The following is a 240,738-nucleotide window of genomic DNA, read 5'->3' on the forward strand; positions in this document are numbered from 1 at the left end:
TTTCTCCCCAAAAGGAGACCCCAAGAGGTCTGGCAGGTTGGAGCTCTCCTCAGCCCAGCTGCAGCTTCCCAGGTTTTCCCAGGGCACATTGTCTCCTCCTCACAAGAGGAGCTCACGTGAGCTGGGTGGCTATTCAGGAAAAACCAAAAAAGGTTTGAAAGAAAGAGGTGGACACATGAGCAGAGCCCAGATTTAGAAGGAAGCTCGGGGTGGCTGGACTCCATAAAAAGATAAGGGCAGGGTTGCAACATCAAACACGTCAGGAGGGCTCTGCTCCCCCTCTGGCCCAGCCTGTATCACCCACGTCCCCTGAGCTGCCCTCCCTTGGCAGCCCCGAGGTGACAAGTGGCAGAGCCTCACGTTCCAGGGCGGCAGAGGGGATGGGGCTGGGATTTTTCTCCTTGCCCAACATCAGCTGGCACTGCTCCCCACGGTGCCAAAGTCCAAGGCTGCCCAAACACGTCAACCCCACTGCCTGTGGTCACTGGCCACTCACAGCCTCCCCCAGCAGCCCAACCTGTCCCTTTTGGGGACATTAGGAGGGTGGGGGGTGTTTGCCACACACCCCGAGCATCTCAGCATTGCTTCTGGTTCTGGGGCATGGTGTGGAGACCCAGAAATCTGGGAAACTCCAGCCTGTGAGTGCACAAACCTGCTCTTCCCTCTAGCACAAATATTGTATCCCCACCATGAGCTTTTTGGGGAAGATTTGGGATTTATTCCCTTTGTTACAGCCTCACCCTGCTTTCACAGAAGTAGTTTATAGAACATTAGGCCCACAGTGCCTTAAAACTGCAGTTGCCCAAGGCCTGAGGAATTCCAGTTCAGCCTTAAATATTAATTCCTTTCTTGAACATATTACAGTTATTTTTCACATGTGATTTCCATGCTCAGTGTCCTGAGTGCACAAGATCTGTTTGCTCAGCAAGGACACCACTGGTGGTTCCTTTGGGAGTATTTTTGAGCCTGCTGCCATCTGTCTGTGGTTTCCTTGCTTGGGACTGTCCGTGCAGGCTGGGCTCTGTCCCTTACACCTGACAGCCCCTGTGGCAGGCTCTGCCTTCACTTGTCTCCCCTCCAGCTGAAGCAGAACCACTGGTGTAACCTTATCCAAGCCTCTGGGGCTGTTGACTTCAGCAGCCCGGGTTAAGTATGTGTTGTGGCAGGACAGGGACCTAATTCAGCCACAAGGCAGGGACATGGGCAGTGGCACTTTGCTGTTACCTTTTATAATTTACAACGTCAGGCCCAGATTCACCACTTAATCCACTTAGGCAGCGGTTTGAGGATTTCTGTGTTCTCACTTACGGAGCTGTGAAGGGTGCCAGGCTGAAATTAATGTGCCAGCCACAGCTGACACTGTCCCAACCTGTCTGGGAGTGCTTTTAACAATGTGAATAATAAAAAAAAAAAAAAAGAAAATGGGGGCAAAAAAAAATCCCAACAAAAATAATCCTGCCAATGCACAGTGTGACCGATTTCCAAGTGCGGGGAAAGGCATGTGCTGAGCGCTCCCTGGGATATTCTCCACCCTTGTACAGAACGAACTGAGCCAAGCAATTTCTAGGGCTCAAATCCCGCCTGCCCCTGACGTTCTCATCTTCCAGCTTCCCCCCGGGCCGCTGTTGAAGGCGAGCACGTGCTCGGGGAAGGCGCTCGGCCCCCGGGCAAGGTCTGCGGAGCAGCAGGTAGGGGCTGCCCGCCGGGAATGCCGCTGGATCTGGGCAAGGGGCTGCTGGGGCACAGAGCAATGCCCTGGGGTCCTGGGAGGGCTGGCAAGGTGGGTGACAGGCACGGGGACAGGCACCAGGTGGCACCTGGGCTGTGCTGGGGGCCGTGCCCCAAGGTCCCTTTTCCCTCTGTGCATCCTGGGGAGCTGAATGGGGAGGGAGGGTTTGGGTTTTTTTCCCCCCACTCTGCATGTGTCTCTGGATGTTTGCACTTATTAATTTGCTTTCCTAACCCGCCCTTTTGCACAGCTCAGGTGATCTGCTCTGGAAAGCTGAAAGCCCTCTGGCCACCAGCCCGCGGCCACCCTTGACCCTGGCAGCATCTTCAAAGGGAGCATGGGGCTGCTGCGCAGCGTGCAATGTTTGCTCACAGCCAGGGCCAGCAGCTGCTGCCTGCCTGCCTCGGGGGGTTTCGTCAGCCTCCTGCAGCGCTCCGGGGGAGACCGGTCGGCCACTGCTGCTTGCACAAGGTCAGTCCCCCCCGGGGCACTCATCCCCCAGCCCACGGCCACCTCCCTGGCCTCGCTCACTCCTGAACTCAGCGCTTGCCCAGGTGTTAGGTGGATGTTTCCAGCCCTCCCGTTGCTGGTTGTGTGGGAACACGCTGCATCTCCAGGTGTCCCAGCCTGGGAGCACCTCGGGAGCCCACCAGGAGCCACTGTCACAGCACAGAGGCAGCTGTGCCCAGGGGTGGGCAGAGATGGAGGTGATGCAACATCAGGAGGTGGCTGATGTCACTTGGGTGCAGTTCAGTTCCTCGTGCAGTTCCTCCTCGCAGCCCAAAGCACTGCCCTGGATGCGTCTGAAAGTGGTATAGCTCAGTTTAAGAATGTCTTGACTGCTGAGCATGGGGAGAGGAGAGGAGAGGAGAGGAGAGGAGAGATGCTGAAGATGTTCCTGCTCATTGCAGGGGGTTGGACTTGATGACCTTCAGGTCCCTTCCAAACCAAACCAAAGCAAAGTATTCTGTGATTCCATAATGTTATGCCCATCTCTCTTCCCTCCCAGCTGTGCCACTGCTGGAGGCTGGGGCATTTTGGGTGTGTCCAGCCTCCTCTTGGGACCTAACCATCGCAACAAAATGAGCAATTCCTCCTCCCTGTGTGACATCTCCGTTGGAAAAAAAACCCAAAACCAACATTCCTTTCTACTTCAGAATTTTTCTTTAGTGCTGGTGAAAAACCTGGGCGTAGCAGTCTGGGTCTGCAATCTGTTGGGCTTGAGATCCCAGGACCTGTGGTGAGGGGCACCCTTGGAGATGGGAAAGTCCCAGCACTGCAGGACCAAAGCCATCAGCCCCCTGCCCCAGGGCCTGGGCCACAGGGAAATTTCATATCCTGTCTATTTAACCCTCAAGTTGCCACCCTCCTCTTCCCACCCACCCCCCTACCCCCACAATGCTGTGACATTTCTGCATCTTAAGGCATTCCCAAGTGGAGAGCAGGGATGGAGGGGGACACATGGACAAGAGATGGGTCACAGCAGCCCCGGTAAGGCACAGTGGAGAGGGAAGCATTGATTCTTTACTGGCTGCTGGCTGGAGCTGCAAAAGGGCAGGCATGTCTCATGCTACCCAAAAGAAACTCATCCCGGTGCCCAAACCTTCGCTGGAGAGCTCAGGGAGCCAGCTGTGCCCTGTCCCTGAGGGTTTGCCCAGCTGCCTTGGAGGCAGGAGGCTGCAAAGTCCAGCCTGCCCAACCCTCATAACTCAGCAGCCACTTCCCAACCTTGGCACTTCTCTCAGGATATCAAACTGTGCCGGCGGGAAGTGCCGGGCCAGGCCAATAAAGGTGTTCCCACGAATTAATAGGAGGAAGAAGGAAAAACCTGTGCCAGTTGGGACTCGCCCCTGGAAGGGGACATTGTCTGACCCTCTGGCTGGGCGTGTGGCGCTGTGAAGGCGGATTTCAATCCACCCGTGGGTCGTGTCACCTGTTGGCACCGAGCCCTCCCCAGCTCCCCGAGGAGGGTTTTGTCGGTGACACCGAAGGTCACCGGAGCACGCAGCTGGGCCAAAGCATAGCCTGAGCAGGCTTTCCCAAAAAAAATAAAAAAAGAAAAAAAAAAAGAAAAAGAAAAAGAAAAAAAAAAGGCCAGGCTGGTGGAAGGGAAGGAGGGGAAGGAAGGCAGGCAGTAAACAAGCTGGGTGAGCCCAGCGAGGAGACAGAGCCGGGAGCGCTTCCCGGGAGAGGGCGCTGGGTCCGCGGCTGCAGCTTCTCCGCTGGCTCGTAAACAACTTGTGCACAGGGGCTTGGGCATGAGCCAGCCACCGAACCCTCCCGCGGCTGGCAGCTCCATCCTCCCACCCCCGCCATCACAGCCTTGCCCACCCTCGGGGTCCCTCCTAGGCTGGGTTTTGCTGCCCGGCGTGGATTTTTGGGATGGAGAGATGATGTTTATACATTGCCAAGCTGCCTTTGCTCGCCGCTTGCCTTCAGGCTTGGTTGGAGCTGCCCAGCCCCGAGGCTTGCACAGCACAGGGGTCACCCCATTACTCAGGGGCTTCCACTTGTAAACATCTGGGCTTGTTTGCAGGCAATGCAGACGAAGTTACTGGGAAATTAGCGGGTAGCAGGCGTAATTCCAAGAATTTGGAGCTATCTGTGTCCCAAATACAAAAACACTCAACAAACCTAGGGAAGGGGGCTGGACACTGCTTTACGTTGCTTGACAGCTCCCCTTTATGGGAGCTATTTTGGGCACCAGCTCCTTCTCTGCTTCCTTTTGCTCCAGCTGAGCTGTTAGATTTGGGTGACCACAGCTGAACTTGGGCTGAACATGAGTTCCTGAGCTCATTTCCGTGGGTAAAACACCACGTTTCTTTGTGTGTTGGAGCCATTTCTCTGAGCACAGGGTGCAGGAACTGGGGAGCTGGCAGGAGGCGCTTTCTGGGGTGCTGAGGGGAGGCTGTTGCAATGTGGCTCTGCCTTGCCCAAGCAATTCCAGGAGGAGAAAAGCACCTGAGTTTCACCTTGTTCTGGACAGCCTCGGGGGATTGCCACACACTGATGGCTGCTCCAAGGTGGTAGTGAGGATTGAGCCAAGCTGTCCCCGCAGGGAGGGTGGAGATCTGGCTCTTGAGATGCGCGATAAATCAAAGCGTGGTTTTGGCCAGCGCTTCCACCTCCTCTCGCCTGAGGATCCGACTCTCCCTGGCCATTTTCCCTCTGGATTCTGGCTGTACAGTGGCCGTGCGATGGCTGTGATGGCCAGGAGGCTCCAGCTCCTCGAGGAATGGCAGTTTCGGTGCCATCTCCCCGAGGCTGGCGCGGGGCAGAGCAGCATCCTGCGGCTCCGTGGCAGGCGTGTGGGTGGCGTGTGCTCGCCCTGGCACCTGCGTGTGCCCTCAGGGTGCACACCCACGCGTGGCAGCTCCGTCTGCTCCTGCTGGCGTGGCTCTCCTGCCCCTTGGATCCGGGCTGGGAGTTGCAGGGAGTTGCAAGAGATAGGACGAACGACCCGGTGGGGTGGAAAAACACTGGGCACTGCCTGCGGCTTGCTGGGCGCTGAGTGGGTGCTCCCATGGTGGGGCTGGGGGATTTCTCCTCCCTCGAGTGACAGTGAGCGATCCTGAGCCTGGCAGCGAGGCTCTGCAAATCCAGGTGCTGGAGGCTGTGCCTGCTCCTAGGAGGAGAAGCGGGGCACCGAGGCTCTTGTCCTCCCTCCCAAGAGTGGGCACGCTGTGCCCGGGGCCCGCTGGAACTCCCTCCTCCCTGTCTCCCCCCGTTGTCCCGGGCCGGCCGGTTTCCATCCCTGCGAGCCGTGCCAAGGCAGCCGCTAATGTAAACGCTGCGGAGAGCGCTGGATCCGCTCCCGCCTGCCCAGCGACCAGGGCTTGTTTTTCCGGTCGGGAGCGTTGTTAAGAAAACCCAAAACCCACCCAAACCCTCCGCTTTCTGCCCCTTCTTCCCTCAGTTCTCCGCACCCACCCATCCAACCCCGTGCGGGGCAAGCGCGGCGCTCCCCCCTTTGCCGGGGCAGCCGGGCCGCGATGCCGCCGGAGCGAACGGAGGAGGAGGAGGAGGAGGAGGAGGAGGAGGAGGAGGAGGAGGAGGAGGAGGGAGGCGGGGTGGTGGCCCTGTCCCCCCGCCCGGGTCCCCGCCGTCCCGCCCGCTGCCCAATCCGTGCGGCGGGGCCGGCGCTGCTCCGCCATAAAGGGGCGGCGGGCGCGGCCCCGGGAGCCGAGCGTGGGAGCCCCGCTCGCCCGCAGCCGCCAGCGAGCCCAGGTACCGGCCCGGGGGGACACGGGGACAGGGGGGTGCCGCTGGCCGCCACCCGCCGAACCCCCCGGGGACGGCACGGCAGGGGAGGCAGCCGCCTCCAGACCTGCCAAGGGAAAATTCCTCCTTGGGGGGAAGGGGAGGATGAGCAGGGGGAGGAAGTGGCAGCTGGAGTTTTCTGTTGAAAACATTCCCTTCGCAGTTTTTGTGGGGTTTTGTTTTACCCCCACGAGGCTCTTCAGGTGCTGCCTGCAGCGCGGGGACTCCTGGCTGCCCGGAGATGCTCGCGTTGGGGCATGCTTGTGGCAGGGCAGCGGGGCGCTGGACCCGCACGGGGTGGGCTGGGTACGGCTGGTTCCGAGCCCCCCCGCAGGCGAACGGCATATTGGAGCGAATTCCCAAGTCAGCCCGCGTTTCCAGCTGTTGGCATTCCCAAGCTCACTGGAAAACACGCGTGGAGCTCGCTGCTGTGGGTCGGACACGAGTGGGCTGGCTGGCGCTGGGAGCCCGGCTCCCAGGGCTCTGGGGGTGCTGCAGCTCCCACCCACTGGTTCTAGAGCCACTCCGGCCCATCCCGCCTGCCCTTCGCTGCCTGGGGTGCTCAGAGCTCTGTGTGCCGCCTGTTGCCTTTCCTGCTGTCCTGGGATCCGGCTTGGATAACCTCAGCCGCGCTGAGAAGGCAGCTGGGGCAGAAAAGCCCTCCTCGATTATGCAGATTTATTAAGAAAGCACCAGCTAAGCTCTCCTTGCATTAGCCTTGCTCTGGAGCAGAGTGTGGAGGTGAAAAGTTCACGTGGGGCTAAGGAGCCCTTTGGAAGTCTGTTGCTCTGGTTTATTAACAGGAGTTCAGGTATTAATGGGACTCTTTTGAAGGGTTTCTGGAGCAGGGCTTTCCTGGCTGCCAGCATCTGCCTGAGCTGCTGTGTGTTCTCCCTGAGGAATGACGGGGAACCGCTGGGGATGGCAGCCAGCCCTGTGGCCGAGCTGTCTCGTGCTCCTCCCTGGCCTTTGGGGCGGTGAGGGGGATGGCTGAAGAACGTGGGGACGCAGCAAAAGGCTCACGGTTGCGGCTGTTTGTGCTTCCCCCCTGCAGGAACCCCCTCGTCAGGACTGCAGCCATGGCCACCTCAGCGAGCTCCCACCTGAGCAAAGCCATCAAGCACATGTACATGAAGCTGCCGCAGGGGGAGAAGGTCCAGGCCATGTACATCTGGATCGACGGCACGGGGGAGCACCTCCGCTGCAAAACCCGCACGCTGGACCACGAGCCCAAGAGCCTGGAAGGTGAGAGGGCAGGTGTTGTACTCGTGGCCCCTCACCAGGTGGAGGAAGGATACCATTTCTCCCTTCCCGTGGCAGAAGGATGGTTTTTGGGGAAGACATTCCTCCTTGTGCCCTTCCAGTTACCTCTTTGCCCCGACACCACAGGGGAACGCTCCCAGCCCTCCAGATGTGGAGTTCCAGGGAGGTGCCTGGGGCTGGGAGCCTGTCCTTGGTGCTGTCCCTGCCGTGGAGGGGCTGTTGGCAGGGGCTGGGGGCTGTTGGCAGGGGCTCGGTGCCCATTGACTCTCGAGTACTCGTTTTGGCCGGAAGTAGTTTGGCAGAAGAAAGTGCAGGGGAAAGAATGGAGCTATCCGGTGTAATTAAGAGCTTGTGTCCCTCAGAACAAACAGTCCCAGCTTACACAATAATAGCATTAGGATTTTCCCCAGGTTGCCATGGAGCTGGCTGGAGACAGTTATGAAATGAAAATACTGTGTGTGACTGAGCAGAATTATCTTTTTTCTTTCCTTTTTTTTTTTCTTTTTCATTTTTTTTCCCTTTTCCCCTCTCTTCTTTCCCCTTTTCCCTTTGAGGGAGTGGTTGGCACAGCTCCTTGGAAATCTTTGTGCTTCCCATCCTCCCTCTTTCCTCCTGGGATGTGGAGGAGATACCATTGCCCGGGTGGAGTTCTGGGCTTTGACCCGGAGGGCAGTGCTCAGGATGGAGGGTGAGGGGCCACACTCCCCTTGCCTGTGAGATTCCACCTCTCTGTGATTTGCCTTCCCACCTTCCTCAGGCCTTGTGGCATGATGGATGGTATTCCATGGCTCTCCTCATTCCCACAGCTGGAAGATGGCTCATGGCTGCCCTCTCCCAGCTGAGGGGACCGGGTGCTTTGCTCTTCCCTGTGGTTGTTGTGACATGGGAAATGTCCTCAGTGCTACTCTGTTCACTCAGGCTTGGCCAGCAGCCCAGCAACTTGTTATTTCCCAGGGTGGCCGGGGAGTTGCACTCCTGTGGTTTTTTTGCTTGTTTTGGGTGTTGGGGTTTTTTTTGCTTCCCCCACTTGGAACAAAATCAGCTGAGCTAGGACTAAACGTATTTTCTATGAGCATCTTCCCCTCTGTCTTACTGAAGGGTGGCAGAGAGCCCATTTTGGGGACCAGGGGCCCTGAGTCACTGTGGCTGGTTCCTCTCTTTGCTCCAGATCTCCCTGAGTGGAATTTTGATGGCTCCAGCACCTACCAGTCCGAAGGCTCCAACAGTGACATGTATCTGCGACCTGCTGCCATGTTTCGGGACCCTTTCCGCAAGGACCCCAACAAACTTGTTCTCTGTGAGGTCTTCAAATACAACCGCCAGTCTGCAGGTGAATGAAAGGACCTTCTCCCTCCTCCTGGTGGAGGTGGTGTTTGCGGGAAGGGGAATGGGAGACCTGCCCCAGTGCTGTCTGTGCCCTTAGCACAACACAGAAATAACCCCTGCCTTGAAAGCAGAGGGCAAACAAAGTGCTGGGGATGGACAAAGGGCTGGGTTTGGGATTCTTCAACACTGCTGGGACTCAAAGTGTAAAATGAGTGGAAATGGGGAATGGAGGTGGAAGTGCTCATGAGCCTTGTGTCGCTTTTCCATTCTAGACTCAAATCTCCGGCACACCTGCAGGAGGATTATGGACATGGTGTCCAACCAGCACCCCTGGTTTGGGATGGAGCAGGAGTACACTCTCCTGGGGACAGATGGACATCCGTTTGGCTGGCCTTCCAATGGCTTCCCTGGACCCCAAGGTAACCTTTCAGGAGCGTGGACCAAGTTGGGAGTGTTGGAACTGAAATCTGTGTGGCACAGCTTCAGAGGAGCTGAGGGATCCAGGGTGTTCCTAGAACCGAAGGTGGACTGTAGAAAGTGGGATATTGGCAAAAACTAACCACCAGATTAAATTTGTTGCAGAAAAGCTGAGGTGGGGATTGGCCATGTCCAAATTTGCTGCTTGGTTTGTTGGTCTGCAGGGGACTTAAAACTCAGGGGGAGATTTAAACTCAGGGGGAACTTGCTCTTGGTCAGTGTTCTACCCTGCTAGTTCTTCCATGAAAAACAGATCTTGGGGCTTCTGAGGAGTTCTCTGTGCGTGCTGGGTCCTCACTGGAGGTCAGAGCTTTTCCCTGTGGAGGCTGATGTTCCCCTGTGCTGTTGCAGGTCCGTATTACTGTGGTGTGGGGGCAGACAAAGCCTATGGCAGGGACATTGTGGAGGCCCACTACCGAGCGTGCCTTTATGCAGGCGTGAAGATCGGAGGAACCAACGCAGAGGTGATGCCAGCCCAGGTAAATCATTCTGAGACACCTCATGGAGCGAGAGACCAGCGTGGAAAAACCCCAGGCAGTGGGGAGCTGTGTCTGCCTGCTCTGAGCTGAGTGGCTGTGCCCAGCATCAGGGGGTGGGAGGTGCCTGTCTCCACCCCACTGAGCCCCTGGCGCCTCCTCCTTGCAGTGGGAGTTCCAGGTGGGACCATGCGAAGGGATTGAGATGGGGGATCACCTCTGGATCGCGCGCTTCATCCTGCACCGGGTGTGTGAGGACTTCGGGGTCGTGGTGTCCTTCGATCCCAAACCCATCCCTGGGAACTGGAACGGTGCTGGCTGCCACACCAACTTCAGCACCAAGAGCATGAGGGAAGAAGGAGGTCTCAAGTAAGTGTTTGGGTTGTTTACCAGGCAGCAGGATTTTGCAATGCTTTGGATGACATGGGAGTTTGGTGCTTGGCGTGACATCCGAGTGCTCTGGATGGGGTTTTCTTGGTTTGTTTTTGTGGTTTCTTTTTTTCCTTGATATGTATTTTTTTATAATGATACATTCTTGTCTTGGTACTTGGTGGGCAATTCAGCCAGCAGTACAGCTCCAACAGTGCTGGTGGAAGTACAGGATGCAGCTATCCCTAACAGCCTGTCCAGCTCCTGACCTCTCAGTGCTGGGAACAAACAAATAAACTCAGCACAGGGCTTTTTAAATTATATTTTTATAGCCATGATGAAAGAGAAAGGCCATTTGCTTCATCTGGGCAAGGCTGGCATGTTTTCTAAAGAGGAACATCCTAAAAAAGCAAGCTGTGAGTTCCTGTAGGGAGTACTGTGCTGAGTGCAGTCCCTGTGTCACTGGAGCTGTGTGGAGAGCAGCTCTGTTTTCTTGCCTTACTCTTAGTGCTGCCCTGAGATAACAGGACAGCCCACAGCTCTGTGAGCCTCATGAATAGAAGCTCCAGCGCTGAGAGCAGGTGGAAGCGGGAAGTTTAACATACAGCACTCCTTAAGGAGCCCGTGGCATTTAGCCACGAGGACACTTATCCTGGGTCAGCAGCAGGAGTGGAGAGAAGCCCTGTGTTGGGATGAGCAGCTGGGTGGGCTGTGGGGCACAGAGCAGCTTGGGGACAGCGATTAATCTCCTTGTTGCTCTGACACTCCAGAGGGGCTCAGCTCGTCCTGTCCCTCACTGTGCCACCCTGTCCCTCCCTCCCTCTGCAGGCACATCGAGGAGGCCATCGAGAAGCTGAGCAAGCGCCACCAGTACCACATCCGTGCCTACGACCCCAAGGGGGGGCTGGACAATGCCAGGCGCCTGACGGGCTTCCACGAGACGTCCAACATCAACGAGTTCTCGGCCGGCGTGGCCAACCGCGGCGCCAGCATCCGCATCCCGCGCAACGTGGGCCACGAGAAGAAGGGCTACTTCGAGGACCGCCGGCCCTCGGCCAACTGCGACCCCTACGCCGTGACAGAGGCGCTGGTGCGCACGTGTCTCCTCAACGAAACCGGGGATGAGCCTTTCGAGTACAAGAACTAAGCGAGAGAACGCCCCGCAGACACCACCTCCCCCCGCGCTCCCCGCCCCTAAACTTCCCTTCTAGATGTAATCCCGAGGGTACAAGATAACATGTTTCGTGTCTCCGTAACTCTTGTTGTCTTGAGGTGGGGAGGAGGGCAGGTTTAGTTTTATCCGTGTCTGTTTGTCGTTGACTCTTCAGAAGACAGGAGGAGGATGGGGTGTTAGAGAACTTTTAACCACTGTTCTATTTTTTTGTCTAATTCATGTGTACATCCGATGGGATCCAGTGGCTTCCAGGGACAGACTGCACACACAGAAAAGCCTGTAGGAGAGGAGAAAGCTTAAAACAGAGCCAGATTTGGGGGGCCAGCCCTGCTGCTGGCTCCCTGCAGACTGATGCCTCTCTAAGGTTGGTGCCTCTCTGTGGAGAAGGGAAGATGGGAGCTGTGGTGACGGGAGCTGTGCGTGTGTGGGGACGTGACAGGGACATCGTCGCCCTCCGGCCACTCTGAGGTTTCTGGGAATCTTCTGGCATTGAGCTCAGCATAGGAGCATTGAGGATGACTCTTGATTCTGTCACTGGAAGTCAACCGATCTCTGGCTCATAACACAGAGTGAAGTAGTATTTTTCTATTTAAATATAAAAACAGAAAAAAAATTATATATGAAAGTGTTTTTTTCTTGAAGAGATGATGTTCCAACGCCTCATCCGCCGGAGCGGGCAGAGCTCTTGCGGGTGCTGTCGGAGGCCTCCAGGTGGGACTGAGGGTGAGCTTGGAGGGAGACTCGGATGAGATTTGTTCCAGCACGGAGTGGAGCTTGCAGGAGGGGGTTCCCAGAGCGGGGAGCCTGCAGAAGCATTTGTCACTGTTACTCGGGTGGCCGTGACACGCTCAGAGTGGGAGGAAGGTGTCCTGAACCAAGAGTTGACTGGTCAACAGCGTTCTGGACAGAGCTGTGGCTGTGTCACTGTCCAGCAGGGCTAGCATGTCACTAAAGCAGGGCTTTTGATAAAGGTTTAAAAGAAAAAAAAAAAGAAAAGAAAAAAAAGAAGAGAAGTTTTAGATTTTTTTTTTTTTTTCCATGATGTTCTTAGTTTCTCCAACTGAATGGTTTTACAGAGACCGTTGATGCCACTGTTGTGTCCTGGCTCTCTCGGGCTGCCTGCCATCCAGCCAGGATGAGAGCTAGGAGAAGGGAAGGGAGAGGCCACCTGTCCCTCCCAGCCAGCCCTGGCACCCCCAGCTCCTGCTGGGGGCTTCAAACGTTCCGGGATTTTACACTTGGGTATCTTGGATGGTGCCAGTTATATTCCGTTGCATTTGGACTTCTTCTGAATAGGTTTTCTGTTTTTGTTTTTTTTTTTTTTTTTTTTTTGTAATAAAAAAGAAAAGAACAAATCCTTCAATCTGACCTCTGCAGCCTCTTTTTGCCTGTGTGTTGCCTTCACCTTTCTCTCATTTGAAAGGATTTTGATTCTGATAGTGGGTAGATTGGCTTTTAATTTACGGGGTTTTTTGGTGGGGGGGCAGGAATCTTTCAACCCATGTGTGCTCTCCAGAAAATGGCAATTTGTAGCAGTGGTGAGGGATAGTCCAGGTCTGGCTTGAAGGAGATTCTTGAGGGATGGGAAAGGGCCTGGGCTTGTGAATGTCCATAGGGAGGGTTATGGGGTCGGTACAGATGTTTGTGTGTTTCCCAGCCTCCTCCTCACAAGTTCCACAGGATGTAGAAATCCTACAGGAAATAAAACTCAGCAAACTTAAATTAAAAGGGAGCTTTGTGGAAGAAGAACCTTTCCCACTCTCCCTAAGAAAGGAAATGATAGAGAAATGAGAAAATGCTGCTTGCCCACCTTTGGCATAAACCCAGCCACTTGGGAAAATAACCAAGGCAGTAAAAATGTGTCACTTTGGTGCTGGGGTCCTTTATTTAGCTTGTGGTGCCCCTCCTCAGCTCCCCAGGATGTGCTTCCTTCAGGAGAGGAGGCTTTAACCTTTAAACCTGGATTAACTAGACCTGAGCATCCCGCTGAGTTTGAGGCATTCCTGCTATCAGGTGTTTTGTGGATCAACTGTTTTCCTGCATCTCCCTTCTGGGTAACACTGAAGGCAGCACCTTCCTCAGCACAGTCCCAAAATTACCCTGTCTCTGTGCCCTGGTGGGGTGGGTGTGACTGGAACAGAGGCAAAGGGAACACCTTTCCTTTCCTCCCATCATGACACAGCCACAAGGACCTGGGGCTGGGGTGCTGCAGCCAAAACAAACCCAGGCTGCTCTGGGGTAATTCAGGAGCCCAGAAATCTTGAACTTTTGTTCTGATTTGGGCTCAGGGGCACAGCAGCTGCTGTTTCTTATGCCTTCCAAGAAAATGTAAGAAAGAATCAGATTGCACCTGAATTAAGGGAACTTTTCTAAAGGCATTGGCACAGGAGGAGGGAAAAGACACGGTTTGGTCTTCTGCTTGTTTTTCTTAAAGACCCTGTACTTCCAAACACTGTGAATCATTGAAGCTGAATCTCTGTCCAGAGACCCTTTCCTCCTGAGGAGTAAAAAAATTGGGAAAAGGGGACATGGCTCAGTTTTGGCCACTAAACATCAGTAAGCAAGGCAGGAGGAGCTGATGAGCAGCAGGTTGGGTTTTTTTTGGGGTTTTTTTGGTTTTTTTGCCATAGAATCACGGAATGGTTTCATTGGGACCCTAAATATCTCATTCCAACCCTCCTGCCAAGCAGGGACACCTTGCTTGGGTTGTTTGGGATAAACAGCATCTCACCTGTGCCATTGGGGTGTCCCTTGGCTGATAAGGGGAGCATCAGTCCTTTGCTCCTCCAGCTGCCCTGAACATAAATTTAGGTCAGGAGCTGGATGCTTAATGGTTCCTCTTGTTCTCAGCTGAGAAAGCATTTATCCACTCACTGCACAATTACCCGGCTGAAAACAAGGTCAGAACAACATTGTGCTGGGAAATGGCTTTTCAGATCATTATTAAAAGTATAAGGGGGGAAAAAAATATTGTAATGAATTAGATGGGGGGAAAAATGATTTATTCCCTCTAGACATTGTTTTGTGACTTTTTGCCTGAAGCCTGCTTGCTGAATCTGCTTTGTAGTTACCTAAACATCATTTCCCAGCTCTGTAGGGTAGGAAGGCCTCCTCTTAAGACCATGGGGCTCTTACAAATGAGCCTGAAACCCTCAGAAGCTGAATTTATGTCTTATGCATTCATAGAAAACATTTTGACTTTTGATCTGAGCCTCTCAGGAGGAAGTGAATCCCTTTTCCCTGTACTTACACATCCTTAAAATGTGAATAATGATATAGGAAGGATTGGTCCCAAAGGGTTTGCTGGGCACATCCAAGCATCAGGAACTGCTCCAAATGAAGCAGACAAAAATAGCAGCAGCTTTTTGAAGTGCCTGTTTAATCAAACACCAACTTAGGAGACAAGGCTGTCCCTTACCCATTAATATATCTGCTCACATGCCAGGCTTTTCCCCACAGCTGGATTTTAAGGCAATCAAAAGAAGATTAGCCATAGGTCCTTTCAAATACAGCCTGGAGCACATGAGCTAATCAAGATTACACTTGAAGCATCTTTGTGTGCCAGGCTGTGCCAGCCCAGTACAGTTACTGCCTGTACACCAGGGGTTTTCCCTTTCTGCACAGCCTGGTGTCAGCATCAGGTGTGGCTGCTTGGATTTCTCCTACCCTTTCCCACTCCCAGAGTGCCCTGATGCTGCTCCAGTCTCCACATCCCACTTTCCTCATTATTTTGTGGGAGTTTTTCAGCGCTATTTGATCTTCCTTGGTTACCTTTTTTTGGTAGGTCAGCCTTCAGGTGCTGGCACAGCCTCTCTCCCTGAGCACATCTGGAGGAGGAGGAATCAGCCAGGCTTAGCTGGGCCACGATTTTCTGAGCTGTCTTTGGGATGCCCTTACCTGGGGGAGAAGGGAAGCACTTCTGGATGGTGGGTGCAACAGTTTTTTTTTCCCCCACCATGTGTTTTCCCTTTTTCCCGGGGTGTTGATGTGGTGTGAGTGTCCTGCCTGCAGGGATGGCTCCAGGGAGGGAGCCAGGCACAGGCTGCTGAGGGGGTGATTTGCAGAGCTCTGCAGGAGCCTCTATTTGGGCTTGAAGCTGCTGTTATCAGAGCAGCTTTGTTCTCTTGAAATGCCACTTGGAGCTCCAGAAGCTCCTCTGGTGTGGGGCCTGGAGGAGTCCTGGCTGAGAGTTACATCAGCAGATAAAAGAGATACGGTTTGCACCTCAGGAGAAGTGGCTGGAGGTTCTTTGTCCCCTCGAAGGAGGCCAGGCCATGCTCCAGAAGGGTGCTGGAGAAAGGTCAGGTGTGGTAATTCCCCTTGGAGCGAGGTGGTGGAGCTGGGAGGGGGCTCCTGTCACCACACACATCCATAACTCAGCTCCAGCTGAGCTGGGATCTCATCCCTCTTGTTCAGTTACTGATTAAACTGAGGACAGCTGCTTAGGGAACAAGTGGGAGCTCTTGAAAGGGAAGATCTCCTTAGGCCTGCCTGGCTTCCCCAGCCAGCTGGATGCAGAGTCAGACCTGGGCTGGCTCCTGAGTGGGCCCTCCACCCACGAGTGGTTCTCCTCCAGCTGGGACTGATGACCTATTTGCAGTTTCAGCACATCCCTGAAAATTGAACCCTGACTCTTTGCTTGCTGATAAAGAGGCCAGTCCATCTGTAGGATCTGCTTTTGCTGAGGCCACACAGGTTGTGGGGGATGTCAGTCACTGAGGGATGACTAGAGATGTCACTTGGGAACTGCCTGGTTTGTGAGCGGTGATCTCAGTCTGATCCTCGTGTCTGCACCCTGAGCCAGCGCTGGGTGTCTGGGGACTGTTCCTCCTCTTTGTGCAATGATCTCTGGGGGGAGCATGTGGAGAAGGGTTCTGGGCAGACACAACCCTGCTGCTGTCCACACTGAAGCATCTCCAGGGCTCCATTCCCAGTGGGAGATGATGTGGGTCAGAGCATCTCCAAGCTGCCCTGGAAGTGTCTGTGTTCAGAAGGGATGGAATTTGGGGCTGGGTGCTTCTTGCCTCTTAGCCCCCCAAAACCTGCTGTGGTTGACCTCAGTGTGAAACTGGGTAAACTGGAGAGGGAAATGCACATTCAGTGACTCCAGACTGAACACCAGCACAGCAGCTCCTCACAGTCCTGTAGGAGAACTGAGCCCTTCTCCCTCACTGCCGCCTTCCCTGGTGACACAGCACAAGGTTGGGGCAGCAGTGCAGGGGGGGCAGCCCCCTCACCTCAGCCAAAAAATGTCCTTCTTTTCCTTTCTTTCTTCCCATCCTGGCCTGCCCACAGGCTGGCATGGCCGTGCTATTTTGCTTTCATAAGCTGCATTATGTAAGCCGAGTCTTGAGTGGGGATTTGGTGCCAACTTGGACTCCGCAGCGGGAAGGAGCCACATTCCTGAGCACGGGGTTTAATCCCTGCCTCCAGCCACACTTGGTTTGCTGAGAGGAATCCGAGGGCTGTGCCGAGGTTTCTAATCCCTTGCCCCAGGTGGAGCCAGCTTGTTTGTATGGGAGCCCTGCTCTCCTTTGTCAACAGGCTGTGGCCAGGTCTCCTCCCTGGCAGCCCTTTGCAGGAGGGTTGGCCGGGGCATGCACAGCTCTCCTCGGGACCCTCCTCTCCTGCCCTTGTTTGCTGAACCCTCTGCCCTCCTTGGCTTCGCTTCCACTTGCTCAAAAATGCTGGAAAGGCAGGGAAATGGGAATGGAAGCTTTCACAGTCCCAGCCCCAGAAAACAATGGCAGACTGGCATGGAAAGCACAGCCTTGGTGGTGCCAAAGAAACTTCTCCACCTGTCCCAGCACTGGCTGGGTGTCCCATCTGCAGGATGTGATTCCTGTCCCACCAAACACCTGGGGATGCTGCACCCAGGGGTGCTGTTGGCACCATCCTGGCTGGGTGGAGGATGCAGGACAGCAGTGGGTGCTTGGCAGGGATTTGGAGGCTCCCCAGCAGCCTGAACCCCCTGCAGCTGGGATTGATGGTCTGCAGCACCCCTGGGCATGGGCCACGAGGGCTCAGGAGGAAAGGTCCTCACCCTCCATGCAGGTTTGAGATGAAGCTGACAGCAGTCTTGTTCCCATGTCCTGTGGGTGGATGAGGCACCAGACTCGACAGTTTTTGCTGCCAGCTTCCCCCAGTGCCAAACTCGTTGTTAAAATGAGAAATATTAATCAGACCCGGGGTTAGGCTGCTGCTTCTCATCACAGAGCTGTGTGGCTCAAACCCATCCATGCCTTGTGGAGATGCTGAGCAGCTGCTGAATTGCCCAGCTGCCTCTGTCCTGAGCCAGAGCCTGCCCAGAACACCTAAACACTGGGGAAGCAAGGGAATAGGAGCATCCTGCCCCACTGAGCTGGATTCTGGCAAGCGTGGTGGCCAGCAGGTATTGGGGAAAATTCTGGGACCATTTGCTTCAACCGCAAACCCCAATCTATCCAATACCTCTCCATGTCATTTACTGCACAGCTCAGGATGGTTTATTTTCTTTTCACTCTAATCTTTTATCACCTCTAAATATCTTGTTTATTTACAAGTGCCTTTTCTGCTCTGCTTAAATACTGTTTGTAAAATTACAGATTAATCTGAGGTTGGTTTGTAAGTACAATTATATGGAAAGTGAAAAGTCACTTAATGTGTTCAAAGGACTCTGGATTTGATCTGCACTAAAAAACCCATAAATGGCCCCAAAATCCAGTGAGATTCCAGGGAGGAAAAAAAAAACCAGGAAAAGGGGTTGGCAAAAAATCTGGGAGAATTCCGACTTTAAATAGCCAAAAAACCCCAAAAAATCACAAGAAAAATCCCCCCAAAAAACTCCAAAAATCTGCACTAAAAGTCCCATAAATGGCCCCAAAATCCAGTGAGATTCCAGCGATTTCTGAGGAAAAAACCCCAGGAAAACGGGTCTTCAAAAATCCAGGAGAAATTCGACTTAAAATGGCCAAAAACCCCCAAAAATCACAATAAAAGAGGCCCAATAAAAGTCCTAAAGTCTCCACTAAAGCACCCAAAATCTGCCAAAATTCCAAGGATTTCTGGGAAAAACCGGAAAAAAATTCAGCCTAAAAATCCCTTAAAATTTGTACTAAGTAACGCAAAAATCCCCTAAAAATCACACTAAAAATGGCCCAAAACCTCCTAAAATCTGCACTAAAAAACCCCATAAATGGCCCCAAAATCCAGTGAGATTCCAGGGATTTCTGAGGAAAAAAACCTGGAAAACAGTCAGCAAAAAATCTGTGAGAAATCTGACTCAAAATGGCCAAAAAACCCCAAAAATCACAATAAAAATGCCCTAAAAAAGTCCTAAAATCTGCATTAAAACATCCAAAATCTGCCAAAATTCCAAGGATATCTGGGAAAAACATTGGGAAAAACCAGAAAAAAAATTCAGCCCAAAAATCCCTTAAAATTTGTACTAAGAAACGCAAAAATCCCCTAAAAATCACAATAAAAATGCCCCCCCAAAAGTCCTAAAATCTGCACTAAGACACCAAAATTCTGCCAAAATTCCAAGGATTTTTGGGAAAAATTCAGCTTAAAAAAGCCCAGAAAAATCCCTAAAAATTCGCACTAAGAAATGCAAAAATCCCCCAAAAATCACACTAAAAATGGCCCAAAAACTCCTAAAATCTGCACTAAAAACCCCACAAATGGCCCCAAAATCCAGGGAGATTCCAGCGATTTCTGAGGAAAAAAAATAAAAACCCAAACAAAACAAACAAACAAAAAAACAACAACAAAAAAAAAAACACCACCAAAAAACAGGAAAACGGGTGGGCTAAAAATCTGGGAGAAATCCGACTTAAAATGGTCAAAAAAACCCAAAAATCACAATAAAAATGCTCCAAAAGAAGTCCTAAAATCTGCACTAAAGCACCCGAAATCTGCCAAAACTCCAAGGATTTCTGGGAAAAACCGGAAAAAAATTCAGCCTAAAACCCCCCCCAAAATTCCCTTAAAATTTGCACTAAGTAACACAAAAATGCCCTAAAAATCACACTAGAAATGGCCCAAAAACTCCTAAAATCTGCACTAAAGAACCCATAAATGGCCCCAAAATGTAGTAAGATTCCAGGGATTTCTGAAGGAAAAAAAAAAAACAAAACAAACAACAAACAAAAAAAGGAAAAATGGGTGAGCAGAAAATCCGGGAGAAATTCGACTTAAAATGGCCAAAACCCTCCAAAAATCACAATTAAAATGCCCCAAAAAAGTCCTAAAATCTGCACTAAAACATCCAAAATTCCAAGGATTTCTGGAAAAAAAACAATGAAAAAATCGGGAAAATTCAGCTTTAAAAACCCCAGAAAAATCCCTAAAAATTCGGGCTAAGAAATGCAAAAATCCCCCAAAAATCACACTAAAAATGGCCAAAAAAAGTCCTAAAACCCCCCCTAAAAATCCCAAAAAAATGATCTTGGCCAAGCAAGAATCTCTCTGCAGAGCCTGGGGTGGGGGATGGCAGCGATACCCGCGGACCCTGCAGGTGAATGGGATATTTTGGGTGGGAGCTTTGCCCAAAGAGCTCTTTGAGCCCCAGCATCTCCCCCTGCTCCATCCCCCAGCCCGTGGTGCCGGTGGGAGCTGCTCCCACGAAATCTAAAGCGAGCCCGGCACTGCCTGTCTTTGCTCGGGAATAATGTCAGGCCTTTTTTCCGCCGGCTATTGAGGCAGCAGCTGTATTTCACCCAGCTGGCAGCGCCCGGGGAGCAGATCCAGTGTTCTCAGCAGAGCTGGGCTCCCACACTGGGGATTTTGGGGAGCTGAAATAGTGCTGTGTGCTCAGTGGGAGCAGGAGGATGAGCTGCTGGGTAGGATTTTAGTGGTGTGGCTCATTTGTTGTTGCAGAGCTGTTCTGAACACAAAACCAACCAGGAGCTGTGTGTGTGTGTTCCTGCACTCTGCCAAAACACCCTCCAATTCTGGGAAGTGTCCTCAGCGCCCTGTGCCCCTCCCGTGGGACACACCAGGTACCTCTGGGCAGGTGCCAGCCCTTCCCCTGGGCTTGGGAACAGCTTGTTTTGAACGTCAGCGCCATGGGAAGCAAAGCAAGCAGGAGCAGATGTGCCCCTGGCACGGGCAGGACTCGCTCCTCTGCCCCAGGATGGGAGGATGCCAGACCCCTGTCCTCTGCACAGAAGGACTTGGGAAGAAAAGTTGTCTTACTTAGAATGGCATCTCCTCTGGATGCTCAGGTCAAGCCTCCTGTGCTCTGCCCTAATGGATATCTCAGTGTGGGAGGCAGATGAGAAGGATGTTGGGGACAGGAGAAGGCTGGAAGGCAAGGAATATGCTCAGATGAGAGGGTTTTAGTTTGTTTGTTTGGAGTATTTCTTTGGGCCATTCATTATATTCCAGTCATGAGGAAACATGTGACTTCTTTCTCTGCAAGAAAAAACTGATTTTATTATTTGAGGGGGTTTTTTGGTGTTTTTTTTTTTTTTTTGGTTTGTTTTGGGTTTCTTTTTTTGTTTGTTTTCTCTCCCTCCAGAGATCTGGTTCTTAGTCCTGAGGGGACCTTTGCTGTCAGAGCTCCACCCTCCCTCTACCTATCAGTGATTTCCCCTTGCTTTGCACCTCCCTCCACCCTTCAGAGAGCAAACAAAAGCCTCTGTCCTGGCCGTGCTGTTCCCAGTACCTGTGCTGGTTGTTTCCAGCTTGCCAAATCCGCAGGGATGGAGGTGGCTCCTCCAGAGGCACGTGGATGTGCCCTCAACACGTGGATGTGCCCTCAACACAGCAGCAAACGGGAGCAGTGGGAGGGAGGCATGGGCATGGAATAAATTACACCCCTGGATGCCTTTTGCTGCCTGACTTGGTTGCTCTCACCCAGGGTTTATTGTCTTGCACGTTTCTGCTCCATCCCTGGGTTCGTTTGGGTGTGCTGGGCTCATGGATCTGCTTTTCCAGCGCTGTTGGCATCTGCTGCTCGCTTTCCAACCATTAAACCCGAGACAGAACGGGAGGAGGGGAAGGCACCTCATTAATTTTTACTCCACCCTGCATCCTTCCCAGCTCTTTCCCCTGGCAGAGATTGGAAGGAACATTATTTTGCTTCCCAGTGCCATCCCAGAAATCTGGGAATCACAGTTGCCACAGCAAGCTCGGGCCCCTCAGGTCTGGATTTTTTGGGGGTTGTTTTTTGGCATTTTTGTTTAGTCTGGTGCTGTGTTGCAGGTGGTGAGGCAGAACATTGTGCTGCAAAGCAGCTCTGTATTTAGAAGCAGAAGCGAGGCACGGGACGCACGTTTTTAGCATCCCAAATATATTGGGATCCAAAATAGTTTGCAGGGAATATGGTTATTGCTATTCCCACAGGGAATCTAACAGCCACATAGTGGATGAGCCTGGTGCATCCTGCTTGGCTTCCTGCTGCTCTCCTGGGACAGGGATGGGGATGGGCAGGAGCTGGGCTGCTCTGGGAGCCCCTTCTGCTGGGACAGGCTTGAGCTTCCATCCCAGCCCAAAACACCCAACAGTGCTAGGGGCAGCCAAGCAAGACCCAGGCAGCAAATTCCTCGTTAAAAAGAGTCTCAAAAACTTTCCTTTCCTATGGTCCTAGCTGATGTTTTATAGGAGCTGCAGGTGCTTAATATCCAAGGGTGTTTTTGTTTTTTTTTCCCCCCACGTGGGCTTTTTAAAGCATGAACAAAGAACAGGATGATATTCTAAAAGTGGTCACATTTTGCTGTCCCTAAATGTAGCTGCCCTGCCAAATGGAGATTCATTTGTTTGTGGGATTACCTGCAGCAAGAGGGATTGCAGCAGTGCTGCCCAGTACCTGCTGGGCTGGTTTTGGGCGATGGGCAAGGCACTGTTTGTCAGCAGAGGTAAAACACTGATAGACACTGGGATCATGGGGTACAAACAGTTCACCTGCTGGCACAAGGGAATGAAAACAAGAAATGTGTGAGCAGAGACGTGGCCAGCTTCAAACCAGCAATGTGAGCTGGCTCCGCTCCTGGCCTGGAGACTTCTTGCTCCACCTCAAACCCGAGGTGGGCTTGGGCCAGCATCTCTTTGGGGATTTCCCCAGCTGTTCTGCTAGGGAATAATTCCTTTCCCTACAGACTTTAAGGACTCGACACCCGTACTTTATCCACCTTTACTTTCTTGAGCGAACGAGGCTGAAAGATTCTGTGACTCTGAAAGAGAAGATGTGCGAGATGCTTTCCACACTCCTCACCCCACGGCTCCCGCTGGGAGGAGAGTTCCAGGCAGACAGGCAGAAACGGGGACGGGAATCTGCTCCAAGAGGGATTAATGGAAACACCTGGTCCAGCCTGGATCGCTCCTGGCTTGGCATTGTCCTGGGGAAAGGCGGGAGAGGGATGAGCCCGATCCTGCTCTGGTGACGCCGCACCTGGGAAACGCTGCTGGAGATTTTGGCTCCACGTCTTACGTGTGACAGCGGGGCTGGGGTGAAGCAGCGAGCAGGCAGGAGGAACAAAGCCACCTTTGTGGCCGCTGCCCTGCCCTGCAGAGCTGGCCCCAAGCCAGCGAGGTGCCTGGCTCGCTCCCGAGCTCTGCCGGAGCAGCCAAGAACTTCCCGGAGCTGGAATGTGGGGCAGCCGCTCTCCCACCTGGAAAAGCAGCATAAAAGGGGCTCGGATGGGGTAACTCGCCGAACTGCTCCCAGCGCGCCTCGGTGTGCTGGAGATGCTCAGGTAGCCCTCGAGGCACGGCTGGAGGGCAGCAGGGTGCGGGAATGGCGCAGGAGGAGTGGGCACAACAGGATTCCTCCGGGAACGGCGCTGCGAGGGTCCCTGGTGGGTGGGGATGCCAGCTCAGCATCACCTCTCTCGGCTGGGAATGCTGTGCCCAAACCAGCCAGCCCCTCGCCGGGATGAAGGGAAAGCTCAGGGATTCGTGTATGCACCTCCTCTGACACGGGAGGAGATGGATCTCTCCAGGTCTAGAACCTTTAAAAACATCAAATTCTACCCAGGGAATGGAAAAATCCCATCCTTCGGGATGTCCCAGCTGCTTGTTACACCAGCACGAAACCCCATTAGCTCCACGCCTTATTGGGGGAGGAAAGGATGAATCCCTCCGTGTGTTTCATCACCGCAGGGCAGGTGGGAATCACAATCTGCTGGCACATTCCCCCTCCCCTGGGATCTCACATCGCTGCTCCTGGCTGGAAAACCCCTGGGACTGCGAGAGTTAATTCTCCATCCCAGCTGCTTTCCTCCTCGGGCTCAGCAGGAAGAGGGATTGTGCTAGGCAAGGGGCACCACTGCGGAGAGGGAGGAGGTTAAAGAAAAAAAAAAAGAAAAAGAAAAAGAAAAAGTTTCGTGTTTAGACCTTTTACCTAATTTCCAAAGTTTCAGACCTGAGGGCCATAGCAACGAGAGCTGCCAGCGGTGTGATTGGAGGCAGCAGGCAGTGCTGGACTGCCCTCCCAGTTCCCAGGCAGCATCCCCACGGACGGGACACAGAGTGGAGACCAGTGCTGCCTTTCTGCCTCCCCTTCCCCACGGGAAGGGCTCGGGGCATGTGAGTCTCTGTGTGTCTGTGTGTGATTTTAATTTTTTTTTCCCAGCTGATTGCCTTTGCTCATTTCAATTACATTTTCCCTGGTTTCTGTGAGTTGTTTAGAAAGTTCTTGGGCACTTGTGAAACCAGAGGGCAGCCAGGGAGGGCTGTTCTCATGAAGACCTGCCTAGAAATCAGCAGGGTGGCACAGACCCAGCAAGGTGTTGTGTGTATTTGTGCAAACACAGAGAAGGGAGAGGGGGTGGCACTTTGCAGCTGCAGAACAGAGCTCGAGTCTTTCCTTTTCTTATCAAATAAGTCTTTGCAAAAATACCAGGGGCTCCTGCAAAACAAAAGCAAAGACGTGATTTGGGGCAATAAAAACTGCAAATTGTTCTTGTTGTGCTTACAGCTTGCTGATTCTCCTTTTGGGTTTATCAGAAGGGCTCAACCAGCAAGTTCCCCTCCAAGCACAGCCCATTCTGGGGAAACACAGAATCACAGAATATCCTGAGGTGGCTCATGGAGTCCAACTCCTGTCTCTGCACAGGACAGCCCCAAAATCCCACCCTGGGCCTGAGTGTTGTCCAGATGCTTCTTGGCAGGCTTGGTGCAGTCTCTACAGGGAAAAATCCTAATGAAACTTGGATTTGACACCTTTGGTGGCAGCATTCCCAATTTTCCCTCAGTAGCACTGCAGAGCTGACACAGCTGTGGGCTCAGTTTCTGCAGGTCATGGAGATCAAACCCCCCAGCTCCTCCTGAGCTGCTTTTTTGGAGCAGAATCTCTTCTCACTCTGCAGGTGTGAGCGCTTCTGGCAGCGCTGAGTGGTCAGGGAGAAGAGAGAATGAAAGTGGCTAAAAGGAAAAGCATTTGCAAAGGAAAAGTTGGGGATTGTAGGAGCCACTGAGTTGATGCAAATCGAGCTGATCTGTATTCCCCACATCTTCAGGATCACTCCAAGCTTCAGCAGAGCAGCTAAGCTTGATTATGTCATGGTTCTCTTGTCCAGCAGGCAGTGTCTTCCACTCCTCCTCCTCCTCCTCAGTGAGCCACAGGCTTTGCAAAACCTGTGCTTAAGCTCCTCACTGAACCCACTTAATTCTCTTTCCACTGGCACCAGGTTGTCGGTGGAAAGCTTTCCAGCACAAAGCATTTCTGCTCTTCCCAGCTTGTGCATGGCTGTGTGGGCTTGCAGTTCCCTTTCCTGGAGAGAAGCATGTATTTCTGTGAGTGTTATGCATTTATCTTCCAATCTGAATTAGTATTTAGGATAAGAGAAGGGTAAAAGACTCCAGCCAAAGCTACCTTTGTGCTTCCTGCCGTGCCCAAAGCTTTCTGTGCATCCCTGTAGCATTTGAACCCTCCTATGAGCGGTGAAACATGGTTCATCCCTAGGGAGCTGTGTGCAGAGAGAGGATCATCTTCCCCAGGATGTCAATAAGGCGTGAAATTGGGTATTCAGCTGTTTTCATTATTCTACTACTCCGTGTACAAAATAATCGCCAGTTTTTTTGCCATTCATCCTAAAGATCCAGGGTGATATTCCCACCCTTTGGTGCCCTTTGAATGTCAGGTTGTCCCTTCAGCCAGTGATTCCCCACCACCTTATTTTTAGGGCACTTTTAACACAACACAGGATCTGTGCAGAAAAGCCTTGGGAGCTCGGAGCACCTCTCTTTTCCCAGGGGCCTGAGCCAGCAGACGCATTTCCCTCGCAGACAAGAGCAGGATGGCTCACTTGCACTCAACTTTCTGTTCTTCAGGAATCACTGGAATATGAATAGGATCCTTATCAAACCAGGTTCATGCAGAGGACAAGGCCACATGAATTGTTTGCAGAGCTCCAGCAAACAAACAGCATTCCTCCTGATTCCTCATTTGCCCATTTTGATCCCGTGGCCAGCTCAGGCAGAGGCCACAGAGCTCAGCTGCAGGGGGGTGACAGCTTTTGGCAGTTTCTGGACCATTCCCAGCTTCCCAGGTGGTGTGAATGAGCATCATGGGAAGAAATTCAGTCTGGAGCCTTTCAGTTATGGATTTGGGAGGTAAAAACCCAGTGCCTCTCCCACCTGGGGTCTAAATGTAGAGGAGGACCTGCTGGAGCACGGCTTTTTTTCTTTGGGGTGGTTTGCTGTGCTGTGCTCTGCAGTGAGGTGGGGGATGATGGACCCTGGTGGTGAAATGGAAGGGAGGGCTTGGCTCCCTTCCCAGGACTGGCATCCCAGAGTAGGAGAGGCCACAAGCCATAAGGACTTGTGCCCAGGAAAGAGGCAGGTGACACAGGGCATGGCCAGAGCTCTCAACATCTGAGTCTCACACTGCTGGAAAGTTCTCTTTGTCATCTGCTTAACGAGGAGAGAAAAACTTGCAGGCATCTTCCTTTGTCTTGCTGCAGTTTGGAAGGCCAGGAGAGCTGTTATTCCATGCAGGCTGCCTTGCCCAGCCATCACTGCTCTCCAGAGCAGTCTGGGGTGTTTCTGTGTCAGGAATCTGCCCCGTGGAGCACATCTGCGGTGGGAGCCTCGGGGGCTGCAGCGAAGGAAGGGCACACACAAAGTTCATGTTGATGCTGGCCAGGCTGCTGGCTCTGCAGAAGGGCTCATGTCTGCACAACTTCAATCTAGGGCTAAATTTAAACACCAAAATGCAGCGTTTAGGAGCCCAGGGAATAGCCCAGCCCTCGCCTCCTGTGGCTGCCTCCAGCCAGCCCTCCCTTTGGCAAGGAAGAAGCTTTTGTTTCCCTTGGATTCTGGGCCAGCTTGGAATAATAACACCAGCAAAACCCTCCCTGGCCCAGCACAATGAAGCAGCGCTCTCAATTCCCAGATGTGCGGAGGGGAAGTGCCCAGTGTGTCCCTTCCTGATGCTTCCCTTCCAGATGTGGAGTGGCAGGGAGCTGGTTGCCAGCCAGGAGATTTTGGATTTTTTGGAGACCCTCTGGATCTCACTGCCTGTGGCAGAGGGAAGCAGTTTGGGTGCCCTGCCGGCTGTTCAGAAACAGCTTGAGAGTGCTGTGTGCTGCAGGGAGGGAATGACCCACCAGGAAAGGTGAGGATGACCTCCCTCTCAGATGTGTCTGCATCCCCATCTTCTCCCCCTGCAGCACCTCCTGTTCCTCACCATTTCCTCCTGAGCATCACCAGCAGGGCTGGACTCTGTTCAAATCCCTGCAGGCAGCTCGATGGAACAGAAACACATCCCTGCCCTGGCACAGGGGTCAGCAGGGAACCACCTCCTGCCGAGGTCTTGCAGGGTGAGCCTCAAGGGAGCTGCTGTGGGATGAGTCTGGAGATTGAAGCCTGCCCCCTCGGAATGAGGTGGGGTGTTCCAGGTTCAGCTGAAAGGAGCCTCTTCTGGGCAATCCCCCGGGATTTGGGCAGCACAGGAAGGGGCTGCCCAGGGGCACAGCTGCCTCTCAGGGTGCTGCTGGCTGGCACTGCATCCCATGACCCAGGTTGTGTGTACCCACCCAGTGGAAAATTCCTCCTGCCCATGGCCAATGTCCTTCTGCCTTTATTTTGGAGCAGCTCGCTAAGGACACGGCCAGCACAGGAGATAATAGGTGCTGACAGGGGCCTGGCTGCTGATTGGGGTTTTGCCAGGGCTTCCATGATATTTGCAATTAAAGGAAGGTGGGAGGGAGATGGTGGAGGAGGAGGTGACAGCACACGGGTGTGACAGAGAGACGGAGAGACGGAGCCTGCGGAGGAGCTGGGCACGTCTGAGGAGGTCACAGGGAGGGATCCTCATCCCAAAGCCCGTGCTGGGATTACTCACACCTCTGACATCAGCCTGGGGCCCTCCCAAGCTGTGCTGTGCTGGGAAAGCCGGGCCAGGGCATTCCTGTGTGTGGGATGGGGATCCAGACTGATCCATCCCCATGTGGCAGCAGTGCTGAGCATTGGGAGTGGTCACCTGAAATTTGGGGGTGCTCATGGCATTTCCCTGCGGTCCAACAGCAGCTGTCTGCTCCTCCTGCTCACATCCTTCCCCTCCCTTTCTCCTTTCCTCTCATTTTCATACAGCACTACTGGCCACTCATACCCCAGAGCTGATGGGGTGGACGCTGTCCTGACCCTTTGCAAAACCATTTATTTACAAAACTATTTTGTTTTTTTTCCTTTGCCCAGATTGAGTTTTCCACTGGGTAGCAAAGGTGCTCTGTTTGGCTCTCTGTTTACAGGGGGAAAATGCACACCAGAAAAAAAAGCCCAGGAGGTTTAAGTTAACTTGCAGCTTGAAGCTGTTTTGTTTTCCATGAAGGAATCATGCAGGTGGCTCGACAAAACACTTCAGGGGTTTCTGTAAGATTAGATCTTATAGTTTATCTTCCTGAATGTGTAAAAATATCCCAGGGAGACCTTTGCCCTAATGGCAACTCAGGATAGCTTCCAGTCTACCTCAAAAAAAGAGATCTGGAATAAAATCAGAAAGACTTGGACACACAAAAGATGTAAACAATCTGTCTTGGGATGTATTTGAAGTGAATTGGAGAGAAATTAGCTCAGGAGTCCTGAGGAGGTGCTGGACATGATGCTGGAGCTCCTGGGAGTGATTCAGGCAGGGTACCAGGTAAAGCCCAGCTCTGGGTGATGCTGTTCCCTAAAGGGAGGGACATCCAGTGATTTCCACCAGGCTCTGAAGACAGGGCTGGGCTGGGCCTGGCCATGGAGCAGTTCACTGCTTGATGCCAGTTATGGGATCCCAGTTCAGAACCTCTGCCAACAGGGCACATGGATTGAGGAGAGCTCTGGAGCAGCATCTGGAAGGATTCACTTCCCTCCCGGCCCTGCTGGGATCAGAGGTGTGGAGGGGCTTGGAAAAGGGAGCATGAGCAAGCAAGGGGCTTGCTGTCCTAATGCCTGGGTTTGCAAGTGATGGTCAGACTCACACCCTGCTTCCCTGCAAAGACAAGAGTTCCAAAAACCATTTAGAGAGTCTGGACTCCAGGACTTGGTTCCTTGATTGGCTGTGGCTCTGGTGTCACCTGAGCAGCCTCACAGCACAGGACTGGAGCAAAGCCAGGATTCACCCATCCCCTTGGAACCCTCCAGCACCTCTGCCATGCCTTAGATCAAGAGATGGGAAAAGTAAGAGCCAAGAGGAGGAGAAGGAGAATTCTACAAAGGGAAGGGACCAGCAAGGGAGGACAGCCAGGAAGGGGTGGCTGCACCCTGCCAGCCGCTTGGGAAATCCGGGCAGCAGCCACATGAGGAGCTGTGCCTTTGGCACAACCTGTGTGTCCTGCGGCACGGGGAGGGTGTGAAACACCTCCTGCTTCCAGGAATCCTCCTGGCACGGGAGACAGGGCCAGGAGCTGCTAAACACGAGACAGCCGCTGGCCTGTAACCCAAGCAGGTCCCTGCATCAGCTGCTGCCTGCCCAGGCACCTCGCTCTCCTTTGGCTTTCCCGGGGTGGTAGCTCATGGAACAGCGTGTCCCAGGGCACAGGGTGTCACCAGGGGGGACAGGAGCCATGGGAATGGCAGGGGAGCTTCTTCACCCAGGGTGCATGGCTATTCCTGGGGTGCAGCCCATCTCCAAACCCTCTCCCAAAGCCAGGAACAGCCTGAGGGACAAAGCTCTCTCCCAGCTCCCCTTCCCCAGCTGGGCGGTGACAGCAGCTGTGGGTGGCATCCTGTCCTTGTTCACAGACAGCACCGCTCCCCATGCTGGCTGCCAGCACACCTCCAGCAAAATACAGCTCCAGCAAAATACAGCTCCAGCAAAACACACCTCCAGCAAAACACACCTCCAGCAAAATATAGCTCCAGCAAAATACAGCTCCACTAAAATACAGCTCCAGCAAAATACAGCTCCAGCAAAATACAGCTCCAGCAAAACACACCTCCAGCAAAACACACCTCCAGTAAAATATAGCTCCAGCAAAATACAGCTCCAGCAAAATACAGCTCCAGCAAAACACACCTCCAGCAAAATACAGCTCCAGCAAAATATAGCTCCAGCAAAATACAGCTCCACTAAAATACAGCTCCACTAAAATACAGCTCCACTAAAATACAGCTCCAGCAAAATACAGCTCCAGCAAACTACAGCTCCACCAAAACACACCTCCACCAAAACACACCTCCACCAAAATACACCATCACCAAAATACATCATCACCAAAATACACCCCCAAAATACAGCTCCACCAAACACACCTCCCCTGGGCTTCCTGCCCCACTCCCCTCTCTCCTGGGACAACTTGTTCTCTGCTGTGTGCAGGGAATCCGTGCCCTCCACTGCCTGCTGTCCCCTCTGGCTCCCTGTCTCTGGAACATGCAAGGGGACTAAGGCAGGGCCAGTGCCAGGGCCCCCAGATGTGACAGGAGCAGGGTGGGAAGGGAGTTTTGCAATCACAAAACATCACATTAATTAAACCAGTGCCAGGCTCAGCACTGGTTTCTGTTAATGACATCCATGTGGGGACTGAGTGTGGATGATCCTGAGAGGGAGGGAGGAAGAGGAGACGTGGGGAGGAAGGAATGGGGGTGAAATTCATTGCCATGGAGCATAGTCAAGCAGGTGAGGATGGGAAAGAAAAGCTCCTGCTGCCACTTTGGGGCTTGTCTGAAGTGTCTGAGGACAAGGACACCATGAGGGGGGTGATCTTGCTGGGTGGGGATGTGATTTCCATGGCTGTGTCCCTGCTGTGTCCCCTGCCCCCAGCCTGGCCTGGCTGCAGCAGGAGAGGGACAACGGGGTGGTCAGAGGGGTGGAGAACCCAGGGGAGACAGGCTGAGCTTAGCTGGTCTGGCTTAGCAAAGCAGGGAGTGTGAGGGGCACACAGAACCTTCCTGCTCCTGACCCCACATCCAGGTCTCCTAAAATTTGCCCTAATTTTCAGCCTTCAGCTTAATTTCTTTCACCAGGGAGGCAGGGCCTGGCCGAGCAGCCCTCTGCAGGACACGGGGTGGCTTTGGGCTGCCCACTGCTTTATTTGTATTTTTAGAGCAAGCCACAGGCACTAGGTCACTGAAGTGAGTGAAATTCCACCCTGGAGCCTGGAGCAAGCCCTCATCCCCATCCCTCTCTGGGGGATGGACTGCAGTCAACAGCTGAGCCGGGGCTCAAGTGTCCTGGCCACCACAGTGCCCGGCTGGGGAGAGGGGCAAGGGCTGGGAGGGTGCCAGGATCTGGGTGGGAGAGCATGGCAGGGGACAGGGGACAGCCCTCCTGCTGTTGTCACTCCTGGCAGAGTCCCAGGGGAGGCAGGGTCTGGTGGTGCCCAGCTGGACACCCCACTGCTGGCACGGGGTGTTAGTGGTCTCACAGGGAGTTTGTCTGGTGGGACAACAGGCACCCTGTGCTAAGGGAGCTGAGGGATGCTGAGATGAGACTGGGACAAACTGGAGGAGGGTGGAGAAGGGACAAGGCCACCCCTACCCTGCTGGCTCAGTGGAGGGATGAGCTGGCAACATGGTGAGTCAAAAGCTGAAAAAGAGAGAAAAAACCTTGAAAAGGAGGATGTGTGGGGGCTTAAAAGTGCACAGCACATCTTGAAAACACAGCTTGGGTCCCTTTATCACCTCCAGAGTGACTGATGCAAGGGAAGCATCTCACCAGGGCTCCCAGGGAGTGAGTCAGGAGGGCTGGAGTCCCCCCTCTTGAGTCACTGCTGGCAGCTCCCCCTGCCCCTTTCATTTGTGAGTGGTGATGGAGTCACCGTCCCCTCGGGGGGCCCTGGGGGAAAATCATCAATGTATCATCAATCATCAATGTATCATCGAAGCCTGAAATGAAGAGAGAAATTCTCCCCTGGGATGCTGCCCCAGCCAGCTATTGTGGCAAGAGATGCTTCCAGGAAGGGCAGAACTTAAAGATCCCTGCTTTAAGGCATGAGGTTTGCCTGGAAATTAGGGCAAGCAAAATGTGCTGGGTGTGAAATATCTGCCTTTGGTGGCGCTCTTCTAGGTGAGAAGATTTTCTCTGCTCGAGCAGCCAGCAGTGATCAATCACACACTGCTTTCATCCAGAGGTTCACTGATGGGATTTAGCAGGACCAACACTCAAACCTCACCTCGAACAGGAAAGGTTGTGACGAGGATCCCTGTGGGAGGGAGCTGAGCCCCAGGAGCAGAGGATGCCAAGCACTGTTTTTATTGCTGCAAACAGCCAGACATGAGCACTGGGGTCTTTTTTTTCTGAGCCATCACACAATTTTGTGAGGATTTTTCCCCTCTATACACAGCCCAGAGCGTGCCTGCACTTCCCTGTGTCCTGCTGCCAGCTCATGGCTCTGCTCTGTGCCATCCCCTCTGGTGTTTTTCCCCCAGGCGTTTTTCTCAGAGATCCACCCCTTTTTTTTTTCCAAAACAGGCAGTTTCCCCTGACAGCGAGCACCCAGTGGCCGGCAGCTGATGGCTCAGTTGCTTTGCCTTATGCACAAAACTTTCCACTTGTGCTTTTCATCTGCCCAGCGGAGGGAAGTGCCTGCTCTCTGTCCTGCAGAAGGGAAACGTCTGCCCTCCTGTGTTCAAAGTCCCCTCCAGAGAGCAGCCGAGGGAGCACTGACCTCATGGAGTAAATATTTTCCATGACATCTCCTTCTGACATCCCCTCTCGGGCTCTGTACCTATAGCTGACCCAGCCCTGTGTTTACAGCCAGCTCCTTGCTTTCCCCACGTGTCCCCACGCCGTGTCACCCCCTGAAGGTTTCAGTGACCTCTCTGGACACCCCCAGGGACTCTGCTGGCCAACAGGGTGGCCTCTGGGTCAGTGCTGCTCCCCAGGGACACCAAATCCTCCTGGTTTGCTGTGATGGCATCTCCAACATCTCCCTTTAGAGCTCAGAGTTCCAATGCCTGTGGTTATGCCAAGCCAGCAGGGAAACAGGAGCCAGCAGGCACAAAGCATCCTTGGACCTGAGGTAGGATGCAGGGAGGTTGTTTGGAAGTGGGAACAACTTGTCAGCAGGCCTGGGTCGGGGGGGACACTCCCTGCCTCTGTCCCTGCTGCTCACCCCTCTGAATGGGAAAGGGGGATGATCCAAGAGGTGTTTTCCACCTCCAGCCCCTTGCTGTGCTTTGGCTGCACAGAGACCTTGCCCAGACTGTCCCTTGGTCCTTCTCTTGGGGACAGTCATGTCTGCTCTCTGGTTTCCTGCACAGGTGCAGAGCACCGAGCTCTCCATGGTGAAGGTGTTTTATTTGCAACCTTGAAAACTCCTTCAGCACTGACTTTCTGAGACAAGGTGCTGTGGTCACTCTGCTGCCAGGGCTTTTCTACCATGTGCCAGGCCCCAGCTCCAGTGCAGTGTCCTGAGGGGGAACAGGGTATTCCATGAATTGGATTCCTGATTAAACCCCTACCACCCACCTCTTGTGGAACAGGGAGAAAACACAGAAATATTGCCAAGTGTGTGGCACACACCGGGAGGTGTCAAAAGATATGGAGATTTTCCCCCTCAGGCAACCCTGAGGGGAAAATCACCCAAATAATTTGCTGTGGGCATTTCAGAGCCCTTTATTTCTTTCTGAGGCTTCATTTCTCACCTACTGCAAGGTTCTCCTCCTCAGATGAGGCAAGAACACCTACACCTGCCCTTCTGGTAGCTCCTCCAGTTTCCCAGTTCTTCTGCATGGGAGAAGTTTTGTTCTTCTCTAGAGGGTTGTTAGTGCTAGAGTGAAAATCAACATTTAACATCTGTTAACCTGGGTAGCTTTAGGGCTCCTTTTTTGGCTGCTCAGTAAGATGTTTCATTTTAAATATCTCTTTTTTTGGCAGACAAGGGAAGGTTTTTCCACCTGCTCCACAGCTTGCCTTGTGGTAGCTTCACAGGAATGCTTCAGGGTGCAGTGGAGAGCTCAGCCTGTGATTCCAGGAGTTGTCCTGCACCTGCTGCAGAGCAAGTCATGGACCTCCTCCCTCCATCCCGTGCTCCTGGTGCCATGTGTGTGTCCCTGGGAGATTCCCAGCACGGCTGTGAGTGCAGCACTCCCACCCTGCATCACCCAAGGGTGCTGTCCATGAGTTCCTTCACAAGAGGCTGAGCTCTGAAAATCCATGTGCCAGTGGCACATTTTTGCCCATTTTTGGCTTCTCCTTGGAGGAGAGGCATGTCTTTGCTCTTGAGCATGTGCTGTGCTCCTCTGTGGAAAACCCAGGTGGATGCCAGGGCTGTGCATCCCAGCTGAAGGTGACAGCTCAGCATTGAGGAGATGATTCTCCTCTGCAAGCACCTGCCTGTTGGACAGGGCAGGATTTTGGAGGTGGGGGTGTAGAATCATATATTGGATGTATAAACCTTGGGTCTTCCCTGGGACTGCTGCTCTGCCTCCTCCCATTTGTGGGGAGAGGAAACCACGGCTAACCTCACCACGAACACAAAATAGTTGGGTTTTGTTGCTTTTTTAAATTATTTTTTTTTGGGATCCGTGTGTTCAGTTGGAACAATAAAACATCTGTTCCCGAGCCCAGCAGCTGGACTGAAATGAAATGACGTTAGCATCAATTATCCTCCGGGATGGGGAGGCTGCCGGGAGAACGAATGCAGATTTCCTCAACACTGAATAACAAATGAGAACAACAGCTTGGCTCGGTGGCTTGTGTGCTCCCAGAGAGCTTCCAAGCCCCACCTGCTGCAGCCCTTGGGTTTGGGGTGCCAACTGCTGCGTGCACTGCTCTGGGTAGCACCGTGAGGCAGAGCGAGGGAGATGCTCTTGCAACAATTGAGGGATAAATCCCATTTTTGGTGTCTTGGCTGCTGTGGTGGGAGAGATTTTCTTGAATGCACCAGGTGATTTGGGGGGGATGGGGTGGGGCTCATCGCTCCTTGCAGAGCCAGCATGGAGAGCCCCAGCTGGGACGTGGCCAGGGGTGGGTGCAGGCAGGCAGCCCGGAGCAGAGCTGAGGATGGGATGATGCAGAATCACATTCCCTGGGGACAGAAAGGGGCCATTAACGGGGAGAAAGGGGGGAGCGATGGAGCACAATGCCTGGGATTTGTTGGCAGGCGCGACCTCCAGTCCCTGGCAGCACCTCAAAGCAGCTGGGAAGTGCCAGTCGGTGGTGATGTGATGTGGGGCGCGTGATGTGGGGCGCCTGACCCTGGCGTAAGGCTGGGACACGGGCTGGGACACGGGCTGGGACATGGACACGGGCTGGGACAGGGACTGGGACACGGGCTGGGACACAGGCTGGGACACAGGCTGGGACACGGGCTGCCTGCTGGGGATGGCACTGACCCGGCTGCTCCTCCCCATGGATGAATCCTGAGTGCTCCAGGGACCTGGTGGCCTGGATGCCACCCTGTCCCATCCCAAACAAGGTCACCAAAAGCAGGTTACTGCCCCAAATCCCAATTTCCATGCTCGTGGGAAAACTGAAGGAAGTTAGCAGGGAAAAGCATTTTTCTCTAAGCAAGCTGCTTTTATACCTGCACAGCCAGATGCTTAAATAACTTAATGTAGGAAATAATTTTGGCTGCTGCAATTTTGAAGCCTCTGAAATAGCTTTGCTGCTCCCTGGGGAGCTGTGAACATTTTAGGCCTGGCAGCTTCCAGCACCCTGCAGGTGAGGTACAGCTGCTCCTGGCAGCCTGTGGGGCAGGGCTGGGGGAAAATGGGGCTCCTGGGACTTGTGTGATGCTCATTGTGATTTTTTGGGAGGAAAGTGTTTGGGGTGAGCAGCAGGACAGAAAGAGCTTGTAAAGGGAATAACAGCTTGCTCCAAAAACCTGGGAGCATCAAGCACCCAGGATTGCTTTGTCTGCCTTCCTCCTTGAATGTCCCTCTTGTGAGAGTGTCACCCCCACGCCATGGAATGGTTTGGGTTGGAAGGGACAGTAAAGATCATCCAGTTCCACCTCCTGCCATGGAAGGGACACTTTTCCCTATCCCAGGTTGCTCCAAGCCCTGTCCAGCCTGGTCTTGGACACTTCCAGGGATCCAGGGGCAGCCACAGCTGCTCTGGGCACCCTGTGCCAGGGGCTCCCCACCCTCACAGAGAAGAATTTCTTCCCAATATCCCATCTAAACCTGCCCTCTGTCAAATTGAAGCCATTCAACAGCACCTAGCACATGCCTGAGAAAACTCCTGTTTTTCTTTAATCACTTACTGCTTTTGGCCTCCAGCCTTGGTTATATCCACAAGCCACCCTGGGCCAACACCAGCCCAGGTGTCACAACTGATGTTTGTCACCTCTCTGCTCCCAGATAGGGCACTGCAGGCACTCTTGGCCTCTCCTACAGACATGGAGTCCAGCTGGGAAAATCCCCAAAACTTCCCTCAGAAGAGACTTGGCAGATCTAGGAGCAAAAGTAAAGGAAATTTTGGCTTTATAAAAAAATTGAAAACCAGATCACTTTGTCCCAAAGCAACTGAACTCAGCCCAGTGCGTCTATTTGTTTGTTACATTATGTACTGTACTCCAGCCTGTTTTCCCAAGCCTTACAAAAGCGAGTGGATCCTCATTTTGTTGGCCTGTCCCAGCCCTCAGTAACATGCTGAACTGGCTGTTTTTGGGTAGGTCTGGCAAGGACATTTATTCCTCCCAATATTCTGGTCCTCCTGGCTGTATGAAAAGAAGTGCTGGTGCTGGAGGCTGGTTTGATCTCAGGCAGTGAGGGAAAGGCTTGTTGGGTCCCTGGTTTCCTAGAAATCCCCCTCTGGTGGGAATTCACCAGCTGGAGCATCGAGATGGGGCTGCCCTGATCCCAGGCACCTCCTCCCCTCCCAGCCTGCCGGCAAAACCAGCCTGGGAGGATTCCCTGGCCTGGGATCCAGAGGGATGGGAACAAGAGAAGGGCTGAGGTCCCTGTACCCTGCCTGATCCTCCAGTGATGTTTTTCTTCTTTTCATCCCTCTTGCAGTGGCCTGCTTTTCCCAGCCTGGATGGAAATCCAAAGGAATAGGAGGCAGAAGCCTAAAATGTCTCCTGAGGAGCTGGATTTTAGTCCCTCCCTATGGCACTGGTGCTCTGGTTCCCTGCAAACCATCTCACCTCTGCCAGGACTGAGCCTTCTGTGCATCATCCTCCCCTATCCAGGACAAAATGTGCCCTGAGGGGCCTGGAGGGGTGGGAAACAGGGATTTGTGCCACCAGGCAAGCTGGGATATCCAGCAGCCACCTCTGGCTCATCCCCTGGGGAAGGCTTTGGAGAGCTGGATAGGACAGAAAATTCTGAGCAAGGCTCAAGAAGGCCCAGGTGTGTGCAATGCAGCTAAAAGGAGGTGGGATGGGGAAAAAGGGAATAAAGCAAGGCAGGGGCAGCATTCTGACCACCACAAGGCATCTGAAACTGGGTGGGATGCTCTGTGTGGGCAGCCACCAGGAAAAGGACGCGTGGCTCTGCTTTGTCCCAGCAGCTCTGGCGTACAGCTCTGGAGCTCTTCCTTCTGCCAGGGCAGGGCACAGGGGCTAAAAGTGTTGTCAGAACATCTGCATCCCATCTCGGTGGGGTTTGTGCTCTGGGAGGCTCCCATTCAGCCCTGCTCCCACCAGACCCAGAGCCAGCATCGCTGCCTGGGGCACCTCGGGAAAGGGAATGGGGGCCCTGGGGGGCTGCTGGGGCAGGGACCCCTCCTCCTCCCACCCTCCTCACCCCTTCATTTCAACACATTCCCCACCTCCAGGCTGTTTGCACAGCTCAGAATGTTCCGAGCATTATCAGTGTTTGCACTTTTGCCATTGTTTGTGCTGGTTGCACTTTAAAGGCAATAAAGTCGAGCTTTGTTTGCGTACAAGGAAGCTGGGGGGTTTTTTCCCCCCAACACGCCAGAGCTCACCCAGAACACCATAAAACATGGCACCAACCACCCCTGGAAGGCCTGGGCCTGCTTGGGATGATGTTCCTGGGGGAAAAGGGGCTTGGTGTGCACAAACACCTGGGAGTCACAGCATGCACCACCCCAAGCTTTGAGCTTCTGACCCAGCATCCTCCCCCTTTCACCCCCAGTGAAGCCAAGGAATCCCAGATCCCACAGCCCCTTTCCCAGGTGAGCTGTTCCCTCCGAGCCTGGAGTTTAGGGAGCCAGGTGCTGCTGATGACACGGGGGTCCCTTGGTGCAGGGGTGACCTCGTGTGTGTGCCCAACCTCCCAGTGCTGACAGCACCTCCCTGCTGGCTGCAACACGCTGTCCCTGTCCAGGGGTTAAACATTAACAGGCTGGGCCAGGGCAAGGCCAGAGGAGTCTCCAGGGTGTCTGGGGAAGGGTGTTATTTCTGGAGAAAGCAATGCTGTGCCTCCCAGCTCCCAGAAAACCTCCCTCCATCATCCTCCCCGGCTGCTTTCTCCACCTCCCAGCCCGCTCTGGGCTGCCCAGCACAGGGTGTTTTCCACACTGACCCTCTCAGGTGCTGCCAACTCCCCCCACTGCCCTGCTGAGCTCCTGGACCACTGCAGAACCCCGGGATGGGGCAGAGCCCACGGCAAAGCCTCAGCTGGGTGGCTGGACGGTGAGCACAGCTGCCTGCTTTTCCTGGAAGGGACCCGTTCCTTGCAACTGATCCCTGGATTACTGCAGGGCATTCTGTCCAGCCTGCCGAGGCACGTCACCTCTGTCATCCCTCCAAGGAGCAGCTGGGTGCGTGGCTCAGCACCAGGAACACCCTGTAAACAAGGTGCCTGCTGGCCTGGCTCTCCAGGGACACTGGAGGGGACAGCAAAGGCACAAACCTCAGGGCTTCAGTGGGCTTAAACACCTAAAAAAATATATATTAGAAAAAAAAAACTTAAAAAAAAAAAGAAAAGAAAAAAATAAAAAGAGAGGGGAGAGATGTGGAAAAGGGAAAGCTGTGTCTGGGCTGGGAATAACACCTTGGCACAACCCAAAGTGCAGGTGCTGTGCTGTGGTGTGGCGGCTCACCCTGCCCTCTCCTGGACACCAGCAGCTGGCAGCCGGTCCCTTGGGGAAATATTCAGATTTTGAAATGCCCTCCCTCGGGAAAACACCTGAGCTGTTTGAGGGGTGCCGCTCTCACAGGGCTGTTGGGCCAGGGAAGGGCTATGGCATGGAATTTGTGGAATAATTTGGACTGAAAGTCACCTTAAAGACCATCTAGTTTCAGCCCAGGAAAAGTTACTCCATTGGCTGTGACCTGATGCCTCCTTGGCAGGTCAGTACCGAGGGCTCCCTGAATTCCCATTTTAATGATGGGGAATTTTCCATTTTCTTGACCAGGAGGGAATGGCTGCAGTGGGCTGTGCTGTCTCCATCTGCCTTCATCTCAGAGGAGGCACAGCCTGGCTGCCTGCAAACCCAGCACTGTCCCTCAGTGCTGCTGGGGTTTTTTTTGGCAGGCCAGGGTGGCTGTGACTTGCACAGGTCTAATCCTGCCTTAGCCCAAACCCAGGGATTGAGGTGTGGGGTGAGCTTGGGCTGGAGGCACAATCCAGTCACTGTGTTTTATCCCAGGCCTTGCAGACAGGGAGCACAGGGTGACATGGACATACCCCTGGTGCTAATTGCTGCCTGTAATCCCAGGATTATGTTTTACTGCTTGTTATATCCCTGTTATGCTCCCAGCTCCATTCCCTACCCCTGGACAAACCAGAGCACAGCAGGCCTTGGAATCCTCCTAATTAAATGCTATTATTATTATTACTTTAGTTTTTTACATATCACATTTTCTAGTGCCATTTAAAACACTTGGCATAAAGGCACAGGTCAGCTCAGAGACCCACATCCCTCCAGCCTCCCAACACACCCAGCATATCCTCAGGGATTAGAGGAGGAGCAGAGAGCCTGAGTAAGTCCCCCTGGGATCAGAATGGATCCCCCAGCCCCTTCCCTTTGGCTGGGGATAAGACAGGCCCCGTTTTGGGGTGCTGAGGTCTGTCCTGCAGCAGAGCAGTGCTCATCCCAAAGGGAGCAGCTGTCTGAGGCATCCATCAAAATGCAGGCTCCCCCTTGGGAATGGCTCTATCTCATCCCTGGACCTGTTTATGGAATTAGCAGGGGCAGATGAATGGTGATTTTTGTTCCAGCAGACACACTGCACCTTGGGAACCTTGCAGGAGATAAATCACTGACCCAGTAATTACATTTCTCCACCTTCTTTGAAGCCCTCCCTGGCTTCAAATAAATGGGTTTAAACCGGTGCCAGCTCTCTGAAGAGGTGGTGCTGAGAGATGGGAAGAAAGGAGAAGGAAAGAGCAGCAGAAGGCTCTCCCAGCCCAATGTCTGGAAGGTCCTGAGGGTCTCCTCACCATCAACCCAGGTGCCTCTTTCCTCTGCAAGCAATCACATCTGCTCATGCTCTTCCCTCCCTCCCAGTTCCAAGCCAGACCACAAGCAAGAGGATTCGCTGAGGTTGGGGAGGTGGGACCAGAGAAAACCTCTCAGCAGCTCTTGCTGCAGTTCTACAGAGCTTTTCTGCCTGTAGCTTTTTTACTTTATTTGGTTTCACCAGGTCTGATTTTGTTGGACATTTCTGCCTTTTATGTGGCCCTGTACTCAGAACAGTCCATTTGGGAGGAGGCTTGATCCATACACACATCTCCATGTATAAAAGCAGGGAATTAGGAGACTCAGGGTGCATAAATGAGAGAAAAGAGGGGGATTTGATTTATACTCCCACAGTGGGGCACCAGGAGTAGGGTTTTAGGAGCTTCTCAATAAAGGATTTGAGGTTTCTAAGAGACACACAGCACCAGAGCCCTGAAATAATAATAATTTTGGAAAGTGCTACTCTAGAAAGGAAATAAAAAAAAGAAAAAAAGAAAAATCCATACATTGATGCATCTTATATGGCAGTCGATGAACACGAGCATCAGTTTTCAGGGTGGCTTCTCTGCTCCCTCTTCCTCCACGTGACAGAAATTATTCAAATTCTTCTCTTCTAGCAGCCAGGCAGCGATCCCGCGCGAGGAGCAGATGCAGCTCTGGCAGGCACTCAGAAAAACACCAAGTGAGCAAGTTTTTCTGCTGCCTCTCACATCCGCAGCTCCCGGGAGCGGGGCGCAATCAGCCCCCGTTTGTTTGCATGGCTCCGGCTCCAGAAGAGACGGGAGCACTGCAGCAAACTGCTCCTGCTGCCAGGAAAACAGGGATGGGGAAGGTGAAATTCCCACCCTCTGTCCCCTCGAGCTTTCCAATTAAGCAATTAATATCTGAGACACCCCAAATCAAGGCTTGCAGGTGCCAAAGGTGCCTCTGACAGGCTCTTTGCTGTCAAAAAATGCAGGCACTTGCTGTGATTCAATATCCATGAGCTCAGCCTGCTTCACTGGCTGATTTACTTCCCAGCTAAAGCATATCATCCTTCCTGACTTCCCATCAGCTGGAGAAGGGAAAGCAAGCTGCCTGTGCCTTTGTACTACACCCCAAGCAGCCAGGGAATATTGGCAACGTTGCTGGACACCAACTCTGCTCCCACAAACCACAGCGTGGGATGGGAGGCATCAAAAAGTAGATTTCTTGCATGGAATGGAAAAAACACCAACACTTGAACTAGCAATGGGGAAATACTTGAAGAAAGACCTTGCACTTTTTTATTTTCAGGTGATTTATGCATCTCTCCTGGTAGCTGTGCAGTGATGGAGAGTGTTGGTGTGACCCAAATATTGCAGGGCAGGACAGGGAGGGTCCCTCCACTCTCACCTTTGCTGCTTCACTCCCTGGGTGCCACCTGGGTGCTGCAGGGCTCTGGCTCTTTGGGATAGCTCTCCACCCTTCCCCATGAGGCCAAGGACAGAGGAGGGTGTTTGCTCATCCTCCCACCTTGGCCCAGCACGCCGGGAGAGACTCACTGGCAAACAATCACAGCCAATTTCCTCATCCCCAAGGGGTTTATCTGCAGAGGGGAAAGCTAAGCTCAGCCTTGGCATCCTTCTTTTTATTCTCCTTGGTTTTCCAGCCAGGAGAGCCAGAGCCTGAGGAGTCCAGTGAGTGTGGCCACAAATCAGGGCTCCTTCAGGCTGGTGGAGCTGGTTTATCTGCTGCCTGATGCTTCCTTATTTTCACTGCATGTGCTGGAACTCCTCATTACTCACAAAGAGCTCATTTGGGACTCCCTGTGCCCAGGGATGGGCCCTGCTGGGCGTTGTGCAGGATGCTGGAGCAGGGGAGGTGACTTTCTTCATCCTGCAGTCATCTGCAAGCGGGCAGACACGAAGGAAAGACGTGGAGTTTCCTTTGGGATTGTGGGTTTGGGGCAGCATGGTGGAGACTGAGTCAGGGGGGCTTTGCAAGTCTCTCCATGCATCCTGGGGCTGCAGTGAGGCAGGAGAGGCTCCACAAGCCCTGTGAGCAGCGTTTTTATCTCAAACGTTGCACAAAGGTTATTCGTTTCACCGACCCCCGCCTTTGGGCTAGTGACTTTTGAAAAAAATTGATTTTTGCCCACCCCCATGCACTCACACCCAAACCAGCAGCAGCAACAGCTCCTAAAGCTGTGATGCTCCAAGCAGAGCTCCAGCACAGCCTCTGCATGGGAACACAGCTAATTTTAGCTCCTCAGAACGTGCAGTGTGGTTGAGATCCGCTGCAGTCAGAGAGATCCTGCTGGAAGGGGCTTGCTTGCTCGCTTATTATGCTTCAATATTCATCATCCTGAACTCCAGCTAAGAGCCTGTGTGCCCTCAGGGACATCCTCTGCCCTCAGGAAAGGTGGACATGAGGGTGTCCTGACCAGCAAGGTCTGTGCAAAGCCAACATTTAGCTGGGGCTGAATCAGCATCACCCTGGGCTTCATTCTCCAGGCCCACACGAGCACCCCAGACACGGATCAGCATGAGCAGAGGGGTTGCAGGAGCAGAGAGGTTCCCATCCAGGGCCAGCAGGGTGGTTCTGGCAGGCAGGACGTGGGACTGGACTTTGATCAGGAAGGTGTTTACTGCTGCCACAATAACGGCAGCTCCAGGGCTGGCAGCTCCCCAGTGTGCCAGGCTGGGGGGAAACAGGAACCCCAAGGTCCCTGAACTGCCTCCTTTCAGGGTTTAGGGTTGTCTCCCTGGGCCTGTTCCCCCCAAAGCAGAAGATTTCAGAGCACTCCACTGGGGAGGTGTTTTCTGTTTGCTGTGCCACCCTGGAAGTGCTGGTACCGATGGGTGATGCTCCTCCACTTTAGCCAGGGTTGCTGTGACCTACAGAGCTGCAGCCCTTAAAGCTGTAACTTGATTCTGCAGCCCTATAAATATGACCAGAACACCCTATAAATATGGCCAGTGCAAAACAGTAACAGTAGCTGCAGAAACAGTCATCTAATCCAGTTATTAAATATAAAGGACTGCAATCCAGAAACAGTCATCTAATCCAGTTCAGTATGAAGGGCTGTAATCCAGAAACAGTCATCTAATCCAGCTCAATATAAAGGACTGTAAACCAGCAGGTGGATGGGGAGCCCCAGGGACCCCAGGAGGAGTCTGTGCCCTGTGCTCCATGCTCAGCAGGCAGTGAGGAATGCCAGGGCAAACACCCTGAGGATGAGCAGTTATGCAGTGCTGAAGGTGGACTTTGGCCATGGAGCAGTCCCGTTCCTAGAGAGGTTCATGAGGAATTTGCCAAGGGATTTTTGGGCATGGGCTCAGCTCCCATGTTGGGGCTCAGAGGCTGCTCCTGGTGGTCACTGGAGACTGATCTCTCCCTGAAGCCACCATGTCCTGAGATGGCACCAGTCACAGGTTTGTTTGCTGCCTGGGAGCACAAAATGCTCAGCTGGCGCCATCCTGGCACGATCCACACATCCCTTGGGTTTCACACTGGGAAACTCTTTCTTCCCTCTACACCATCTGCCTAAGCAGTGACCAGGTGACACCAGGAGGGCAAAAAAAGGGGTTGCAAACAGAGGTTTCAAACCCTCTGCAGCCCAGAGGAGCTGGAGACTCACCTGGAGGTTGTCACCAGGCCCTGGTGGTGTTGGTGCTCCCCCATCTCCCCCAGGCACGGCTGGGAACAAATGGGGACCAGGGTGACTCAGGAGCTTTCCCAGACCTACCTGCAGGGGAGGGAACACATGGGGTAGAGCAGCAGGGCACGGACATTTCTCATTTGCAGCACAAAACACATTTTCCATTTTTTACTACTGTAGGAAGCTTCATTTGGAAGAAAATATCGCAGCACATTGATCAGCTGGCTCTGCAGGACGTGGAAAACAAGCAGGAGGGACGGGAGCAGCAGGGAGGAGATGGCAGAGCAGAGGAAAACCTCACCTCAGTGCCAGGGCTGGGGGGAAACTCTCTGCGTGCCATTTTCCAGAGTCATCTTTGCAGTCCTGGAAACAAAAGCCGGATCCCGGAAATGCAGCTGGAAGAGAAGATGTACCATAAATTTTAACTGTAAGGCAACCCTGAAGAGGCAATAAATATGCCTGCATGCACATCCCCATGCCAACCTTCACACCTCTTCCCATTCTGACACCCAGACGTGGCAGCTGACCTCTGGGACCTGTCCTGCCCCATCCCAGAGCCCCCACCCGAGTCCTGTCCAGCACGTCATTCCCAAAGCACGCCCTCCTGTCAATTCCACTTCCCTCTTTAATCCTCTGCCCTGACCGAGTGTCCAGGGCAAAGGGTGGCAAACAGGAGGGCATGGGAATCCCAGAGCTGATGGCAAAGATTTACAGCTCCTGCTGGAGTGGTTCTGAGCTCAGGAGGGTGGCTGGAAGGGCGGCTCAGCGAAGTGCAAAGGAATGGGCAGCATGAGATACTGAGGCTGGAAATTATTCAGCCCACCGCTGAATGATTTCCTCCTGACTAGGCAAGGCCTGCAGGCTCTAAATCCTCCTTCCAAGGGATTTAATAAATCCCCTGCCTTCCCCATCCCCCCAAACCAGGCACTCCTGTGTGTGTGAGGTGGGTCCATCCCCTGTGTCCTCTGCAGCCCACAGCAAAAGGGTGAGAGCTCTTCCCAGTGTTATCCCTGTCCATCACACCTTCAGCCAAGCAGCAATGTCCTGGGAAGGTGCCTGCAGCATGCTGAGAGCATGGAGAAGGGGAGAGCCCTTCTCTGCCTTCTGAGTCGCTTTGCAAGAGGACAGGAAGATGAGGAGCTGCTATGATGAAGGCACAGTGGATACCACACACACTTCTGATCCCATCTTGCTTCCAGCTCCTGGGGGAGATGGCCTGGCACACACCAGCAGGATCACTCTCTGCTGATTAGCTTCTCCCAAATCTGCTTAGCCCATGCATTAGACTCAACATCGTGGCTGTGGCCAGCAGCTTCCAGTGGGGCAGAGCCAACATCCTTGTTCCAGCCTTCTGGGTTTTTTTTTTTTTTAATCTGCATTGGAAGGGAAGAGGTTTGAGTGGCTCCATTCCCCACGTGCACTAAACAGGGAGGCTGAGCAATGCCATGGGTTCGTGGTGGCCTCAGTGATGCACCTTAAAAGCCTGAGCACAGGAGGCCCTTTGGGGCACCACCAGCAGCAGGCAGAGCTTAACAGGCAGTGCTGCTTCTGCTGCTCGCTCCTTGTTTTATGCCTTGAACAGATTTCAAAGCTTTTGGCACCAAAAAAAGCGACAAAGACCCAGCCCTGGAAGAAGGCTGAAGCTAGAAACACAGATGCCTCTCTTTGCTGGGGGATGGCTGGGAAGAGAGGCCAAGGAAATGAGGGTGTATTTCATGTTGTCTTTGCTATTTGGTGCGATGCCAGAGCATTCAGCACTGAGGGAGGAGGGGAAGATTTTCTTTGCTCCAAAGAAAACTTAGTCATTCTTCCAGGGGAGTCTCCTCTGAGATTTGAAAAGTGAAGGGAAGGTCACCCCTGATGCTCTGGACTGATCCTGCCCTGCTCAGATCACTGGCAGGGATGGGAATTGCCACAGGCAATGGGGCCATGCCTCAGCAAACACCCTCCTGAAGGTGATCACCCTTCCATAACCCTGGTGCAAGCTGGCTGCCCCCCTTGCTCACTCCCTGCTTGCCCTTTCCCCTCATCTTGGCCTCAAAAGGCTGAGCTGGAGCTCTACCTTTGCTGCCTCATAAACACAGAGTTGTCCTGCACCAGGAGGACCCTCATCCTACTGCAAAACCCACCTGTATCCCCATCCTGGACAGGAAAAACACACCCTGATGCCTTTTTAAGAAATAACACCTCTTTGCTGGCACAACTTCTGCCAGCACTGCCCGTGCCATCCCTGTGTAGGGAAGAGGCCGTGGTGCTGAGCTGCTCCCTCTCCCCTGGGAGCTGTCATTCCTGGCGTTTCCCCCAGGCAGCTGTTGCAGGAGAGCTGCCACAGGACATCCTGGGCTGCTCCATGCCCCTGGCCCGGCTCTCCTCATCTCCACAGCTTGTGCAAGGAGCCCTGGGCTGAGCCTCTCCCTGGGGTGAAGCAGGCACAGGGATACACTGCCCTTGCCAGCTGTCCCAGCCACCCCACACCACTGGCACGGCATTCCCAGGACATCTGCAGCCCCACACAAGCTCTGGGCCTGCAGGACTCAGCCTGACCCCTCTCCAGGCCACCAGCTCACAGCAGGCAGATGTTCTCTCCCCACACCTTTAGGATGCCTGTCCTAGCATCCCTTGTCCTGTCTTCCCTTCATGACATCCCAAAAAGCCAGGGGAATGTGGCACTCCTCTGGAGGTGCCTGCAAAGTGTTGGGATGTCAGGACAATCCTCTCTAACTGGCACCATTGCTGGCAGAAATTTCCCTGCAAGGCATAAGCTGCATGGTGACCTGGCCTCCTGCTTTCAACCCTTTGCTTCCTGAGATCCCATATGGATTGCTTTGCTTTAAGCCACAACACAACTTCCCGGGCTGAGCCTTTAGCAGGATGCAAATTAGAAGAGCAGAGAATCATAAAATCCTTTAGGTAAGAAAAGACCTCTAAGACTGAGTCCAGTGCCGTGTCTGCATGTTTTTTAAATATCCCCAGGGGATATTTATGACTCCTGCACTTCCCTGGGCAGCCTTTTCACTGGCATCAGTGCCATGGACACAGCAGAGCTCCTACATTTCCATGGAAGAGCAGCTATGACCTGGCCTCCACCACTCACTGGGCACTGCCGCATTTCAGCACAGCTCTGCATTTCAGCAGGAAACACAGGTATGTTATCCTGCCTGCACCACCAACCTTGGGTCCAAACACCCATCCTTGATGTCAGGGATGGGCATTGGACATCCCTGATACCTCCATGCTCTAGGTGTGGCAAGCCCATGCTGAGGTGGAGCCCCAGGAACAGGCCAGGAAAGACCAAAATGTGATTTTATTATTCTGCTCCCAGTCACCATCAGCTCATGCCCTGTGGCTGCAAAAAGCCCTGGTGCAGGGAGGAGGCACAGGGACTGGCAAGCATCCCCTGAAGTCCAGTACGTTCGGTGTTTCCATCCCTGCAGCTTCCTGTGGAGTTTTGGAGGGCAGCAGGCAATCCCTGCCACTCACTCCCAGTGCCCCAGGAGCACGGGCATCACACCAGTCCTGCTCCAGCCCCTGCTCCAAAAACACAGCACCGGCAGAGATGAGGGAAAACAGCAAAGCAAAGAGGAGGGGGAAAAACAAACCCCTTGGAACCGCCAGGAATTGGAGCCAGGGAGGATGAAACCCTGCTTCTCTCTCCTCCGTCCCACCTCTAAAATACCTAAAGTACCTAAAATACCTAAAATACCTCTAGAGATCAGACACTGCTCTGCCCGCGATTAAGAACAAGGCTCCCTTGAGCAGCGATGAAATCCCATCCCGTGTTTCTGAGGCTATTCTGCTTTGCTGGGGAAGGACGGGAGCTGCCTCCAAGCTCCAACCCACGCCTCCCCTCCGGCCCCGAGCTGGCAAACAAAACCCGAGCTGCTGTGCTGTGGAGGAAGAAGGGGAGAAGGCAAACACGGCGCTCCGCAGCTCTGCCCCTCGCATCTCCGCCGCCGCGCTGGCAGCGCTCGGATTGGCCGGGGATGGAGGTGGGAGAAGGAGCCCGGCTCGGTGTTACCGGGCAGACTTGGAGATTTTTGGGGGGGACGGAGGGAGGGGGCGCGGGCACACGCCGGGAGGGGAGGGGAGCGCGCACAGGGCCGGTTTTGTGGCGCTGGATTCCAGCTCGCCTCCGCTGGGACACGGCTCAGCTGCGCTCCCTGCTCGGGAGACAGCGACAGGGGGACAGCGGTGGCGGGGGAAGGGTCGGTGCCCGCCTGAATGTCCCCTTTGTGCCGCCAGGGAGGCAGCGGGAAGCGCTGGCATCGCCTTGGCACCTCCCCGGCACCCCGCCAGCCCGGGGACCCCGGGAGAGGGGCGAGGGGACCCCAGGGGGGTGCCAGGGAAGGGAGAGGAAACGGCAGGGAAAGTTTGTAAAGAAAAGAGAAAAAGAACAAGGTCTGGAAGTAGAGAGTGTTACCGTGCAGAAAGGGGATTGAAAGGAGACGGGAAAACGCGGCCAACCTCTTTGTCTGCTACGCTTGGGCAGCAAAAATGGCGTTTTTTACCAACCCTGCCACTTGCCCCCAAATGCTAATCTGATCCCAGGTGGCTGGCCCAGCACGGGGCTAAACTGATCCCAGCAGGATGGCTCACCCAGCCCTGCAGGATGGCTCACCCAGCCCTGCAGCCTCTCTGAGCACTCCCTGTGCTTTACCACCGGGCATCTCCCCATTTCCCAGCCCTGCCACCCAAACTGCCCCCTCTCCCTCCCTGCCCACCCTGGGCACCTACACCCGTCCTGGCCAGGTGTAGCCTGGCTTCACCTGAGCAAAGCCTCCATCACCATCAGCACTGGCTGAGAAATGCCAAAATTGCTCAGTGCTCCCACGCAGCTTCACAGCACAAAATTGAACCTGAAACAGGAGCCCAGAAACTGCAGCGGCAGCAGAAAATGATTTTTTTATTTTCCCTCTTTCCTTAAAGCATGTGAAATCAAATTGATTTCTTTAGGCCAGAGCCCAAGAGAAAACTAAACCCCCTTCCCAGAAGGCTGTGCCAGATGCTCTCTCCATCATCCTGCAGGAATGTCTGGGGTACCTCTGGAAAAAGTCTGAAGGAAAGGTGCAAGAGTCCAAAGTGGAGGGGACGGGGTGGGAGGAAAACCTCCCAAATTACCTCAACAAGCATCTTCAGGGCCCTGGTGCTTTGTCAAGGGCAAACATGGGTTGGTAGGACCCTCATGCTGGACTTCAGGTGACAAGTTATGTAGCTAACACTCACTAAGTTTTTTATATTTCTAAATTTTGACTGCTCTTTAGTATGCAAATCAGAAAGTTCATCACCCCATCCTGAGCAGAAGAAATATAAACAGGATCATGAAAGCAAGCAGGACTTGCTCCATGGAAAAGGCATCCTGGTTCCAGTTTCCTGGCACTTCCTGTGATGCTTGCATTAATTGATTGCATTAATTGATGCACTTTGTCGTGAGGGAGCACCTGTGGTTACACTTTTGGGGTGTACACACCAACAGCTTGTGGTTTGTCCAGAGCTCAGCATGCCACTGGTGAGCACAGCTTCACTCAGCGGGTGTCACCCTCCAAGGACCTTACTTAACCCATGCCACCACCACAAACATGCTGCAGGTCCACCTTGGCCACCTGGCACCTTCCTGGTGGCCATCACGAGAGGAGACAGAGTAGGTGGCAGCAGCTTGGAAGATGCAGCCCTTGGCACCTCTGAAAGCCAAGCAAAGGCCAAGACAAAAGGATTTGGAGAGCCACGCTCATTAGAGAAGGAATTGAGGTGTTTTTCCCGTGTGGATGTGAGCTTCCATTCATGGTTCCTCATTAGGGCTCAAACAACCTGTGGACCTATCCCAACTTTGGGTTGGCAGTGTCTGCCTTCCTATTGGCTTGGAATTGTCCATTGGGCAGGTCACTTGAGGGGAAAAAAATAAATCAAAATCCCATGCAATTATAAACCAGGCCCTTCCTCGTGCTCAGTCTCAGCTCAGTGGGTGCTCTCCTGGGGTGACCCAAGTCACTGACCTGGCCCTTCCGCCCTCTTCCCATTCAGTCCAGGGCTGGCCAAAGCCAATACCAAGGGATTTTAATTAAAACGCCTTTCCACCCACAATGGTGGGCATTTATCTGTTAATTGCAGAGCAGACAGCCTCTCAGTGAACCACTGACTGTCCACTTGGCCAGTGTAGCCTTTCCAAGTCAAGAGTTGGGAACATTAGTGCCGAGCACAAGAAGGGTCTTTCATGGTAAGGACACGTACAAACCGAGGTGAATGGTCATTGTCACCATCATTAGGAGGCAAAAAAAATGGGAAGAACATTTTCTTCTGCTGGGTAAAGGTGGAAACTGGGCTCAGAGCATATCTCTGCCATGTTGGAAAAAAACAAAATGGAAGAGGGACAGATCTGACCCTCACAAAAAATTCAACCAGGACAGCTGATTTCCTTTGTACTCTCTCCACTCTTTACATTTCCTAGGGAAGGATGATCAGGTTTGTATCTGCTGTTCCACTGGAGGAGGTATTGGAAGCTCTTGCCATGAGGGTTTTAAGATAAACAAAGCCCTATCTTATCATGTGCTGTTGCTCCTCAGGCTCAAAGATGCTGTGTTTTATAGTGCTGCTCTTCATATCATTCCTGTTGGTCCTTTATTTCAGGTCACTACTTCTCTTTTTTTAACACCCAGTACTTCCAGTGCTGTTGAGACCCCCAGCTCTGCCTCGTTCACACAGCTTAACATTGCTCTTCTGCTTTTCGGGTCATTCACAGAAATATGAACCAGGGCAGGTCTTGGGTGGGTTCAGGGGAAACTTTGCCTGGCAGTTCCCCCTGCAACTCCAGCCACGGCCACCTGATATGCAGCCAGCAGAGAGCCACCTTCATGCTGCTCTCCAACCACACACAGGACATTTCACACTTCAAAATCCTTTGGAGATCTTGCAGCCTTCCCTGAAGGAGAACAATTGGCTCCTTCAGTGCAGTTCAAGCATTCACAGCAAGGACAGGCATCCTCTGCAGCAGAGGATGGGATTTGGTGGGGATGTTGGAGATGTCAAAGCCAGGCTGGATGGGGCACTGAGGAAGCTGCTCTAGTGGGAGGTGTCCCTGCCTGTGGCAGGGGAGCTAAACTAGGTGATCTCCAAACCACTCTATGATGGCATGAAAGGAAATCTTCTAGCTATGGAATTTCTCCCCAGAAACAACCCCAGGTTTGGGGCTGTTTTCTGCTCCTCTTACAGCATGGAGAAATCCCATACCACCCATGCCAGGAAAGAGCATAACATCCCTCCCAGCCTAGCCCACCTGGGCTGGACACCACCCAGCTGCCAAACCCACCTTCCTTGGGCCATCCACACATTAGGCGATTATAATTACCTGCCAGCCTAATTGCACCCTTTTGCTAGGAGAAAGGGAGATGCTGAGCATGGCTGGGAAGCTACTAGTAATTAGAGGGATATTTTTATAACCTGTGCTGAGTGCCTCAAATCAAGAGAGCAGAGCCAAGCATGCACAAAGCCATGGTGTGTATCTAAAGCACCCTGCTCGAGCTCCTCACGACTAAACAGTAGCAGCAGCAGCACAATTCACTTGGCAGACAGGAGAACCCCAGCTCTGCCTTCATGGTCTGGGTGACAGGATTTAAAAGATGTTGTGTTGGTTTGCCTGCTCAGAGTTTAAGCCTGGCTTTGCTGGGTAGGACAGGAAAATGAAATGCTTTTTAGCAACAGCACCAGAAAATTCACCTTGAAGATAAAAAGGCCCCTCCTCTCCATTTCCAAGCACAGCTTCAGGAAACCATAATTTGGTCTTTCTGCCCTAAAATCATCTCCAGCTTTCCCCTGGAAAAAAAATCCCAGCGAATTTGTAATTGAAGGATCTTGACTGGAGGATGAAAACAAGCTGGTAAGGAAAGTTTTTGCTTTCAAACACTACAGCTTTGCTGTTTGGAAACTTTCTCTTTCCCATGTTCTCCTTCCCAGCCAATTCACATTTTTGCTTCAGTCTTTACAGGGCCAGCCAGGCACTTGTGTGCAGAGCTGTTGTTAGTGTGTCACGGATAGCAACACATACCTAAGGGAAGGAGTCAACATTTGCTGGAAACGGGCCTGGCTGAACTCTCTTTCCCCCTCCCTCATCCAAATGGCCCCCAGCTTTGGAAAAGTTTTCCTCCAACTCTGAACTCGCTTGGCCCCAGCTGCTATAAATAGTCAGAACAAAACCTCCCGGGCCAAATGCCCCGAGTGTTTCGAAAGCTTTGATCCTGCGCTGCTTTTTGGGAGCTGGAGCCTTTTCCACTCGTGCAGCTGGAGCCCACATTCCTGCTCAAAGCAGGGGCAGGGAGAGCCCTCCATGGGGCTGGGAGGGGTGGGAATCCTGTGTGAACCCCCTGTGCAGACCCTCCTCACCTCTCCCAAGGTGAGCCAGCATCAGAGAAGGAGCAGGAGACAAGGGGCTGAACTCGAGCCATGACATTGGCCTTGAGTCCAGAAGCCTTCCAGCATGGATAAAGGGGCTTCCAAGGAGCTTGGGGAGGGACTTTTGACAAGGACATTGAGTAATAGGACAAGGGGCAATGGTTTTAAACTGACAGAGGGCAGGCTTGGTTTGGATGTTGGGAAGAAATTGTTTATTCAGAGAGTGGTGAAGCACTGGCACAGATTGCCCACAGATGTTATGGATGCCCCATCCCTTGAAGTATGCAAGGCCAGGCTGGAAGGGGCTTGGAATAACCTGGTCTAGTGGGAGGTGTCCCTGCCCATGGCAGAAGATCTTCAAGGTCCTTTCTTATCCAAACCATTTGATGATTCCATGAATCCCTGTGAAGAGAGCCATCCCTCAGCCAGAGGTGGTAAGGAAACCCTCCTCCTCCTCCTCCTCACTCCCACCACCGGGTTTGTGTTCTGTCCTCTGAGAGTTGAGGGTGCTTTGCTTCCCCATTCCTGCCTCTGGGTGTGCCCAGCCCTTGTGCCTTGGCACTGCTTGCCTTGGCCAGAGCCAGAAGTGGAAAGACACAAACATCAGGGGGAAAAAAAAAAAAAGAAAAAACAAAACAGAAAAAGGGCTGCTCTTGCAGTATTTCCAACCCATCAAGCCCAGAGTGGGACTCCTACGAGAAAGCCGGGTCTCACAAAACCCCAGGCCAAGAGGATTGAAAAAATGGTCCCAGGATTTGCATCCTCCCTGCCACCAGGATCCCAAGGGTTTTGCAGGAGCAGAGCACAGGCACTTGCAGGGGTGCTCAGCAGCCAGTGCAGGCACCCAGGCACACTGCTCCTCAGGCCAGCACCTCCTTTCTACCTCTGCATTTCCACAGGTTTGTGTGTGTGTGTGTGTGCCTCAGAGCCCCCACATCCCAGCCAGGAAAGCAGCTTTTGGCCCAGATGGCTTTTCCCCTGCCACAGCTCTTCCTTTTGGGAGCAGAAGCCGGCAGCACAGAGCAGCACAGGGCTTGTGGCAGAGCTGGGGCAGGGCAGCTCAGGATAACTCCCCAGCAGTGCCCTGGGAGAGAGGGGACCTGGCTGGCTGGCAGGACAGGGGTACAGCACCAAACCACCCTCCCTTCATGTTCCTTCTGCAGCAATAGCGTTTCTGAGGAGTTTTGCTGCATCCTCTCTCTAGTCCAATGCTTTCCCCCAGCCAAGTGATTTCAGGGTGGCTCCAGGACACTGTGTTCCCAAGCAAACCCCACTTGAAACTGGTTGGAAGGGTTTCAAACCCCACCAGCAAATGTGTGCCCCCTGCCTTCTCACCCTGGAGGAGGAGAGCAGTGGTGAAATCGTGGTTCTCTGGAAATTTAGGGGAGCTGGCATGGGTTTGGGCTGTGTCTCTGAGGAGCCAGTTTAGCTAATCCTGCGTTGGGAAAGGGCTGAGGTCAGCCCCATTGCCCTCTGTCACTGGCAGGGATCAGAATGGGGGCAAGAGAGCCTGGAAATTATTCCTCAAGGGAAATTATAAATGAAGTAGCCCAGCTTTAAGGGAGCACTGGAAACCCTCAGACAGAGTCCACTGCAGAGAGAAGCAGAGTTTGAGCTCTTCCTCATCCCACGGTGGGTCAGACAGGGCTCAGTGCTGTGGAGAAGCTGGGCAGGTGACACCCAGCCCAAGCAGTGTCCAGCCTGATGTCACCTCGGAGAATCCATCCCGGGCTCTCCAACCTCACAGCGCTCATCACCTGCGTCCTGCCAGGAGCTTGGCACCCATTTCCCTGCTCAGGGCAGCGGAAGGGCTGCAGCAGGCAGCACCCCTGGGTGGGCTCCCCTGGCTCCTGCCCCCAGCCTGGCAGGGGACGGGGCGGCTGCTCCCCGGAACGCGCTGTCCCGCGGGGCTTTGGCAGCGCTGCCTGCGAGCCCGGAGCTGGCTCGGGCCTTTGTTTTATGTCCTGTTTATCCTGCCGAGAGAAACAGAGGAGTTCAGTGTGCAGGAATCTCGCGTCCTCGCCCTGCTCCCCCGCCGCATGAAAGCTGCTGAGCAAACAGGAGAGAATCAAAGGCGGCTGCGCCCCGCTGGGTTTCCGCACCGCCGGCCCCGCTGCCAGCTCTTACATAAGCTCGGCCCGGGGCTGCGCTCGGGGCTTTCTCCTTGTAAACCAAGCAGCCACCCTGCAGCTGTGCTAAGCCCTCGGCTCATCGGGGAACACCTCCTGGCCGTGCTCTTTTTGGGGTTTTTTCCCCCCTCCATGCACAGCTATGGTGCATTCAGCACCCTGCACTCCCCAGACTCAGCACGGCACCATCACTTCATTTTATCTCCTCTCAACAATTCTGGTATCCCCAGCATTAGAATGGCATGGAACTGTCATGAGGAGGATAAGAGTGTCTCCCCTCTGGAGACAGGCTGAGAAAGTTGGGGTTGTTCAGCCTGCAGAAGAGGAGGTGGCATGGAGATCTCAGAGCACCTTCCACTGTCTGAAGGGACCTGCAGGGACTCATCATCAGGAACTGTAGTGACAGGACAAGGGGGAATGGGTACAAATTGAAATACAGCAGGGTTAGATGGGATATTGGGAAGGAACTTTTCCCTGTGAGGATGGTGAGGCCCTGGCACAGGTTGCCCAGGGAAGCTGTGGCTGTGCTACCTCTGGAATTGTGCAAGGCCAGGTTGGATGTGGCTCTGGCAGCCTGGTCTAGTGGAGGGTGTCCCTAGCCATGGGAAGGTGCTGGAATTAAATGATCTCTGCTGTCCCTACCAACCCAAACCATTCTGGGATTCTCTGATTCATCTCATCTCACCTTCTCCAAGACTCAGCACTGGCGCATCTCACCTTCCCCAGCTGGAAAAAGAAGGTGCTTTGACACAATTCTGCTCCCTCTCTCCTCTACTCCCAGAGCATCACAGGTTTGTCACTGCTGGCCTGGGTGTGTGACCTTTCCACCAAGCACTGCCTGAAGCACCAGAGCATCTTGATCCTGTCATCTCTGGCTTTCAGGCAGTCCCCAGCTGTCCCCAAAGCCTTGCCCTGCGTGGGTTATGAGGATTCATTTCCCCAGCTCTCCTGGGCATGACCTCTGCAGAACAGGAATGAAAACCCTGCGGACATAAAAACACAGAGAATATTAAATCTACATCTGTGCCCTTCATCACCAGGCATGGCCTCACCTTCCCCTCCAGCACAAGGTCATCCTCTGATTTGGCAGGGTGACAGCTGCCAAAGGAGGACAAGGAAGAATGATGTCACCCTACCTTCTCTTTTCATCCCTACCTCCTTCCACCCCCACCGTGTGCCTTTCACTATGAGAAAAGGAAGAAAAAAGAGTTTTGTGCTTGGAGAGGTCCCTGGGAGTCAGGGCATGAGCAGAGGTGGCTCTGAGGGACCCCTTGCCCCCACACCAGTCCCCCAGCCTTGTGGGGTACCCCAGGAACAGCTCCCCAGACCCTCCAACTCTGCTTAGACCTACCATCCATCCATCCATCCATCCATCCATCCACCCACCCATCCATCCACCCACCCATTCATCCCCAGCAATCCTCTATCATCCTCTACCATGCAAAAGTATTCCTGTTTCCTAAATTTTTAAATTCTGCTCAATAATTTCTAATTAAAAGCAATTTTAAAAGCCTCAGCATGCCATTTTCCTGGGTTCCCCCACCACTTAAACTGAACAGCACACAGCCCTGTTTACCTGCATTCTCCCTGGGCCCTCAGTAGGGAACTCCTCACTTTCCAGCCTGCAGAGCAGAGGAATTAAATCAAATTAACTCATACTTGGAGCAGCGGCAGGATCAGGCAAATCCTGGCTTGGCTCTCTCTCTTTAGACTACATCTTGCAAACAGAAGGGCTGGAAACAATTTTGCTTTAATTGCTTTTTAAAATGCAGCCAGCAGATGGTTTGGTAACCCGAATTCATGACTTTCCACAGCTCCAGGCTGCTGGCTTGGGAACCAAAGCCAAGAAGAAGCCAGGTAGAGAGGGACTCATCCTGCCTGCTTTACCAAAGTGCTGGCCAGGATGCCCAAGGCAGGATTGTCCAGGCTGGCCCAGAGGGACAATTTGCAATTGTCAGTGCCACTTTGGCCCAGAAACAATCTGGGTAAGCCTGGAGAACCCAGGAATGCATAACATGGGCCACAACTTCCTTGGAGAGCATGGCATGGTTTCTCCATGGCATGGGGACATGGTCTGGCCACACATCCCTTTGTCACTTTGTCCCTGGGAGCTGCTCCCATGGACCCATGCCCAAGAGCATCCGAGCTGCTCCTGAAAGGCTCATGGATGAGGCAAGCAGAGCCCTTTTCTTGCTGGCTCTCACCCTGAGCTGCTGTGTGACTCCCCACTTGTCCCTTCACTTCTCTCAGTGCCGGCATCCACGATGTTTCCATGCCACACAAACTGGGAATGCTGGCTGCCATGCCTACACACCACTGCAGCAGGCTTTTAACACCCTAGGCTGACCCTCCTGACCCTGCTGGTTTATCCTTCATGTGAAGTTCTCACCTCTCCATGGACACCCAGGTGTTTAGTGTCCCACAGAGCCCCAGAGCTCTGCTCCACAGCAGAAGAACTAAGTCCATCCAGAAAAACTCACAAACATCTCGTGAAGCCGGGTTGTTTTTCTCTTACCAAGTAATTTGAAATTCTTGGAAGGCAATCAGGAAAGTACAAAGTATTCCAGCTCAGGACAGCCTGGGACTCATTCCTTAGAGGCACAATGGTTGTTTACTCAATCTCTCATACATTAATATCTAAAAATTCATGAGTTCAATTGTAAACAAGAAGTACTGGCTTTACGGTGGTGTCTATTTAACAATAGTGGTTCCAGCCTGAATGCTGATTTCCTTGTTATCCTTCTTCTATTCTGGCTATCAGAGGGTTGAGATCTTGCAAAATTATGGGAAATATTTCAAGCCCATTTATTTCTGGTTTTGAAAAGCATCCCTCTGAAACCCAAGGCCAAAGAGAGACTATTTCAAATCAACATTGAAGAGCACAGGCAGGGAGAGGAGCTGTTTGTGCCAGCACTGTCCTCTGGCTCAGGAACAAATGAGGGAAAAGCAGGCCATGGATACATCTGTGCTGGAAATCTGGAGAGGATTCCTGAGTGTTGAGAGGGAGGGTCCCCAAGGCAGGGGGGACCAGCAATCAGGTGTGCTGGTCAAGAGCAGCTGAACATGAGGCCAGGTGGCCAAGGGCAGCTGGACTGTACCAGGCACAGTGTGGCCAGCAGGCCCAGGACAGTGATTGTCCCCCTGTGCTGGGCACTGGTGAGGCCACAGCTCCAATCCTGTGTGCAGTTCTGGACCCCTCACTGCAAGAAGGACACTGAGGGGCTGGAGCATGTCCAGAGAAGGGAGCAGAGCTGGGGAAGGGGCTGGAGCACCAGGAGCAGCTGAGGGAGCTGGGAGGGCTCAGCTTGGAGAAAAGGAGTCTCAAAAAGAACCCTGTGGCTCTGCACAACTCCCTGACAGGAGGAAGTAGCCTGGTGGGAATTGGTCACTTTTTCCAGGTAACAACAACAGAACAAGAGGAAAAGGCCACAAGTCACATCAGGTTTAGACTGGATATTAGGAAAAATTTCTTCATGAAATGGGTTGTCAGGGATTAAAACAGGCTGCTTAGGGAAGTGATGGAGTCACCATCACTGGGGGTATTTAAAGGAGTGCAGACAAGGCACCTGGGGACATGGTTGATGACATTTTAAAGGTATTTTCCAACTTAAATGATTCTGTGATTCCATCTGCAGGATGGAGATGGCCCAGAGCCCATTGGAGCTCATCTCCCCTTCCATCTTTACTGACTGGCACTGCCACAGCCTCTTCTCATGGCAGATCTGTGTAGCCTCGACCTCCCCAGCTGGTTCCCTCTCTGCTTTTTGGGTCTAACACTTTTTTCCTGTGGCCTCCAGGACGTTCACCAGGATTTCCAGGCAGCATTTCCCAGCTCTTTTACAGTCCCACATGAACACACTTCTGTTTCAGGCATTAATTGTGCCAGGGAACACGATTTTAGCTCAGCTTTCTCATCTCTCCTGAGCAACACTGACTTGTTTAGGCAGCCTGAACAGGATGAGAGCCATCCCTCCACGTGCAGAATCAGACGGGATCAGTCACCTCCACCTCGAGGATTTCTCAGACACCTCCACACAAGCCCCTGCTCCAAGAGGGTGAGGAGAACCAAGGCAGAAAGCCCTTCCATGGGTGATTAGGGCTGTGTGTGATTCCCCAGCTGGTTGTTCCAGGAACAGAGCCCTGGAGAAGCCTAATCTCAAGAACTGCAGGAGGAGGAGGATTCCTTGAACAGGAGGTTTGTATATCTTTATCTTTGCTGCTGTCAAAGGGCAATAGCTGAGATTGCAGTGTCTTGGAAAGCCTCCACAAAAGCTATCTCGAGGACATCAACAAGTCTGGAAACCACCTTCACTCTCTTGATAAAAGTTTCAGTCAACAAACGCACTCCAAGGCAGGTTCCCAGGCAGTGATCACTTCCTACTGGCTGGAAATACATCAGTTTACGTTTGAGTGAAGCCTTGGTTTGGCTCAGCCCACAGCTGCCTCGTGGGGATGCACGTGCCTGGTGTCCTGTGGGGGTTCAGCCCTGCAGGAACCAGCCACACAGGTGGGGGTTTTGGGGCGGTCACCCCAGCGCTGCCAACTCACCACCCAACAGCTCTCAGACAAGCCCTGATTTCAACCAGGGAAGGAACCCAAGGGGAAACACTCCAGAATTCAATGGCTCTCCCTTCCTGCCCCATGAAAGGCAGCAGGACATTCCATCCATGAATAAAACCCGTGAGTCTTTGATCTTCCCTGCTGACTCTGCAGCCAGAGACCCCCACCGAGGAGAAGTCACGACTGCATCAAAACCTGCAGTGCTGCAGCAATGCAAGAGGTAGCACCTGGCTCCCTGCTCACTCCAACGAGCAGCTACTTCCACAGGCAACACGGGAACATCCACTTTGGGACATTTATCTCTGTGTTTGCACACAAATGATCTTGTTGGAAGAGCCCAAAGCCTCCAACCAGCCCACACCTCAGCAAGGAGGGCACCGTCTGCACCAAACCCAGCTGGGACCATGCTGATGCCACTTCAGGCTGGTAAATACCTTGTTAAATACCCATGTATAAGTTATAAATACAGATATCTGCCTCAGGCCATGATGGGAAAGGCTCCCTGTGCTCCTGCTGCAGACGGGGCAGGGCAGGAGCTCCTCCCTGACCGCCTGCAGTGACCACAGCAGAGCACAAAGCCAAACTGCTTTTATGGCTTTGCCCAGATCCCCGGCTCTCGCCCATCCTGCCCGCCAGCCAGTCCATCCCAGAAGGCAGCTCCCTGTTTGTCTTGGATCACCTCCTGCCAGAGCAGAGCTTTCCACTGCACGGCTCTTCTGTGCTGCCCAAGGGAGGATTTCCTGCCGTTTGATCTACATTTCCCTGTCGTTTCACCGAATGCCTCCAGATTTCCTTCATCAGGCCCGATCTTTCCATCAGGGAGGCGGTCCTGCAGCCAGGAGCTCTTTGGCAGAGAGCTGGGGGAAAGGTTTGGTGGTCAATGAGCAAGTATTGCTGGAGCCGGAGCGGTGGAAAAGATATTGCCTTCCTTCCCAGGTGGATTAAGCATGGACATGCAGTGCCCTCTGCTGATCTGGCCGCCGAGGGAGATTCAGGAAGAGCAGCATCCAGGCAGCCTTGCAAAGCCCTGAAGGGGCACCAAGCCTCCACTTTACCCAGCTCTCTACTGGCAAGGCAGGAGCAGCACATTCCTCTGCTGCTGAGCTGCTGTTTGTCACAGCTCATGGACCTGTTCGAGGAGCCAGGCTGGTCCCATCTCCACCCCCACACCTGCAGGTTACAGCTTCACCTAAAGAAGCCAGGATATCTTGGACTGGTTGCCCAGAGAGGCTGTGGCTGTCCCACCCTGGGAAGTGCACGAGGCCAGGTGGGACAGGGCTTGGAGAAGCCTGGGGTAGTGAATGGCATCTCTGCCCATGGCAGGGGGATGGGAATGGGATGGCCTTCTAGGTCCTTCCAACCCAAACCATCCTGTGATTCTCTGAGCTGCACTACCCTCTGCAGTCCCCCTCACTAGGCTGAGCACTGCTCCCCTTCCCCAAGCAACGGGAAGAGGGACGGCCTGGAGGGATGGGCACAGCATTAAGGGAGGAGAAGCCGATCTGGGAGACAGCATTTCCCTTCCTCCTTGAGAAGAGGCTCCCTTTCTCAAGGGAAGTTGGCTGATTTACCTTGCAATAGTGGAAAGAAGTAGCCTCACAGGGAGGACAGGCTGTGATCCAAACTATCCCAGGGAGCAAAGGATCCTTACTGAGAACTGCATCAATCACATGTGAAACAGAGTCACTGCCCATACCAGAACCTCATAAATTACTGCTCCTGCTACAGAGGCCTTCCTGGGAGCACCAAGACAGACATTATTTAAACAAAGGGCCAGAAAGGTCCCTTGCAATACTTGTGCTTGCAGGACCAAAGCAGGGGCAGCTGCAGCCCAGCATTGTTACCTGCAAGTCCATTATCAGTGGATTTAGCACTGCAAGGAGAGTTTGGTGTGCAAGTGCCTCTGACAAACTCTCCTGAGCCAGCCAAAGGAACTGCAGAGCAAGGCAATTTCCTGCTCCAAACGAGCACAGAACATCCCAACTGGTTTGGGTGGAGCTGGCAGAGCTCCTGGATCCCCACCACTGCACCAAAGCAAACCTGGAGCTGCTCGTGGAGCAGCACCCAATAGGGCTGGTGGGACACCCACAGAGCAGCTCACACTGAAGAAACCACTTTGTTTTTCTTTTCCTCCCCAACTCACCAGAGGCAGAAAAGCTCCAAGTGAGGTTTAAAGGGCACAACACTGGCAGCAAAGTCCACTTCTGGTTGATAGGATTCACTTTAGGAGATAAGGCTTATTTGCACCTGGATAGTGATAGGGGTTTATAACACTGGCAGCAATCTGACCCCCCAGCAGGTGTGTACGTGGCACAAGCAATGTCCAGCCTGATAGGCACCTCCTGGTCTTGGGCTGGGGCTCCTTCCCCTGACTGCAAGGACTGCACATTCCTTATCTCTGAACATCCCTCCCAAGATGCAGTGCATTCAGTTTCGATTGCTCTTCCCTCTCCACTGAATTTTCCAGGACTTTTAGCTGATCAAGTCAAAAAGGGTCTGGCTCAGTTTGTGCTTTATTCCAAGGCAGGGTTTCCTTCCTGCTTGTTTGTAGCCATGGTATTTCCAGCACTGCCAGTCCCTTTTCCAGGTGCCCACCCTGCCTCTTTCCCATCGGTCCCAGCTTGTTCCATCCCACACTCACCATTCTCCAGGACAGAGGAGCCCTCTGTGTTTCCACACTGTGCCCTGGTCTCCTGGGGGCTCCTCCAGCTGACACAAGTGACTCAGCCAAGGGCTGATGTGTCAAGTCAAGCTTCTTCTGGAAGCCAAATCATAATTCCAGAGGGGAGGAGCACATAAAACCACACACAGCATCAACACAGAGGCCAGCCCCTAAACCTCTGGTTCATTCTGACCTCTCTCTCGAGCACTGTTCACCACATTTCATGGATGTGTCAGCCCAGGACTCCTCCTCCCAAAATGCAGCTGCCATTGTGGCAAAGCCTGGACACCATCTAATGAATGACTACAATGTCATGTGTTAGGTGAAGAAAACAGAGTTACAAATTCTTGGGAGAGGAAGAAATTAAGCTCAGAACACATACTCCTGATACCTCCTGGCATAAAGCCTTAATTTTCTTTAGGAACACCCCAAACCCAGCCCTTCCAAGGTACTCACACCCTTTAGCAGAGCCAAGGATACAGCTGGGAGTGGATGAGAGGACACCACGAGGCCACCACTGCCCTGACCCACAAAGCCTTTTGCCAAAGCCACACCTGGCCCACGCGTGCTGAGAGTGCACTGCCAGCATCTCTGGGGCTGCACCTGATGTCAGGTACCCGGCCAGGATAATGGGCTCTGCTCTCTGCATTGCATTTTCCTGTTATCTCATACCTTCTGTAAAGTGCTGACTGAAGGAATGCTGAGTCAGGAGGGCTCAGATGGAGAAAATTAATTTGTTTTTTAGCACCTGCATGACCCTGTGCCAATTGGAAGCATTGCAGTTTGGAGAGCAGAGGATGTGTAACTCAATGTCTTGCACACCGAGGAGCAGTCTGGTTCCAAACCACAATGAAATGTGCTGGATCCAGACAATGGGGAACCCAAGGCGACCTGCAGTGCCCCTTGAGGCAACTCAGAATTATCTCTTAGCACCTTCTGGCCTCTTTCCCAGGCCTGTGATAAGGTGCCTTGGCTGCTGGCAGTACTTGCAGTGGCAGCACCCAGAGCTGCCATCTGCACCCAGGGCTGATGCCAGCCCTGTGTTCTGTGCCACTGATGCCAGCAGCATGTTGTCAGCTCAGAGAAGTCAACAAAACCCATGGCCATGCCTCAGGAGCATGCCCCAAGCAGGCACAGAGCTCCCGTTTCCCTGAGCTCAGCAACCTTGCCTGATAAAAGATGGGATGGAGCTGTTCGGAGAAAAGGAGATGAAAACATTTCCAACGCTGGCTCTGCTCCCATCAGATAAAGAGTGCATGGCACAAAGTCCTTGAGGGTGACCCTGGGGCAGTGTGGGGCACAGGGAGGAAATGTGGCCATCCAGATACAGTGGCTGTACCTGGAAAACACCTGCTGGCACCAGGATGAGTCAGGGGGAAGAGGCACAACGTCCTGCCAGAGGTCACATCCCAGCCATGCCAAGGCTCATGCTGGGAGCAGCTTCACCTCACTGCCGAAACAGCAGCTGACCAGCTGCAGTGCCACTCCCAGGCACTGCTCCCTGCCTCAGTCTCCCCAGATGTCAAAATCATTCCAACTAAGGCCTGGCAAGAGCCAGTCTGGGCTCTTTTACATCTGAGCTGCACCAGCTGTGACCAACCCACAGCAGCCTCTGCCAGGCCGTGGAGGGAGCAGGCAGAAAGGAGTGTCCCTACCTGTCCCCTTGCTCACCTGTCCCGTCTGGGTGGCCGTGGGGAGCCCGGAGCAAGGAGCACCTCCATCAAACACTCTACGGCTTCTGCCAAAGGAGCCGGACCCAGCACCAGGCTTTGTCTGCTGTCCCCAAGCTGCCAGCACAGCGAGCATCTCCCTGCATCCCTACGGCTCCGGCAGGGCGACATTGCCATCTGCTGCCTGCTGCTCGGCAGGACACGCCAGCCTGCCTCTGTCACCCGGTGTGTCCCTCCTGCACACACTGCTGCGGGGACCCTCCGGTGTCACCAGCTTAGGGACAGCACCCACGCCACCTCCTCCCCACCGGCAGAAGGAGCACAGGGCAGCGGTGCCTCATCCCAGCCCACAGCTCCAGGTCTGTCGTGCTGCAGGGATACTGGCTGGAATGCCTGTTTGCACAGGGACAGTGGGACATGTCCCCTGCCAGCAGCCCGGCTTCCACAGCCATGGAATGACAGAATGGTGTGGGATGAAAGGGACTTTCTCAACGTCCTCTGGTCCAACCACCCTACAACCAGCAGGGACATCTTCAGCTGGGTCGGGTTGCTCAGAGCCCTCAGCCTGACCCTGGATGTTTCCAGGCATGGGGCATCCACTCCACTTCTGGGCAACCCCATGCCAGCATTTCACTCCCCTCCAGTGTTTTACCACCCTCATGCTCTGAGCTGCTGTGACACGACCCTGCCCTTGGCTCTGCTCTGTTCCCACATGGGAACACACACACACCTCCAGCTCTTCAGCCTTGGACTCTTCATCTGGAAGCACAAAGATGGTATTTTTTAACTCACAGCCACGCCGAGAGATGTTCACTTATTTTAAACTTGAAAGCACCTACATATTGTTTCTACAGCTTGAGATAGGAGATGCCACCAAAGTGAGGAGAAGAGTAGTAATTATCTGCAGTTCAGAAGTTCAGCCTTCAGAGGAGGAATTGGACTCCTAGCTATACTTGCCACATGTTTTTAAGTTGATCTTTTGAAATTTTTGCATTTTACAATTGAGATTGCCCACCTGAGACATGAACTTTCCACATCACTCCTGGGTTTATAGGTCATGGACACAGACCAAGGCTGATGGTGTCTCCAAGGGACAGAGCCATGGAAGCGCCACAGGGAAAGCTCTAATGTCAAAGGATGTGAGCCTCATATCAGTTCCCAACAGCAGCTGGATCCACTGAAGTGGGACCTGCCAAAATACAGTGCTTGGGGATCAGCCAAGCCTAGAGGCTGATGGCTCTGCTTTGAAATGCACTGAAGGATTTTCGCTTGGAAATCTACTGGTAGGAGCTGACACAATCAAGTGCTGAGCAATGGGACACAGCCCCTGGAATGAGGGGTTAACAGACTGAAAGCAAGGAAGGACCTTGAATTGTGCAGCAGTGTCAGTATTAAAATAATCATAAATAAAAAATAAAATTTAAGGTGTTTCTCCATTTCCAAACAAGAGGAAATGCTTTTCTCTATGGGGGATGGATATGTCTGTCTCCTGCTGTCAGAAGTAGCCACAACCTAAAGAGTCCATGTCACCTCCACCTTAGGGCTGCCCTGAGTTATCCCAAGACATGTGGACACCACTGATGGCTGGACAGGGCATTTGGCCACACACTTTGGCGCTGGTGTGTATGTGGCCATGAGGGACATGAGTGGAATTAGGCTTGTTTGAAAGCAAAACCATCTTTATCTCCACACCAAGGCTGGCACTGAGATTTGCTGTGCCATTCCTAGACACCGGAGTCTTTTATTTCCTAGATTTTCCAACCAGGTGGCCTCAGATATGCAGCCTGCCCAGTCTCCCCCCTCCAGACCCCAGTCTGCCCAGTTGCTGCTTTCTCCTAGTGACCAGTGGGGCTGGGGGGGTCTCCTGACAGCCCCAGGGAAGTCCAGCCAGGATTTCTCCTGCTCCAAGCCCATCATTTGGTCTCCCATGTGCCTTTGTGTCTCTGACAGCCCCTGCAATGGGCCTGGGAGCAGCTTGGACAGGGTATGATTTCGATTCCCTCCCACTGTCACTTCTCTGTGGGCAGGCAACATAGTGATTATCCCGTAACCTAATACTGGTGACCAGGGAAAATACCAGGTGCATCTCAGAGCAGTCCAGAGACTTCAAGGGAAAAGGAACAGCTTCATAAGGAAAAAATAAAAATTAAAAAGTTTTTTAAAAGCATTTCCCTGCATGCTATAGATTTGGTAACATCTTCTTCTAAAATCATTGTTTTCTCACCCAAGCCATACAATTTTGTGCTTTCCCAGTGTACAGCATCCCATGAGGCTTTTCCTTGGCTCTGGGTTCAGCCCAGAGCTCTACTGTGAATAGAGCCAGCCCAGGAGAAAATGCTCCTCACAGACAATCAGGGAGGACACTTTGCTATATTTCCCCCTATTTCCAGAGGCTGAAGAGGAGAATGATAATCATCACAATTACCTTTTTCCTTCTGCAGCATTTCTTGCTCTTTTGGAAAAGAGCTGGGCATGGGGAGGGACCCCAAAACACCCAGAATGCCTGGAGGGGGATCAGCAATGCCAGGATCCCACTGTGCCAGCCTGGAGCTACTTTGGGTGGCCTGTGCTGGAAAAGAAATTCCAGCCCTCCTCCTTGCTCTCCTTACTGTGAGCTTGTGAGCAGACCTCAGCTGGTCCCTGTGATGATGCTCCTCCTGCTGCAAAGAGATGAACATGTCTCTGTGCCCCATGAATCCCTTCCCATGGCTTTCTCTTCTCTGGTTTTTAAACCATCCCCATTTTGTGTTTAAGTGACAGCTTTCTAATGGCTTCAAGTAATAGAATCATACAACCATCAAATTGTTAAGGTTGGAAAAGCCCTTTGAGACCATCCAATCCAATCATTAACCCAGTGCCCATCACTAAACCATGTTCCCAAGTGCCACAGCTGCACATATTCTACATCCCTCCAGGGATGGTGATTCTGGCACTTCCATGTGGGACACATCAAGCCTGTTCCAGTGCTTAAAAAGCCTTTGGGTGTAGAATTTTTTCCTAATATCCCATCTAAATCTCCCCTGTGCTATTATTCCCCAACCCACTCTCTTCGCACCGATGCTGCCAAGACCTAGAAAACACTTTTTGGTGTGGTGTGGTTGGCTCCAGTGCAACAGGAGGTTATAAAACTCTTGGGAGGAGGATTCCAGGCTACTGTGAACAGGGATCCATTATTTTTATCACATCCAGGCAATAAATAATGGTTCCAGCCCCTTGGAGAGCAGCAGTGCCCTGCTGGAGCGGCCTCACGGGTGCTCACATCTGCTGTCACTCAGCAGTGACCTCCTGGCCCAGCTGGCTCCAGCTTCAGAGGGAAATGGATTTGCACATCTCTGGTTTCCCAGCAGACCCTGCCTGGAGGATCCAAGAACTGCCCAGAGGATCTAAACCTGCCTGGAGAATCCAGGGGCTGTGAACCTCCTCATTTTTTCTTATAATCCAAACCCAGAGAGTGTAGCCTGTGAAAAGTGCTTTATAACAGAAACAACCACATTCCACCAGTGTCCTGGAGAAAGGCACAAATGGCAACAGGAATTCACTAATGTGCTCTGCCTCAAGCCCCTAGAAATGTACCCAGAAATGCAAAAAGAAATATGAAACACTCAGGGACACTTAAAGACTGACTCCTTTAGCCAGTGCCTTGGGGCAGTACATCCTGGAAGTGACAGGCTGTGAGCCAGCCACTCAGCAGATAACAATATTGAACACTGGACACTGCCAAGCTAGAAAACACCCAGTCACACTATGGCAATATGTAAAGGAGAAGAGAAGGATTAATGGAATCGTTGGGAGTGACCATGCAAATACAGAATACACAACGATCTGTGATTGGCTGGAAGCTTTCTAGAACATTCCATCATAGTCTATATAAGTGTGTGCTCAACCCCATTTTGGGGTCTTCTAAAGGACCCACACAGACCTGCGAACACTGGACCTCTAGGGAGCAAGGACTTAATAGAAGCAGCATTGAGTAGGAGTTTCAGTTTGTGTTCATGTTGTGCCCTTGTGTGCCCCGTTTTATTTCTTCTTATATTAAAGCTTTCAGTTTATAGCCCTTTAGTCATTCCCATCCCTTTATTACCTATTTAGCCACCTCGCTGACACCATCCCGGGGTTGGGGCAGACAGGACACTGACAGTGCCTCTGTTAAGTCAAGCTTACAGCATCAGTTCATATCACTGCAGAGCTGAGCCTAAGGATATCCTGGCCACAATCACATCTAAACCCAGCTTCAGCCAAGACTTCACAGCAACTCCCAGCATGTCAGCAGTTTGTGCCTTTTAGGAGATGAACCAATTTTGGTATTCTTAGACAAAAGATACAACAAGGAAAAAGCACACTTGAAAGGCTTTTCAGTATTTTACTTCAAATCACTTTAGGAAGAAAACCTTGTGAGTTCAGCTAAAGCCAAAGAGACACTGAAGTATTCCAGCCCATCATGGGTGTTTGGTCTCCTTTTCTTTCAAAACTCCATTCTAAGAGCTCATCTCCAGATTCTTTTCCTTTGCCTCATGAACCATGTGAATTCTCCTGTGTCTTACTCTGCATTATAAATGGGGAAACAATGGACTTCTTAACTGTGCCCAGAGCTCTTTGGGACACTATGGGACCCCAGCCAGACCATTCCCACTTCTGCTGTGGAGTTGCTTGTGTCCAGATTCCATTGTGATGCTTGAGGCACACCCTGACTAGCAGGCTATGAAAGGGGGCAAAGAGCCCGGGGGTGCCCACTCCCAGGAGAGCAGCTCTGTCAGGAGACAGCATCTTCCCAGAGATGACAGCACTGGAGCAACTCTGAGATGTCCACACACAAGGAGAAGAGCACTGACGTGAGGCCAAACAAGCAGAGGTGGCTGATGTTTTGGAGTTTATTTAATTAAATTAATTGTTTAAGTTATTATAACAGTTTGTTCCAGTACAGCCCTGTGTTTCTCTGAAGTTAGCTTGTCCCTGAATTGTACCCACCCCCCAAAGCTGCCCTTTATGGAATTCTCTGCCCTTTGTTCCAGTTCCTTCCCTGCCTATCATTGCAATCCTGCCCCTTGTTCTGGAACCTTCCCTGTCAGTCCCACCCTGGGCCGATCCCTTGTTTCACCCCTTTGGAATTCCCCTACTCCTTGATGCCCCATTGGCCCAACTGACCAGTTCTTCTCTCCCTTCCTCCCTCACTGGTTTATGTTCTGTAAAGTCCCACCTTTCACTCCTCCCCTAAGGATTCCATATTGATTGATTGTTTGTATATACTCACCAATGTGTCCCTGTATTTGATCTGGTTCACAGCAGTGCTTGGAGCTCTTCTCTTCCTGACCCCTTCAGCTCCAATAAACCTTCCCTGCTGGAACCTCACAACAGAGAGCCTCTTTCTCCTTTCTGTGTTCCTGGATTGTGGCTATACACGGTAGAGCATGCGGCTCTAAAGGTTCTGCTGTTGGTCCAACCCCAGACCACGGCAGTTCTCCATTCCTGCTGCGGTGCTGGAGACCATCCTAGAGCTAGACCAGGCTCTGGTGTGCCACATCAAGCCTCCCATGCCATCCTGAGCAGGGTGGTGGCTGTGTTCTGGAGACACAGCCAGCAGCTGGGGACACAGCAGCGCCTGCATCAGGGCCTGGAGGCAGTGACAGCAGCAGGGGCAGAGAGCAGAGCAGATACCCCACACGGCCCTTACTGCCCCCCCAGCCCCTCCTCTGGCCCGCTGGAAGCTCTCACTGAGCAGGGGGCAGGGGCAGATGTGGGGACAGTCCTGGCAACAGCAGATGGTGAGGAGAAGGCTTGTTTCAGCCTGCAGCGTGATGGGGAAGCGGACAGCCCCAAAGAGCTCTCCCAAGGGGAACAGGACCAAGGCAGAGCTGCAGAAGTGAAGTGAGGGCTCCTCTGAGGCCACACAAGGCCTGGGTAGAGCACAGGAACCTTCCCTCATGCACAGCCACAGGCCAAGCCCCAGCTTTGCCCAGCGCAGCCCCTCACAGCTGGGCAGAGGCCTCCACTTGTGAAGAAATTCTGGGTGACTTGCCCCCCAGCCCCTCACCAGGCCAGGTGGAAGCCCTCTGGCAACAGCAGCAGCGAGGGTGCTCCTGCCAGGGCTGCAGAGCAAGGACGGGGACACCTTGGAGGGTGTCCAAGACGGCAGCAGCGGGGATGAGAGTGACTGTGTGCCCTGTCATGATGAACCAAGACACCTGGAGCCTTCCAAAGGCACAGGACTCTAGAGCTTTCTCCTCAAACCACAGATCAACCAGCTGCTGAAGGGGAAGGCAGGAGCATTGAAGAGTTGTCAGAGGAGAAGTGTAATGTCATCACCATCCACACCATCTGCTGAACCCCTGCTACCCACAGCTCCTGGTGGACCCTGAATCTTCACTGTAAGAAGAGGCAGATGCTGAGCTGCCCAGCACATCTTGTGCCCTGGCAGCTCCCAGGGACACCCAGCCAGCAGCTGCTGGAAGCTCCCAGTGGGCAGAGGGCAGGGCCAGAACAGAGCCATGGCTGTCTCTGCCACCACCGAGGAGGGCTGCGGCTCCAAGGAGCCCAGGACTGTCCGCAGCATGGCCAGAAGATGCCTGTGAAAAACACGTTTCACTGTCCTGGTAAAATTTAAAAGGTTTAATAAAAAGACAATAGGAGACACACATAAAGCAAAGGGTCAAAATGGCCGGGTGCTTGGCAAGCTGCCAAGAGCACAGGCTGCTTCTGAAAGCCCTTTTAAATACACTTTACAATACATCAAGCTGTTGCATATTCATAGTCCTTCATGTATAGTAAAAAAATTCTGGGAACTGTTTAGCATGGCCACTCCTTGGGTCCGCCTTTTTAGAGCACGTGTGTTTCTTGGCTTGTGGTTTTAATCCTGTTCTTATCATCTTTTAATTTGGGTGGTGGTCCTGGCCTTTTGCAGATGGTGAGTGTTGATAATTGTCGTGTCAGCTGCAGGGCCCCCATCACACATTCACGGGCTGTTATCTCAACTAGGTGGGGAGTTTCAGCATACTATCTCAAAAAAACTTATGTCTAACTTTTGCTATTAGAAGAAAAGAAAAAAGCCTACATTCATACAGAAAAGCTATTTTAGCTTTATACGTATAGCATTTATCCTAATAGCCAACAATATGTCACGCACTTATAACATGCCTGAGCTGGAGCACTGCAGAACAAATGAGTGCAGGATCACAGTCTCTCCCATGTGTGCCCTGGCTTTCCAGGAACATGAGAAGAAAAAATAGGTGTGTTAATAAAGTTAATTCTCTAGTTCAAATTAGGGGTAGATATTTGTAGTTCTACCTGCTAGAAGTAAAGGTAGGAGGATGAAGGCCATCTCATGCCTTCTATGGCTGTTGAATTCATAAATAACCCATTGGGGTTCATTTTAGGAAGCAACATAAAGAAAGCCAAGAGTTTAATGTTAAGAGTTCTAAAGGCTTGAATTAGAGATTTGCTTTGTAAAGAAAAGTGTTTCAGGAAGGCCATTTTGTTTCTGGTAGATAATATTATTCAAGGCTTTGTCTTGAATATGTTCTGTGGAATAGGTTCCTTAAGCCCTTAAATCGCAGCTTTTGCTAAGTTAGAAGTGGTTCAATACATGCTTTTGTTGAAAGAAAAGGACAGAATTGATACATCAGAAGTGCTTGTTCTTTTCATTGCACTGTAGTCATTGATTTGGGGGGGAAATGCTGAAGCCCTTTGGTTGCTGGGGCAGTGCAGTGTGTGTGGTGTGGGGCAGAGGAGAAAGCCGCTGCCTGGGCCAGGAGGGATGTGGGGACACCAAGTCCTTGTGCCGTGTGGCACAAGGCATTTGTTTAATGCAGGATCCCCTTCTTTTTTGTCCAGTTCTCCTCCTAGATAACTGCCCTGGTGCAGAGGTCATTCTGCAGGATCTCTGAGGGAAGGAGTGCCTTCCTGGCATTGCAAATGGGAGTTCCTCAGCCACAAGGAGAAACAGCCACCAGATCTGAGAGCTGGCAGAGCCCCAGCACCTCTGCAATTCATAACATCTGCACTGTGTTTCCTCATTGATCTGTAAAAGCAGGAAAAGCATTAACAGAGCGCAGAAAATAAAAATCTGTGCTTCCAAATTAACATGGTAGCCATGAGAAGCAGGAGAAAGGAGATCAGATCTAAGCAATGAATCAGTGTGAGAAAAGACAAAGTCAGCTCCGTTGAGAAACAGCTGCCCTGCTGTGCTCCTCACACCTGATATCCCCTCCTGCTCTAAAACCCAGATCCCTGCAGCAATGGCCCTGGGAGTGCAGGAGCCTCAGTGGCCTCCTGGTCTCATGCAGTTGAGGAGGCTGGGACAGCTGAAGAGCCTCAAATTCACATGAACTAAAGCCCAAAGCCTCCTGTTCTGCCAGCCAGATGAGCCCTTCAAAACACACAACACACGCAAACACAGAGCACACTGGATGAGGGAGCTGCAGAGTCATTAAAAAAATATTTGCATCCCTCACTCTCCTCTCTACTAGCCCCCTTTCTAAAGTAGAGGTACACTGAGTGTTTTTCAAGAAATCAGCCGCTTTTGGAGCCCAGGAACAGTCGGCAAAAATGGTTTCTTTCGATACCTTGGAGCTGAGGCAATTGCAAGAGAATTAAACTGACATTTCTAACTTGCAGTGCAAGAGGGATGTGCAGTCGTGAAATAATTAAAAACTACTGCTGGCAAAATACTCTTTTCACCTGTCTGATGCAAAGAATAAAATGACAAGAAGCATTTTTGGCTTTTTTCCCCCCTTTCTTTCTTGTAATTAGTTTCTAGTTACTGCTGCATCCCCAAATGCCAGAACCCAGGGGTTTTTCAAATGATGAGAGAGGGATTTAGTGCTCAGTACCTGGTTTACCCAGCCTGACTTGGTGACCAACAACATTTTGCCAGCAAGATTTCCCTGTTAAAGTTATTCCCGTGAAGGGCTCAGAGCTTCATTTTCTGGTTTACTGCACTGGCATGAAAGGTCTTTTCAAGCCCCTGCTTCCAGTTTGGGGATGGAGCAGAGTCCTTGTGCCCGTGTGCTCAGACCTTTACAAGGACACTGCTGCCAGCACTGCTCCTGCACTTTGGGAGGATGTCCCACATTGCTCAGATGTTTCTTGTGCATTTCTTATTCTGCCCTGCTGAAGAGCTGAGCCCTGGTCTCTGACCATCAGGCCACACAGTGCTATTGAAGGTATGTGAATATATGACTGATAATACAGAAATGTGCTTCTCATAAATGTGTTTTTACTGTTATACAGTATTGTAGCTGCCAAGGATGAGAGAACCCAGCTGTGTTTTTCACTCTTGCAGTGATCAGTGTGTCATCATTACAAGCTGGATGCTGTGTCACAGTCTGCAAACAGGAAAGGAAATTATGTAGGTAAACCTGGGGATATTATTTCTGTTTACATGAGCTCCCCTGTGCTGTAGCTATTTTAGAGCTGCTGTTACATCTCAATTGACTAAATTGAAAATAAATACTCTCTATCTAGTCATGAATGCCAAAAGACTGCACCAGGTGAAAAACAACCCCAGTCCTCGATTTGGTGCCAGTAGCTGAGGCAGTGTGGTGTCAGTGCCCTGCTTTCCCTATGTATTAGCTCTAAGGAAGTTGTTTTTTACGATGAGGGTGGTGAAATGCTGGCACAGGTTGTCCAGAGAGGATGCTTCATCCCTGGAGACATCCAAGGCCAGAAACTACAGAAGTCACTGAGCTGTTCTTTAAGAATCCATTGCAGCCAACGTGATGTGTACTGGAAGCTTGAGGAGAAACAGAACAAATCACTGCTCCTGTTCTCAGGTGGAAAGCACTGGAGCAACAATTCAGATAGATTCCTTAATGAGAAAAGGAATTGATGGCTGTGATGATTTCTTCAAGCAGATAAACAAGAAGGCCATTGCATAAACTTCAGGAGCACACTGAGCACACTCTCCTCTGGAAAACAACCTTCCCACTGAGCAGGGGTGGTTCAGCAGCACATCCTACCAGGAATTTACAAGTGGGTTGCACTCTGGTGCAGAGACTTATATTCAAGGGCTTGCTGCCATTCCAGGCCTGCTCTTTGAAGATGGCTCTAACCTTGCATAGTCCCACAGTTTTACTGCTTAAAGCATCAGACACAGCTGAAATCACCAAAAAAAGACATGGTTCTCCTTTCTATTTCCAGATTGTTGTCCCAGCAAAAAAAAAAATGTTCTTCATTTTTCTGTTCTGTTGGTGAGAGCTCAGCCCTTGCTTGGTTTCAGTCTGGAAGGAGGAAAAGTGCAGTGGGAGCTCCTTGTGCCAACAGAAACTCCACAAGGCCAGAGGCTGATGAAGCCTTACTTGAAATAAAAGCTGCCTCTTCTGGAGATATCAGTGCCCTTTGCTGGGGTTAAGTGACAAATGAAGGATTGCTTGGTGCTCCCTGTTTACATGGGAGACTCCTGCTTCAGACTTCTCCATGCCAGGAGAAGGCAAACAGGGGCAGAGGAGGAGGATGGTGTGCAGGGGGGCACAGATTGTACAGCAGCAGCTTTTCCTTTCTTCAAGGTGCTGTATCCACACTCCTCAATCAAAGGTATATTTATTATCAATACCTTTGGTAGCAAAGGTTAAATTTACCATCAACACCCTTGCTAACAAAGTAAGAGAACACTACTGCAGCTGCCAAGGACTGGTTGGTGATTCCTGGTCAGTGAGGGCCTGGAATCTTCAGGGCTAGAGCTATTCTACCTCATTACTCTTGAGAACTTTTTCCTGTGATGGAAACGAATTGGACAGAAGCTCCAATGTAGGGAGGTAACAAGAAAATTAGCAGAAAGCAAAGGGTATGTCTGTGTTCCACTGTTGACAAACACTATCCTGTGATTGAATCAGGATCCTCAGGGATCCCAGCTCAGGGATCCAGCCCTTTGCTCATGTCCAAAGGCTTCCTGTAATGCCCTGGCAATGAGGGCCCTGTGAACACAGTGCCAAAGGAATTGTTTCTTCCATGGCCTTCACAGATCCAAATGAGCCAACAGATATTCTGGCCACTCTGGACAAAGAAAAATTTCTTCTGCTGAAAGCAGACCCTTCAATCCCTCCCTAATGCTGCAGAGCACGTCTGTTTGCCCCATGTCAGCTACGTGTCATGACTGGCTGTGTCTGTTTTAGGCTATCACCCACTCTGACTGACACTGTGAAGGGGTCAGGGCCTGGGAAAGACTTTGAAACCTTTATGTGAAAAATGTAAAGTGCAGAAGTGCTGATCTCTGGGTTAAATTAAGCTCCATGGGGATCCCTGTACCTTGCCCAGGAGTTAATGAAGTTTCTTTGAGGAGAGTTCTACACACTTTTCCCAGAAACCATCCCACATTTTAATTACTCCTTTCACACATCCAAGCACTTTATATGCAAGTCAACCTTCCAGGCAAGTGTCTTTTTAATAACCTTTTAGTTAAGCCTGGTACTTTTAATTTCACCAACCATTTACTCTTCCTATATAACAGACCTTTGCTCAAAATATTTCCACCATTATGCCAGAGGTACAAATTCCACTGACTGCTAGCACCAAAGAGCAGAATAACTGGATGTTCCCAATTACCATAACTGCCTAGGCAGAACTGTCACACAACATAAAGATGTGTATAAGTGGTGCAGTTTAAATGGATATTAAACCACCCTACAGCATCCCATACCCAAAGGAAAAGCAGGATGATGAACAGGAGAGATTCTAGCTGATAACTTCAAAATGGGATTAGAAAATGAGCGTGGAAACTTAAATGCATGATAACCTCCGGAACAGCTTTGTCACTTTGCTGCCTGCCCTCTCTCTAGCTCACCTCTGTGCTGAACAGCACAGTCCCCACAGAGCATCACTTGTGACCTTCCTCAGCAGATCACTCACCCACAGCCAGCCAGGATTCTTTTCATGCAAAGATTTTTCCTCTCTGAGAGGCTGCACAGCCTTCAGGTAAGACTGGGCTGTTGTTAAGGGGCCCCATCAAAGGCCCTTTGCAAACCTAAAACCGAACTGGAGCTTCCTGCAGAGGGGAGTCTGGAGAAGTCTCGCTCAGGGCCCAGCCATCCCAGAGTTACAGACACACACAGAGCACAGAACACATCCCTCGGAGGCAGGATGCACAGCAGTTCCCTCATCTGGAGATTTCTTTGAGGAATGAAATGGAAATGATCCATTAGTGACACTAATTAGTCTCCCCTTTAAAATCAAACTAAAGTTTTGCTGTGGACAGTGGTTCATCTTGACCTGAGCCAAGGACCTGACACTAAACACAGAAGGACCCACTGTGTGACACCTGCTCAGCTGCTGCACAGGTGGGAGGTGCTGAGCTGCCAACATCCCTTTTTATTCTATGAAATATGGGAACAAACTGCACAATCAGTACTTTATATCAAATAACCTGGTAATAAATGCAAAGGTACACTACCCTAGAGCTTTACCTTCACTCTGCTGCACAACTTTCCACTGAAAAGCCAGAAAGCCTTACAAAGAAATTAATGAAATTATGGCAGCTGGTAAGGAAAAAGGAAAGAAAGAAGCAAAACCTTCTGACAGGGAAAAGAAATTCAGACTGAAACTTCAGGACAAACTGGATGCTTCTACCACAGTGGTTAAAAGTAGATTTAAAGCCATGATTAAGTATCAAAGTTAAAGCCCCACTGCTGACACTGAGGCATTGCACATTTCTTGGAAGTTACAGCCTTGGAGTATTTATCAACACCTGCCCAAGTCTGCCAGGGTAATTCCTAAGGAATTTTTTCTTCACTAACCATTTGAATCTAAATCAAAGTGAAGAATCTAACAGACACATTGGACAGTACTTGGACACACCACAGAACATGCTTTTGTTATGGGAAGCTTTCCTGTGTGTGAAAACATTTAAATGAAAAAGGTTCCTGTGCAATGAGTAGCTTTTGGTCTTTTGCTCTTTGAATTTTGTGTCCTCAGGCATTTCCTTCCACAATACTCCATTGGTTAGATTTAGTTTCTATGGTTCTATCAGGGACACAAATGTCACCCCAAGAGCATGCACCACCATAGTCAAAATAAAGCTTTCTCCATTATTGACAGACATTCAACCCATCACTCAAAATGCATAAAGCATTGGTACTCCCTCAGATAGAAACAATCTGAAATACAGCTGGTAACTGTTGTGTTTATTAAGGAACTGGTTTTTAAGTGGAGTTTGTTTTTTAAATAACCAACTGGATACTTCCCCTTCCAAAAAAAAGAAATGCAACGGAAAGAAAAGCTCAGCAAAATACAAGGAAAGAAGGGATAGAGGGACAACTCTGGACTGTTCTAACTTAGCGAGTCAAGGGATCTCCAAACCCAGTGTCAAAGACCCATCACACTCAAGAGGGCAGGGTTGATTTATCCAGTGAATTCTCACAGCCTCTGCTTGCACATCCTGCACAAAGCTCAAGAGGATGCATCTCCCGTCCAGCAAACAGAGACAGCGCAAGCACATGTGAGTGGTTTCAGTCTCCTCAAGTCTCCCATTTCATTACTCAAGGGTAATTAGGTTATTTTCTCATACAAAGCAGTTTAAAGCTAGGCAGTGCAATCCTTCCCAGTACAACTTCCAGAGCTCCCTGTGATGCAGCATTCCCTGTCAGACACTGCTGGGCTGTGGGTCTGGACTGGGCAGAGCACACACTGTGGAGTGCTTTTCCAGCCCAACTGAGCGGACCTTGATCAGGTACAGAGCAACCACAGAGACCTCAAATTAAGGTTTGTCCAGCTTGTGTGTGCGCTCGTGCCTCCGCAGGGTCCCTGACTCGGTGAAGGAATGCCCACAGAAGTTACAGGAGTAGGGCTTCTCTCCGGTGTGGATGCGGTGATGGCGCTGGAGCGATGCCAGTCGGGTGAAGGTCCCTCCACACTCCTCACAATAGAAGGGCCGTGCCCCAGAGTGAGTCTGCTGGTGTCTCTTGAGCCTGAGCAGCTGCACAAACGCCATGCCACACTCCTGACACTTGTAGGGCTTGTCCTCCCGGTGGATCACCTTGTGCTTGGACAGCAGGTTGGGCTTATCGAAGCCTTTGCCGCACGTCGGGCAGGCGTAAGGCTTGAAGTCATCTTCCTGAGACTTTGGGTTTCCAGGACAAGGCTGATCTGGGCACTCAACACCGCGCTGGCTGCGGTGCACCACGGACCAGGGGTTCCTGGCCATGCCGTTAGCCAGGATCACCATGGAGCGCTCGATCTTGTGCACGTTGCGCAGGTGCCTCCAGACGTCGGCCGTGCGGATGAAGCCCTTGTCGCACTCCGGGCACTTGTGCGGCCTCTCGCTGGAATGGATGAGCTTGTGCATGCGCAGGTTGGCCGCGCGGGAGAAGGCTTTGGCGCAGATGGGACAGCGGTAGGAATTTTCCAGCAGGTGAGCTCGCCTGTGCTCCTGCAGCTCGCTCACACTGCGGAAAGAGGAGCCACACTTCTTGCATCGATAGGGCAGAGCTTCCTGGGGGACAGGCTCCAGGTCCTCACCAAACACATCCCCGAGAGCAGCGCTCCTGTTGTCCTCACGGAGTTTCGTGGTTGTCTGTGGTTTCCTGGGGCGCTCAGAGGAGCAGTGATCTAAATCCTCCTCTTCACTCTGCAGGGGGAAGCTGTTGCTGGAGGGGGCAGACTCCCCAGCTGGAATCTCACCTGGTTTCTGGTGGTAGGTGTCACAGGTTTCTTTGTCTCCACAGCACTCCTGCTTTCCTGTGGGTCTAGCAGAGTTTCCAGGAGGACTGCAGGAGTAATCCATGTCCATCTCCTTCTGCAGGCTACAGCTTTGGCCCACCTGCTTCATGGCCTTTCTAGGATAATTTGGATGCTTCCCCCCTGTGTCACAAATGTTACTGTCACTCACATCCATCCTCTGAGGCAAACACTGTTCATGTGCAGCTCATCATCACCCAGAGCTTTGTGTCCTTCATGGTAAGTCCACCTCATTCTCCGCTCTTCTGACAGTCCTCCCTAGAAAATAAAATATCTGTTTCATCAGTGATTCTTCTGATATTATAAATTTAGAACAGTGAAGGTATTTTTCTGATTCAAAGAATGGGACAGACTATTAGATGTGCACTAGGAGAAACAGAATAATCTACTATTAGATATGTAGAAAATGTACATTCAGCACACAAAACACAGACAGACTATGTTAAATAAAGTTAAATATTCTATGATCAGCCAGCCTCCACTACCAAATATAAATTGATCATTCTGATTTTAAATTTTCCTAAAGATGAGAAATCACAGGATCCCAGAATGGTTTGGGTTGGCAGGGAGCTTGAAGACCATCTCATTCCAATGCCCTGCCATGGGCAGGACACCTTGCACTAGACCAGATTGCTCCCAGCCCCATCCAGCCTGGCCTTGGACCCTTCCAGGGATGGGGCAGACACAGTTTCTCTGGGCAATCTGTGCCAGGGCCTCACCACCTCACTGCAAGGAATTTCTTCCTAATAACAAATCTAAATCTCTCCTCTTTTAGTTTAAAAATGTTCTTCCTTGTCCTATCATTATCTGTGTAAAATGTTGCTTTCCTTTTCTGTTAAAATCCCTTCAGGTACTGGAAGGTGGGATAAGACATCTCAGAGTATAAGCATACATATGAATGGACACATGTATGTCAAAACATCAATATTTCTGTATTTCCACATGTACATACATGTAAAACTCGCCTATTTAGCTTCAGCAGGCTTATCAAGTGCAGTTATCAAGGCAGTACAGTGATGTACATTAAGTGAAAGCTCTTATTCACATTCCAGAAAGGCTGGCTCCATCAGCCACACAAGCCACGCTTTCTTCTGCTGGAGACATGGAAAACAAACTGGATTAGTCCTCATTAGTCACTGCCTGGAACAGCGTGGCCCGACTCACCCCCAATTCCAGCCATTCCCGACAATTTAATAAGGAGCTGGTAACAGGAGTATTCCTCACCTCCAGCCCTCCAGTTGAGCTGCCGATGCCTTTGGGGCGGAAAAACTTTCCAAGGGATGCTGGTGCTGCTTGGCTTAAGAGAACCCCATAACCACGGCTACCTATTTCCTGCATCCGCGGGACGTGGAAACCACGGCGTGGCCTGAAAAACAATAATAACAATCACAAATACATACACGTACTATATATATGTATATATATTTTAAAAGAAAATATATATTTTTTTTGTTAAGGATAGCATGACCTCCCCCCCCAACTTTTCCCCGCTCCGGTGCCCGTTCCCTGTTCCCCGCCCTACCTGGGCTGCGGGTTCTCCGCGCATTCCTGGGCATCCCCCGCGCATCCCCCGCGCATCCCCGGCGCATCCCCCGCGCATTCCCCGCGCATCCCCCGCGCATCCCCCGCGCCGGCGCGGAGCCCGCGGCAGCGGCACCGGCGCAGTGGCGGCTCGGCAGGGCTGGAGCTGCCGGCAGCGGGGCGGGACCGGACACCGCGTCCATCGTGTCCCCTCCCCGGTCACCGCGTCCCCTCCCAGGTCACCGCTCCCCTCCCGCGGCTCCACGCCCCGTTCCAGCCCCGCGGCCGGGCCGGGCGGATCCCGGTGCCCCAGGAGGGTGTTCATGGAATGATGGAATGGTATGGTTTGGGAGGGACCTGGAATGTCGTCTCGTTCCGGCCCCCTGCCGTGGGCAAGGACGCCTTCCTCTGGACCAGAGTGCTCCGAGCCCATCCCGCCCCGCCTGGGACACTTCCGGGGATCCAGGGGCAGCCACAGCTTCTCTGGGCACCCTGTGCCAGGGCCTGCCCACCCTCATAGTGAAAAAAATCCTCCCGATATCTAATGTAAACCTACTGTCCTTCAATTTGAACCCATTCTCCCTTGACCAGTCGCTCCAGCTCTTGCAAATCTTGCCATCTTTCCTGTAGGCTCCCTTCGGATAGTGCAGGGCCACAATTAGGTCACCCCAAGGCCTTGTCTTCTCCAGGATGGACAATCCCAGTTCTCTTGGCCTTCCCTCATAGCAGAGGTGTTCCATCCCTCTGATTACCTTGGTGCCCCCTCAGGACTCGCCCCAACAGGTCAGTGCCCTTTCTGTCCCTCAGCTCCAGCTCACAGCAATCCATGGAGTGTCCCCTGTGCCCCCCACCATGGCAGTAACTGTGCATCCACCTTCCTGCAGGAGTGTGGCAGGGATTGATTCCCTTTCAGGCCCTGCCTTGTCAGAAGAAGTGGGCTCTGCCCATCAGGAGGGATCAATCCACCTCCCAGGATTGTGACCCACGTCGTACTAGAACAAGTCTTCACACCCAGAAGGGCATTCAGCATCTTCAGTGATGCCTCACCAGGGCCTTTCACAGTGCCACCAGTTTCTGGAGAAGTCCTTTGCCAGACACACCCAAGGATCCCACCTGCCTTTGCCAAAGCCACCGCAGGATCATGGTCCACAGCTGAAACCACTCTCCAACACCTCTGTGTAACCTCACAGAGATTGCTCCAGCTTTAAACCCAGATCTGGGTAGCTTTGCACTGCCTTTTCCTAGCAAAACCTCCTCCAGCTTTGGGAAATGGGCTCCACAATTAGCAGCAAATACAGAACTGAAATGACAAATGAACAAGAGTGTACTTTGCCAGCATGCAAATATGGCATAGAAGAATGCTCCAAGAAGAATGCTCCAAGCTCTGTATTATTTTTGTGATTGCACAGATCTTGCTAAAAATAGGCATGAAGCCAGAAACTGCTCTGCTGGGAGTTGAGGGTGAGGAAGAGAAGTGCACCTACTCCTTCCACATGGAAAAGCAAGTTCCTTCTGAGAGCAGAGTAAGTGGCAGTTGAGTTCAGATGAGGCACTTCAAAATAAGTTTGCAATAATCCCTTAATAACAGTCCTTGAGTCCATGAGGAGCCTACACTCTGCCTGGAATGGCAAACTTTGCAGGGGAAGAACTGTCATTCCAACTTTCCCAAACGAGGAAAAAAACCAAAACAACTCAGATTTCCATTTTTTACTGTATTTTTTTTTAGAATTTGAATGCTCAGATGTTTCTTCCGTAGCTGGGCAGGGTAAAGGCTGTCTCCCACCCAGACCCAGGATATAAGGAACCACAAGCCCCTTCCACATCCCTCATGGAAGACAAACACACACATATAAGAATATGCACCCACATCCTCACAGCCAAGCGTGTTTGTGTGGGGCAAAGATGATGAATGGCCAGGTTTTAAAAATTCCAAATTGTGGTTTATCACAGCCACCAAGGAATGGTGTAGTGCTAGCAGTGTCAATCCTCTGAAGGACCATGGAGGAAAAGGCCAAAGCATCTCCACATACTCCTCCTCAAAAGCATCAATAAAAATTATACTTTTCTCATCTCCACTTATCCTCCCTTGAGGTTCCTCAGAGTGCTCAGAGGAAAATTCTCAACATTCATCTCCACACTGCAGGTCAGGGTTGGTGGGTTGATTCAATCACACTTCTGGCAGGAAATTTTTAGGTTTTTTCATCTTGACACTGCAGTTCCATATGGGTTTCTCATTGGACTGAAGGTCTCACAGGATGCACCTAAGGCTGGAAGGTGATGAGGAATCTTCCATCAGCTCCAGCTTCCCACCCTTTGTGAGGCTTCTGTGGGATCACCTGGGTGTTCCTCACCTTTGTGACAACTGTCAGCACCGGGAAGCAAGCCTGCCTCCCACCTGTGGTATCACAGTGCTCACTTGTTAGGAACTGTGGAAACAGGCAGTGCAAATTCCTGTGCCCAGTCATGCCTGACTCCTTTCACGTCATCTTCCTTGAGAAAGAAACGAGAATTTCATTATCTGCCAGGCAAAGTTAGTATTTAATCTGTCAGTGTAATTGAAAATACTTCAGTGGTGATAAATAATGCAGAGCACTGCAAATGATGCCTCGTGGGTAAGATCAAAGACCCCGGGCAGCACCAGCCAGGGCCTCGTGGCTGCTGTTGTTGGGCTGAGATGAGACACAGAAGAGATTCTGTGCAGGGTAACGAAACCAGCATGTACACACCTCACACCCAGACCGACAAAAGTGTGCACACAGTCATCAAATTCATCAGCACAGCCCTAAACTTCCCTTCTGGCTTTGACAATACAGAACACTCTGTCAATGTTTCCCTTTTAGCATAAAATAAAATTCAGAGATCCTGCTCTCTTGGTCCTCAGACAAACCCACTTAGCTCTATGAACTGCCACATATTTTGATTTCTCCTTCTAATAAATGTTTTGTGCTTTTTCTTTCACATGTTGCATCTGTGAGCCCATGATTTCATTAAACTCTGCATTCTAAGCCTTTCCCATCAGCATTGATGAGTTCTTCCAGCACACACACACATACAAAAAAAAAAAAAATCAACAGTAATCCTCAAGGAGAATGCATAAAACTAATTGAATCACCCATTTCCTTGCAATATATGATTCCTATTAAAATTACATTATTGGCGTTTTGTGCCTGCCCTACATTCATATTCCCAACACACACATATGTGGATGCCAAATCCTTTTTATTTATGCACCTCACTTTGGTGTGTCTTAAATGTGAAGAGTCTGTCAGGGCAGATGAGGGTCTGTAATGTATTTGCCAGTTAGGTCTATTCTGAAATAATTTCTTAATTTAAATTTTCTGTTAATTTCACTTAAAAATGTGATTTTGTGGTTTACATTACTGTCACAATGGGAGCTTAATATATTTTGTGAAGGGCTTAACATCACATTCCATCAAATCTGAATTTTTTTATGGGCCATAGAGGTTTCTGACATCTGGCTACTCTGTTTTAGGACTGCCATAAACCCTTTAAACATCTGAGAGCTTCAGACTTTTCTATATAAAACAGGAAAAAAAATCCTAAGCAGTCTTTCTTCGAAGAAGGAGATGAATCCAGAGGGATTTCACTAATATTTGGCTGAAGTTTGAGCTTTTAACTCCCCAGGAAGAATCTGGGCCCCCTTCAGCCTGCTGAACTCCTGTGACAAACCTGGGGACACTGAATTTTGAAAGGACACCCACACAGGACCCTAAAAATGCAATTAAAAGAAGGTTCAGGATCTCTGATGCAGGGAATTGTTTCACTCTATCCAGCTCCACCCTGTTATCCTAACATACTTTTTCCTGACATTTGCCAGGATCTTCTACATCTTTGAGTCCAGTGAGCTGGCATCTCCTGAATGAGGTATTCAGAACAAACATCGAAAAAAACACGTTTTAATGACACCAAAAGACAGACAGAGGTACAAAGTCCAGAATCAGGCTGTAGAGAACATGGAAAAGTTACCAGGAACAAACCAAGAAACGACTGTAAGAAGCAGGTTGGTTGAGGAATAACTTCCTGGCGTGCTTTAGCTTCCCAAAATTTCATTTTCCTCTGCACATATTGTTTGAGACTCAGCAAATTTCTAGGCAAAAATTGCTGTCTGGTTCTGCAAATATGCCTGGTTGGAGATCCAGGACTGCACAGGAGCCTGCCAGGGAATAACCTGAGCCTCTCTGGCTGGATGAAAGGTGCCTGTGCAAGAACATCCTCATCTGTGGGCTCTGCCACCCCTGGCTGCGGGTCTGGAGGAGCTGAGCTTGCTAAAGAGTAAAAGGAGAAATCTCTACCTGAGCTCTGTACTTATTGGTTTCTTTCTAGAATTCCTAGGTTGGCTCAGGACAGCATTTAATAATCTATTCAATAACGGTTCAGCAAAAAGGATTTTTACTGCAGCTCTTCATTAAGTTTATATGAGAAGCTTTTAGTGGTGTCCCAGGAAATCACAAACTCGGCGAGTTCTTTTTCTTCTTTTTTACGACCCTGCTCGAGCAGAAAGGGGGGACAAGAGGATCCAGCGCGGTCCCTTCCAGCCTGAACTGTTCTGGAATTAAAACAGGAACTGACCGAGCAGCTCCGGCTGCACCGGGGCCACCCCAAAACCCTGCCGGGAGGATTTTCCCAGCCCCTGTCCCACTTTCGTCCTTCGCTCCTCCCAGAGCTGCCTCACCAAGCGCTGGGATCAGCCCCTGTCACACCCCCTGTGACAGACAGAGCCAGGGATCATCCCCTGTCACACCCCCTGTGACAGACAGAGCCAGGGATCAGCCCCTGTCACACCCAGGGATCAGCCCCTGTCACACCCCCTGTGACAGGCACACCCAGGGATCAGCCCCTGTCACACCCAGGGATCAGCCCCTGTCACACCCCCTGTGACAGACACAGCCAGGGAACAGCCCCTGTCACACCCAGGGATCAGCCCCTGTCACACCCAGGGATCAGCCCCTGTCACACTCCCTGTGACAGACACTCCCAGGGATCAGCCCCGGCACACCCCCGGCAGGGCGGACACAGCTGGGGACTGGCCTCTGTCACACCTCTAAAGTGACTGACAGGCACAGGGACGTCCTTTGTCACAGCCCTGGTGTGACTGACACGGACAGAAACCTCCCCTCTCAAGCCTCCAGTGTGACTGGCAGGGACAGGGACATCCTTTGTCACACCCCCAGTGTGACTGGCAGGGACAGGGACATCCTTTGTCACACCCCCAGTGTGACTGGCAGGGACAGGGACATCGTTTGTCACACCCCCAGTGTGACTGGCAGGGACAGGTACCTCCCCTTTCACGCCCCCGGTGTGATTGGCACAGCTGGGGACCGCCCCTGTCACACTGTCACACCCCCAGCGTGAATCGCCCTGCCCACATCACACCCCCAGCGTGAGTGACACCAGCAGGGACTGCCCCTGTCACACCCCGAATGTGACTGACACCGCCAGGGACCGCCCCATCACCAACCCCCGACGTGAGGGATGTGTTGGCGCTGTCCTGTCCCTGTCACACTCTCGTGGGGCTGATACAGCCCCTCAGTCATGGAACACGGCTTGTCAGGGCATAAAAACCCCGAAAGGAATAAAAGTGCCCCATGACTGCTGTGTGTTCAAGCCCACCTGCTCAATCCCTCTCCAAAACACTCCTGCGAGTCTTTAAATTAAACACTCTAATACCCACAGACTCCTCAGATTCCAGGGAGGAAATCCTGGACATCCAGCTGCAGCAGGGTAAGGAATGCCCAGGTTTGGGGTGACAGCTCCTTTTCCTGCCCCCTTGCTGATAACCTGCATCCCATCTTCTCGGGATTTTTTTTACACAGCTTCAGCAAGTCTGGGGACAAATTTGTGCACAGCTCCCAGTCAAAAGTCACGGCATTTGGGAGACTGGACCCTCTCCTGGAGCATCACTTCCACCTCACCATGGCTAATGCAGTTTTCCACCCAAAATGTGCCGGCTGTGGGGTGACACAGGTTTTTAATGCTCAGGATGCCTGGATAGAGTGTGCAAATCCAGGAGCAGGGGGCCATGTCCCCATGGCAGGCTCTGCCACGCTTGTGACACTCTGGGACTTCTCCAAGCAGCTGAGCTGCCCACAGAGAATGGAGGAATGAGTGCGAGTGCACGGGGTGTGTGTGAGCAATCCCTAAATATTCAGGAGAGATGGGAGAAGCCTCGGGATCCAGGACTCTGCTAAATCAAGGCAGGGGAATGATGCCTGTGCTATGCAGATGAGCTGTCATATTGTCTCCCACACAAGAGCATCTCCAAAGGAACCTACACCTACTGCAATTATCCTGCAGCATATGGACATTTATAGGTCAAAAAAAAAAGGAGAGTAATGGTTGGCCAGAAAAAGCAGGAGCACAGATAATTCTCCAGTGTTATTTTGGAAAGTGCAGACACTGAGCAGGATAAATTATACATACCTGAGAGCCATTAGGAAATGTCAGATGGCCTCTAAAGCGCGTTAGAAGGGGAAAAAATTCTTCCAGCTTTCTTGTGCAAGAGGAGAATGCGGTATGTAAATAATATTCCCTAATAAAAATCGTCATGGGAATGAATTTTCAAGCTGATTCCAAGCCTCTCTTGTGCTGGGGACAGAGTGTGGGGCTGCATCCTGAGAGCCAAAGACATCATCGAGCTGAAACTCTGACAGAAGAGCTGCACTTTCATTGCTGGAGCAACCATGATGTATAACCCAGGAGCTCCTCCCGGAATGATTTCAGAGCAAACCCAGAATATTTGTTGCCCTTCTCTAAATTTAGCTGGAAAAAAATAATAACTTCTACTGCCAGCTCTATGAAAACAACACATGTATCTTGACAGCAAATGATTTAAAAATGAAGACCAACCAACAATGCAATGTTCTGGGTGTTGGGGGGAGGAAGAGGATTGGAAAACCCTGAAGTTTGCATTTCCAAACTCTCAGCATTCACTTCCAGCATGTACCTGCCACATCCCCAGTTTTATGCACCGTCCTCAGTATATTTTTCCAAAGCTTCAGCCTCTGATAAGAACCAAATCCTCTGCTGACTGATGCTTCTGCTGGAGAGCTGAGATTTCTATAATTGGCATCAGAGAGAATTTGGGGAGGCATCTGTCTTTTTTGGTTTGGGTTTGTTTGTTTTTTGTAAATTCGGATGTTACACATTTTGAAACAAAGCACTTAAAACATCAGCACATCAGTTATAATTGCAGAGTGGAGATGAGAAGCACGTCAGTAGTTGAAAAACATTAAATTTGCAGGAAGTTACTGAAATGTTTGCACAGAAGGGGGCAAATGGAGATAAGACAGGCAGGCTGCTTGCATTCAGCTCGAGAAACTTGTACAGCAGAGATTTACCCTTTTCAAGACAAGTAAGGAGGGGGAGAAAGCGTTGCAGGACTATGCTGGAAATTATGTTCACAAAGGGGTAGGATCCCTCTTCCCTGGATATTTTGGTCACTGATGGGATCACCAAGGTGCTGGTCTTTGCCCACTTGGTATGAATACCTTTTCTTTTGGCTGGTTTTAAATTTTCTTTGTCAGAATCTTCAGGAAGAGTCAAGGCATAAAGATGAGAGGATGGTTTGGGTTGGAAGGGACCTTAAAAATGATCAGGTCCAACATTGCTGCAGGCCAACCTTCCACTAGGCCAGGTTGTTCAAACCCCATCCAGCCTGGCCTTGAACACTTCCAGGGATGGAATTTTCCAGGCTGAACTTTTCCAGCAAAATCCCTTTGAGCTGTCTGCAGCCTCTGACTGCACAAGGAGAACACCCAAATTGTTTTAAACACACAGAGAGCTCAGCAAAGCCCCTCTAAGCCAAGAGGCAAAAAAGATCTGGTTTGATTTGCATTTTGCAGCCTTGCTGACCTGAACTGTAACAGGCACAGAATCATCTCCTCACACTGGGGAGAGCTCACAGAACAGTCACCTGGAATAAAGGCATCTCTTCTCCATCTGAAAACAAGCTTAACATTTAAATCTGTCTGCAAGGTGGGAGCAAATGAACCCCTGAGCAGCTGCACAACGCAACAAGAACGCAATAAAACTAAACAGGTAATTACTGATGGATTATCTGGAGACACAGGCTCACACTGAACCAGCCAGGAGAGAGAGCTTAAAAATACCTGACAGCCAAAGCACAGCTCCAGAGCAGAGTATGGTAACAGGCAATCTCATCCTTGACACCTCTGTATCTGCTTTTTTGTTTTGAAGAACAGCATTTATTCAGATTTAAAAACACCACTTACATGAATCCAGAAAAGGCTCCTCACATCACTTTGCACACAGCTAATCTGCAAGTGCATCTGTGACCACATGGAAAATAAACCTTACTTTATACAGGACAATTGACTTGCCAAGTAAAATATAGGTTTTTCTACCCTTTTTTTCCCCCACCACGGAACTGAAACTCAAACTAATGAACCAGAACATGTAAAATGATCCCAAAACAGCTGGAGAGGAGAGGTTAAAACAGTTATCCTTGTTCAGCTGAAGACTCTATTGGTTATCTGTCCTAGATTTAAATAGGGAAAAACCTAAAGATTGACTAGCTCAGCACAAATTCCTGACCTGAGCCAATTTCATAACTGGATAAAATACAGCTACTTAGGAGAGATGGAAGAACACACGACAGGTGAATGCTGATGAGCTTTCAGAGGGTAAAGGGCTCGACAGACCCAGCCCTGCACTAAAATTCAAGATATTCAACAAGTGCAAGGAATAACCAGTGCCTTTGGGTGCCCAGGATTGCTTTGGGGTGAGATTCTGGCTGCTGCACCCTTTTGAGTGACTTTTAAACTGAAGGAGCAGAGGCAACACAGAGCAGCCAGCACAATCAGAGCCACTGTCGCAGGTAATAACTTCAGGATTCCCAAATTGCTGATAAATCCATGATACTCGTATAAAAATTAATGACCCATTGCCTGCAAGCAGCAAACTACAAGGCAAAAGCAGATTTGTTGATGTATCTATTTGCTGTTTGCTGCCTGTCCTCACACTGGAAGTGTTTCTGGTTATGGTTGCTGTTAATTGCTTTTTATCTAACAGTGGAGCTTGGAGGCTTCAGCTGAGATGAGTTTCACGATGTTAGGCAATTACACAAACATGCAGATGCACAGAAATTCCCTGGTTTGTAATCTGGACGTGGCAGAACACAGTGTGTTATCTCAGGCCCGAAGAGAGGCTTCTGATTCAGAAAGAAAACAAAGTCTGCCTGACCGAGGCAGCACCAGGGAAGGTTAAAAACTGACTCACTGCCTCCTTGTGCTTCACCTGTTAGAGCTCCCAGATTAAAAATTCAGCCACGGCTGCTTGGATTTTAACTCACCAACAGGAACACACGGAAGCATCATGTTTTCAAACACCGCACGTCTTCGGGAGACATCCCTCCTAAGGAGGGCTTCCTTGTGCAGTGTCATTATCTCCGACAGATCTGCTTTGGAAATTTCCTCTCGGGGCTCCTCCACGCTGACAAGTGAATTCTCTGCATCAGAAATATTTGTTCAGAGGCTGCCAGGCTCATCAGTCACTTCCCTACAAAGGAGGTGGTCCGGAGGGGATTCTGCTCTTCCCCCTCCTGTTGCCCCTGCAAAAATGATGTTATTGAGGAGACAAAGAGGATGGCCACGTGTCTGTGACACTTGTCCCTCTGTGACGATGCTCATTTCTCTGTGTCAGGGCTGGGACACCGCTGCTGCCTTGTCCTGGCTCTCACAGCCACACCAAAGGTGAGAGGGCAGCCTGGGCTGGCCTGAGCAGTTCTTCCAGCCCCTGAGGGGCTCAGATATTCCTGCTGGCTGCCAGCCACAGATCTAATTATTTGGGATCTATCCATGCACACAAAGATCCTAGGGATGGGATTGTTTAACAAGCACCTTTGGGCTGATGGCAGCTCTTCATGGAATGCAGGAGTGATTTGTAGTGTGGATGAGGAGGGGATGGCTGGATTCAGGCAGCATCCAGACTGGAGCGTTACCAAAGGCCTCCAGTGGTTCCAGCCTTACCTAAGAAAGAGTTTCTTCCTCCAGCTCTGCCTGCCACTTCATCATTAACAAAGCACTTAGCTGTTTTATCTCCGAACAGAGAGATTTCTTGTGCACATATAAATCAGCCTCTCTCTAGCTGGAAAGCTCAGTTTTCTCCTGGCCAATCTTGTTTGAAAGCAAAGGTTCTACCACAAGAAGGAAAAATACCTTCCCCTGTTCATTCCCAGACATGGTACACGATAGTCTTTTCCCCTGCTGAAATGTTATTTCATCCCATGTTCACCAATTATGAAAATAATTTTGCTTAGACAGAGACGAGGAAAATACAGCATAGCTCATTCTTGTTTTTGTCACCAGAGAAGATTTGATTTGGCCTCTTTGAAAGATGGGTGAGGACTCATTTGTCCTGATTATTCCACTTTGGAGCTTGTGCTGCTCTCCCACACGTCGGGAACCAGATGAACCCAGTGGTGAACGTGTCAAGCTTTGAAAGGTGTCACAGGAGGAGAAGCGTTATTAGTTCATCGTGCTAACAAAGGTGCCACGCTGCATTTCCAGCCTCTCCACTACTGCTCTATCTATGCTTTCTGGAGCTAAAAGGCAAAGACTCGTTAATTAACAAAAGAAACTGGGAGATAATCTTGTGATTAAGTTATTGGAGTGGGACTTGGGTTGATTTCTCAGTCCTGGGCTGGTTGCTATGTGATATTATTCACATCCCTGCCTGGAGATGAGCGCGGAAGGCGGCAGTGGCAGCTCCCCATAGGCTGCTGGAGCTGTGGGCAGGGGCTGCTGCAGAGCACATTCCTCATTATTCCAGCTGGAGTCACCTCTGCCGGCAGACAATTGGAGAGACCCCCCCAACTCCAAATGCACTGCACGTTCTGCAACTGGCCTTTGCTCAAAAGCTTGCTATTTTTCCAGAATCTCCTGTGATTGACTAAATCACTCCTCTTTGTGTTGGCTTTTTTCCCCCCTTTTCTTCTGTTTCCTAGTGAATGTCTTTACCTTCTGTCTGTTGCAAATGTGAACAGTTTTAATTAGGTGCTGTTGAAATGTCTTTTGCAGTTTGGCATCCTGTTCGCTTTTGCTCCTCTCGTTCTCTTTGCAGTTCTGTTCCTTCCCACATTGCTTATGTTTTCTTGTTTGTGGAAGCTTCTCTTTATATGCATAATTTAATCATGCTGCACTTCAATTTCATCTCTAATAAGCATAAATAGGGAAGAGGGCAGCTGAAGCCCATCTCTCCAAATGCTCCTTAAATAATCCTCTTTTCCTCCAGAGTGTCCCTCAAATTTTACAGGTTTCCAGCTGAACCCAAGGTTAAAGCTCTCAGCTCAATAGATTTGTTGTGTATTCGAATTATATTCTAAAATGACTTGATTTTTTCTAGAACTTCTGAGATCAGACTGAGCCTACACATTCAACTGAGGTCCAGAACAGCAGGGAAGAAACTCAACAAAGAACCAAAACCCCAGAGGTGGTGCCATTAATCCAGTTTTCTGCTCTAGGGTTGAACTAGTGGATTTTGCTTTTGCTCAAATTATCCTTACTGAGACACCAGCAAATCCACACAGCCTTCTACCAGGTAGATTTGCTTTTGGTGTCTCCCTCCTGCCTCTCAGTGCCCTAATCTATGTGCACTGGGTGTCCCAAAGTAATTTTTTATATATTAACCAGATCACTATTGATCCAGTTACATCCAGCTTATCTAGGGAAGTCAGTAATTTCAATTAAGCTGCATTATGCATTTACTTCTAGTTATATAAGAGAAGACAGACTTTCCCTTTTATTCCTCCTGATCTGCAGCAGCAGTCCCACAAAAATCATGAAAAATAGGGCTGAACTGAAGGGCAGAGATGGGACAGCTCACTTCTAACGCCAGAGTGTGGCCATCTAGCCCTAAATCCACAGTTCCACACAGAACCTTTTCAGCTGCAGCCTCTGCAATCTTTCCCACGATCTGCTCCAGCATTTACCTTCCACCCATCAGGAGCAGGTTTCCTCTCACTCCTCTGTCGTGTTCAAACTGCATCTGCTTCGCTGCTGCTGAAACCCACTCCTGCTCCCACCGTGTGTGGTGAGCAGGATTTTTACAAGTGTGAGTCCTGCTACGAGACCTCCAGGAGAAGCTGTGGGTGCCCCATCCCTGGAAATGTTCAAGGCCAGGCTGGATGGGACTTTGAGGGCAGGCAATGCACCCCTGAGCAGCTGAAGCCCACCCCACCAAAAGGGGGTGTTTGAGAGGCAAGGATGAGCAAAATGAGTTTTCTGAGGAGCGGATAAATTACCAGCAACGTTTCTTTAACATTTATTTTGCTGAGGTTTGACATGAGCCATCCCCTGCCATCATGTTATCAGGGACAACTGCCTTGCTGCAGGGAAATCACTGAGCCAGGCGTGGGAGAAGAGAGGATTAGGTAGGAGAAGGCTTGGGGTGTGATGAATGGGATTTGCAGGCAAACCCTCACTCTGCCTGCATCCATGGGAGGGGGCCACAGACAGAGCTGAGCTCTTCTCTGCAGCACTTTGTCCTGCTGCTGGTTCCAAATGTGCAGGACCTTGCCAACCTCTCTGTGCTTTGGGGTAGGGACAAAACCCTTTGAAGGTGCTCCGGGGTGGATCTGTGGCTTTATCCTGCCCTTGGGAAGCACAAAGGCTTGGTCCTTCTTCCACACGCGGTGGGGACACAGCAGCAGAGCTGTCCTCAGCTCACTTGGTGCTGCAGTTCCGTCTCTGCATGCAGTTAAACCAGGAATTCCGGTTAAAGAGATGATTTTTTGGTTTTGTGTCATCAAATAAGGACACACACACACATATACACAAAAACACAACACAACAAAACAAAAAAATGAAATAAAAAAAAAATATAAACAAGTACCCTGTGGGTTTTTTCCTCAGTAAATAGCACTTCATGACTAACTGCTCCTAGTTCAATCCTAGGGGATGCTGTTGAATTTGATTCCCTCCTTCCTTCCCTTGACCCTTTACTGGAAAAGCTGCAGCCCTGCACTCCAAGCTCAGAGATCTGTTCTGGTCCCATGGAAAAAATCCAAACTGTTAACAAGTGACCTTTCAACTGCAGCAGATGAAATCAGTGCCCCAAAAATCAATTCCTTCAGGGCAATTTTCAGGCTTCCCTGGGACATTTTGCAGGATTTGAAGCTTTGATCTGACTCATGGCTTGAATCCTTTTTAATTCCATCTCCACCCTGACAAGAAGGGCCAAAACACCAGCAGAGGGTCTGGGTATGGGATGGCTCAGCCAGAAGAGAAAGACTTTTGAAGAAACCCTTCTCAGAACAGCTTTCTGCTCAAGTTTTCCACCCCTGCATTGAAGTGACCTCCAAAATTATCCAGTGTGTTGTTTACCTGGGGCAGGCTTTGACGCATCACAGGTTTGCTCCTGCTTAATTGAAGCAGGAGAAGCCCTGAGTAACCTGGCTCTGACAGGCACCAGTGACATTTTCTTTCTGAAAGGGGAAACCTCAAAGACGCTCCTGCCTGATAAGGTCTGACTGTTTCCACATTTACACATTTACAAAAGAAACAGATAAAAATATCTACAGCTACTTGAGAAGGAAAAATAAGCCCTTTTTGCCAAGCAGAGTGGAAATCCCAGCTTCAGAATTAAGGCAGCTACAATCACTAGCTGCTTTTTTGAAACGCTGGCCAAACAGCTGCTGTTTGACGTTTGTGTGTGCAAAGTTACTGTACAGAAAAAGGAGAGAGGGGAGACACAGAGAGAGCTACATGCAGGGGAAAACACATGGCTCCTTCCAGCCTGGGCTGTGTGATTTAGTGCTTGCCTGCATCGGGGAGATGGAGGCATCACATCCAACATTGCTGGGAAAAAACCCACTCAGGGTAAAGCAGGTGTGGGGATCACCCCAGCTTTGGGCCATCTCACACCCCTGCCATCAATGTAGAAAATTCCAGGGGGGATGCTGATTAATGTGGATGCCTTTTTGTGATCCTGGGTGGAAGCCAGGCCTCCTCCAGCCTTTGCAAGGGGTCTGTTCAGCATCTCTGCAGGACCGCACTCACTCGTGGTGGAGGAGATGCTCCAGGTACCCAGGGCCATAGGAAAACCAGAAGCCAGAGCAGGGTGCCAGCAGCACTAAAGTAACATCCTGGGAGTGCTCACAGATGGAGAAGACACGGTCAGAGGGATTCAGGGTGGGACTGCAGATGAAGTGCATGCCTCTGAGCTGATGGAAGCACAGCCTGTGTGTCAGGAGGGCACACTGCAGCGTCAGCACCCAGCTCATTCCTGCTGCCCAGGAGAACAGGAATGCTGGGCCAGCAGTGCCAGCAAGCAAGAAATGCTCTGGGGAATGGTGACAGATGACTCCAGGAGGCCCTTAAAATAACACTGAGGTACTAGAGCAGGGAGAGGCTGGATGAAGCTGTAAGAGCTGACCTGATGGCCCGAGCCGCTGCTCCAACACAGCACAAAGCCAAGATGTGCAGCTACAACACAACAGGGCTGAGAGGTGCTTAATTAGAATGAGAGATGGGGGAGAATAAATAGAAACTGAAACCCCTTAAATGAATGGACAGCAAAGCACAGCCTGTAGAACTGCTGTGCAGAGAGAAAACAGGCACTGGGTGGGAGAAAAGCAGGGAGGAAAGAGGGATGGGTGTTCCAGGCTCTCTGTCAGCCCTGGGGTCAGGCTGCTCACTCCTGGGATATCAGCTCTGTCCTCTGGGAACACGATGATCATCCTGGCTGTGGCAGCAGGGTGGTGATGTCCAGCTCTCCCCTCCTTTCAGTTATCCCTGGCTGCCAGCAAGAAACCAGACACCACAAACTCCTCAGCTTATTCACCTTCATCAATATTTTAATAGATACTGGTTTTTTACTGTAAGAGACATCACTTCTTGTTAATTTGAGTGCTGGAATGGCACTGGCAGGCAGAATACCTTGGCTCCAAATGAACCCTGAGGGGCAAAGGGAAATATATTCCTGAGAACACCAACTGGAAAAAATCTAATTCAATAATAGATTTTGTTTGGTATCACTCTGGCACCAGCAGTCATCTTCCTGTTATTTTTAGGTTCTGATGACGCCAACAGGTTTTGTCAGGTTTTTTGTTGGTTTGTTTTTTGGTTTTTTTTCTTTATGAGAGTTTTATTTTTGCTGTTATGCAAAAATAATCCCAAGGAGAAAATTTCCATAACTTAATCACACAGAATGAAATCGCAATTATTTCTAGAATTTAAGACTCGGTGCTTCTAGATCCTAACCAAAGAGTGCAGAGTTTTGCTAGAGTCTAGAGAGGAGAATAAGGACTTCTTGGTTGGGTTTTGGGGAAGGAGAGAGGGAAGGGATGAGAACAGAAAACAAACACATATTTACCCAGCCAGGGAATAACAAGGTTTTAGATTAAGGATGTTACACAGCTCAAGAGGCAGAATTTGTGTTTAGAAATACAAAACAAACATCAAAATCATCCTGTTTTATGTGACAGCCTCTTTCTTTGTGTTTTTTCTTTCCAAGGGATTAGTCATGGAAGTATTTATTTGAGATATGAGCAGCTACACAAACCAGCTACCAAATATTATGAATTTCTGGCCCAGTACTGTTTGTGCTTTCCACCAAGTCATGAAATTCTTGATCTGTAAAAAAAAAAAAAGTCGATTTTGAAGCAGTTTTCCCCCATGATTTCCTTTGCTTTGTGCATCACGAAGTCCTGGTTTTTTTCTTCTTTTTTTCCTTTTTTTTTTTCTTTTTTCTTTTTTTCTTTTATGCACTAAGTGGCTTGATAGCAGGCTGGGGATGGAAATCCAGCCCCAAAGTCACCACCAGTTGAGCACTCAGGGTGCTGCAGTGGGGGAAATGTGTCTGCTGGATCCCAAATCCCTTTCCTTTATCCCCTCAGGAAGGAGCAGCAAGCAGGGGATGTTCCCTCCATCTCTTCCCAGGATCGGTGTGGTCGAAGGAAACGCAAAAACCATCAGCTGATCTTCTTAAAATTCACATGGCCATGGTGACAAATTCCCAATCAAAGAAAAGATGTTGTTCCAGGGCTGGCCAAAATGAGAGTTAACCAAACCCTTAGAAATGAGGGAATTTGGACTCAGGGACAGCAGGATCTGTATCCCTTCTCCGCATTCACTGCCAGGCTTGAGGCATTTTCTGTTCTTTCTGGAGCACTTGGGATGAAGAGACATTGGTTATAAAACTGCTTGGCTATGAGGAATAAGAGACAAACTATAAATCCCTGTTTTCAGTGGTTTCTTTCAAGCTTAGATGTCATCTCTGGGCTCCAAGTTATATTAGATCCCACATTTTTCAAGGTTTAATAACTGGTGAATTCTTGCTGGTTTGGTTTTTTTTCTCCTAATTGTTATGTTATTTTTACAATTACAAAAGGTATTTGCAAAACATTTGCTTTTTTTCCAGATAGCTTCTGGCTGCTCTCAAGCTGAAATTTGGCAGTCGGCACACATCTCTTATTCAACAACAGACACAGATTCTGCACTTTAAAACTTGTGGTGGGTGCAGACCAGAGAGATTTTTTTTTTCCCCTTTTTCTTTCAAATCTGCATTAAAATCATGCATGATTTCTTTGGGTTGTTTTGTTTTTAAAGCAAAAGCTAGCACAGCAAACGCAGGGCTGTGTGTTAACAAGAGCCCATTAGCCACACACTGCCCAGGTGGCTCTGGCAGGGAGGGTTTTTATCCACCATAAAGCCGTGAAGCTGATGAATTTTACAGTCATTTAATATCGGGGGACCAGATTGCTTTGGATGCAAAACAGAAGTGAGGATGTGTGGCTTGCTGGATCCCTGTGGCGCTTGTCCCAGCCCACGTGGGCTTTTCCTGGCTGCCAGTGGTGGGGCAGGAATGATTTGGGATTTGGACCTTCATTAGCATGGCTGGAGGGGAATCCCTCAGCTGATCCCGCTCCCCCTGGCCTTTTGCATCCATCACCTATTTCCCTGGAGGGAGGCACATCAGAGGAGAGGGAAATGCACACATCTCATTTTAACTTTGAAGTGGGGGAAATGGTGGCGGGATTTTTCCCGGAGCTTCTTCTTATTCTCCCTGCCCCAAATATCTTCGCAGACTTTTTAAAACCTGGTCGGTTTGAATATGCACAGGCTTTCCAGTTTGCTCTGGCCGGTGCCTATGGGTAGCTTTTTGAAAAACATGAGGAATTAACATTTGAAAAGGTATTCCCACACACTCTTTGAGCAGGAAATGTGGCTTCCTTCTCCACCCACTGTACCACTAAGCAGCTTGGAGATAAATAATGGAGATTTTCATGGCCATTGTAGTTAAAAACATCGCCCAGGCTGGGATAATCCTTCAAGCCTGTCTTTGCTGAGCAGGGAAATTGGATGGACGAGCTGCACCCAGATATCCATGTGTTGTCTCAGGGATTGCTGCCCACAGATCTGTGCACCCCCAGATCTCTGCTTAAAAGAGAGTGAAATGCAAGATCATAAAACAGTTTGGGTTGGAAGGGGGCCTTGAAGATCATCTCATTCCAGCCCCCTGCCCTGGTCAGGGAACCTTCCACTAGCTCAGTTGCTCCAAGCTCCATCCAGCTTGGCCTCCAGCACCTCCAGGGATGGGGCAGCCACAGCTTCTCTGGTGCCAGTGCCTCACCACCCTCACATAATGAATTATTTCCTAAAATCCAATCTAAACCTTCCATTTGAACCCATTCACCCTTGTCCTGTCACTAAATGCTCTTGTGAAAGTGCTGCCCCACCTTTCCTGTAAGTTCTCAGTACTGCAAGGCTGCAGTTAGGTCACCCCGAGGCCTCCTTCTTTCCAGGCTGAGCAATCCCAATTCCCTCACCCTTAATGGAGTAGGATGGAGTAAGCCACCTCCAGAAACACCTTTAAAGCAGTGCTGGCCCTGCCAGACTTCTCCTGCTGGCGCTCAGAGAGGCTGGAGAAGATGCTCTGGTTCCTTGAGTCCAGACACACAACCAAGTAATTGGCAGCTTAAAGCAACCTCCTGGCGTCCCTGGGCAGAGCAGCTGGTTTAAATGCCATGAAGATGCCAGGCTTGTCTAGACCCAAGTTTGTGTCCTTCCTCAGGCTGGTCCTGACAGACCCTTTGCCTTGGGTGGTGTGGGGAAGGTACCAAGGGCCTTGCAGGATGGATTTTTGCTCTCTTTGTCCCAAGAGGTGAAGTCCAGGACAGGGTCATGAGAAAGTATCATGGTTAAAGAGCTGGCAAATATTTCTCTGCTGCACCACAGAGAGATAAAGTTTAGATGGTTGGAGTGCAGTATCTGGAAGGCAGAGTTCTCCTGAAGGGCAAATTTCCATGCAGCTGTAACCAGGAGACGGCAAGCAGCACCTTCACAGAAAAAACCCCAAAAAACAAAAAAAGGAGAAAACCAGACCCAAATTGCCATCCAGGCCTCAGTGTTTCCTTGCCCATTTTTCCATGTGCACCAATCTGCCAAGCCAGATGTCCAAATGAGCTGTGTGGGCAAACAGGCACTCATATGAGCAAACATTGCCTTGCCTTCTGTGGGCACGGAATCAGGCACCGCGCTTGGGAGGCAGCAGGAGTGGGGCTGGGGGGAGGCTGACCCCTCTCCTGGGGCACAAAACACCTTCCCTTACTCCCTGACACCAGCAGGCCACGACAAGCAGGCTCAGCAAGGCTCAGGAGGGTTGGCCCTGCTGCAGGTGCTCCTTCCAACAGTTTCCCCTGGCTGGACCATCCCACCTTGCTGGTGTGGCCGTGGGTTTTGTCAGGCTCCACACCCAAGGTGGTGTGATGACAACCACGATGACATCCAGGTGCCTAGCTCATCTCACCTATGAATTCCTGTCTTCCCCAGGCTCAGGAAGGACCCCTAGGGAAGCAGAAAAGCGCTGTACCACCCTAATGAGGCTGTTTATCTTCTACTATCTATGAATAACCTTGTCTAAGCCATTAAAAGCAGAAGCAATGCATTTGCTACACTTCCACAAGCTATTCAGGAGCATTACAACAAATGAGCAGGTAATTAACCAGCAGTCTCAACCCCAGTAATCACATATTGTAATTCCAGCAGAATCACAAAGACTCTGTAATATTGACTCCTCTTGAAAGGAAGCAAAATTAACATTATAGTCTGGATCTCTGCTCTTAAAGCAAATTCTCCCAGAAACAGCAGTGAGGAGGGAATGTTTTCCAGCTCGGTGCCCTTGGAGCACCCAGAGCTGACAATCCTCAAGCATCAATCCTGACAGCTCCAGCTGAGCAGCCCCCTTGGGCAGAGCAGGTCTGGGAATGGGTGAGAAGGATTTCCCCTGGAGAAGGCCTCAGCTGCAGGGTGGCTTGGGATGAGCACAAAGAATCTCTTGTGGAAAAGCAGGGGTGGGAGAGGGACCTCTCAAAGCACACCCTTCCCTCTTCTGTGGCCTGTGTGATGGTGGATCTGGCAGTGCTGGACTAGCAGTCACACTCAGTGGCCTCAGAGATCTTTTCCAACCTAAAAGGACCAGCTCTCAGTGGGAAGAGGACGCCAGTTCTCAGTCACTGTGGAAGATCTTCATTCTAGGCCCCGAGAGCCAGGATGGATTCCTGCAACCATGCATTCCTCTTTGTGTCAGAGGCCAATTACCTAAAAACACACTCCAGGCCCTGAACATGAGTGTGCTGCAGGTTTCTCTGGATTCAGTTGTCCCCACAGCCCCTGGAAAGGCCCAGGGTGGCTGGATACCAAAGGTGGCTCTGATACATGCAGCTCCCTCCTGCAGCTCCGAGCACACTTTGGTGCACTGCTCTGATGCACAAGATACCAATCTGGCATTGAATTCCTCCTTTAAAATATTCCTCTCTCAGCTCTTGAAACGTCCCCCTCCCTCCCCAAAATAAACAAACAAGCCAGGAAGCTCACGAGCCTGGGAACGGGCAGGAAGCGCTGCGCGCTGACGGAGCTGCAGCGTCCCACGGCGGGCGGGGGTTTGTGCATCCTTCTGGCTCCTGGTGGTGTCACCCCCACAGCTCCTGCTCCCCCCACACCTCGGCTCCGTGGGGGTGGCTCACGTGGGCCCCAGGACGGTGTCAGCAGGTCCTGCCAGGACACCGAGACACGGCTGGCATGGGGTGACCTTTGGGAGAGCCTGTGGGGCTGGTGGCTCGCTGGGGACACATCAGCTGTGTGTTATCAGCTCTGGGTGAGAATAATTTACCCCCATTCCACAGCACAGTGCTCCTCTCCATCCAGCTGGGACAGGAATCCCAGGATGGTTTGGGTTGGAAGATCAAAGTGAGACCCCCCCCAAAATCGAGGGAGCCAGGAAAGGGACGGGATGATTTCAGCCTCCATCTCCCATCAGCAAGGACAGGATGAAGGGATGCTAAGGCTGCTCCCATCTGTGCCAAAGGCTGAGGCAGCTGAATCATCTCTCCTCTCCCTACCTAAACCTCATCTGCCCTTTATAGGTCTCTGCCCCCTCCTTCCTCGAGAGCAACAAAGCAAAGTGAAAAACAGAGGCTTTATTACAAACAGTACCTGTTTCCATAGAGATTTGCTAAGAAAATTACACGAGACAAAGATGGAAATTAGTGAGGAAAACACAAGGGCTCGTCCTTGTGCATCAAAGTGATGCCTCACCCGCCTGCAGAGCCCAGCAGCCCCCACTCTCCTGGAGGGGGATGAGTGTGGGTGAGAGTGACATGGCCCCCAGCCCATCCTCACTGGCCACAGGAGCTGCTGTCCCCTAGCACAGCAGATCTCCTGGCATCCCTGTGGAGATGTTCCCAGCCAGCCCCCTCCAGAGCTCAACGGTAAACAAGAGCCTGACTGCAAAATGGCAGTGAAAAAGGCAGGATCAACATCTCCTGAAGGGAGAGGATGGAAGGACAAGCTGGAAAATTGGGAGGGATGCTGGCAGGGCAGGACCTGCCTGTCTGGCAGGCTGAGAATCCCACCCCACTGCTGCAGCTGCTGGAGGAAACAATCCTGCTGGTCCCACATGTTTGGTAAAGCACACCAGGGGATACAAGCAAGGAATTAAATGGATAGGATCGTTTCAGACTATGATGTTTTCTTCAGGAAAGGCAAGCAAACTCCAAGAGAGCAATTGCAGGCAGAGGGGCTGGGCCTGGGGATGCTGGCACTGGGCTGGAGAGCCAATGCACATTCCTGTGCCACAGGAGAGGTATGTTCCTACCAGGATGGATTGGGACCTGCACCCCTGCTCCTCGAAGCAGAGATCCTGCCTCTGCATAGGCATTGTGGCAGGGACACTTTCCACTATCCCAGGTTGCTCCAAGCTCTGTCCGACCTGGCCTTGGACACTGCCAGGGATGGGGCAGCCACAGCTTCTCTGGGCACCCTGTGCCAGGGCCTGCCCACCCTCACAGGGGAGAATTTCTTCCTAGTATTCGATTTAACCCTGCCCTCTCTCAATGCAAAGCCATTTCCTCTTCTCCTGCCACCCCATGCCCTCATCAAAATTGTTTCCAGCTCTACTGGAGCCCCTTTAGGTTCCGCTAAGGTTTCCCCAGAGCCTTCTCCTCTCTAGGCTGAACAACTCCAATTCTCTCAGTCTGTCTTCACAGCAGAGGTGATCCAGTGCTCTGAGCACCTTTGTGACCCTCCAAAGATGGATTTTATTGGCACACTTGGCTGCATGGAATCTCTCACAGGGCTGATCCATGAACGTAGGTGCAGCTGCTTCCCAACAGCCCATCAGAGACAAGCGGCCATTTGTACAGAGCAGAGACACACGAATGGCAAACACCTCTCTCAGCTAAAGAAACCCATGGGTTCACAGGAAGAAAATGACAACAGACTCATGAGGGACTCAGGTTTCACCACACAGGGGCAAACAAACCTTCTCCTTGAGGAGCAGCAATGACTCAGCCCCACCAACTGGGAAAAACAACCAGACGGAGCCGGGCATTTTCTTAGCTCAGGAAAACCTCCCTGGGGAGAGGGCAGTGCCCATACCCACCCCCTGTGAGGTTTGGGATGAAAAGTAGCCAAGTGTCCTGAAGGAGCACTGATGCTCTCCTGGCCACCCCCAAGCCCTTGGTGTCACTTTGATGCCACCTCTCCTGGCACACAGGGGCAGCCAGGGTAAGCCCAGCTGCTGGTGCTACTGCCCACAGAAAGGGAGGACAATGGAGTGTCAGCCTTTAGTAGCAGGGCTGGGAAGTTAAAATGCAAACAAGTTCATTTGGTGCTATCTTAGCTGGGTACGTGGGGAAATCATCTGGCTTTTACATTCCTGCAGAACAGGAGATGCTCCCCACTGGCACAGCCTCCCCAGTGCCCCTGCTGAGGAAAGAAGAAATTCCTCCACCCGTGGCTGGATCTGCAGGATCAGTATCCAAGCAGGCACAAAGCAAGAGTGCTGGAGCTTCGCTGCAGAACAAGGACAAGCCACGTCGCGCGTCCCCCCGGGGTGACAAAGCCCACACAGGTCAGTGGTGGCATCCCAGGAGGAGCTCAGGCTGCTTGTTCCTGCAGACAGCAGCTGCTGCTCCCAGGGGATGAGAGCTGGGAGTCTGGGTCATCTCTCCGTGACAGTCCTGACAGCAGCAGGCACACGGGGACAGCTGGGAGCGCAGCAGAGCGAAGGCAAGAAGGAGCAGCTTTCATTTAAAAAACACGGACATTGTGTTCACTTGAACGCTTCAGCTGAAGTGACCAAAGCCCAGCTGGATGAGCAGGCTGTCAGCAAGCACTGTGACTCACCCCACAGAGCTCCTCTTCCTGACTCAACCCTGAAAGATCCATCAAGGGCCTCGTGGGAGAGGCTCTTAGGAGACTCTTTTGTGTTTGTGGCTGCTGCTGGAGAGCTTCCAAAATGCCAGAATACCTTTGCACAGGGGATCCTTGCCCTGCTGCTCTGGGAAGCTCATACAGCTGCTGGAGCCTTGTGGAGCACCTTTTCCAGCCTCAGAGCTGTTGCCATGCAGCCTCTTTTGTTGACAAACTTCCACAGAATTGCCCACACTTCCCTTTGTCTTCCAGCACCCAGACCACTGTGACACCCTAGATTTGACCAAGCCACAGAGCACAGAGGTGCTGGGTGCACCTCCATTATCTGTGGAGAGATTTTTAGATTCCATGGCAATCCCTGCAGCCATGGGAAGCATCTTGAGGCCCCAGCAGCCAGGCAGGCATGCAAGGAGCTCTGTGCCAGGAGAGCTCAATCTGTGCTGGGCAGGCAAGGCAGGAGCCACTGCCTGCACGGTGAGAGAGCTGCCTGCAAGCATCCAAAAGCTTGTTCTGTTCCCTGCACTGCTGAAACCTCACATGATCAGGGAACTCGTGCTCGGAGCCAGGGCTGGGATGCTCAGGACTCGGTATCACCTCTAGGACAGTCTCCTTCTCCCATCGACAGAGCTGTTTGTGCCCCCATAAAACAGGATTTGCTTCTTCCACCCTGAGCTGACACATTTCAGGGAGCAAAGGCTGTCTCCTCCTGTGCATCCAGATGGCCTCGCCCCCAGGATCCCTGTCCCCACTGAGAGGCAGGCTGTCACTGCAGCACACAGCCCCAGCCAGCCCGGCCTTCCCGACAGCCTCGGAGCAGCACCGAGAGAGCTCTTGGTGCAAAAGTGGCAGCACCTTGCAGGTATCTTGCATCCCATCCCTGCAAGTGTTCCAGGCCAGGTTGGACTGGGCTCTGGGCAGCCTGGTCTAGGGGAAGGTATCCCTGGCCCTGGCAGGAGCTTAGAACAACATGAGCTTTAAGGTCCCTTCCAACCCAGAGCATTCTGTGGTTCTGTGATCTGTCACCGTGACCACATGAGCACCACAGCTCTATTAATGAAAAGCTCTTAGGTTGCAGCTCCCTCCTTTCGTCCTCGTGTTCCCAGGGGCTGTTTCTGCTTAGGATGGGTCTTCATGGGTCACTGCCAGCCCTGCTGCTCTCTCCCCTCCTGTTTGATCATGCCCTCTCTCCCTTCTTACACCCATCACCCATTTGGTGGCACAGTGACATTTAATCCTGTGTCGTAGCCAATTCCACGAGACAAGCCAAGATGCAGTTTGGATTCATAGCCCACAGCCCACTGAAAAAAATCCCCCCAGCTGGTTCACCAAGTTCCCAAGCCACCATTGCTGCTGGGATAACACCAGGAGAGTTATCGAGGCTGGCAGCTGCCCAAATTGCCCCCATAAAACAGAGATATAGCAACCATGGCCATTTTGTGCCTCCACTGCTGAACACACCACAGGACCCAGCGTTCTGCCAGAGCCCTGGAAATGCAAATTAAAAGATGGCTGTTGAAGGGAGGTTTTGCTGTTCCCATGCCCTAAGCAGAGATGAATTTCACAGAGCCACATTTCACATCTGTCCTCACATGCTGCGGCGTCAGGCGCAGAGCACAGGAATAGACATGAGACAGAATTCCAGCTGCATCTTGAAATAAATCCGAGTGTAGTTTTGCTGCTTGCCTCTCAGCTGTCCCCTCGGTCCTGCCTGTCTCATTTCTCCCTCTGCCAAGGGGGATGATGGACACAGCCAAGGTGTGACCCTGTTCAGAGGAAAACCTTTCTCTGGGGATACAGGAGAAAGTGGTGGGGACCAGAGGAGCTGAGCAGGAGGAGGATGCCCAAGAGGGTCCCCCCTTGGTGACACGGGCAAAAAGGAGTTCTCTCTCTCTTCTCTGCAGCATTTCTTGGCATTGCCACTGGGCTGGGGATGTTGGTGGCTTCTTGGCTTTATGGCATCAGGACCAGGCAGCTCCAGGTCCATCCAGTCCAGGTCCCTCAGAGGAACACCTCTGCCATCCTCTGTGCCCTCCTGCCTCTGGATACCAACACCCCACGGCTCCCTCCTCCCCTGCAGGACCCAGCCTGGGGCTCTGCATCCCTGCTGCACCTGCAGGAGCTTTGCTTCGGCTTTCTGGAAATCCCGACGACCTACAGGGAAAGAGGAATTGCAAACACTAAAGAAGCTCCCTCTGCCTAAGCCCCTGCTTTATATTCAAGCTGTCCTGACAGGCGTTTGTCAGGAACAGAGGATGCGGTGTTCTCCGTCTGCAGCGTGTCTCCGTATGGCAGCACTGGCAAAACCAACCACTTCTACTCAGGGCTGTGAAATTCAGCCTGGGAGGTCTGTCTAACCCTCCTGACCTCCAATTTCCCAGCTAAAATCAGTTTTCGTGGTTGGGAGAAGAGCCAGACTCCCTCCCGGCGCTGCTGGAGGCTGTCCCCTTGCCCAGCCTGTGGGACAGCATTCTCCCATCTCCCCCACGCCTGCAGTGCTGCACCGCAGTGGCAGAGCCACCCCCTCCACTGTGAGCCCAGAAAAGGGGCAGAATATGGGGGGAAAAGCTTATTTGTCAGCCTGATTTCATCCAGGAGATGATTGTAGAACATCACTTACCCACTTTTCCTTCCCAGCCTGAAACCTGACCTGTCCTCATAGCCTGTAATAACATCTCTGGATTAATTCACTGGAGCTGTAGTCACTTGTGTGCTGAAATAGAGCTGAAACTCTTTCCCTTGGTGCAGAGCCTGGTCCAAGAGGCAGGTGAGAGCCCTGGGGGAAAAGGAGCAGCAGCTCAGCCCCTCCAAGAACAGCCCTAAACTCCCACAGAAAAGGGTTTCTGCAGGGGGAAACTCTGTGAACCCAATCAAAACATTCAGGCAGCAAATCCAAATCTCATTCTCCAGCAGTTTCCTGCAGCCCGCTTGCCTTGCTGGCCATTCTGAAGGCGGTGATGGAGACACAGGCCCTGGGGTGACAGTGCAAAGGCTTTTCCCCTCAGAGCTGCTGGGCTCTCCAGCACCCTGAGAGGCTTTCCTGGCCTCAGTGCTGAGGAAAGCCGGCTTTGCTCAGAACCCTCCGGCCGGGCATGTTTGAGCAGCCTCTCACAGACAGAGTTGTGTCCAACACCAAATCACCGTCCTGAGCACAGGCTGAGGACCTGCTGGAGGAGTTACTGCAGGGGAAAAAGAGGCTAAAACAAGGAAAAAGCGGTGGCACATCTGACTGCTAATCCCATCTGCCACAGGTCTTCCTGCCCTCCGGCGTGCGATAGAGGAGCAGGGTGGGGAGATGTCCCTCTTCCCAAACCAGCGCTGGGCAAAGCAGGGATTTGCCAACATTCATCCCAAAAAACGCCCCCAAAGCAGCAAAGAGGAGCGTGTGGGCTTTCCCGGCCTTTTTTCGCACCTTTCCTCGCTCTCTGCTCCGCGGAGCATCTCCCACCCCTGAGCGATGCTGGGGACGGGGATGTCTGTCCTTGGGGAGGGGGATCCATCCACCACGGGCACTCGTGGGGAGCAGAGCCTCTGTCCCCCGGGCTGTGGCTGTGACAGAGCGGCCGTGAGAGGATGCAGGGATCCCTGCAGAAGGCAGCTGCAGCTATTCCTGCCGGGAGGTGTAAGACGAGCCTTTGCCAAGGGGCAGGGGAGGCTCTGCTAACTCACAGCTCCTTCGCGCACATCGCGCTGGTTTCCTAATGCGCTCCTGGCTGCTAAGGAGGTGAGACTTGCTGATCCAGCACGGTATCACATGCTGGAGGAAGAGGGGCTCAAGCTGGGACAAGTCCTGAAAAATCTATGGCTGTGTAAATGGGGGCCACGCTTTGAGCAGTGAGGGAAAAAAAATTACAAAAAAAAAAAACCATAAAGCCTGACTGCACTTTTTTCCCCCCTGAAATTATCGACGAAATAAGGATATTTGCAGGCCCCTGTCAACACTTCAGAGGCCAAAGGAAGGGACAGCTGGGACCTGTGGCTCTGGCTGATACACATTGCATCCCTCACCCAGAGACCCCAGAGATGCACAAACCCCCCTTTATTTGCCCTGCTACCATGGGATTAAACTTTACTGGGAAATAGAACTTTGGATTTATTTTCTTCTCTGCTCTTCCTCTTTTGGGAAGGAAAAAAAGCCAACTCCTCACATCGTTCATGGTGGCCATGATTCTGTAGATCTGTGAAAATCAATCTGGAGATCGCATCATCTATGGCTCCATAAATTGACTGAGTCCCAGGGGAACGTGTGGGAGGGAGACAGAGTCTGGTCTAGGCCTGGCTTTAAAAAATAACCCATCCTTATCCCTGATCCCTCTCTCTTGCACCCCAAAACCTCTGCTGAAGTCTGGAGCTGCCCACAGGGTGTGTCACACCTATGCCAGGGTCCCTGTGGCATCTCATCCATGCACTGGGACACTGCAGGGACGCCCAGCTCGGGTCTGCAATTCCTCCAAGATGAGCACAGAGGGTGATTTGGGATTATTTAGGCTGCAAATCACCCCTGCTGGGTTTCCACCCACTCACCCAGCCCTTCCAGCATCCAACTGCCCAATGCCAGGGACACCTGGAGATCCCTGCTTGGGGGAGAGGGAGGTACCAGCTGGGAGAGGAGAGCAATTAGTGCTTCTGGCATTCATTTAGAAGCCAAAATTGTGTTGGTTTGGGGTTATTTTTAATTATCTACACAGAAATAGCAAAGTCAAATGAACAGTGGGCTCCTTCCTGCTCAGTGGAGTTTCAGCAGGAGATGGGATTGTGAGACAAGACAAGCTCAGCCCTGCCCATCTCCTTGCTCCCTGCTGCCTGTAAAGCCAAAGGTGACACAAAAGAGCTCCCCAAGACCTCCTGGGAGACAGCAAGTGCCAGCTGGCTCTTCTGTGCACTGGTAGGGGTCATTTTCCAGGGAATTCCATGGGATTTCACCTGCTCACCAGACCCCTTGCTCTCCGTGGCTTCTGGCAAACACAGCCCGTGCAGATGTGCAGTGCTGCATCACTGAGCAAGGCAGATCAGTGTCAAGAGACAGAAATAAATGGGAAGAACAAAAAATAGAGGTGCTGAGCCAGGCCAGGCTGTTCCAGCCCTTCAGGGAGAACAATCCTTGCGAGCACTTCCCTGGGGAACACGTTGGTTCTGGAAAAGGAGCGGGGTTGTGTGGGGTTGTTTGTCAGTGGGGTGCTCACCTGGGGAGGATGCTCATCCATGGGGGGATGCTCACCCGTGGCAGTGAAAGGAATGAGGGATTACAAACAAGCTGGTAAATAAAACTAGCACTGAGAGATAGAAGAAACGATGGGAAGGATCCCACTGTTTGATGAAGGGAATGAGAGGCATTTGTGTTTGCACACTGCTGATAAATAAAGTTAGATACAGAGAGATGAAAGAAACAATGGGAAGAACCATAAATTCCACAGGAATTCCATTGATTGACACAAGGAAAAGAAAAAAGGGAGTGGGGTATACATTAGAAGGGGGTCTTAGGCAGTAGGCATTTTGAGAAGTCTGTGCCTCTCAAGTACCTCAGCCAATGGGAAAAGAGAGAGGGAAATGTGGCTGGGAAATTAGGATGAAAGGAGGCTGCATTCTCTAAAAATTTGAGAGCCCCCATGGGAAATGCTCATTGACCTCTCCCTTCATTGGAATAAAGTTACACAACTCCCTTTTGTGGACATAAACCTCTGCTGCTGGTGGATTAATTTTCCTGCTAGAGGAATGGATGCTCATGTATGGGGGGATGCTCACCTGTGAGGGGCTGCTCCTCCCCGGGGCAATGCTGTCCCAAGGAACGGCGGTGCTGCCAGCCCACGAGCCGGCAGCTGCCGCTGTGAGTAAGCACCAGCCCCACTTCAGAGCCCACACACATCCTTGGTGTGTGTGCTCCTGAGTGCCACCAGAGGAGGGAGAGGGAAGGAGGAGGATGAGAACCACCCTGGCGTCTCCAAACCCGGCCCCATCACCCTTGAATGGATGGGTTTTAAACACCTTGCTAGGATGGGGAAAAGGAAGAGAAAATGTTTCATTCTTTCAAATTTTTGCCTCTTCCTCTTGTCCTTTGCACCCCGAGGGACTTGGGTTTGGCTCCAGCAGCCTCACAGCCAAGTTTCCCTTGTTTTGCTGGAGCAGTGAGCAGCGGCACCACCAGATGTTTGACCAGAGGACCAGAGCCAGGCTTCCCTTGCAGGGATGCACAATTGCTGACGTCCTGCCTATGCAAGAATCCAGGAAGCCTTTAGGAAAGAGCCCATGCCTGCAGAGCTGCAGATGCACTCAGTGCCATGGGCCTTCATTTGGCTTTACAGGAGGGAAAGCGGGGCAGGGACAGAGAGAAAAAATACCCAGTATGATGAGGCCTCTTCCCAGGAAGGTCTTTTCCCAGGAGGAAGAGCCAGGTTACTGGTGATGATCTGCAGCTGTGCCAGGACAGGGCTGTCCGTGTCCCCCAGGCACCTGGACACAAGCCAGGCCACGCACAGCACTCGCTGCAGTGCTGCTACAGGGGCTGGGATTGCTCCATGCCCCAGCTCTGCCGGGACCAGGGCTTGGAAGGGTCCTGGAGCATGCAGGGCAAGGTGAAAGCACACACAGACCAGGTTTTTGGGCTCTAGTGGCCCTGCCCCAGCAGCTCCTCAAGGAGGAGCAGCCCCAGCACTTCTGGCAGCCGCACACCAGCAGCATCTGTTTCTGGGGTACTTTTGTTCCCAATTTATCCCCTGTCTCCTGGAGCTATTATAAGCAGGTACAATCTGCATTGCCATTGTTATTCAGATGATGTACAGATAATTTTAACCTTTCTGTTCCATTTGTCAAGGGGCTTTTTTTAGCCTCTGCGCCTGCCAGGTGGAGCTCTGGCTCTCCGTCAGCGAAGGCTCCCCGTTTTGCAGCACCAGTTTCCCTTGTGAGGGTGAAGCTCTGCCTCTGCATTGCTCTAGGTATCTTCTTCATGGCCCCAGATATTTTAGGGAATCTGAGGAAATGTGGTAGAGGTGGTCAAGCTGCATTCACCACTCATCCTTGTACAAGCATCCAACTTGGGGTTCCATGGGATGTCCATAGAGACCTGCACGCTCCAAAGGTTTCCAGAGCTTTTGAGCAGCTCATACTTAAAACAGTCACTTCAAGGAATGTTAATGCAGCACTTCTGGCCCACACAGGAGGACATCCTCTCCTCAAACTGCTTCCAACAGCACTGCAAAGTCCTCAGCGCTGGAGGTGGCATCACCACCCTGCAGAGCCTTCCCCACAGTCAGGGCTGCAGATCACTTTTTTGGCTATAAAATGGGAGCTTACTTCCCAGCCTGAAAAAAATGCTGGGCTGGCATTGGATTTGTCGCCTCAGGAAGTGCTCTCAAAGCTGGGCCATCTCCTGGAACTCTACACTTCCCACTGAAAACTTTTTATCACTTCATGAGCCAGAGAAGTGAAAAACAGATCTGTCAGCATTTTGGAAATAAAGGGAAATTTACACAAAGTGAAGGGCAGGATTAAACCAGTTCCTACTACAGTTCATTTGGGCTTAGTCCTTGGTGGCACCACACTTGTGAAAGGGTAAAGCTCAGCTCAGGGTGGTCCAGAGAAAGCAACTACCTTCATCCTTCCCTGAGCTCTTCTTGGCACAGTACTGGGAAATAACAAGTGTTGTTGAAAAGCTGTAAACCATCCCTGTCACCTGAGCTCAGCCACAGGCTGTTGCCTCACCTCTGGCTGCTGGAGAAGTTTTCATGCTTCAAAAAAAAAAGAAATATAAGGCGTGACTTGGTTTGGCAACTCACCCACAAGCTTTGAACCAGGCAACAGCATCTGCATCCACCTGTCATCTCTTGAGTGCAGGCATGGAGGGGTGGCCAAGCTGTTGGGATGCCCCAAAGGCATGGATCCCAGCCCATCCCATAGATCCCATCCATTTCCAAGCTCGATGGTGCTCCCTTGCATTTCTCCAGTGTCACCGTGATGCTCTTGGCTTCTCCTGGCCAGTTTGCTGCAGTGCCACCACTAACAGCTCCTCAGGCTCCTGACCCTGGCTCTCCCAGCCCCCCTAGACCCCAGGACCCCTCAGCCCACGTGTCTGGAAGCAGCCAGGTCCGAGCCACAGCTAGCCCAGGATGTCTCAAATATCTTCTCTGTCCCTCTCTTCCACAGCCCCCCACCCTGCCTGGGGTTGCAGAATGTCCCATCCCAAGTGATGGCAGTGCCAGCACAGCCTGTGTGCCTCCCCTCCCTGCCATGGGGACCTTTTCAGGGGTCCATGACATTACCCAGAGTCCCCACGGCCCCACCAGCACAGGGGGGTGCCAATGAGACCAAGCCTGGAGCAATTCTTTACAACAAGGTTTTATTTTTCTTTCCTTTTGACAAAAAACATTGAGGAGTTGTACATTGTTGGTGGTCAGCTCGGTTCCCCGTTTGGGTCCAAACGAGCACGTTATGTTACAACATCCCGCCCCAGAGCCTGGGGGATGAAGGCAGAGCATCTCCCACCCACCTTCCCACAGCCCCAGGAGACACCAGCCCCACACCGGGGGGGCTCTGCCATCCAAGGCCTCCTGGGGGGACAGGAGGGTGGTGCTGGGACAGCCAGCCTGAGGGGACAGCGGGGCTTTGTGTGCCAGGGCTGCCACACCTCCTCGCACAGCCACCACAGCCCCCCCAGGAGATCTGCAGGGCTCTGAGTCCAGTCCCAGCACCCAGCTGGGAACCTGTTGCATGCTACTGGTGAACTCCTGCCTGGGCAGGGCATGTCCTATGCAGGCAGAGGTTGGATTGTATCCCCCTCCCATCCTGCCTCCCGGCAGCCACCGACGGCGAGTGCAGTGGCACGCTCTTGTGTCCGGGAGGCGGAGGAAATGTCCAGAAATCCACAGAGGAGAGATTGTACAGCAGCAAAGCCGAGTCCAGCGCCTTGGAAAGCAAGGCTGCAATGGTGCCTTCGGGCTGGTTTGCCTCCCCCCTCGGCACAGTCCATCCCGTGGTTCTCCTGGGTTTGTTTTTGGTTTCACAGACGCGCTGTGGAGGTGCCACCGTGTCCCCGCAGGTCCCTGCCCTGTCCTGCCGCGGGGCTGTTTCAGGAGAGGCAGAAGCGGGGCGTTTTCGGACCCTTTCCGGGTAAAAAGGGGCTCTGTTTTGTTCCACACAGTTTCTGTATGTTAGTTAAACACGGGGCGGACATGCCAAAAAGCTCAGGTGCGGGCACTGCAGCCCGGGGGCAGCGCGGATGCTGTGCCCCACCCTGTGCCGCCACTGCGGAGCATCACCAGCACCGCTCGCCGGCCCCATGCCTGGGCTGAGGAAAGAAAAGTGCCCAAAAAGCTCGAAATCCGCATGAAACGTGCCCCCGCTTGGAGAGCATCGCTGCCTCCCTCCCACCCGCCAGGCACAGACACAAAAAGCCGCCTCCTCCCCTCCCCGCGGGCTCTTACTCAGAGCCCGGCGCATTGTCAGACACCTTTCCGCATTTAGAAGGAGACGATACCGACACCTATATTTAGAGCAGGTACGGCATCGCCTTCCCCGGCCCCCAGCAGCACCGCGTCCCTGGTCCCCCATCCCACGCTGCCCGCCAGACCCGGCTCTCCCAAATTCCACCACAGGGAATTTGCAGCTTCAGGGTGAAGCCACAAACTGCTGACGGATAGCTGGAAGGGAACAGGTGATGCCTGTGTCCCCAGCCAACACCAGGGACCTTCCCCACGGCTGCATGGGACATGGTTTGTCCCCAAGAGCCGAGAGGGGGATGCAGCATACGAGCCAAAGCTAGAGAGGTCTGCCTGTGGAATGTTTGAATCCCTGGGCAGGTGGAAGTGTCTGTTTGGGAAGCAGCAGGGACAGCAAAGGTGCCCCCCACCATCAGGGACCACTGGAAGCAGGAGGAGCTTTGGGCCCTGTGCTGGGGGCACCGAGGGCACTTTGACCATTAAAAGAGGGGCTTGGGTCCATGCACGAGCCCTGGAGCAGGAAGCCTTTGGAGCCACTGGGATTTGCTTCTCACAAAGCAGAGCTCCTTCGGGGGAGCTCACAAAGCATCAGGGCAGGCGCTGATCTGCACATGCAGGAGCAGGGCAGTCTGTGCATCTCTCGGTCAGGAGAACACAGGAGCTACCCAGGACCAAAGCAAAGCCTGGCCAGAGCTGCTGCTCAGCTGGACAGCAGCCCCAAAGACCCAGACCACAACAACCTGCAGCAAAGCAAAGCCGTGGGCAGGAGGAAGGGCAGGGCGAGGGCTGTGCTGCCTCTACCTGCCCATCCCCACATCCCATCTCCACACACGGCCACCACCACGCCTGGTCCAAGCACACCGAGCATCCCCCAGCCCACAGAGCAAGCCCTTCCCTGAGGCTGCAAAGGCACATCACCCTCCAGCCCCCCAGGACCACGCTCGGGCTGATGACAGACACAACTCATGGCAGAAACACAGCACTAGTCACCAGGGTGAGCCACCCATCAGCACAGGCCACCAGCAGCACCTCCCCGGGCTGGCAGGCACAGCGCTGCACCCACAGCTTGGATGGTTGAGAGCTGACAGTGCATAATTACCAGATTAATTCATTAATTAATCTGGCGCTGGAAGCTGGCTCTGCTCTGCACTTTCAGTGTTTGCAGGAGGGCTGAGCCGCCCTGCTCACCCCCTGGACGATGCTGTTGGACACCCACCTGCTCCCACACTGGGGCTGTGGGGTTGGCACACCCAGCCCCCCACGGCAGCCCTTGTCCAAAGGGGTGCCAGGCCCCAGGAGAGGGCAGAGGCCATGGCTGCAGGGGAAACTGAGGCAGGCCTGGTGCCCAAGCCAGTCAGATCTGCCTGGAGGACAGATCTTAAGGTACATCATGCACTCACAACATCTTCACCCCCCTGCCGACATAGATATCTTCTTTTCCTGGGAACACAAGCAAAGAGGCCTCTGAGAGGTTTGCCATCACCCCCTTGGCACTGCTGGTGCCAAGCAAGCTGTACTCCTGGGGACAGCCCTGTCCTCATCCTCCTGCAGGCACTGAGCTGCCTGAGGAGCCCTCACCACAGCCATCTCTAACAGAGAAAATGCAATTCCCACCACTGGGAACACCTGGGAGAGGGAGCAAGGTGACATTCCCAATGCTCTGTACAGCAGCCCCCTGGGGAGGCTCGGTCCTGCCCCCACCAAAGCAGGGTGCAGGCAGCAGGAGCCCCAAGGGGCTCCCCAGCATTGTCAGATGATTAAAACAAATCTATGTATGTGTATATCTTTATATATACAGCATATAAATATATATACACACACACCCCGTATATACACACACAGGCACACCTAGAGTTCTCCGTATATAAATAAATATATGTCAGTGGGAGACAGGATACAATCGGCAGCACTGAGCCCCCCAGCCCCAGTACAAACCAGTTTTGCCCCCTCTGGCAGCCAGACTTGCTCTGGTCTGGCTGGGTGCATCCCAACCCCTCATCTCCTGCACCCCACCATCGCATCTTGCCCCTTTTCCGGGCAGGATGAGACCCTGGGGAGGGAAATTCAAAGCCACAGCAGCACAAGCCCAAGCGACAGAGCAAAGGGGGTCCCTTACATCCCTTTGCTGGGACTCTCCGGCCATAGGGAGCACAAAACCATCGGGAGGAGCTTTCCCGGAGATCCCTCTTGGAGCAGGGAGCAGGGCTGTGGCTGGGGCGGGGCTGTCCCTTGTCCCCCAGCACACGAGCCCGGCCGGGCTGCTCCATTGCCGCCCATCAAATGCTTCTCTGTGCAGAAAAAAATAGTGATAGTAATAAATGAAAGTCGACAGATTTTAATTTTTTTTTTGCACAAAGACTTATTTTTCCGTTTCTTTTCTTTTTTGTTGGTGGGGTTTTTGTTTTTGTTTTCCTTTTCCTTCCCCCTCCATTCCGGTCGGTTCGGGTTGGGGTATTTTTTTGTTTCTTTTGTTATTTTTTTCCTCTTTTTTTTCCCCCCCTGCGTTTGGCTTTTGGTTTTTAGTTTCATTCCCAGGCGTGGCGAAGAGCATGCATTGGAGAAGGGCGGGGCGAGGGGGGGGTTCAGCCGAGGTGGGGTCGGGCGGCGGGTCGCGGGGGGTGCAGCTTCTAGCACTTGTCGTCTTCCTCGGTGTCGCTGAGCACGTCGATGCTGGCCCCGCACATGACGCCCTGCGCTGCCCCTCGCCGCCGCCGCCGGTAGTGCCCGTTCGGCATCTGCCAGCTGTGCCGCAGCGGCGGCGCCGAGCCGATGGTGTTGGAGCGGCCCAGGCTGGTGGCCACGGCCGCCTCGAAGGTGAGCGTCTCCTCCTCACCGCAGTCTGAGGCGTGCGAGTCGTCGTGCAGCGCCAGGTAGGGCTCCGAGATGTAGCGCTGCGGCGTGGACTGCCGGCTCTGCTTCCCCGCCGGGGAGCTGGAAGACTCTGCCGGGCCGGCCGTGCTGGGATCCAGGGTGGAGGAGAGCAGCGGAGAGCCCCCCTCGCTCTCGTCGGCGGGGGGAGAGGCGTCCCCGGCGTGCCGCAGCATGGAGGCGTAGGACAGCAGGGGACGCGGCTTGGGGGGCACCGGCGGCAGCTGGCGGCGGCCTCGCCGGGGAGTGCTGGTGTCCGAGATGGAGGGGATGGAGCTTTCGCTCAGGGAGCCCATGCCCTGCAACGCACCGGGACACGCTGGGGGATGCAGGCAGCGCCACAGCCCCTCTGCCCCCACCCTGGGGAATCTTCTGCCTTGAAAGGATGATTCTGCCCCATCCCTGCCTCGGGGTCTGCCCCTTCCTCACAACTTCCTCACACAGGGAAGCGCACCGATCTCTGCGGTGAGCCAAGGCAACAGCGTGAAGCTGTGTCAGGGGAGGTTTAGGTTGGATATTAGGAAAAAGTGCTTCACCCAAAGGGTGGTGAGGCACTGGAAAAGGCTCCCCACGGCAGTGGTCACAGCACCAAGACCAACAGAGCTCGAGATGCATTCAGACAATGCTCTTGGGCACACGGTGGGATTCCTGGGGCTGTCCTGTTCAGGGACAAGAGCTGGACTCGATGGTCCTTGTGCTCTGTTCCAACTCGGGATATTCTACAATTGGTGGTCAAAAGCCAAAAGCACTCCCAAACCCGCTATAGGAAGAGCTGAGGGCTTGCCCTCTGCTGCTCTCCATGGGTGGCTTCAAGCTCACTCCAGCACTGGCACCTCCAGGCCTGTGTAGCTGGGACACCTTGACCTTGGCAGGGAGCAGATGCCACAGCAGCAAGAGGATCAGCATGAGACCCACCCCTGTCCCCAAATGCTCTGCAGGGTGCCCAAGCAGCCCCAACCTGCACAGAGATGCCACCACCAGGAGATGAGACAGTTCAGAGCTCCCAGAATCGGGGCTTATCTTCCTGGTTTTGGCATGGAGCAGTTTCTGTGCTTCCCTTTATGCTTAGGAAGGGATCTCTGTCACCCACCTGCCTGCTGGGTGTCTGTGACCTGCCCTCGCTGGGTGACCGGGACTCGCGCCGCCGCTCCGGTGACTCCTCCTGCGCCTGGGGACTCCTCTCCTCGGAGTTGCAGCGGGAGATGTCAGGGGACAGCAGGTGCTTGCGCTCTTTGGATCGGCCCCGCTCCCTGCCCGAGCGGTGCCCCTCGGACCGGTGGCCTGCGGGATGCCCACGTCAGTCCCCACCATCCCCTCTGCAGCAGCAGGGAACGCTCGGCTGGAGGGTTTTTGGGGATTTTGGGACTCACCCGAGTCAGCGTTGAGGCGCCGGGCAGACAGCTGGAGCGAGGAGTGGTAGCTGCGCCGGCGGGACTTGTAGGTGTTGTCGCTGCTGCGCTCCATGGAGAACTCATCCAGCCAGGAGCTGTTGGGCCGCTTGTCCCGGATGGTGGAGAACGATCTCCGCATGGAGCTGGTGTCTGTCACTACCTGCAAGCAACCCCGGCCAGCCGGGGACAGCGTTAGAGCCAGGCAGGGCTGGGGGAAAGAACGACCAGTCCACCCCCAGCACCGGGATCATCACCCTGTGGGATGGGGAAATCCGGGGTGGGGGGCAGCCAGCCTGAGAACAGCCCTCCCAGATAATCTCTGCACAAATCAGGGGCGGGAGGAAAGCGGGGTTTAGCCTTGGAGCTCGTGGGCTCGCCTTTCCCAGCCTGCTGGAGCTGTGCTGCACAAGCAGAGCCAGTGGATCCAAGCCCAAGGGGCTGGGGGGAGAGCAGTAGCACCTCCTGCTGTGTGTGGGGACACGGAGGGTACCAGACCATTGCCCCCCAGGCTGCCTCCCCAGCATCCCTCCACCACCGGGAAAACAGGGTCAAGAGGAACGATCATTGAAAAGATTGTTGGCAGAGAGGGGTCCCCCAGTGCCACTTGCTGTGTGTTCATTTTTCCAGCTGCCACCCCTTTTCCACACGTCTCCCTACTCTTCCTTTATTCCCACATCCCCATCCCTCTCCCCTGCACTCATTCCCTATCTCCCCACTCACGCTGTTGTTTTATCTTCCCTTTTCTTCTCTTTCTCCCTCCCATGCTTCTCCTTCCTACTTTCTCTCCTCGTTACACCCTGTGTTTTCACATGTTACGGGGAAAACATCACCTCCTTCCATGCTTCCTTTGCTTAATGCTAGCAGCTCTTTGCCACTGCAGCCTCAGGCTGTTCTCCATCTCCTCTCACCCTTCCTGCTCCCATCCCCTTTTTCTGGTCATCTCCTTTGCTGATGAACGGCTAAGAAAGCTCAAGAGACAAAGCCTGCCTTTATCTTCACACCCCACAAAGTGCCACACCAGGACTTGGTGCCTGCACCAAGATGAGAAAGCAGATCCAGAGACTTCACAGCAACACCAAACCCCAAAAAACATCTACGTTTTGGGGGAGGCTGAGCACAGGACACAACAACAGAGAAACCAGGCAGACAGATGAGGAGGTGAGACGTGTCCTGGGTTCCCCTGGACAGACAGAGAAGTGCACGTGTTGGGACAATGGGAAAGGACAGAGAAGTTTCATCACCTGTGGTCATCTGACAGCTGGGCTGGGGCTCCTCGAACCTCAGCCAGTGCCCAGGGCTGGAGGAAAGGAGGGAGTGTCCCACTGTGGGGAGAACCTGCCGCCTCTTGGCGTGGTCCTGGACCTCCCCCACAAGCCAGGAGATGGATCCCCAGGCTGAGATCCTCTCTGCTGCCAGTGTCCTCCTCGTAGGGCAACAGCAGCTCTCCTACTTGTGCAGCACCCAAAGGAGGGGAGAAGCTCCGATTTTGGGGTGCTGAGGATGCCACAGGGCTCAGCACCAGAGAAGCCCCAGCGTTATCTGGCAGGCTTTGATCAGACCCAGCACCTGTGGGGGCTTTGCTTGGTTTTACCTGGGGATCCACAGTGAGACGAGGCATGGAGGAGGCCCTCCCAGAGACAGCGTGGTCCTGAGTGTCCACGGGAAGGTAGCTGCCACGGTTAGAGGGCTGCACTCTTTGAAACTCCCTAACCTCTGGCTCCTGGAAATAAACACACAGCCAAGCTCTTGGGGTGGGCTTGGAGCAGGGCAGCGCGCTGCTTCGGCCCTCTTGGCAGGGGACAGCCCAGCTTGCTCAGCCAGGGGCAGAATTTGAGTTGGGCAAAAACAAGTGGTGAAACACTGGCACAAGCTGCCAAGGGAGGTGGTGGATTCTCCCTCTCTGGAAGTGTTCAAGGCCAGGTAGGATGGGACTCTGAGCAACCTGATCTGGTTGAAGATGTTTCTGCCTGTGGCAGGAGGGTTGGAACTAGATGAGTTTTAAAAGATCCCTTCCAACCCAAACTATTTGATGATTCTATGAAAAGCAGAGTCTAAGCCTTTAGAATTCATCACATTGCCACTGAAAAATGCTCTCCAGTTTACAGTCCCCAGGTGAGCCCTGATGTGGTGCTTCAGGCTGCCAGCTGCCCTTGCACCTCTACAACAACAGTGGAAACCCTGCCTGGGTTTGGGGCACCCTGATTGCCCAGGGTTTAACTCCCTTTTTTGCTAGGAGGGGACAAATGGATGGGATTTTGTTTCTTACCCTGCTTCAAAAGCTTCCTGTTAAAAGAGCACACACTGCCCATAGCACTTCCATGGGGACTCTGTGGATGTCACTCATGGCGTTGAGGAGATGGGCACAGAGTGACCCTGGAGTTCACTAGAAGGTGACTTTATGGGGGCAGGGGGACTCCCATCTGCCACCTCTCTACGTGGCTGAGGCAGGGGACACCTGCCTGTGTCATGCATGGGTGACACAGAGCTACAAACCCTGGGGACACGGACTGGGCGGGTACCACACTGCGTCAGGTGGTGCAGGAGGGCACACGCACACATGGAGATATATAGAGATGTGTGATATATATAGATATGTGATATATATAAATGTGTGATATATATATATATACACACACACACAGACAGGCTGGCACGTGTGTGAGGCCAGAGAAGGCTGCTCCTGCTGGAGACAGTTTGACAGCTTGGCTGGGGACTGGGGACACCACCACTGACAACAAAATGGACACAAATCCGAAAACATCAGATACCATCACTCAGCACGGGGTAACCCACTGACATGAGTGCTCAGTGGAAAAAACAGCCTGTGGAGAGAAGGATATTTTACTGCAGGACATTGGTCATGGCTCTGGCCCCAAAAGCACTTGTGCTGCCTGGCCCCACGGATCAGGGCAGGTCCAGGGATGGCTGTGTCCCCAGTGCCAGAGGCGAGGGGCAGAGCCCCAGCTGGAGGACATCCAAGGGTGTTTGTCCCCTGTTTTGGATCTGTGCATGACCCAGCAGCTGCCATCCCTGTGCTGTGCTCACTCCCCACACCTCCCCGTGCCCACCAGCATCCGTGCTGGGACTGCAGAGGAGCAGCGCATGACTTTACCAGAGACTGGTGCTCCTGGTACTGCTCCTGGGCCGGATCCATGCACGCCAGCTGGAAGATCTCCTGTGGCGAGAGCGGGCTCAGCGAGGGGAACCCGCCTCGGCTGCTCCTGCAAACACAGCCCAGCTTCAGGGAGGCCAGGAGCCGGTTGCTGCCATCCCTGGGATCACCTCTCCAGCAGCTCAGAGCTGGGGAGCCCCGTGCCTGGCCCCCCAGGCCGTTGAGACCCCATGTTTGAGACAAACATCATGTTCCCTGGAGAGGTGAAGTGGTGCCCCCAGGCAGGAGAGGACAGCAGTGCCTGAGTCCTGCAGCAGCGGTGGCACATCCCAAGAGCAGTGACAGTAACCTGGATCAGCTCATTCCCACCAACCAGGGTGCTGGAATCCCCCACTGAGCCTGCACTGCTCAACAGCTCCTGGGGTTCAGCTTCACCCCTAGGTAAAGAGTGCCAGGATGATCCTGCAGGAAGAGCATCCACAGACCCCTCGCCATCCCCCTTTGCCACCTCGGCTGCTGCTGGTGATGCTGACACACACCAGGAATCCTGCAAAAGCTTTGTGCCAGGAGATTTTTCCTTGCTCCCAGCAGCAATTTAACCCTCTCTGCAGCCCAGTGGCAGCTCCAAGGAGGAAACAAGGGCTGCAGGAACAGAAAAGGGACAGGCAGTACTCACAGGCCCGAGAGGGTGTCCTGCTGGAGGTACGGCAGAGCCTTTGCATTGGAAATGATTTCCTGCGGCAGAGAGGATGCCTCCATGCGCTGGAACATGGGGGCATTTTTCTGCATTGGAGAAAGGAAGAAACTGAGCCTGTAGGAAATGTGGATGAACAGCCAGTGAGTCCCCAGCCAAGCTCCCACCACTTGGAAAGAGGACACCATGCTCATGTTCCCTGTCAGACACACCTTGTGGTCCCCAAACCCCGACCTGCACCATTGCTTTCATCCCAGCTGGCTGCACATTGGGTTGGGGGGTGGTGGGAAGCAGAGAGGATGATCTGAACGTGCCTGTCCTGCCCTGGCTGAGCCTCACCTGCTCCTCCAGCTGCTGCCGCTGCTTCTTCGCCTTGCTCTGCTTGTAGTAATCCATGATCATCATGGCTGCATATATTTTCCCAACAGTCAGGTCAGAGGCTGGGAGCATGAGAGGGAAAAACATGGGGTCACTTGTGTTGTAAGAGAAGGCACCAATGTGGATCATGGGAAGAGCCCTGTTCTGGGATGCCCTGGTGGCCCTCAGAGTGCTGAGCACCCAGACACTCCCCACGGAGATAAAATAGATGAAGATGGCTTGAAATCATCATCCTAAGGCACCAAGGCACACGTGCTCATTCTATCATCAGGTGTGCTCAGCCTCCCTCCCTGCTATGCTCCAGAGAGGATATACAGGACACCGTGGCTTTGGCAGGAGTAGATCCCTGCAAACTGGGTGGTTTTCCAGAGTTCCCAAGCAGCCAAGCAGAACAAACCCTTTCCTCACTTCTCCTCAAGCTGGGGATGGGTCTGGCCAGTCCCCACCTCCCTTTGGGAGGAAGTTGGTGTGGGGATGAGGGGAATTTGAAAGCAATAACAGCCCCCCCAGAGACTCACTTTTTGGCATGGGTACCAACAGGTCAAGCATCTTCTGGGACAGGTGAGGCCAAATGGTCAGGATCTCCTTTTGAAGCTCCGAGTCCAACTGCTGCCAATCTGCACCACCTTCAACAGCAGGGAGCAAAAATGGCCCACACACATCAAACCTTGGCACCAGGATCCAACCATTTCCCCTTTCCCATCCTGAAGTTCCATCTCAGCATCCAATCTCTCTGGGCTGGGAGGGCCATCTTGCATCTGGTCTCCTGCTCCCACAGGGAAACTTTCCTTCCATCCCCTCCATATGTGCCTCCATCTCCCCATCCCCTGCCCTCCCACTCAAAGCTGCCACCTTCAAGCTTGCCTTGGGTCCGTCTCTGCAGCTCCAATCCTACTCCAGCCCACACACACCTGCTGCTGCCCCACTTTCTTTTTGCTGGTGAGCAGATCATGTGCTGGTGGACGAGCAGCTCTGCTTGGTACATCCTGAAATGCTCTGTGAGGTTGTGCATGGAGAGCAGAGCTCTCTGGCCAGGGGTTTGCTGAGCTTAGGAAGCCCTGGGACCATCAGAAGCTGTCAGCATGTCCCAACAGTCACCCAAGCACAGGGCAATTTGGGTGAGCTGTAGCAAACACAGGTTCCAATCTCTGCTTTGTCTAGAGGGGCTTGAACCCATTGTTGTTGTCTGAGCACTGGGCTTGGGATAATATCTTGCCCTGGGTTGAGCTTTCTTCCAATAGCTGAGCTGTTCCTAGGGGATGTTTTATTGAAATTGCCATGTTTCTGCAGGAAGTTTTTGATCTGATGAATCACAGCCTTTCTAGCAACAACAACAAAGCAGGTTTTCCTGCTCTGAACATTTTATCTTCCCTGAGAGAGAGAGGTTTCTTTCCCACACAACCTAAGGGACCCAAGCACGTATTTTCCATCCTTGGTTTGGCTTTTTAAGTGGGGAGGAAGGGGAATTCTCTCTCTCCTCTGTTATACAGTGGACATCAAGCTGTTTCTTTTCTCTAGAAACAGATTCTGGTGAAGAATTCTCTACCTCTTCCCTAAAGAAATAGATTATTTTTTTAACAGAAAGTGGTGGAAATTTGCCTGTTCAAGGTACTTGTTCCCATCCATGTGCATCCAGGCTCCTGGCAAGCCAATCCCAAATTAGCTGTGAGGTCCTCAGCCCGCTAAAGAGTAAGGGACTTTTTGCAAGGTGATAGGACAAGGAAGAAGGACTTGAGGCTGAGTGAAGGTAGATTGAGATTGGATATTAGGAAGAAATTCAGAAGGTGCTGAGGGCCTGGAACAGATTGCCCAGAGAAGCTGTGGATGCCCCATCCATGGAAGTGTTCAAGGGATGGATGGGAAAGGTGTCCCTGCCCATGGCAGGGGATGGAACAGGATGATCTTTAAGGCTCTTTCCAACACAAACCATCCTGGGATTGTACAAAAGGATGAGGGTCGCTCTGCAGCCCTGCTGGCTCTGTCCCCTCTCTGCCACAGCTTTACCTTTGGCAATTTTGATGTCCAAGGCGGTGCGAATCAGCGCCATGAGGGTGGAGGTGAAGTGGACCGTCATGTCCTCGGCCACGGGCATGTTCATCAGCACCAGTCTCTGTGCAAGAGAGAGAAGAAAACAGCGGACGGAAAACAATATCGAAAAACACATCGACCAGGCTGGAGGAAAAGAAATTAAACATTAAACAAAAGGGGAAAAAATAATCGAAATTAAAAGAAAAAATAAAAAGAAAAGAAAAAATAAAAAGCAACAAAGAGTGTCAAAACAGCACAGCCAAAAAAGAAGGGCAAGGATCACCCCGCCGCCCCCCCTCCCCGGCTCCTTCCACCCCAGGACACCGGCTCACTGCCTTCCAGGGCTCCTCCTGCACCCCAGGAACGGCCCCTGAGCCCCCCTCCCCACGGCATCGGGGCTGCCACGGCACCCCCTGGCACTTTCGGGAAGACACACCTGATCCATCAGGGATGCAGGCATGTGGGATGCGCGGGGAGATGGGCTCAGGTTTCCGTTCCCAGGTGGTTTGGCTTTCCAGCTCTCAACCCTTCCCACCTGGGGCAGGGGAGAGGAGGGTCCCTAACCTTCAGGGACTTCAGATCGGCTGGATTCCTCTAGCATGCTACATCCTGGCACTCCCTTTTTGCGTCTTTCAGAGATGAAGTTTGCCAGCACATGCAGGGGTCCAAATTATCCATGGGTAGGGAAGGGAAAGGAAGGGAAGGGGAGGGTAGAAAAAGTGCAGAAGGAAAGAGAAAAGGGCAACCAAGGCAGGTTAGACACGCCATGCTCCTTCCCCACCCTGGGCAGGCGGGGTGCAAACCGAAGTGACCAGATCCACTTTCCAGAGAGTATATTTTGCTTTGTGAATACCTTGGGTCAGCCCTTCCCTGCCCATTCATTTTCACCCAGCTTCTCACATCCCTTTCCTGCTTTCAAGCCTCCCTTTTTCCCCCTGGAAGAGTGTGATGGTGGATGCATGTTTGTGTGAACAAACACGCGAGATCCAGAGAGGGTGGAAGCGTGTTTGGAAGTGTGCAGGAATCCCTTTGTGCTAGCCCTGCTAAAAGGCCAAGAAAAACCCTAATTTCCTTCTGGACAACAGATCCTCCTGTAGCTGTGGGCCTTGTCCTGGCAGCTGCTGCCCTTGGAAAGCCACGCAGCTCCCTCAGCACATCTTCCACTGCTTCCCACGTTCCTGATCCGTGCCTGTGCATCTGGGACCTGACTGACAGCCTCCACTCGGGGTGGGACAACCCAGAGCTGCCTGGAAAGCTTCCCTGGCTTTGCCTTGCACAAGCCATGGCTGGGATAGCCCCTGCTGATGGTCCTGGCTGCTCACACATGGCAGGCCTGCTCCTACGGGATTTGGGATTTGTCCCCACTGCCCACCTGCTCCCCATCTCCAAGGGCTTCTGCAGCAGCTGGGATGAGGATGGTTCCATCCCTAGGGGTGAACTCCTAGGGACATCTCACTCTCCTAACTGTGCTACAGGACAGCTCCTCACCCCACCTCACCTCCTCCAGCCCTCCCGTGTTGGGAACCACTTCCACACTACAGCTGATCCTGCCCCTCCTTTTCCCCTCGGAGCTGCCAGTGACCACGGCAGCATCAGTAGGGACCAGCCAGCGTGGCCAGGGCTCTTGTGGGCTCACCAGGCTCCCCAGGAGTGAGCCAAACACACGTTGGACACCCCAACAACTCCCCGGCTTCCCCGGTCCCACCTCCCGCAGGTGCCCCGGCTCCTGCTCGGCTCTACCCCCGGAGAAGGAAGGGTTGATCTACCTTATAGGCCACTTTGGAAGGACATCTCTTGCCGAGGCCTAGCGGTGGTGACATAAGAGTCAGCATTTCATACATCTCAGTGTAATGGATTCGGCCACTGCTCATGGAGGGGGAAGGGGAGGGAGGGAGATGCAGAGAGAGGAGGCATTCCCAGAGAGCGGAAAAACGTACAAACGAAAAATAGTACAGGAGAAACAGGAGAGAAAAAAAAAAAAAAACAAAAAAAACAAAAAACAAACGGACAAACAGGAAAAGAATAGGAAACCCGTTAATCAAGGCAAATCATACGTGAGAGACTGTCCTGATGTGGATTTATAGCACTGCTCACACAGACCCAGGAATGCTGGCGGAAAGCAACTCACCCCTCTCCTCTCTGCTGCTGGCCTCAAGCTCCTGTCTCGCTACCAGCCTGGGACGACTCCTCTGGTCTGAACCCCTGTCCTAAAGCCCTCCAGCAGCCCCCACCTCGTCCCACAGGTTCCAGGGCTGTGTGCGAGTGGTATAAATCAGATACACGGCACTCGAGCCATGGGTTATTTGAGATAAGAGTGGTTTGCACCACGGTGCTCTGTGGCCTCCGGAGCGTCTTCCCTCCCGGGGGGGTGCCTGGTATTGCTTGGCATGGCCACCTAACCCATAGCCAAAGGCTGTGTATCCCCAGCTCGTGGGGTCTATGCAATTGGGAGGCAGCATCTTGCATAGAAGGCAGTGGGCCAGGGTCACTTGTCAAAGGAAGATGCCCAGTTGCTTCCGTCTGGCTCTGCGAATGGACCACTTTCCCACCATGCACCAGTGCAAAAGGCATGCTGAATCGGCTGGAAAAAAAAAACCGGGAGGAAAAGTTGGGCATGCCATGCTCCCGCCCTGGCTCTCTCCCACATGCGGCTGCAAGTTCCACCAGGTTGGAGTTTAAAGAGTCTCAGCAGAGGCAGCTGTTTGGGCCTTCCAACATTGGGGCTCGTTTGGGTTTCCCACAGGAGCAGTTAGGGCCGGGCCCACCCCCCTCCTTGCACTCCTCTGCTCCATAAGGACCTGCCTGGGATTGCCGAGCGACGAATGCCACCAAAAACTGGCCACCCGGGACTGCCCTCTGCCAGGCTGGGGTAGCTGGGCCGCGTGTCCCTCTCTATGCACATCCACATCTCCCAGGGACCCTGGGCTTGGTCACCTCTTCTTCCCCTCCTGCCAGGCTCCCAGCCTAATCCAGGATGGTCAGTGGGCAGGGGCAACCTCGGGACACCAAAGGCATTGACCCTCACTGCTGGACAGGAGCCCGTCTCAGCCAGGGTGCCCTGTGACAGAGGGCACTGCCAAAAAATCAAGCATCCCCACGGGATCTTGACTTCTTCCCTAGAACGTGCTCAGAGCAGCATGGAAAGCGGAGACAAAATCTCCTCTTCTCAGGGTTTGGAAGCAGCCCCCTGGTCAGAAAGGCCCCTACCAAGACAAGTCCTGACATTTCAGATGGGAACAGAACTGGTGACAGGAGCTGTTTGGGGTGCAGGCACAGAACAGGCTGGGCCAGTCACACCCAAAAGATGGTTGATAACAACACTGGAGAATGATAAACAGGAAGATCAAGAGGAAATATCCAGGAGTCCACAAGCAGCACCTTGGCAGAGATGGATGCGCACCAACTCAGGGTGAGATGAGTTTTCATGCATGAATTCAGTGCAAAAAAGGAAGCAAGACAGTGATCTTCCAGCCATCCTTCCTGGCAGGGGGAAATCTGGGGAACCCAGCACAGAACAGGCACTGCCCTTCATATTCCACACAATGAAGGAGAAATAGAATCCGTGAAAGGAAGACTGCTTCAGTGACCAAGATGGATCATGTGAGAGCTTCACACCTTGCTGCTCCTCAGAGCAGAGATCTTGGAGCTGTCTGTGCCCAGACACCACTGCCCCTTCACAGAGTGAAGCACAGGCAGGCATGTGGAATGACATCCATCTGAGCAGGATGACTCCCAAGAGCTGGTCCAAGAACGGGCACGTCCAGGATGGGGGATCTGACCCATCTATCCATGTCTGGACAGAGATGTGACCCAGGTGGGCACAGGGTGGCCTGTAAAGCCATCAGGGATTCATGGCTCTGCCCTGAGAGAAGCCTGTGAGTGGCAGAGGAGGAAATGTGGGGGACAGGACATCTGTCCTCCTATGGTTAGGAAATAAGTGCTGTGCCACAAGGGTTGTTAGGAAGGGAGCACCAGGAATGCTGTGAGAGTAGATTCAGGAAAAGGAGATGTCCACAGCGATATTATCTGTGGAGCATTCACCTGACAGGCAGGGCAGGCTCACTGAACTGAAGGGTGTGCAACCTGACTTAGCATTTTGGGATCTGCCAAGATGCAACAACCACATGGATTTTTTTTTTTTACATCTTTTGGGAATTTTTCCAGAGCAATAGGAACCCCTGAAAAATCTCGTGTTCTTGAAATATCTCCTGCATAGGGAGGGGTAGACTGAGGTAACACAAGGTAGAGATGGGGATGGTCTCTCCCACAGGACAACAGAAGCTCCTCTCAGTACTCTTTGCTTCTGCCTCTCCTTGAGTTTATCCACCTTTGCTGTTTATCCACCTTCCACAGCCAGCAGAAATCCAATTGCTCCAGACTCCCTCTTCCAAGGAGGAAGCATTACAGTCCCCCCCTGAGCCCCAGGTGATCCAGCTTAGGAGAGCAGCATCTGACAGTGGAGCCCTGTCGAGAAGGGCTCCCCACTCCTCCCAAAGATGTTTTTTGCCTGCAGGGACCCGAGCAAGAGTCCTCAGCCAAGCTGCCATCTTTTGCCAGGGATGCAGCAGCAGAGAAGAATGGAAAGACTCCAAGGAGCCCTTCCTGGAACAGATTACCCCATCTGAGATTCTTGCAAGAAATCTCCTGTTCCTAAATACATCTGCCTAAATGAGATGACCAGTCATCAAAAGAAGCCTTGTCTTCTTTGCGCTGCTTTGCCCCTGGCAAAACTGTCCCCACATCCAGCTGTGGAGGGTGACAGAGCTGTCCCAGGGGTGCCATCTGAAAAAAAATCCTTTCTGATGTTTCCAGAAGGATGTGGTGGCTACATCACGCTGCAGCAAGGAACCCTCCTCCTCTGCAGAGGCAAGAGCAAGGGCTGGGGTTGTCTGAGCTCCCTCGTATGCCTCAGACACCTGAGGGATGCCGAAAGAAGAGTAAGCTCTGTAATTCATCCTTTTGTGCCATGGGCACGGACAAAGGTGTCATAGCACTTCGGAGAACGTGACAAGTGCAGGATTTTGCTCAACTGTCACCCCAAAATAAAATATAAAAGAAGAAACCCTTCAAGTCAGAGAGACCAAGGAGACCAAGTCGCTGCCCTGGTCTCATGGCTGGGAGCCAGGAACTGAGCTCAAGGGAGAGGAGCTGCCAAGCTCCAGAGGTGTGCCGTGCTGTTACCGTCTCCCAGACAGATCCAGCAAGCTATGTGCAAGACTGGCAGGAGTCCTGCTCCTCAGAGGCATGGTTGTTTGTCCTCCAAAGTGCCACACTTGAACACAGGGTTGCTTGGTACAGCACAGCATCCCCCAGGGACAGGGGTCACCCTGGCCCCCTCATCCTCCCCCAGCCCTCGCTATCCCAAACAGTAAAGTCCCCAACATCCTCCAGCCTTTGCTCCTTCCTGAGGAGCAAACCCTCCCAGGAACCTCGCTGTCTCGTGTGAGGTGCTTTGAGAAGTCGAGCAGGGACAGTGGCATTTGGCCTGGTGCCCCTCAGGGCTCTCTGCACCGGTGGAACTGAGGCGGGGGGCTGGCTGGGGGGCACAATTTGTCAAAACCCACCCCAGGAGGCTCTGAGCTCCCCCTGGCCCCACTGATGCCTCCCCTGGAGGGGAACAGCTGCTGGCTCTGGGAGGCAGTGGACCTCTTTAAACTCGAAGGAAAGCAACGTCAGGGTTCCCTGGGGAGGCGCGGTGGCAGTGGAGCGGGGAAGGAGGGGTGGATGGTGTCCCGTGGCCAGGTTGTGGCGGAGGACTGGGAGGCAAACCTTGCACGCCACCCTGTAGGGGCAGTTCTCTCCTAGGCCCAGAGGAGGCGAGATCACCCGTACTAATTTGTACATATCCTTATACGAGATCCTGCCGCTGCAAAGGAAGCACAGGTGGGTTAATAGGACACTGAGAGGGTGCAGGGGAGGATGGAGAGCTTAACGGGGGGGCACTGGGGCCATCTGTGGGGCAAGACCCCCAGCAGAGCACAGCTCTTCTCCTTCTGGCTCTGTCAGACCCAGGCAGGAGAAAGCTGTGAGCATCAGCTACTGCCTTTTCCACCATGAGGATTGGCTCGTATCTCCTCACACTGTCCCATCTTGACCCTGGAGAAGGACAGTTTTGGTGGTGGACACCATCCCATGACCCTTCCTCTTCGTGCCCCTGACCCCTGCGCCTGGTGGGAGAGGGCTGGGATTTCAGACAGGGTGAGCCTGCAGCTTGGTGGAGTTCTAACCCATGGAGTTGTGCCCCATCATGTCACCAGAGCCCCTGTCCTCACACAGCCAACTCTCTGAGGCCCACGAGGTCCCAGTGAGGTTGGCAGCTGAGCCATTTGTGCCTCCAAGATCTGGGGAACCTGAGACAGGCAGGGATAATGTGACCAGCTGCTGGCTGTGGCACCTGGGGCTCTCGAGTCCAGTCCTGCGCTCCGACCACCAGCCCAGCTCTGCCAAGGGTGCACATTATTAGAAGCAAACCTTCTCAAACACCCCCCTTTCCTCCCACAGAAGCCCACGTGCCCAGAGCCGGTGCAGCCATCCCAGGATACAGCCGTATCCTCCCGCACCACGGAAAACAAGGAAGCAGCCGAGGCAAGGAGCTGGCAGGAGGGGGTGCAGGATGCTGAGCTCCCCACTCTGCTCCAGCCCAGAGCCCTTTGGGAAGCAGGACTGTGTGGGGTGGAAGTGCTGAGGTGCAGCTGCTGCAGCCTCCTGGGCATCCTTGGACAAGCTTGGAGGGAAACCATGCCGGGAGGCAAAGAGCGGCATCACCGTCCTGCCCGGCGCCTTTGCCTCTGGTTTCTTCCTCCTTGCTCTTCTCTCATCCCCTCTCCATCACTGGCCAGAGATGAAGGACCAAACAGAACCCAACCATCTGGACAAAACCCATCCCTGCTCCCCCCTGGTGCTGGGTGTTCTCCCCAGGAGAGCTCCGTGTGATGGTGCCGCTGTGGGGGTGTGGTGGGAGCTACTGGGATGTACTCACCCGTGTACTCACCCCGGCACCAGGCCAGGGCTGCCACCACTGTCCCCTAACCACTGGCTACAAGCATGGCTTGCTCAGGAGTCAGAGGGGCACATGGCATGGATAGGACAGCTTGGGCTTGTTCTACAATGGCTCCTGGACACTGAGGCCACCACCATGGGCGATCAGAGTGAATCAAGTGCCTGGCGTGAAGAAACCCCACCAAAGAGCCACTCCACAGCGAGCAGCTGGGTGTTTCACTGCTCCACCTCCTCACCTTTCTCTGGTTGGAGCTGATATTGGGCATAAAATAATACCTTGTCTGGGGCTTGTCTCTGGAGGGCACGACATGGGGAGAGTCTCCAAAAGGGGTGTGTGTGGCTGCCAAGGGCTCTTGAGTTAAGATGGCACAGGCCAGCTGGCAGTGGTGGACCCCAGCTCCAAAAAGTTCCTGGACTCTAGAAGGGGCCACATGAGGCACCCTGGTGGTGCTGGGGCTGAGTGAAGGGCAAACACGTTCCCAGAGCTGCCAAGGGTCCCCCATTGCTCTAGGGGTGCTTGGGACCATCCGAGGAGGAGGAGCAGTGGAGAGCAAGGTCTCTGCAGCAGCAGCAGAGCCAAAATCTGGCTACCCAGGGTGTGTTGGGCCCTGTGAGCTCATCCCACTGCTGGGACCAGGCTGCTGCCTCCAAATGGGAGCCCTGTTCTCCAAGGTCCTCATCAGCAAGGGCAGGAGAGCAGAAACAAAGCCCTCTCACCTCCAGAGGGGTGAGTGGGCTGGCCAGCACAGAACACAGCCCCAAACAATGTCCTGTGCAGGGGGTTTGTCAGGAGCCCAGCAGGTCCCCACGGGTGGGAACAAGCCCTGCTCAGTCCTGCTCTTATCAGGAGCTGTGGGTGCTGGGGACCAAGGGATGGAGCCAGTCTCAGGGCACAGGCTCCCAGCTGGTGCATGGGGATGGGAAAGGAGGTTGAGAGGGAGGGATCTGCCTGCTGGGTAGGGAGGAGAGGAAGAGCAGGAACGTCCAGCACTCAGGATGAACACCCCATGGCAAACTGAACATCACCCAAGACGCCTGTGCCACCAACCAGTACAAGAACCAGTTGGTGCCCTTGTAATGACCTCTGGTGACAGCAGCACATCCCTGACTGTCCCAGACTTCACTGAGAACTACAGCTCCAGTAGGAGAACACAGAGACCCTGGTTTAAAATCAGCTCTGAGAAGTTGCTTGGGAGACAAGGAGCTAGCTACATACCACGCTGCTCGGTCATACTCTGCCCAGATCCGGACAAACTCATCCAGATGGTGAGGGCCCAGGATGGAGGAATCTCGTGTCAGGTATTCAAAGTTGTCCATGATGACTGCCACAAACAGGTTGAGCATCTAAATGAAAGGGGAAAAGGCAGAGAGAAAGGAGAGTGGCGGGGAGAGGGAGCAGAGAAAGGGCGAGAGAAGAACGAGTGATTGTGGGAAGGTGGTGGAAGATGACCTGATGGCTGGGGTGCTGACAAGGGGGATCCCCAGAGCCCTCAGAGGAGGCAGCTCACCAGGAAGGAGCAGAAGAAGATGAAGGACACAAAGTAAACATAGGCCAGGTCGGTGCCGCAGCGCTCGTTCTCGTTCTGCCCGGACGTCGCCGTCGTGTCCGGCTCGCAGCCTTTGCCCTCCAGGCAGGACAGCATGATCTCCTGCCACGCCTCCCCAGTGGCACTCCTGCTCCCAACACAGCCCTGTCAGCAGCTCGTGGTGGCACGGGATGGAGGCAGGGTGCCCCCAGGAGAAACCTCAGCACCCCCTGCCCAAATGAAACCTCTGGCATGAGGAGGAACATTTCCCACGGCTGCTCACCTGAAGAGGAGCATGAGGGAGCCCAGGAAGCTGCGGAAGTTGTTGTGCCGGTTAATGTGGCTTTCCTCATCCAGTTTGATATTGCCAAAAACCTACAGAAGGGAGAGAAAGGGCTCAGCTCTTCAGGCAAGAGCTCATCAGCCAGGGAAGCGGCTGCACGTTCACAGTGCCATCTTTGAAAACATTCAGGGGCAGGTTGGACAGGGCTCCGAGCAGCCTGGTCTAGCTGAAGATGTCCCTGCCACGGCGTTGGACAAGGTGGTCTGTAAAGTTCCTTCCAACCCAAAGCATGCTCTGAGTCTGTGATTGCACGAGAAGTACCCCAGCAAACACAGGTTGGTGTACAGCCAGCGTGCCAAGGAGCTGGTGCCAGGCAGCCATCGGGGAAGGAGACTCTCCTCTCCTTGGCAGGGATTTGCTGTGGGTGGTAAAGGCTGCGAGAGGCTGAGCTACCATGGAAACAGGAGCATGGAGGGCCTGGGATCAGCTGAGTCCAACCATTCCACATCCATCCCTCGATGCCCTCCGAGCACCAAGTGGCACCCAGCGACCCCAGCTATGCTGGAGATGCAGGCACAAAGTCCCACCGTCCTGGTGGGTGCTGGACAGTCCTGGACACTACCAGGAGCTCTTCCCTTGGTGGAGAAATGGTCTGTGATGCTGGGGTCAGGCCCTGCAAACAGCCTGGTGGGAAGGGCTCAGGGAGGGAGAGACAAGACCCCACCATCCCCAGAGCCAAGGGAGGCAACAAAGACCAAACTATGGACAATATTCTAACAACAACCCTCAGCCAAGGCTGCAGTAAGACATACAGAACATCCGTAAAGTGCCTCAAATTGGAAAAATGTGCTGTTATTACTGTTAAATATTTATTCCCCTTTCCCTGAACCTAAAAATACACCAACTGCAGAGTATTTTTTCCCTGTACAGGTTTTTCGGAATGTGTAATTGTAGAATATTTTCTGCCTCCAGCTATTTTGTTCAAATAACGCCCACAGACTTTACTGCTTGGGGATTTGTTCACAATGGTGTTAAAAAAAATTATATATATTTAAAAAAAAATAAATCTAATACTACCACCCGGCAGGGAGGGGGTCTGAGTCAGATGGCGGCCGTTTAGGATAACACCTGGAGCCGGTGATGAGGTGTGTAGGACAAGGTGGCAAAAACCAGCCACGGCACTGGAAGATCCTAAACAGCAGCACTGCCAAGCTGCACAAGCCAGGGGCCCCTGCCACCCCAAAATCAGCTCTTGTCAAGCGTTAGGTACTGCTGGAGGCAGCTCATCGGGCAGCTCCACATCCCCAGTGTTCGTTGTCGAGGACGCTTTGTCACATCCCAGCGTGGGATTCAGTCACAGCAGAGGCGAGCCAGCCCCGCGGCACGTGCGGGGTTCAGCTCACGTGCCTCTTATTCACCAGCTGGAGCCAGCTTAGCTGACACCTCCCCGTGCTCTGCAGACCCCCCACCAGCTGGGAGGGCACGGCAGGGCCCTAAATGTGGCACCCAAACAGACCATCAGTGGTGCAGCTACAGGGACAAGATGGATGGCAGACACCCAGCTGCGTCCCCGAGGCCACATCTCCAAAGGCACCAGTTGGGAAGGCAGTTGTGGAGCTTGACTGAACAAGCCCATGGCAGTTTCCCCAGGGCATGTGGTCCTGCAGCAAAGAAGCTGTTCCATCCTCAGCACCTTGCTGGCACTGTGAGTGGGTGCAGCAATGACAGGCAGGCACAGGCTCGCTCCTGTGTGCAACACTGTGGACGTGCTGGTGTCACCGTCCATGTCAGAAGGACGCACACGGACACGTCTGTCTCACCTGCATCCCAATGATGGCGTAGATGAAGAAGAGCATGGCAATCAGGAGGCAGACATAGGGGAGTGCCTGCAAGAGAAGCAGATGAGTCATCTCATGCATCACAGTTCCAGTCCCAGAGGAGTACAAAACACACAGGTGAGCTGTGCTGATCCATCGCTCCTACAAGGCCTTGGGAACAGCCCATATTTGGGAGCAGCACCACATCCCTGTGGCCTGGGAAGAGGCCAGGGCACACGAGACTGACCTTGAAGGACTGCACAAATGTCCAGAGCAGGATGCGGATGGTGTAGCCCTGGCGGAGCAGCTTGATGAGACGAGCAGCCCGGAAAAGCTTCAGGAAGCTCATGTTGAAGCTGCTGGTGTTCACCAGCTGGGAGGAAATGAGAGGGTCAGAGGGAGGTGGGAGCCCCCACCACCACCCCACACCCACTGCTCCCAGCCCCTGCTTCACCTTGGTGTCCGTCAGGATGATCTCCGTGATGCTGCCGATGACCGTGATGAAGTCAAAGATGTTCCAGGTGTCCCGGAAATAATTCTGCAAAAGAAAGCGGGAGAAAGGGATTTGAGCTCAGGGTTGGCAGGCCTGAAGGGCACTGGGCCACAGGCTAAGGCTGCTCATGGACAGTGGTGGAGACCTCGCAGCCCATTTGTATGCAGCCACGGTCCGGAACACCATCCTGTGTCTGAGACAGTGGCAGACCTGAGCATGTCTGCAGCAAGCAGCTTCTCCTGGGAGATGATTCATGCCTCCAACAGACCACCCTGGCAAACGGGAGCAGGAAAAATAGCCACAGCCTAGGTCAGGCTGCAACAGCTCAGTACATTGACCCTCACATGCCATGAGGCTGCTTTGCCCTCTTCACAGACACCTGGACACATCTCAGCCCCTGCTATTTGTGCAGCAGCTGGTACAAGACCAAACGTGACCGTAACTGGTGCTGCTGGGAGCAAGGAGGGTGGCTGGAAACCCTCCTGATAGTGGAATTTGTCTCACATAAGCAGCAAATAATAGTTGAAGAAAAAGCAATCCTGTGGTTTCAGACCCCAAATGAGCAGCTGGGAGCTTGGGGACTGTGAATCAGTCAGGGAGGTCTCACTGCTGCTCAGGTCTGGTCCAGCTGGTACAGCCCAAGGACAGAAGTGAACCAGCATCTCCTGACTTGTGGGGACAAGGGAGCACAGCCACTGCCGCAGCAGTGGGCTCTAACAGAGCAGCAGCACAGAACATGGGTGGTTCAGGCAAAGAGCACAAGGCAAGAAGTAAAGCAGCAGTGTGGTTTCTCCCAGAAGCATCCAGCACTGGGAAGTGCAATGAGACCCAAAGGATTCCAGCCCAAAAGCAGCTCTCAGGCCAGGGTCCAAAATAAGTAGCAGCAACCTCACGTTATTAACAACTTCCCTCTGTGGTCTGTGCACCACCAAAGTCCAAATTAACACGCTCATAAAGAACAGGAGCAGGCACTCACCAGGAAGCCAAAAGCAATGATCTTGAGGACGCACTCCAAGGAGAACACCATGGTGAAGGCAATGTTCAGGTACTTCAGGGCCAGCTCATAGGTGTATGGAGCAGAATAGTACTGATGGAAACAGAGACAGCACTAGCCAGGAGGGGGCCTGCCAGCCTCTTGGCTGATGACTGTCCCAGCACAGACCTGACATGGCCTATGTTTGCTGCCCTGGATGCCTCCAGAATTCCTTCTTTTCTTCACCCCTCCCTCAGGACCTGTGGTGGTCCGTGTTCCTTGCCCTGGGGGCATCAACAACATCTCCTCCTTATTCTCTCCACCCCTCTCCCAGGACAGATGCCACTTCTAAGAAGGGAGCACAGAAGAAATCCAGATCTGCCCGCAGTAGCTGAGAGGTCTAAATAATTTGGGTCATTTCTTTTAGAAAAGGTGCCACCTCCAGTTTGGGTCCTGTGTTGTTTCAAGCGGCTGTACCAAGGCGATGCACACACAGACGCTGTCTCAAAGCATCTCCACAACCAAACCTGTGCTCCCATCCTGACTGATCCTACTGCTCCAAAGAGGACAGCCTCACTCTGACCAGCAGCTCACCTTCATCATGAGCACCACGGTGTTGAGCGCTATCATGGCCATGATGGTGTACTCGAAGGACGGGGACACCACGAAGTGCCACACGCGGTACTGGAAGGTGTGTCTGTTCTGGGGCATGTACCGCGTCAGGGGCTTGGCGCTGATGGCAAAGTCGATGCAGGCCCTCTGCAGCAAAATAACTCCCATCAGACCCCATGGACACCTGGGAGGTGCTGGCTGATGTAATTCTTTCCTTCATGATCCAGAAAGGCAACTGGCTCATGGGTTTCTCATCTTTCCAACAGCAAGGGAGTTCCAAGCTCCCAAATTGCTAAAATCCCCATGGAAACATCCTCATTTCCCCTCCCCAGACCATACCTCGTTCTTCTCCAGGCTGCACTCCTCCATCATTTTGTCTCCTTGCTCTTGGAACGTGATGATGATGAGAGCCACGAAAATGTTAACGAAGAAGAAAGGGAAGACCACAAAATAGACGACATAAAAGATGGACATCTCCATGCGGTTGCTGCGGCTGGGTCCGCGGTCCTCCTCCGTCACATCCACCGAGTGCTGCAGCACCCTGTGGGCAGAGAGGTGAAGAAAAGCAACCAGATACATCCACCACTTCCAATGGGACCCAGCTCTGTCTGTCCACGCTTGTATACTGACGAGGTAAAGCTCTGTCCTAATCTGCTTTCATGGATGACCCTTTTAAATGGCTACAGCTTGTTTTACGGAGCTTTGCTGCATCCCTGATGGAAAATGGATTTTCCTGTGTTCAAAACATATTGCCCAAACTCACATGAGCATTTAGAGAGGCCCAGTCCTACTGTTTTCCTTAATATTGACCCAAAGTATATCTCCAGGCCACACAGAAAAGGGATTATCTATCATTCACTCTCTAAGGAAGAAGCCAACCCCAGCCACTGCTCCAGCCCCACAGCGGGGCTAAAAGCTCTTTCGTGCTGGTATAATTTGTTATTCTCTCCACCTCCTGCCCAGCAGCTCCTCTCTCAGTCCCACTGGGTGTAACCTGACCACCCCAACAGGGATGTGACCAGCCCTATTCAAGGGGACAGGCCCAGCAGAATACTCACTGGGGCCACCCCTCGCCGGTGGACACCGTGAACAGGGTGAGCAGAGCCCAGATGATATTGTCATAGTGGAACTCGTGCCGCTTCCACTCCCGGCATTTCACCTCCATCTTGTTCTTCTCGTGGTCCACATAGTTCCCTCTGCAAGGTTGGAAGGAGCAGTGACCTTGAGTTTTTGGGTTGCCAGAGTATGGGAAGAAGGGTTTGAACCCTGGGGGCAGCATGGGTGTGTGTGGGGGGGTCACAGCAGGAAGAAATGGGGAGAATCTGGACAACAACCATGAGGAAGGGGAAAAGTAAAACAGAAGAGAGAAGGAGGAAAGAACAGGAGCACATTAAGGGCTGTGCACCCCACAGAAGGATGGGTCACAGCACTGGGGACAGGGCTCAGCCCATGCCATCCCCAGGAGCAAGTCATGGCCAAGGACTTCTTGGGCAACCACAGCAGACATGACCCAGTACCCTGTCCTCGCCAGAGGGGTCAGCAGCACCAGACCTACTCCACAGGGCACCTACATGCAGTCCTTCTGCGTGTCCTTGGAGCTGTCAGTGCAGTAGAAGAACTTGCCCTTGAAGAGCTGCACGGCAATGACGGCGAAGATGAACATGAAGAGCTTGTAGACAATGAGGATGTTGAAGACGTTCTTGAGAGATGTCACGACGCAGTCAAAAACGGCCTGAAAGGGAGGGCAGAGCTCACCCTGGGGAAGCCACAGCCCTGGCAAAGGGCAGGAACAAGACCAGGCTGCTTGCTGGGGAAAGACGGAAAGAGCTGGGCCTTCTCCCAGGCCAAAAGGTATTTTGTGAATGAGGCTAACACTCAAGAGTGCTCACAGCACCTGTGTAGGCACCATGCAGCCCCTGAGACAGCAGCAGGGATGGATATTTGTATCCTCAGTGTTCTCTGCAACCAGGGAAGCAGACAGGGGACCATCCTAATGATGCAATTAGCAGCACTCAAGACTAATTAGTGAACACTTCATCGTTTTGCATAACCCCAAATAACGAGGCAGAGCAAATACCTCTGCCTGCCACAGCAGCACGTTCCTTAGTGCTCTCAGCCTTGGTTCTCACAGCACTTCAAGTGGGGATTGTCCTTATCCCTGTTTCAGGATGAGGACAGCCACTTCCAGAAATGAACTGGAACGGGCTGGCTCCATCCATTGATCAGGAAGAAAAGCAGGGGTCAAACCCCATGTTTCTGGGTCTGCCCCATGGGTCTCATCAAACAGCCAAACCACTTACAAGTAAAAAACAGGGCTTCCTCGGTCTCATACTCTTTTTTGGCTCTGTATCGCATCAGCTAGGTAGGGAAATTCATAATCCTACCTGTGATGCAGAATTAATCCCATTATTGAGATGGGAAATCCCTCTCCAGTGCAACACCGTGACAGCACAGCACACAAACCCCCAAGCTGTTTGTGACCTGCTCTGGTGGGAAAGATCAAAAACTTTGGAAAGCGATTTAAGCTCTCCAAAACCAGGGCAGCCTATTTTTCAGGAGAACATCTGGGCTTTGCTCCCTTTTATCCACTCAAGCCCCACTTTTCATGGCAGAGGAACTACTTCTGGACACCTTGCAGTGGTCCAGGCTTGCTTTTAAAAACTCACTGCACCTCCAGACACGAAGCAGCCTGAAGGGTGCTGTGGTTGCAGACAGGGCTCCTAAAACACCCCAAAAGCTTTGAAAACAACTCATTTATTGTTCACAAGCAAATCACTGTGGTGGCCCCTGCTCCCAGGAAAGAGGAGAAGAGGATGTAGGGCAGGAGATGGAGCTCATTACCTTCAGTTTGGGCAGTCTCTTGATGGTTTTCAGGGGCCTCAAGACCCGCAGCACACGGAGAGACTTGATGGTCTTGATATCCCTGCCCTTGTTGGTCCTGCCACGTCGGAGGGAGGCACACGCACCCAAAAACGGAACAGAGAGACAATAACCTTGTAGACCTGGGTGCCCTGGGGAGCTGAACTGCCGACAACACCCCCCCAGCACGTGTGGAGATGGGAACAGGAGGGGCACAAACATTGCTGAGCGCTCAGCCCACCTAAACACGGCTCCTCCAACACGCGCGCTGACACCGGCAGAGATGGAAAACAAGGTAATCCTCTCCTTCCCGGGATTAGCACCCTTCCAGCGACCTCAACAAACCCCTGGCTGTGGAAGCAGTGCCAGGGCTGGGGCAGGCAGTGCCAGGAGGTTTGCAGGGCACAGGCAGCACAAGGAGGTTTGCTTCCCTCCTTCAGGCACTGTTTGCAAACGGGGCTTGCTCAGGGTCACCACCCCTGCAAACCATTTCCTACCAGTTGCAAGAAATTCTGAATGAAATGAGGGTGGTTCACTCAAATGGGGTCTACATTGCCAAGGAAACTGTGGGTGCCTCATCCCTGGAAGTGTTCCAGACAAAGTTAGATGGGGCCTTGAACAACCTGGTCTAGTGGAAGGTGTGCCTGCCCAAGGCACAGGGGTTGGGCCCTTGGAAGGGTCTCTAAGGTCTCTTCTTATCAGGGCTACTCTTGCCTTCACCTCAGGTCAGCTGAGGGAGGCAGAGCTTACCAGGAGAATTCTTTAAAAAAGCCCCGTCATGGCCCTCATTTCTTGAATATGATGATTATTCCCTAACCAAAATACCAGGGGTGGGGGTTTCTTGTCTCTTAACTAAAGGTTGGATCTCAGGGTGGAGCAGTGAGGTCCTGGTGAAGGTGGCACAGCTTGGATCCACCAGGCACCCTTGAAAAACGTCAAGGAAATTACTTGCAACAACAGATGCTCCCAATTACACAGCTCCTTGGCGAGGGTTAATGCAACAGGGAGTACAATAATGGGCTTAATCATTACGAGATGTAAACAAAACCACTAATTAATAGTCCTCCCTAGGAGCACAGCCCTCACATGCATGGGAAGCAACTGTACAGACAGACCTAGGAGTCACTTTGCTCCTGTTTTGCTCAGAAATAGGGCCTGGATAAGGGCCTGGAGCATCTGTCTGAGTGCTGGGGGGAGGGTTTGAGGGCAGCACCCAGCTGGTGCAAGTTGGCACCAAGGACACCCCAACTGCAGTGTCTGACACCTGCTGAGGGGGGATCCCTCCAGCCCTCAGGAATGCCTGCAGAGCAGCGTGCTGCAGTCCCTGAAAACGCAGCTAAGGGTCAGCCCAGGTGCCAGACATGCTGACATCCACCTGCACCCACCCCCTACATTCCCAGCAACAGCATCCCACAAGATCTCGAGCACCATAGTTACCCCAAAGCATTCCTGTCGGCGATCCAGCCCAGCAGCCACCAAGCACCACCAGCAGGGAGATGGAAAAAGAAAGAGAGGAGGAAGGTAAGAAAAGTGTCAGGGGAGCTGCACGGGGACCCTGCAGCTGCTCCCACCACTCCAGACCTCGGGCGAAAGGCACGGTGAGTAGACCATGTTGTACCCTCAGCATGGGGCACATCTCCAGGCAGGGACTCATCCAGAAGCCCCTCCTGCCCTCCCCGCTGGAGGTTTTGGCACATAGAGAAAGCTCTGCTGCAAGAGCAACCTGCATGGAGTGGGACAGTGGGCAACAGCATGAAGGCACACAGTCCTCCTTAGCCAGGAGTGGTGGGGGTCAGTGAGAGAAAGGCAGGTGCCTCCAAGGGAACCTACCTGCAAGCCACATCCAGATTCTGCTAAATCACCTCTAATTGAGAGCTTCACTGATTAAGAGCCTGAACTGCAGTGCAGGATCTCCTGCAAGCCAGCAGGACACTCAACTGGACAAGCCAAGGTGGGCTCCAAGGTCCCTGGTTGTAACCCAGCCTCTGTCCCTGTTTGAGCCAAGTCCCTGCCACGTGCACACAGAGCGCTCAGCACTGTGGGCAAAGCCTGTAGGTAAAACACTCCCTAAAACACGTAAAACTAACCCTGGCCCCTGGGGTGTTAGTCCCACACGTGAGAGGTGTGCTGAAAAGGTGACACTTTAACTTTGCAGCACTTCTGTGGTGGGACCTCTGTCCTGACCTGCCCTACACCAGGTTACTCTGCAGTACCTAGGGGTCCTTCTTGCTTCCAGGCCCTGGTGCCAAAGGGCACAAGGAGATGCTGCAAGGAAAGAGGCCTCTCTGCCAGGTAATCAGCCCTTGCACACCAAGGGCTCCACACTGGCCACTCAACCTCTCCACCAGCCTTTCCACCACCCCTGGACAGCTCTGTAAAACTGCTGTGAATGTGAAATGCCTCCTCAGAGAGAGGCAAAGGCGAGCAGGGTTTTTAGTTGTGGCTCTTGTTATTTCAGCTAATTTAATTTGAACTCTTTGGATATTCACAGCTTTTTATTTAGGCTGTGTATGGACTGATGGATTAGCTTTCCATGTGGAGAGCTACGGATGAATGGAGACAGCCTCTCTCTCAGGATTTGTGGCCTCCCAGGGAGCAGTGGACAAGCCACAATGGCACTCAAAGAGATGGCTTTGGGGGTGGACACTTGGTTATCAGTGATTTGGATGTGGCAGGGACAGCCTGTGGGTGGTGGTGGCACTGCTGAACCAGCTCAAAGATCTCCTGCTGTGCCCACCAGGATCCCTGTGGGAACTCCAGAGTGCAGAGGGGAGGCAAAAGGGGCAGGAAACCTGCATGGCACATCCCAGAACTCCTGCTGGGAAGTGCTGGACTCAGTCAGGAGCTGCTCTCATCCAGGTAATCACCACAGCCACTTCAGGGGCACTGCTGTTCCCTCCCAGCCCCATGAGAGAGGAGGAGAAAGAAGGAGGAGAAGGAGAAGGAGAAGGAGAAGGAGAAGGAGAAGGAGAAGGAGAAGGAGAAGGAGAAGGAGAAGGAGAAGGAGAAGGAGAAGGAGAAGGAGAAGGAGAAGGAGAAGGAGAAGGAGAAGGAGAAGGAGAAGGAGAAGGAGAAGAACACTCCCCCTGCTCTGGCCCCACATCAAAGAGCTCATGGAGGGAGAAGAAAAGCAAACGGATTGAAACATCACCACCAGAGCTTTCCCCCGGAGAGCAGGAGGGAGGGTAGGAGGGAGGGCAGCAGGCTGGGACATGGAGAGCTGGTGAATATCCTGCAGCTCCCATGGCTGTGGCGGTGCTGGCTGCTGAGGGGAGAGGCAGGTGTTCTTATAAATGCTTTATAATGTATGAACCCATCGGAAATCTTTGTGGTGCCTTTGTTCCCTACACTCCCAAAGCCATGAGCTCATCTCCCCCAGCAGGAGCTACGCTGGAGGCAGGGCAGATGCTAGGAAGATCCTGCAGGTTTACATGATTAAAAGCCTCCATTCATGGCACAAGCAGCTCAGTATTTACCCAGCTATGGCTGCAAGAGGGACCAGGAGACACCAGTGCTTGTTGCAAACATGTGTGGAGATGCCACTGCCTTCTCCACAGGAAGGGCTTCGGTGCCACGGCCAATGGGGGTGCTCACTCTCAAGAATTCAGCTGCCCCATGCCCAGAGGGAATGTCCTTCCCTCAGGAGGAGGGGTGGAGGCAGGCAGGTGGCAAGCAGGGCTGGAAGGTGCCAGGCAGCTTGCCCACATGCTGGGTGCTGGGCCCTGTCAGCTGCAGGGGCCACTGCAGGAATTGTGGGGTGAGGGCAAGGGGACAGTAAACAATTAGGGTACACTGGTGAGGACACCCCTCCACCCAGGAGCAGGCTGAGCCAACAACCTGTGCTCCTTCAGCCATCAAAATCCTTGATGGAAGTTGCCTTGGAAGGAAAAGGCTCCCTGCCCTGCTCCTCAAGCCACTCAGTGCATCTTCAGGCTGCTGATGCCTTTGACACGGTCTGAAGGGCTGTCCTGGCAGAGGAGGGATCAGCCAGACCCTGGCTCAACCCACCCTCATGGTGGCCTGTGTGGCCTTCCAGAGGCTCAGAGCATTGTTCCCATCCAGCAAACCTGCCCCAAGCCCCTTCCCCATGCCAGGGTCTGTTTCATCCCTGTGCTGAGTGAGCTGAATTCTCCCATGCTCTTCCCAAGGAGAGAGCAGGGGCTGGAAGCACCAGGCAAGGAATGGGGTGAGGAGGGTGAGGAAGGCACAGGCAACGAGCCAGAGGGGTACAAGTGGGTGAGAACTAGGAGAAGGAGCTGCTGCCCAATCCAGGATGAGATGGGGGGGATGGATTACGGGCTGTAATCCATCGAGGAACCTCGTGGCCACCCCAAGAGTCCGCACGGTACCTGAGCTGTGGACAAGGCCAAGACTCCCGTCTGCATGGCTGCCAGGCCCTCCCCTGTCACCAGCCACTGCTGCCAGTGTCACAGGCACAAAGAGAGAACAACAGCGTGACAAAGGAGCCTGAGCCTTTCCTCTCTCCTCCTGTCCCTCCTTGGGCACCAATGGGCCAGCACAGCCCCTTCCCTGCAAGCATCACCTTGGCACCACACATCCCTCCCTAAGCTCACTGCACCCCCTGCCCCAGCCAGCAGCACAGGGGACATCACAGCAGCAGGAAACTCATCCCTGCCTGCTCCTGCTCTCCATGGCGCCATGGAGATCCCAGTACCCACAGGTGCCACAAGTTCAGTACCAGAGCCCAGTCTCAAAGCACTGCTCAGTGGGGATGCTGCAGGGCAAGCACACAGCCCTCTCAGTGATGCCACAGAGGATGCTGGCACAAACCCCACCGGCCTCATCCCCATTCCTGCAGGGCTCCAGAGCGATGTCCCCCTCAAACCAGAGGAAAAGTCACCAGCCAGGGGTACCATCTCCAGCACAAACATGTTCAGAGGGCAGCTCCACCTGGCAGGCTGCTGCTTTTGCTATCTCTGTGCACCCCAAGATGCATAGCATGTGCATAACTCCACTTCTGGCACCTTTAGGCCATTTTCCCCCTCTCTAACAGCCCCTTCTGCTCTGTTTCAAATCCACTTTCACCACCAACTTCTTCCTAGCATCTCCATCTTGCCTTGCCTTGCTCCCTGCCTGCTTTCTCACCAGCTTCTGACAAACAAGGAGAAACACATCTCTGGAGCAGCCACACACCACTGCCAGGAGCCGTCCCAGAAGCAGAGCAGAAGGGTGCAGAGAAATAAAATATGAAAGCAAATCAGAGTCTAGTAGCCATAAGACACAGTTGTATCCTCCTCCCACCCCAGCAAGGGAAGGCAGGGAGCTGACAAGGACAGCAGCCACTTACGCCAAGGCAAAAGCCACCAGCGCTCCCACCACCACAATGAAATCCAGGATGTTCCAGAGGTCTCGGAAGTAGGAGCCGTCCTGCAGGATCAAGCCCTGATCAATCATCTGGAGGGGAGATGCAGAGAGAAAAAGGCAGGGAATGAGCAGCTCAGACATCAAGTGGAAGGGACAAGCTGGGGACAGGAGCACTGCGGACACATCCCAGTGTCCTGGGTGTAGGACTTCATATTTGGTGGAAGCCTCAAGGCTGATAAAGAAAGTGCTGAGCACTCTGGAGCACCACTGCTAAGAACCAGACTTTAAGGTCTCCACTGTGTAAATTTAGGACCAGAACTGCAAAACTGAGCTATTTCCCAGAGATGCTGCATCCTTTCAGGGCTCTTACCTTGATCACCATCTCAAAGGTGAAGACACCAGTGAAGACGTAGTCGAAATACCTCAGGACCTGCAGAGAGAGGGCACAGGTGCTCTGCAGCTGCTGCTGAGCAGACACCCAGCTACAGCAGCTTTCCTGGCTCAGGAGCAAACACGGGGCTGGTTTGCCTGTCCCAAACCCAGCCTTGTCCCTAAGAGTTCAGGACAGCCCCAAACCCAGCCTGTGCAGGCAGGAAGGAATCATTCCCCATGCAAGTGGCTTGGAAATGACACTGCTAGCCAGGATCATGTGCCTCATATCAGTGCTTGTACCAGTATCTCCTCAGTTCAAGCCACTTTACAGCTGACCAGGCATCCTGGTGTCTCCCCAGGCTCTAAACCCCACGTGTGGGAAGCTGAGGGTGACTCCCATGGCTCATAAGGGAAGGCGATGGGGAATAAGCCAGATTCCACGGCACAGCCCAAGTGCCACCACTGGCTGCCCTGATCCTACAGATCCTACAGAGCTAAAATCCTACAGGAGCTCTGCTTGCACTGGTGGGGGGAGCAGGGTGGGGGGTTGCAATCACTTTGTTGCGGTCGGAGTTGGTGAGGACGGGATCCTCGGCGGCAAGGGCGATGCTGCTGGCGGCGATCACCAGGAGGATGCACATCTCGAAGTAGCGCAGGTTCACGATGTAGTGGCAGGCCCTCCTCACCCTGCAGGGACACAGCCCACACCCCACCTGTGAGCACCTGGCAGGCCACAGCTGCAGCCCACGTGCAAAGCCCACCCCGTATCGCCACCTTCCAGGGTGGGGAGATGGGCAACAAAGCCTGAGGAGCAAAAGAAAGGAGCTCAAGGGACATTTGGGCTTGTTGGTCCCTCTCCTCAGCTGTCTCTGCCCCACAGCCAGGCAGGGAGAGCCCCTAGGAAACTGGGGTGCTTACTCTTCCAGGCTGCTGGATCTGGGGAAGAGCTACAGGTAAATATAACAAACAGTGAATAAAAATCCCAGCTAGCAATCAGCAGCTGGGAGAGAGACAGAGCCATGAGCACAGCTGCTACAGAGGGAGAGCGATGTGGGGCTTGGGGAACTCCGTGGCTGCTTATCAAGCCTGTTTGGGAGATGCTCAGCTCCCTTCTCATGGGATTCCCTGTTTTTGGTGATGTCTGGGGTCCTTCCCCTTGCAGCCCTCCCCAGCCCTAGTGTGAAAATCATCTCACGGGTTGGTGGTGCTAAAGATGAACATGGAGCTGTGTGGCACCATCGCTTTGCCCGTCTCACTCTTTTCCTTCTTCCGCTTCTTCTTCTCCATTTCTTCCTCATCCTCTTTGGTCTCGGCCTCCTTTAAGGGGCTGGCTTCACCGTCTGTCTTGTTGCTAACTGCAGGAAAGCGAGAGCCTTTGCCTGGCCTTGCACCCAGACAACACCTTGGGGTGTCCCTGCCACCCGGGCAACCCCCCTCATTCCTGCTCGGAATCCCTGTGCTGTTTCGGGGAGAGGGACTAGGCAGGAAGAAAACACACGAGCTGCTGGGATGGAGCAGATGAAATGGGTTTAACAAGGCCAGTTTTCACCTTGCTGGTTAATTAATAACACTGTTTAAAGCAGCTCACCTTGACAGCATGATGCTGCTAAGGGGTTTGAGTGACAGTGAGCTGCCGGAGGCTACAGATGTTCCAGGAAAAACAGGGAATACGAGAGTTTTGCCCAGGCAGAGAGGAAGGGGAAATGATGGATCAGATGAAAGGGTGGATGGAAAGATGTGAGAAAGGGACATGGGCCCCAGGGGATGCTGGTGCATCAGCGTTTGGGCTCCCCTGCAAAAGTGGGGTGAGGTACTGCAAGGAGCAGCAAGGAGATCCCCCAGCTGATGTATGCAGGCAGGAAGAGCTATGCAAGCGGCTTTCCATCCCCACAGCGTCCCCGAGGGCTGGGAGAGGGGCTCAGGAAAGAGAGACGGGTCCTCACTCTGTACCACAGCGGAGTCGTGGACATCGATCATGATGGCCGTGCTCTCGGTGGCCTTCTCGGTGTTGGGGGTGATGGAGGAGAGGTCGGGCTCGCTGCGGCTCACGGTGCGGCTGGGCTCCAGCAGCGCCTGCTCGCTCGTGTCCGGGCTGCTGCAGTCCGGCTCCGTCACCTTCCCCTGCGAGAGCTCGGCTGCGGCGTGCGGGGGGCTCCCCTTCTTGGCGGCCCCAATCAGATCGGCATCGCCAGCAGGGACCCCGTTTGTCCTGCGGGAGGGACAGGGGAGAAAAAGAGGCGTGAGGAGATACAGGGATAGGAGAAGAAGAGAATACGAGGAGCCGTGGAGATGGCAAGATGCCCTCTGCGGGTACCAACCTGATGGACTCCCCGCTCGCCTCCGGCTCCCCCGGAATCAGTGCCTCTGCTGCAGCCACGTCCCCACGCCGGTCCCCGTCCTGTGCCCCCTCGGCAGTGCTGGCCTCCTCCAGCCCCATCTCCTGGCTGGCAGAGCGGCTCCCCAAGATGCTAGCCGTGTCCTTGCCCTCCATGCGGGCTCTGCGGTGCCGGCTGCGCCGCTGGCTCTGTCTCATCCTGGCCCTATCCTCGATGCTGCCTCCCGCCCCGTCCTGTTCTCCCGGCTCACAGTTCCCATGGCAAGATTTCTGCTGCCACATGTCCTTGTCCCGCTTGGCCCGGGGCGATGTCCTGTCCTCGCCCCCGCCGGGATTGGCCCCTGGGGCCGGCTGCTCGGGTCCCTCGGCCAGCGGCCGCTCGCCCTTGCCCTGCTCCTCAGTGCATTTCTCCAGGGTGACACCCTCCCCGGGTCTCTTCCTGCGGAAGATGCTGGCGTGGGGATTGATGAGGGGCGGCTCATCCTTGTTGATGCCCTCCTGGCTGGACATCTGCATGTGCCGGCGCAGCTGGCTGGTGCGCTGCTCCCACACCGACATGTGGTGCCGCCGGCGACGCTCCCGCCTGCAAGCACGGGGGGACAGCGAGGGGTCACCATCCCGGCTGCCCACACCATCCCCCGGGAAACACCCGCCCTGGACTGAATCTGGGAATCCCAGGGAGAAGGAAGCGCCACCGCCAGGGTCACAGGCTGTGCTAAGGCTTCGTCAGCGTCCCCTGGTGCTGGCGGGGGATGGAAACGGGGCTGAGAGTGTGCTTGTGCCCCTTCAGAAAGCATCAGGCTGATGGATGACCAGCCCCAGCAGCCTCGTTGCTGCCCTGAAGTTTTCAGGCAGCACGTCCAGCTTCTGGGAGCTGCCAGCATCCTGGCTTGTCCTGTCCCAGACAGACAGGGACTGCCTTCCTCTTGTGTCACTGCCTGGGGACACCTTAAATACGGGCCAAGCCCTCTTGCTGCATCCAGGGACCTGTCCTTGCCTCTCTCCCGGCACATCCCGGGTAGCAAGCCTGCCCTGAGGCTTGAGGAGCAGCGATTTTGACTGTCTGAGGGGAAGGAGCTGCACCGGGCTTCTGGGCTGTGCCGCGAAGTGGTAAAAAACAACACCGTGGAGAAGACAGACGTGCCCTTCCCGACACCCCCGCGGCACAGGGAAACACCCAGGAGCACACATGGGCACGGGCACTGCTCACACCCACACATGGGCACGGGCACTGCTCACACCCACACAGGGGCACGGGCAATGCTCACATCCCAAAGCACACCCACACACGGGCACTGTTCACACCCACACACGGGCACTGCTCACGCCCCACCGCACACCCACACCCCGGCACCGCACACGGGGCACACACCGGAGGGGAGCACGGGGCACACGGATACACCACATACACACACACAGGTCATTGCCACTCCCGTCCCTGCCGGCGAGGCCGGAGGGGAGGGGGTGTGCCCGGCCCCCGGACGCACAGACAGCACAGGAGGCACAGACGGACACGCGCCCCCGCCGCCCACATACAGGTGGCTGCTGCGTGGCTCCCACATCGACATGTGGTGTCTCCTCCGCCTGTCTCTTCTGGGGAGGAAAAACAAACGGGTTCAATGCCCTCCTTCCACTCGTGTGGGCAGCGCAGAGAGCTGTCCCCCCTCCCTGGGCAGCCCGTCGTCCTGGCCCTGCACATCCACAGCGAGCCCCCAGCACGCTGGGCACGGGCTGCCCGCACTCACGCTGACACTTCGCTCCCTGGGAGCCTTCCCCACACCGTGCACCAGGAGGGCAGTGCAGGCTCCAGTCCTCCAAAAGCTCCGAGACATCCTTGGATATTTAACAGCTGTCTCAAACAGCTCCAAATTCACTTCTCCCAAGCAGCACAGGGCAGTTGGAAAGAGGAAGCAACGCATCAGGCCAGCCCTGAGCTGCTCAGAGCCATCACCGTGAGCTGATGCTGCCCTGGGAGCACAGAGGGGAGCATGAAGTTCCCCAGCAAACACAAGGCACAAGGCCAGGCTGAGATGCCACAGAGCTCCTGTCACCTAAGCAGCCCCCACACAGAGCAAGTTAACAGGGCTGGCAAGGTCCTTCACACACGTTAGCAGCTGGGGAGATTCCAGGCTTTTACCTTTGTGTCAGCATAGAAAAGATTCAGGTACACACAGCTCCAAGAACACGGCCCTGAGAATATGCAATCACAGAAACCAGAACAGCCTGAGTCTGAAGGGATCCAAGAGGATCACTGAATCCAGCTCCTGACATGTGCCTGACAGCGCTGTCCAAATGCTTCTTGAGCTCTGGCAGGCTCGCTGCTGTGACCACTCCCTAGCAGTTGGAAGACATTGCCCTCGTCCTATCACTTGTCAATAAAATATCTTGTCAAAAGTCCCTCTTCAGCTCTCCCAAGGTGCTCTAAGGTCTCCAGGCTTAACAGCTTCAAGCTCACGGAGAGGTGCTCCAGTCATGCAGGTGATTATGGTCTCCATGGATCCCTGTGCATGGGAAGGGCCCAGTGCCACGCCCGAGGCAGGGCTGGATCTGCAGGCACTCACAGCATTCCCACAAGTGGCTGAGCCCCCAGACATGTCCACACAGCATGTCCAGCACCCAACACATGTCCATCTGGCAGCTCCCGCACTGAGCAGCCCCGAGCCATCTGCACCCGGCTACAAACAATGCTCCAATGGCCACCAGGGCCACCCACACCATCCCTGGCCACGTGGGAGCACCCATCCATCCCCACACTGCCGGGCCTCTCCTCCAGCAGGAGCACCCATGCCAACCTGAATGCACCTGCAATGGAAATGGAGCCGCCTGTGTCCACACACACCCAGCTCTGAGCTCCCAGCCTCCCTTCTGTGCCAGCTCTGCTCTGCCCTGACCACCCCTGTGTTGTCCCCACCTTCCCTCCACAAGCTCAGCACCACCAAAAGCACACCAAACCTGAGGCTGACTGTACCATCAGCCCTAATCTGTGGTGTCCTACTGCCTGACCCTGACCTCAATCCATCCCGGTGAGTGGGAGGAGCTGGAAAAAAGCCTCATGAATATTAATACCTCCCCATTCAATGCCACCAGAACGACAAGGAAAGGTTGAAAAGATCTGTTTTGCCAACCATCTCTATCTGACAATGACTAGAGAGCTCTATCAGGGATGTGCAGTGTGGGCAAGTCCTTGACTGCCCTAATATATTCCATCTCCCCCTCTTCTCTCTGCTATCTGTCCATTCCTCAGCCTCTTCCACAGCCTAAAGCTCTCTGTTCCCTCACTTTATCCAACACATTCCCACTGGTATCCAGAAACAGAGCCAACATCCACCACCCCTCCCCTAAATCCCCCTAGTACTTGGGCAGACACGGATTTATTATGAACATCCCAGCAGCCCCGATCCAGGGTAAAATCTGTGGCTGCTGGGGGATCAGGCAAGCCTTACAAGCACACCCCGTTCCTGCTGCCCCTAAAACCACGCAGGATGCAGGACCACAGCATCCCACCACTGCCAAAGCAGGGAGGGGGCCGTTCCCAAGGCTGCCTCTGACCCCCCAGATCAGCACTCGCCTGAAGACAGCAGTTTCTCTCAGCAAATCTGCAAGAGATTCTGCCATGTACGAGCTTGGCTGGGTTTCAAAGCAGAACGAAACCTAAAATTCCCCGGGAAGGGATTCTATTAAAAAAAAAAAAAAAAAGGGGGAAAAAAAAAAAAATAAGAAGAGAAAAAAAATATAAAATAATCCCTTCAGCTGTACTGAAATGTACTGTTTTGGGAAACAAATCAAAACGCCTCGTTCCAATGTTGACTTTGAAAGTTTTATGTGATTTAGACCATATGACACCGCAAAATAGAGAGAAAAAAGGCAGCTAGGAAGGAAAAAACAGAGTTTTCTCCTGCTGAAATGCAGAGACAAGGCTTCTTAACACCATGCTGGAGGTTTATATGGTTTGGGGCTTTTTTTCTCACCCAAATCAAATTTTTGCACAATCGAACATGGTTTCACAAACCCGCTCCATCTTTCCTAACTGCATTCGCTCCCCAGGAAGGAGCCCGAGGGAGATTTGTGACACCACTGCTCCCTTCTCCCCCCGCCCTGGCTGCTCTCCTGCAGCTCTGCCATGAAAAAACACTCCCCAGGAACAAATATCACCCCTCCTCAAGAATAACTTGAGATACCTTCCTCCTCCCCAGCCTCCTACATCAGCCCTGAGTGCTTGAGCTCTATATTTGGGGCAGGAAGCCTTTCTAGTATATTTTTGCCATGCCAAGCACTGAGGCTGCAGCTTGGTGTAGAGGTTGGCAATTTCAGGGCTTCCCTGGTGGCCCGTTCCCCACACTGTCACCTCTCTAAAAGCACTGCTGCTCGTGGGGAGCACACTCCTAGACCTCCACCCATCTCCAGGAAGATGCCCAGAGAGGGGGTCACCCCATGTGAGGAGCCCTTTTTCTTGTTGGCAGCCCCCCCAAACAGCCATGCCAGGCTCTGCTGCAGCTCTGTGCCCTCCTAAGCCTGGCTGGGTTCGGGGGGTCACCAGGGTGGTGTTGGGGAGTCACTCACTCGATAGCAGGCATGTTTGGGGCAGACATGGGGCTGACTTCTTTGGCTTTCTGAAGGGCATGCTTCTGGTTAAAGGCCTCCTCTTCCTCCTGCTCGTCCTGCAGAGAAAGGAGGGGCATTGCTCAGTGAGATGTCCGGATTCTGAGGGAAAGCTCAGCCATCAGGAGCAGTGAGGGATGTGCAGGGCAACCCTTGACGCCAAGACTTGAGGGACTGAGGTAAACCTGTACTTCTGATGCCTTGGAGTGGCTACCTAGAACAGAGGCTAGACAAGATTAAGAAAATAAAAGTGGGTATTTATTAAAGGCCTTCAATAGGTATAACTTAGGCAGTCAAAAGCCTCTTAAGAGGGGCTACACCCAATATGGACAATGGTCATGTGTTTTTCACACAATTTAAGTTTGGTCTGTTTACATATCAGGGGTTAATTACAGCTTCCGGTAATGAAGGGATATACCCCTAGTTTGCTCCCCCATAATTCACTTTTGTTTTTACTTTTCAGGGCCTGAGGCTGTAGGGTGTCCTTGGCTCACAGGCCCAGAGGAATTGCTTTGTCTGACCAAAATGTAAAGACAGTTAATTAACACTTTACATGGAGTTTTGGAGTTATGCAGTAATGCAGTATAGGATTTGAAAAATATAAAGGCTAAAATCTTAAGGCATCACTTCGAGACACTTCATTTCCCTTGTGCTGTGGGGATGCAGGTTCCCCACCAAACCTTCCCCACGACATCAGTGCTGCTGGAATAAGTGAACCCAGCCCACTCCAGGCAAGAGCTGGGCTGAGCATGGTGGGACAACCCCAGACAGCGCAGACCAGCTCAGCCCTCCCTTCTTCCCAGTCACAAGGGCCAGACAGCCATCCCCCAAACGGAGTGGGAGGTGAGGCATCCACGAATGACCGGATTGCTTTAATGAGTATGGCTGTGTCTCCGGAGCAAAGAATGTCATTAGGAGTCATTAGCGAGCATTCAGCCTTTACAAAAACTCAGCGCTCTCTTAATCGATGCTGCTGGTACCCTCAGGCGAGCCAGCACCATGCCCCGTTTCGGGTCAGATTTACACCGGCGTGGATGCCTCCCAGTGAGCCCCAGGGATATGAGTAATAGCACGGGCTCCACAAAAGTCTAGGCACCACAGGATCAGTGGTCTGCTCCAAAGAGTGGCAACGACCCTTGCAGCTCTCTCCTACTCACCGTTTTCCAGATGGTGCCCCAACAATTTAGCGTTCCCCAAATATTCCCCAGTATGGTCTTAAAAGCAGCTAAGCACCGGCCTAAATTGCATCCTAAATCACATCTGCTGCCCTGTAGGCAGATGGGGAATAAATATTGACACCACTGGAAAATGCTTCCCACTCCACATCAGATCCCATCCAACAGATGAGGGTTGTGTCCATCTGACTGATGGCAAATGGAACAGGGCAGTTTAAATGCAGAAATAGTTAAAGCCATACTTGAAGTGTGGGTGATCCTGGAAAGACCAGCAAGTTCAATTATTTTCCTAATTCAAAGCCTAAATGGCTTTGCCCCCACTCTCTCCACGGGAGAAGGAAAAGGAGCAGCAGGAACGTACCTTGGTGAGCTCCTGAGCGTTGGCCAGGTTGTCCACGGCAATGGCCAAGAAGACATTCAGCAGAGTATCTGAGAGCAGCTAAGGATGCACAAGCCGAGTGTTAAGGACATGTGTATCTGCAGCTCCCAAGGGAGGGTGGCCTGGATGGCTCCTCGCCAGCTCAAGGCACAAACTCCTCACCCACCCCCCAAAAACAGCCCTCAGTGCACCTCCCCACAGCTCCTTCTCTGCCCTGGGGACACCCAGCACTGCCACACGTGTGGTGGCTCTCCCTCAGCTGGGAGGGGAGGAAAGAGCAGCAAGCAGGGAGGGGGATGCCCCAGACAGGGTGAGGAGATGGGGTTGTCAGCAGGAAAAGCACAGCAGCCCAGTGGATACAGTTCCCAAACAAAGTGAGGACGATGAAGTAGATGGAGGACCACATCCCTGAGCGCACGCCTCCCTGGGAGCGGATGCCATTGTACATCACCTCGTTCCAGTCCTCGCCTGTCAGGATCTGCGGGGACAAGAGGCAGCAGCTCTGTCACCTGCACCTCCCCATCACCTGCACATCAGTGCCACCAACACACAGGAGTTGTGTACGGACACCCCGCACAGTGGAAAACCCAGTCTGCAGCTGCAGCGCCTGAGGGAGATCCCACTGCACACTGATGAGGACTTAAAGCCTCCTCAGAAGAGTTTTGAAACTCTTCATCTCCTGTAACAGAGGGGAAGCATTTCCACCTCTTTCCATCCACTTTGCTGTGCAGGAGAGGGAGGAAGCAGCAGCTTGTTTGGTGTAAAGAGCCCCTCCCAGCCATGGGGGAGTGAGCAGGTGGCCCCAAGACCCTTTGTTTGAGTCTCCTGGTAGCCCAGCTCCTACCTGAAACACCGTCATGATGGCTGCAGGGAAGGTGTCAAAGTTGGCCGATGGAGTCCCATCCATGAAGTTAAACCTGGAAAAAGGACAGGGTGAACATAAACAGGATGAAATACCGAGGTCACCAAAGCCCTGGCTGCTGTGCTACTGGCTCTCTTGTGTTTAGGAGGACCTTTCTCCACTCCAGAAAAGGTTTCCTGAGCATTTGGTACCAGAAACCAGAAGGTCTCCTGGCCAGAAGGACCCACACAACCCCAAGGCAGCCCTTGAGCAGGGATTTTTGTGTAGGAGGAGACTGAAGTGGAAGGCACAGTCTTGCTGGGCCCCTAAAGAGGGTGTCATCAATTGGCTTTAACAGCAAGAAACTCCTGTTCCTCAGCCTTGAAACTACATACCTGCCTCCAAACAGCTGCATTCCCAGCAGGGCAAAGACCACAATGAAGAGGAAGAGGAGGAAGAGCAGGCTGATAATAGATTTCATGGAGCTCATCAGCGAGACCACCAAATTCCTCAGGGATGCCCAGTACCTAGAAAACAGAGATTGCTGGAGCACTGGCAGTGATGCTGGTGCCATCAGCAGGAGAGCAGGAGTGACAGGATCTGGGCTACAGCCACAGTCTGAGACAGGCACTGATGGTGGGTACGCACTTGGTTATTTTAAATATCCGCAGGAGACGAAGAGCTCGTAGCACACTGATCCCAAAAGAGGTTCCTGGTCTGAATATAGCCCAAACCACTTCGAAAATGCTTCCCACTGTGACCTAAGAAGCAGACAGAGTCACAAGTCAAAGACAGGCTCAGGATGGGCTGCTGCAGGGAATCTTAACATCCCTGAAGAAGAGGCACCTGTCACCCAGTCCAGGACCTGGTGTTTAGGCTATCCTGGCAGAAAGTGCTCCCTGCCCACTGTGAGGGCCATCCTGATCTCCCCTTGCATTGCAGACCCTGCCAGGCATCTCCCCCCACACCCACAGCATCCCTGGGGCTGCTCACCCCACAGTCGAAGCAGTTGAAGGAAGAATGGAAGTAAAGGCGTGGCCCCATCCCGTACATCTTCAAGGACATCTCCAGAAGAAAGAGCCCAAGAAACAGGAACTCTGCATAGTCTGGAAGACAAAACCCAAGCATGCTTGAGACACTGAGCTGTGGGGAGCACACTGCACACACTCACCAGCTGAGCATTCAGCACACCACAGAGATGGGACAAGTCAAGGACCATGCTGCATCCCAGACTCTCAGGGTTTGGGATGAGGGAATTTTATCTGTGAGGAGCTAAACCATATGTAACAGAGCATCAAGCTCATGAGTTAATCATTCAGGGAAGATACACCAGTGTCCCAGGGGATTGAGAGGACCAGACATGGCCAGAGCAGAGCAGCTCTTTGGCGTTAAACCACAGCAGCTGAGGAGCCTACAAAGGCATCAACCACATGACTCTGTAGGGGAATATTATCAACCTGGATTAAAATCATTGCATGGCTGGAATTTGGCCAGGGAAACAGAGCCAAACAGCCAAGAGCCAGTGAAAAGCCTTTCCAGCTATTTCACAAACATTTAGCAGGCAAGAGCCTTGCTCTTCACCTTTCCCAGAAGATGCTTCTCACCACGACCAGCTGTCATACCTCACCGCAGCGTGCTGGGAGCCTGGCAGGCCTGAGCCTACTGCTGCAGATTTGGGTAGAGCTGGGGCCTGACAGGGACATTTTCAAGGTGAGAAAGAATAATACATCTGAGAAAGCAGCACTGTCCTCACTGCAGCAGCTCACAAGTGACATGTGGCACTGACCACGCTGCTCTGCAGTAGCCCACGCTGCAGAGGACGTGGCCCCAGTGCTTCTGAGACCAGACCTTGTGCCCTGGCCCATGCTGGGCTCAGGGAGGCTTCATAACTGGGAACCTCCAAGCCTGGGATTCCATCACCATGCTCTGCACAAAGATTTTAACCAGAGTGCTCTGCCATGAACAGTCCCATCCCTGAAAATTCATGGCTTTGCAGCAATAGCTTGTGCACATTCAAAGGTGGTTCTCCAGCTAGCTTTCCATCACCACTGTTCACAGTTTTGGGATAAACTCCACTGAGACTGGCAGTGTTTCTCTCAAATATATCAGGCCTGAAGGACACGGAGCCAGCACAACTCCTCCGTGTTTGCTCACAAGGCTGAGACAATGGCCATGGGGCCAAGGGCAAAGCTGAATTAAATATCTGTACGTGGTTGTTTGTCATCAACAGTGAATGGAGCTGAGGTTATTCCCCACCCAGCTCCACACCAGCACAACTGTGGCAGGACTCATCCCTATGTGCCTCGAGACAAGCAGTGGGGGTGTGCTGCAGCCTCCAACCACTGGAGATAAGAAGGCTTTTCCTGCCCAAACAGAGCTCTCCCACTTGCACCGAGCCCAGGGACTCACAGAGGAAGTGGGTGAGCCAGGCTGGCTGGTTGTGATGGACGATGGCCACACAGGCAGTGTTGAGAGCCACCAGGCTGAGGACGATCCAGTAGAAGACCTGGGATTTCACCATGTGGCGGACGGAGATGCGCAGGAGTCGCTCCTTGTGCCGCAAGTAGGAGGCTCCATCCACCCTGGCACCTTTGAGGCCAGAGTGACTCGAGGGGTTACCTGAAGGAAAAAGAAGGGGAACAAGGAGTTGGGTGCTTCAGCCTCTCCTGCAACATGAGACAGGACAGATGGCTCACGGGCATTGCTCTTGTGGGACACAACTCCTCCAGAGAATTTTTATGTGGCACAGGGGGCAGCAGGAGGTTTGCTGCTAAACTAGCAGAGATGGCTGGTCTGTGACACTCTCCACGTGATGGGTGTGACTCTGGGAACCCAATCAGCTGGCAGAGGTTTGGGGGAAGCAAGCTCCAGGCTGCACTGACCCAAGGTTGGATGGAGAGGTCTTCTCTGCGCCAGCCTCCGCTCGCCCACAGAGGAGATGTCGACACACTGCTCATCACCCGACATGGCATCCGTCCGGTTCCGCTTGATGGTGGCTCGCCTGAGCACTGGGAAGACAAGAGGAACAGGTGTTGGAGTCTCAGTGGCCCAGCTCTGCCAGCAGCCAGATCAGATCAGGACCTGGTGATCAGTACTCAGGTCTGGTAACAGCATGGAGGGTGATCCTAGTCCAGAGCTGTCCCTAGTGTGGGATCAGACACCTCCCAGCTCTCTCAGGAGTTATGGTGCCAATCCACCTCCTGTCATCCCTCTCTTGGGCTGCAGAGCTCCCTGGGCCCTCCCCAGACCTCCCACCATGGCTGGAGGGTCTGAGCCTCCAGCTCTAGGCAAGCAGAAGGAAGGGCAGGCAGATTTTAAGGGCATTGCTGGTCTTACCTTCTAAGGCTGAGGTCCCCGAATTTTTGTTCTCTTCAGCCAGCATGACTTCCTCTACGCAAAACACACAGTTCAGCATCAGGAGACACGGCACTGTCACATGTCACTGCCTTGTACCTAAGAACTCCCCCCAGCCCAGAGGTTGGCTCTAGATTGCAAACTCCTTCCAGGTATTGGTTAAGCAAATTCTGGAGGGTGACAAGTGACAGCTACCAAACATTACATCAGAAAGAATAATTACTTGTGATCAGCCCTTCTCCCTCCACTGTCACTAAGCTCATGAAAGAAAGAAAGAAGCTGAAAATTGTAGGCAGATCTGGGGCTTGAGCCACCCAGTCCAGGGCTAAAGCTGAGGTCTGGTGCTCAGGATTCATTTGAAGACACCCATCTTTTACAAGTCTGAACGCTGGATGAAAGTGTAAATCTTCCCTTCCCAGAGCTGAATGCACTGACCTGATTCCTACAAGGAGCAAGCAAGGACATGGGCTGTGGCAGTTTGGGAACCAACACCCACGGGCTGTCATGCCTGTGTCAGGGGGAAGCCTGGAGCCTCCACCACTCCCAGTCCAGGTCCAGGAGTCCCGAGGTAGGAACCAGTAAGTTCATCCCCACCAGATGGCTTCAGGAGGAGATTTAACTGGAAAACCCCTCTCCCTATTCACTGCTCTTCTTCCCCAGCTGACAGCTGTGTTGCTCACAGCCTCCCTGGCGATGAAACATGCTTCGTGCACAGCATGTGACAATTTCCCACCACAGAACAGGAGCACTCACTGGAGGTAGGACCATCACACCAAGCTCACCCATGCACTCAACCTCACCATGTGAGCACCTTGGACACTTAGGGGCTCAGGGATTCCTTTCTCTCCCACCACCCCACACCACCAGCAGTGTGTGGTGTCCCCAGCTGTCCCCTGGCCAGCGTCCTTTACCCGCTTTGTCTATCCAGGCCCGGTAGCCGTTGAGCTCCCGCTCGATCTGCTGCTGCCGCCGCAGCTTCATGAAGGCTCGGCGGTTCTCCACGCGCTCTCGCTCTTTGGCAAACTCCCTGGGGAAGGGCAGAAGGGAGGGCTGAGAGCAGGGCTGAGGGGTGCCCAGGGGGTTGGGTAACCACAGCACAGAAAGGAGGGACCAAGGTGGTTGCTGGGGACACCCTCGGCCATCCCCGGCCAAAGCGTGGCCAGAGGATGGGTAAACGGCCAGGGAGGAGAGCAGGAATGGATGGATGTGAGCAAACGTCCTGCTTGGTTGCTCAGTCCTGCATCTACAGCTGGGAGCTGCTGCCACTCAGAGAGAATGCTCCCAGTGCCACCCAACTCAGAGCCAGCTCAGCTTCTGCCTGTGCCTTCAGGGAATAAAAACTGGGCACTGTGAGGAGGCAGTGGGGAGATGGAGGAGGGAATGTCCTGTCCCTTGCCTTCAGCTCCTCCTCTGAATCCCTTTCCTTTCCAGCCTCTCCTTGGAGTATTTACCCACAGTTTGAGACATGCCTGTCCTCCTCTGGATCTCAGGGTCTCACAGGAGCTGTCCAGGTGTGATGACCAGCAGAGACACTCCCTGCCCCATCCCCTAGTCCCAGTTCTACAGAACTCCAGACCCTCAGCCCCTTCCCAGTCCCAGGATGCTCCAAGGCAAGCCTGACTACAAAAAGCAAATGGCACTGTTCCCTCTGCGAGAGGAACATCTCTCTCCCCAGAGACCAGCAGCAATCTCAGGCCTCAAAAAACAAAAACTATTCCAAAGAACGGGAAGAGCAGGTCTGTCTGCTGCAGAGAGCGTTCAAGTGCATTACCCCAGCTGAGCTATTACACCCTGATGCTGTGTGGGCTTTTGCATGTGTGTGTGTGTGTGTGTGTGTGTGTTTGTGTGGAAAGCCCGGAATGTTCCCTGCATCTCTTGTTTAAGATCCCCAGACAATTCAAGCGCTTTTAATTCCACCCCAGGAAGGTGAAGTTTCCTGCCGCTCTGGCATTAAGCGTCGGACTCCCCCTCCAGCACTGGCTTTCAGACTGAAATGAGATTTTCTTCCTGGGGCAGGGAAGGCGGGGGTGAAACAAAAGGCAAGGAAGAGAAAAGCAGCCTAATGGAAGGGAAGGAGAGTGGGAGGAGATGGGGGAGAAGGAAGGACCTCCCCAGCCAACAGTGAAATGCACTCTCAGTTTCAGGCAGGCCATGCCAAAACACCTCCTTGCTGTAGCTCAAGGAAAGGCAGGAGAATTTTGGCTGTGCTATCACTCCTCACCACCTTTTGTTTGCAAGTTTGGGATGTCAAGGAATGAGAAGATGCTGTTTGGAGTCAGAGTTGGAGGGGAAGTTGCCTGTCCTCCTCTGGTTCTCCCAGCTCTGCCCCATGGGCCAGAATTCCACAGCAGCCTTGGCAGCACTTTTCCCAGACCTCATAGATACCAAATCCTAGAATGATTTGGGTTGGAAAGGACCTTAAAGACCATCTCATTCCTTGCCATGGACAGGGACACTTTCCACTACCCCAGGCTGCTGAGAGTCCCATCCAACCTGACCTTGAACCCTTCCAAGGAAGGGGCAGCCACATCTTCTCTGGGCAACCCATGCCAGGGCCTCACCACCCTCACAGGGAAGAATTTGTCTCCAATATTTAATCCAACCCTGCTGTCTGTCAGTGGGTAGCCATTCCCCCTTGTCTTGTAACTACATGGCCTTGTCCAAAGTCCCTGTCCAGCTCTCTTGAAGCCTCTTTAGGCACTGGAAGGAGTTCTAAGGTTTCCCCACAGCCTTCTCCTCTCCAGGCTGAACACCCCCAACTCTCTCAGCTTATGGGCAACTGGGAGCACTTGGGAAGCTCCCCCTGGATGCTCTCTGCTGCTTTCTGCTTGCCCATCCCTCTGTCCTCCAGCTCCTTTTGCTGCACGGCAAGAGAAACCATCATCATGTGCCTACAGTGGAAGCCACCCAGGAGGACCAGCTCAGCCTCAAGCCACCTTTTCCTGCAGAAGGGAATGGGGCATTGGAAAAGGTGCTCATCAAGCACCACTTCCCCCAAGGCAGGCCTTTTGCTCATGGAGCACTAATTTACGGGAGGCTGGTGCCAGGGACAAGGTCCGTGCAGCTGTGGCAGCGTCTCCGAGGGAGTCACTTCCCACTCACTTGATCCCTAATGGAGCTTAATTGCTTTTGTCCATTAGAAGGAGGAAGGGGTGGCAGAAAGGGGAGTGGAGGAAGAAAAAAAAAGTTAATCTCAACTTAATGAATTATTACATTTCAGAGAGACACGTTCCCAAGCAGGGCAGCAGCGGGGGCTGGTGACATCTGAGAGTGGGTAGGCGATGCTGACAGATCAAGGATTGCTCAGAGCCAATTTGCAGCAGCGGGTAGAGATAATACTGTGTGTGTGTGAGCGAGAGCAGGGCCAGCCATGGTGACTGACAGCAGCTTGGGAAGGCTCCAAGTCACAGCAGGGCAGCCTGGCATTGTCCAGAGAGCGGGTGCCTGCCTCCCATTGAAGGGTTCTGCTCCTGCTCTCTTGGGACTACATCACCAGGAACAGCCCAATTCTGCCCTGCAAAGAGCCCAGGGTGGTGCTGCCCCGTGGGATTCCTGCAACGGGGCTCAGAGCACCCCAGCAGATTGCACAGTCTCCAGCAGCAACACCTCTGCTTGTGCACCCGGGTCTTCTGGCCCCAAATCCTTACGGCTCCAGCTCAAAAACATCCACCCCTGACAGCCAAGATCCATGACACCAACCTTGTGTCTCTGCAGCCCCTCTCTGCCCAGCCTCGTGAAGCCAAAGACACTCAGAGAGCTCCAGAGGCCATTGCTGAAGGCCCTGGTGGGGTCTGGGGATCAATGTGCCATCTGTCCTCTCGCTCCCAATGGCACCATTCCCCCACTGGGGCAATGGGAGCACAGATGCTTTGCTCCTTCTCTGCCTGCAAATTCTCCTCCAGAGCCTTGGCATTGCCCTCATGTGGCCTGAGAGCACCTCTGCTCCTGGCAGGAGACCCCTGGGACACCACCATGCTCAGCCACATTCCTCTCCAGGCCCCCATAGTGATGGTTTTATTCCAACATTATCTCCTCTAAGGACTGGAAAGCCCAGGTCTGTTTCAGTGGGAGAACCATTCATGGAAGCATCCAGCTTGAAAATGGGTTCCCTCTTAAAAACAAACTAAATCACAAGAAAACAGGAAAAAACCCCAAACAACCAACTACAAGAAAATCAAGAACGAAAAATAAGTTAAGGGAAAAGAGTATCACAGCTATTGCAATCCATTTTTCTACCTTTTAGACCATCTTTGAGTTCAAAGCAGGTAAATAGTGCCAGTCACATCAATGTTGTGGCCTCCCTGCTTTGAAACAACAAACCATCTATCTTCAAACCCATCAATTCATCACCTCTTTCCTCTATTAAAGATATTTTGCTTCCGGCAAGCCAGTTATCAAATCAGCCTTAAAACAGCTTGAGGCAGCAGAAAGGGTAGGATGGAATCAGAGAAGTACTGAATTACACACTGAGGATGAAGCAGCAGCACCACTCTGCTATGAAAAAAAACCAAATATAATGGGGTGTCTAACAAGAGAGACCATCTGTAAGACATCAGGTAACATTACTGCTCTCCTCAGGTCTCTGCTCATGGCTCCACTTCAGGTCTGAGCGCCACAATCTGAGGGAAAACTGCCTCTGAGACTCCAGGAGGGTGTCAGAGAAGGTTATGGGACAGAACTGGCAACAGACGGTGTGGCAAACACAGCTGAGACAGTTGCAAACCGGGGGGATCAGATGGTATTTACCCAAGAGGTGTAAAGGAACTGAAGTGAGAGTGTTGAACTGACTGTGCAGTCTGTAACCTGGAGCCTCAACTCAAACAGACGGTGACAGGCAGAGCTGGCACTGCAGGCTGGGATTATTGCACTGAAGCCATGGCAGAGGCAGGAGCAGGGTGTCCAGAAGGTACAAAAATCTCTGCACGGGGAAGGTGTCCTTCATAGGCCTGCTTTGAAGGAGACCACAAGTTTTTCAGTGAGGGTAATTGCTTGATTTAAGTTCACTTGAACATCCAGAGTCAGGCTGGAAGGAGCTCAGAACAAGCTGGTCCAGTTGCAGATGTCCCTGCTCAGTGCAGGGGGTTACACAGCTGGCCTTTCAAGGTCCCTTCCTACCCAAACCATTCTATGATTCCTTAACAAAGCTGTGATGTCTCAAGAAAGTCTTCTCTGAAGCACTGAGTGGTGAAGAGAAAGGATACAGGAAGAGAGGCCAAGAGAAACACCCCATTTCTTGTACTCCCTGTCCAGCAGCTCTGACAGCCCCGGGTACTTGGGCGGGAGCTCTGTGTCACCGCGGTGTGACAAACCCGCAGTGGGAGCGCGCAGCCGATGCTGCTGAGCAGAGCACATTTATAGAGCACTGGCTGTCACACGAGCTGGGGAAGGAAAAGCTGACAAGCTGTTGGTGACATGGAACAGTAAAACAGGAGGGAGCTGGGAGATACCAGCCCTGAGATTACCCATTACATCACTGTCCCAGTTAAGAATGCTGACGGGTACCTCCCACCTTGCGGGAAACTTGTGGTTGTCCACCTGGATTTCTCCAAGGCCAAGCATGCCGATACCAAGCTGAGTGGGGAAGTGGACACTTCAGAAGGGAGAACAATCCTGCAGAAAGACCTGGCTGGAAGAGTGGGCTAACAAGAACCTTACGAAGAGAAGCTGTGGCTGCCCCATCCCTGGAAGTGTTCAAGGATGGATTGGGCTTGGAACAACCTGATCTAGGGGAAAGCATCCCTGTCCATGGCAGGAAGGTTGGAATGAGATGATCTTTAAAAGGTCCTTTCCAACCCAGGACATTCTCTGACTCAAATGTAAGGTCCTGGACATGGGAAAACAAAATCCAGGAGGGCAGCGCAGGCTGGGATCTACCCAGCTGGGGAGCAGCTCTGTGCAAAGGGACCTGCAGGTCCAGGGACAAGTTCAGTATGAGTGAGCAGTGTGCTGCAGCAAAGAAAGCCTGGGTGCTGGGCTGCATCAACAAGGGCAGAGAAGACAGCCACAAACATTCTAGCTGTAGACTTTCCATTTCATCTTGTTTTCCAAGGATAACACCACCAAGGTTTGCATCGCTGTCCCACTGCCCGGAGATCTCTGTCTGCAGTGCTGCACCAAAGGCAGCAATAGCACACTCAGCCCACGCTGCACAGAAGCTGCAGAAGGGTGGCAGAGGGTCTGGCAGCCCCAGCAGCAAGCAGCAGAGATGGGAGCTCGAGATTGTGTTTCACTCTTATCAGCCAGGGCTGGCATGAGCAGCGCAGCTTCAGTGCTTCAAGAGCCCCGGGCTTTGTTCACAATCACTCCCACTGGCTCATGCAGTGCTGGGAAAATGTCACTCCTCCCTTTCCCTCCTATGCTCCAGTTTTTATCGCCTCAGTAAGCAGAGAACATCTTTATAGTCTCCTTTTGCATGCGACAGCAATCCGCAGATGAAAGGTGCATGGCCAGTACTGCAGGTGAGATTGGAGTACGGAAAGAAAACCCCACATCAATTTTCAACCTTTCATCACATTAACTTCCCAGGAGCTTCCAGTATTCAAATCGATACCTTCTTCATCCAACAGCAGTGCCCAGCACCCCCTTGCAAGGGTGGAACAGCTCCTGGAGGAACTGGGCATCCCCAAAGCCATCCACCGGCTCAAATCGCTGCAACCACGGCCACGCGATTGCTGCCATCAGCCAGGAGGACAGAAATTACCATAATCTGGAACAAACAACTCCAAATGCAATCTGTAAGCGAGCACTGTCTGCTGAGTGCTTTGTTGGGAGGATCAAAACGGAGCCTTTTCACCCACAGCCGCAGACCACAGGCAGACCATGGAGCAGATTTGCAAGGAGGCAGGAATAAGAGCAATTTTGAAGCAGCGGAGGGAGACATGCTGGCAAATAATTTACCAGGAGAAATCAAAGGGGAAAGTCAGCGAGTCATCTTTTTGTTGTGGATGTATTTTTTTTTCCCTTCTCGCCCAGCTGGCTGTAAGAGGAGTCATTATTCCCTGTAACAGCAGAGGATCCGGCACAGCAGCCACGCACGCCTCTTGTCAGGCAGCTTGTTTGCATGGGGCTTGGAGCCCTTGGCAGAAAGGTGGCCCAGCAGAGCACGGCAGAGAAGCATGAATATGGATGCCCACCTGCCTGCTGAATAGAGATGAAGGTCCCCAAGGTTTGCCTGGCCTGTGCTCAAACACCACGGTGATGACAAAGAGCTTCCCCTGAAGAGAGCGACGAGCGTGGACGTTTCTCACACATCCCATGGCAGTGCTGGGGTCCTGGGAGGGGCACCACAGCCCCCTCCTCCTGACACCCACTCCTCCCTTCAAAAGGGACCTCAACTGCTCGGTTCCCAAGCACAACACAAGTGCAGACATTTCACATCTCATCCGAGGCCACGCCTTGAGATCCTACAACCATTCCAGGAAAAAGCCAATGTGAGGCTTCCAAGCTTTTATACTTCCAACTCCGTATTTCTTGGGCGTAGAACTACAGACTCATTCAGGCTGGAAAAGGTGAAGATCCTCAAATTCACCTATTAACACAACAGCACCGTGTTCACCACTACAGGATGTCCCTAAATGCCACGTCCACATGTTTTTTGAGCACTTCCAGGGATGGTGATTCCACTGCTTCCCTGGTCCAATGCCTGACCATTCTTACAGCAAAGAATTTTGTTGACATCTTCCTGGAAATTTTTGGTCTCTCCACAAGCTTTCCTGCATTGTGATGTGTTCCCCCACTCCATGAATCTTCGAGACATTAATCGTCTTCCTAATGTTTTTGGCTTCAAAGCACCAGATCCCACTCAACCACGTGGGGCCCAGGTTTTTGTGTGGAGCTGGCAAAAAGAACCCTCTCTCCATTGAAAATATACGCTTGTTCCTTCAACACCCTTGTTATTAATTGCTATAAAACTTAATTTTATTCATCGTTTGTTATGCATCCAACGTGGATGGGGAAAAAATTCAAATTAACTGAAGTGAAAAGATTTCAGAAGATGGTACAGAAGGCTCCTGAAGGAACTGAAGAAAACTCTCCAGAGACTGGGAACGCAGTGCTAACCCAACCTGAAAGAAAGATCTTAAGACAAAGAAATCTTGCCAAATTGATCCTTTAATTATAACATTAGTCTTTTCTTTCAAAGGCTTAGTGTAAGAGCTGGGGGTGGGGGGCAGAAAAGACTTAAAGGGAGAAAAGACTTAACATCACCAGGATGAGTGGAAGCAATTAGGAGGATTTAAATTACTCCCTTGTTTGGTACAAGGCACATAGATTCCATTTTTCTTGCCATCATGCTCGACTTCTTGCTCTGCCATTAGCTTCCAGAGGTTTTTTCCTTGGCTGGCCCGAGGGCCCAGTCTTCCCAGGTCAGGCAGCATCTCCTTCCACTCTGCACCCACTCTGCTATTTCTGCAGACCAGAAATACCAGCGATTATAACAGCTCTGACACCCTGGAAAGGGGCTGGATGCACAAGACTGGATATGGAGATGGAGTCTCCCAGCTCTCAACAGAAGGATGATACTGCAATGAATGGAGGAGGGTGATTGCAAACCAAATTTTTTCTGCAGAGGCTGTGGAAAGGGAGGTGGGAAAGAGTCAAAATGCAGCCTGTTTGGTACTGAAGCTCTGTATGAGTCCTCAGGAAGCTCTGCATGAGTCCTCAGTGCTACACCTCCAAGCACAGCTTATTTTTTATCTTCACTCTTTCATCTTCTTGCTCCCAGTGACAAACTAGACACAAGCCCTCTTCTTGCCAGGAGGGGTGAAGCAGGCAGGGCCTCTGCAGTCAGCAGGACAGGACACCAGTCCCAGTGGCTGTGGCCACTCCTGGGGTGGCACTGTTGCCACTGGCACACGACACCAGCAGCAGGGACAGGGCAGCATGGCTCTCATCAGGTGTCTGCTGCTCTGGGGACAGACCCCAAAACACATGTTCAAATTGTTTTATGTGAGAAACAGCTGAGGAATAAAACCCCAAAGCTCCACAATTTCACAAAAAAAGGGAGAGCAGATCTCTGCAAATCTCCAGCTCATGCAACTCCTCAGGCCACAAGGCAGCCTCAGGTAGAAAACAGCATTTCAGTGGATGCTCCATCCTCACTGGCTCCCAGTGACTGTCTTCTGCCAGGATTATCTCAGTAGCTCGTGTAGCTTTAAAAGCTGAGCAGTCACATCTCCTTGGGCTCTGTACCTGCTCCCAAAGAGGAACGGGGCCAACTTTTTTTAAAAATCTTTTTCTGCTTTCAGTCAGAATTAATTGATCCATAATTGCACCCATTGAGGGGAAAAGTTAATAGACCCAGTAATAAATGCCAAAGCCACAGCAGAACTGGCTCTCCAAGCCCCTGCCTGGAGGAGCTCCATCTCCTCTTAATAGAGTCGCATGCGATTCCAGTGCGTGTGTGCCTGTTCGTATTTAGGGAGAAAAACTGAGGAGCTTCGCTATGATGAAAATCATTTCTTTTCCTCTCCCACATACTTTGTGCTTAAGGAGCAGATGGATCCAGGCTGTTTACATCACAGAGGTCATGCCTCAGCTTAACAGTTGGGGAACTGACTGTTGGGGGAGATGCTCATCGCAACCAGGAGATTGCTAAATCTGGGCTCCGGCAAACTTCTGCTGGTGGCAAGCGGAACACACAAATGTCCTCCTGCAGCCTCTTTGCATTCAGGTCCCACCCTGGGTGTTGGGCTGTTTCCCCAAAGGCAGCCACTGCCGAGACCAGGCGAGGGCAGAGGCAGCTCCGCAGCAGCTCCTGAGCGCGAACCTCGAGGAGAATGCTGGAAATCCCCCGGGCACCTTGTTATCCACCGATGCAGATGGTGTGGTTTGCAAGCTATGTGGGGCCAGCTTTCTTCAAGGAGGCTCCCAGTGGCCATGATTTCAGCTGAGCATGGTCTGGCTTTGCCAAAAGCAGTGGTGTAACTGCCAGAGAGAGAATTCCTTCAGTGGAGGTGTTTCCATGGAGCTCATTCCCAAAGTGACCATCTCTTCTCAGTTCAGCACAGCCATGGGACAAGTGGGGATAATCTGGCCAGGCCCTGCCTGTTCATCCAGTTGAGAGCTGGGCAATGGAAAGGTCACATCTCCCATCCCCCATTAGAGCCAAGTACTCTCTTCCAGCACCAGAGGGTTGCAGTGAGTGCTGAAAACAAGAAGAGCTCAGCAAACAGAGCAAGGAAGAAAGCCCATCCTGCTGCACTCAAGGACACACACTATTTGTGTGCACAAGTGCCTTCTCCTGCCTTAGGTCCTACTCCTCCACGGCTCCAGCAGCAGCTTTGGATGATTCACCTCGCCAAGGTGCTGCATCCACTGAGCCACAGAGGACATGGCTGTGTCCAGGCAGAGGGACAAGCACAGTGGCCATGGCGTGGCAGAGCCCAGCTGGCCACCTGCACTCACCTCACTCAGCCCTCCGGGGAGCTGAGCAGTCCTGCTTTAGCCTGGATATCTGCCACGCCACAAGAGCATCTCCATTGCCAATTAGGCCACCCACCCACTTGCATCCTTCCCCAGTACAAACCCTATTAGCAATAAACAAACAGTGGAAATGCCAGCCGGTGCCTGGGAAGAGTCCTAGACAACTGTATCCAATTCAGCAGGCATGGGAACAGCTGCCTCAGGCAGTCCTGGTGCAGGGAAGCACCAAGCTGGGCCAGGGCATGGCCAGGAATTCACCAGCCCCGCTGTGGTTCTCTGGCCAGTGTCTGGCTTGTGTCCCCAAGCTGCTTTCAGCATCACACAGCACACAACCCTGACACAACTCAATGTTGTAATAAGGGGTTTTCCCAGCTTCCCAACTTTCCTTCTCCAGGCTTTTGTAGGAAAGCTCCTGCTTGACATCAAGACCCAGGTAGACTTTGCCCAAATGACCAAGCTGGTTGTGGCATAAGAAGTACAAATTCCACCCAAAGCTGCTTGGATATCTTCATCCCCCATAACAATTCCCTGTCTGCAAGGCAATGTGGGGCCCTTCCTGCAGCCTGTCCCCAGAGCCCCTGGACTCAGTCAGACCCCAGAATGAGAGCTGGGAAAATTCAGCCCAATAACAGACCCCAGCATTCCACTCTAGAAATTCCTGAAATAGCCACCATCACACTTGAACTTCCAGGGACACCCAGGAAAGGGACAGAGACGACCAAGGCCATTCTCCACCCTGACCCTTGCATGTAAGGGCTTTCCATCTGGCCAAACCAGTGCTACAAGGACTTTTGCATTTTGCCATGACGTGTAATTAGCTAAAAAAATCACCTGCTTCCGTCAGAAGAGAGGATCCCACATCTTCCCCCAGTGCAGAAGAGGGCATGCTCTCACCATTCACCAGCCCCTGCCAGCAGCTGAGGAGGTGCTGATGCAACCACAGTTCATTGTCATGGAGACAAGACGAGTTTTTGTCTCCAAACCCAGCTTAATGGCTTGGATTAAAACTGCCTTCCCCTCGGGAAGTGCGGGATAAGGGGCAGTTGCTTTGTCCCTGCTTCCTTATCTCCTGGGTTTATCCACGTGCACCCAAGCATCCTATCCTCACCAGTCTGCAACCCACCAGTGCAGGGCACATCCTCCTGGTCAGAGCACAGAGGTGCTCTGTGTCACTCCCCAAACCCATCCCAACCAAGACACACCCACCAGGAGCAACCTGTACTCAAACACATCTTCCTAGATCCCACCCTACCACGTCTCTCCCTTCAATCAGCCAGAAGATCCCCAGGGACCATTTCTCCCAGGGGAGGCCAGAAGCACAAAATCTTCACCAAGGTGAAATAACAGCAATAATAAATATCTTCAAGGCCGTCCCTTTCCCAGCTCCCCAGGGACAGAAAGAACCAAGCACAGCCGGGCAGAAATCCCTTGCTGTGGGGCAGGCAGGTATGGAGGGGATGGAGGGACACAGGGTCCCAGAAAGGTGTGGCAGGCACAGCTCAGAGGGAATGACCACACTGCTTACCCTGACAGCACTCCCAGGACAAGGTTGAGGACAAAGAAGGATCCAATGATGATGAGGGGGATGAAGTACAGCCAGTTCCAGGTGGCTCCTAAGGCATCATTGGTCTGGAGGGGAAAGAAAAAAAGCACATGTGACATCATCTTCAACACCAGTGAGAGAGGGAGGTGTGCTAACTCCAGTGCTCCAGGCTGCCCACACCAGGCTCCTCAGGGTGACATGGCCATGCCTGCCAAGCCTTGGTGGGCACCCTTCCCCACCAGAAGAGCCCTGGCACCCCTCAGCACCCTGCACCAGCCCTACTCTCCAGTCTCCAGCCCTCATCAGGCAGGACTGCTCTTCTCCACCCTCTCCAACCACCCCTGCAGGGACTCTAAGGGATGGGTATAGCTGGAGGTGCGGGGTCCTGCAGCCCAAAACTGGGGTGCTGAGGGCCAGGGGTCACCCTGGGCGTGTTTTCCCCACCAGTTTGATTCAGGGCTCCCATGCACACCCACCAGGACCGGGCAAAGCAGCCCCGTGCTGAGCACAGATTTATAGGGCGCCTTAAGACCAGGGAAAGTGGCATCTAAAGAAGAGACAGCCAATGTTTGTCCCTTCGTGCATGGTGGGAAACCTCCAAACAGGCATTTTCATCACTAACACCTTGCAGGTGCCCTCCCACCACAGGTACATCCCCCAAAGCCAAGGAGCTGAGATCAGACGGGAGCTCTGAGCGCAGGGCACAGCCTGACAGCTGCCAAGGCTCCTCATGAGCCCTACTCAATGCCTCCAGACATTAATTCACCAGAGGTTTTAATAAAGCAGTGCCCCTCTGTCCCTCCCAGGCCCCATTTGTCCTCTGGTGTCAGGCACAGCGCGCATGACGCCGCGCTGAGGGTGATGCGGCAGAACGTGACTGTCTGGGGGAGGTGGTATCAATCTTCTTGCAATGAAAGACTCTTTCTCTTTTCTCTCTCTTCCCCACTCTCCCCGTGCTAATTAAACCCTCATCTTCATCTGAGTCATTGGCACCACATCTCCTGGTCGGCCAGTGCAGGAGCTGAGGCTCTGCAACAGGAGCAGCACGATTCCGAGGAGGAAAGAAAGTCACCGTGCTGGAATCTCCCTCCAAGGGACACTGCAGCTGGGTGTCCCCATCACCCTGACACCGAGCCCAAGGCTGACACCAGCACACCCAGCACAGGCACTGACCACAGCACTGGGACAGGGGATGTGGGTGGTGATCTCTGTGACAAGGAGCACCTGGCACACAGCGGCTGAAAGGGCACTGAAAGCATCTGGAAGGACTCGCTGCTCTCCTCCTTTGGCACTAGGGAAACCGCACACATCCTCTCGAGATCCTGCTCTTTCAAGAGCCCCAGTTAACCTCCAGCACCTTTCTTTAGGGCCACGGGAGGAGCAAGCACAGGGAGGAAGGAATGATGTTTGGGAATCTCAGACTGCCAACGTTCACTGCAGCATTCCAGAGACACCCAGGCCCCTGTGCTCTGCTCTGGCAGCACCATCTCCCATGGCTGCAGTCTTCAAGACATCATGCAACCCTCAGCCCAAGTTTGGCTGGGCTTCAGCTCCCTGCCAAGATGCCACTAGGTACCTGCCACTCATGTCAGGATTGCTTGCCTTTGAAACTGGCTCCTGCCCAAAAAACACAGGCTTTCCCTGAGGTCCTTCTCACAGGGAATGCAAAGCAGGTGAGCTCCTTTCCTACAGGAGAATGAGCCATCTTTCCCAGAGCTGGGCCATCACCACCCCTTCTTTAGCCATCTCAGCAGGAGAGAGAGGGGGGAATGGGCAGTTTCCCCAGGGTTATCAGTGCCCAGACCACCTCTTCCCTCGGCACTTTCCAGGCACAGCAAAGCTGGTGGCACTGGGGACCTGCAGCAGGGAAAGCTGAGGCAGGGGCTTGGCAGGACTCCTGTGGCATGGGCTGACTGTGATCCCAACCTCTGTACATTTGAGTGCCTGGCTCCCCTGGAGGTGGAGCAAAGGAGGTTGGAGAGATTGTCAAGGGGATTTGGGAGGTCACAGCACCACTTGCACCCAGCAGCTGCAGGAAGGGCACTTCTGGGGTAGAGGAGGAGATGGGGAGCTGTGGCCATGGACCCACACGCTCAAGGACGCAGCACCAGCCACAGTGAGCTCAGGGATGGTCCCAACCACCCAGGCTGCCACCAGCAGCCCCAGGAACAGCACTGCCATCAGCAGCCACAAGGGTCCTCCTGCCTGGTGCCAGATTTGCTGGCATCTCCCAGCCCCAACATGAAATTTCTCAGGGGACATCCCAATGCTGCCTACAAACCCAGGAACTGGTGATGCCTAGTCTGGATGCAGTGCCTCCAGACCATCATCTAGTACTTGCTCAGCCACTCAGACTGCCAAAAGCTCACTATCCCCACTGGAAGCCTCCTCAAGCAGATTGTCCAATGGCTGCTCTAATTTCCAGCCTAAATTTATTTGTGGTCACTTTCTACACCACTCCATTCTTTTGCCAGCACTGGCCTTTGGCTGAAATCGCTCTTTTCCTTCCTGTTTCCATCCTGATCTATTTCTAGACAGAAATCACAGCCATCTCCAGCCTCTGCTTTGCTGGCCAAAGCAAGGTTCTTCCAGTTCTCTCTTGCCCAAGTGGCTCTCCTTCCCAACTTCACCCAGCAGCCCTTTGCCTGCTCCAGTCTAGGCTCAGTCCATCCTTCCTGGACACAGGAGACCTGAGTGAGCAATTTGATGGGTCCTACTCCACCCCTGCATGATGCCACAGAGATTTTACCACCCCACCTGCATCCCACCATCCTCCCTCGTCCTTCGTGCCACCCCTGCCCTGCAGCCACCTCGTGGTCACCCCGATGTCACCTGTCCACCCTCTCCTCCTCCACGCCACTGCTTCCCACAAGACCTAAGCTCCAAGAAGAGATCTTTGCTGCTCCTCAGCAAGCACTTGGCTTTCCATTTCTCACTGCATCACACACCTCTTCCTCTGGGCCTCAAATGCCCCCCAGTGCAGGATGGCAGCCTCTGTCCCTCCAGCTCTGGGAAGCCAGTGGATGCTGAAGGCAGGAAAGCCCATGACGCATCCCCAAGGACTCCACGAGTGGATGACACCCCCTCTGTCCCCTCAACACCATCCCAGCACTGCTCACTTCCCTGCCAGCCTCACACAGCTCTCCATCCCCTTCCCCTCTTCCCCTCCCCATCACCACTTCCCCATTTACAAACCCTTTACTACAAGGAGCAGCTCTGCGACGTCCCCAGGCCTGCCATGCCAGGTTAGCCTGGCGTGACCTACCTTTGACAAACCCATGATTCACTTTCCTCCCTTGCCTCCCAAATCTGTTCTGAGGTGGCATGAGATCGAGGTCAGCCTCACAGTCCTATTCCTGCCTGCCTTACTTTTGCTCCCCTCCTCCCCCCGCTTTTAAATATAGGCACCGCATTCGCTATTCTCCAGTCAGATGGTGCCTCCCCCAACTCGACGGAGCTGTTAAAAATACTTGTTACCAGACCTGCCATTTCATGTGCCAGCTCCCTCCGAGCCTGGGGGGAAGCCATCCCAAGCACCCAGGTTGGTGGGTGCCGTGGTCTCAGCCTTGGGCTTCCACGTTGGCCGTGCCCTCATTCCCGGTATCCCACCTTGTGCTGCTTTGCGTTGGCCAAAAGCAGGGCTGAAATGTCCATCCATGGCCAGATCTCTGCAGATGTCATTGCACTGGGCCTTGCTTCCATCTGCAGAGTTGGGGAACTGCTCACTGCTCCTCCAGGAGGTCTGTGCCAGCACAGCTTTGCTCCGGCCCTCACAGCACTTCCCAGCTTTTCTGGCACCAAGATGTCTTGACTGAGCAGCCTCTTTTCCCATTCCTTTGGGGCATCATTAGTTCTTGATATCCCTCTGTAGGCAGCAGTTCATCATCTTGGTCCACTGTGCCTTCCCAAAGGTTTTTTTTCCCTTTGCTGAAGGTACCAGGAGGTTGTTGTTTGCAGAATTCAGAGTAGATACAGGAATTTTAATCCCTAAATTACACCAACTCCTTTAATAAAGAAAATCCAGGTTCCTGCCTTGCTCCCTGCACAGCTGAGCAGGTCCCATCACTCACCCAAGCACTTTGGGACAGGCTTTTTATATTCCTTTGGGAAATGGAAGAGTTCCTTGGTGCCAAATTTTTGCTTCTTCTTCCCTTTGAGAGACCTCCTTCTCATTATGCACCCCACCACCCCCAAACTCTTCTGCGGCCACCAGACCAAGAACCACCTCACTCACATCTTGGCATGACCCATCCTACTGCCAGGAAAGCCCTCTGAGCCTATAAATGACACCACCAAGGCGTGGGAGCAGGACCTTCCTGAGGGAAAGAGCCCCCACCAGCTCCTGCTTCTCAACCCCCAAGCACAAGGTTATTCTTTAGGCAGCTCTTGTGGTGTTTGTTTGGTTTTTTTTTTTGGTTTTTCTTTTTTCCCCCCAAAGGGCAGGAAAAGGCACGGGAAGCTGCAAAAGCAGGTCTCACTGGGGGGGCCAGAAATCTAAAGAAATCTAAATATATCCTCAAGTTGAATGCACAGCACAAGCTCACAGCCCACACGTCCCCTCCCTCGGGCTACGGCGCATGGGAACCTTCAGGATTTCTTTGCTATAGGGGAAGGGAGGGGGAAAAACCTCAATAAACCCCTCAAACTCAGTCTCTCCTGGCTAAAAATAAACAGAGAGCAGGTTCAGTCTCTGCAGGGAGCCTTAATGGCCACTCATTGCTCACCAGCTTGGGGAGGGGAACTGGGGACCTGTTGGCACCCAAAGCTTTCAGGGAGCAGCAGGATGTGGATTTCATTCAAACAGGGGCTTGGGAAAAGCCATGGATCTTGAGGATCTCAAGGGTCTTTGCCCTAGGAGCTGTGCCTGCCTTCCCCAGCACTTCTTGGGTGCTTGCAGAGCAGGACAGCAGGTGCAAAACCACCACAGCTTCTATGATTTGCATTCCAAATCCTTGGCTTGGCAATTCCGATGGTCTTTGCCTGGTGGTGACACCCGTGGTGCCCCTGCCACGACTGATGGTGTCCCCCCAGCATCACCTCCCCAGCCCCTGACCTGCTCCTCCCTGCAAAGCCCAGCTGCATCCAGCTGAGAATCACACACAGGCCAGCAGCCACAGCCTCATAGCCCAGCAAAGGGGAGAAAATTAATTCCAAAAATACCTCACAGCAGATTCCCTGGCCTGAGCAGTTCCCTCCAGACGCTGACACCCGCTGCTGCTCTCCCCAGCTCAGTAACAGATCTCCTTGTTCCCTCTAATAGCAGTAATTGAATCTCCTGCATGCAGGGCCATGCTTCACTCCCTGCCTGGGATCCATCAGCGACCCTGGCACTGGACAAGATCTGAATGGAAATGCTTTGCTTTCCCAAATGAGGTTAATGAGGAAATGGGTGCATTTCCTCTGCAAGGCCAGGACTGGCCCGGGGTGGGACACATCCTGCCATGGCCAAGTGTCAGGGTGTCCAGGCAGGTGGGCACCTCCTGCCCCTTTCCCTTCCTCCAGCACTGCCCTACATTGGCCTGGGAAGCTCTGGAATAATGCCAGAAGGGGACATAAAGCCCAGCATAATCTTCTCTCTGAGTGTGTGCAGGGAGTGAGTGGGGAAACAGGAAAAGGACACGATGCCTTTCATTTTTCTGTTTCCTAAATGGAATGCAAAAAATGTGTTGCTAGAAGCATTACTAAAAATCAAGCGTTTTCAAAATATTTGAAACAGGCACTGAGACCAATTTTGGTGCAGTTCTTCTCCAACCCACCAAGAATTTGCACCCAGATGCCCCAGCATGGATACACAAACCCAGTCCCCGTGTGTGCCTCCCGCTCTGCCTCTCCCCACAGCCACACCTCACTGTGATCCCTCCACTTTGGCTCCCAAACTTTTACCTTCTCCCTGCCCAGACCCCTCCTTACCTTCCCCAGCACCCCCCTAAGCACTCTGCAGACAGGATGAACTTTTCCTGGAGAAGCATTTGCAAAGCTTCACAGTTCTTTCCAGTGCAGACCAATGTGCCAGCGCTGCTGCCTCTCCAGCTGGACCCAGGCCCTGGATGCTGCAGCAGGGCATGGTTTCCACAGGATCAGCTTTGGGGCTGCATGGGGCCTGGATCCCTGCTTTGTTTTGGCCATGCTGCAAGCCCAGAGAAGCAGCTTGGGCCCCATGATATGATTTTCATTGTTGTATGACGTTCCTAGATGAAGGAACATCCCCAGCTTCGGCTGTGCTGCTCTGGGACAACAGACCCCTGCACAACCTCCCTCATGGGGATGCCTTGGGTTTTAGCTTCTATATTTTTCAGAATCTCTGCTGCTCAGTGTGTAACTCTGAAACTTTATATTAGCTGTTAGTGAGTTCTCTTCACAGGGGAGTTGGACAAAACAATTCCTTCCTAGCTGGAGAATCAAGGACAGCTGGTACCCAAAAATCAGAAACAACAGTGAGGGAAAGGGGGCAAGGCAGGGGCTGAGACCTCATAGCCTGGGGCTGTGCTTGGATAATTGACCCCAATGTGTAAATGAACCAAAACTTATAAAAGTGTAAAACTGATGACCAGGATCCAGCTTGGATTTGATTTGGGTGCAGCCCTGGCCAGGCTCTTGCACTGCCCAAGGTGCATCCTTTCAATAAATCCCTATTTTATTCCTTTTGGTCTGTCTGGTCTCTGTTCCAGGTCAGCCTTTCCAGGCAATAATGGACCCCAACAACCCCATAACCCAGCACAGGAGCACAGGACATTCACCAAGAGGTCTGGAACCACCTTTCCAACACCTCACCAATGCCAGTTCCAGCACCAAACCTGCTGACAGAATTACAAGTCCTGGGCTTAACAAAGATGAGCAAGGCAGCACTGAGACCCCCTGCCACCTCCCTCCCTTGAGCCTGGAGCTGCTGGGTGATGCCAAAGCACCCATGCTGGAGCACTGGTACCTCCAGCAGCCCTGCTGAGCTCCTCCAGTGCTTCCAGCAGACCGTCTTGGAGCGCGACTTTCCCGCGCGGGCAGGGAGGAGGGTGTGGGCAGGGAGCTTTTGATAGAACATGCCTGAAAGCTGGGATCCAGCAGACACAGTTTGTTTCTTGCTGTGTCATTTCATCACATACACACACACACACACACACACAGAGGGAAAAAGGAGAAGAAGGGGGGGGAAAAAAAGGCAGGAACGTTTGGCAAGCTGGTGAGGGTCTGGCTTTGCTGAGTGCAGAGAAGGAAGGAGACGTTTTTGGGAAGGGAGGAGAGGGGAGAGCAGGCTGGCTGCCACACACGTGCCTGGCAGGGCTGGGCTCCAGCACCCACGGCTGGCAGCACGGGCACCAACTGGAGCCATTCGGGGAAAAACAGCTCATTTTTTGAGCTAGGAAGGGTTTGAACCTTTGGGGTGGAATCTGAGGTCTCCTCTCAGAATTTGCTCTCACATGCTCTCAACTATGCTTAAAACACCAGCATTTCGGAGGAGGGAGGAGAAAAGGGCTCTGTCCTGCAGTGTCACAAACGCTGGGGACTTTTTGGCAGCCCCCATTCCCCCACCCTGAGCCCTGAGCCACCAGGAATAGCTGCAGAGGCAGCACGGGCTGTGCTTGCTGCTGAGCTCTGGGTGCTGATTGGATTTTCATACCTCCCCGCCAGGATATTTTGTGTGCGTTGTGTTTTAATTTCAAACACATGAGAAGGGGACTTCTGTTCCCTTCACGAGCATTCTGGCTGGAGAGCCTGGCGCCCTCCCAGAGCACAGAGGGCTAAAAAGCCAGGTGGTTTCCCTCTTTTTGCCATCCCTCCCACCTCTCCCATCTCCCTCCTCCTCTTCCTCCTTCTCCTCTTCCCAGCTCCCTGTAATGCATCCCACTCCCAGCTTCCTGCTGTACTGAGCTCCTCCAGGCCATCAGTGTGATGTCAGGGCTGGTTTGGGGATCTTTGCACCACAAGCAGAGTTCCCACAACCCCTTGGTGAATGGCTGGCACTGCTGCAGCTCCTGCCCTGGGACCCCAGGAGAGAGACAGCAGTGTCCAGAGGATCTGTAGCAGCTCCTGGAAGTACTGGGGCTCAGGGAGGTTTCCCAGCTCATCTCAGGTCTGAGCAAACCCCCCCCCCAAAAATAGGAAAGTCCTCTCTAGTCAAGTCATGAATTTTGCTGCCTCCTGGCTGCTCTATGGACAGGCACTGTCCTCACTCTCCAAAGGTTGAGGAGGAATCCACCCAGAGCTGCACCACGCTCAGGTCTCACTCACACTGCTCACACAAAGGTGCTTCAGGGTGGGCAGCTGAGTGCTCAGCACCCCAAGGGACAGCTGTGAAGCCCCAGGAATTGATGCCAACATGCAATTTTGTACATACGCTCATGAGAAAAATAATTTTTCTGCAACAGATTGCTCCTCTGATCCCCTCCAAGGTCGACTGGGGCAAATGGGGGTGAGGCAGGAAGCAGAACAGCCAAGCCCTGCTCACATCTCTGAGCCATGTGCTCCAGCATGACTAGTGATATTAACACTCCTCCCTTCCCCAGCGTCCCAAATCAAGCTGGCCTGAACAGTTCCTGTTTCAAAAAGGATGGATGTGTCACTGCATTTCAAAGCCAGGCTCCAAGCAGAAGACCTTCAACAATTTAATGGGGCTCATAAGGAAGATGAGAACAAATGTTTTAGCAGGGTCTGTTGTTACAGGAGAGGGGGTAGTGGTTTTAATCTCAAAGAGACTTGGTTTAAATTAGATACAAGGAGGATTTCTTTTTACAAGGAAGGTGGTCACACACTAGCACAGGTGGCCCAGAGAAGTGGTGGGTGCCCCACCCCTGAAAGTGTTCAAGGCCAGGTTGGATGGGGTTCTGAGAAACCTGGACTAGAGGAAGGTGTCCTTCCCATGGCAGAGGGGTTGGATAGGATGATCTTTAAAAGGCCCCTTCCAATCCAAACCATTCTGTGACCCTGTGATCTCAAGTTTGGTGCTTCACAGACAAAACCAGTCTGAGCCAACTTGTGCAAACCCAGCCCTGCACCCAGCAGCACAAAATGACTTCTTTGGTGAGATTCACCAAAACCCTTTTGCACCCCACACGCAGGGCAGATCCCAGGCACTGAAGGGATCCTCCCCTCCTGGCCCCAGCACCTCCAGCACGCTGGAAGCACGTGGGGGCTGAGTCACACATACTGCAAACCCCCATCCTTGCAGCAGCTCCTGTTCTCCAGCCACTCCTACAGCATCCCTGCACTCACAGCTCACACCTGGCACCCAACCCGCACCCCTGCAGCTCCTGGCTCCCTGCTGCAGCTGCCCAGCTCTGTATGGGGCTGCAAGACCCAGACCCACCTCCCCCAAGACCGTGCACACAGCTCTGCTGGCCACCACTGCGTTTTGGGAGGTGTTTTGGGAAGCCACCAACAGCTTTGTGTTCTTACCCCCAGCAAACGCCCCACTCCTGCTGCAAAAGCACCCAGAAGCAGTGGGTGCTCTCAGCACCCAGCCCTGGCATCTCTTAAAGCTCCCTGTACTGTTTGGTCCTCCTGCTTCCCTATGGTCCCAATCCCTTGTTCCAGGAGAGGATGAGGAGTTCAGCCTGACAGCCACATCCACACAGGGAAGCACACCGCAGGCTCAGAGCCTGTGAGCAGTGCCACAGGAATCAGAGCAGTGTTTGGGCTGGGAAAGCCCTCTGAGGTCATCAGGGCCAACCATGACCCAGCACTGCCGAGGCCACCGCTCAGCCATGTCCCCAGGTGCCACATCTGCACATCTTCCAAACCCCTCCAGGGATGGTGACTGCAGCGCTTCCCTGGGCTGCCTGTTCCAGGCTCGGCACCGCTTTTGGAGAAGGCACCTTTGCTGATATCCAGTCTGAGCATCCCCTGGTGGCACTTGGACCCCTTTCCTCTTGTCCTGTCCCTTGTTGCCTACCAGAAGAGATCGACCCTCACCTTGATCCAGCCTCCTTTCAGGAGCAATAAGGTCTCCCCTGAGCCTCCTTTTCTCCAGGCTGAGCCCCCCTCAGCTCCCTCAGCTGCTCCTTCTCAGAGCTGTACTCCAGACCTGCTCTAGGAGGAGCGGGGAGAGCTGCCTGCATCCCCTTACAGAGCCCACCTGCCCCCAGCACATCCTTGACACGGGTGTTTTAATTCCCATCTCAGCTCCCAGCAGCCCTGGGGGGAAGAGGAGAGTGTCAGACCCTGGTAAGCCAAGCAGCTGAGCAATTCTGAACAGGAACACAAATAAACAATTGCAGGGAATAAATGCAGCCTCTCGAGCTGGCGTTCTGCAGGAAATATCCATTTCAAATTCCTCGTCCCTTTGCTTCCCAGGATTGTGGGAGCCAGGCTGAGCATCCAAAGCCCCCAGTAACCTGTGCCCCACACCTGGGGAGCCCCTCAGCAGCCCTGCCCTCCCCCCTATCCCCAGCAGCGCTGTTTAATGACAAAATGCATCCCTGCCCCACGCCAGCACGGCTGCAGAGGCGGAGAAGTAGGACAGTGAGTCTCTTTGCCAGAAGTGTACTTCCCTCTGGTCCCTACAGCAATCAGTCTTGGTCTGGAGCCAGCCCAGGGAAGGGGCATCTGCTCCAGGAGAAGAAGAAAACCAAAATACTTCTTAGGCCCTGTTTCAGACCACAGAGGCAGTCTCAAAAAAAAAAAATCAAAGTCTCCCAGGCTCCAAGGGACAGGAGCTGGAAAAGCCACAACACCCTACAATTCTTTTATTTCAACCCATACTGGGATTTCTACTTCATGAAGGCAAAGCTGACGTGAAGAAAGCAAAAAGCAAGCACACGGATGAAATAATCCATGTGGAAATTAGCCTGTTGTAATGCTGCCTGCAAATTCCAGAAGCCACACTTCTAGATCTGGTAGAATGGTGGAAAAACAGATCTTAAAATCATGATTCAGTCACACAGGGGAATTCTATAGTAAGCAATTTCTTTGAGAGATTGCTAAAGTGGTTTTCCTGCCATCTCCCTCTCCCCTGCAGCGTTAATCCACAAGGACACAGCCTCCCATGGCTTTATTCCGGTGGGGAGGCTGTGCCCCACTGAACCTCCCAAACCTGGGGCATGGGCTGGGCTGGGTCCACGTTGGTTAGCAGCAGGAGCCTGCTCTGGCTTGCTGCCCCAACTGATGAAGGTGATGGCAGACCAACCCTGTGGTTTTCCAGCCCTCCTCCTGCATCCCCCCAGGGACTGCATCCCTCATAGTTTTATTTTAAAAAATTATAATTAAAAAAAAATCAATTTTTCTGTCTCCAAGTAGCAAAAGGACCAAGCACCCACAACCTTTGCACCATGAGGCCCCCTGAGAGTGCCTGGGGAGGACAGGAGGTGCAGCCCAGCAGCCCCCGAGGTGAATCAGCAGCATTAAATGATACCAAGGCCCCAAACCATCATTCAATTAAAAGCCAAGGAAGGTCCCTGCTCCTTTCCATAACTGGTCAGTAACAGCTGGCTCTTTGCAGAGAAACAGGGAAGGGAGGCACCTTATTTATGGTCCTGGACATGGGAAATGTGGTGACAGAGCGTGACAGCGACATTGGTGACAGAGCACGTCTGCCCAGCTTTGCTAATTGCACTGGGAAGATGATTTGGATCCCCACAGGGGTCCCAGAGAGCCCCCCAGTTCAGCAGCTAGGGTAGTAAATAGGGGTTCCTGTAGGGTAGGCACAGTTTTCAGAGCTCCCAGATCCTGGGTTTTCAGACTCAGGTGATGAATCAGCAAATCCCAGACACTGAAGGGATCAGCTCCAGCCTTCCCAGCAAGGACACCCAAGCAGCAGGAGACCAGACTCACTCAAACAAACCTCTGAGGTCCACTAGACCTTAAACTGCCCATCTGTTCCCCATTCCCTCACACCCCACCAGCAGGACTCCAGCATGAGCAGTGCTGCTGCTGATTGCTGCAGGCTCCAAAGGCTGGGCAGGGGGAGACACAGGAAGCACTGACGGAAGCAAGTTTTGTAGGGAGACAGTGATTAACACTGAGCAAGGCTCAGGGCAGGTGGCTGGCACCAGCCACAGCATGAACAGGCTACATGTGCATATACATGCACATATATGACAGTAGGGGCAGCTGCCCAGGGCACTGGGAAAACACCTTCCCTGATATTCTCAATTATACCTGGGCAATAGGTGCTGTGGGTGAGTCTCTAATCCCATTGACACACCAGGAACAGACACAAAATTGAAATTTTTTGCTCTGCACGCTCAGGTGGTTCAATCCTGCTTAATTCCCCCACTGACACAGCAAGATCCTGACACTCCTTTAGGAAGAGGAAAACCAAATCCTTGTGGAAAGGTCAAGCCTTTGCAATGAGATCTCCCCTTTCTATTCCAGTCTAGGTTTCACAACCCATCTGTCCAAGCATGCCATCCTGCACCCCCAGAGGGACCCTGTGACAGACTGAGCCAGACAGGGGCCCCAGTGCTGACAGCCTGGCATTGGCCTGGGGTTTAACACAGCCTTCCCCCAGTGACTGAGTCCCTCCTGAAGCAGCTTCCCCACCACATGCCATCCGATTTGCCTCCCGCAGAGCAATGCCACTCCGCAAATCTCCGGGCGTTATGGGAACCAGGGTATAAAAACATTCCTGGTGCAATGACGCCAAAATTGATGCTGAAATTAGGCTGGGAACAGAACAGGCACGGTTGCTTCTAGCCCACAAACTCAAACATGCTTACACGGCCAGTCGCCCACAGCGATGTTGCACTCTGGGATCGCCTGGAGCTTTTTTCCAGCTTTGCCCTCAAGTTGCTCTCTGGGCACTCCAAGGGCTTGGGGCGTCAGCAGCTTCCAGCAGCTGCAAACCACTCAGAGAAACTGAGTGGTTTGCAAAGAACTTAACCCAGTCACTCCCTGCTCCATAAGCACAAAAATCCCAGCTCCCTGCTGGACACTGAAATACTGTGAAATGTGAGGGGGTCTGAGCCCAGCTCTGAGGCTTACCAGGCCACCAGACAGCCTCTGCCTGGTCTGCAATGCCCAGAAACCGTGTCCTGTCTCACAGAGCTGCCCTGGGGAGCACAGGAGGAGCAGGCAAGGCTGGATGCCTCTCTAAGGACAGCCTTCAAGCAGGAGGATCACCGCAGGACATGCCCACGAGGTTTTGCTCTGTGCAACGAGTCAGAGATGGGGACCAGGCCCTTAGTGCTCCCTTTGCCTGGAGGCATGGAACACACCCTCTGTCCCCCTTCTTCTGGAAGGATTAACCCCATTTCCATCAGGAAGGAAACTCTGGATCTTCCGAGTTTCCAGCACATAGCAACAGCCTCCAGCTCCCACCCCCAGCTGCCCAGAGAGCCCCCAGAGCAGCACAACTCACATTGTACAGGACTGTGGTCCACCCTTCCATGGTGATGCACTGGAAGACAGTCAGCACAGCAAAGAGGATGTTGTCAAACTGTGTGATCCCGTCGTTGGGACCGATCCACTCCCGGCACTCGTAGCCCGGGGGGCAACCCTGCACCCCACATGGATGGGGAGGGTCCAGCTCCTCTAGTTCACCTGCAAGCACACAGCAGAGAGCCAAAGGAGGCAGAGGTAAGGGACAGCTCATCCCAGCTGTTTTCCTCTCGTGGGATGTGAAGAGGGTGCCAAGCCCTTGTCCCCACCTGAATTGTTTGTGTAGCAGGCTCGGTGCAGCTTCCCGCTATAGAACTCCAGGCCAATGATGGCAAACATGAGGATAGCAAAAAAGAGCAGCAGACCAATCTGGAGGAGAGGCACCATGGCCTTCATGATGGATTTCAGGACAATCTGCAAGCCTGGGAGAGGAGAGAAAAGGCACAGCTCAGAACAACAATGCAAATCCCCTTCCATCCATCCCAAGTCTGGCAGGAGGAAAACGGGGAGCAGAGAGGATGGACAAGGGAACACAGAGATGCAAGAGGCCAGAACAGCCTGGAGGATCCCTCTGGGCAGGAGGATCCTGGAGGAAAGCACCACTGCAGGGGAGGGAAAGCCAAGCTGCAGAGCAAAGCTCCAGCTGTTTTCCAGTGCCCTGCCTGTCCTCACCCCACCTGGACTTGGTGGGACATGGCTTGTGCAGCTGTGCCCTGCTTGTTGCCCCCTAAGGCATGGATCCAGCCCTGCCAGTGCCCAGGGCAGGAGGGACAGGAGGACTGGTGCCAGCAGCAGCCTAGTTTCTTTATTTATCCTCGTGCCAACAGACGAAATCTTACAACAAAAAGAAAAAAAAAAGAAGTCTCCCCTGAATAAACCCCAGTCCTGAAAGGATCCACCCACTGCCTTCTGGCCAGGGAAGAGGAGCTGCCAGCGGGCTCTGCCAAGCACAGAGCGGGCTGGGCAGGGGACAATGCCACCCAGGGACACCAAGCGCTGCCACCTTTGAGCTCCCGCTAGATGGAGAGTGGGATAAGGTGGCACAAGGACCCCTCGCACCCCAGGGACACCAGGGATGGATGTGGACACCCTGGGAGGAAGATCAGGAGCATCCAACTTACTGGGAATGCCCGAGACGAGCTTCAGAGGCCTGAGCACACGCACGGCCCGCAGCGTCCGCAGGTCCACGTGGGTGTTGAAGTGTGTCCCGGCCGTGGCCAGGATGCTGTGGGCACACAGGGACAGAGCACAGTTATCCCAGGGAAAGCCCTGGGTCACTTCAGTGCCACATTCTCACACCAGGCTGGGGGAAGCCACAAGGAGAACCATGTCCCTGGGCAGGTGCAGCTCCTCCCAAAGGTCAGCGAGCCTCGTTTGATGCTCACATCCAAGTGTGACCCATGGGCCACTATTACCAGAAAAAGCCCCACAGGGGCCCCCTAGCTGCTCCCATCAGTGCCCCCCACACCCCAGGATGGCTGGGGACAGCCCTGCGTCACCCATGGATCCCACCTGGGGTCTCAACACCACTGACACCGCGCTGATCCCAGCTGCAGAGGATCACCCTCCCTCCCAGGAAGGTGGCACACAGACCAGGAGCAGTGCCTCAGAGGTGTGAGTGCTCCCCTCTGTGCTCCTGTGGCAGCACCTCCAGCCATCAGCTGCCCTGGCTTTTTCCACACATGGAGCTTCCTCAGAGTCCCACCTCTGGGATTGCTGAGAAGGAGCCGAGAACCTCACATACACTCCAAAATCTATAGTAATGAAAGTTTGATGACCTTGGAAGGCAACCAGCAGGCACACGAGGGACTCCAGAGGTTTTCTTTTAAAACACAAAGATTTTTTTTTTCCCAAGCCCATCTCTGGAAAACAAATTGGGGCAGAAGGGAGCTGGTGCACACTGAGTCCAGCAGTGGAAGCACTCAGGGCCCCTGCACCTGTTCTGGGAACAGGGATGCTGCACCTCAGGGATGCTGGCAGAACCCTCTCCCATCCAAGCTTGGTCTCCAGGTGCTGGGCGAGGAGCAGCCAAGTTGCAGCAGAGCAGCAGGGGGTGGGAGAGGAGGGGATGGGGAGGAGAACGGGACAGAGGGAGGCAGCAACCTCAGGGTTGTTTGCAGCAATCCAAAAACCGAGGGAAATTGGGTCATTGTTCCACTAATTCATCTAATTACAGGCCAGAGCAGCTCTCTGGCGTGCTGAGCAATTAGCACTCTTTCTCTCACCCTCTCCCTGAGGTACAGCAGGTACCAACCTGTCCCTCCAGAAAGGCGGCTGGGTTTCCTAGGATACCCTGGCAGCAGAAACGCTCTCACATCTGCAAACCGGGTTGTTTCACCCCCCTTTCCCAGCCTCTTCTTATCCCCTGCCCCAGCACAAGGGGTCACAGCCTGGGCCCAGCTGGGATGCATCATCCACACTCCCTTTGTATCACACTGCTTATCCCTGATATTTATAGGGATCTGTTACCCTTGCTGGCATTTTCCCCTTGCCCCAAGCCCTTTCCACACAGTCTCCGTGCCCCAGCCCGTGCCCAGACCCTGCTGCCCACAGGGCTGAGAGGAGAGCAGAAAACGGACTTAATTAATTCAGGAGCACCCAGAGGCTGGGGAGAGCCGTGCTGTTAAATTGGTTGTGAGATCAAAATCGATAAGTATGATAAAGCACGGCCACTCGGCAGTGCAGGGGAGGGAGAACAGCCCTGTCACACACCCTGCCAGCCAGAGCAGGGGACACCAGCGAGAGCAGGGGACACCAGCGCTCCCCGAGCTGCCAGCACAGGGACACACCATGCCAACATCGTGCTGGAAACCCCCCTCATGTGCCAGCCCCTGGAGTGCCACCAGCCTCCCAAAGGGGCAGGAACAGCCCTTTTGACGGACTCCAGCCAGGACTGAGCACCTCCAGGGGGCCGGGGATGCTCCTGGGCAGGATGCAGGCTCCAGCCCTTCTCCCGAGGGCTCGCTAAAGCCAGCCCGGCTGGAAGGCTCCTGGCAGCAGAGCAGGACTGGCATGGGCAGCTCTCGGCTCTCAGCACGGTCCCAGGCGATGGGAGGATGGAGGTGGAGCCCTCGCAGGCTCAGCACACCTCCCGAGCCCGGGCAGGAGCAGCGCCTGGAGCGCCCCGGCTGCCGAGTCCTCGGCTAACCCAGATTTGTTTGAAGGGCTCCGGAGCCGCCGCGCTGAGCCTCCAGGCAAGGCTCGGGCGATTTCAGGGCACTCCTTCCCCGCGCTCTAAATTAGCTGCTAAGAATGGGACTCCTCTGTGGCAAGGTGACATGCTCCTTGTCCTCGCTGGGGGACAGGGGACAGCACGAGCTCCTCGGGAAGGAGGTTTGGACAGCTCACCAGAGCGAGGTGGCTGCGCTCAGACCTGTCACACGGCCGGTGACAAAAAGCTGAGCCGCTGCTGTGACACAGGTGCCTGCACATCCTCCTGCAGGCACGGCCCCGGTGAGGGCAGAGGTACCGGGACCACACAGGAGCTGCTCCCAGCAATCCCATCCAGCCCGGAGCCTCCGGGCACACGGTCTGAGCAGCCCCGCACCACCCCCAGACCTCCTAAAGCGGCTGGGAAAAGCGAACCGAGCTTCCAGGCACGCCAGGCTGGCTGCTGGCTGCTTTCCCCAAGCCATCCTGTGGCTGGAAGTTACACACATCCCCTCTCCGGGATACCCTGGTAGGCACACACACATCACTGCTGATTATAAATCCGGTGCTCAAAGCACACCTTGCTGCTTTGGGCTTCAGCTTATCTCACCCAGCAATTGTTTATTAACCCTCTAATCATGCCTTTTATTAATAATTTTTTTTCTTAACCGTATCAGCCAGAACTTCCAGTTTCTGAATTAAGGTTTCTCACAGCTCCTAAGATGGGACCCAGGCTGTGACAGACCTTTGTGCTGCCACAGGACAGCAGCTCCGGTATCTGTAGAACAATTTAAACCCTTTTCGATCACTTACAATATCCACGTCTGATGTGCTAATAATTATTCTTTATTTTTAGGCAAGGACCCAAACTAAAATTACATCTCACCATCCAAGTTATTTGAAAAAAGCTGCCAGATTTAGGCTATAAAAATCCCAATGATCTCATGCTTTTCATCATATGTACTGGAGGAAAAAAAGAAGGGAAAAAAAAAAGTGAAGGCGTTTTTATAGGTCACCCAGGCAAAGGGGTTAGTTTTACTTCAGAGGAAAGGGGGAAGAGAGACTTCAGGTGGAGAAAAGAGCAGAGAGGAACTTTTGGAAGGATGCAAATGAGAGAGGAGGCAGGATGGGAAATATATGCTAATCCCCCGAAGTATAATTGAATAGTGAGCAATCACCAGCAGACAAAAACACTCTTTCAGGAGAGGAAAAAATAATAATCCAATGCTTTGTGTTTGCAACCAGGATGATTATTTTATTTTATTTATTTGGAGGCTCTAGGGAGGAGAGCAAGCTCCCGCTGGGGCCGCCACACCTGCGGGCTTTGGGGCTTGGCAGAGCTGGGCTCAGCCCCTGGCACCGCCACTCCAGCTCACAGCAGCTGAGCAGAGTACACCCTCACCCCCAGCTGAAGACCTGCACCTTTAGATCTCTTCCCTCAGGGGTCAAAAGAAGGAAAAAACCCCAAGAACAATCTCATTTTAAAGGATTCCCTACTCTTTGGGACCATGCAGAATAAAGCATGAGTGATGCTTGATGACCCTGCCCACGCAAAGTCAACACTGAATTCAGGCTCTTTCCCACCCTACAGCACCCATCGTGCCCCCTGTGCCTGTGCCAGGGGCTGTGCATTGCTGGGCTCTCATCCCCATCATCATCCCATCCCATCCCTCAGCCCCAAGGGACAGCACACCGCTCAGGCCACACTGCAAACAGCTTCACACCAGAGACCTCAAGCAAAGGGCTGAACTCCAAATTATCCACTCGACCCTTGATCCACCCCCCGACCCCAAACTGAGCCCCTCTCAAGCATTCCCTCAGGAAGCACTGCTGAAGCTCATGCAGACAAACTGTCCCAGCAAAGGGTGTGCTGGGTGGAGAGAGGCATACACTGAGACAGACTAATCTCAGCCCAAAATCTGGGGCAGGCAGGATGCTGGCTGGCATGCAAATTAATATTTATAATTAAGTGGAAAGGCCCCTGAAGGCTTGCACTGCCACCTGACTCTACGAGGGAGACTACTTCATAATTAATACACTGGTCAAACGGCTCACAGAAAGTGAGTTACCTGGTGAATCCACCCCATTCCTGCCCTGTTCTGGGGGTGAAGCAATGGGTGGATCCATCCCTGCCCTCTCTGCAGGCAGCATCATGTGCAGCAGGACATTCTCAGGGTTCTTGGGTCCCAACCTGGCTCGAGGCAGGGCCAGCAGGGTCAGCTCACCCACTCTGAGGATGCCTCAGCAAGCACAGCTTTGGGGACACCAAGGGACAGGGACACCAGGGCCAAGTCCTGCCCTTGGCACACTTCAGAGCAACGTCAATGCCTCCATCACCTCCGCTTGCTCTTTCTAGGTTTCGGGGCTGTGACCCAGGTGGATTGAGCTGCTGCAAAGCTCCTGCTCCCGCCCCTCCCAGCAGCTTGGAGAGGTCGGGATGGGCACATGTGACTCCCTGAGCAGCGTGATGAGGCTGAAGGACAAAGCCTGCCTTTACCAGCCCTTGATCTGGGGGGGTGAAATGATCCCCCAAGGCCACCCCTTCCCGGAGAAGCCCCCAGGATTGGGGCATGAGGGAGCATCCCCTGTTCCAAGCCCACATCTCCCTCCTGCCTCCATCCCCACATTGCCTCCCAGCGGATACAGGGTTTGTCAGGGTGAGGTGATGCTGATAAAACTGCATTTGCACATACAGGACCTGGTGTAAACCCAAAGCCACTGACAGCAGACAGGAGAGCTGTCCCCACAAGAGAAACAGAGAACAGGTGAGGGCAGAGCGCAGCAGGGTCTGTCTGAACTCATGCCAAAGGAGGGCTACGAGACTCCAGAGCATCCACCTGTGTGATCCCACCTTCTCACTGGAGATGAGAAGGAAACAGCTCATTGCCCCTTCCCTCAGGCCAGCCTTATACTCCTCACCCCATCTCCCAGAGCAAGGTGCAAAGAAGCACCCCCACAGGACAATGAGGACCAGGAGCTCCACAAGGGTGTCGGGGTGCAGCAGGAGCCCCTGGGGAGCACAGGGGTGCTTGGCAGGGGAGGCAGTGCCCTCAGGGACCAGCAGCCACGTGGGAGGGACTGACTCACTCTGCGGCTTCAGGAAACCAACGGGCGGGGAAGAGGAGCCGGGAAGGATGGAGCCGGGAATCGCGTGAGCGGCACGCGGCCCGCATCCCGCGCTGCTGGGAGGAGGGATGCCTGTCTCCCCCAAAGCCAGAGCCCGAGTTCTGCCTGCCCAGGGATCTCCACCCCCCACCTCCAGACATGGGAAGCCTTTTCCCTCCTCACCCAGCCAGGGAAGCGGTGCTGCCCTTTGTGCGAGGTGCGGGTGTCGGGCACGTCCCAGGGCCGCGGCATATGGCACATGAATCATTCACCAGGCTGGGAAATTAATTATTCATCCAAACGAAAGACCAAACATTTTACTAATTGTCCTGAAAGGAAAGAGCTGGGAAAGGGGTGGAAGAGGAGCATCAGGTTGATACTGCCAACATTCATGAATGGAAAAGAAGGATAGAGGGGGGCAAAGGTCTTGTCTGGTGTGATCCAAGTATTGCTGGGCTTTTGGAACTGGGGTTGTCTCTTTGCTGGACTATCCCTGTAGAACAGCACTCCTTGCAGTGGCTCAGGGTGCAGCAGGATAACCACGATAGGATGCTGCACCTGTGCTCTGATTCCACGCTTATTCCCCAAATCTCTTATGCAGTCCCCCAAGATTCCTTGCCTGGGCGCGCACTGTACTCCCTGGGTTAGGGAAACGCAGGTGTGGGCACCATGGGAAGAGCCTGTTCCCAGCCCAGGTGTGCTTGTGTGTGCTCTCACACCTGCACGGGGAGCCAGACACCTGTGGGGCCAGCACCCCACCACCAGGGCATGCAGCACTCAGCATTCTCAGATGCAGCTGCTGCCAGTGTCCGTTCAAGGATCCCCCTTCCATCTCTGGAACTCTAAGATTGAAAAAGAAATATCCCTGCCTCTCCCACGGGACAGCTCAGGGGGAACTGTGAAAAGGGAACTTTCCAGGACAGTCATCTTAAAATCCAGGCAGCATCAAAACGAGCAAAAAAGCCAACCTGCCCTCCTCCTGCCTGGGCTCACCTCGCAACCCTGCAGCACAGCAGGGAGCACCTTCCTTGGAATGATTCCACCCTGCTTCCCACCAGCCACAGCAGGAAATCAGGGCACAAGTGTGCTCAGGATTGCCCTGGGAGGTCAGAGAGAGAGACCAGGCTCACAGCTGCTGCTTGGCTTTGTAGGGAGCAGATGATGGATTTTGGGACAGGACTTGGAGAGCCAGGCTTTCCAGCTCCAGCACAGGCTGGTGCCCCTCTGTTGGCTCTGGGTTTGCTAAGGGAATGGCAGGCAGCACCAGCAATCCTTCACTCCTGCTTTCCCTTGGCCATGCTCCACCACACAAAACCCTTTAATGAAAACCACCATGCCCAAGGGCCTCACAAAAGGTACCCAGGTGTAGTGGCTGTTATTAAACCCTCCCAAAAACCCTGACGGCAGCGCTTCCTTTGCGCGGCCCCGGCGTATTGATCCCGCTTTTACAGCGGCTGCTCCCCAGCTCCTGAGCAGAACAACTTCACAAGGGCCTTTTGATTCCCGTTTGGATCTTTTTTCCCCATTGTGAGCAGTGTTCCCCCACCCCTTCACCTCTCACGTGTTATTGTATTACTGCTATAAAAAAAAAAGCCAATGGTGCTTTGATACTGCTCAGGCACCCAAGTGTGTGAAGCACACACCCTCCTGGATATTTGCAGAGGGAGTTTAACCCTTCCTATTCCATCAGGTAGGGTGTAGGACAAAGCAGGCAGCTGCAGGGCTCTTGTTCTCTATTCCAAATGGCACCCAGGGAGCAGGGAGCTCATGCTCCAGTTGCTGGTGGCTGAAGCTCTGTCAGCCTCACTTTTTCAGAAGCACCAATTAAGAGGTCACCAACCTTCCTCTGACCTTTCTGACCATTTCTGAGCTACTTTCCCCTTTTTGGGCCCAGGTCACACTGCATCAAGCAGGTCCCAAGTCCAGCTTCAGCACCTAGCTGGCTCTGGTTCACACAGAAACAAAGTGAGCATCCCCAAACCCCAGGGGAAACGCAGACGTTCCCATCGCTGGTTCTGCCTCAGAACAAGTAAAGGTATTTTATGCACACTTTCATACAAAATTATTTTTAGCTGGGGAAGAACATGCTGCTTTTTTTCAGGCAGCAATGATGATTTGGAAACCACAGGTTACAAACAGAGCAGGTTTACAAATGTGACTATTAGTTCCCCAGTGGAAGCTTTAGCATCAGGGAGTTTTAGGTGGGTGTTGATTTCCACTGAGATGGGAAAAAAAACCTGATTTATTGACAGAAGAAGCAAACACCAGTTGAACCCTAGTAGTGCCATCCACTCCTGCACAGGGTCCCAGGAGGAGAAATCCCTCATTAGGCTGATTTACAGCAGGGAGAGGGTGAAGAAAATCCCGCTGTTCATGGAAACCCCAGTATAGTGTCTGTGACCATGATGCCACCTGCACTGAGGACCTCTCCCATCAGACACATGGCAGAAAGTAAGTCCAGAAAGGAGCAGCAATATCCTCCTGTGTCACAACTGGAGGGATGAGGGCCAGTGAGTGTGATGCTAGCTCCCTCTGGGTCCTTCAGGGATGGATCCTGGGATGGGTTCTGCTCACATGGACATTTTCTGTGGCCCACCATGGGATGCACCAGCATCCAAACCCACTAAACACATCCTGAGGCAAGCGCTACCCTGCACTTCCGATCACAACATCCCCTCCAGCACAGCCACAGCCTTTCCATGAGCCACAACAAGATCCCCACGGCCACCGAATCTCACAAATCTCTGTGCAGACACTTTAATATTTGTCAAGCAGAAGGGTTGAGTCCGCAAAGGCGATCCCCAGGCCCCGTGCAGGCTCCGCCGCCCGCCTTACGCAACCGACACAGAACCAGCCGCCAAGTGCAAACCTTCTCCCACAAGCTGTTTGCAAGTCATTTGCCAGCCAAGGATTATTTGCTGCAGGAATTTGCCAATAATTCAGCAGATTAAACAGGCGAGAGTTTCCTGCATGGGAAGCGCAACCACGGCACCAAGGAGCAGCGGCTTTGGCAGCACCGCAGGGCAAAAGCGAGAGCTGAACAGTGCAGAGGAGCTCATGACCTGCTGCAGCTGATCCCAGTGACCCCAAAACCCACCCAGGATGAAAATTAAAATCCGTGGGTTGCCTCCTCCACCCACCATACGACAGATTTTGCCCCAAATTCTGGTGAGGCCACACCAGCAGGCACTGCTGGGGCAAAGCCAGCAGGTGAAGGGGCATTCCTTGGGTTCCTCTCTGCTGGAGCATCAGGATCCCGGGGGGCAGTGGAGGGGAAGCAGACGCTGGAGGGCTGTGCCCCGTGACTGGCAGCCCTGGGGGGGACATGGGTACCTCCTGTCAGGGTGGCCAGCGCGGTGCTCGCAGCCCTTCATGGACAATTGATTCCCTGGCACGGGGCCCGGCTCAGCCTGGCACCGAGAGGAGCTGGCGAGGCTTCTACGAGTGAGTAATTGCCGAGCGCTGACTCAGCATCAGCTCGGTTACAGCAGCAGCCCAGAGCCGCGGGGAGGGCAGGGACGGGTCCCTGTGAGCCCCTCCTCCAGCCCAGTGCTGCCCCAAGGCCCAAGGGATGCCCAGGTGGGGACACAGGTGATGGGCATTTCCCAGCGCCCCGGCTGCTTCCTGCACACTCAGCCCAGTGAGGCCAAGAGCCCCTCTTGTTGCTACCAACGTGTGTCCCATGCAGTCCCCAGAGGTGTGAGCACCTGTCCCCAGGGATGTGAGCACCTTTGCCCATCCCAGGAGCCACACAACCCTCTCCATGAGCCACTCTGCAGATGTGGGAGTGCAGCAGCCTGCCATGTGAGGGCTGCACCTCCCACAGGCCGCCTGTTCGCTGCCCATCAGAAGAATCACCTAGCACCAGCACACCCTCCACGCCCAGGTGACATGGTCCCACCCCCCAGCAAGGCCAGCCAGGTCCCCATTGCACCAAGGGAATCAAAATGTCCCCAGCAGAAGCAGGCTCAGCATTCCCCTTCCTCCTCCAAACACCCAACCAGGTGTCACCTGCCACCACCCTGCAGGCCAAGAGCCAGGACTGTGCAGCAGTGCATCCTGCCTGGTCCCCATGCCTCAGTTTCCCTGCCAGCCCTGCAGCTGCTCTGTACCAGCAAAGCTCATGGAGCACTCAGAGCCATGGGCACCGTCTGTTTGTACACATCAAACCAGCTCCTCTGAGTGTGATGTTTCCATCAGCAGGCAAAAAGAAATATCCACAATCCAGGCACCACCTGCCCTCTACACAGAGAGGGGCTCGAGGATTGCCCTGGGTGGGCTATGGCTCAAGCTGACTACCAGTGTTGGCTAGCACAAGCCCAAATGCCCCTGCTCGTTTCTGTGTCACCAGGACAACCCAGCACACTGCAAGCAGGACTCAAATCTGGGCCATGTCGCCGGCAGGTGACACCACCAGTGCCACAAGCAGCACCCGTGCAGCTCTGTGTGCTACCACCCCCAGCACCCTGCTGCATGCTGGGATGATGAGCAGCTTCACTCAGGAATGTGACCCTACTCAGACCTCATTCCCAAATCTCCAGCACCAGGGCATGCCTGGAAAGTGCTTGGATAGGCAAGAGGAGAAGAGATTTTCCCCCTCCCCATGTAGGGTTTGACCAGAATCTCTCCCAGATCACATCCAGTTGTTTATCAGGTCATGCCACCACCTTGTCCTCACCTTGCCTTGTATTCAGGTGGGTGACAGGCCAAGTGAGGAAAGCTAGACATGGTGGCTCAGGGCCAGCCCTACGGCCCCTATAGGGAACCTCGTCCCACCATCGGTTTCCACAGCCAAACCAACACAACACCTCCAGCACAGGGAACCATCCTCCCCTCCCTCACCAGGACAATGAAACACCACTGACAACAGCAAACCTGGGGCTTTCCCCATATCCTGGAGCTTGTGTCCTCACCAGGATGAGCCCCAAACCCAACCAACCCCCCAGTGGCCCCACAGCACCCAACTCACCCGCTGAGGACCACAATGAAGTCCATGACGTTCCAGCCATTGCGCAGGTACGAGCCCTTGTGGAAAACAAACCCCAGGGCCACGATCTTAATCCCAGCCTCGAAGCAGAAAATCCCAATGAAGTAGGGCTCCGTCTTCTCCTGCCAGAGTGAAATCAGTGACCCAGTGAGAGGGGGAGACTGAGCAAACACAGCACCAGGCATTTCACATTGACCCAGCTCGTGTCCCATCCCACCTTCCCCAGACCCATCATCTCCTGTGGGAGCTTTCCTAGCCCTTTCTCAGACAGCAGCAAAGCAGCAACCTCAGAAATAAAAAGAGGGAGGCTATGACACACTCAGGTTCCCCAGTCCTTCCCTACCCCTTTTTTTAGGGGTTTAAACCCTCCTGAACTCTTTCCATAGAGAAGGCATATGTTACAGTAGCCCCAGGAAAGCTGGAGGAGCTAGTCCCAGAGGAAACCTCCTGTCCAGGCGCCCCAAAATCAAAATAAATTGCCTGGCAGGATTGGGTGGCTGCCCTTGGCTCCTCCCCCAGCCCACCAGCGCAGGGAGAGAGGGATGGACACGGGGTACTCACTAATCTCCGTGACATGGGTGTCTTGTCATCCTCGGGGAGGTGCTGCTCCAGGGCCAGCACGATGCAGTTGGCAATGATGGTCGCCAGGATCATGTACTCGAAGGGAGTGGAGGGGAGTTAAGGAGCAGAGAAGAGGTGGGTGACACTCCTAACCCTCCAGCCCACCCTTTGTTTCACCTGTTTTCCCCATGGGAACATCCACACACACTGCTCTCAGGCAGGAGGGCGAAGCCCACCTCGGTGTTGCTTGGAAATGAGGGATGAGGGAATGAGAGCCCCCCCAAGACCTTTCTCCCTGAAGACCTGCTGGGCCTCATCACCTCCTCCCTGAGCTCACAGGACATCAACCAGAGGTCTTTGTTGGGATGAAAACTCCCCTGGGAGAGAGATGCTACTTGTGCAAGGAGCCCAGAAGGTGGACACAAGGTTTGAGCTTTGCCTGGAAGAAGGTTTGGCATGGTCCTTGGCAGTATCAGGGAGGCTCTCCCTGGCATGGCACACTGCTGGCCAGGGTTGACATGTCCCTGTTTTCCTTCTCTTTTCCATCACCAATCAGCAGGAGATGTGGCTCAGAAAGGGGAGGTGTCACAAGGTATCAGCAGCCCTCGTCCTAAAACATCCCCATGGGAGGAAGCACCTGCACAACCTGAGGAGGATGGAGCATGGATGCAAGTCCTGGGGATCTGACCTGGATCAGTCCACTGTGTGCCCTTGCCAAGCACCCTGTGGGCAGTAGGATGAGCCCAGGTGGCATGGAGAGCTGCAGAGCACTTGGCTGAGCATTCACAGCTTGAGGCACTGATAGCATCTGGGTCAGGCAGGGTGGAAACTCCCTGTGGAGATGTCCCAGCTCAGCCACACCCCAACAAGACCCCAAGGGGCAGCAGCACCTTGTCAACAGGATCTGGTTGGACCCTTATGAGCAATCCTAAATCCCACATCCATGTCTTGGTCCTACACACCCCTTCTCCAGGAGCCACCCTGAGCCAGGACAGGTGGCAGCAGATGCTGGTGTCTGAGGACCTGAGGAAGGAAAGGGCAGGTTGACGCCCAGGAAAGCACCCCAAACTCAGCTTCCTCCTGCCTTTTGATTCATGGGATTGAGGCAGGGACGTGGAGCACTCTCCTGCCTGGCCCACTGCCGAGCTCTGAAAACAAAGCACTTCCAAATGACAGGATGGTCATATCTTTTTCCAACTTGCCATCCATCTTTCCCAATTCTTCACAGTAAAAGCCCAGTTGTCCTCAATAACTAAATGTGGAGCGATACAGTAGCAGGCAGCACACCCCTGATTCCACTCCCTCTGTGCCAAAACAGCTCTATTACTGGCACCACTGGCAGCAGCAGCCACCCAGGGAGAGGACTGCTACCTTCCCAAAACTCGTGTCTGTGGAAAGAGGATGTGATCCCACCTGGACTGGATTTGCCCATGAAGGAATCATCCACACTCCCTCCATCCCAAGCTAGCTAAGCCCTTCCCCACCACACCAGGCTTCTCCAGACCCAACACCCTCAGGCTGACATTACAGGCAAGGCCCATCCCACCAGCCCTGGGAAAAGGAGTGAATTTGTCTTTCCCAATCTCATCCTTTGGCCACTAATTACAGTGAAATGCCTTCAATCAGTGGCCTAGAGCCCACAGGCAAGAGAAGACATCCCAGTATCCCAGAGAAACGAGAAAGCATGAGGTGACCCTGGCAGCTGGGCACGCTGGCATGGTAGGAGCAGGGATGGGCACAGAAACAGAGAGATGGCCAGGAGAGGCAGCCAAGGAGAGCCCGTGGGAGCTGGGATGTATTTAACCTGGTAGGAAGAAGAGCCAGGAAAGATACATCCAAGGCATTTAAAAGGCCACTCAGTAAAATTAACGGTTGGTAAGTTAGAGGCAAACCCAAAGAGAGAGGCTGTAGAGCTCCCTGCTGCTGGCTCAGACCTTGCTGCCAACCAGGCACGGAGCAGGAGTGGCTCCCTGTGCTTCGGGATGGGGGTCAGACTGCAAAAATTTTCCTCTGAGGCTCAATACAAGTGAATATTTCACTGCATGGCCCCGCAAAGGCCACGTCCTCTCCCTGCATCCCACCTCTGGCTCCAGCCGACCGCGGCGCTGGCCCCGCGCCACCAGCCTATTTGGGATCTTTTCGTATCATTTTCCTGAAAGTCTGCGAGCAATTAGCACCGGCTTAAGAGACAAACAGCGTGTTAGTGGGGCGGGGCAGCAGCTCCCCAGGCACCAGGCACATTTGCCTAGATGAGAAGTGTGGGAACGGCGCGGAGAGTCCGTCTGTCCGCCCCGGCGCGGCTCAGCCCGCCCAGCATCCCGCGCTGCTCCCTGCCACAGCCGCTGCTCCCGTGGGAGAGACACCCGGCTGGGAAAAACCCAGCTGCAGTAGCGTGGGAGCCCTGCTCAGAAGTGCCTAGGGGGGTCAGGACCACCTGGCCCCAACATCTGGTTCAAAGCAGGGGGACAGTGCACATCTGTCACACCCCTGCACAGGACCACGTTCCTGCCACACCTCCAGCAAGTGGGTGAACAGATGTCATGGAATCGAGGAACAGTGGGAGTTGGAAGGGACCTTAAAGACCATCTCGTTCTGACTGTCATGGACAGGGATGTCTCCCCACTAGGCCAGGGTGCTCAGAGCCCTGTCCAACCTAGCTGAGCCTAAAAGGGCAGTCCTCCCCAAAGCACTGACCTAAGCACGAGGTCATGCCAAAAGTGATTCCCCAAACCCCACTGGCCCAGTTTCTCGAGGAGTTGAGCCTAGGTTATCAGATCCAGGGCTGTGTGAGACATCAACTTAGTGGAAACCAGCCCTCGTAGCTCCAGCTGTGCCAGGTTTTGAGGGACTAAGAGGAAAAGAACCTCCCAAGGGACAGCAGGAACATCTGGCTGAAGTGAGGGATATTTTATTCCCACTCTTTACTTCTGCCAAGCAAGCATCTTCCCAGTTGGAGCTGGAGCCCACCAGACAATCCTCTATCAGTGCTTTGTTTTCTCCCACATCAGATGAATAATTACACAACCTCTCAGCCACCCAACATGCAGAGTAGCCCTCGCCTCCCTCCAGGCCCAGTAATGAGAGCCCATCTCCCTCCAGCCTTCTCCTCCTCCTCTTCCGTCTGGCTTCTCCTGGAGGATCATTAGGGAGCCGATAAAAATAGGTTTTCTTATTGATTTATCTCCTTTACTCAATGCTCTCTCCCCTGCACCGTTGACTTGTTTCCTTAGCAACTCGGCCGATCCCTGTGCACGCCACACCTGCAGCTCCACGCTTCCCTCCCAGTGCCTTTGGGGTGGGGACAGTGACCCCAGGCCATGAGGACATCACCCAGACCATCTGGAGCAGGCACTGTGTCCTAACCTCATACCTGGAGCTGGAACTCCTTGGCTGGCCTGTCAGGAAGATATTCATCCATCGGCAGATCTCCCAGCTGTGACCTTCCTCTTCACCTTCCTCCCCAGCCAGAGGTCCAAACCAGCCCACCCAGGGCACCCATCTTGTTAAGACAGGGAGTGAGCCCAGCTCCAGTCCCTGGAGATGCTGGGTGTTGATGGGACATTGACACAATCTCCACAGGAGGCTGGGTACAAGATAAATCCCTCTCTGGATGCCAGCAAGGACAGGAGCCATGGACAGCTCCCCTCCATCCCACCCATTCTCTCCACTCCTGGGCAAGCAGGTGGGGAAGGAGCAGAGGAGCCAGAGGAGTGAGGCCACATGGGTCTTGAGGAATCCTACCTTCCAGTGCCACCAAAAGAGCAACTTAACCCCTGTCCATGCCTGCATCATCCAGGTTCCAACATCTCCTAGAAAGTCACGTCTCTATTTCCCACCTCTCCTCACACCTCCCTAGGGACCTGCTCTGAGGGGCTTTCCCTGCTCAATTCCTACACCTGTGGACTTCATCTTGCTGGTCCCAATCCCAGCATGGCTGCCCGTCCCACACAGACATGGCGTGACATGATGACATCTTCAGCACCCACCCTTAGGATGCCCCAGTCCTCCTCCTCTCAGCTCCACACCCCAGCAGGAAAGCGAGCACCTTCTCTCCAAGGCTGTATTCACAGAATCATGGAACGGTTTAGGTTGGAAGGGACATTAAAGGTCATCTGGTTCCAAGCTCCTGCCATGGGCAGGGACACATTCCACTTGACCAGATCGCTCAGAGCCCCATCCCACCAGACCCTGAACAATTCCAGAGAGTCCACAACCTCTGTGGGCATGTGAGGTTTTTGGTTTCCAAGAAAAAAAGTGCCAAGTAGAGCAAAGCCTGTGAGTGGCCCTAATTCAACTCTGGGATTCCCTCTCCCTGCAGTACCTCCTGCCTCGTCCCTGAGGACACAAGGGATTTCTGTCCACGGATAAGTCCATCATCCACAGAGCTGTGGCCCCTCTTGGCTGTGTCCTGTCACTCAGTGCCCCCAGCCCATCCACGCTAGGGGGGATTAAAAGGAAGCAACATCCAGACCCCAAATCCTCCACTTTGAACACAAGCTGCTGTGTGTCTGCTACACAGAGGCTCGGGAGTAAATCCTGGCTCCAGGACACCCAGCCTGCCTCAATCCCTCTGCATGGACACAGGAGGTCACACTCCCTCTCTGCAGTCACAGCTGTTGCAGCTTTTATGGCTCCAAAATGCAGTGGTTTGGTTTCCATCAGGGGTTAAACCGAAGGCAGTGACAGCCAGGAGTCCAACGGGGCAGAGCTGCCCACACTGCTGCCGCTCCCGTAGGGATGCGGGATGCAGGATGTGGGATGCCTGCCTGCCACGTGCAAACAGCTCCATGGAGAAGCGTCTTCTTCTCCCCCACCTCACCCTGGAAATCAAATCATCTCTCCTCTCCTCCTCCTTTTTTTTTCTTTTTTTTTCCCTCCTTAAACAAAAAAGGACCACATCATGTGATTTTCCTGCCTTAACATCAGTTTTTTAACTTTGGTTGCCACAGCAACAGGATGCAACTTGGCATCACCATGACAACAGCTGCCTCTGTTTAAATTCACCATCTGACAGGCAGCCTCGCTCTCCCCGGCTGTCAAAAAGATGGACCTGCCATTACACCTACTCGCCCCTCCCCAAAAAAACCTTCTAAAATCTGATGAATGGAGGGCACAGAAAACAGGCTGGGAGGTGGGGAGGGGGAAATGTTCTTGGGGAGTGCGAGGATGGAGCTCCCAAGGATGGCACGACATGGCGCAGGCTCTTCCCTTGGGAAGGCGAGGCCTGCCGGAATCTTGGCCGGGGAAAAGCCAAGGTGCAGGAGATGCTTGGCCAGGTGGGGTGTGACATCACCAGGGTTCCCAAGGGGCACTGCCCACGCAGCACCAGGTCACAGTGAGAGTCCTGGTGAGCAAAACAGTTCAGGCACTCACGAGTGTGCTTCCCACAGAGCAAAATCCCTCTGGCTGTTGGGATGGGGATGTGCCCTGGGGCTCTGGGCACCCCAGCTGCTCTAGGCCAAGATTTGGTCCTCAAAGGGGCCAAGAGAGGTAAAATCCCTCACCACAGGGAGCAGCAAGGTCCTGATGGACATCCTCTTTCCCTGCCACACTGGGGGTAGGTGCAGTGGACAGCCTGCAGCCAGATGCTGTCCTTGGGGACACAGCCAGAGCCACACAATGTCATCTGGCCTTCCTGGGGTGGGAGAGGGATCTTATCCAGGTCAAATGTGATTAAGTGGATGAGGAAAGGAGCAGATATAGATGAGCTGCAGCCCATCTCGTGTACTAACTGAATTGGAGCCTTCCAGGCAGCCAAACAAATGAAATCAGGGTGAAAGGCCTGGCCATCAGCAGCAAGAGAGCAGGCAGGAGGACAAGGCTGCGTTTCCCAAGGAGAAGAGAAGGAGATGTTCCTACAGCCAAAACAGCAGCTGCCCCTGGTTTGGGCAGGACCAGTTTTAAAAGAGCAGCTCTTGGAGGCAACGCACTGGGCTTTCCAGCAAGGATCTCGGCAAAGATTTGCCTCCCATGGAGCTGCATCCCAATCCCAGTTGCTCGTATTCCTCCTCCTTCTCCTCCATGCATCATCCCTATTTACACTGGGAAGCCAAACTGCAGAGGCTGCTGGTTATAATTACACAGTTACCCAGCAGATATCCAGGCCTGAATCACCAGATATTTTTAGCCCTATTACCTAGTCAACCAGAGCTGGATGAAGAAGAGCCTCCACTTCGCCCTGTGCTCCCCTCCAGCCCCTTTGGCTTTCCTTGGTGCTGTGCCCACCCTGACCCACAGCACCAGCACTGGCCCATCGCCCTCCCAAGGCCAGCAGCTCCTACTGGCCATGGCCAAGATCCAATGCTCTCTTCCCCAAAATACCCTCGCCCAGGAGCAATGCCATGGGCTCCAGGCCAGGCAGCTGAGGTGCTCACATGGTTTTCCTGGCCCTACCAAAAGGCACCAGCTGCCTGTGCCAGGCTACAACTACAAAGATGGGAACGACTGGCCTGGTCAAACAAACCAAACTTATCACCAAAAGGCCTTGCCCATTCCCAAGCCCTCAAAACTCCAGTGGTGCAGAGAAACATCCAGGGTGGATGCGTTTTTCTCGGAAAGAGATGGCAGCAGGGCGGGGGATAGGCAGGAATGCTGAGCTCCCGCGCCTGGAGCATGCCTGTTCCAGCACTCACATGGGAATATGTCACTTACTTCTGGAAAAAAAACCACAAAATGAGCCCATCTCTCTCATGCATTGCAAATTCCAGGGGAGAATAATGCTGGGGAGTTCTGCTCATGTGGTGGTGGAGCTCCAGTCTCTAGGAGACAGCAACTGCCTGGAGATGAGACATCACTCCGGCACGGGACCCCAGCCCACGCCAGGAGTGCCAGGCCAGTGGCAGTACCCCAGCCCTTTCTGGCTCCCAACAAAAGCTGGAGGGGCGAGAGCCCTCCCCCACCGCACTGGGAAAGCACATGAATAATTTGGCATGTTCTGGAAAAGCAGCAGCCGGCCTGGCCGCTGCCCTGCAGGGCTCCGCGCTGAGCCGAGCTCGCCACCGCACCAGCGGTCCTGCAGCCACCCAGCCCGTGGGCGCTGCCAGGAGGGGCAGATTCAGGGATGCCATGGGGAATCCAGCCCCTCCCTTCACACCAGGTCACCCCCTCAAGCCTGGAGATGTCACAGCTCCCCAGGCTTGCCCTGACGTGTCGGAGCTGCAAAGGGACGATTCCCCTGCGATGCTCTGCAGGGCGGGTGCCCTGTCCTGCACCCCTGGGCCTCACCAGAGGCTTTCCCCCGAGGTACCTGTCGCACCAAACCCAGGCATTGCTGCCTGGCACCAGGGAAAGCTCTCCCGTGCCCACCAGAGGAGCCAGGAACTCAACCAACAAGTTGCAGGGAGAGAAAGCGGCAGCAGCAGGAGCCGCATGGAATCGCTGCTGCAGAGCACGGCGCGGGGAGGCTCCTACAGCCAAAGCGTGGCCACGCTGAAGTTTTCAGGCTCAGCTCCCCCGTGGGGAAAAAGCCCAGGAGGTGTCTCAGGGGGCAGCAGGCGTCGAGCCCAGGTTGGTGTGGGGCTGAGCTGTGGCGCTGGGCAGCAGCCAAGGCGCCCAGGGGCACCCACAGGGAGGGTGGGAGGAGAGAGAGGTGCGTGGGGAGGTATGAAAGGATGGAGGAACAGGGGAAGGAGTGGGAGAGATCTGCACCCTCCACCTGCACTAGGAGAGGGGTCCTGGGATAAAATCTGTGCTCCCCATGCCAACTTCCCCAAAAAGGGCCACGGAGCATAGCCAGAGGTTTCCAACATCCTTCCCTCTGCCGCAGGGAGGGGGCAGCCAGTTCCCAGAGCCGCCGTGGGGGACCGGGGGCTGCAGGGCGAGGACGGCTGTGCCCCTGCCAGGCGTGATCTGCAGCAAAGAGGGCACACACAGGAGGGACAGAGCCACCACCCAGCAGGGACTGGAGATTCGTGGGCTCCCAGGTGGCTCCGGGTGGGGTGGGGTGACAAAACTCCACAAGATATCGAGGCACAGAGAAAAGGCCACTACCCCCCACCTCCCCAGGCGCACACACAGAGCATCCCAAAGCACGCAAGGATCAGAGCACCCGTCCCTATTAGGGCGGGGGGCTAATAAATGCAAGCCTCAGGAGAGGCTGGGGGGCTCCCAGGGGGCAGAAAGGGCTCAGCTCCTGTCAGGAGCAGGCGAAGAGCCGAGGACAGAAGGGGAAGCAGCAACAGGGCGAGGAGAGCATCCCCCGGGGCCGGGCACCCCTCTCCGCACACCTTACCTGCCCGATAGTGCCACACGCACGTGTCCTGGGCGGCCACCGAGGCAAATCCGGGCAGCGAAGGTGGGGGCTCACAGGGGCTGCAGAAAGGATATGGCCAGTCGATGAGCTTCTTGGCATATTTCCTGACTATGTTCTCCTCTCCAAAGAGGAAGAGCGATCTGTTGACGGTGAAGCAGTTCTGCCGGACGGGGATGGGGTTGTACAGAGCCATAGTCCGGGCTCTCTGCGCTTTGGTTTGCTTGAAGGCTCCCGGGCTCCCTCCCGCAGGGGCAGGAGCTCCTTGCCGGCTCCGGTTCTGGTCGGAGCCCCCATCTCCAGAGCCCAGCCTGCCGGCCACTGCCTCCCCAAAGCGAGCCATCCTGGAAGAAAACACACAGGTGAGCCAAAGCAGCAGCACCGAGGCGGCGGGGGGGAGGGGGGTGGGAGAGAAGAGGGAGGGGGTTGCGGGGCGCAGTCCCAACCACAGCCCCCTCCTCCTCTCCGGGTGATGCTCAGCTCCGTCTCTCCTCCATCCCTCCGCGGGAGCAGGGACCCGCGTGGAGGAGAGGTGGCAGCGTGCGGCACCGGCTCAGCACCTCCGGCACGGCACGGGGGGCAGCCGAGCCTCCGGCCCCCCCAGAACGGGCACCCGGGCAGCGGGGCGGGCAGCGAGCCCTCCTCCTCCTCCGAGCCCGGCGGAGGCCGCAGCCGCTCAGCCCCTAAGCGCAAGGGGTTAAACTCAGCCACATCCTCCCCACCGCTCTGCCCGCAAGCCCAAACCAGCCCCTTTTAACCCCCCAACCCTGCCGCAAGGCGAGCGGAGAGCAGGCACGGGAAGGGCAGGGATCCGAGTCCTTCCAGCCAGCCCCGGGCAGAGGAAGGAAGCCACAATTCGGAACAGCACCCAGCGCAGCAGCCGCGGCCGGGGGAACAGGTTGTAGCGTGGTCCAGCCTAGTTGGAGCCAAGTGTCCAACTCCTTCCTCCCGACTCCATCTTCAGCATCCTGCGGGAGCCCGGCCGCCCATCTGCCGGCTCGCTGGGGCAGCGGGCAGGGCGCAGGGCTGAGCCCCCGGGCGAGCACCTGCGGCGGCAGGGATGCCCAGCCCTTCTGGGGCAGGAGCGCGCAAGGCGACGTCGGCTTCCCGCAGGAGCCGGGCCACAAAATTAAAGGCTGCCGCGCCTCTGCAGCTCGGGGACAGCTCGCTTTAATGAAGTCAGTGGCAACACAGGCGCACACAAGCGCGCACACACGCACAACACGCCCGGCTCGCTCCCTCGCTCCATCCAGTGCGTTCTTTTGGCAAGCACGGGAGCTGCCGCAAAGGAAAATCAGAGGCGAGGGGTGGGTCTGAAGGGAACAAAGGCAATGGGGGAGCCCCCACCCTGCCTGAAGCACACACACCCCCCGCCCTGGCTGCAGAGGGCTTTCCAGCACACGGGTGCTCCTCGGTGAGTGGCTCAATTGGGGAGCAAGGCGGGGGCTCCCCTCCCTGCATCTCCCCCACCCCACCTCAGCCCGCACCGAGCGTGTCTCTCTGGCCGCACGCATCATCCTCCCCCCATCCCCGGGACACTTCGAGGCTCCCGGCTCCCTGCCGGAGCCGCCCGATGCCAGCGGGTGCCCGGGGAGTGCCCTGCTGCTCACTCGCATACAGATGAGCCTGCACACCTCGGTATTCTCCTTTCGACACGCGATGTTGTCTGGAAGAAACAGCGGCTCATCCAAGAGGTGTAAACAACCCGGGCTGGATGTGTCCCTGCAGGAGGGGATGGGGGGGATGTCTCTGACCCTGCTCCCTCCCCACCCCAGGCACCCCAATAAGGGCGGGGGACTGGGGACACTGCTGATGCTAGAGCCACGCGTGTGCCAAGGTCACCCAGGGATGCCCAGGGTCCCCTGGGCTGGGCTGTGTCCTGCTGGAGGGGCTGCCTGCCCACCCACCCACCTCTGGGGAACCCACCCTGCCCTCCTGGCACACACTGGGTGCCCCCAGACTCCCAGGGGTGTCCCCAAGTCCTCTGTACCCACCAGGCAGGACAGGGCACAGCACACCCTGCGAGCTGTTCACATGCAGGGTCTCCCACCCCTCCTGCTGAACCCCGAGGCCACAGAGCTCCCCAGGGCCTGTGACACTCGCTACCTGCATTTCCCACCAGCAGACCTCCCATGGCTCCAGCCAGCAGCACAAGACATCCAGTGTCCCTGTCATGCTCTTCCCTCATCCACCCCAACAAACTGCTCTGCAAACAGGGCTGCTGCCCTGTCCCTCAAATCTGCTGTGGGGCAGCCAGGACTGCTTGAGGCATTTAAATAATAAATAAATTAATTAATAAATCTAGCTCTTAATCACATAAATCATTAACTCATTTGGGTCAGGGCTTCTCCCTCCGTGAAGCCTGGCAACACCTGACCAGGGACTTCCCCACTTTGCAGGCTGAAGGGCCACAGGGCTCATTTTCAGCCCAGGCTCTCACAGGTGCACTGCCAGTAGCCCTTGGGCTGGCTGGGTGAGAAGGAGGAAGGACCAAATCCTCTTCAGCAAGATAACGTGAAGTGTTTGCAAAAAGGGCTGTGGGATCATTTCCCCAACCTCAGCCAGGCACTGCGAGCCCACCAGCTCTCCGTGACACCCAGCTGCTGCTTCCCTTCTTAATCCTCTCCTTGCAGTGACCTTTATAACCAAAGTGGGCGATCTGAGGGGTTTTCAGCAAGTGCCCAACTACCTCACTACCACCCTGCAGCACAGTGGAACAGAGGTACTCAGATCCCTCCCAAAACACTTCCCAGGCCACCACGCAGCCAGAGTGACCCTGGCTTTACATTCTACAAACAACAGGCAAGGAGGTGGCCACAGCAGCTACGGAGTAATTACAGTCCCTTCGATTCTGTCCAGGCAAGACACTGCCCTAAACGAATCAATTATTATTTGTAGCTCCCCCACCTCCTCCTCCTCCTCCCCACCAACGCAGCTTGGGCAGCGATGCCGCTCTTCCCACCTTTCTGCCCTTTAAGCCACTGTTAATTAAGCCCGAGGCTGGGCCGATTGCCAGGAGCAGATCCTCAGCCTTGCAGAGCTCTGCTCCTGCTCCCCCCAGCCCTCTCCCATCCTTGCCTGCATGGCAAGGCCCCACCCAGCCGAAATGTTCAGGCTCTGTGTGGTACCCAGAGCCCGAGGAGGATGAGCAAGGCTGCACCCAGCACTGCCCCTGCATCCCCTGCCTGGCTCAGAGCAAGGGGCTGAGGGGGAGGAAGGCAGCCTTCCTCCCCCATTCCCTTAGAGCAGGGATGCACCCCTTACCTGGGCACATCTGCTGGGGCACCAGGCTGTGCCCTGAACGTGGAGTTGGCTCTCGCCTCTACTCTACACTCGCTGCTGCAGAGAGCAGAGCGCAGGATGACCCTGCTGGGAGCCTCTCTCCTGCTCAGACGGTGCTAAAGGATGGGATATTTATGAGAAAGCAGCTCCTTAAGAGAAGATTGAGAGCCAAAAGGAAATAAAAAAAGTCTCTGGCTATGCCAAGAGATGCAGGCTCTGTTTCCCAGGATGTTTATTGCCATTCTCATCTTGACCCTCACCCAGCACGCTGGGATCTGTGAGTCAGGGAGAAGTGTGGCTGATGCCCACATGATTCAACATGGCACAGGGATTCAGAGCCAGCCATGTGGGGCTGTTTGGGTTTTTGTCAATGGAGGAAATTTGAGAAGACAGGGAACAGCGGGTGCCAGGACAGGAAGGCATTGGGGATGCGCTTGGTTTTACCAAAGCAGGCTAACACTCCTCCAGTCTGGAGCACAGCTCTGAGAAGGAGCAGCTGAGGGAGCTGAGGGGGGGCTCAGCCTGGAGAAAAGGAGGCCCAGGGGAGACCTTATTGCTTCTGAAAGGAGGCTGGATCAAGGTGAGGGTCGATCTCTTCTGGTAGGCAACAAGGGACAGGACAAGAGGAAAGGGCTCCAAGTGCCACCAGGGGATGTTCAGACTGGATATCAGCAAAGGTGCCTTCTCCAAAAGCGGTGCCGAGCCTGGAACAGGCAGCCCAGGGAAGCGCTGCAGTCACCGTCCCTGGAGGGGTTTGGAAGATGTGCAGATGTGGCACTTGGGGACATGGCTGAGCGGTGGCCTCGGCAGTGCTGGGTAATGGTTGGATTCGATGAGTTTCCAACCTAAATGATTCCACGATTGTCACGCCAATATTGCCATCCAAGCCGCCTCCTCGCTTTTCCCCCACCTCTCCTAGGCACGTCAGCAGCCCCGGCCGGCAGGACACGGCCGGAGATGCGGGGCTGTCCCCTCCGGGGCGATCCCTAGCCCTGTGTCACATCCCCCAGCCTCTCCCCTTCGCGGGGCCGCTGCCGCCGCTCCGGCATTGCCATCTAGTGGCAGCTGTCCCCTCCCTGCGCCCCCAGCCTCGGGCAGCAGCCCGGGCCCCGGCTGGGCTCCCCCCGGCTCGCCCCTTCCCAAGGGATGCTCGGAACAGATGCAAACATCCCGCAGCTCCCGCATCCCTTCGTGCAGCCACCCGAGCAGCCTCAGACACCCCGGAATCTCCGATCTGTGCATTGCTGGGTACAGCCACCAAACAAAAAAAATCACCAAAAAACCCACCAAAGCCGGGAACTAGTGTTACAAGCATCCTCTGCCAAGCCCCAGGCTGCTCAGAAAGCCAGAGCTGCTCCTCAGCTTAGAGGAAGCACCACGCAGTGACCAAGTGTCTGACGAGAGGCTCAGAGCTGGGGTTGTTCAGCCTGGAGAAGAGAAGGTCCCAAGGAGAATCCCTAAAGAGACTCAAGAGAGTTGGAGAGGGGCTTTGGACAAGGGCTTGTGGAGTGGCAGGACAAGGGGAAATGGTTTCAAGCTGCCAGAGGGCAGGGTGAAAGGGGATATTAGGAAGAAATTCTTGACTGCAAGGATGGGAGACACAGACAGGTTGTCCAGAGAAGCTGCAGCTGCCCCATCCTTGGAAATGTCCAAGGCAGGCTGGATGGGGTTTGGAATAACCTGGTCTAGTGGAAGGTGCCGCTGCCCATGGCAGAGGGGTTGGAGCAAATGATCTTCAAGGTGCCTTTAAACCTAGACCATTCTATGACTCTAATGCAGGGTCTGTAGAGGGACTTCCATGACTGATATTCCCAGGAGATGTGATGGACTGCACTCATCTTAGAAAGTGGCTTTTGGCATCCTGATTTATTTTTTAAATATGGCTATGCTGAGATTAAAAAAAAAAAAAGAAAAAAAAAAGGATCAAATGAGAATCATCTACAGTGCGCTCTGGCCAAATTTCAAATTGGGTCTGAGTAGCTGTGACTCAGAAGCGTGTTTATAACCATGCAGGAGTGCAAGTTTTTTTCCAGGAACAGTTTCATTACCTGCTGGATTGGAAGGAGGATGTTCTCCCCACTTGCAAAGGAAAGTCCTGCTGAGCCGAGCACCTCTGCAGCAGCAGGGAGACAGAACCCCTGGGCTGGAACAGCCCACCCAGGATGGCATCTCTGGAGGAGGGCACCACACCAGCCTCTGCCTGATGCCCATCTGTGCAGATGTTGGCAGCTGGGGCACAGGCCAGGGCAGCCCTGGAGGCATTTCTTGTGCCAACAAAGCTCTGCAGAGGCTCTGCACCACCTCACAGCAAGGCAGCTCTCACCCAAACCAGGGAAAGTGTTTCCTCTCTGCCATCTGCTTCCACTGCTTCCCAACAACCTCGCCAGGATGTGCCTTCTCCAGTGCTGGCAGAGATGGGCACCATCGTCCTCACAGCCCCCAGGACACGTTCCCAGCACCAACCCAGAGGTGGAATTTGCAGGGTCAGCACTGGCACTTGTCCACGGAGGGATCAGAGGGCTGGAAGAGAAGTGAGAGCCAGCAAATCTCACAGCAGGCTGTGAATTCTGCCTCCAGATTTAAGCCACTGCCAGCATTTCCTCACCCTGCCCTGGGCTGCAGCAGCCACTCCAGGTGTCACAGCAGCCATGGCAGGAGAACATGGATGTGTGAGGCTGGAAGTGGAATTGGGCTGTGATGAAACATCTCCACATTCACAGACACTGCTGCTTTAATTACCAGGACCCACAAGTCCGGCAGCCAGCCTTGGCATCTTCAAAATCCACAGGAAAACAATTTTGTAAAGCTCTCTTTTGCTGGGATAAGGGAATAATCCTCTGCAAAAGGACACCTGGGTGGCTGTAGCTTTTCCTAACCTCTCTGCAAGTGTCTGCTTAAGACAATCCAGCCCAGAGCATCTCTGGTCTCACTTCTTAAAACGCCTGCCAGTACTCAGCAGCTGAGCAAAACGCAATGCAACACAAACCTGAAGCAAAGTGCCACACAAACACGAGTGGAGCAGGTCCCACTCAAGGTCCCCAAACCCACAACGTCCCAGCACAACCCACCAGGGCCCAGCAGCCTCCAGCTGCCCTAGGGGTGAAAGGCCAGGGCAGATCAACCCCAGCTGTTCAGGGAGCATCCATCCCTTCCCCTCCTCTGCATGCAGATGCTTCACAGTGATCTGTGGTGACACCTTTCTGTGCAAGCAAAGGGCAGATGCATTAATGGTGCCTCAGATGTCATGATGATTTTTTTTAAACAATTTTTTAATATTTTTAGTGGTTTTAACATGCATATTTGTAAATTTTTAAGTTTAATAATTTAACATAGTTTTGATATTTTCTTAAGCTAAAAACCCCAAACATCTTAAAAACTTCAGTTAGAAGTTAAAAAAGTCTTACATTATTTTGAAAAGTTAAAGTTGATTTTAAAATACATCTTATCAATTAAGATTAAACTCATTTAAGGACGATGAAACCCCACACTGCATTGCTGTGGGACTGGGGCAGCTCATGCATCAGAGCCACTGACAAAGCAGAATGTTGTTGCATCTTGAATTACAGGTGGATTTAGCAACCAAATTGTGGAATCACAGATTGGAGGGACCTTTAAAGGCCATCTAGTCTAATTCCCCTGCCATGAGCATCTTCAGCTAGACCAGGCTGCTCAGGCCTTTCAATTATGGCAGGCTGGGAGAAGGGCAGCAAAGGAATCTCAAGTGCTGGGCACCCATGGGGACACAGCAGGGATGTGCATCCAGCCCCACACAACTCACAGGAGCTGATTTTGGTGCTCAGTCTCACTCTGTCACTGTGAAGCTCAGTGCTTGCACTAACCCACCCCCACAGGCTGCTCAGGACTTTGTACTCCCCAAAAACACCCAACCAAAACCAAAAACTGCCTCTGTGGCTGCATTATGGTACCCTAAGGAGCACAGGGGGGTTGCTGACACCTCAAGCAGAGGCAGGTGAGACCCCGTCACCCCCAAATCACCAAGAGAAGGGACAGCATTGCTTTGCAGTGCTGGCTGCAGGGATGTTTCCCCAGCCTGATACTGCCTGCTCTCCCCTTTCCTACCTGAACACCCCACTCTGGCAATGCAGAGCTCCTTGGGCCAGGAGGCTTTTGTGGCTCAACTGAAGGGCCTTGGAATAACCACCCATTAATAAATTGCCTGGAGTGCCCTGCTGCTTTATTTAGCTTTGCCAGCCCGGGCTCTAATTAGCATTTGCAGTCACATCCTGGCTGCTCTGGGCAGGCATGCAGCAATCCCACCTCTCAGGGAACAGTTATCCACCCTCCCCTGCTTTGCCATCACATTAAAGCAAATTTCCATCCCCCAAATCCTTCTACACAACCTCTCCCCTCAGCCAAAAGCTGTAGAGTATCCCAGGCTGACACTGAGCAAGCTGGCAGGAGGTGAGATCACACCTCTCTCTCCATCCTCCTCCATCTCAGACAGGTCCAGCTTTGGGCAAGGCACTTCCAGAGAGATCCACTTGAGAAGATCCAATGGGGAAAAATTAGGGATATTTGAGAATGGCACTGCCCAAAATACTGGGACTGAGCAGCGTGGATAAAGGGAGAGCAAAGAGATGAGAAAGGACAGGGTAGAGCCCCGGGGGGATATTCCTCTTCTTGCCACCAAGAGCCAGACACCAAGCTGCCAAACTTCACATGTGTGTGGGATCAAGCTCAGAAAAGACATCCCCAGAGCCATCCATAACCAACAGCAAAAAACTCACTTCTAGCCTGTCGAAGGACTGGAGAGGGATTTCTAAAAGCATTTTTTCAATTGCTGCACTACCCAAAGCAAGAGAAATCCCCCAACATCCTCATGACCCCTCTGGCACGGCAGGGTTAGCTCCAGCCAAAGCCAGCAGGAGATTTTCTTCTCCCTTAGACCTCCTCTTCATCCCTCCAAGAGGCAGGTCCATGCCTGAGGACCATCCAGTGCTTTCTCTAATCCTCTGCAAGGTTCAAGCTGGATAAAACACAGCCAAACACCCACTGCCAGGGGTGGGGTGACAGAGGAGTCTCCTTCCTGCTTTCAGGCTGCAAATTCCCCCTGCAATAAAAAGAAAGCTGGACCAGAAATCCACCAACTCCATCTCCAACCTAATGAAGCCAAACTCACAGGCTCAGCTTTCTCCAAAGCAACCTTGCTAGCAAACAGGGGTGGCTTTGACAAAACTCCATCGTCAGGACAAGCGCCAGGAGAAGACGGAGCTGTTGAAAATTTTTTTTCCAGGAGGTTTGAACTTGCACTGAGCAGCTGATGCTCAAGACAGCCAGAGAAGCCCCATCCCTGGCACACAGCCAGGAAGGAGATGCTGCTTCCTTCTCCCAAACCTGTGAAAGAGAAAAGGCCAAAGAGCAAAACCTCTCTCTGAGTGCTGGGAGGTGTGAAAAAACGTCCCCCTTGCTGCAGCGACAGGCGGGCGGCAGCTCAGCAGCCTCCGTGAAGGAAAACACCCTCAGCAGCCAAGGCTGAGCATGGCTCCCGAGATTCCTCAATGGGAAAAAACCCATTGAAGAATTTTTAGGCTTAATTCCACCCCAGAAAATGCACAGAAAAGGCAGTTAGAGTGTGTCAGGTACTGTCTCACGAGCTGTGGAGAGGTGGGGGGAAAAGCAACTCCTGTGATGACAAATAAAGGAGCTGGGATTTGCAGCAGAGCTCGTGGAGATGACACAGGTTTCACCACAGCATCACCCACCGTGGTGGTGTGCTCCAAGCTTGCAGGAAAGCTCCTTCCCACCAAACAAACTGGTTGGCATCATCCAGGGAAGGTGGGACAATGCCAGCTCTTTCAGGTGAGTTTTGGGAAGGACAGTGCCCCACTGACCTCCTTCCCCACGGCTGGCATAAGCACCAGAGCATTTGAAAGCTGCTTTAGTACAACCTCAGGGAGCTTCCTGAAGTTTTGCAGGATCATGGGATGGTTTGTGCTGTAAGGAACCTCAAAGATCATCTTGTTCCAACCCCCTGCCATGGGCAGGGACACCTTCCACCAGACCATGCTGCTCCAAGGCTGGCTTTGGACAACTTCAGGGATGGGACATCCACAACTGCTCTGAACAGCCTGTGCCAGGGCCTCACCACCCTCAGTGGAGAAAATGCCATTTTGGGAGGGTGCAGTCAGATATCCTCTATATTCTAAAATGGAAAATGTTGAGCTAAATGAACAATAAGTGATTGTCTGATCAAACTCGATACCTTCTGAGGTCCCTGAATTAGCCTATTACACTGTCATCCCTGAAATACAAACAGTGTGTGAGGGTGGGAGGGGCAAGGCAAGTACTACACCTAAGAAATTGAGAGTAGTAAATAGCATTAACCCTACAAACTGGAGAGGCTGGAAAGCACCTCTGTCACAAACACTTCCCAGAAGCAGCCAGCCTCCCATCAGAACCACACAGGGACAGCTGGGACTGCCTGGGAGAGGGGAAGTGGTTGAATTATTCCTGGGGAGAGAAAGGACAAGGATGCAAAGGAGCAGGAAATATCAGAAGTTTCAGTGCCGGCAGGCTGCACCGAATCCTGCTCCGCCAGTGCAGGGAGATGCTAAAAACCAGGGAGTGCTGAAGCAGAGGGCTGTGCTGCCATCCAGAGGGACTTCAGCAGCCTGGAGGAACAGCAGAGGAGCAGCACAGAGCTCACTCCACGGGAAACACCAAGCCCTGCACTTGGGGAAGAGCAAACCCAGCAGTGGCTGGGAAGGGGCTGGGCAGGGACAGCCCCAAAGGACCTGGTGGCCACCAGCACTGTGCTCTGGAAAAAAGTGGGCCAGCAGCCCCCTGGGTGTGTTAGCAAAGCCAGTGGGTTGGCAAGGTGGCCTGTCCCCTTAATTTAGCCCTGGGGACACATCCGGGGTGCTGTGCCCCCCAGGAGGGGGCATGGGCTACTGCAGCAACTTCAGCTGAGGTGACTGAAGAACAGGAGCTGGGATCAATGGATCACATCACAGGATGTGATCAATGCACAGAGCACCTGACAATGGGGGGAGAGGCACAGCTCCTCTCTGTAGTACCCAGAGACTGGACTAGAGGCAACAGGCACAAACTGCATTAAACTGTGCAGGAGAATCAGCTTTTCACTGTGAGGGGAGCTAAACATTTGAGTCAAGCTACCCAGAGAGGCTGTGGACTCTCCATGTTTGGAGATTTTCAAAACCCACCTGGCTATGCTACTGGGAGAAACTTGGAGGACTGTGGAGCCTGCCCTAGGTGACCCTGCTTGAGGTTCTCTACCTCACAATAATTCTGTTTCTGAGGCACAGCCAGCCCCAGGCTAAGGGGAAAGCTCTTTGCAAAGGCTGGTTCCTGGAAAGTACAGACCATGGTTTGAACACTGCTCCAAGATGTGCTAACAAAGCTTCCCAACCTGCAGGTGAGATTGCAGTGAGGGCAGCAGGAGCTGCCAGGATGCAGTGGCACAACCCAAGGCAGCAGCTACTGAGAGGAGGCATCTCCTGGGAACCACCCTGTCCTTCCATGGCCAGCTCCTACAGAGCTCCCTGGAGCCACTTCTGAGCCTGCACTGGCTCAGCCATGCAGGAAAGCTCGGACTGTTCCCGAGTGCCCACCCCTCTGGCAGCCCTTGGGAGGCTCTGCAGTCACTGGAATTAACTCAGGGAATTCCTGCAGGGTGTGCCAGAAACCCAGGCTTTGAGGAAATTCAGTGAAGGATGCTGCTATTTCCATGCTGTTGCCAGGATATTCAGCGGAACTCGAGTTCATGCCAGGTCAGAAAACAAACTCCACCCCAGGATGCAAACCTTGATCTGCACTGAAGGGAAGCAGGGAGAGCACAGGGAGGTTCAGGGCAGATTCCTTTTGGAGAGATGTTTTTCTGCTGCTCAAGGCAAGGTGCCATGACAAAAGCCATATTTCAGTGCACCCATTGCCAGGCTTAGCACATCCACAGTCCTTTTCACTGCCTGCATTGCTCCTCATGCAGGGTAAAACACGAGCAGGCAGAGCCACGATAACAAAGAGATGCTCATTAGGCTCAGAGAAGTTAATTGCTTTGCAAGGAGTTGTAGAAGACTTGGGGGCATGGAAGGATCTATAGGAAGGATCCTCCCAGGTACATAATTCCCAGCATCATCACCTGCCACCGAGATCTCAGGGCTTTGACTTGCAGAGCCCCCAGAGCTCCTGCCAGCTGCCTGAGCTGCCCCAAGCCTATTTCCCAGCCCTCCCAAAGCCCTGGGGTCATGGCAACAGACGTCTGAAGAGGAGCCCATGGTGGAGAAAGACAGACCCAGATGGTACTGGGGAATATGCTGGGAGGCAGTGATGGAGCTGGCACCAAAAGGGCCCTTTGTCTCATTCAGCACCAGTAAAAAAATTTAAAAAAAAAAAAAAAAATCAGCTTCATTTGTAATCTGGGATGCAGAGCTTGCACATAACCACACAGAGGCTGCCAAGTCGTAAAAAGAGATCTGTGAGCAGCACCCTGTGCGTTTGCAGCCTGTTCTGTTCTCTCCCTGCTTCCCATCCAACCGTGCCGAGCAGAGCTGCAGGAGCGCTCCAGCCCCAGAGGCTCCCCTCGGGTGAGCCAGACAGCAGCACAGAGCTCCCTGCACCAGGAGCTGGCAAGGCCTTCTCCTGGGAGCTCCCTAGGTTCCCAAGAAAAGGAGACCTTGCAAATTCACAGCACCAGAGACACGAATTAAGATGCTCCAAGGCAGGACATCACTTTTACTTTCATTATCCTTACATTACACTCAGACCCTCCACCCATCACTCAGGTGCTCAAATTGCAGCATCCCACCTTCACACTGTGTCACAAGCCTGCTGCTCAATCTCCTCCATTCCCTGCCCAACATCTGCCTGGAATCAGGCATTTCCATGCATCCTGGCCATAAATATCATCCCAAAATGAGGGCACAACTTGCATTCCCCGAATTGCAGAAGCTGAGCTTAACAAATTCCCATGCACATGTGGGTTTCGGCCACGCAAAGCAGGGTTGGGTCCTGTGTGATTCAAATTCAGCCTGAAGTTTTTCTGGGATGTGCTCCCTGTGTGGCTCTGCCTGTCCTTACCATCAGCTAAGGAAGCAGTTGCTCCTCCTGGAGAAGCCACAGGAGGTTCCCTGTTTGCTTATTTTGACAAGGAGTTTTTCTTTTAAGCTGTCTCTAAACTCGACATTATCCAAAGGATGCATCTGGAGCAAAGACAGCAGTGATTCAACCTTGGAGCTCTGCAGATCTCTCCAGATACCTCTATCCCTGACCCCAACATGTGGATGGAGGACAGGGCAGCAAGATAGGACTCTGGAAAAACAGGATTTAGTGTCTGCCCTGGGCAGAAGTCCCTCAGACAAGAGCAAGGTGGGCTGGCACATTCATTTTTCACCATAAAGTTAATCCTCCCCAAAGCCACTGGCACAAGCACTTTGTGTTTCTGTTTTCTGCCTCAGTTTCCTCTTGGAAAAAAAACAAACAAACAAACAAAAAAAAACAGGGAAAAGATCCTTTCACCCTTCTTATTCTACTTGTGGAGTTGTTTCACTGGCAAAAGGCAGCAGAGGTGGAGGTTTAGTGAGGGTCAGACCTGCCAGAACTGGTGAGCACAAAAAAAGCCTTTCTTCAGTACCCTCAGAGCAAACCAGATGGAGAGTAGCTAAACAACATCTGGCTGCACACCAGGAATGCCACATCTGCAAAGACAGGGCTGTTCCAGGGGAACAGAGGGCTCAGGCAGCAGAACAGAGGCATATGCAGCATCTTTCGCTGTGCCCACCACCCTGCAGACCACTCAGCCACAGTCCACATCTACTCAGACATTTTCCATGGTCCCCATGTCCTATTTAATGCCCACCACAGGGCTGGAGCTATGGGAGAATAACCCCCCCTCATTGCTAACCAGAGTCAGACTGCCCCAGTGAAAGCCCTCAGGGTGATCCAAGGCATGTGAGATGAGCCCTTCTGAAAATGAAATCACAGGGAAATTGCATTATTACTAATAAAATTACACATAAGGAAATTAATTTGGTTTTTCTCCCATCTGTGCTACTGGGGTTACTAGTTCTGCACACCTACCTGTGCCTCACCAAAGCTTTTCAGAGAACACTGATGGTTTGTTCCAGGACAGAATGGTTTGGATTGGAAGGGACCCTAAAGATCATCTTGTTTCAGCCTCCCTGCCATGGGCAGGGCCCCTTTCCACTTGACCAGGTTACTCCAAGCCCCATCCAACCTGGCCTTGAATGGTTCCAGGGATGTGACAGCCATAGCTTCTCTGGGCAACCTGTCCCCGTCCTCACAGTCAAGAATTCTTAACCTTAAACCCACTCACTTTCAGTTTAAAGCCATTCTCCCCCATCCTGCCACTGCATGCCCTTATCAAAAGTCCCTCTTCTCCTGATGTTTGAGTCTGATGTTAAAGCAGGAAGCTCTGGCACGTGGGTTTTGCAGGTTGATGGGGTATCAAGGCGCAGAAGTCTAGGAAAGGAGCAGATCAAGCCCCTTGGTGCTCCCCAGCTTCCCAGAAGGGGCCTGACAGAGGCAGGGAGTGGGGCTCTCTGGTCCTCAGTGGGACATGTGGTCTGCAAAGCCCAAGGGCCAGAGCCCATTGTCCTCCCCAGCATCAGAGGCTTCCCAGAAAACCACCGCAAAGCGGGATGAAGTGACAAACCAAATCACCCAGGAGCTGGGAAATGCAAAGACAGGACCCTTCCAGCCTGGGGAAACATCCTGCTAAACCACACTGGGATGGCAGCACTGCATTAAAGACAGAAATATCGGGCTTTGAGCAGCTGCTGGATGGAGCTGAGGGCAGCTGGGGGGACACATCCCACCACCAGGAGCAGGAAGGGCGCCAGCTTCACCTCCCTGCCACCAAGCAGAGCTGTGGAGCTGCAGGCATCAATTAGCGCTCCTCCAGCCGACAATTAACGAGGCCACCCCTCTGCTTCCTGCCCCGCCATGATTTATTCATCTGGCATCCCCAGTGGGCTGCCAGAGATAACGAGGCACCGAGCGCCTGCCGAGCCCATATGGCAACTCATTTCCCCTGCAAAGCTGCCTGAGTCGCTGGCCAGGAGGTTCCCTGGGCACAGAGGGACGAGCACAGAGCTGAGAGGGCCAGGGGGAGCCTGCCCCAGCCATGGGCTGCTCTCCAAAAAAAGCAGGAGCAGCCTCAGCGTCATCTCGAGTTTTATCATGGAAACCAACCCAAAGAAACCCTACCAGCCTCACACGAGCAGAGAGCTGACCTAGATCTTGCCAAAGCAACGTGCCACATCTAATTAATACAGGGGCCCCCCTCTCCTTCGGGTGTTCTATTAAACATTATTCCCCAAATCAATTCTGCAGGCAGGGAACTGCTCCAGACCAGTGATAGCAGGGTAGGATGTGCTGCAACACTTATCCCAGAAAATCTTGCTGCTTGCTGAGCAGACACAGGGAGGGGAAGCTTGTAATTTAAATGTGGGACTGAAACACATAGCAAGTGTTGGGTGAGAGAGACTGATCCAGGACTTGGAGCTGGGCTTTTCTCACAGCACCAAATTATGAGAATGAGTTAATTAAAGAAAAATAATAAATAAAACCGGTGGGTTCTAGCTCTGTCAAACACTTGTGTTTTCTCATGTTTGATAATGTCTCAGTTTGCTCTGATTCAGGAAGACTTGGACACTTTTTAGAATTAAATACAAATAAAGGAATCAATGAGGTTGGAAAAGACCTCTAAGATCAAGTCCAACCATTAGCTCAGCACTGCCAACTCCCATAAAAAATGTCCCCAACCACCATACCTACAGATAATCCCCTCACAGCTGGGTCAAGCCACAGCAAAAGCAGAAAGTCAACAGCCCCAAATGCGTCTAAATACCCAGATACAGTCAAGGGACACTGCCTTAAGGACTTCCAAACCAGGGAGCTTCCAACTTTCCTCTCCATGCACTCTCCCCTATCACCCCACAATTTGGGGACACACCATTCCCACAAGATGCCACCCTCCAGCTCAGAGCCATGCAGCCCAACTCAGCACTGCCAGGGGATGGAGCACAGCCAGCCCTGGCCGCTCCACAGGGAGCCAACAGGACACCCCCAGTCCCTCCTGCGGGGAATAAATTCCCAGACAAAAGTTTCTCTCTGCAAGATGTCCACCCAATTGTTGTTTGTGTTGATGTGAGTCTACCCAATTGACCATAATTGTTGTTTTCGCTGACTATTTGTTGTTAATGTTTTATGTCTTTGTAAATTGTTAATGCTCCTAGCTGTTTGTCCCTTCCCTGTCCCAGTACCCACACCTACCTCTGCTACTCCCTCTAAAATGGAGTGTGACAGCTCATGGAACAACATTCAGTGGTAAAAACCCCCAAAAACAACGAGCCAGATAGACATCTAAGACTGAAAAATGGTACTCCCAGGTTGAGAAAACAGTGGAGAAGATGAAATCACCAACCAGAGCTTTTTCGCCTTGTCACCATGAGCAGCACTCAGCTGGTATGACACCCCTAGGCCAAGAGCAGCAATGTTTTCCTAGGGACTCTCACGAGGATGGAAGCCCCAGCTCTGTTGTCTGGGAATGCTGAATTCCTTCTCCTTGGTGTCATCCAGTGGGAACAGTGGTGCTGTGCGCGACCTCTTGGTTTCCCCACCCAGAGCTGCCCTTCAATAAAGGCCTTACAAAGGAGCAGGTCTCCTGGCATTCCTTTCACCTCCCCCAGCCCCACAGAGGACAGGGAAGGCTCCCGCTCCCACCTGGCCTGGGGGCTCTCCGGTACTTACTCCCACTCCTTCCTCCGCGCCTGGGGCGTGCTCTGCATCTTGTGCGCCTGGTGTGCCTTGATGATGTCCCTCTGCTCGATGAGGCCGCCTCGCCGCCGCTTGATCACGTCGGGGCTCACGGCCACCAGCTGGCCCAGCCCCAGCTCCACGGCGCTGCCCGCGTCCGCGTCGCCATCCCGGGAGCGGGAATCGTAGAGCGCATCGAAGGAGGCGGCGCGGGACACCAGGGCCTGGGCCAGGCTCTCGGGCTCCAGCAGGTTGCAGGACTGGGTGCTCTGCATGAGGCCCAGGCGGTGCTGGCGCCACGTCTCCTCCTCGGGCAGGGCCAGGATGCAGCGGGAGGAGGCGGCGTCCAGCTCAGCCCCCCTCCCCGGCACCGGGGTGCCCATGGAGCACGTCCCGAATCCCAGCATGGCGGCTGCTGCTGTGGCTCATCACTCTGCAAGGGGACAAGACACAGGGAGGCTCAGGGGTTTGCTCTGTTTGCCCCATGACTCCCTCCTTTCCTCCCACATCAACCAAAAGTCCTGTTTCTCCTCAGTTTGTTGAGCTGTTCACTCTCATAGATCACACATCACTGGATCCCCAAAGTTAGGGCAAGGTGCAGCACCTCCTGCCTCCCTCATCCTTCCCAATATGAACCCCTTGAACCTGCAGCCAGCCCTCCCTGGAGCAGCACAGCTTGATGAGATGGGAAAAGATTTGGGACATCTGGATCAAACCACCCCAGGCTCCTTCCATTTGGTTGTTCCCTATGGGAAACCCCTGGCTGGAGCATCCAGATCCTCCTCCAGCCCCACCCTCAAGGGACAGCCAGGCAGCCCCAGAGACAGGCAGCACATCAGGAGAGGGATGGGGAAATACCAGCGTGGGTTTGAGCTGGGAGCTGCACATGGGAGTCAAAGGCATGGGAACAGTGCCAGGAACACCACACCGAGCAAAGTAGGCGGTGCTCTACAGACAGGACATGCTCGTGTCCAAGACTACACCCAAAGCCATAGTGAAATGCTTTATTTTTGTGTTGGAAAAGCTCTGTTCAACATGTTTCTGCTGCAGGAAAGGTTTTGATTTCCCAGAAACTCCCCATCCAGTGTTTGCCCACGATGAAGGTGAAAAAGGGGATGAGAGAAAGCAGAAGGCAGCCAAGGCCATTACTCCCTTCCTTACTCCACCCCTAATGCAGGAGAAAGCAACCCAGCAAGGAAAAGGAGCTAAATCCCCCAGTCATGCAGCAAACTGAGCACATCATCATCTGAACCCCTTCCCAGGGCATCGTTTGGAGACACCTCCAGAACAAACAGGAAGGTGAGAAGAGAGGATGGGATAAAGGCTGGGGAACACCACACCAGAAGCAAAAATAAATTTAATATGGGGGTGGGGGGGAGGAAATAACAACATGGAGCATGGCCTCCATCCCAGTCAAAACAAGCCTGACATTCCTCATGAGGGGAATGGATGGAGGGCCCTGGGGAACATATTTCCTTCAGGTCCATGGTGCTGCCCTGTAAATAGAAGTCACTCAAATTAACCCTCAAATTTAAACCAGTCCAGCTCAGGGGATACTCAGCCCTTGGCAAGCTCTCCAGAAAGAAAAAGGCAACTGCCAGCAAGAGCCTCAGCAAATTAATTAGCACATTGATAAGACAAGTTTGGCTGCTCCCACTGAGAGCTATAAACAGATCCTTCACTCCACTACTTTGCTTACCCATGCGACTTTTTTTAGGAGCATTAATTACTTCTTCAAGTCAGTTCTGGACACCTTCATCATATCTAATTTTCACCAACTTCTGCTTTTCCTTTTCATATTGCTCTGCTCATTTTCAACCCCCCCCCCCGCCCTTAAAGTTTAACTCCAGGTTTCCTTGGGTTTGGGGGGCTTTTTGTTGTTCTGGTTTTCTTTTTCCTGTGGTTGGTGAGCTTTTTGGTTTGGTTTTTTGTTTGGCTATGTTTTGTTTAGCTTCTGTTTGTCTCATCTTTTTATATTTTTTTAAACAGCCATTAGCCCTGTTCCTTTCCTAAGCACTTCCTTGGCAAGTACAGGAGGATTTCATGCACACCCAGCATGAACACTCCAGGTTTCAGCCATGCCTAGGGACAATTAGCCAAGAGCAAATGAGGATAAATCCCAAGGGGAGGTCCAGCATCCACACAGACGCTGGCTCTGCTGATGCCCCCCAGTGCATCTCCCACTCCAGTTGACTCCCAGGCTTGGGAGCAAGTGGAAAAGCTCAGGCAGAGCCCTCAAACAAAACAGAGAGAAAGTTTGCGGAAATTAACAGAAATAATTAGCTCTGCCTCCGCCCAAGCAAACAGGGCTCACGCTGCCAGCAGAACAAGCCACGTTCCCTCTGGAGAAGTGACAAGGAGAGAAGGGAGGATGCCAGAACATTTTGTTAAGGAAAGCTGACGAGGTTTCACACTAACGAGGGTGCTCGAGGGATACCACATGGCAGGTACAGAGCATCTGGCACCAGGGCATCTGCCCCTCTTCTGGCCTTTGGACCCCTCCTCACACACTGAAAACAAACACTTTATTTTTACCCCAAACCGGAATTAATGGGGAAAAACACCACATTGGCTCATGCAATTTGGCTTCTGCTGTTTAAATGCCAGCCCTGCCTCTGTTGGTGGGAAAAGGCATGGCCAGAGCCAGGACCGTGGAGCCATCCAGCAGCCCTGCCTCAAGCCTGGATTTTCTTAGTAACACAGAACTTGTCTCTCTGTGTGTCACAAAATGGCCTGGGTTGGAAAAAGTCTTTAAATTCATCTTGTTCCAACTCCCCTGACAAAGGCAGGGATACCTTCCACTATCCCAGGCTGCTCCAAGCCCTGTCCAACCTGGCCTTGGACACTCCCAGGGATGGGACAGCCACAGCTTCTCTGGGCAGCCTGTGCCAGGGCCTCACTACCTTCATAGGGCATAATGTTTTCCTAATATCTAACCTAAACCTACTCTGCCAGTGTGAAGCCACTCCCCTTTGTCCTGACACCCCAGGCCCTCATAAATAGCTCCTCTCCATTTTTCTTGTAGGTTCCCTTCAGGTTTCAGTGCCTCTGAGCCTTTCCAGCTGCAAGCCAGCCCTTTCCTGGGAATAAACACAGGTTGCCAAACAGCTCTCTGTTAATAGCTGGCCAGAAGATGACTTCACACCTCCACTAATGACAATCAGGGTTAAAAATAGCAAAAAAAAACCCAGAATATCCACCTGTATTGACCCCCCATAGTCCCACACGTGGTTTCCCACAGGTGATCCTGCTGATGCTCACTGTCTGTACCTCTGGTGGTGTGACTGGGATGCAGCAGGGACATGGGACAGCCCCTGCCAACCCTGGAACATCCCAGGAATAGGGATGTCACTGCCAGCAATGGGACATTGGTCTGTATTTGATACCTGAGACCAAGGAACTGCTGCACTATGACACAGAGCAGGCTCTCAGTACATTAAAATGAAGCCTCTAGAAGCTCTCACCGCTCCAACTTCATTCTAAACGCAGTAAAAGTCAGGAAATTCACTGTTTGCTCCTGCTGTGGAGAAATCATCTGGATAAAACCACGGCCACAGGGCACTGAGAGCAGCCAAACCGAATTAGAGAGGGCATATTCAGCTACAAATACATTGGCACTTGTGCTTTGACCCGCACAGGGGCTGGGAGCAGCGTGGCGCTCCCTGCTCAGCCCAGGTCACGGTTGAGGACACGGGTCACCCAGCTGTGTTGGCACAGCTGGAGGTCACACCATCTGGGTCACATCTCTGTGATCCCCATCGCAGCTGGGCATCTCTTCCTTCCTCTCCCACGTGGAATTTACACAGCCAAACAGGGGCAGAACGGCGAGCAGTCCTGACCCCTTGGTCTGTACATCAGCGTGGGCTGAAATGGGACACAAGGGCAGCATGCCCACCCCACAAACCACTGAGAAAAGGCATTTCAAGCAGCAGAGCACAAGTGATGGAAGAAGAAATACACACACATCCTCTCTACAGCATTCCCAAGAGACCCAACTCTGTTATCTGAACCCCAGGCAGGGAACACAGCCCCAGCAGGCAGGAGACCCTGAGATCTCACACCGTGCTTCATTTTTCCCCCCTCAGGCAGCTGATTAACTAATAAAGAGCTGCAGGGAGGAGCAGGTTCCCAGCAGCAGCGCTGCCCTCCGAAGAGGAAATTCCTTTTAGGGGTTTTCTGCGCGTGTGTTTGTGTTACAATGGCAGCAATCAAGCCTTTAGCCGAGTAACGATGTATTACCATAATAACTACATTCAGCTCTTAAAGCACTGGGTGAGCTCTTTGCTTCCATTATCTGAACAACTTTTACCAAAACCCCCGGAGTTAAAGCAAAAGGTTTAATGCTGTGCCGGTGCACAGGGCTGATGCTCCCCAGGCAGCTCTGCAATGCTGAGCTCTAACACTGCCACAAGCCCGGGAGAGCAGGGCAGCAGAGATCCCTTCCCAGAGAGGGCAGCACGGACAAACCCTGCCTGTGGTGTATTCCACAGGCAACAAAGCTGCTGGAGCCCTCCAAGCGTGGTTCAGCAGCCTTCCCTGGGGATTTGGAGGATGATTGTGGCAGCAGCATGAGAGCAAGAAGCTGTTAAATATATATACAGATGAAAAACATATACGATGCTATTGATACATATACAAAAGCACATCCAGGATGCTGCTCCCAAGCACCTTGGGCACACCCCGAGTCAGGCAAGGATTCTCCACTTTACCAGCCCACAGGAGATGTCTCCTCCCCAGCTTGGCTGGTCTCCCATGCTGGGATATTTTGGCCTGGTTCCACCCTTCCCAAGGCACAGGGATGCTCCAAATCCAGCCCCTGCCACCCCTTCCCTCTGATTCGCTGACCTGCTTCTCCCCAGCTCAGGGGGCCACTTGGCTTCCAGGACAATCAAGAGCCTTTCTCCAGTGAGCCATGCTTGCCCTGAGCTGCTAGTTACCAGTCCCTGCTCCAAGGGGGAAGGGGAGCTCAGCAGCATGGAAAAGCAAAGCACCAAACCTCCGAGCGCTCAGAAGAATTTCAGCGTGGGGCCCTTCCAAACAGAGACAGATGGGCTGTGAGAGAGGCTGATTCATCCTCGTGGCCTTTTCCTCTCCTGCCACGTGCACTTCCCCTCGCAGTGACATGGATGCTGGGGTGGGTAAGCCCTGCCTGGGTCAGCTCTGGGCCCCCCAGGTGCTCCAGCCCATCTGGGGCTGTGCAGCACCCTGGCTGTGGGAGCCAGCTGGTGGGTGGGTTAATTTTAGTCGAGTCATTTGATACTGGGTGAAAGTTTGTGGGATTAAACCCCCCTCCCAAAGCCCCCAGCATTGGCAGATTTGCAGAGGCTCTGCTGGGAAAGAGCTATTCCCAGCATCCTTGGGACCCAGTGAGAGCTAGGGCTGCATTCCAGGCTTGGGAGCTTGGTATGCCACTAGCAGAGGGACTTAAACAAGGTGGGAAGGAAAGAAAGAAAGATGTTTACAGGCAAAGGCTCCTTGCACAGATTTAGTCCTACACACAGCAAAAGGTGTAGATTAAAGGGTCAGGATAAATGTAGCAAAATGGGAGAGTCAGGAAAGGTAGCATCACATGTGCCAGTGTGTGTCGAGAGCAGAGGGACATAGCGGAATCAAAAAAAGGCCACTTGGCTCAAAAAACATCATTTTCTCATCATCCACTCATATATTACACACTAATTTTTGGGCTGTCTTGGTACCAAAACAGCACAACAAAGACCCTTGGAACACCTGCAAAGATCAGATGAAGGGAAGAGCAGAGCTCAGAACACCCAGGAGCTGCTTCAGGTCGGGAGAAGCAGTAGCAGCAGACATCAGACATCCTTTTGTCTGGCAAACAGCTTTTGTTCTGCCAGGACAGGGTTATCGCAGCTGGAGCAATGCTCCAGCAGCAGACTCCATTCCTTGGGGCTCAGCACCACTTCTGCTTCCCAGGAAAAGCTAAGCCCAGATGGAGCCCCCAGGAGATACAGGGGCTCACCTCGGGTAGCACAGCCCGAGCACAGGAGCCCTCCTACATTGCACCACTCCCAGCGGGATCAGCTTCAGGAACACCAAAACATGAAATCATCTCGTCTCTCCTTTAAGAGCAACTGTTAAACAACACCACCAACTATTTATATAAATGTATGTGAAAGAACTCAGCACTTCTCCAGCACAGAGAGCCAGGAGAGACAGAGACAGCAGGACCCTGAACCCAGGACTGCTGCAAGCAGCAATCCCCAGCTCTGAGGATGCTTCCAGAGCATGGGCAGGCACATCCCTGCTGGATGAAATGAGGCTGTCGGGCCTGGCACTGGGACAGAACCAGGCACAGTGATTGGGAACACCCATCCCAACAACCCAAACTTCTTGCAGCACCACCTTTGAGACAGTCTCATTTCAACCCTTCTCCCTGCAGGGCAGGCAGGGCTCTGCAGCTCAAGGCAAGACACCCCTCATCACACACCCACCACACTTACACCCTGCCACCCCCAACTCCAGCATCCCAAATCCCCAGGAGAGCGGAGCAAAGGTGCACAGACAGACCTGGGGGGGCGTGTGCCATCCGCCGTGGGCAGGACTGGGGAAGAAGGGACGATGCCTGACACAGCTCAGCGTTCCCCTTCCACGTACAAGCTCTTCCACCCAGCAGGAGAGAGGGATTGCTCCAGTGGGAGCAGCTCTGCAAACAGCAGGGACCAAGCCTGGCAACAGGAATAATCCAGGGTGGGAAGCCAGAGGGATCCGTGCTCCTGCAGTGTCCAGAGCCCAGCTGAGCACAGCCAGGGAGCGCGCCCTTAGGAGTTTGCTTTCCAAAGAAGGGCACAGCCAGGACTCCTTAAGATAATTTCCAGGCCACCCTCCAGGAATTAGCTCTGCTCCTGCATAAGAGTACAGGCTGTCACCCCTGTGGAACTGTGCTGCCCTTCTCCCTCTACTCCCACCATGAGGAGATTCTCCTTGGAAAGGCAGAGCAGCCCTCCTGGGCTCGCTGTAGTGCCCCAACACATGGCACACAGCCGAGGTCAAGCACAGGCATGGAAACAGCCCCAGGCTCATGGGACTGTGCCCTTGCCCAGCCACACACACAGGGAGAGTGGCATCTCCACAGCCCAGGCCACCATTTCCTGGATATTTGGTGATCCAAGAGCCAGTGCATGCAGTGGACAGAGCCCCACCACCCCAAGGACAGCATAAATCTGCATTTATTTTTTAGTGCACAGCAGCAGCACTGGCTCTGCACATCACACCTCGGCTGCTCTCACACCCAAGGAATGGGAATATGGGAAGCAGCACTGCCAAGCCTGCTAATTCAGCCTGAGCTGGCACATTCCAAAGGGGACAAGAGAGCTCAGCATCAGTCCCCATGTCCCCAAGCCCTAAAGCAGCTGAAGAATTGCCAAGATATGGAGAGCAGCAGGAGCTGCTTGCACGAGCCAGGGTGTGTTGGAAGTTGCTGTGCAACAGAGAGAGAAAATGCTTTTAAAAATAAATAGAGCAGCCTCTGGGAAGCACTGCTGGCAGAAGGCAGCCAGCCCTGGCTCCTCACTGAGGAGCACCTGGGAGGAGGCAGCCTGCAGGAAGGAGCTGAGAGCAGGGCATTGCTGCTGTTGCTGAGGGACATCAGGTCAGCTTGAAACCACAGACGTAAAGAGGATTTGATGCAGATAGAGAAGGGAAAATGGGGAGCCATGAGTGAAGCATTCAGTTCTCCTGTGCACTGCCCTGGGAAAAGTTTGTTCACCCATGTCAACATAGGTGGTCCCAGGATCCCAGAATGATTTGGCTTGGAAGAGACCTTAGAGCCCATCTAGTTCAAACTACCCTGCAATGGGAAGAAGAGCTTTTTCCAAACACCCTATCTAACCCCATCCTCTGTCAATGCAAAGCCTTTCCCACTTCTCCTATTATTTTGTGCTCTTAAAAGTCCCTCTCTGGATCTCTTGTAGCCTCTTTTAGCACTGGAAGGGGATCTAAGGTCTCCCCAGAGCCTTCCCTTCTCCAGGCTGAACAACCCTGGCACTCTCAGGCAGCTCTCACAGGAGAGGTGATTTTAAGACCCTGGGCTCCCCACAGAGTTGTCCCTGCTGCATCCCGGGCATCTCCAGCACTTATTCCAGTCCTGGCTTCATGCTCCAGCTTATGGCTTCTCCAAAAACACCTGCCTTAGCCAGGAGCTGGCTTGGGGCAGGAAGGACACCCAGCATCACAGGGGGATGGCATCCCGTGGCCACAGAATCGATGTTTAACCTGGCAAAGGCAGGGAAAACAAGCTCTCGTTTCCAACAGTGCCTTGGCTGAGGTGACTCACGAACCACAACGTGTGTCAGTGCTTAATAGACCTGCACAGGTAATTATTCCATCCTGGAAACAGCAGATTCCTGGCAAAAGGAGTCACAGCACCCCTGAGAGGGGAAAACAAAGGGATGCTGTGAAGGTGAGCGACAGCAGGCTTTATTCCTCTTTGACTTCTGCTTCCATTATGCACAAAGACTTGCTGAAAAGGTCTCATTGTTTGTGCAAAAAGGAAGACAATCTCTTGCACAAATTGCACGGTGAAGAAGGGAAGGGGATAAAGGGTAAGTTTGGCTTGCCATGCTGTGGGGAAGAAATTCCTCCCAGTGAGGGTGGTGAGACACAGACTGCCCAGAAGAAATTGTGAATCCCTGGAAGTGTTCAAAGCCACTTTGAGCAACCTGGTCTCATGGGAGGTGTCCCCCCATGGCAGGGGGGCTGGACCAAGATGATCTTTAAGGTCCCTTCCAACCCAAACCATTCCAGAATTCCATGGAGAGCACATGCTAAGCATCCTGCTCTGCAGGGTCCTCACCAGCAGCTACAGCCACAAGCATTAGGACAGAGCAGAGCCCAAAATCCCTGGTAAACACAGTAAAACCTTCCTGATTCCACCTTAGAGGAGGAAAAGCAGATTTTCCTTTTGCTTCTTCCCCTAGGCCTTCTACAACCGTTCCCTGTTTACCTCATGCACCAAGAGAACCAAGTGGATTTGCCTTATCCTGGTTTGAGCAGGGTTGGGACAAATGGACAATAAAAAGCAATTTCTTGCCCTGGCAGCATCAGATATGCACAAATCAGGCCCTGATGATCCTTCAGCAAGCAACCAACTTCCCTACTGGCCAGGAAAGCATGTCCCAGGACACTCTGCTGCTTAGGGTCAATAGCCTGGACCAGTCCCTTCCCTTCCTTCTATTCCACATCCTTCCCTGTTCCTGCCATCCTCTCCAAGCTGCTGCACACCCCCAGAACTCATCCTCTGAGCCCAGTTTCTCCTACACTTTGGGAGATAGGAACAAAACAAATAAATGTTATTGTGGGGCTCAAAAGAACATTTCAGCAATCCTGCTTCTTCCACCAGGACCAATAACCTGGCTCAGTAAGCACCCAATTCTCACCTCCTGCTTAATGCAGGAAATCCCAGGGGCCCCTCTCCTGCTCAGGGGACACCACCAAATCCCTCAGGAAAGCCTGGCTGCTTCCTCTTGGCTGTCAAAGGCTGGACCCTGCAGAGGGCTGTGGTCTAAGCCAGCCTGGCCACGAGCCAGGTGCTTTGCTAAGAGGCCGAGTGAAGGGTCTGTGCTTCTGGAAACATCTGGGCAAGAGGACAGGCATGGAACACGGCATTTGGAGGCACTGCTCTTTCAGACACACCCAGCTGGACCTCAGCCACCATCAGTGGTCTCTTCTCCCTCCAGCAGCACAGCTTTGCCCCCAGCTCCAACGCCATTCCTGCTCCAAACCGCAGCCACAGCGGTGCCGATCGCCCACCATCTGCCTTGCTTCCCTTACAGCCAGCAATTCCAGCACCTCCCTTTGGACCAAAGCCACTGTCTCATCCTTGGGCTCCCTCTCCTCCTCTAAATGTTTCTTCTTTCAACAAGAGCTCATCCAGCACCGCTTTCCCTCCTTTTATCTGCTCACTACAATCGCTGGCACCGAGCCGTGACTGCCTTCCCTCCTTCTCCTCTTTGTGGCATTATTTCATCTCTGCTCTGTTCCATCCCTCTGAAGCACATTTCTCGGAATAATTTGTGCCACAGCAACCTTCCTGCCAGAGAGCTGCTTTGTGGGACACTTAAGCATGGTGCAAATGAGCTCAAATTAAGGCTGAGACTAATTCGTGGAGCAGAGGAGGGCAGGCACAGCCAGGAATAACAGTCTAGCCCTAAGCTCCAGGCTGGAGCCTGGGAAGATCCAGCAGGAAAAGAGCAATGCACGTCCCATTTCTTACACCAGTCTTTATATAAGACATGCATCAGTCCAGCCCAACACTCTCCACAGCCCTGGCTGAGCAGCCAGTCCAGACACAGAGCTAGAAAGAGCTTTGCTCTGACCCAAGCTGACTGCTCCACTCACCAGCTCCATCTGAAACGATGCCCCACAGCTCAACCAGTTCCTAAATCCATCACAGAATTGGCCCTTTTGCAGTAGCACGTGCCCTTGGACTTCACTGTATTTGCAAACATCAGCCCTCACACTGCAGTGGTTGCTCACTGATAGCCCCCCATCCACCCCTCTCCAACTCTGGGAAGGAAAGGCTCCTCCAGACGAGGCTCCTCCACAGGCCACACACACACAGCTCTTTTTACACCAGGGAGCTGCCATCTGGAACTTTCAGACATCTCCAGGATGGCTGGGGCCCGGCAGCGCGAGACTGACGGCGTATGTCACCCAGCCTGTGGGTGACACAACCAGGGGGGTTCTCCTGCAGCGTGGCACGGCCAGCTGGCACTGCCCAGGTGTCCAGCACAGCTCCCTGCTCACCAGCACCCCCACACTGGACACCAGCAGGGCCCATTGGCTTGCAGCCCCTCGGCAGCTCGGAAGCAGGCAGGGCTATTTCTGGCAGCGTCTCTCCCTCCTCTTGCCCACTCACTCCTTCCTAAATAGCTTCACACCACTGATTTTCCCCATGCCAGCCATCCACCGTCTGCTGGCAGGATTCAGAGCACCAGCAGCATGTTTGAGCTGGGGAGAACCAAGCAATCATCCTTCAGGGCCCCCAGCCCCCATCAGCACAGCTCAAAGTGGCAGCAACCAAAACCCATCCATCCATCCCAGAAGGGACCAGGCTGACACATTCACCATTCCCCGACTGGCACTGATACATGACTGCCATCCAATATTTCAGGTTTAAACCAGGTCATTTTCCTGCTTTGAGCCCTGTTTGTGTGGCAGTTCCAGCTGAACCACTCGTGAGGGCTCCAGTCTTCCTCCAGGGTCTGTGGATCTGCCTGGGGTGCATTAAAACTCTGTCACACACCAGCACAGAACCATTTGGGAATACTACACTCACGTGTTCCTGGGTTTTACACCCTTCCCTCTGCCTGAAACGGGCTGGACAGTCCCTAATAACAAGGCCAGCAATTTGTCACAGTCCCAAGCTGAAAACAGGGTGTGCTCAAAGTCTGTGAGCACCCAGATAGGATCCCCCATCTCAGAGAGTACCTGGCACAGGGTCCACAGGGTCAGCACTACAGCCAGAACCAGGCATCTCCAGAAAAACCAAGGTTTCCCCTAAAGCAGTGGCTGCCAGGACTGAGTTTGTGGCCTCCCCAGCTCCAAGAGCTGCTCACAGCCCTGCCCCACATCTCTGCCACCCTCCACAGGCAATGCTCAGGTCATCACCCCTGCCACAAGGGACACTCAGCTCATCATTGCACTGGGGCTCCATCAGACTCAATAAATGGTTTAGGCTGGGATGGACCTTAGAGATGATCTTGTTCCAGCCCCTGTGCCATGGGCAGGGACACCAGGTTGCTCCAAGCCCTGTCCAGCCTGGCCTTGAACACTTCCAGGGATGGGGCAGCCATGGGTCCAGCAAAACAAGTGAAGGCAAATGGTCTGTCCTGGTCCTTTCTGCTGTGAGTGAACAACTCCAACATGCCAAGAGGGAGGAACCAGGCCTTGTGTCCAGAGCTTTGCTCTTCCCTCCTCCCCTGCTCGTGAATGCCCCATCTCTGGAAGCATTCAAAGCCACTTTGAGCAACCTGGTCTCATGGAAGGTGTCCCCCCTTGGCAGGGGGTGCTAGACCAGGATGATCTTTAAGGTCCCTTCCAACCCAAACCGTTCCAGAATTTATTGAGGAAGCACAACCTAAATCTGCCTCATCTCCTCCAAAAACACCCTTGAGCCAAAGCACTGGCACCTTTAAGACAAAACTACTCCTACCCATGAGCCAGCCCAATACAGACCAGAGCAGATCCCTCATGTATTTCCCACCTCCCAGGCACATCCTCGGGATGGATCCTCAGCCTTGCACACACAGGCTGCATCTTGGCTCATGTCTACCATGCTCAGGTTTGTTTTGCAGAGAAAACCTGGCCCCAGAAGCTCAGCAGGAAAGCTTTTAGCACCAGTGAGTGCCCAAGGAAGGCGTCAAGCCACCTGCAAAGAGCTTCCCGAGTTGTCAGCATCCTTGCAGTGCCAGGAGGCACAAGACTCAACAAAACCTTGGCACCCAATGTACCCTTCTGGAGAAGCTTTCTGGAAGCAAGAGTAATCCACAGTGGTTCAAGGTTCTTTGCAGCCAAAGTGTGCAATCACCCATAGCCTGCTGGGGATCCCAGGTATTCACCTCACTTCCAAGAGCCAAGGGTGTCCCACACTGCCCCAGCAAACTGCCAGGAGCTGAGCCAACACCTCTGGGTCAAGATCCCTTCACCTCCAGGCTTTCCCACCCCACGTGGAAACCAAAGCATCACCGCACAGACCTCACCACACAGCCTAACCCCCAAAATAAGCCTTGGCTGAGGATGCTACACACCAAGCAATGCATCTCTAAAAGAGGTTTGGGTGCTTTCCACATCCCACAGGAGCTGTAACACGAGGCCAGTACTGAGTGTTTCTAAAAATCTCTGCCTGCTGTGAGACATGGAGGCCCGTGTATGTGGAGCCTGCTTGAAACGGCTAACGGATTGCATTTTTTCCAAGCTTGCTATTTCCATATGCCAGGAGGAAAAAAAAATAATAATAGAAAAAAAAAAGCCCTAAATCAGAGCAGTGATAAATTTCTAAAGCTACTGTAGCAAAGGAAAAAAAAATGTAGTAGAAGCAGCCTCCCAGAAATTCCCCTGTGCCAAATTAAGTCAAAAGGAAGAGGAGGGGGGAAACCCACTTCCATAACAACATATTGTGGACAAAAGGACAACAGCAATAACCAGGGTCTGTCACTGCTGCCATCAAATTCAGCATCCCCTGCAGCAGCTCGTTATTTAAGAAGTAAAACCTGCACTTGCACCCCCAGGTCCAAAGCAGGGCATGGAAGCACAGGCTGGTTCCACACAGCCTTGGGAGAGTAAGAGGTGTGCAGCCACCAGGCTGTCACCTAATGGGGCCTAACGAGGAGTGGCAGGGATGAGAGTTCACCCTAAACCCAACAGGACTGGCCTGGTTTCACCTTTGTTGCTGGTTCCCACAGGGGCACTGAATCCCAGCAGGCTGATGCAGAGAGCTCGGACACCTCCCGTGCCAGGTGCCTGCTCTCATGGTGCATAGCAGGGAACGAGCAGTTCAACCCCCCAGCCCAACCTGCATGGGTTCCTCAGCATCCCCAGGGTCAGCTCTGACCCAGCCACAAGTTTTCCATGCAGGAAAGTGTCAGGCAGTGATCCCTTCACTCCCAGCACAACCTAAGCTCAGCCCCAGGTCCCACTACAGAGCTAAAAACACGGTGCCATCCCAATCCACCACAGAGTGCCCGAGGGACCCTGCAAACATCATGATGCTTTGGTTGTTTAGAAAACCCTGGGGGCTGCAGGCAGGAAATCAGGGAAAATTCAGCTCACTCCAGGAGAAAGGCTGGCCCAGCCCAAGGCACTGTGCCATGGAGATGCAGTCCTGGCTCAGAACTAGAGGAGCAGCAGTGCCTGACAATTCCCAAAGCAGCCCCAGCCACTGAGGATTCAGGAAAAAACACACAGAGCAAGCTGCTGTTTTACTGAAGAATCCAGAAAAGAAGCATGGTGTGGAAAAACATGAGTTTGGAGAAGAGATGAGAAATGCAGTTATTTGACATTCAGAAGATGAAACAGAAGCAACAGCATCCTCAGCTCCACCAAGCATCACTGAGTAAATGCTCCACAGAGTAAAATGCTCCACAACCAAAACAGGGCTGGACCAGAAGTCCCTCCCAGCCCTCCCTCCTTGTCCTCAGTTTCAGAAAACAGACCTGAAAAAGTCAAAACAAGAAGCTAAGAGTTAAGACAAGAAGCTAGTGTTTCTCAGCTAATTTTTTTCGATGACAAACTAAAAGCCTCACACATTTCTATATCCCAGTGCAATGTTTACATTCCTTAGCTGAAGGAAACAGCAGGAGCAGCCCAGAGCCTGAAGCATTCAACCTTTGAATCCACGAAACTACAGATCCACCCCAAAACAAGGTGAGAGAATGGATTAAAAACCCAAAGACATTTAATGCAACCAACACGCAAGGAGACCTTTTCAAGTCACCCACACCCTCCAGCCTGTTGGAAACACATTAAGCACTCCAAGACAGGTTTTATTCATTGTGCTGAGAACCATGCATGGCCCAAGGGAGGTGATTTGTCTTCTCCTCACAGTGATGCACGGCCATAGCCACCGGCAGCCTGGGTGATTTGACAGGGGCAGAATGTGCACCAAGGTGCCAGAATCACACAGGCAGCACCTCTGTCTGGGGCCACATCCACCCAGCCCAGCTTCAGAGAGGTCAAAGCAGGGGATGGGGAGGTTATTCCCACCCCAACACGCCGGTGGGAGTTAGCCCATCACAGCAAAGCAGCATCACCTGGGCAGATGGAAACATTTCCCCATGCAATCCCATATAGCAATAATAATAATAATGTGCTGCAAGACAGGGTGATCAATTCCTGGTGTAGGGCACTTGTGTTTTCTCATAGCAAGAATCCAATATCACCCAGAAAGGAGAACTGTCAAGGCTCAGTACTTACTCTGTAGCTCCAGGAGCCACATTCCACTTATTTGCCAAGTCTGCTCTATTCAATATAGGAAAAAAATAATCCCTCCTGAATTATTAAGGGAACTGAGGAATAACAGAGGCAGATGAAAACACCGTCAGTTGCTCCCTCTCCAACCTGATTTTTTTTTCAAGCATTTAAATCCTCGCTTTGACTCTGCTCCTGCTGCTGGGCATTTCATTCACAGTGTAAGCCTTTATTAGTAAAATACATATTTGAGCCATCAAAGCAGCTGCAGCTTTTCTTTTCATCACCTCACCCCAGCTCATCCTGGGATGAGCTGCACGGTGAGGGGAGCAGGGAAAACACAAGATCGTTTGCAAGAGCTTAACAAATTCCAAACAAAGAGAACAGCCCTTGGGGAAGAGAGCAGCATAATTAAAACATTAATTCAGGTTACAGCTTTTGCTCTTGGTGAGCTGCAGTCACCCAAAAATCCCAGCAAGGGACAGCACCAGCTCAGAGCCCAGCTCTGAGACTCAACCACAGCCCCAGGCACACCAAAGCCCTCTCCATCACCCCCCTCTCCGAGGCAGAAGGTGAAAAACCACCTCCCTTCAGAGGGAACCATAGGGAAAACAAGCTCCAGCTCTCGAGAAGCAAATTAAATACCTGGAATAACAAGTAGGAAATAGGTGACGGCTCCAAGGCTAATAAACCCTCTGAGCAACACTAACTGCTCCCTGCATGAGCAACACAGACAAAGTGACTGAAACAAAGTCACGACAGTCACAGGTGAGCCGAGTGAGTTTTGGCAGGGGGCTGGAAGCAGGCACTGGGGCGGGAAGCAGGCAGGGTACACTGCAGCACCCCGGCCACAGTGCTGGGAAAAGGGAAACAACACTCCAAAGGTCCAGCTCGAGAGCCTGGAGCACAACTCAGCGGGAGAAGAGTGAGAAATTATCCCTGCAAGATCTTTAATAACACACACTGCCTGCCCAAGGTGTAAGGTGGTAGCTGGGCAAAGGGCAGGAGAGATCTGCTGGGGGCAAAAAGTGCCAAGAAGGGGGAGAGAAGAAAGAAAAAGAGTCATTTTATCTGGTGAAAACTACCTACTCTAACACAGCAGACACACTTCATTTCAGTTTTGCTTGTTATATCACATCCACCACAGGAAAATAGCACCGGATTTAAAAGATGGCTTTCAAACCTTCTTATTGCATACACCATCAAATTTGGATGCTTTCAAAGCTTCTATCCTTTTTACTGGTTCTCATTATTTCCCCTGGTGCAAACCAGCTTCACCCCATGGAAGCATTTTGATTTCAACCAAACTGCTGCTTCCAAGGCTGGGGACACATCCCTGTCCATGGTTACCAGACCAGCACACAGGCTGTCCTGGATTCCCTGGTACACCCTGAGGAGCTGGTTTCCTCCTCTCCTCGCTCAGCATCACCCAACACACAAAAAGGCATCTGAGGGCATTCCTCACCCCCTGTGACTCTGCAAAGTGCTCCAAGACCCAGCAGCACTTCTGATGCCCCAGGATCTACAGAGGGGATGGTCCTGGGACAGCTCCAGGGGCCACAGCTCCGAGACAAGGCAGGCTGGAAGGGGAAGCAGCCTCTCCCAGAGCTCAGGACACAGAGAGAAGGAGCAGGAGAAGGTTTTCAGGACAGCAGGCTGATGTACAGGGTGCAAGACTGGTGGCTTTCCAGCCTGGATCAGAAGCAGGCTGGAAGGAGAGGGAGGAGCTCCACAGACAGGTGTGAAGGTGAACCTGGATAAAGCAAAGCTCTCCTACCAAGACCAGCTTCCCACAGGGTTATTGTGCCCATCCAGCCCATTCCTGCTGCCTGTCCATCCCAACCAACCTGGCACACAGCCCAGCTGCTCCCAGGCAAGGAAAAGGGCTGGAAGGACAAGCAGGGTGCCCTGGCAGAGAGACCAGCAACCTAGAGCAGCCTCCAAAGATGGAATAGGGAGGCAGGAACACCACTGAACACAGAGCAAGGAGGACCAAAAGAAAGGAAAAGTAGAGAGGCACGTAAAGGATCCATAAATCCCCAGGCAGATGTGGAAAAGCCATGTGAGCACCGTCTCACCAGAGGACAGTGGTGAAGCAGCAGCCACCATGCACCAGCACAGAGCAAAAGATCAACCCAGTCCCCTCTTCTTCCTCCTCCTCCCAGGAACCTGGCACCCTGGAAAAACCTGCCCAGCCTTTGCATTCTGCAAACCTCAGCTCTAAAAATAACGCTCGGTGCAAGTGACACATTTCACGCGGAGCCGGCGAGCGCAGCCCACGGAACCAGACTCCCTTCGCATCAGGGACAGGTTTTGTAAACAGGGCTTTTTTAAGGTTGCTTAGTAAGCCATAATCAAACATCCAAAGCCATCGTTGGGTGGGGAAGAACTGAATGAGGGACCCCATCACAAGGAAAAATCCCACAGAGGAAAACAGGGTGGGGAAAACCCAAGGGCTGGCCCCTGTTTCCCAACACGCCCCATGTGCCTCAGCTCACACTTGTAAGATTTTAAGGTGGAGTTTCTCATCCTGTATCACACCACGAGAAGGGTCCCAGCTCCAGCCATACCCACAGCAACAATACTCCCCTCACCAGCTGCTTCCAGAGAGAAAAGCTCCTATTTTTAGGGAAAGCAGAGGCTTGGAGATGGCCAGACAGACAACTCCACTGCTGGGGAGCTATGCCCCACCTCCCAATCCCCCAGATAAGCAGAGTGTGATCCTTCCCTGCCTGCTGCAGCTGCTCCCCAGGGGCCAGGATGAGAGGCAGAGCAGGAGGAAGAGTAGCCCAAAGTGGTGCTCAGTTAATCACAGTAATTAGCCACCATCTTGAGCGACTCCCATTAGTTACAGCCTGATTTTCTCAGGCACAGTCAGCACACGAGGTTTCAATTAAAACTCATCTCCAAATCAACATGGAAGTACCACCCTGACCCACCATGGGGCTCATCCAGGATATGGGAACATGCACAAGAGGCGCTCTTTTCCTTCAAGGACCTGGTCAAATTATTTTTAAGCTGGGTATGATTTCCCAGCCGTGCTTGGGAAGCTTCAGAACCTTCTGCCTGCAGTTTGGACAAACAAGGCAAGGGGAATGCAAATGCTCTTGGCTGCACCAGAAAACTTCTCGAAAATATTAGCCACAGCTAAATGAGGTGTCTCTGCTGTCAGAGAGGGGTAAGGCTCAGCATTCCCCAGGCCTGCCCACACCTCTGTGCTTTGAGGCACCTTTCCAGCTGCTTTGTGCTTATTTATAGGCAGCAGTCCTTGGAGAACCACGGGAGCAGATGAAGCTCAGCCCTTTCCCCATGACAACTTTGAGTTTTCTGCTGTCTTTCCTGCAGAGATCAGGCTCAGACATCTCAGTATCTCACCAATGCCAAGGAGTAGGTGCTCCACACCAGGAGCTTGGGGGGGTTTTAACAGGATCCCCCATTACCTGCTCATTAAATGAGAGGGAATTGGGTGTTGTGGCACTAAAGAAACATAACAATAACCCTGAAGCAGGCTGGGAAGCACAGATGCCTGTGGATGGCAAACTGCAGGAAGCGGGTGTTTTGGTGCCCATGCTGCTTCACTTAAAAAAATGCCTGGAAAAGCCAATATTGGATTTAAATCCACAAGAGGCTGCCTCTGAAGCAGGGAGCACAGATCTCGACACAAGAGGAGACAAACAGCCCTTCTGAGCCAATAAATATCACAGCTGGGCACGACTGGAGGGTCGCCTTGACATGGGACTTTTTTGGGGATAATCTTGGGGATAATCTCTCCCCCCTCATTTTGCAGATGCCACATCCCAGCATCACAGGGGAGCTGTGGAACGAGTGATTTCAGGGAACACCAGACCCAGCCTGGTGCTCAGAGCAAAGTCGGGATGGTGCCAAAGGTATCAGAAAGGGAGAAAGCCCAAAGCTTCGCCCCCAAGCCCCTGGGCTCCCGCCTGCCCAGATCATTTCTCAGCCTGACAGAGAGCTCAGCAGCCTCTCCCCAGGCACGAGGCCTCACGCCTGTGACTAATGGTATGTTTTGACATCCCTGAAATACTCCAGCACTTCATTTCAGCCGCAGGGAGCAGGAAGGAAGGAGGGGACATGCTGGTGGGGAGCCGGCACCGGGAGGGGAGAGCAGAAAGAGCTTTTGCAAGAGCAACAGGCAGGGATAAAGCAAAGCAGCATGGAAAAGATGCAGGAGAGGGATGGTGGCAGGTTGGGACCTGGAAGGCACCCGGCAAGCCGGTCTGCTCCCCTCTGCTCCTTGGCTGTGCCTTCCCTGGAGCTCTGTGGAGCTGCAAGGCACTGGATTCATTTATCATCTCCTCCCAAACACACTGCTTCAGCGGGGACACAGGGATGCTCCACTGACCCCCAGCAAGCCCGTACCTGGTTTGGGAGGGATGCAGGATGGCTGGAATCCCTGCCCGGGGAGGCAGGAGAAGGCAGCGTCCCCAGGCTCCTCCTTTGGACTGTCTCCAGCAGAGGCAGGAAGGTGACAGACAGCGGTCCCCGGGGAGGTTAATTAGCGAGCCTCTTGTGCGTTCAAACCGGCACCTCCGGCCCCAGGGGAGCCAGCGGAGAAACAGCCCCAGGCTCTGGCAGGGCAGCAAAGAGCATCCCAGCCACCAGCCGAGCTGCTGGCCACCACCATCTGCCAGCCAGCAGCAGCGGGGAGAGGAGCAGCCGAAGCCACGGGGGGGGTTTCTGGCGCTTTTCCTGACAGCTCTTGCTCATCACCAGCTGCTCACGCTGGGGCTCAGTCCTGCTGCACCCCAGGGGCCGGGCAGAGGCCAGAGCAGGGTGTCTGCAGGTGCTCCACCTCGCCACAAAGCGGTGCCCAAAGAGGCAGAGGTGTAAAATGGGAGAACTGGCCAAAAATGCAGCCCTGCCCTGAGGGAAGGAACAGCACCAGACTCACCCTAATCTAGCAAGCAGAGCCCCCTCGGCACCAAGACACAAGAACTGCATCAGCCCAGTGTCCACCTGTAAATCCCAGCCACGAGCATCCCCAGTGGCACCCATGGATCCACTCAACCGCGGGATGCAGAAACGAGCAGGAGCTCTGGCTGCCATCACCGGAGCGCCACTCGCTGAAATTTTCTTGGGTCACTGGGAGCGAGGAGCCCGTCTGGCAGCAGCAGAGGTGCTGGGGGAGTGCTGGGGGGACTGATTTCTCTCTTCAGCTGTCACTAAAGTCATCGATGTGGCTGTGAGTGATTCACACCAGTGCATGAAAAGCCTGTGAGTCACACGCTGGATGCAGCGGGTGGGTGCATTGACTCAGCCACTCCGGGGATGGGGCACAGGGGGCTGCAGCCTCACACGGCCGAGGGGACAGTGCTGCTTGCGTGGGGTCAGAGGCAGAGATCTGCCGGAGATCTCACACGCGTGCTCAGGTCCCCATTAGTGCCCTCAGCAGTGTGGGTGAGCCAGAGGGAGGCTCTGCCTCAGCACCAACCTGTCACCTGCCCCAAAGAGGTACCGAGGTGCAATGGGGCCAGGCCGTGCTCTCACTCAGCCTTTCACCGGCAAAAGGTTTGCACTGCCCTGTGTGGCAGCAGAGGAGGAACCTCCCCAGGTACTCAAGGGATTCAAACGCTTCCCAAATTACAGCGAACAAACTTTCCAGGTATTCCAGGACCGCTGAGGAGTGAAGAAACTCTGCCAGGCAGCAGCAGAGACCAGAGGGGAGCTCAGTGCCAGGGCCTGATGCCACCACCACCTCCTCCACCTCCCAGTCCTGTAGCTCCTCATCCAGGGGAGCTCAGCCCACCTGCACAGAGACCTGCAGTGCTGTATAAGCGCTTTGGGGAGAAGGGGCTGAAGGAAACCCTCCAAAACACTGACGTTCGGATGGCACTCGGTCTCTCCAGTCACTCAGGGGGTGGTGGCTGTGCCCCAGCCTTGGCAGAGCCGCCGGCAGCAGCAGCCGAGGCTGCGAGCGCCTGGCTCATCCCGCTGGCAGCGCCTTCCGTGATGCTCTGCCTGCTCTGCCAAGCCAGCCCGGCCCGGACCGGGACCGGCCGGGACTGTCACCGCACCCCGAGCCCAGACCGCCCCATCTGCAGGGCGGACCCAGCCCAGAGAGCAGGGTGAGATCCCCCCGGGGTAGGGGAGATGTGACCCGGGGCACAGCGTGGGGCGGGCTCCGGGGAGCACTTGGCAGTGCGGGATCTGGGGGAAGTGTCATCCCTGGCCCCCCTCCAGCCGTGCAAGGAGCCACGAGCACCACAGCACCAAAACGCTCTGCATCGCAAGAGCAGCTGGGAGAGCTGGAACAACGAGGCAAACAAACCCTGATTTAGGACCCCACTCATTCATCACTGTCACCAGCAACACCCAGGCACTCAGGAGCAGCACCTGGACCCACAGAAAGCGGGGACTGGGTGCAGGGAGACAACACTAGACCGAGCGCTGGGTGCCGAGGGCTGCAAGAGGAGAGGAGGAAAGAGATCCCGCACATCTGGGAAGCCTTGGGCTGTCAGGGGAGGCGAGCTGGAGCCGGAGAAGCCCAGTGCTGCCCTGCATCCCAGACAGGGCTCCCCAGGACGCCCAAGGCAGGGATGAGAGGGGGGTGACACCTCAATCCGGCTTCACCCACTCAGCCATTGGGCCATGAGGGTGGGCAGCCCCCGGAACAGCCCCGCTTACACACGATCCTTCCCGAGGGTGGCGGGTACCCCGGGACCCCCAGCCCCCCAAACCCCCTAAGCAGAGAGCCGAGCTTCCCTTAGCACAAACTTTGCGAGAGCCCATCCCCGCACCCCAGAAACCTCGGGAATGGGAAAAAGCGAGCTTCAAACTTGGGGTGCCGTCCCAAAGCGCTGCTGGAGCCCCCCGAGCTCCCCTGTCACAACCCACCTGTGGCCGCTGCCTGCCGCCGGCTCCTTCCCCCGCGCTCCATCCCCGGAGCCCCGTGCATCCCGGAGAGCAGCAGAGACAGAAGGGAGGGGAGGAGGTGTCCACCGGGAATCGCTCAGGAAAGGAGGAGGAGGAGGATGGAGACAGCCCCAACTGGCGTCTCCCGACCGTCCCCAACAGGTAGCAGCGAGCGGGGGGGGACACGACGGCCCCGGGGACTTTGGGAGAGAGAGCGGGAGCTGGCCCAGGGCCACCATCCCGCTGGGCATGGCTTACCTGGGGACAGAGACATGGATCCTGCCGGGGGTTATTCCAGAGACATCATTTGTAATGGAAAAGGGAGGAAAAGAGCCGTGGGGAAGGGAGGGAAAAAAGGAGGGAGGGAAGAGGAAGGGGGGAGGGAGAGACGAGAGGAGAAGGGAAGGAAGGGAGGAAGGAAAGGGGGAGGGGGGGAAAAAACGAAATTTAAAAAAAAAAAAAAAGGAGAAAATAGAGACAGCTAAAATCTGTCTCCTGCCCACACAGTGAAAAAGAAATTTCTGACAATCGGAGGAAGGGAACTCGCATATGAACCAGAGGGGGCAGACGGGGGATAACAAAGGAGGGAAGGAGCCGAGACAAAACACGGCGGCAACTCTCCGGGCACACAGCCCCTGGCACAGCCCCGGGCCAAGGACGGCGCACACAGCCTCCTCTCTGCTGTCCAGGCCACCCCGGGGTCAGCCAACCCCAGCAGCAGCACCACAAACATGACAAAGGACCCCCCATTGCCCCACCAGCAACGTGTCAGTGCTCCCCAATCCCCGTCTCCTGCTCTCTGCGCACACCAGGGCACGGTGACCGCGACAACCAGCCAAAACAGGGGCAGCTGTGAGGACAAGGGGCACGGGTGTGTATCCTCCCCGCTCCTGCTCAGCCAGAAACTGCTCCCACGGCACGCGAGAGCTGCCACTGGGATGGGGTTGTGCATTCCAGGCTCCCTCTTCAACCCCGTCTGCAGCCCAGCTTGGAGAGGGGCATCTCCACTCCTCCTGCTTGGGCTCTGTTTGGCTTCCCCGGGCAGCACCCGCGGCCAGCCCGACCTGGAGGTGCGGGGTGGAAGGGCTGGAGGTGCGGGGTGGAAGGGCTGGAGGTGACACAGCCGCTCTGCATGTCGCTCCAGGTGCTCCAGGGCACCGCACACTTTTCTGATATTCCCCCGAGCCCTGGCACAGCTCAGCACTAGCCCAGCTGCTCGGCACAGAAGCCCCCAAAATCTCGGCTCACTGCTGGCTCCTCTGGGACACCACACCCTGCAGCCAGGGGCTCCTTTGGGTGACCACACCACAACGTCCCCTTGCCTGGGCTTGTTGTTTCACCGCGCTGCAAAGGAAACCTGTGTGGCTTGGCAAGGTCCAGCAGCATCCTGGATTTTCAGCCTCCAGGGCTGGCTACAAAGGCTGCCCCGAAGCTGTCCCTTACCCTCCCACTGAGCCCAGGCAGGTGCTCTGTGGCACACAAGCCCACAGGTGCTCATCCCCCAGAGCTGGGGCACCGCTTCTGTCCTTGTGCTTTGCCAGGACATCGTGTGGCTCTGTAGTGCCCTGCTGGCATCTCTGGGCTGGGAAAACAGCAGAGCTACTCACCCAGGCACCCCCTGACAGGGACACTCTGCCACCCAGCCTGCCTGCTGTCTCTTTAAAAAAACCTTCATCCCTAAATCTGAATGAAGAGAACCCTGGAGATGAGTGCTTCATTTAATATCTCATCCATTCACTCATTCATTCATCCTGCTGCCCCAGCACACTCCTGCCAGCACCTCAGGGAGGAGGTGCAGAGGGAAAACCCACATTCCCATTCTCATTGGGATGGATAGAAATCCTGCAAACAATTCCCAGGACCCTGCACACCAAAATTCAACCCAAGCAAGGCTGTTCCGGCATGTACAGAAGGGTTCAAATGCTGCCACAGGGTCCACTCCTGTCAGTAATTCTCCCACTCATTCTCCTGTGTTCCCACAAGCTGGCACTGATAGGGATGAGAACATTCCCTGTTAGAGGACATCCCTCCAGCTCCCCAGAGTAGGGGCTTTGCCACCATGTCACACACAGCCCTGCATGCATGATGCTCCCAAATCCTGCTTTCCATGG

At 53.4% G+C, this 240,738-nt stretch overlaps 3 protein-coding genes and 1 long non-coding RNA gene across 16 annotated transcripts; 1 reads left to right on the forward strand and 3 right to left on the reverse strand.

The window, feature by feature from the left end:
* Nucleotides 1-5,873: 5,873 nt before the first annotated feature.
* On the forward strand, nucleotides 5,874-12,437 carry GLUL (glutamate-ammonia ligase). Its single transcript, XM_033067267.2, has 7 exons — nucleotides 5,874-5,956; nucleotides 7,044-7,234; nucleotides 8,421-8,582; nucleotides 8,851-8,997; nucleotides 9,407-9,534; nucleotides 9,701-9,900; nucleotides 10,729-12,437. The coding sequence occupies exons 2-7, from the start codon at nucleotides 7,069-7,071 to the stop codon at nucleotides 11,045-11,047; spliced, it is 1,122 nt and encodes a 373-aa protein (XP_032923158.1). The 5' UTR covers nucleotides 5,874-5,956; nucleotides 7,044-7,068; the 3' UTR covers nucleotides 11,048-12,437.
* A 30,250-nt stretch (nucleotides 12,438-42,687) lies between these two features.
* Nucleotides 42,688-47,360, reverse strand: LOC117000247. Its single transcript, XR_004418725.1, has 3 exons — nucleotides 47,066-47,360; nucleotides 43,664-43,757; nucleotides 42,688-43,449 (listed from the first exon to the last, which is right to left on the reverse strand). It is a non-coding gene; the product is annotated as an uncharacterized LOC117000247 (long non-coding RNA).
* Nucleotides 47,361-73,566: 26,206 nt separating this feature from the next.
* On the reverse strand, nucleotides 73,567-79,027 carry ZNF648 (zinc finger protein 648). Of its 3 annotated transcripts, none has more exons than XM_033068053.2 (4): nucleotides 78,943-79,027; nucleotides 78,645-78,786; nucleotides 78,373-78,511; nucleotides 73,567-77,678 (listed from the first exon to the last, which is right to left on the reverse strand). In XM_033068053.2, the coding sequence occupies exon 4, from the start codon at nucleotides 77,575-77,577 to the stop codon at nucleotides 76,441-76,443; it is 1,137 nt and encodes a 378-aa protein (XP_032923944.1). In that variant the 5' UTR covers nucleotides 77,578-77,678; nucleotides 78,373-78,511; nucleotides 78,645-78,786; nucleotides 78,943-79,027; the 3' UTR covers nucleotides 73,567-76,440. The 3 variants fall into 3 exon arrangements, with proteins under 3 accessions (XP_032923944.1, XP_032923943.1, XP_032923945.1); XM_033068052.2 differs by having other exon boundaries at nucleotides 78,373-78,514; XM_033068054.2 differs by lacking the exon at nucleotides 78,373-78,511.
* Nucleotides 79,028-113,494: 34,467 nt separating this feature from the next.
* On the reverse strand, nucleotides 113,495-238,991 carry CACNA1E (calcium voltage-gated channel subunit alpha1 E). Of its 11 annotated transcripts, XM_042779580.1 has the most exons (50): nucleotides 238,886-238,990; nucleotides 216,827-217,265; nucleotides 200,872-201,138; nucleotides 192,547-192,652; nucleotides 191,968-192,107; nucleotides 181,865-181,968; nucleotides 181,013-181,165; nucleotides 180,724-180,905; nucleotides 167,418-167,521; nucleotides 156,382-156,497; nucleotides 155,453-155,506; nucleotides 154,999-155,124; nucleotides 154,526-154,735; nucleotides 153,110-153,222; nucleotides 152,765-152,877; nucleotides 152,512-152,643; nucleotides 152,120-152,192; nucleotides 151,636-151,753; nucleotides 151,258-151,325; nucleotides 149,683-149,780; nucleotides 146,659-146,715; nucleotides 145,106-145,705; nucleotides 144,731-144,996; nucleotides 143,983-144,142; nucleotides 143,345-143,474; nucleotides 142,786-142,845; nucleotides 142,399-142,505; nucleotides 138,528-138,539; nucleotides 137,073-137,169; nucleotides 135,803-135,963; nucleotides 135,290-135,427; nucleotides 134,571-134,772; nucleotides 134,214-134,378; nucleotides 133,623-133,733; nucleotides 132,608-132,691; nucleotides 132,401-132,526; nucleotides 132,157-132,222; nucleotides 130,337-130,428; nucleotides 130,036-130,201; nucleotides 129,744-129,871; nucleotides 127,298-127,394; nucleotides 121,505-121,610; nucleotides 120,019-120,126; nucleotides 119,462-119,562; nucleotides 119,105-119,211; nucleotides 118,429-118,537; nucleotides 116,908-117,036; nucleotides 115,296-115,476; nucleotides 115,016-115,206; nucleotides 113,495-114,224 (listed from the first exon to the last, which is right to left on the reverse strand). In XM_042779580.1, the coding sequence occupies exons 2-50, from the start codon at nucleotides 217,237-217,239 to the stop codon at nucleotides 113,685-113,687; spliced, it is 7,287 nt and encodes a 2,428-aa protein (XP_042635514.1). In that variant the 5' UTR covers nucleotides 217,240-217,265; nucleotides 238,886-238,990; the 3' UTR covers nucleotides 113,495-113,684. The 11 variants fall into 11 exon arrangements, with proteins under 11 accessions (XP_042635514.1, XP_032923705.1, XP_032923707.1 ...); XM_033067814.2 differs by having other exon boundaries at nucleotides 132,401-132,691; nucleotides 238,886-238,991; XM_033067816.2 differs by lacking the exon at nucleotides 238,886-238,990 and adding an exon at nucleotides 238,610-238,692 and having other exon boundaries at nucleotides 132,401-132,691.
* Nucleotides 238,992-240,738: the final 1,747 nt, after the last annotated feature.

Source organism: Catharus ustulatus, chromosome 9 (assembly GCF_009819885.2).
Source record: "Catharus ustulatus isolate bCatUst1 chromosome 9, bCatUst1.pri.v2, whole genome shotgun sequence".
Lineage (NCBI taxonomy): Eukaryota > Metazoa > Chordata > Aves > Passeriformes > Turdidae > Catharus > Catharus ustulatus.

Excerpts from the sequence above, each read along its gene's own strand:
- GLUL (XM_033067267.2), top strand. The coding sequence starts at position 7,069 with ATGGCCACCTCAGCGAGCTCCCACCTGAGCAAAGCCATCAAGCACATG. Across the intron at positions 7,235-8,420 it reads CGAGCCCAAGAGCCTGGAAG|ATCTCCCTGAGTGGAATTTT; the intron begins GTGAGAGGGCAG and ends TCTTTGCTCCAG. Across the intron at positions 8,583-8,850 it reads ATACAACCGCCAGTCTGCAG|ACTCAAATCTCCGGCACACC; the intron begins GTGAATGAAAGG and ends TTTCCATTCTAG.
- ZNF648 (XM_033068054.2), bottom strand. The coding sequence starts at position 77,577 with ATGGATGTGAGTGACAGTAACATTTGTGACACAGGGGGGAAGCATCCA.
- CACNA1E (XM_033067814.2), bottom strand. The coding sequence starts at position 217,239 with ATGCTGGGATTCGGGACGTGCTCCATGGGCACCCCGGTGCCGGGGAGG. Across the intron at positions 201,139-216,826 it reads GCGCGGAGGAAGGAGTGGGA|GATGGCTCGCTTTGGGGAGG; the intron begins GTAAGTACCGGA and ends GTTTTCTTCCAG. Across the intron at positions 132,223-132,400 it reads CATTTGTGCAGTCCTTCAAG|GCACTCCCCTATGTCTGCCT; the intron begins GTCAGTCTCGTG and ends CTTCTCTTGCAG.